The 255,985-nt window shown below is 45.1% G+C and overlaps 4 protein-coding genes across 5 annotated transcripts in view; 1 reads left to right on the forward strand and 3 right to left on the reverse strand.

The window, feature by feature from the left end:
- The window catches only part of LAT2 (linker for activation of T cells family member 2), a 10,381-nt gene extending 10,219 nt beyond the window's left edge, over nt 1-162 (reverse strand). The window contains exon 1 of the mRNA XM_066563625.1: nt 66-162. Within this exon, the coding sequence (XP_066419722.1) occupies nt 66-150 (85 nt within the window). The 5' untranslated portion in view covers nt 151-162. The remainder of the gene's footprint in view (nt 1-65) is intronic.
- Nucleotides 163-9,061: 8,899 nt separating this feature from the next.
- Nucleotides 9,062-24,385, reverse strand: EIF4H (eukaryotic translation initiation factor 4H). 2 transcript variants are annotated; one of them, XM_066563217.1, is made up of 7 exons: nt 24,273-24,385; nt 18,809-18,990; nt 17,819-17,883; nt 17,611-17,710; nt 16,877-16,942; nt 14,848-15,006; nt 9,062-14,723 (listed from the first exon to the last, which is right to left on the reverse strand). In XM_066563217.1, exons 1-7 carry the CDS (start codon nt 24,329-24,331, stop codon nt 14,587-14,589), a joined length of 768 nt encoding a protein of 255 aa, XP_066419314.1. In that variant the 5' UTR covers nt 24,332-24,385; the 3' UTR covers nt 9,062-14,586. The 2 variants fall into 2 exon arrangements, with proteins under 2 accessions (XP_066419314.1, XP_066419315.1); XM_066563218.1 differs by lacking the exon at nt 16,877-16,942.
- A 1,873-nt stretch (nt 24,386-26,258) lies between these two features.
- On the forward strand, nt 26,259-78,903 carry MYBBP1A (MYB binding protein 1a). The gene is made up of 27 exons (XM_066563362.1): nt 26,259-26,447; nt 26,624-26,719; nt 27,536-27,619; nt 28,008-28,082; nt 28,504-28,611; nt 29,438-29,628; nt 29,916-30,083; nt 30,269-30,386; nt 31,693-31,982; nt 32,624-32,731; nt 33,301-33,426; nt 34,153-34,356; nt 34,986-35,094; nt 35,472-35,559; nt 36,562-36,713; nt 37,427-37,516; nt 38,144-38,269; nt 38,962-39,126; nt 40,139-40,296; nt 41,154-41,288; nt 42,501-42,603; nt 44,867-44,998; nt 46,490-46,558; nt 64,197-64,310; nt 75,851-75,952; nt 77,025-77,149; nt 78,276-78,903. Exons 1-27 carry the CDS (start codon nt 26,259-26,261, stop codon nt 78,772-78,774), a joined length of 3,924 nt encoding a protein of 1,307 aa, XP_066419459.1. The 3' UTR covers nt 78,775-78,903.
- Nucleotides 78,904-83,337: 4,434 nt separating this feature from the next.
- On the reverse strand, nt 83,338-220,077 carry LOC136565198 (sphingosine-1-phosphate transporter SPNS2-like). The gene is made up of 13 exons (XM_066563676.1): nt 219,740-220,077; nt 183,079-183,144; nt 157,353-157,489; nt 136,458-136,609; nt 134,555-134,621; nt 131,869-132,011; nt 130,602-130,754; nt 128,747-128,936; nt 123,218-123,283; nt 115,495-115,593; nt 103,793-103,956; nt 88,295-88,341; nt 83,338-86,256 (listed from the first exon to the last, which is right to left on the reverse strand). Exons 1-12 carry the CDS (start codon nt 220,032-220,034, stop codon nt 88,299-88,301), a joined length of 1,575 nt encoding a protein of 524 aa, XP_066419773.1. The 5' UTR covers nt 220,035-220,077; the 3' UTR covers nt 83,338-86,256; nt 88,295-88,298.
- Nucleotides 220,078-255,985: the final 35,908 nt, after the last annotated feature.

The raw sequence follows: 255,985 nt of genomic DNA on the forward strand, positions 1-255,985 counted from the left end.
AGACCCACACGGTTTGGGGGGGACATTCCAAGAGGGAATTCCAGCCAGGGGTGGGCAGCACTTACCTGAATGCTGGCACCTGATGCAGAGGCTGACGGCCGCCCCGAGCAGCATCAGCGCCGCGGCCGCCCACAGCTCCAGCTGCAGCATGGCCCAGCCAAATCCAGCCTGAAACACAGCCAGGGGACCCCATCAGCTGTGGGGGCACAGGGGGCTGTGAGGCCATCCCTTGTGGCATTCCCATTCTCTGAACAAAATCCCTTTGCCCAGGATTTTTCTCCTGGGAAGCTGAGAGACCTCAGAGAAAAGGAAAACAATTCTGATCTCATTTGCTTCTCCTGTGTTGTGCTCCTGTGGAATGTGTTTGGAGATTGTTTACCCACAGGTGATTGTTCCATTGCATTCTGCTGGGAGTTGTTTTCACTCTTTGGCCAATCAGGGCCAGGCTGTGTCAGGACTCTGGAGAGAGTCAGGAGTTTTCATTATTATCTTTTTAGCATTCTGTAAGTATCCTTTCTGTATTCTTTAGTAGAGTATAGCATTCTTTAATATAATATAGTATCATAAAGTAATTAATAAATCAGCCTTCTAAGAACATGGAGTCAGAGTCATCATTCCCGCCTTTCTTGTGGCATTCCCTGCAGATACAATAATCCCTCAGAGAGCTTTTAGCCCCAAAAGCCAGGTGCTGTTTGCCCTCCCACGCCCAGGGAGCTGCTGAGGATGCAGAAGGGGCTTTGGGCCTGTAGCACAGGGCAGCAGAGGTGATGCCCTTTCCTCCACTGCTCTGAATCACTCATTCCCAGTCCCCAAACCCACCCTGCTGCCATCAAACCTGTCAGCAGACAGTAATCTTTTGATATCCAGAAGAGAGGGCAAAAGGGAGGCACTTGGCAATATTTAAACAGTCAAGACCTTTGCACAATGTGTTCTGGCTCTTTCCTGCAGCTCAGAGGGACTCCCCGTGTGAAATTCCCCATTCCTTTTTCTGCACTGAGCTGGCTCAGTCACTGGCTCTCCCCTCCTTTCCATGACAGGCTTTTTCACAAACAGCAGCTAACAGTTTTTAACAATCACCATGATTTGGCTTCAACTTCTTCCTTTAAAATACAAAACATCCTACAAATATCCCAGAAAGCAGCCTGCTGGCACTGAGATGGATCATTTACCCATTCCTATTCCCTGGGGTCAGATTTTCTTTAGTTACAGATTATTTTAATTTATTTTTGGTTTGATCAACTTTCTGTTTTCCCTAGGGATGGAGACACTTCAATGTGCCAAAGGCCAGAACATCAGGAAGCTTTCCCGCTGCCTACCTTCAACCTCTCTTATCACAACTTTAGCCTGTATTAAATTGGTGAGTGGAGGAGAAAAGACATATTATAGCAATTGATAATTAAAATAATTCAAAATAACCAAACAAATGCCAGTAGCAGAAAACAGAAAGCAGCAGCTTGATTCTGCCCTGCTCAGCACCTTCTGCCTCTGCTTGAGATTAAAGTGGAATAAACAACATTTCTCTGCCCAAACTCAGCAGAAGTTTGGAAGTTGCTCTGATAGCTCATTCACCTTGGAGAAAACCCAAAGCCTCCCATGGCAGCTGAGCCTGTGGGGGTTGAGCAGCTTCCTCCTGTCCCTGGAGCAGCAGCTGAGGGTGGTGGTGAGAGCTTTGTGCTCCAGTCTGCATTGAAGCCTCAGCCCTGTGCCACAATCCCAATTATCAGGGCAGGGCGAAAGCAATCCTGGTGTAAATCAGCATGGGGCAGGGGAAGGAGAGGAAGGAAAATCCCTCATTTCCACTCAGACAGACCTTGGGGAGAGCCAGCAGCAACGGCTGAAGGGGTTTGGTGCCAGCATCTTCCCAGTGGTTCCCAAGCACGGCCTGGCTGCCCAGGGGTGACCTCGCCCTTTGCCTGAGAACAAACTGGGCTTGTTCCTCTTGAGTTCCAGGTTCCCTGGGCTCTGCAGGACCTGGCAGCCACCAGCACTCACTCCACCATGGCTTTGCCTTTTACAGGCCCCCAGAGGCCTCTCTTTCCCTGCACATTTTTTTTTTTTTTTGCAGCACTTTCTGAAGAGGATGAGATGAGTTATTCTAAATTTAATTTCCCAGACCTCCATGCACCCACCCCAGAGGTCCAGGACCAGAAGCCAAAAGAGCCTAGTCAAAACCATGTGGTTTTTCCCATCATTTTTCCTTTGCTCAGCATCCTCCATGGAAATCATGAGCTGTGGCTCATCTCTAAAGCATTTCCAAGAGGCAGCTGAGGGAAGTTGGTCCAATGCTGGTGACTAAAATACAAAGGGCTGCAATGCTGCTGCTTTGTGGGTTTCCTGGCTTTTTCTCTTTCTTTTTTTCTTCTTTTTTTTCTTCTTTTTTTTTTTTTTTTCTTTAAAGTGAAAGCAAGGCAGAGCTGAAGACACCTGACAGCCCTGACCTAGTTTGTCCTGTTCATGGCAAGCCTCCTGCTCCCTTCCAGAGCCAGTTTTATTTTGGTCACGGGCAGTGAGGCAGCAAAACCTGTCTGCTGCCCAGGGACACAAAAAGTGGATATTTGAGGGGCTGATGAAGAGCACAGGGTGTGTCCCACCCCATCACAGCTTTATGCCCCAAGAAAGCCCCCACGTCTCACACACACATCAGCCCAGAGATCATTTGTGCTCCCCAGACACCCAAGCCCATGGAAAATCCTTCCTTTTGGTAGAAGCCCTGAGCTGACAGAAGGAGGTGATGAACAGATTTATGACAAGCAGAAGGCTGGAAGCACTTACTCACGGCTAGCAGGATATAAATAAAATATTGGGAAGGCTGAATGTGCTTCCCTGTGCTCTGCCCTGGGGAGCTGCAGAGCAGAACAAACAGCCCTGAGCCATGGAGGCCTCTGCACAGAGGGATGTGTGCAGTTCGTGGATGGCCAGCCCTGCTTCCAAGATGCTAAACTGGCACAATTTCACTGCACTCTTTAAAAAAGTATTGGGAACTTGTTTTCTCCCATGTAGGAATCCACAAAAGCAGAGGGTTTTGGGAAAGCTGCAAAAGGCAGGCCCCAGAGACAGCAGAACTGTGATTAGAGCTAAGCAGCAGCCATGAGATTGGTCAGCAGAAAAATTATTTAAACTATAAAAAAGCAAGAACAAATAGAACGATGGTCTGTGTATTAACACTTGTCTAGAATAGCTCCCTAAGCTACAAAATATTTATCTAGCAAGATATTAAGAAAGTTAAAGCTCAATAATAGAGCTCTGTGTCTTGTGTTTTAAAGCTTACAAATAAGTATTGTATTCAAAATAAGCATTGTTTTAACCAAAAGTACATGTGCTTATAGTAATTAGATAAAACTACTGTCAATGTGCTTTTGCTTTGTGTAATTAGTCAAAAAACTTATAAAATAAATTGTAACATTAAATTCTTAATCTGCTGCCAAAAATGTGAGCTACTAACATCTTCCCATTGTCATAACCATGTAATAAAACTAAATGCTAAAAAATAAAACAGCTCAAAACACATTCCACAACAGTCCCATCCCATTGTAATTTGTGCATAGCCCCCTGCCAGCATCCTCCTGTTTGGTTGGGGAGGGACACTCGGGCTGTGTCACCATGCCCTGTTCTGTTCATGCACTTCTCTCTTCTCCTTTTGCCTGTTTTTCCCCTCTTCGTGCTGAGGAAGGCAGTGGGGACCAGGGCACAGCCACAAATCCCTCAGGAGCAGCTGCTCCAGACAAGCAATTCCTGGGAGGGTCTGGGTACAGCTGTGCTCTCCCCAAACAGGGGCTGCTCCTTCTCTGGCCTCAGATATTTTTAGCAATCAAGGAGACAGGCTTTTTCTCACTTAAAAAAATTGGGAAAATTAATGAACTTGCAAAAGTTTATCTGCCCTGTGCCAGGTCTTCTCCTAATTTAAGGATTCACCCCAGTAATAAGGCTCACTATGAAGATCCAAAGGAAGGAGAGGTGGTTTTATCCAGGAAGACTAAAAGGTCTTCTGCTTTTAATTGCACTTAAATGGAGAGTAAGAGCACATGGACACTCATTGTCCATCTCTTCAAGAGCAGCACAACAAAGTGAGAAAAACTTTTGAATTGAAATAAGGCAATTCTGGCTTATAAAATGAGTGGATATAAGCTGGATATGCACAGGCTAGAAATAAAATTCCTAATGGATGGAAAGCCTGGAAGAACTTCCCAAAAGCAGCAGAAGAAGCACAAAGCTCACTAAAAAAAATCTGCAAGAGCACTTAAAGTGAACTTTATCTTTTAGCTGAGAAACCAGGAGCGTGAGGAATGTGTAGATGTGGCCTCAGCAATGCCTGGTTTTCCATGAGATGATTTCTGATGAAGACATTTTAGCTCTTTGCAGATGTCAAGCCCACCCCTGAGTTCACATTGCAAGGTAAAGACTAAAATTATGTATTTATATTATGTATTTAATGTATTTATATTATGTATTCTATCTATCAATCAAAAAATGCCCAAAAGGCAAATATAAACCAGTCACTTTCTCTCCCCTGCAGAAAGTTTTGTGGTGTGCACCAGTTTGCAGTAAATTAATTCTAATTCAGGCTGGTAGGATGAGTCACTGCTATGAAATATGGAGAGTGTATTTAAAGACTCACCATATGAAATTCAGCACACTGACTTGTTGAACAGATGCAATATTCAGCTTGAGTCGATGTCTCTAACGTGTCTAAGAAAAGCAACTCCACTTTCTGTTTGCTTGTGTGGCACAGATTGCCACAGAAAGTCCCATCAATTCAGTAATTAAAGTCTCAGACCAAGGAATCTCTGCTGTGGCTGGAATGGCTCCAGTGACCAGCACTGAGCCTTCAGCAGAGCTCCTTTCCAGAGCTCTGCACATCTCATTTCCCACCTGGTTCGTGCCAGTGTCAGGCTTCTTAGGAAAGCTGCTGCCATGGAGTGAAAATCTGGGTTTTTACAGCCATTCAGGCAGATCAGGCTTTCATGCCAATAGATGCATTTCAGTAAAACTTATGATAAAAGGGGAAAGTTGGAATTGATAAACCAACTTTCACGTAGATTATAACTTTGGAAAATGCTTTTTGAAAACATTGGGTGGAAAATATACAGTGCAAAACCCCAATCACACCAGGCATGGCAGCACAAGAAGGTAACTCACAGACACATCTTGTATTTGTAACTGTTCCAGGCAGCACTGAAGCCTCCCAGCATCATTCACTTCCCCTGGGAGCCCAGGGGGTGCCATGTTAGCAATACAGGAACCCCTGTGTAAATGCAGATTCCAGAACCACGAAAATGAGCCAATCTCACACAAGATTATCCCAAAATTATCCTCTTCTGCTAAATTATCTGCCTCATGGCCCATCTTACACTGAACATTGTTCACACAAGAGAAAACTGATGCAAAACCAAATCTCTCTCTATCTAGAATTAGCTATTCCAAGCACTTACATGCAGTGAAATAAATACATTCATATCCATGATGCCAGTCAGCCCTGAAATCAATGGAAAACCCAGGAAGTGTTGTTTGATTCAGCTATTTTTAAGGACTGGGCTTTGGAGGGGGAGCAGTGTGGGCTGCAGCACCCCAGAACTACAGGCAGGAGCCAGAAGAAGGACAGGGATGAGGGAAGCTCAGCACAGACTGAACCTTCCAGAATATTTTAGAGCATGTGAATGCAGAAATAATGTAATTAAACCCACGCTTGCATCAGCAGATGGACGAGGAGATGTAAAGTACAGAGCTGTGAAACAGACAATGCAGGTTGTGAGGGGTGGGCTCCTCTCAGAGGGGCCCAAATGCTGCTGGGAAGAGAGAGGTGGAAATTCCTCCCTTGGAGCTGCAGTGAGGAGGGCACATCCACCACGCTGCTTTTCAGAGAGGTTTCACAGGGATGACCTTGAGCCTCTTTAAAAGGTCACCAAGGTCTGAGGTGGGATCTGAGCCCACTGGGACACCCCAGTGTCCCCACTCAGCCCCGAGCGCCTCCGGGCGCTTTCCCTGCCCACCCTGCCTCCCTCACCCACCTTACCCCAGCTCAGCCGCTCTCCCTGGGGTGTCCCAGCTGCTCCAGCTGCTCCAGCTGCTCCAGCTGCTGGGGCTGGAGCTGGTTCCTGCAGGGCTCGTTGCAGTTCTGGTTTCCTGTCCCCTGTGAATCACCAACCCCAACATCCGCTGCCCGGCCCCGAGAGGCGACGCCTGCACGAACCCACCGGGGTCACTTTGTCTCCTGTGGGGAGAGGAGGAGGCTTGGGCAGTGTGGGACCACACACAGCACTGAGGTCACTTCCCTTGAGCTTCAGATGCTCTTGGTGTGCCCCACAAAAGTTGGGGCTTCCTTTCAGCAAAGAGCCTGCACGGGAATGACGCTGAGCGCTGGAAGCGGCAGGTGCTGCCAGGAAAAGCTCAAAGCAGGCACAGCAAACTGCAATCCCTCTCTGGGGTTTGTGGAAAAGATGGGAACAATTACAAAGGCAACAAACAGCCTGAGGTTGCTACTGCTGATGGCCAAAGCTGCAGCTCCAGTGCTGTAAGAATAAAACCAACTCTAACACTTCAGCATAACTGGCACAATTTCACTGCGCTCCTAAAAAAAGTAATTCCTCAAATGTTTTGGTGCTTGAGGGCTCATGAATTCCCTCTTGGGAATTTCTGTATTGGCTTAAAGCCCTGTCCCAGTCCATGACACAGGGATCCTGCTCCAGCACTAGGGAAGTCTGCACACACACCCCTCAATGTGTAGTTGTACAAGAGCCACGGGGCACACGAGTTACAGCCGTAAAGAAAACGTTTCATGCTGCTCTCACTAAGGCTCCACAAAGCCTCTCTTACATGTAAATTGTTCAGTAAAGGGAAATTTCGTTATATTTAAATTAGGGCAGCCACCTACACCCAGCTCTCTGTGCAAGAAGGTGACTCTTCATCAAAAAAATTATTAAGGAGCCAAGAGGTTACGATTTTTGCAACTCTGGGATGAAATCTGGCTATCAAACTTTCAGAGGAAACGTTACTTCAATAAGATAATTATCCACTGTATGTGCAAATAGACTTTCTGTCTTCCAATTCTAACCTGAGATGCAAAAATATTGCACATTCCAGAGCCATTCCCAGACAAAATCTGGCTGCTGAAGCCTATCTTGAAATCAGTATAATCTGAACCAAAGCTATAAAGAGGCAGACTCAGCTTTTAATTTCTCACATGGTTTCTGAGTGGTCTCTGCGTAAAGGACATCGCAAAATGTGAAATGTTTTTTTCACTGCCAAAAGAGTTGTTACAAAATTGGTATTTCTAGCAGAGGTCTTAGCAATTATAGTTTATTAACAGCTTTCTAGCAGGGTTTTTATATGTTCACACATAAGCTGGCAACAGGAGTTTTGCAAAAGAGTTCTTTATAGCAGAACTGATACTGAAAATATGCTGGAGACATTTAAAGTTCATCTTTTGTACCCAAAATCAATTTCATCAGGAAGAGCCACTGCTAAAAAGGTGCCACATATTTGTTTACAGGTTCTCTGGTGGGTCTCAGCTCCAAGTGAGCCTCAGTGCTGTGGTGTGGACATTGTCCTGGCTGGCTTGGGCTGCACCTGGGGTTAGTCCCCAAATGTCCCCTGAGGGACCACTCAGCCTCTCCAGGGCAGGCAGAAGCTGCTCCTGTGCCCAAGCAGTGGCACAGCAGGGTCACCCCAGGGTGATGTAACAGCCCTAGGGCAGAGAGGTGCCCTTGCAAGGCACCAGTCTCTGGAGAGGCCAATCACCCTGGCTGGAGGGTGATTACTGCAGCAGCCCACGCCTCTGTGTGGATCCCATCTCCCTCATTCACATTTCTCCCAAGAAGGGCTGCCTGTAAAGTTTAGGGTGAGTCCTCACCCCGAACACTTCTCAGCACAGCCACAGGTTCTGCTCTTCATGAGGCCAGGCCAACCCTCCTCCAACACACACAAAATGGTCAAACCCAGCTTGGGAAACCAGGCTCTACCCTCCTGAAACCCCTCTGCCTCATCCAGCCCTGCTGCTGGAAACAAGTTCTGATTTGACAAAAGGAGCAGCATGTTTTTATCAACTGCAATAAGTTATAGAAACACCACATTGTAATTTCACCATCTGTGTTCTTTTCAAAGCTCACCCATTTCAACTTGGGTTTGTTTTCCCCCCTATAACAAAGTTCCTACTCCTTCAGGAAGGTTCACCAGTTAACCTAATCCACTTTTTCACCTTTTGATACAAAGCTGACAAGCTGCAGAGATATCTCTTGGGTCTGGAAAACTCATCAGAACCCATCTTCTACTGGGCTCAGCTTACCTGGCCCTGGGAAGCCAAATGTCCTGAGAGCTGATCTACATTCTTTCAAATAAAGGTGAGGGCTGCTCAAAGACCACCTGACTTTGCTTGAATCAGCTGTTGTGACTAACACTGGTCATAAATCAGTAGTGAAACAAGGACTGGAAAACAAGGCATCATCTAAACCCCTTCTTCTGCACAAACACACCCAAGCTGGAAGGTTTGAGAAAGCTCCAACATGTTTTTTAAGCTCCAACAAGCTCCAAGCTCACCAGCCTTGCAAGCCAAGCATTGCTGTGCACCAGCATCCAGCCCCTCTTGCTCTGGGACAGAAGGAGCTTGTGTCTCATCCCAGCCACTAACTGGGATTACAGTGCATTTCATTTGTTTAGCAGCATTTTCACAGCAGCTCAACTCAAGCCACATCTTGGAGGAAATTTTTTGCTGTGCTGAAGTAGCGCTGGATGGTTTTGTATTCACCAAGAAACTTTTCTCCCTGCTGGAGTGGAATGAGCTCTTCCCAGGCAAAGGGGAAGTGCTGCCTCCTCCCCTGCCCCAGCTGCACGTGTGCTCTCTCTGAGCTGAAACTGAAAGTGGCTCCGTTCCTGCTGAAGGAAAATAAATGCTGCTACCCAGTGGAAAGTCATCTCACAGCCAGGATGCCTGGGTGCTTCACAAAACTTTGGCCAAGCAAACTTTGCAAAGAGTAATCCCAAACATCCCTCTGGTACAAAGCTTCCCTTTCTTATCCCGCTGAGTTCATCCTCGTGGACACAATAATCCTTAAATTTGAAGACAAAAACCTAGAAGGTTTGAATGCTTTTATTTGAATTTTTATACAGCAATACAAATTATACAGATTTGTTACAGTACAGATTTTGCAGGGGTTTATAGAGGTACTTTGTGAGTTTTTGGTTTATTTAAAAGAAAGAGGCAGATCTCGGGAGCACGGTGACATGAACAAAACAATCTCGTGGTAGGAGGCAAATCCTGACCACAGGGAACACTAACCTGGCTGAAACCTACTGGGCAGAAAGGTGGTGGTAGCATTCCCAGCACTAACATCCCAAAAACATCAACCCTGGGATACTCTAGAGCTTTACACAGGAATTGGTGAGCACACAGGTGAGAGGGTTGTTCCTGTAACAGTGCTGAAAGTCCTCGAAGCCCTTGGATGCACTTTGCTGCAGAGGGGACAGAAATGAGGGAAATTGATGTCACACTGAACCTGCTGCTGAGCAGGTGATGGCACAGAAGAACAGAGTTGGAAAAGGGAACCAGAAAATGCTTCAGATTTATTCAAACAGGTACAGTGAGACGAGGAACACAATTTCAGATCTAATAATTCTGACACCATGTGCCCACCGAGACACCACCAGAACCTAATGGCTCGTGTCTTGTGTCCCCCTTGGGCTCCTGTGAGCACACACAGGAGAACAGCAGAGCTTCCCTGCAGGCCCTAATGCACAGGAGAGGGGCTGAACATAGAATGCCATCAAGGTATTGCTATTACTAATGTGCATCAGGCTTCAGAGTCAAGTGTCTGGCACTGAAGGATTAAAGCCTTTCAGCAAGCAGGGTCAAAAATATGATTACACCATCCTAAATGCTTCTATTCAGTTTGGTTTAATACTGCTACAGCAAGTGCTATCACAAACAACAGAATGAATTACAGATTATATAAATAAAATGTATGCACCAAATAAAAGATGTCTCTCTGCCACTTATAATATACTTCATTCCTGCAGTGGGTAAGAGACATTTGAGAGGAAGGAGATGAGAAAATTCCACTCTCAGCTAGAAATCAAATTCTTTGTCAGTCACAGAAACTCCCCTTTCTAAAAAGACAAGCAACACCAACTAAATTGCATCCCGAGAATCCATCCCAGGGAAGCCCTTGAGAAGTACAAAGGTAACTGGATATTCTACACTAGAATATGCTGGAATAGGCAAGCAGTCCCTTTCCTGCAGAGCCTTTGCACTCCACTGGTAGTGAAACACAAACCATCAGAATGTAAAACATCAGCTTAACACAGATTTCAAGATGCTCAGTGTTAACAGCTCCTCTCCCCTGCTCTTGCTGTGAGTGCAAATAACCACCAGACAGCTTCTGTGCACAGAGAGGGGATGGGGTTGGCACAGAAAACCTGTGACTGTGCCTTGGAGCCACCTGACACACAGAGCCTGTGTCCAGAACACACCCAGGGGAACAGGGGGTTTCCAGCAAAGTCACTCCAAGCAGATTTGTCCAAAGCAGGCAGCAGGACAAGGGCTGCTCTGCAAGCTGCAACATGCCAGCACTCTCTGGTTGAAGAGGTTGCACATATATTCCAAAATTTGCTGGCTTTAGTATTAAATCTTTCCTACAAAGAGGAAGGGTTGCAATATTACAGGATTTGCTCTAAAATTCTCACAGTTTTAGCAGCTTTCCTGAAGACAAGTCAGCAGCCAGTACTACAGGTAGCAAATGCTTCTACTAGACTATGTACTAAAGTCAGGATTGAAACTATAACAGTGTTCTTAAGTTAGAAGTATCAGTATTATCCAAAACTGCCCTGAGACAGCAAGCTTGGCCACAATCATCATCAGCCCTGGGACACCTGGAGAAAATCAGAAATTCAGTCAGCACAGGAGATTCAGAGCAGACTGGTGAGCAAGTTGTTGCTGCTTTAGGAAGGGCAGTAAGCCACACTTGAGGGCACGAATTTAATGTGACTGTACCATCACCAGCCCATTACTGGAGTGTGTGAACACTCCTCCTTCTTCAGCCACCAGAACAACCCTGACAGCCACAAAGAGCACAAAGAGCCCCCTCAGAAGTTGCTCCAGGCTTGCACAGCCCAGTGAGTCAGCAACACACCCGTGCCAGCACTGGGTGCTGCCCTGAGGACTGGGATGAGCTCTCCCAAGGGCATTCCTGGGCTCAGGAGTTCAGTGGGGGTTATTTTTTGCTGGTTGACAGCAGAGTTTTACAGTACATTAAATGCTACTGTCCACTGCTGCAGGGTCCAGCAGCTCTTCCAGACTCCCACCTTCCCCACTTACAGCCAAACTGGAGTAACATGGCAAAGCACTTCTACAGTAGCAAAGCAAACTCGGCTTCAGTTCCAAAACCTGCCTGGTGCCTTCCTACCTTCAGTTTTGTTTATTTTTCTAAGTTTAAGCTGGAAGAAAGCACTGCACAGCTACCAGAAATAACTCAGTGAGAGCATGAATAGCCACAAAGTGAATGATCCATTTGCTACACTGCTGGTACCTCCTCAGTCTGAGCTTTGCCATGCCAGGCTTAGCTTTAAGCAGCAGATAAAGTTAAGCACCACAGGTTAAACCTCTACAGCATTTCCTGGTAGGATGGGAAGAAAATAATCTTGCTTTCTCCTACAAAACTTAAATGCCACATCCATATATTTAATATAATTAACTGTTAAACAAAAACTGGTTTGATAAGCTTCTGTACAGGAAAATGTTCATCCACTGAATTTTTGAAGAAGGGAAAGAAAAAGGACTGGAGGAGTCTGACCCTGAGCCACGTAGGAAGCACAGTGTGGAACGCTCCAAAGAAACCAGGCAATGCATGAATGTTTGCAAATGAAAAACTACTGAAAAAAAAAGAAAGATGACACAATGATTTTGGATCAGGCTGCATTCACTAGTGGGGAACCCTTAACCAAAGCAGTATGAGCAGATACAGAAAAAGTCATCTGGACCTAAGATGACCCATTTGCCACCTCTCTCACTCATCAGGGATCCTTTTCCCCATGCAGTGACGAAATCCCTGCTTCCAGCAGCACCAGTTTGACAGAGCAGCTGTGGGTAAGTGTGGCAAGAGCTGCAGGGGACCAGCTCTCACCCAGCCCTGCTCTTCCACACTCCTGAGGGTGACAGGCAGGACAGGCAGGGGCTGCCACACCCAGCCCCAGCCCAGGACTGGGACTCTGCTCGAGCTGTGCCAAGAGCAGCTCTAAAGAGAGGATGGACTGAGTAGCTGGAAGCAGGAACACTTTCCATCCTTTCAGGCTATGGAAAGCTGTAAAACCAGCAGGGAGGTCAGAGCTCATTTCCTCAATAAAAACACTGCTCTACCTCGTTCAGCTTCCCCTGCAGTGCATTAAAGCACAGCCACAGCCCCAGGGCAGCAGCCTCCTTAACCAGGAGGGCTCCTGGGAAATGGGGCAGCTGGAAAAGGCTGGAGGAAGTTGGCAGAACACCAGCAGCTGATCCATTCACTGTCTCAGCACTCGCACTGGAAGGACACAGCCTGCCTGGTGCTGGCACAGGGCAGCAGCACCCACCTGGAGGAGCACAGCCTGGTCAGCTGCAGACCTGCACACTGCAGGAATTCCAAATCCCACCTGGCAGCCTTAGCAATGCACTCAAGTGACACTGAAGTCACAGGACAAAGAAGTTGGGCTCATTTCCACCCATAATTAATTTTTACTTCACTGTTCCAGCACTCTTTAGATTAGATTCCTCCCCTTTATCTTTTCCTCTTCCCCCCCTTATTTTGTATCAGAATGGGACAAATTAACACAATATTTGAAAACTCAGGGGGGGAAAAACATGGTAGAGTAGACTCAAATAAAGACCAATGTTAAATATTACTTAATGTTTTCTTTTATTTAAAAGATCATTCACAAAATACCATATCCATAAATTTATTTTGTTATGAAGCAGAATGTGCTAAGTGTTTGGAATTCTTTTTTTTTTCCTTTGTTTTTACATTTAAAAGTCAACTGTCTTGACTAGAAGTGAGTTTTTTTTTATATGGGAATTTGTTCTTAAAATCTTTTCCACATTGAAGATGTAAATAGATCAATTATTGGTCTGGAATACAACCACACAAATGCATGTCTGTCTTAAATTAAGTATTAGTGTTAGACAAATGGTTCTTATCTCAGAAGCAGATTAAGTGAAAGGCAGAAAGAAGGAAAGAATAGTTCTGTAAATTGCTGGGACTCTGACTTACAATGGGAACCTTAGGGAAGAAATTCATCACTAGCAGTGGTGCTGGTAGTGGGGCAGCCGTGCTTCCAACCTCCTCTTGTAAGTACTCTGGGGTGCTGGCTGGTTTATCTGAAGGCTCTCAGCACTGGCAATGGGGGCCCAAGCTTTTCCCATACACTGGACATGTCCAAACTTCAGTGTGGTAGAACCAGGTTTTGGTTTTAAAAATTAATGATCTCTCCTTTTGCTTCAGCCTCCCCTCCCTCCTCCCACACAACACTGACAAGAAACATTTCAAGGGAAGAGAGGTGTAGTAACAAGAGATGCTTTTTACCCAAACTTCTACACGAGAATCTATAGCAGAAAGATTTCTAATCTGCCCATTTTCAAGGTATTCTGAAAGCTGAGGTCCTAAAACTGTACCCAGCTGGGCAAAGAAATACAGGGGATAGTGACGATCAAATACTGCATGGCAAAGTATACACTCCTTCAACAAAAATAAAAAAGTCAATTTTATTTGTAGAAACTTCATTTAAAAATTTACCAAACATGTAAAACCCAAAAAAGTAAGCAGAAAGAGCCAGTGAGCAGTTGTGCTCAAACAGGCATGGCTTTGCAGCACTAACCTTGAGCTCAGAGTTGTAGTAGCATCATACCATTTGGAAGTCAAGAGCCAGCAGGAAGAGGCTGCTGACAGAGGCTTTATCCATACTGATTCCACCAGCTCTTCACCAGGCTTGCCAGGCAAGGCATCCATTAAATTGATCCTTCCTGGCAACCCATGTGAAAGGGCAGCTGCCCCCTTTAGTTTCATAAGGGGCTCTGCTGTGAACAGTGACTATCACCAATTGTCATAAATGGTACTTCACTACTTGGTTAGAACTGTAAATTTCTGTTCAACTCATCTGGACTCTTCAGTTTTCCTCTTCAGAGCCACAGCAATACAGAACGAGACATGCAAGTCAGAAGAGGAACACTGAGGAAGTAAAAGGAAACAATACAGGGAAATAACTAAGTCTAACCTGTGCTTCTAAAGTAAAACAAACCCAGAAAGGAAGAAGTGAAGCAGCACCTTTGTCCAGAGACCTCCACACTTGTGGAAGCAGCCACACTGCCTTATCTACTGGCAACTGTGCTGCTTGGAAGGAAACAGAAGAGGGAAACTCAGCACAAAGCAGGCACTAGATACAGCAAAGCCAAGAACGTACTAAAAACCACTTGTTAACAGCTGACATGCATTCACAAGCTCTGTGTTTTCGGTTTCAAAGAGGACAAATACCAGATGGCAGGAATGGTAAACTGCAGGGTTGACATTCCAGCAGAGCTAGTCACTCTGTACTGTCTTGCTTTTTCTCCCGCCTCCCCATTCCCTCTCAACCCCAAACTCAGTCGTGTTCTTTTACTACTTCCTCCCGGGGCTTGGCTCCTCCGAAGATGGCAGAGTTTGGATTGGCTACTTGATTGAGGGGAGTATCGACTGTTCGAGGTTTGAGCTGGAGCCGGGGTCGCTGTGCTCGCTCCTCTGCAAGGGAAAACACTGCACTTGTGAGATCTGCCTGGGAAGGGCAGGAGCTTCAACTGACAACAAAACCAGGAGTCTCCTTTGAGGAGGAAGAGCAAGGCACACACCAAAGGGAGGAGTTTACCTTCTGTTGGCTCTCTGAAGTCCATGGAAGAGCCACGGAGGGGAGGCCCATCTCTGAAGCGACCAGTGCCACCGCTCCCCATGGAGGCACCTGGCGGCCGCCGGTCTCCAGGGCGGGTTCCTCTACCCCGACCTCCCAGGAAGTCATCATCTTTGAATCCTGAAGATGGAAGACAGTGAATTTAAAGAGCACCTTTTGCAATGTATTTAATCTAGATTTATCTGGATGACTGGAAAACCTTGCTAGTCACCACTGTCAGTCCAAGGTGGTTCGCTGAGAGCCTTTGTCTGCAGACAGATTGTTTCACAGAGCTCTAGCACCTTCTGGAGGAGCTGTTCGGGTTCCATTTGAAACCAAGGTACTATGCCAAGTTCAGAAAGTGCTTTATCCACTTAGAGGTTTATTGGTGTGTTGGAGAGTGGGTCAAGTTTAAAATATGAACCTTGGCTGCAACTTGAGGTTGTTAACAACATTAGTTGAGTTGAGAGACAGCACTACAGAGTAGTACTCAGACAGTACTCAGAGTACTTCCATAGCCAGATCATCACACTGGCTACAGCCCTAGCATGAAATCCACAGGAGCAAACTGGAAAATAGCTGGGCAGTAGTGAAATGCACTTATAAAACAGAATAAAGCCCCAGGGCTGCTTAGCTGTACTATAAACTGGCCAGGCATTTACTAAATTAATTAAAGAGCTGGGGAAAAATAAAATATAATTTAAAAAAAAACCCCAGACTTTAAATTGACTGCATTTCTTCAGTTTATGTATAACAAAAAAGAAGTAAATCAAGAACTATCTGTCACTGACCAGAGTTCCAGTCTGTACCAGTGATTACCCTTGAGTATCTGTCCAAGCCCCCACTGCCTGGGAGTGGGAGGAGAATACTTCAGGCTATCAGCATACAGAATACACTCAGATTTTCAGAATCTGCCTGGAAGAGAAAGTTGTTTGGTTCCCAAATGAGATTTTCCTTTCCACTTCAGTATTTGGTGGAGTTGCAGAGCTGTCCCTTACTTACTTCAGTGCCAAACAAGCCATCTTTAAAGACTTGATCTAGAGCAAGGCTGTACAACCTGAGAAGAAAAGCTTTTGTAGCAGCTAAGACTGAAATGCTAAACTTTTGGCTCACGAATCACTCATCCAGCATTTAACAGGCTGAAATGCATCCACATTTGGAGAAGCTGCCAAGGAAGGTATGAAGCTGTGACACAGAATGCTTAGCTCCAAAGGCAGGTTAAGCACAGCACTGCAGCAAGCTCCTCTCTCCAGCACCATGCTCCAATCCATGCTGGGGACAAGGGCACACTTTGCTTCTCCTGCATCCTTCATTCCACTCACGCAGAGACCAGACATTGCAAAGTTGTACTTGCCAACATCTCTCCATCAGAAAATGGACCAAACCCGTGAGTTCAGAGGACAAAAGCAATTGTGTAATGCCACCCTGCATTCTAATAGCTGGAACTGACTGGAAGTTAAGAGCAAACCCAGTGGCTCTGTCACTGCCTCCACTCAGCAAGCTCAGTCCCTTGCTGCAGCTGCATTACCAAAACAGGTCTGAAAGCTCAGGAACATTTTGCATTTACAAGTGCTTTGGAACACTAACCTGACTTTGGAGAAGTCAGTTACTTCAGGGACACACATATAATGACATCACATCTCCTTGAGAAGATGAAAGCCTCTGCTCTGACAGAATATCAGCCTTCCTGCATGATCTGTCTGTTTCTGCTACTATTCAGAAATTTACTTAGTTGTATGCTTGATAAATGCTTAAAACAGTCACTCATAGGCTACATCTGGACAAGAATTCTGTCATTTATGGCCATTTCATAGAATCTTCTATGGAGACATTATTCTATTTGCTCTCAAGGCAACAGAAGATTCCCCATGAGGAATCTCATTACAGCTGCAGGATGTCCAAAGTTGGTACATACAGAATATTCAATCAAACCAGTCATGGTGACAAATGAAAATGAGAACATTTCAGTGCCTTTTAGGCTTCCTTTCTGTATAAGTGTTAATACTGATACCAGAATTGAAGTCATCTCTGGAATCCCATCCACCTCCTCTGGATTCTCTGGAACCTCCTCCCATTCCTAGGAAAAAAGCCACAATTGTGTTCAAGTCTGAAGCTGTGGGAAAGACTGAGCAAGGGAATACCAAACCAATGTTTCAGTCCTTCAATATTCAAAGTTATGCTGCTGGAAAATCCTTTTCTTTTGGTACAACCAAGTTCCATTGCACAGGAACAAACAGTCAGTTTAAGTTAACCAATAATGAGTGGCCAGAAAAGTTTCTTTAGTACACATTGAGTGGAAACCTCTGGTGAGTCTGATTCAACCAACCTTCAACTACAGGCAAGAATGTTTTTACACTGGAACAAGAGACATACTCCAAAATTAGCTCTTGTCTACACGTGCTTACTCACTTTTCATACATCATCATAAAATAGTAGCAGATCAGACTGCTGGGCTTATGACTGTCCTCTGCAAGACACAACACATTAGGAGGGGTATTGGTCTCACTTCCTGGGTTAGGAGTGACAACACATCCAGCCTTTGGACACAAAGCACAGCTAAATTTCAGACACCTCAGGAGCAGCAGCAGCAGCTGGTTAGAAACACATACATATTTACATACAAAATTTCACCTTTCAATATCATCTTCATGTTCACTTGCATGCCTTGTCTCAGCATTAGTCAGCACCAGAAGCCATAACTACAACCATCATATTTAAGAAACTACTTAGAAAAATGGAAGTCACCTCTGTCATCAGGCCCGCCACCTTTTCTGAAGCCAAAGCCACCTTTATCCTGTTTCCTGCCTTCTGCTATGTCCACTCGGAGTGACCGGTCACCCAAAAGCTGTTAAATCAAGGGGAGAGTCTGTTCAGGATGTATCAAAAGGGCTGCCAAAGAGTGAGAGACTTCTGCTTGTCTTTGATTTCACAAATTAATTGCAAGTGTACTTACTGCACCATCGTATGTAAGAGCTTCCTTGAGTGACTCCACCTCATCGAACTCTACGTAACAAAATCCTGTAAGAAACAAATCTCAAGTTAACAGTGCTTTAAAAGGACTCTGTAAGAGGCTACTCCTCCTGCATGCCTGCTAATGCTTCCTTCTCTTTTAAACATGAGTTGTGATGAGCACATACAAGATGCACATGGCGCAGAAACCAATCATCATCAACAATGAACACATCTACCTGCACCTGTTAATGATGGGGCAAATCCTGAAACAGACCTCTGGGCACTGTGAATGCCAAGAGCCTAATTCTCTTTTTCACAGAGTTCTCATTATAGATTAGCTCTGATCTATGCCTTCAGACAGCTATTCAGCTGAATATTGACACTTCATTCTTAGAGTTTTTAAATAAATTTAAATACCTATGTGGTCAGCAGTGTGATTTTGTGTCATCACATCATTTAGTGGATTTACTCCTTTTCAAAGGCCCTCTGTTATCCAAGGTAAGCCTTTTCCATCCCTTAAAGTAACTCACAAATATAGTCCATTTTCTGCAAACAATTCCCATAGCAGTTGAATTTGCATCCTCTAAAACAACTGTCTGAATGGGTTATCTACTTGCCTTTTCTCCCTGTCTACTAAAAAAAGACAAGAGCTGGAGCAATGAGAATCTTCTGATGTAAAAGAATTAAATCCTATGACCTTAAGTATTGAGTAAGTGGGTCAGCTCTGGTAGAATTCATACCAGACCAGGTTTGAGAAAGTTCTGTTATGTCAGTGCAAATATTGCCTCCTCACTCAGGTTACTCTGTATCTCTGGATGATGAAACAGTGACTCTCATTCAAATGATACACTTACACATTATCAGTGAATAAGAAAACATGCATAAGTCAACATAAAAGCAGAAAACTGCGCTTTAGACTGAAATTCCCTTTTCAAGTGACTTTTTTTCATACTAATTTTTCATCTACCTCCAAAGAGCTCTGAACACTCACCTTTAAATTTGTCTGTTTCCTTGTCTCTGACTAGTCGTACGCTCCTTATGCTGAGATCCTTGAAAATGGCATCTATGTCTCCTTGGACAGTGTTGAAGGGCAGATTTCCCACATAAGCTGTGAAAGGGGGTTCTGTTGGCAGCTCTTTATTTCTGCGGGAACCAAGGCCACCTCCACGAGACCTGTTGGGAAAAGCACGGTGCCTCTGGAGCTGCACAGCACAGCTGCTCCTTGGTGCAGCCCTGGCCCTGCCCAGCTGCTGGGTTTAGCTGCAAGTCCGTTTTCCCACAGCTTTGCTCAGTTTTTCTGTCCTTCTGCCTGTACCTGCCACCTGAAGTGCTGCTCAACTCCTTCCCAGTATTACCTGATGCAGTATTGCAGTGGGAAATGAACACATTACCAGGTGAATTCATTAATGAAGTGATGAATGAACTTTTTAACCCACAATTCATTAAGGAAAGCAACCTAAGGTTATCTCTAATGTCGCCTGCTCAAAAACATTACCTCTAAAACACCCCCCATCTTGGAATTGATGTGAAGAATAATTTATGGCAATGAAGAAATACTTGTATGGCACAGGTTTGTCAGCTTATCTGGAAATTAAGCTGGATCCAATGCTTTTAACTAAAGAGTATATTATCAACACCCACTCCACAACAACCCAAATTATCTCAGCAACATTTAACTTAAGAGAAACACCTTCCCCTAATCTGAAGCTGTGGCCATAATTGTTGAGTATCTGGACTGGAATGTTTTGAACTGAACACAAAATAAATTTGGTTGAATAAGGGGTTCTGAGGCAGAAAAAAATCACATGCTCTCTGGATGCTTACTCCTTTTGTCTTGTGAATTACAGAGGTAAACTGGGTGGTCTTTTCCTGTCTTGTCCCTCAGTACCAGTGAAACTCTTGGCACTGTGTGCTGAGGAACTAAATTGTACCAGCTAAATTCTTTACTAATGTAACACATCTGTGTGAACTTCCTGCAGAGCCCAATCTTCAGAAGCCAACTTGGAATTTCTGTACAGAGAGCAAGGTACATACAAGGCAACCTGAGGTCAAAGCTTCTAGACTTGTAGACTATAGGATTCCACTGGTTCCAACACCATTTGTCCCACATAAGCAACCTCTGACCTTTACCTGAAATATCTACTTATTACTCTGTCCATCTTCCCTTTATCACCTCCCTTCTACTGGGCTTTGCTTGTGTCTGTTCCCTTTCCCTGAGGCTCCCTGTGCATTTAAAACCACGGTGGAACACAACCTGTACCAAAGCAGGATTTGCCAATCTGACATGGACCAATTAAATAGCTGCAGAGTCCTTCCTAAAATCCAGAAGGTCAAATCATTTTATCATTTCCTTTTATTCTGGCTGGTTGAACGCAGTCAAAAAAATCCATTGGGCAAGCAAGGTCCTTGACAGTATTTTTTTCATTCAAGAATAAATATTTTACTACTAATGAATCAGATAATACATCAAGCTTGAATAAGATTCCTTAGCTCTCTAGGTGAGCCTGTCATTTGTGCCTTATTTAGCAGCTCCATGCAAGAATCATTTGTCACCAACACTATCAACATGCTGCTAAATCTACTTGAACCACAATCTACATATCTTTAATTAGCGTCCACCCAGGTTTGCATTTTAGCATTTCTGACAATATTCCTCATCTGCCTTTGTCTCATTAACAAGTCAAAAACATACTGGAGAAGTAAAGCTGTAATAGTTTTAAATTACTTTAGTCAGAAGGCTGAGTTTTAAGGAAGAACTCCAAGAAAGCAGAGTTGCTGTTCTAAATAATCCCAAAATACATAGAATCAGTTCCATGCCTTTGTCCTCATTTATCATTTACAGCATTAGGAACAGCTATTAACATACCATACATTTAACTTGCATCCAAGAAAGAAAATCCTTATGTTTACGTCCTCCAGGAAGATCAGAATTGAGTTCCAAAGGAGCATTCTCTCCTTGTACAGATGCTCAGGACATTCCCTGAGCTGCCAGTCACCTAAAAAACCAGCCTGGAGTTGAGTCCATGGCCAGACCAACAAGGTGTCAGGACAGCTGCAAAGAGCACTTTGCCAGCTAGGAATGAGAAGGGGAACAAGGGCTGGAACTACCACTTCCATCAGCTCCATTTGAGCCACTTCTAAAACCACATTCTCAATTCCCAAAAGGATTTTCTGTGCTACAGACAAACCTCCTTTCTACCACGGGCTGCATGTGTGGAAATCCATGCCCTATTGTGCAATCCAGACTGATTTTAAAGCCAGAAAATTAAATAGGCTTCTCCAATTTGCTATTAAGACTTTGGTTATCAAATATATAACTATACCTTTGGTATTTAGTTTCCATTTGAAGAACAGGCATGGTCAATAACTGAGTTTCAAACCAAGTTTCTTATGGAACTCAGGTACAGCAACAGAAAAAGAAACTGTTTCTGTACTTCCCTACATTTTTTCCAACACTGAAATAGTAAAATAAAAGGGCTGACTTCAGTAACTAAACAATGAGATTGGAAGAAGATTCTCTCATTTGCAACAAAGTAGGACAAAAGTAAAAAAATAATTGAAAACACATCTGAATTAGGCAAATGATTGAATGAATATCTGCACTTCCCACTCTAAATTTCTGCTTAGACACAATTAGGTAATAATAATTATTATGTCATCTTACTGTGAGAATCTGAAAGACATGACTTGATTTCCTTGTCAGAAAACCAAAGCAGAAAGCTGAAGAGGAAAGCTTGCTTCTAACAACAGCCCCATAATTTAACTTTAGTGGGCTGAGTTAATTACTTTGGCCATATTGGGTAGAAAACAACTCCCATTTTGAAGCTACTCTTTTGCAAAGTTTAGTTAGGTCTCCAGAAAAGATCAGCCAGAAGTTCAAAATGAAGGCTATTTTGAAAGCCAGTATCTGAGTTAAAGAGCCTTTCCCTAGAGATCAAAGCTCAAGATTTGCCTTTTGCACAGCACAGAGACAATGGCCTACCCTGGGTTTGACACCTGAGCTCTTCTGGGCAGCACAAGGATTAGCAGGGTGACAGTGCCAACCCCCCAGGACCACTACACCAAATTCAAACCCAATTTATTCCAGCAACCCAGGACACGTCTGGAGTAAGTATCAGATGTCTTCAGCAAAATGCTTACCCAAACCTAAAAATGAGGAGATACTTTTAATGCTAGATGGGCAAGACAGAGGATGCAAGCTGCCAGAAGCACAAGGACCAACTCCCATTTTCACTGAACTGTGCAGCACTCCAGCAGGTGAATCTGAACCTTTAGCAGGGTGCCCAGCACTTCAAGCCACACCTAAATAAACAACCTAGCAGTGAGTTAGGAGTGGTAAACAGTCCCCTTCGTTCAACTCTGAGAAGCTCTACAGACAGTTTCAGTTTCAACTAGGCCTTGGTATACTTACCTACAGGTTTTTCTGTCACATTTTGGGCTCCAAAATACTTTCTAAAAAGCTTACAGTAAGCCTTTTGTCATTTATGTCAGCATCACAGTCTTCACCAGGAATAAAGTGACTTTTTAAAGTGATTTCATAATATCCCCAAATGTTATGATTCAGCTTTTAGTCAGTGCATAACTGAACATCTCAGGTGTAGCAAATCCCATCTCATCACACCAGTCATATCTTGATGCTCTTCCACCATTATTTTGATGATTACAAGAAAGAGGCAGATAACTTCCATATGTCAGAACCTGTTGGGCACTGATTTCCCATCTGTCACACTGAAATCCTGTGCTCACTCACTATATACACCAAAGGTCATGCAAAATGCAACTTCAACAAAAACTACTACACCTCAGTTGATGTTATACTGTTCCTACAGTGCCTAAATTAAAATTAACATGGGATTCTTTAAGCAGAACCTTCAAGAACAGTCATGTTTTCACTACACTTCATATATTACAGGACTTCATACAACGTACACAGAGAGTAAACTCTGAGTTAGCTATTAGTAACTTAATAGTGATAACAATAAATTAGATAGAAGTATACATTGGACTCTAATATTAGTAATATCTGATGTTTAGAACTGCAGGCAAAAATTAGAATAAGTACATTTTCTTACCTGTAAAGACATCTACTGATTTGCAGGATGCCTTTAGTTTACCAAGCAAGGATCCACATCTTCCCTGACAGCAAATTTCAGTTCTCTTACAGGAACCTGAATAATATTTTACCTGGCATTTTATTACTTCACAGAATATGCCTGCACTGACTAGATACAGTGTGCAGCAATATCTGAGCTTATAAAGAGTCAAGTATCACTTTAGGCTGCTGGCAAGGCTATTCTGTTACAGAATTTAAAAAATAACAGGAATGCGAGTGGCTACATCATCTGTTTGCTCTGGGACATCTCTGAATTAGACATAAAGGGTATCAGTGCAATCAGCTTGAAAAGCTTCAAGTGTCAGAGTCCTTCCAAAGACAAAAAAAACTTACTGCTGTTCTAACTCCAGGAGCTCCTCCCTGCTGCCTAAAGAGTCTGAAATGAAACCAAGTTATTTATCTAAGAGCAGAAAACGACACGAACACACTTTTGATCAGGAAATACACCCTGGAAGATTAGATTATACAGATTATATCTTGGGAAGATTTGCTCACAAAGAAGTTTATTCCACAGATTTATACCTACTGTTTTATTTCAGAGAAACTTGTAACAGCACCAGCCTCCAGAAAATTCAACTGTTTGATTGCACCTTCCTAGCTTGATTTAACACAAACTTCTAATTACGGGTTATTGTCTCTGTAGCTCCTCCCCTAAACACTCTTCAGCAAAGAGACGAGACAAGCCCGATTCCTCAGGATCAGGGATTTGCAGTCAGCACCCGGAGCCCCGGATAACGCAGGACCGCGGCTGCCGGCGCTACTCGTGCGGAGCCACCACAAAGGGCTCCCATTTCCTCCCGCCGCAGGCACCACAACGCTGCCCGCTCCCGGGGGCGCCTCATCCCGCCAGCACAGCGGCCTTGGGCCCCGCTCAGTCCTTCGGGGACGTTCCCTCCGCCCATCCCGGCCCCGCACAGCTCCTCACTGCCTTCCTTGGCTCTGGCCCAGCACCTCCCTAAATCCCCCCTCCACTCGCCTCCGGGACGGCGGGAACAGCGACACCTCCTTCCTCCCGCCCCTTCCCAGCGCTCCCGAGCCGCCCGGCCCCGGATCCTGCGGCGCCGGCCGGAGCAGCGCGGGCACGGCCGGGACCCCCAGGAGCGCAGCCCCCGCCCCAGCGCACAAAGCGGGGCAGCGGAAGGGCACCCCCCCGCCCCGTGGGACGGCGGGCGGGGGGCAGAACGAGCCCAAACAGTTCCCAGAGGCGGCGCTCCCGTCCCGCAACCCCCGCCCGCCATCCCCGCCGAGCGGAGCAGGCCAGGCCGCGCGGCCGGGTCCGCTGCTCCCCGCTGCCGTCCCAGCCACGGGGGGAGCCCCAAGCGCTGCCCCCGGCCCCGCTCACCCGCGGCCGCCGCCGAAGCTGCTGTAGGCCCGGTCGTCGTAGGGATCGAAATCCGCCATCGCCGCCGCGGCCTCGTCCCCGTGCGAGCGTGACAGGACCGCGCCCGAGGACCCCGCAACGCTTATATACGGCGGCGCGCGGGCCGGGGCTGCCCCGCGCGGTGCCTGCCTCCAGCTCCCCGCCCCGCCGGGGCTGTCCGCGCTGCTGCCTGTCGGGAGGCGCACGGCGGGGCTCACTCCTGTCGGGTGTGGGACGGGATCAGCCCGGGCGTGCTGTCGGTGTCTGCTCCGCGATCTGCGCGGGATTTACCCGCGGCTCCCCCCGGGGATCTGCTCCGGATCTGCCCGCGATCTGCCCGTGGATGTGCCCAGTATCTGTCGGGGATCCCCCGGGGGTCTGCCCGGGCTGCGCTCCGGTGAGAGTCGGATGCTCCAGTGCTGATCCAGGGTCAGCCCGCGGCTCTCACTCCCCGAGCATCCCGCTGTCGCTGCGGGCAGGGATCACAGGGCTCATGGAAATGGATCCTGCTCCAGGTGTCACAGTCATCCACAGTGATCACAGGGATGGATCCTGCCCCGAGGTCATTCCCTGCACTCCCGCGCGTGTCTGGCAGCCACACGCAGTGTTCACAGGGCTGCTGGAGGATAGTGCTGGATTTTATTGCAAATTACGACAACGGGCTGTACCCGAGAGCTTCACAGTGTCCTTAAAAAATACCATTTGTACCAGCTGGTTTGTCTCCTTTTGCCAGGCCATAATTTAATGTTTTCTAATAAAACCACACCATGGATTCTCATACGCTAACCAACAGTGCCTACGCCTCGTGTCCCTGACCCCGCGCTGCCGATCCCGGCTCACCCCGCAGGCTTTGCCGCTCTGTCCCGCTCCAGCCCCGCGGGGACAGGATCCAGCCCGGATCCTGGATCGCCGCCTCCCTCCAGGGACACGAGCCGGGTGAGAGAAGCCCGGGAGCCCCTGGGGCAGGGCAGAGGAGGCTGATTGAGTCCTGCGGAGGAGCAGGGCTGGGGGCCAGGGAGGGAACGTGGCACTGAGGGGAGCGGGGTGTTGTAAAATGTGGAATATGTCAAGATTATCTTAAGTAGTAACGTTCTTTAATGTAAGATCTTTGCATGCTTTCAGCAAGAAGGAGACGCGAGCCGTGGGGCAGGCAGCAGCCAGCACCACTTACTCAAGGACATCCTGGAACTAATGAGCATTAAGGATGTAGTAAATTCGGATTTTGGTGTACGTCTGTGTATACTTTGCTAATTTAGGAGAAGACTCAAGGCCCATATATCCTATAGCTATCTTCTATGTTCATTATAATTCTAAAGACTCTGTGAAGACCCTTCCCCTCAGCATGTGGGCAACTTCTACAAGTTAGCTGAGGTTATGCAACTTGTAAATTACTAATCAATCCCGATATATGGGCAGTACTTGGAAAGTTAGTTAACTCTGAACTGAGTATAAACAATGGTATGAAAAGCCCGGTGGGGTGTGCTGGATTTGTGGAACACCACGGAGCACCACGGCTCGCGCAACTCTGAAATAACCCATCAATGTGTCCGTCGAGTGTGTCACGACTGGCTTGCGGCACACCGGGAAAGCAATCCGAATTTGTGGGATGAGGGCTTGAGGGAGCGGGGTGGAAAGGGCAGCCATGAGGGGAGCGGTGTCTGAGGGGACAGGGGTGGAAGGGCGGCCATGAGGGGAGCGGGGTCTGAGGGGCCGGGAGGCGCTGGGGGGAGCGGGCTGAAGGGTCATGAGGCACTGGGGGGAGCGGGGCTGAAGGGTCGGGAGGAGCTGAGAGAACGGGGCTGAAGGGCCGTGAGGAGCTGAGGCACGGCCATGAGAGGAGCGGGCCTAAGGTACCGGGGGGACTGAGGAGAGCGGCTCCCGCGGCGGCCGAGCCCGTCCCGCGGCGGCCGCGCTGCCCCGGAAGAGGCGGAGCGGGCGGGCGGCCCCACGTGCGGCAGCGGTGGCGGCATGGCGGGGATGGAGCTGGGGGAGCAGACGGAGCCGCGGGGCGGCGGCGCGGCGGTGACCGACCCCCGCGGGGTGCTGCGGCAGGGCCGCGCCTTCCTCGACTTCTTCTGGGACATCGCTAAGCCGGAGCAGGAGGTGCGGCTGGCGGCCACTGAGAGCCTCCTGCGGCACCTGCGGGAGGGCAAGAAGGTGAGGCGGGGGCCGGAGGGTGCGGGCGGGCAGTTCAGAGCTCCTCACACGGCTCATCCCTCCGCTCCCCGGGAGAACGCGGCAGTGCGGACGGGGCACGGGCCGGGCGCGGGGGTCTGGCGGCCGGGCCGCGCTCGGAGCAGCCCGGACACCTCCCAGCTCGGTCTCTCTTGCAGGATGATGAACTCAAGTACACCCTGAAGCGGCTGGTGGAGGGACTGGGAGCCACCCGCGAGGCCGCCCGCCCTGGCTTCAGCTTGGCCTTGGCGCAGGTCAGTGCTTCCCAGCGCGGGTCAGAACCGTCGGCAGCCTCTGTCCGTGCTTGGGGTCACTTTTGCTCTCTGTGCAAGGCTGGAGGACTCCCTTCTGTGCACATGGGAGGGAAGGCTCTCACAATTACCGTAATTTTAAATGGTGCTACTCTGCTTTAGAAACTTACAAAGTTATGAAATATACCAATATCACATTCATATTACAGTATTCAGTCCTGCTTCAAGGACCATCCTTGATTTACAAATTTTGACCAAGTTTTCAATTATTTTGCATTTAGTACTATTACTGCTGCTTAAAACTGTTTTGCTCTTGGTCTTGATTGGTTGATGTGGGATATCTGCCCTTCCTCTAGACCAGATTGCTCCAAGTCCCATCCAGCCTGGCCTTGAACATTTCCAGGGATGGGGCAGCCCCAGCTTCTCTGGGCAATCTGTGCCAGGGCCTCCCCACCCTCACAGGGAATGATTTCTTCTTAATATCTAACCTAAATTTGCCTTCTGTTAATCTGAAGTCATTCCTCCTTGTCCTGGCACTCTGGGACTCCAGAGCCTCTCTGCAGCTCTCTTGGAGCCTCTTTAGGCAGTGGGAGAAGCTCTGAGCTCTCCCTGGAGCCTTCTCCAAGCTGCACAGCCCCAGCTCTCCCAGCCTACTTCCTGTTCTAGACATCTTTACTGATCTGGTTGTCTCTATTCTGGCCTGATAAAGCAGCACGTCTGCTGCTGTGCTGAACAACTCTTCAGCTCTATTTTAGCTTAACCCAGGATAATGTCGTGAAATGGAAGAACTGCAAACAGCTACTCCATCTCTCTCCTCAGGTTTTGCAGGCTTTTGAGGAAATTCCACTGTGCAGCATTTTGGAACAGATAAAAGAAAAACACAATCTGGAAAAAGTGAAAAAAGTAAGTCAGCTCATGGCAACATTTGCCAACTGCTACCTTAAATGAATTGTTCTCTATTCTTTGAAGTCTTGGTGTATAGTGTAGTTTTGGGGTTTGTGTTAAAGCAGATGACTATAATGAAGTAACAAATATTTCTAGAAATTGGAAGTTGACATTGTAATCTAACCCTGTTTTAGCTGAGATTTGTCACTGTGATGAAGACGTACTTTAGGACAGTTCTTAAACATTGTGCAGGGGGTTGCTTTTCAGTATGCACTCTTCCCATGGTGGGGTGTTCAAGGCAGGATTTTCCTGCCATCTTGCTCCACTGATTGTGTAGCTGTGTGTGAGCTCTGGCCTCTCAGGAAAGTAGATTTTTACCTATTTTCCTTTTTTTTTTCCCTTTCAGAAACTTGTGAGAAATGCTGCTTTTGGGAACTTTTTTGGAGTGATGGCTCTGTTCCAGTCTGGACGGCTTGTGAAGGTAACACTGCTGTCAGGTGTGTCAGTTCTGCTCCTGGGGCTTCTGATGTGGAAAGAGGATTGACAGAGAAAGGCTGGATCACTGGGTAATCAGTGCAGTGGCACTTGAAGCATCAAGTTCAGTTCATTTCTGTTGTGCCATCCATGGACTCTTTGTGCCTTTTTAAAGTCTGTTCCTGAGTAGAATGTAAGAACTGTGTCAAATAGTGCAGGAGGCTTCTACCTCTCCTGGAGGGAGGGGATCTGTTGTCATATCTGGCTGGAAAACACGTTTTTGGAAAAAGCTGAGTGATCAATCAAGAAACAAAATTGTGTTTCTTATTACGAGTAGGCATAAGCATCTAAAGAGTGGATTATCAGCTGAGCCTTCAGCTGAATTTCTGATATATGTCCTCTGCTTTTGGCTTATCTTTCCTTTGTAGGACCGGAAAGCTCTGCTGGAGAGCATCCAGCTTCTGCAGCAGCTGACAAATCACCAAACACACCTCAGAGATCTCCCACGCAAAACTCTCATTGACATCACCTCTGAGGTACAGGCACAGCGTGGGGCTTAGGGCTTGTGGGGCAGGGGGAAGAGAGGCTTTGCCTTTGGGGTCAGATTTTCCTTTAGTTTGTTCATAGCTGGAAGTTATAGGGGGTGTGGAAGAGTGAGTGTGGACTGTGGGAGCTGTTTCTATATTGCCTGTGGGCAGATGCTTGTGTTCTGGGAAAGGTGCTCTGCTTTAGCTTGGTTTGACTTCATCGTGGACAATCCCACAGCCTGTTGTTTCCCATTTCACTTGCTTGGATCATGTGCTCCTTTGGACAGATGTATGCTGAAAACTCTGAACAGCAAACCACCTTTTTATGCAGCAAACCTGGGCCTAAGGTTGAACTTTAGGCTGTTGGGAATGAAATTATGTAGGGACAAGGAGTAAAGAGCTCTGAGTATGTAGTAAAAGAATAGAGTTTATTTCCTTTTTGTAAATGGATATTATTTGTAGACATGAAGACTAGCAGTGTTAAATAAAAATAGAGAGTTTGCTTGTCCCTGGGTTGCCTGGCTGTACAGGCAGAGCAGTCAGACAGCAAGAGAACAATTGCAGCTGGAGTCAGTTGACCAGAATTGCTGTCTGATGACAGCATCCTCTCCTACTCCCCATGGTTCAGCACCTGCGACTGTCTGGCAGTCATGGACACATCCATTATTTATTTTTCATTGTGTCACCATAAAGACTATTTCTAGAGTTTCCAGAACACTGCAGGCTTTTAGTAAAATGTCCTCCAGTGCAGATACTTTAATGTGCTTACTTCACTGCAAGTTAGTAAAATGCCCTCAGCTATTTCTTACATGCTCTCACCCTTGTTCCTGTCTAGGTACCTGAAGCTGTGTTTGAGGAGGTCCTGTTTGACATCTTGCAAGGTGACCTCTCTTCAGCCTTCACATCTCCAGAGAACCTGCACCTTTTGCTTGTGGGTATGCAGAAATTCCCTGGTGTTCTGAAACCTAAAAAGCTGAAGAAGCTGTTTGGCTCATCTACTGTTGTAAATAAGGAAAATGTTTCCAGGTAAGTTCTTAAATAAGGAGGTTTAAATGAACATTATTTTTCTCTTGGCTAGGAGTGAGAGAAATGTGGTTGTGATTCTGATTCCTGCTTGTATTTGCTGCTGCAGGTGCTGCTAAGGGTTAGGTGTTAATTGTTCTGCAGTTTCCTAAGTTATAGTTGTGTCATTTCTCCCAGGGGGCACAGCCTGCAGTTCACAGAAATCTTCTGTGTCTTTCAGCAGGATGATCTAGCCTTCAGCAATTCCCTTTCAGGTCAGATCTCTCACATTATTTTATTTCTTCTTCTAGACTTGTAGAGCTTCTGAAAAGTGCTGCCAAGTCTGAGAAGGAAGACAAGAAATTGCCCGGTGTAGTGTTTGATTTGCTACAAGTTGCACTGAAGGAAGATGCCTTTGAATTGTTCTGGAATGAAGTTGTGGAGAATGGGCTATTGAAGGAGAAATCAGGACCTGTCAGGTTTGTTTTAACAAACACTCTTTGTGGTTTCCCACCTTACCCTTCTGTTTCTTGACCCAGAGGCTTTGACTTCATCTCCCTGCATGCTCCTGTACCCTGCCCCAGCACTTCCTCTCTGTCTTAGCCCTGTGTGTGGGTTTGCTGCTGTGCTTTAGCCTGAGGGAATGTTCTTTGTTCCCACTCAGTTACATGTGCTACCGATTGCTGGGCAGTGCTCTCCCCTTGCTGTCCCTGGAGCAGCTGCAGCTGGTTCTCAAAGGGAAGGTGATGCTGCGCTATGGGGAACACGTGGTAGCGACTCAGGTAGGTCTTGGAACAAGCTAAAGGCCATGTCTTGAGCACAAGGAAGTCTCTGCCCCACTTCTAGTTTCAAATCATCTTGTATAAAAAAAGTTGATGTAATTTTAGACATTGAACTCTTACTAAAAGCAGGGTTATTGTATGACCACTGGTTGCAGTGGACTGAGTATAGCCTGTGTTTGATTATCATTGCCTATTTTAAGGGTGTGGAAACTGTTCAGCACTGTCTCACCTGCTTTCAATGCTGCTGCCAAGAAAGCTCTAATGATGGGGGAGGCAGAGGAAGGGCAGTCCTCAGCAAATTGACAGTGTCATGTGTTGTCCTTTAACAGTCCCATTGCTTTTGTGTGTCCAGAAGCTCCTTTTTGTTTATCATTGTGCTGGGTGTTGCATGAACATTGGAAGACAAAGGCAAAAAGGGACAACTCATGCTTTTGTTTGTTAGTGCTTTTTTCAATAAGCACATCTGAGGTTTTAGCACAAAAATTATTTGGGATTGGATTTTGGAGCTCCTCTTCCTCTTTCCCTACTGGGAAGCCAGCAAACAACACAAACCTGTAATAAACAGAGGAAAAGTAAAAAGGGAGTACTGATAGAACTGGCTTTTAGCTTGGCTTTTAGTGGTAACACAATCCCAAACCTCCTCACATGTGTCCAGAAATAGTTGTTGTATCTTGGGAGAGAGGTCTGTGTGATCTTTTTGTATCAGAACAGCCACAGGTGTGTGGGTTTGCTCTGCAAATACTGCATACCATGGTGCCTCCCTAAATGGACCAGCTTTCTCCAGGATCTATCCACTGGCTTAATAGTTTCCCTATTTCTTACTTTTTGTGCTTGTTGCACAGTAAATTAGGCTGTGATCTTCCATGTGCTTCAAATTTTTTTTTTATTTGGTTCCTGTCAGAAATCCCTGAAGACAATGAGGTTAAATGGAAGAAGCTGCTAATGTTGTTGATAATGAGAGAATAGAAAAGATCTTTGTTTGAATTTGATTCTGGTTTTGGGGTTTGTTTTGTTTTGTTTCTTGATATAGGCTGTTTGTTTCGAGAAGTAAATGCTGTTACCTTGTACATCCTTATGAGATTCTGGTGATTGTTGGAGATGGAGCTAGACAAAGCTGGAGTCTGATATTTACTGGCAGTTTTCTTCCTGATTCCACTTTTTTAATCAACAAGGGAGTAAAGAAACCTGATTCACTTGAGAGGTCCCTTCCAACCCAGGCCATTCTGTGATTCTATGATTTTTATTTACAGAGCCATTCAGTGTGAGTGTGAAGTTGCTGACCTGCTTCTTTGACCATGTTTTTCAGTCTCCCCAGGGATTTAAGTTTGCTGCAGAAATGGAGGGATATATAGATACATTTCTGAGTGGCTGCGATGACCCAGAGAGGCAGCTGGCTGTGATGATGGGCTTCTCTACCCTTACCAATCAGGGCAGGCCAGTGTTGCTGAGTGCTTCCAGGGTAGTCAGACACCTGCAGGCAGTGGCCTTGCAAAAATACATCTGCTGGCTCAAAGACATGTTCCTCAGGCCAGACTTGGACTGTTGTTTAGACTTCTCAAGTAACCGGCAGAAACAGAACCGGCAAAACACAGACGTGTGAGTACCTGGGTACTGCACCTTCCTCTCAGCATTTGCTGTTTCCCTTGCCATGGGTTGACAATTGTTTATTTCCTCTGTCTCAGAAAGTTTAGCCCCAGCATCTGACTCTTTCACTGGGATAAAATTCAATTCTGCAAATTCTGCAAGCATATTGAGAACCAGCCAGCCTGCCCAAAGCAGACTGGATCACCAAAAGAGCCTTTTCTCTTCTAGTCCTGCCAATTGCTTTGGAGAATATGTCTGGTGGTTTCCTCTTTCACTACAGCTTCTCAGGTCTTTCTAGGAATTGTGCCTCCCTTTTATTTGTGTGTTAGAGAGGCTGGCATTCAGGCCAGGTAATGTGTTACCTGGCACCTATAAACCTCACTCTACTGACTGCTGCAGTTCTTGAAGTGCTTTTTGCTCATCTGCAGACTCTCTGTGGGATAAATAGATCACCTTTTGCATAGTAAAAAGTAAACTTGAGAAGATTATATCTCTTCTTTTGTACCTATTGCTTTGTTACTACGTAACTTTGCCAGTTTTAGTGTAAAGCCTCTAAATATCTGTAAGTCACCTCTTGATGCAGTGGATTGTGCAGTGTATTTATGTTGGGTTAGTGGTCAAACTGCTGATTGTGCCCACCTTCTTATTCAAAGAGCACAACAGAAGATTGCTCGATTGAGAAGATGGATCATGCACAGACTGGTTAGCATCATTGAAAGTGCCACCAGAAAAGAAGAGAACCTTGTGATGGACATTGCCAGGTGAGACTGATGTAAAGACACATGTGTAGCTCAACAGCAGTATTGCAGATAAGCTGTCCCCATGACACTAGGCAAATCCAGTAGTGGAAATGCTCCATAACAAATCATCTAGGAGAGACTAGGTTTTGTTTTCAAAATACCTTCTGCATAATTGGACTAACCTGTGTCCTAAGTAGTTGGCATTTAAAATCACATTAGTCCCATTTATTTTCAATAAATTTTCCGTTCCTGCTTGCCTAAACTGCTTGAAGATACTATTTTTAACATCAGGTCTTAATAAGTATTTATCTGTCACTAAAGTGCCTTGTAGAGTATGACCCACATCTGCCAGTCTTAGTATTGTGTTTTGTGGCCTTAAGAGTTGGTGCTTCAGTTTTGAGAAGTCCTGAGCAGCTTTTTCTCTTCTTTACCCTGTGTATCTTGAGAGAACAGTCTCATTGTAAATAGTGCTTTTTTCAGTGCTTGGACTTCCTTGAACGTGGAGCTGTTTGGTTTGCATGCATGGGCTGATTTTGCTTTGTTATGACCAATCTGGGTTTTCATTCTGTTCCTCTTTCTGTGTGTTCTAGGTTTTGCTTCTTCCATGCTTTCTTTGTTGCTAAGAAGAAGAATTCCCAGGTAGCTGAAGCCAGTGTCCTTCCATCAGAGCCCCTGAATGAACGGGATCATACAGAGACAGAAAACTACTTCTTTGGGTAAGGGTTTGATTGCATGCTTTAAGCTTGGAAATTTCTCTTTTTTCCTGAGGATAAGATGAGCTTGTCAGGGCAAGAGGTTTGGAATGCTAGGCTGCTATTGGAACATTTCTTTGACTCTAGCACCAGGAAATGGCTTTTTTTATAGAGATGGATTTTTCAAAGATTGTGTTTTGTCCATGACAAATGAGTGTATATGGGATGATGAGTATATGTGAGATGATATGGCAGGTGTGGAGTTGAGCTCATACTGCTTTTCCCCATAGTATTTCCATTGCCTCTATTGCAAACTGGAAGGGGAAGAACCCAAGAGGGAGGTGCTGGGGTTGTGCTGGTGGATTTCTGGCCACTCTGTGTGTGAGGTGCTGGTGACTCCACAGCCCTTCCTGTGCTAAGGAAGATAGAGTTGGTAATAGATCCTTTTAGATGATTGCCAAACCTCAGTAGAAGGAAAGCAGAGGACATGGTGGGACACAGAGTGAGAAGCAACTGAGATTAATAGTGTCCTTAAGAGCACTGGATGGCTTGGGACCACCAAGGTAATGAGCTTTTCACTACTATCTTGGCTGGATGTGTGGGTTGAAAGTTGGGCACTGTCAGCCTGGGCTGCAGTGAGTGACCAGAGCTCTGGGATGAGAGTGCTTTGCTGCTGGGTATTATTTTAGTAAGTAGGAGCAAGCCATTTGGTTCCTCTGACAATAACATGGTGGCTGTCTTTCTTTGCAGGTTACTTCAGACATTAAACACCCTGCCTGTTTTGGGGGATACAGCAAAGGCTGCAGCCTTGAGAGAGAAGCACGTCCATGGTGTGACTGCAGATGGAAAGCTGTGGATCTTTCTCCTTGTGGAGTATGCCAACAAGCTGCTCTCCACTGAGCATGTCAAAGCTGTGAAACCTTTTACCAAGGAACAGAGGGATATCTGGGAGAGGTGAGATGCTTGGGAAACTGGGTGCTGGGTTGGTGAAGTGAGAAAGGTGGGAGCCCTGGTCTTGGTTTCTCTTTAGAACAGTAAAAGAGATGTTATGTTCTCTTTGCCTCGTGATGTTCTGCTTGCTGTAGCACAGCATTTCACAGGCAGTGCCAGTTGTTTTTGTTCCCTTTGAGTATCCTGCACCTGACTGGGTTTCAGAGTATCTTTCTGTTTCTTTTCACCCCATTCCTTTCTTTCTCTTCCTTCTATGTGTTAACTATGTGATCTTTTCTATGGTCCTTCTCCCACACATGATTGTAACCATCTGCTTATCTTTTCTCTTAAAAATGCCTGTACAGACTTCTCAATGACTCCTTTCTGAGAGTCTTTTTGATTCCCCATTAAGGTCTAGCCTTGGCTGTGGTAGTAGGAATGTAGTCTGTGCACAAGTGCAGTTTTTTTATAACCCACATTCAGTCAGATACTATTATTGGGTTAAGATTGTGTACTAAAAGAGTATCCAATGCCAGTAGATGAAATGTTAAGTACACAATACAGTACTGTAGTTTTGGTCATGTTTTTAGTCTGGTCATACAAGATGATTTGCTGTTGTAGTTGTGAAAACTCAGAGAGGTTTCTTTTTTCAGAACACTTCAGTCTGTGAAGAATCTGCAGAAAAAGGAAAACAAATCAGACAGTGCCAAAGTTGGTGCTTTCCAACAACTTCTGCTTTCAATAGCCATTCATCTTTTCAAGGTAAGATCTCTGATGAATATTTCTGTAGCATAAAATAGCCTGATAGCTGGGCTTTCTGAACACCAAGATGGGGAGTTCCTCTGTGTTCAGAGATCCAGCCTTTCAGAACCTCTGGCTTCTGAAAACGGGCAACTTACACTGTCTGTAGACACATAGTGGGCAAAGCTTGGCCTGACTATTAGTTCTGCCCTTGATTTGCTGCTGACTGGAGCAATTTTTACTTAATTTCATGGATTTTTTTTGCAAAAGAGTTGTAGTTGTTGATTGTAATATTTGTACCTGTTTAGAGTGGTCCTTAGATTTGGAGCATGTTCCTTCTGTTGTTGTTGGTAGTGGGGAGTTCTGAGCCTGTTTCCTGTCTGCTTGTGATCAAACAGAATCAGTCTGAAACAGTGGAGGTTCTGAGTGACCTTCTGAACTGCACAGAGAAGGCATTCAGCAAAGAAGCCAAGAAGAAGAGGGCTGGTGAGTCCTCCCTACAGAAAGAAAGGGAGTGGGATTGTTAGTGAAGCACTCTGCATTGCTTCTGGCTTGATGCACTTACCCCCAGGAGAATCCCTTCTTCATTCTCTTTCCATTCTAAGTCTTGTGCTCCAGCTCTCTGTGTGCACTGTCAGCGGGTTGTGTTCCTGTGTGCCTTGGGAAGGAGAGCTGAGCTGCACAGCTGCCCTTGTTTGGGTGAGCACTCCAAGGGAGTTCGTTCTCCTTGAGGCACTGTTCTGTGTGGGCCAGTGCCTGGTGGTGACCTGGTGGTGTCTGCCTGGCAGAGCTGTGGGCTCAAACTCCCAGCAGGCATCAAACATGTTTCCTTCTTAGCTTGAGTTCTGAGCAAGCTAAATGTGTCCTCTGTGGAAACACAGCATGTTTGGAGATGGAGGCTGATCCTTGTTTAGGGCCTGTGGACCTCTAGGTTGGGACCTGACCAGGAAAAAACTTGGCTTGATCTTTTGATTTCCTCTCCAACTGTGGTCTTGTTCTCCTGAAATCTGTGTAAATCTATTTGAGGACACTGAAAATAAAAGCTGTAATTCTTTGGTGGTTTGGTTGGTTCTAGAGCGGGATTCCCAAACTTTTGGACTAAAGGATGAATTTCAAATGCCATCACTTTTCATGGGCTGCTGTGATTTCACTGGAAACACTATAAAATGCACATACTTTTGCTGACCAGCTGCTTTAATGTGACCAAGTACGTGCCAGGCAACTTGCAGAACTGCTAATCTAAGTAATGATTTAATAAATAGTAGCTTTTGTTACCTGGTAAGCCTTTGCAGTGGTCAAAAGACCATTTCAAACATGTTTCTCTCTGTGGTTTCTTCCTCCCTGCCTTCTGCTCTGTGTTGCTGAGTGGTACTTTTCAGAGTCAGCTAGAAGGACAATTTTAATTTTTATTCCTTGGTGAATTTTTCTGTAGTTTCTTACTGATATAGCAATGCCTCTTCCTGTCATTGTTTGTTTGTTCCTGTGCAGACAGCTCAGAGCCAGGATGGGTTGAGGTGATGGTGGAAATCCTTCTCTCCCTCCTTGCCCAGCCCAGCCTCCTCTTACGTCGGATTTCCAAGAGTGTCTTTGTGTGGATTTGCCCCAGCCTGACCAAGAGGGGCTTGCAGCTCATCCTGGATGTAAGTGAGGCACTAGCAGGGCCTTGTGCTGTTTGCCTGTTTAGCCCCTAACAGATGTATGTACAAGCATGTCTCAATTTTGGGTTTAATTTAAAGTCTACTTGATTTAGGAACTGTCCGATGATGTGTGCTACTGAATTTGAGCTGTAATTTAGAGAGTGTTTAGGCTATTTTTTGTTTCTGTGGGGGAGGAGTTTGGTTGTTTTTTTTACAGGAGCCTGAGATCTGCTAACTTCAAGCTGTATTATTTGATAGTTTTAGGCTGAAGAAATTCCTGGGTCAGTTTATATAACTAGTAGATTTTATATGTGAGTATAAATGGTAACATTTCTTTTTTCTAGAAAGGTGCTTTTTTCGTAGAGGTCCTAAAAATAAGTGACACTAAAAATCTGAATTGGTCAAACCACTAAGAAAGGTGATGCCTACTTAGAAAATAATATGTGGATTGCTAAAATGGGCTGTCAGGTACTTTGTGATGAACCTAATACTTCATTTGTAACAAACCAAGGTGTGTGATGCCACCAGCATCTTCAGTTTTCTCCACCTTTTTTGTTACTTACAGAAAGAACTTGGCATGTTAATTAGCAGAAATTGAATGCCCTTACTTAAAATTCCATTATTCAGCTGGTTTACTGTGCTGAAGTTTCTGTCTGTTGTACACAGGAGATGGTTAAAAACAAAACAAAAAACACAAATCCCTTTTTTTTTTGTAGGTATTTGACCCTAACCAAGAGCAAAATGAAGAAAGTGCAGTCGTTGTGATGGAAGAATCAAACAAAAAGACCAAATCTGCCCAGGACACGGTAATTGTGCCATTGCCAGTTACAAACACTCCTCATATCCTCAGTATTTAACGGTTCTCCTGAGCTGTGTTAATAGATGAACATTTTTTCTCTACTTGAGGAAAATTGCTGTCGCTCTATTAAGGTTTATTTAGAAGGTTCCACACACAAAAGCCTTGTTAGAAGTGCATGCTCGAGTCTCTTGGCCTGCAGTTGTAGGTGTGGCTGGTTGAACAGATGCCTTTCTGAGAAGAAAGAGCTGCATCCTGAAAGGAGCACAGGCCTGGCCTTTCTGCAGCCACAGACAGAATCGTGGTGTGGTGCACAGCCAGCTGGATTCCAGATCTCACGTTTTTAGGACTGTAGATATTCAAGTCATGAAGCATTACAGGCATCAGCAGAGAGGAGGGTCAGATGGGAGCTGTTCCTTGGAAGCTTCTCTTTGATGCTTATTTAATGTGACAGAGAAGTCTGTATTATATTCCACTTTAGCTCTTGTGGAGACCTGGTACCCCGTTATCTGAGTGTCTCTACTTGGATCTGAGGGCTAGAAGGAAGGCAGGAGAGATGGGGAGGGTTGAGGTTTTATTTCTGAGAATTGAGTTGGGCTTGTGTGGTGGGCTCAGGAGATGAACTTTCCTTCCTTAGGATGAAGAAGGAAGTGAGGACTCCTCGGATGAAGACAACACTGACAGTGAAGATGAGGAGGGTGAAGAAGTTGATGATAATTTTCGCAGTCAGCTGATGAAAGTTCTCCAAGGAGGGAATGCTTTGGTATGTTTTCACTGCCTACCTTGGTACAGATACCAGGAGGTTGGGGTGGTGAGAGATGATCTAGTAACCCTCATCCTGCCTGAACTCACACAGTCTCAACCCTTGCATCCATCTTTGTATGGCACTTGAAACACTCATGATCTTAGGTGAGCTGTGGGAATAAGTCACTTGTCCTTTTATTTATTGTTCATATATCTTGAGCACTTTAGCTTGTTCAGTCTAGCCTGACACAGCTTGTGCTCCTGCCTGTAATAAATGAGATTGATGAGAGCTAAAGCACTGAGGTACTGTTACGTGTGTTGGCTGGCCTGTGTGGAGGAGTGTTCCCTGAAGGCCACTCTGGAGACTTACTGTAGCAGTGATAGAGTTTGATTTAATGATCCCAATAAAGGCTGCAGACATAGCAACGTATGAACCTCTTTACTGAAGGACCAACAGCACAGAGGGAGTCAGGTCAAAACCTCAGCCTCTTTCCTCTCCTGATTCTCTCTACATGTTAGTGCTGTGCAGCCAGATTACCTGATGGGAGATATAAGTGAGATTTCTCATGGGTCTGAGCATCTGTGTTCCCTCCCTACAGTATTATTCTGTTACACCCCTACTTGAGTCTGGTCTTGGCTCTAGCTCCCTCCCCGCTGTCCTTTTGAAGTGTAAGAGTTGATGTGTTCGGTTTTCTCTCCCAAAATCAAAAGGAAGAAGATAAGAGTGATGAAGAGCTTGATGATGAGGCTATGATGGCTCTTGACAAGAACATCTCAGCCCTTTTTGCTGAGCAGCAGAAACGGATCCAGGCGAAGAAAGATGAGAAGGACAGAACGCGGAAAGAGAAGATCCTGCGGAGGGATTTCAAGGCTAAGGTGGGAGAGAAGCGTTTGTGTGAAGACCTCTGCCTTATAGCATGTCACTTGAAGCCTCTGCATGCTGTGAGCTACCTAACACTAAACAGCTTGGACATTCTCCTATGTCATGAGCCCCTGGAAGCTGGGACTGGATTGTTCTGGCTTTGTACAGCACCTGGCACAGCACTGTTGGGCTCAGTGATTGGGGCTTCACAGGCCTGTTTGAAAACCAGGATTGTGCTGTCAAAAAGGGCATCATGGTTTTCATTTGCTGATCTGAAATGCTTAAATTGATAAGATCCTTTCCCCCAGCTACCCAAAGATCCCAAGAGGGATCTTTGGGTCGCTGGGGGAACCCAAAGATCTCCCAGGACAAGCCTTGTATTCCTGAAAGCATGAAGTGCCTCGGGTCATTTTGCAACATGAGCTTTTTTTGCCAGTAAAATTGGGGCTTTTACCAAACCCCCTGGTCGGTTGTGACTGTAATGCTGAGGTCAGGCCGCCTGGTGTCAGCATGGACCTTCTGGGACATTCCAGCACCCAGGGACAGCTCCAGCTGCTCCCAGACAAAAACGGGAGTCAGGAGTCAGTTAGCCAAGCTGAATAGTGAAGTGAGCCAGTGGCTCTACTGCATTTCCCTTTCTGTAGATGCTGTTCTATAAAAAGGCTGATTTTATGCTGGTGCACTGTCTGTAATTCAGGGGGGCTTGCAGGAGTGAGATCTGTCAGTCAGTGCTGCTAACAGGGACCTGTGCCAGGTGACACTGATTCTTTTAACTGTTCTTTCTAAATGGTGTCACTGCACAAAACAGAGTTGGAACCAACAGACAACTCCCAATCTTCAGTTTCAAATTTTAATTTTCAGTTTCCTATGCCTTAACAGTAGAAATGATACCAGAATATGTACAGATCTCAGCTGTAAATGATTTTCTTCAGCCCTCTCCAGCTGCTCCTACTGGTAGGTGCTCTGGGTAAATCCATCTTGTTTCCCTGTCTGCTGTACTCCTCACATGGATAACTGTGTTTGCAGGTGTTGGATCTGATTGATGTGTTCCTGGTTAAGCAAGCAGAGAACCCCTTGGTGTTTGATATCATTGAGCCCCTGCTTCAGTTGATTGAACAGTGCATGAGCTCAGACTCTGACAAGCAGGAGGTGGATTTCCTCCAGAAAACAGCTAGTATCTTCAAGTAAGTGTCCTTAGATCTCCAGGTAATGGACAATGGCTTTTGATAAACATCTGTGGTATTGGTTGACCACTAGGAACTGCTCTTTCTAAGGTTGAAGGCAATTGCTGTGCTTAGAGATTGTGTAGGTTAGATTACCAGCACCACACACATACACAGTGCTTAGTCATGACCTGCAGAAAAGGAATTAGGATCTGTATTTTCTAGGCTAAAGGACTTGAAGTGTCAAACCTGTTTGCAGGTGGAAGCCTCAAGAACAAACACAGGTATTGCAGGTATGGAGCCGTGTCACTGAATACCTCCATGGGCCTCTGACCTCTGGGTCAGACCACAGAACAACTCCCAAGGCTGACAGAGTTGCTGCTGTGGAACAAACTCTCAACAAGTTATTTCTGAGACAGGCAGAATGCAAGTTCTCTGTTAGGGCCAGAAGAGAGGGATCATACCAGCTTGAGACAGATAGAATGCATAGTGTGTCACATCTGTCCTCTGTGCACCACTTCTTGACATCCTCAGCACTCTCTAAAGCATTTTCAGTGCTGCTCTCTCCCCACTTGAGAACCAGTTGTGAAGTAACAAGCTTGAGGTAGTCAGTCCCCTTTGTGGGAGCTCTGAGGGAAAGTCATCTCTGAAGCCTGAATTTGTGCTTGAAGGTGAGGAGTGTTCAGAGTCCTCACCTTTCTTGCCACAGCCATGTGCTGCAGGGCTTGTCTGCTGAGTACCTAGCTAGCATTGCTTGTTACCACTCACTGAGTTCTGGTTTTGCTCTCACTCACCCTGACAAGTGCTAAGTGCTCCTGGCCATCTGCTCCCAGAGCTCTGTCTGTTGGTGATGTTTGTGTTTGTTTCATGCTGTGCAGGAACTCGCTGTGCCGCAACAAGCAGTACTGCAAGAGAGTGGCCTCCCTGCAGGAGGATGTGCATGCCTTAGTGCAGAGACTGGTCAAGAAAGCCTGCAAGCACACTGACTCTGCAGTGGCTCTCTACTACTTCAGGTGAGTGTTCACAAGGAGCTTCTCTACTGATGCTGTGACATCTGAGCAGGTGTGATGTTGTGTGTTTAGAGGTCTGGGAAGCAAGAACCTTTCAGAAGGCTTCATACCAGCATCTGTGTCTTGCATAAGGACTAGTCAGTCCTGACAGTCTGAAGCATTTTCAAATATGTCTATTTTTTGGTGATTGTCTTTTATAGCTTCTGTGATACAGAAATGGTCTGGTACAGTGCTGCTGCTGGGAAATGCTTGCTTGAGGCTTCCTCTGGGAGTAATGCAGTGTGTGTGCTTCAGTGGGGGATGAGTGTATTTCCTAATTAACCTGTGATGATTGTTCTTTAAATGTGGTGTTTACTGTCTCCATGATAGCACACTGAGGGCAATAGCCATTGAGTCCTTCCTGTACATGCCAGCATTTTCTCCTTTGCTGTAGAATACAGGAAAATTAGGATAAGCCAGATACATATTTGTTAGAAAGATGAGTGATCTTGCTGTTCTGTAGAAAGGAGTGTTATTTACCAGCAGGCTCTCTTGTGACATGCAGCCAGTTTCATGAGGGTTTTCATACTCAATCTGGGATTTTTCAGCTCAGCTGTGTGTGCAGTGGGTACCATGTTGCATGGTCAACCCAGTGCCATTGGACATTGTTGGCTCTGCAGCACATCTCCCCCATGACTGTGCAGGAACCGTGGTACTTCTGGCAACCTGGGGCTGGCTGTGTGTGCTGCACAGTTCCCTGGCAGCTTCCCAGCAGTGGCAGTCCTCAGTGGAGCAGTGCCCACTAAATTCTGCATTTCCCACAAACACAGAGGTCTGCATGCTGTCCCAATGGAGAGTTCTCCAGCCTGAGTTCTCCAGTGCGTGGCAGCTGAGGCTGAGGCCATGCTGTAGCACTGGCTGAGCTGTGCAGGCTCAGAAATCCTGGGCAAGGTGCAGAACTCCTCCAGCAGTGCCAGTCAAAAGCATGAGCTTGAGGAAGCCAGGCTGACAGTGGAGATATCTGACTGTGATGACACACAATGAAATGATTCAGCTTCCTGAGGTTTCTTTGTCTTTAGGTCTGGCCAGAGTGGGTTAGACTGAGAGGTGGGACCCTCTCAAATTCTGTAACCATCTTTGCTACAGAGTAAGCTGCCTGTGCCTCTTGGCCTCTGCCCTTAGGTAGCTTCACTGTGGCGCTGTGGTAACTGCATGTTCTCCCCTTTTCTTTTATAGTGCCTCATTGTACCTGCTCAAAGTGTTGAAAGGAAACACATCCTCAACTGCTCCCCCTGAGCCTGAGAAAGAGAGTGACAGCAGAGCAAAGCAGGCATGTCAGGTAAGACATGAGGCTGCTCCTGAGGCTGTGTTTTTGCCAGTAAAGCTGCATTACCTGGTTTTGCAGGTGGGCCTTCCTTGTTCATTGTCACTGGGCCTGCTGCTTGCAGGTACCTGTCTACCTGATTTCCATGACACTGAAAAGTTCCCCATCCCTTTCTGGCCCTCACCCTCCTGGCTTTCACCCTTTCCTGCCTGCTTGCCCGTAGGCACAGGGGCTGCTGATTCAGTGAATCTAGGTTGATGTCCAAAGAAGCTTCATGTGTATTTGTGCTTTCTCCTCCCTGATATGCTGTTTTTCCATTAAACTCCTGGCAGTCACTCTTGAGTTTTTTCCAGAGGCTGCTGAGGAGCAGGAAGACACACAACAGTGGTGGATGAGAGTAAACTCCTATTCCCCTGAGGTTTGGGCTAAGGTGAAAGGTGAAGAGTATTTGGAGCAGCCCTGATTTCAGTGGTAGTTGTTTGGAGGGAGACTTCATCTGATTGTGCTGCAGGTGTCCATTACTAGGAGACCCTTAGTCTGATCCCCTTTCACCTACTGTCTCTGCTGCATTTCACAGGTCTCAGAGTAGGTGACCCTTTATATTGGGCAGCCCACTCCAGTCACCTCCACTAGAAACTTAGCAAGCAGTGTCTCAGTCTCAGCAGCTGACCCTGGCCTTGCCTCTGAACCCCTCACATTGATCACAGGAATTAGTGCCTTCATCTTGCTGACATCTTGTGGGGTAGAAAAACAAACAGAGCTCCCTCCTGGAAATTACACACATGGAAGTATTGCTGGAGGCTGAACAGACAGCCAGTGTTTCTAGGGCTTAGGGAGAGGTGGGGGGTGTTAATCCAAGTAGCTCCTGTGCAGTGCTGGGCCTTTTGTGAAAGAAAAACAAAATGGGAGATCTGGGGAGAATATAAACAACATCCTTGACTTTGAGGCTAGAGTGAGGCATGCTTCACAGCATCCTTGTGCAGTTTCACAGGGAAGCCTCTTATTCCAGTGGGAGCAGTGCTCTGGTCCTGGCCAGGCAGGGCAGAGCCAGCAGCTGACATGAGCTGCCAGTTTGAGGGAAATGACAGCTCAGCTCATGTCATGCTGCTGATGCTGACTGACATTGTGTTGAGGCCAGGGAGGTTTTGCAGTGGGGAACCAGAGACAGAGGTGTTGTGTGTTTCTAGTGAGCTGTGCTCTGTGAGCATAATTTGGAGCTTTTTGATAAGCAGGAAAGTGGAACTAGAGCAGACACTAGGATGGAGTAGCCAAATTTATGGAAAAGCTATAGAAGAAATTTTTTTAGTAAATGTATGCATGGAAGGAGAAATAAATTGTTTCCTCTGCAGGTGTGTGTATCAAATAAGTGCTAAATAGAGACACTCACCTAGAAAAAACTGAGGTCATATTTCAAGACCCATCTTCCTTGTTCTACTTTAGCCTTTAGTGTTCAGCTGCAGTAGCAGTGTGAGTTTGACCTGGGAACAGCACACCACATTAACTTCACTTTAGGTTTCCATGAGGCTGTGGAAAAATTCCTTGGGCAAAGGTTCACTACTGTGAAGATCACAGCTTTTTCCTCCTGGGCCCGAATTTTTCCCTCTTCCCAAAGAGCAGTTCTTCCCTGGCAGTGTGAGAACAGTCAGGAATGTTGGGATGCAGTGCTCCACACTTGGCTCTGCAGTGACTCCTGTTTATTTAGATTCATGTAGCCTGAGCAGGTCTCAGCTGGTTGCTGTGTGTCTGGGATTCTCGTTCCCCACCAGAGGGGGATATTGGAGCATGGACACAGTTTTGGGATTGCTGGATCCCTGATCAGTGCTAGGGCTTGTCTGTGGAGTACCTAGGAGTCCTGGACATAGGTGCTAAGTGTATGTAGATACAGATATGTCCATACACTAAAATATACAGATACAAGGAGCTCTTCAGCTGAGAACAAACACCATGTGCACAGCCCAGCTACTGCAGGATGGGCTTGCAGTGCCCTGGGAGCCTTGTGTACTAGACATGCCAACCACAAAGGTAGAGCACAGCCCCCATACTACATGGAGTGTGTGTAGTCCTGCTAGGAAGCTGTGCTGCCCTTCAGTGACAAGGTCATGTGGGAGAGCATATTTGGGGCCCACTTGGCTGTTTATTCATGTTTCTGTGTCATATCTCAAGCATAACTAGTTGTTGGGAAAACCTCTTAGAACTGATGAAAATTAATTTATTCATGGTTAGTGAATCATTCTTGTGTTTTACTGGAAATGCTTTTATTTTGTTTTCTTCCCTCCAGCTTTTGAACCCAGGCTGTTTGAATGTGAAGAAGGTGGCTGCTATCTATCAGCAGGCACTGACCCAGTTCCTCAGCAAAAGGAACAGTCCCCTCACATGCTCCATGTTCCATGATCTCTTCAAACGTTTCCCAGTAAGTGGTGATGGCTCTGTTGTCTTCTGGTGCCTCCAAAGTATGATTATAATTCTGGGCAAAGTAGGGAGAGAAACTTCTCTGCTTTATTGCAGACTTTTGAAATTGCTGTGAGGTTCCCTTGGATTTTCACCTGCTCAGACTCTTAGACTCAGTTTTTATAACAACACTGGAGGAGGCCAGGATCTTATTTATGGTTTGGACTGGGATACTGCATGCAGAAAGCAGGTGAACAGCAGGCTGCTCTTTAAAACATATCCTAAGAAGCTTTAAATTTTTACCAGTATTTAAGACAACATGGATGACAAGGTTTGCACACAGGCAAAGGTCACCTTGTTTGAACAACCAAGGTAGCTCCTGTCCAGCTCTGCTCCCACTGCATGCTCAGTTTCTCAGTTTTCTTCCAAGAAGGCTGAAGAGTGTGAAGTCTAATTGGAATCTAATCTTCAAGCCTGATATTCAGACAGTGCAAGTGTCTGAAATGTTTGATGTATTTCCTGCAAGCTTGACCTAAGCCTGGGGCTGGTCTCCTCTATGAGGACAGCCAGTTTTTTAAGAAACAGGCCATGGGCCTGAATGTCACAATTCTTCAGGGGGTTTTAGGTCAGAGCAAGCTAGAGACAGCTGCCAGAAGCCCTTTCTCCAAACCTTGGAGAATTGATGTCTGATGTGAGGGTGGGAGGAGATGTAACTGGGACAGGATGCTTTCAGACTGAGGACTCCATCCAGCAGAGAGTTCTGCTTGCCAGCTTTCTTAGGGCACCAGCCCACCTTGCCTTGTTTGAGAAATGGAGGGAGAGCAGGGCTGTGTGTTGCCCACATGGACAGCTAACTTAAGATCCCATCTGCAGATTTCTAAAACCTCTAGATTCCATATAACTGTTCCTTGTGGAATTATCTTTTAAAATCACCACATCCACAGTCTTTCTAAATACCTCCAGGGATGGTGACTCAACCATTTCCCTGAGAAGCCTGTGCCAGTGCCTGACAACCCTTTCAGTGAAGAGATTGTTCCTTATACCTAATGTAAACCTCCCCATGTGCAACCTTAGGTCCTTTCCTTTTATCCTGTTATTTGTTCCCTGGGAGAAGAGACCAACCCACACCTGGCTACAACTCAACATGTTCTTCTTTGCCTGGGTCTGGGGCTGTGCACAATGGGAATAGACACTACAGAAAGTGTCAGCCAGATGCAAAGTTTAGTTTTCATTTAGCTGAACACAGGGAGTAAAAAATGCTTGCCTGATTTTTCCAGGTGAAAAGAGGTGAAAAGTTTTGCTGCTGCTTTTTGTTGTGATCAAGATTTCACTCAGAGCTGCTGTGAAAAAAGCTTTTAATTTTCAAATAAACTGTTGCTGATTTCTGGGTGCTTCTCTTTCTTGTGTCATTTTCTTGTTACTCAGGAGGATGTGTAAAATATAGACTATTTTGCTTGAAAAACAAACCTGTCAGCAAACCACTAATGAGAATCTGTGTCTTTCTTTGTTACAGATCATGTGTAAGCCATTAGTAGATACTCTGGTTGAGTTTATCACAGCAGCAGCCAGGCAACATCAGCAGGTAAGAATGAAAGTAAACAAACAAAGCTGTGTAGCAGTCAATCAGAGAAGTAACTTAAACATGGCAGCTCAGATGATTTTTAATATGTTTATAATATGCTTTTAGGGCTGCCCAGTTTTGGAAGTGGCTTTCAGGGGGGCAGAGCTTTTGCAAACGCTGCCTTGCTGCTTCAGGGGTGTGAAGCTGTGGAAGTGCCACACAATATGTCCACAATCATGGGGGTTCTTGGGTAGAATCTCCTTCAAAAACTGCCTGCAGCTCTCAGGGTTGAGGCCTGATTGTGGTGGGGGCTGACTCCAGTTGCTTATTCCTTGATTACCTCTTTCTTGCTAAGATGTTCCTTGGTATTAATGGAGTGTGCTGTGGTCCCTGCCTCCTCATGCTGCCCAGGGTCAGGTTCTTGAGTCTGTTGTCCTTGCTATCTCTCCTGCATTTTAAAGTCTGTGTGTTGAAAACCACCTGTACCACAGATCTGATTTTTGATGGTTGGTTGCCTGTGCCTGACTAACACAAAATTAGTGGAGCCTTATCAATAAAACATTGCAGGGTGAGTGCACAGCTCAGTGTTCTGGAGCAGGGAATGAGGCCTGTCTGGATTTTCACTGCACTGGGGGGGCCTTCCACACAGTTAATAACCAAAACCCCTCTGGGCCAGTAGCACTGTCTCAAACTTTCCCACCCCCCAGCTGTACCCTGTGTCTGTCCCCTGCAGAAGTACATCCTAGATTGATCTCCCTGTGTCATAAATAGCTGGTTTATTGTTTCTGATCATTGGTGGGAATGTGAAGGGGTAGGTATATGTTCACAGTTGGGCTGCTTTACATTGTCAGTGTAAATTGCAGCTTTACCCAACAGGAATGGCTTTGGTTTAAAGAAGACCAAAAAAAAAAAAAAGAGTGAATTGAGCTATTAATAATTTCAGTGGATGGTAATAAGGATGTGTTACACAAACAACAAATTAATTGTAAGGCACATACTTGATCCCATCCTCAAGAGACCAGAACAGCATCCCAAGCAGACAGCTCCATTATGTGGAGCTTCCATTATCTTTGTCTCTCCACAGGGAATAGCATTCTCCTTCTTCCAGGGCTTCCACCAAGCTGCTTGAGCTTTGTTTGCAGAGCCTGTTTGCCTGTGGGTGGGAGGAGTAGGGGAGGACATGTGGAGTGTGTGGGAGCTGGGCACAGAACATGGATATACTGCTGTTCAAACAGGGGCACATGGAGAGTGAGCTCTGGAAAGCCTGTGCAGCTTGGAGTTACAGCTTTACATTTTTCACACAGTGCTTCCTTTTCAGGAATTTTGGCTTCCCATCATCAAATGTCCAATTTGTCAGGTCTTCAGTTAAATTTCCCACTGATTCTCAGTGCAAATGTGTTTTGGTGGTATCCTAGTGGGTAGGGTAGGAGTCAGGCTAGGTGGCAAAGTGATGTGGGTAAAGCAGGGGGGTAACTTCTCCCTGGCAGGCTCTGGGAAATGAGTTGGAAGGACTCAGCTTCCAAAAGGGCTGTGCTAACTCAAGAGTCCTGAAAACACCAAGGCTCTCATGATACTCTGCATTTGGCCAGCCCTGATGACTGAGAGGCAGGTGGGGTGGTCTTCTACTTTTAGCCCTGAATATTGGCTTGTAATCATTAAACTAGCTTAGTCCCAGGGACTGGAGCCTTAGTTCCTGTTCCAACACTCCCCTTGTTAGTGCTGATTGTTCTGGGTATGGCTGCTGCATCTATGGACAGCTGATCCCACAGGGATTCTGATTTCCTGGCTGTGCAGACAGCTTCAGGAGGGTGTCCCAGGGCCACAGCAGCTGGGAAGAGCCATGCTCTGCACAGGAAGGTGGAGGCTCAGCTCTGGCTGTTCCTGTATTTACAGCAGGGCTGCTGGCCACTGTCCCAGCCAGCCTGGGGGAGAGGGAGATGCACCTTCAGCTTGAGCTTTAAGGTAGTTGTGAACAAAATGAAAATGATTAGTGAAGATCACTAATTCCTGCCTGCTCATCCTCTATACCTGGGAAGTTTGTGAGAGCAGCATGGAGGCAGGGGGTCTGTTCCACAGCTCCTCTCAGCCAGCCTGGTCCCTCTTTTTAGGGCCTGTAAGTAAGATGTTGTGGCCACTGGCCTACATGCCCAGCTCTTACTTGGAGAAGCTCTGCTCTTGCTGGGGCCTCTAGTGTAAAGTTAAACTTGGTCCTTAAGTGATTCCCCTGGACCAGCCTGGCTGAGGTGATTGCAGAACATTGTGTGCAGCAAGACTGGGGTCTGGTTAAGAAGCAGCAAACCTGGACTGTGTGTGCCCTGTTGTTCCTGTGCCTGCTGCAGGTCTGTCCAACTCAGTTTCTGGGCAGGGGTAGCAGAGAAGATCCTGTGGGAAATGCAGGAGCCATTCAGATGCTGCTCAGCAGCTTGGAGAGGAGCAGCCTGGCCTCTCCAGCCCCAGCCATTTTTCCTGGGGACCTCTCTGCCTGCCTGCTGCCCAGGTGTTCTGTATTTACATCACAAAATGGGACATGAGGGTGATTTGGCTGAAAACTCCCCTTGCCCTTGCACACCTAGTTTTTCTCCCCCTTTTGCCATGTTAAAGTTAACTTCAGTCAGGTCACTTACAGCAGAGAGACAGTCTGTGCAGGGGCAGGAGTGTCTGGCTGAAAGCTGTGATTTATTTCATCAGAGGCAGTGCTCATTAACATGAAATTATAGCTTCTGTGAACTCAGTACAAGAATATTGTAAAGGAGAGAACAATCTCTGATACAAATGTGGACTGTTGGCTGTAGCTGATGAGCCAGCCAACTGTGTCTTGCAGTGCTGCAGCCTTTCTGTGCATCCTGTGTCCCTCAGTTGGTCACCTCTAAAACCTGGAGAGCAGCAAACCCTCAGTGGCAGTGCTGTCTCTTTACAAGCAGAAATGTCTGTAGCTATTGGATGGGTGCTCCATGTTTTTCTGAGAGCTACTTTCCTTTGACCTGGGTGTTGTTTGCTGTGGAGTGTTTTGGAGATATTCCAAGGTTGCATCTTGATGCAGAGTTTAGCAAAAGAAAGGAAACCTTTAAAACTTTAGCTACTGTGAGTGACATTGTCAGCCCTTTTCCTCTGACACTGTTCCTACATGCCTAAAGGAGCAGTGAGGTTGTTCAGCTCCATGTTGAAGCAATTTGTGAGATAAAGCAACACTTTGGGGGGGGTGAGAGCTCTCAAGGCAGTTTTAAGTGTGGCTGACAGTGATAGGGTTGGTTTTCTCAGCAGTAAGCTCAACCTTGTGTAACAAGTTTTGAACTGTAAAGGTGAATTTGCAGTAGTCTTACTGGGACTGAAGCTTGTACCTGTGGCCAAGCTCTGCTCCTCTGATGTTACAACTGAGGCACAGATGCCTGCAGGAGACAGAAATGCAGCAGTTTCCCTGGAAAAGGAAAGAGATGGAGAGATTGGTGTTATTTGTGAGTGGGGAAACAAAGGCAAGGGATGTTTTAACCAGGGAAAGGGGGTTGTCATCCCACCCTGAATTCATTTATTGCCTGTTTAAACCTCTACAGCAGAAAGATACAAGGTGTGTGTGAGAGTGGGTCTGCAAAATCACCTTGTTCCAGGCAGTTCATGCTTCTCAGCTGGACTTCTCACCCATTGTGAGGCCACCCTGGCTGCAGGACCCTCTGCTGGTTCAGATGCATTGTGCCTGTGGCAGCTGCTGCTCAGAATGCTCAGTGATATTGGCTGGCCTGTTTTCAAACTCTGCCTTTCTTCAAGTGGGAAGTTGAAGTCCCAAACATGCCTGTGTGAAAGTTAAAATGCTTCAGGCTTTAAAAAAAAATAGTGTTTGGTTGTCAGTTATTTATTGAACTGAGCAATCTGGTGGGGTTTGTGATGGTGTGGGTGGGTTTTTTGTTTTGTTTTGTTTGTGGGCTTTTTAATTTTGTTTTTTTCTACAGTAGCAGTTGGGATGCCCTTCACAAACTTTTGTTGATCCTTACCATCCCATATGTATGTTAAACCAACATATAACTTAAGGCTGTACTTTCTTCTCAGAATATGGCCTGCCTCATCCCTGCCAGGTGTCCTTGCAGTGTTCTCTGTTGTAGAAAGAAGTGACTAGAAACTATACAAAATCACTTGATTGCAAGCAGCAACTGTGAAGCTTTTAAAGAGGACCTTTAGAGTGAGAGAAGTGCTGCAAGTTAAAGTAAAAAAAGGAAGAAAGAGGTAAAGAGTGACTTTGTAGTGCAGTCTCATCTAAGTTGTTGAATGCAGTTCTGCAGACTGAGGTCTTAACAATCAGTCACACTGTGACCTTGTCCTTGCAGAAATGTCTTCAGTGGCAGGAGAATGGGGCCAGTGCCCACATCACGATGTTTTGGTACATCCAGGGGGTCTGAGAGCTTCCCTTTACACACAGGGTGCTACAGCAGAGTGAAGTGCAGCTGCCATTCCTGGAGGGCAGTGACCAGGCACACACTGGTGCTCTGAGTGCTCAGGCACAAATGGCAGCTGGGGAAAGAGACCCAGGGATAACTGGTAGGGGGCAATGATGCTGGAGCTTGCATTGTCCCTTTGAGTTGTCCTGCTGCTAGGGGATTGTGGTGAGTGTCTGGCACAGGTATCCCACTGGCAGTGCAATTAGCCAGCAGAAGGTGAGTGGTGCTGACAGCATGGGGGAGGCTTGTGCTGTTTCATGGATGAGGGATGTTCCTGTCAGCCTGATGTCCTCCACAAGCACTAAACATGTTCCCTCAAATTCTGTGTGTGAGCCAGTCCTCACTTCCTCCTCTCTTAGGACAATTCATTCTCACTGCTGCAGCTGCTTTCCAGGAGACCTTGACCTTCAGATTTCCTTGTGCCTGTTTCAGTGGGTGTAGTGTTGCTCTTTCAATATGCACAGAAGCCTGGTTTTTTAGTTTGTGCTGATGGAGCATAAAGCAGGGATCAAGATGTGTTTAATTTAATGATTATTGCATGACTCAGCTACATACCAGAACCCTCCTGAGCCTTAGGTGAGGAATGTCTTCCTGGTTTATTTTTAGCTGTATTGGTCTGATGAGCAGAGCTACAGTAACATCTCATTCTGTAACTGTGCACTCCTGGGCTGTTGCAGCACAAACCCCTCAGTGCTGCACTGGTAATTGTGGTGAGGTTCTCACTGCAGTATGCCCCCATTCCCATTTATGGGGACTGCACGAGTCCATGAACTAATGTTTCTACCCTAAAAGCTCTCTCTGGTGAGCATGAGGATGAGGGGAAGAGGGAGAAGTGTGGCTCCCTGCACTGCAGTTCCCAGCTGTGCAGCTGATGCAGGCTCCTGCAGGCCAGGGCTCCTGCCTGGAGCACAGCCTCTCTGGAAAAAAGCTCTGCTTTTCCCTCAGAGCTCCAGCTTGGTGGCCAGCAGCATTGGAACCAGTTTGGAAATGAGCACTGATAAATGAAAATTACTGCTGCCAGGAGTAAGGTGTTGTGTCCATCTTGCTCGTGGCAGACACTTAAAACCTCTTTTAGTGTGAAACTTTCTCCATGGGTTTACAGAAATGGTTTCATGTCCATCCCTTGTTCTTTTCCTTTGGGAAAGGCACTGGGAGTGCACACATCAACACAATTGCTGAGAGCCTCTGCAATTACTTTTGCACTGTGGTCACACATCCATTTGAATACATTCCTGCCCTCTTATTTACATTCAAAGCTATATTAATTGAGGATGTTGCAGTAGCTGGAAGCATAATGAGGCTGTATTTGTCCATCAAGTGAGTTTATTTTCTGTGATTTGGCTGGAACTCTGCAGAGCTGATGTAAGTGCAGAGCTGTCATGAAACTAATAAAAGTAATTTTACTTAGTGTGGAAATGAGAATGGGCACTGAGACAGAGTTCAAAATGTCATCTTATGTCATACAGATTCATTAGTATTTCAGAATGTGTTTTTATAAAGCTGTCTGTGTCAAGGAACCCTTTAAGATCTATCTGATAGAGAGTGTATTTTAGGTAAGTTGCTAATTCATCTTGGTGCTTTGGCAGTCTCCCCAAAGGGATCAAACATATATAGACAGAATTTTACAGAACTGAAGCAGGTCTGTGCCAGAGCTGCCATCACCAGAAGAGTAAAATATGATCCCCAATTCCTGCCAAAGAGGTCTTGGCTGGTTGACAGTTGTCCTTCTGAACAGTTTATGTTCTGTGTAAATATCTAAGTTAAAAATTAATTAAACTTTAATGCAGCAAGAGCAGTGAGAGTGCTGCAAAGCCCCAGAAGCCAGCACCCCTCTGTGTGAGTGTTTGGGAGTATTTCACTTCATGCTGGGGGAGATGAATGGTTCCCCACATTAATGCACCATGCCCTGCCTGTGTGCTCACAGATAGCTGCCAGCAGGTAGTGCAGGAAGAGCTTGTTATGGAACATTTTGCATAAGCTGTTACTAAAAATGAAGCAAAATAAACCTCCCCAGATAAGAACCAGCACCAGTTCAGCCCTACCTCCTCTGCATGAGGAATGAGCACTGGGCAGGCAGCTGGTGAGAGCTGAGCAATGGGCCATGAGTGAAAGGCTCCCTTCCCTCAGAGCTCCTCTGTCCCCTGGCACGGGGCACACACCCTGTGCCTGTGTCCTCTCTCAGGTGCCACTGTGGTCAGATTCAGGAGGTGAATTGTCCCCAGGCACTGAGATCCAAGGGATGCAGTGCTGGAGGGGCTGCTGCCTGTCTAATCCATCCTTTTCATCTTCCTTGGGTCAGTATGTGCCCTCTCCTCAATAAAAAGAAATCATTTGCAGCTGGAAAATCTATGTCAAACTGACATGCTTTGGCTCTAGTCAGTGTCCTGTTGCTGTTTTTGTTTTGTGTAAGGGGATGGTCAAGGAGAGTCTGTGTTTTGCAAGGTGAAGCTGAGCTATGGGTGGGCTCTTGAGCATTTTTGATCTATTTCATCACAAGCCAGCAAAGCCCTGTGACATGAGCTAGCTCTAGATATGCAAACTGTCCACTGAAGTGGAAGGGAAAGCAGTTGAGTGCTGAAAGGCTTTGCTGGGTCAGAGCCAGAGTGCTCTACATTTTTGTGTTTAGTTCCCAGACCTTTAGGATGGTTGTGCATGTGGATTATTGCATCCCAACCTTGCATTTTTGAGAGTGCTTCTTGCAGTGGGATTGCACAGAAAAAACCATTTTCCTTTGCTGAGCAGGAGAACATTGACAGCATCTATAAATAGTCTCTGATGTTCTTTGGAAAGGTGTCTGATGCCACAGCAAAACGTGTCTCCCTGAGGAATTGCTTTCTAAGCTGTGTTTCTCTCTTACTTGTGTGAGATGGTTGAAAATTTAAAAAGGTGTGTTTACATTTCTCAGGTCCTCCTGACTGCATTTAAAGCTGAGTGCTCAAAATCCCATGGCATGAGTTTTTACTTGTATTTGCATTGAGAACTTGGTGTGTTTGTGGTATATTTCAGTTTAATGTGGGACCCCTGTCACTGAGTCTGCAGGGTCCCTTGGGAGCATCATACATGCTGTGACCTGTTTATGTTTGTTTGTTTTCCCTTCATACAGGTTTGGGGGTTTTTTTGTTATACTTCTTGGTGCCTTCTAATGGCCTCTGTCTCTTGCCAGAAGTGTCAGACACTTGCCTGCATTGCCCACAAACAAATCCATAGTGACACCAGGCATTAATTGACTGGCACAGAGACACTGCCCTGTTATCTTTATATTCCACCATACTCACTGTAGCAAAGCAGAGCATGAAAAAGCTTCTGTTTACCTCTTTATTGTGATTCTGGAGATCTAAGCTGTGTTTATTCTGCTAACTGCTGTTCAGCTGATTGTGTTGATGATCATGTAGCAAATGGAGGAAACATTCTAGTTGAGTGCTGGGAAGAAAGAAGAAAATTAAAAGGTCACATAAGCTCTAATTCTTGCTGTAGACACAGCTGCTGGTGAGAGCTGTCCAAGGAGGGAAGTGCTCCAGAGCAGTGACAACCTTGCATGTAGGATGGACTTGCTGAGTTAGATCTAAACCATATTGCAGTGATTTTCCAACTCTGAGTAATTTCCTAGCCTACTAAATTAAACTTGCCATCTGACACACGGGGAGTTGATAGTTTTTAAAAAGAGATTGAACCACCCAAGTGTGTTGTGCTCAGCCTCTCAAACAGAGCTCCTCCAACAGTTTGAGAAGTAGGTGTTGGTGTGGAGCAAATGGGATAAATTTGCTCAGAGACAAGGTCATTGCCATGTATTTAATAATGGCATAACAAACACAGGAGGGGAAGAAGTGGCTGTGGTGTGAGAAAATGAGCTACTCTCAGTCCTATGGACTCAAGATATATTAATGTTACAAAAGATAAAAAAAATCAGGATAGAATCCTGTTGAAGTTCTGGGGAATGATTTATGTTCCCTTTACAGTGAGATCTTGCTGTGGGAGTACTAGGAGGTGTGTTGGAAGGGTGTTTTGTTGGCAAGTGAAATAAGATTAGGGCTTCTGCAGCATAAAGTGAAATGGCAGTCTGGGCTCTGCTCAGTGACAAGGATGTCCCCAGGTGTCTGTACCAAGTGGCAGGGCCATTTTTCTTGTGGTATGGGGCTGTGGGAGTAGTGGGGTTGGGCTGCTTCTCTTCCTGCTCTCCATTGGCACAGATTCAAATGCCACTCTGCAGAAGTTGAAGCACAAGAAAGGGGTTCAGGTGTCTCTGCAGGATTTCTCAGCAGCCTCCACACAGAGCAGAGTTTCCAGCCCTGTCCCTCTTCCCAAGGGGACTGTGCCCTCTGTCTTGTCATCCTGCCTCTCTCCATGGATTCTGCAAAATGAAAAGAGGTCTGCTGGTGAGCATCCAAAACAATGAATCTTCAAAGTTCAGCCCAGTACAATTTCCAACTTTTTTTCTTTTTTGCTTAGCAATGCTTTTTATTTCAATATTCCAAGCTAACAATTTTACTGTGCAAGTACCTTTTTTAATACTGTATGAAGGCTAAACTTCAGTGGCTGATGCTTGAGTGAATTGGAATTCTAATTTCTCATTATCTACTTATAAATGTTCTCAAAAGATGAAAACCTTTGTTCTTGCAACATCAAGCCTGGTCTGGTGTATCAGGGGCAGCAGCTAAAAGCACACAGTGCCTAGGCAACATGGGCTTTTTTTAAACATGTGCTGCTCTTAAGTCTCCTAAATTATTAAATTAGGCTTCAGCAAAGTCTCCTTAAATAGGCAGCATTATGCTGTAGCTGCTTTCTGAATTGCCTCATGAAAATCCTGCTGCAAGTCTCTTCTGAATTGAGGGTTTTGCTGTGCAGAGGAGACAACTGGATTGGAAAGTGTTGGGAGGACCAGTGAGGGTGAGGCAACTTTGGTCTTGGTCTTGTTTGAGTAACTTGAAGTGTCAGTGGAGCCTCTTGGTGTTCAATACTACAATATAAAAGTAATAAATAAATAGAAATTGACAAAATTAAAGCTCTGGGCTGGTTGATTTGTTTGTTTTGTTTTTTTTTTCAATAGGAAAGCCAGAGTTGAGAGAAAGTAGAATGTCCCAGATGATTTCCTGAGAGGTTTCTTGGTCATGTTTCTTTGAGCCTCAGATACTGGGGTGTCCTGCAAGAGTCTTTGCTTTGATTTCTTAACAAAAGAACATTTCTTGTTCTGATGTTTAGAGTGAGAAACTTGTAAAAACAAAGTAGAAATGGTCCAAAATAAACAGGGTCATATTAAGAAACCAAATTGTTTTACATTATTTTTTAAAATTGTGACTGTATCCTTAACAGGGGAGAGAAGAAGAAAATGGGCATATTTTCTGATTATTATTTTTAATGTGGGAAAGGGAGGCTTGGTTGCATTGCCCAGAGTCCATTCCTGTTCTTTTCTCCTGTGCTCTCAGTGTGTTCCATGGTACCAGTATTCCCCTCCAGGGTTTCACTCCTGTAACTGTGCACTACAGGAAGAGCAAAAAAAACCATCAGAGCTCATGGATGCTAATTTGTGCTCTGCTGCTGATTTATCTTGTGTCCTCATGGCTCACTTAATTATGGCATCTTTTCATTTTTCAAGAATTTAGGGTAATAATAGATTGACCTTTTTTTTTGAGCAAAATGTTAAGACTGATTTGCCTTCCTGATATGGTGAGTGGTTACCCCAGGGAGAAATAAATCTCTGTGTTGACCAAAGCAGCAGTCCAGTATCTGCATTGCTGTGTCCCAGGGGTCTGCCTGTTGGCCTCTGTGAAAGAAGAGCACAAGGTTTTCCCCAGCCCTGAATGCTCATGAGGGCTGATTTGAGATGATTGGTTTAAAGCATTTACAGCATGGTGTGGCTAAAGCTGATAGGCCAAGAAACACTTAAAATGTATTGCAATTAGCTGGCTTCTGATTGTGATGGCATTAATTAGAGCATCTGTATTGTCTCACCCTTCAGATGAGACTGAAAATAGAATAAAAGTTTTTAAAACACCTCTCAGTTGCCCCATCTCTGGGTCAGAAAAGGGCTTAGTCAAACACTCACCATTCTGTTGTTTGCCAGTGAAATACTCAGAGCTGGTGGCTAATACCTGGCCTGGCCCAGGAGTCCTGTGTAATATTTTATAAGTTTATTGTTTTCACTGCACAAATGCCCTGCAGACCCTTCATCTGAGGCAGAAAACCTGCCCAGTATTCATCATGCAGGTATCCTCTGAAAAACTGCACTGTCAGATCTCTCTGTGGGTATGGACTCCTCTCTACTCCCTTTAAAACACAGCAACTTCTTATTTGTACCATTACATCTTGTTAGACTGTGGTGACTATAGGAGGAAGCTTTAATTTGTCTTCTAATTATTTTTTTGCCTCTCCTATCTGCCAACAGAGCAGGGCTGAAGGAAGCAGCTGTACCTGTGCACTCTTGTATTGGGCACAGATGTCCTGCTGCAATGAGCAGACTCTCCCAAGTGACCCCTCTGGTTTGTCAAGTGCAAGTTGAGGCTTTTCCTCTGGCAAGAACATCCTCCAGAGCACTGTTTGTAGGAGAACCAAGCATGGAAAAAGTCCATTCCTTGGCAGAATGTGGTTTGCAGAGTCCCTGGCTGAACAAAGTAATAATGGTTTAGGGCATGAAGAAGCCTGTGTGGGTGAATGCTGTGTTTGTGCTCTGCAGGCTGTATATTTAACCTGCCAGGACTGCTGGTCCTGGGATTTCTGCTGTCTCAAGTACATTTAAAACCCACCTGTTGTGACTGTGTCAGTGAAATCAATGAGTGCCTTTACCTGTAGGGTCTGGGCTGACACAGCTCATGCAGGTGCAGCTGCATTATACAAAGATGGTTTGTGTGGGATGGAGCTCAGTCCACATTTTCAGCCAGACTGAGCAGCAGTGGTTAAAGTGCTTGTCATGCTGTAGCCATTTTCAGGTTGTGGAGGAGGATGTGCCAGTGCAACTTAAGGGATAAACTTTCTGTTGTCTGGGAAGTGCTCAGTCACAGCAGAATGAGGTGAGCAGCTCATCTGATCAGCCAACTGCTGCTCTTCAGAGCCCTGGAATCACAACAGGTTGCTCAACTTCTTGCTACTGCCCAGAGCAGGACATCTGAGCCACAGGTGGAGAGATTTATTAAGGATAATAAAAATAGAGAGGAGAGGGAGTTGGCAGGAGGAGTAGGAAGATGGAGATTCCTTCACAGCCAGTTTTGTCTCTGCTTCCAGGAAGCTTTGTTCTTTTTCAGAGGAAAGGTAGCAAAACTTGAAACCCAAAAGTAGAGCATCCAAAGTAGGGACCAAGGTCTGATCTAGCTCCACATCCTGGGGTTTTCCTCTACTTGGAGGCACTTTTGCCATCCCTGAGTCTTGGTCTTGAGCCTTTCTCATGGAGATGAGGGATCCAGTTCACCTGCTGCTTCAGCAGCTGATGAGCAGGTGATTGCTTTTCCATTTTTTCCATGGCTGAGATAGTGACTGGGAAGTTACCTGCACTGGGAATTCCTGTATGGATGTATGTTCCAACAGTCCCAGGAGGACACACGACCCCTTTGGTTTGCAAATTGCTGTTCTGCATGTTTAAACCAGCCAGAGAGAGGGAGAGGTTTGGGAATAAAAGTTAAACCCACAGAGTTCTTTCATCATTTTTGTGCTCAAGAAGGCCTAAACAGATCATCTGTGCAATGGTGATGGCCAAATAAGCAAAACATGCCTTGTATGGCAGTTATTTCCATTTACTAATTATATGTAAGCTGTTGTGAGTGGTTTTAAGGTTCCTGACAGATCTTTGGAAATCTGCATTTTTCCTGGGAAGGAGGAGCAGGTAAAGGTGCCTGAAGCTGGGCTGCAGTGCAGGTTGGCTGGCTCCAAACCACTGAAGATTCCAAGGGTTTGATGACCTAGGATGTTTGGTGGGAGTACACTGTAATTGCCTTTCTTGTCCAAGGTTGTAAAATGTGATTTAGGTGTCACTTAAATGCTTTGCATGTTGTAATTAACCAGCCTTGCAAAATTTTTCTCATCCATTTGTGGCAGGAACTTAATTTAAGCTGTAAAACATCATTTGTTTTCATCACTTTTTAGCACAGAGAATTTTATTCCTGAGTTTATAAATCTCAAAAAAACTTTTTTTTTTTTTATTTTGGCAAGGCCAGGCTGAGGGAGGAACCTGCTTCCTGGCCCAGAGCCTGGTGCTGGGAGCACTGTGACTCAAGACTGCTTCATTGGAGCCTTTGTCTCCAATGTGAATGTAAAATTAAAATAGTTTGACTGTATGAGCAGAAATGGGGGTAGATTGGCACTTGCTTCATGGCTTTGGATGCTGTTTGTTTTCTTTTTAAAAAAGATAAAAGGGTAATTGGAAGAGGCTTTTGCTGTGGTGCTCTGGATCTCCTGCTCTGTGGTAATAAATGACAGGTTGTTCTCCTTAACCAATGCCACTGTAAGGTGCAGCTTTTGGATTTTGGAGTGGGTTGGTTGGTTTATTTTAAACATGTAATCAATTACAGATAGCTGAGGAATTTATTTCATAGTTTAATTATTCACTGAAATTCAAAGAAAACTCATTTAGAATTACTCATAATCTTGGCCTCTGTTCTTTTACCCAGCTTTCCTGGTAGCATTTGTCAGAAAATGCAGCATGTGATTCATGAGATTGCAGTCTCAGAGGGCTTGGGAGGAGAGAATTTCTAGAGGTGCAATTATTTTTTGCCATATCCCTGTTGCTGTAGAATAGTCTTAATGCTGAGGATTACACACTGAGAGCTGCTGTTCTATGCTGTGTGCTGGCACTGAGTCAGATGAGCTGGCAGGGCAGGCTCTGTGCCACAAGGGACACATCAGTGCTCTGGAATATCAGTGGCCTCTCTGGTGTGATACCAGCTGTATAATTCTCTCTCCTGGACTTCCAAGAGCAGTGGAATGTTGATATTACTAAAAATCCTGATGCTTCTTCACTTCTAAAAAATGTATTTGAGTTGCACAAACCTGTAATTTTCCAGGTAAAATGTTTCCTTTAAATATATATGTATATATATTTTTAACATAAAGGGAATGAGATCCTCTTGCCACACTGGTTGCAAGTTTCGTGTGGATGAACTTTGTTCATGCTGCAAAAATAACAGGCAAAAAGATGAGGGAAATCCATCTTCATGTCTTTGGTTAGCATTTAAACTCCCCACTCCTTACCAAGTGTAAGGAGATGTGATAAGCTCTTACACTGTCCTGGGTCAGATTCACTGAGAGTTTTTGTCCTGCCATGTGCTTGAGGCAAGCCAGGTGAACTGAAAGCTGGAATTGGCTGTCAGGGAATTTGGAAGGGTTACTCAGCTCTAACCTGCAAACTGCTTTGGGATCACCCAGCAGAGCAGCTGTGTGAAAACTCAGAGCTGGGCTTGGGTGTGTCACAGTGCAGGCACATCTTAAGGCTCCTGCTCCTCTGATGGGGGCAGTGGTGGCTGCTGATTTCAGTCTCTTTTCTCTCAGGAGTGTGCCTGGGTGGCAGGTTGTTTTCATTTGTTTGCAAAACCACCTCCAGCCAGTATCCTAAACCACCTGGGACTGAAAAGTGTGGATTTTTGCATCAGAAACAAATGTCCTTATATTAACAGAGTGCTTTTCCATGGAAAAACAACTCTGAATTTAGGTCATGCCTTCATCTCTTCAGGATTGCAAACAGAATCTCTACAGTATTGCCAAGGCTTATTTGTTCTGTTCTTTTTCTCTTTCACGACTGCAGTGATTGAAAACCTCTTGATCTGTTCCCCTCCATCCACCTCACCTGGCTGGTGACTGGGGAGAGCAACTTGTGACCTACTTGTGCTAGATCCCTGCTTTCAATGGGAGAGCAGGGGCTTTGGTAGGGGTTTAATCCATATTTCTCATATTTCATGGCTTGGCCAGATGTTTTGTTATGCCTGTATATTGTTATGCATATACATTGTTATGCATGTATATATATATATTGATATGCACAGATATCCCTCTGCAGGACAAAGCTGGGTTGTGTGCAAACTCCTCTCACACTCCTTTTTAGTATCTAGGGTCCTTTTTAGTATCTGGCTGAGGTGGGTGAGCACACCTGGCAATTACCAGCACATCTTGGTTACTGCAGAGAGCACATTGCCTGCTTCAGAAAGAAAGCACAGCCCTTTGCACAGAGTGGTATTTTGTGTAATTGTTGTAGATAAGAGAGAAATGAACAAAGGCACAGAAAACCTTAGGGTCAGCACTGCCCTTAGTTATTGTTTCTCTGCTCCCACATGGACTGATAATGAGCCTTTCTGCCTTATTTAGTTGTATGCTTGATAAAATATGTGGGAGTCTGTAAGTCTATCTACTGTGCCTGCTTGTATAGACTTCCCTTGTATTTATATTATTTTTTTCCTATTTTTACTATTTTATGGTCTTTTTAAAAACTGACATTAAGGATAAAATGTTTTGATTAAGCAGCTGAGTGGCTTCTAGTGCACAGGATGCACTGCAGCATACATCCCTTTAGAAAAAGCTCTAATCTGGCTGTCATTTGCTTGTAACTATTCTCACACATTCTCATTTCAGAGTCTGTGCATATGGGGGGATCACAGCCCTCTTTCCTGAGCTGGACTGGAGTTTGGTAGCTGGGACTCCTGAGTCTTCTGCTATTTCTGTCCATTTGTGAAGTGTTGAGCGTGCTTGGCTCTCTCATAGAACACTCTGTCAGGAACACAGCAGGCTTGATTTGGCACTGAGAAAATGCAGAGAATCTTCTCTGACATTCTTGGGGACTGTATTGTTCTGCCAGCCTCCAAAATTGCCAAATGCTTGTAAGGCACTCTAAAATACCAGTGTTGCTGGGGAGGGCAGGAGGGACAGACACAACTGGGCTGTCAAGTGGTTGAACTCCAGCTCTGGATTTTGTGGAAGTACCCTCCAAACTTCAGATTGCTGCTGGTCTGTGATTTGATGGTAAAACATTTGTAAAAGACACATCATGAATATATTAAGGGTAAATAATGAGCTGTGAGAAATGACAAGGGTTGAAAGTATTGATGCAAAAGGTTGGAACTAGCTGGGGTGGCTTGGCTCCTCCTGAGGTGCTCTGTGGGTGGTTTTGTTGCTGACTGGAGCAGTTCCCCAGCTGCCCCTTGGCACTGGTGCCTCTGGAGTTCACCTGTGGTGCTGAGATAGCCCGGGACACCTCCACAGAACCCTTCTCTGTGCTCTACACCCACTTGCAGTATAAATGTGTTGGGAATTGTCAGAGAAGAGCTGGTGCCTGGGGGTTTGTGACCCTGCCTGGGCCTTTCAGGATGAATTGCAGTCTTTCATCCACTCCAAGGATCACATTCTCTTTTTAATTGCCCTGAAGTGACTTTCCACTACATGGTAGACACATGCCATGATTTGTTCTGTAAGACACAGCCTCCCCATAATTACAAGGAATATGTAAGCCTGCCTGCCTTGAAGATGGTGTTGGGGTGTTCTCTGGCACTGAATGAGCATAAATCTTCTGACATGGCCTCACTGGTTCCCTGCTGCATTTTCACCTTGCAGTGAAGAACAGCATTTCTGTGTGTAATAAAAGCTCTTTCTATTTGGATAGTTCTCTTCACTGGCCATACTGGTGCAAACTGGAGGTAAGCTTACAAGGATGTGTGGCATTATCTGTTATGAAACAGATACCAGTGCTGATATTCTCCAGGGAGCAACCTGTGTTCCAGTATCCATCTGGAATGTGTTGTGTGGGAAACACAGACCTCCTTGAGCCTGTGACATGTTCTGTTTGCCTGCCCAGCACTCTGGCTGGTCACACTGCTTCCAGGAATTCCAGGGATTTCTTCTCTTTGCTCACTTTGAATTATTCAGTAAATAGCTCCCTAGAAATTGAAACCCTAGAAACCCAATAGGAGTTTTCCCTAGAAATGAGCCAATGGAAGTTTTTATCCTCCTGCTCCATGTTTTTCAGGTTGTTTTTCTCTGACCCCAGGGGTCCCTGAAGGCCAGGTTGGGAATCACCAGGTTGCTTTTATCCTTTGAGGTCTCAGACTCTTAATCTCAATGATGTCTTTTGTAAGGAGCTTTACAAACTTTGCTCATTTGTTTTCTGTGATATGTGGTTAAAGAACAGCAGCTGTTGCTTTCTTTGGATGAGATTACCTCTTGTAAATCCTTCTGATTTTTGATATTTGTAGCTACATTCAATTTTGGTCTGTGTGATGGCAACTAGAGGCAACATTTTTTTTTTGTTTTATGAGTAGAATTTGCTCACTAACTGTGCTGCTACAAAAATTTCCCTCTTAAATCCTCAAAGCTATTTGTACTAATCCTCATTACTGTATTTTGTGCATTTCTCTATTTTGCCTTTGACTAATGCTGCATTTTTCTCTTGTACCTAAGAAAGTCTTAAAATGGGAATTCTGGAATAGAAAAGGATATGTAAGAAGATTGCAGATTACTGTTGCTTTCTAGTGGCCATTCTTTTCATTGCTGTGTTAATGTAGAGGCTTAATGAGCAAGTTTGACTGCAGGCAAGGCCCAGTGCTGCTCTGAACAGCAGTTCCCATCCAGTGTTCCTTTGAAATGAAGCATTTGCTGTCCTGCCAGCTTTTATATTTTATTATTTGTGCCTATTGCATTGGTCAGGGTGCAGTAAAGGTGCAGTCACTCAAAGGTGCTGCCTGAAAACTTGGGAGGACTGGCAATGATGACCTTGGAGCAGCTGCTGAAGCAAGTTTTGGGTATTTGTGCCTGAATTTACAACTGTAATGATCCCTGCACTCCCCTTTGAGCTTCTCTTTTCTATATGTGCATTCAACCAAACCCCACCACCCTGTCTCCTGAGGGATGACTCTGGAATGAGCTGGAGAAGGTTTCAAACAGAGCCTTTTGCTGAAGGAGAGCAGGTTTAGGTTGGATATTGGCAAGAAATTCTTCCTTGTGAGGGTGGTGGGGCCCTGGCACAGGTTGCCCAGGGAAAGCTGTGGCTGCCCCATCCCTGGCAGTGCCCAAGGCCAGGTTGGATGGGGCTTGGAGCAGCCTGGGCCAGTGGCAGGTGTCCCTGTCCCTGTTCTGGTCCCTGGCAGGGCAGCAGAGATGATCTTTAGGCTCCCTTCCAGCCCAAATCAGTGTGTGACACTTGTTTGGTGAGGATGTGCAGCTTTGTAAGCTGGCCTCCCCTGGATGGTGTGTGCAGCTGTTTACTTAGCAGGGTATTTTCATTGCTGACACCTTCCCTGGAGAGTTTCATGTTCTTCTCTCCCTTTCTCTTTCAGGCCATGGCCTGTTTGCTTCTCCACAGAGTTCTGCTACTTCATGAACTGAAGCTCTTTGTTACAGAGGAGGAGTGGGAGGAATTGATCACCAGGAGCATCAGCCAAGTGACACAGGTAACAAACCCCAGCATGTTTGAGTACAGGTGCTGCTCTCATTTGTCTGCTGCTTGGTCTCAGAGCTGCACTCTGGGATGGGCTCAGCTTAAATGGTCTTAGAGACCTTGTGGCTGATGGCAGCAGCTCTGAGTAGTGCCTGCCAGGTTCCAGAGTTCTTGCAACACCACTGGGATGTTCCTGGTCCAGCTCAGTGAGGCTGTGTATACATCCAAGAGAGACAGCTTGAATTTTAGGGAATGCACTCATACAGATCAATTTAAGGTGTTAAAGAAAGGAAAAGGAAAAACAATGGAATGGTATTGTGAACATTAATTTCAGGACATGTCATGCAAATTCTGTGTTGGAATGAACTTCAGGGCCACAAAAGCAGAGCTGAGGTGCACTGGACTTGTGAGTCCTGGTGCATTGCAGACATTATGGACCAGACTGCCTTGCTGATATTGCTCATCAGGGAAACCTTAAAATACATTGGAAAATCCTTTGTGCAGAAGAAACAGTGACAGAAATTGCAGGGCTCCTGAGTACAAGTTGTACCTGAGGACAGTGTTTGGGTGCAGCTGTTACCTGGGAGATGATCTGTGGGCCAGGAGGTTCAAGAAGCAAATGCCATTCACTTTTATTCTTGTGGATTGATGTGGGGGGAACCAAGCAGCCAAATTAATGTTGTGATGTGGTGACTAAACTTGATGACATGGGAGATTCCAGTCCTGGAGTTTCTATGTAACTGTAATAATGACCTCTTTCATTACTTACTCACATGCTGGCTACATGGCAATTTAGGCTGTTCTATAATTTGCTATATTGAACAAGGACAATTAGATCTGTTTGTTTCTGTCAAGGAGGGACAAAATCTAAGCAAGTTTAAAACAGGGAATTTAAAGATGTTTATAATCCGGATCCTCAGTTTCATTACACGCTTTTTATTTAAAGATTACATCAGGAATCCAGTGGGTGGAGTTAGGTATGATTTTGTTTCTCAGCTACATAAAACATGCCACTCCTCCCAGCCTGGTCATTTCCATGCTTCTCTCTAGCAGCTGAATGCATGCAGAACTCAGTGATTCACTGGGAAACCACAAACATTTACAATGCCTTTATGTTGTTCTTGTCAGGGAGAGTTTAGCAACTTGCAACCCATCCAAGATTATAATGAGCTTTGCTATTAAAGTTTCCTCAGTGCCTCTCATTTCTGTGGTCATGTGTGTTTAAAGAAAAATTCCTGAGAAATACTGTCAGTTTGTTTGGGTTGTCCAAGGTTTACCCTGTGGGCAGGAGGCCTCCCATACTGTTAAGAAGCAGTGGCATATAGCTGCTGGTTCTCTTTTTGGCCTGAAAAAGTCCTGAGATAACATTTTTACAGACTGTTGGTGGTGTTCATACATGTGGGGGTTTTGTCTCCCTTCCTCCTGCTTCCCCCATGTACTTGGCCCAGCTGGTGTGGCTCTGTGGGGCTGGGCCAGCTGCACAGAAGGGGTCAAGGACTTTATATTCCACATTAAAATAGTTTTGATTCATAACCAAAGGCTGTCACTTGTGCTGAAAGACTTTCTAAAGCTGCAAAAGAAATGCTGTGCCTTTCTGGTGGTGCAGAAATGCTCACTTCTCTGGTTAAGAGCTGTAAAAACATGTAGTGGCTCTGTGGTGTGGTAAAGCAATACTCACAGTGTCACTGATCTCTTTTAAAGATGGTAAAAAATGTCTTGGAGTAGAAGTCAGAGGCTGGGAACCGAGCAAATTTAGAATCTGTAGAAAGTATGTATTTGTCAAAGAGACTATTGCAGCACTTAAGTAACTTGCTGAAGGGTTTATGAGCCCTGAATCTCCAGGTGGAAGCTGTGTGCTTGGCTGACAGAGAAGCTGCAGGTGGGGTGGAAGTTCCAGGACAATGCTGGAGTTACGGGCTGAGTTTGTTTGGGAAGAGCTTGGACTGAACAGCCCTTTCTGCCCTGCTGTCCCCACACACTCCTGCTGGGCTGGAGGATGTTTGCAGAGCTCTGAGCTCTCCTGCAGCTCAGTCTCATCCCTTTTTCTTCTTCTTGTTTCCATGGGCCATTCCAGGCCAGCTGTGGTGTTAGAGGTGAGTTTGTGAGTAGGTGCTGGCTGATGTGGCTGCTTACCTGGGAGAACCTGGACTGGAAGCTGTGGGATGCTGTGGAAAATGATGATATTTATTGCCCTGCCTCTGGTTGAAATGTCTGTATTGGCCATTCCTGCCACTGTCCCTCACAAATAGCTGTTTTAAGAGAAAAAAAAAAAGATAATTGTGAATTCTGTACCTTTCTTTGACCCAGGGAGAGGTTTGCAAACTCTTTAACTGATGTGCTCTTGTAATTCAGGTGGTGCTGCTGCTCACAAGGACACTGTCACCTGTGCCACACTCTGTGTCCTGGGTTACACTGGCAGCTAGGAGGCTGCAGCTCCCCATGTGCAGGACTGCCCTGGCAGGCTTAAGGCTGTCACAGAGGACAGGATATTATCTCCTGGTGTCTTTCCTCAGGGGTTGCACTGCATACCTGCTGAGATCCCTCAGTGAGGAGCATCCTCACCAGGGAAATCTGGGGCTGGCTGAGGCAGGGATGTGAGCTGGAACTGGGAAGGGGCAATGTGAGCCAAGTGCAGTCTTGGCTACCACTGAATTATGCAGGCAAAGCTAAGAGGCAGATGAGGGAGAATCAACAGCCAGGAACATTAAGTGAAGAGACAGATTCCTGAAATAGCAGCTCTGGCTGCTGCAAGGCAGTGGCTCTTGTGCTTACATAAGCTAACTTGACCTTATTTGTTCCCAAATTGTTTAAGCATGCTTATAAAACATACATCACAGCCATGAGGGATCCATGTTTGCCTCTCCTAGGCAGTGAGGCAGCTCTGGATGTCCCATCAGGTACTTTGGAATTGATTTCTTAGTGTGAGAGCCCTGCTTGCTGTTGGTGCTCTTGGCTGGTGCTGCTGGGTCACCTGGGCAGAAAGTGTTGTCCACAGCCCTGCACTGCAAAGGTGAGGAAACAGAAAAACACCTCTGGCACAGTTTTAGCCTCCCAAATCCTAAATAATTACTTTACACAAAGCAGAATCTTGCTACAGTTGTTGAGGTCTGTTCTAACTGGGGATCTGGCTCAGTTGTGTTCATGGTATAAAGAAATAGAGTTCATGTTGTAAGTGACAGAGCTCACCTGGGATGCTGGAACATTTGACAGGAACATCTTCCTCTTGGAGAGCTTTGTTCTTTATCAGTTGGTCTCAAAGTGCTTTACAAAGGAAGTTCAACGCAGTGAGTTGTTGATGTAATGGAGAAGGTATTTTGCAGAAACCCAAGACATAATGGATTTGGTTTGGTAGAGCTGCTCATCCTGTTTTACTGGTGACACTCCTTGGCTGGGAGCTGAGCCAAGAATCAAACTTGGCTCTCCTGAGACACCTCAGAGACCCTTTTTGTGCATGGACAATCTGACCATCTCTTCACTTCAGAACATCCCTGTTGTGTGCTGGGCACTCATCTCTGTCCCAGCTCACCTGTGCTGACTGAGGCTGCCCTCAGGAACAGGGAGGGAGCTGCAGAGCCCAACTCTCACCCAGTTTTGGTGAGAGATCTCTGGGTTTGCTGCTAGGGCCCACACACTCTTTCTTACTCTCTCCAGCATCTCTCCATTTGATCTTTCAGCTCTCCCAGTTGTCACTGTAGGCGCGGTTTGGTGTTTGTTTCTCTTGTTAGATATATTTATGTTTTGTTTTTATTTGTTACAAAATTGCTGTCTTGGCTTTGGAGTGACCTGCACCAATTTTCCAGTAACTCACTGACAGATTCAGGGCAGGAAGTGCCAGGTTCTGAATACATAATTTCCTTACCTTTTTTTTTGTCATCCCTTTCCTAGGGACCAGCTTGCCCTCCTGAACTGAGGTGTTCTGTGTAACTCCCAACTTAGGCTGAAACTCCCAGTTATGATGAGAAAGTCAAAGGGAGTGGGAGTAGTCCAGAAAATACATGTTTTGATGGCTGTGAGCTTCAAAACAGAACAGCCCTCAGAAAACTGTTGTTAAAACTCCTTTCTCTGCCTTGAACACAGTGATTTCCTGAGGGTTTCCTTTTTCTTCTGCAATAATTTCATAAGAAGAGACAAACTTTACTGCTGATTTTCCCTCTGCTTGTTTTGTCAGTGTCATAAGGACTAGGCAGGGCACACAGGGTTCCACTTGGCTCTTTGAAAGCCAGATGGGATCAAGGCACCCTGCACTGACAGAATCCAATGCCTGGGTTCAGGGCAAGACCAAAGCACTGCCAGTCACCAGTTCTGGATAATTCAAATAATTCACATAATCCCATGAGATGCATTTGATGCCTCCAGGTGTTGGGTAGGCTTGGACTAGGCAGGCATGGATGAGCACAGGTAGGGAATGACATGGCCTGGGAAGGGATGGTACAGATAACCCCAGAGCATGAGGGAGTTCCTGTGTGCTCCCTGAAGACCATTGTTGTACAGCATTCCAGGGTTTTGTAAATATGGTGTTGTTCAGCAAAGGGTTTAAAAGAATATCTGGAGTTACTAAGAGATTGTAGGGGAGAGAGGGATACACTATCTGCCCTTCCAGTGCAGACATGCCCTTAATTTCTGAAGGGCATCACTTTTGATTATCAGTGTCTTAATTTGTAGTGAGATAAATTATTAAAGTGCCTTCATCAAATCTCTAAAAAACCCATCCTTCAATTTTTTTCCTTGAAGATTGCCTGAACCTTTATCTGTCCATCTTTATAAATTCTTAATTCATTGCCCTTTCTCAGCCTCTTAGCTTGTTAAATGAGGCCAGTACTGATTTAACTGATAACTTTCAGAATACTGGATGTCTCTGTGGAGATTTCCTTTTCCTCTGTTCCTTCAGCTGTCCTGTGTGGTTTTTCCCTGCTGCATTTTCATATGGCATTTGGGAAAAAAAAAAAAATCATTAAACTTGGGAAAGTGTTGACATCTTCTGTGAGGATGGCTTCTGGATTTTTTGTCTCCTCCCTCTAATAGCTGCCAAATTACACATCACCAGAAATGTCTTTATTTACACCCTTCAGCATGTGGGTCTGCTTACTCCCCTGCCTTCCCTTCTTCTCAGTCAGGGGCAAGCAGAGACTTGGTGGTTCCCCCCCTCTGGGGGCATTTCTTCATGACTTGTTTGTGTTAGAGATGCAAGGGAATAAAGTTTGAACATTTACACTTTCAGTCTTCAGAAACTTAGTGAGAGAAAGTGGATGGAGGAGGGACTGTCAGTGCTTCTTTTCTGCCTTGAAGTGCTCCCAGCAGCAGCTGCTGCTGGGCAGGTGAGTGCTGGGACAGCCTCTCCTTGTGTGCCTGTGGTGTCCATGGGTTGGAAATGGATTTGGCTCTGGATAGATGAAAACTGGAGTGAAGAGACATCCTGCTCTGCCCTCCTCTCTTCTTTGTCTTCCACGGTTTAGCCCTGAGTTCTGCTTTGGGATCTGTTGTACACTGATTATTATCATGAGAGAAAGTATTTGGGGCTGTTTGTCAGGGTTTGGGAAGCTCAGAGTTGATTCCTGGCTCTGTCCTGCTTTGTGTGGCAGCCTCTCTGTGAATGGGGGGATGATGCTGCTTCCCCTCTTTCCTCTCAGGAGAAGCACAAGCAGTGACAGGTGAGGGGATACTGAGCATCCTGTATGGGCCAGTGACAGGAGCTGGGAGCACACAGAGCACTGCAGGCCCTCAGCTGCTGCTCAGTTTATGCTCAGCCTCTCAGTAACACAGGAAGGCTCTGCCCTGCCTGAGCCTCACCTGCCTGGTGACATGGGAAATCCTGTGCTTTGGCTACACAGCCTGTAGAACCCCAAATGAGCTCACTGGGCCCCTCTGGGTGTGATTCCACCCCAGGGACCTGAGCCACACCACAGCCAGATCCCAGGCTGTGCCTTTGCTCTGGGATCCTGGTGCAGCACGGAGCTGGGGCACAGCTGGGAGCTCAGACCTCTGGCACTCTGTGGGGTTGAACCTTTGCTGAGCTCTGCTGCTGGAGGAGAGGCTTTACTGAGAGCCCCAGGCTGTGCAGGGGTGTGAGGAGCTGCAGGGGTGTGTCTGCAGCAGGATTTGGTGCCCAGCCATGAATGCACACATTGATTGATCCATCAGCTCCTGGTGTGCTGTGTGGGAGAAGGGCAGGGCTGGAGGTGGCACAGCAGGAATGCAGGCTGGCTGGGCTTCTGCAGCTCCCAGTGATGGATCTGGCAGGCTGATCCCATGGAGGGGAAGGGCTGCTTGTTTCAACCAGGCTGAAGGACATGCTGGGAATGCATAACTATTGTATTTGCTGGGAATGTCCCAACAAAGGCAGGAATGATGCATCTGACTCCATGTTCTCATAAGACTGATTTATTACTTTATGATACTATCATATATTAAAGAATATTATACTAACTATACTAAAGAATACAGAAAGGATACTTACAGAATGCTAAAAAGATAATAATGAAAACTCCTGACTCTCTCCAGAGTCCTGACACAGCTTGGCCCTGATTGGCCAAAGAGTGAAAACAACTCCCAGCAGAATCCAATGGAACAATCACCTGTGGGTAAACAATCTCCAAACACATTCCACAGGAGCACAACACAGGAGAAGCAAATGAGATCAGAATTGTTTTCCTTTTCTCTGAGGCTTCTCAGCTTCCCAGGAGAAAAATCCTGGGCAAAGGGATTTATCAGAGAATGTGAATGCCACACATAAATATGAAATGCTGTTCAAGCTCCCAGCTGGGAGCTGAGCTTGTCTCTGGTGGCAGAGCACTCTGTGGCACTTGGAGCTCTGCTGTGTCTTGTGAGTCTGGGCTGAGCATGGTCCCTGTGGAAGGGCAGAGGTGCAGGCAGGTGTGGATGTGGAGGCTTGCAGGAGCAGTGCATGGCTCCCTGCAACAGCACATTGGCATCTCCCCTGCAGGGGAGCTGGGCCCTGCCTGGGATGCTGGCTTTGGCTCCAAGTGTTCCTACAGCCCTTGTGCTGTATGAATTTTTCACTGAAAGAATAATAAAGTACTGGAATGCTCTTCCCAGGGAGGTGCTGGAATCACCATCTCTGGATGTGTTTAAAGAAAGCCTGGACATGGCACTGGGTGCCACAGTCTGGTTGAGGTGTTGGGGCATAGGTTGGACTTGATGATCTTTGAGGTCTCTTCCAACCCCATCATTCTGTGGTTCTGTGCTGTGTGAGGGGTTTAAGGGAGTTTTGGACTTTGGGCTGTGTGATTATAACTACCTGCCAGCTCTCTGTCCTACCTGTGTGACTGAATTAGTGCAGGTATTCACCTCCTGTGCTCTAACTTGTTTCACACTTTGTGAAGATGGGGGAATGCTGTGAAGTGCACTGTGACATGGAATGAAGGCTGGATCCTGCAGTAGTTGGGATGTATCCATGTGTGATACAGGAATGAGTGATGTAATAAACCCCACTGATTGTTAAGATGCTGGCAATGTGCAGTTCTTGTAGAAATGTGAGAAGCAGAGAGCTTTGGATCCAGCAGTGCCCTCCTCCAGAAACAGCCAGAGGCTTTGGAAGCAGCATGTCTGACATAACAAGACAGAACCATCTCTGCCAGCTGCATCCACACAGGGTGAGGCAGCAGCTCTATTGCTGTGCTGCCTTGAGCTGAGATGGGAGTTCCAGCTGTGAAAATTGCCTCCATAGTTTTTCCTTTTGGAAAATGACCTGCCCAGATCTGCTGACAGCTCAGATGTGCAGACATGATTAACCATCACAGGTATTGCTGAGCTGGAGCTGGAACTACCCTCTGAAATGGGACTGGCTGTCCTGAAGCAGCAGAGTAAGAGAAGCAGAAAAGCAACATAAATCAGCAAGTGATGGCAGTGTAGCTGTTGGGTATAAATCATGAGCTCTCTCTGCTTTTAGTCTTGTGTGATTGGGTTGTGTGACCCTTGGGCTGGTAGTGCTTTCAGAGGCCAGGGAGCTGGATACCTGTGGAACAGCTCATGGCAGAGAATCAAGGAGCAGTGGTTAGACAAGTTCTTCTGGGTTTTCCTTTCACTCTCCAGCACTGACCTGCAGCATAGCTGGAAGCAAAGCCCTGCTTTGTGCCTCAGTCTTGCTATGTAAAACACATCTTTAGCAGCCTTGTGCAAGTGTTTGTGATCTGATCAGTGTTCAAGGCTCTCCCAAGGGTGCTGCAGAGGACTGAAATACAACTTCTCTTTTAAAGGCATGTTTGCCATCTGTTACATAATAGCTTTTGCTTTGATTTTATGGTTGGATGGTGAACATTCCCCAAATAAAATCAGGCTCGGCCTGTAAAATGATTGACCTCTGCAATTGGGGTGGCAGAGCTGATTTCATCTTCAGGGACCTGAGTGAGGGAGCAGAACAATGCATGCAGACACTGGTTGGTGTCCTATGTAGGAAGTTTTATAATTACTTGAGATTAAATTATGTAAATTCTTGGGAAAGCTGCTTTTGACTTCTGGACCCAGTTCCCATTGAAGGGGTTTGGATTTCATTCCCTGGGATCCATTTCCTCAGGCTTGCCAGCACTCCCAGCCCAGAGTCAGCTTCTTTTACATAACCAGAGTGAGCATGTTTGTGTTGGTGTCTCATGCTAACACAAATAACACAAATCCCATGGAAGCAAACAGTGCAGATAACACAAATCCCATGGAAGCAAATGCTCCATTCTGTGCACTCCCTGCTGCTGGAGGAGGAGAATGAAGCAATGCCTAATCAGAGATAGCATCTCATGGAATGCTGATGGGAAGTGCTCTGAGTGCTGAGATGAAGATAATGAGACTCTGGGCTGAGCAGGAATTGGGCTCAAGTCTTCAGGGAGGCTTGACTGTCTCTGCCTACCACACACAGAGCTGCTGCTGCTGCTGCTGGTTCTGTGTTATAGCAGCAAATTTGTTTTACACCCTTTGTAGCAGAAGGGAAAGGGAGGAGGCAAATGTTGAGAAAAAGTAAAACTTTATGTGAATCCAGCTTCCTTAAAGCCTTTCCTTCTTCTGGGCTAGAGAAAATTGTTCAGTCTGTAGGGATGAATTACCTGCTGCTACACCCTCCTTGTTCCTTCCTGGTCTTGCAGAGCTGTTTTCAAGTGATCCATTTCAGCAGGGAGCTTTTTGTTTGCAGAGCATCTAAATTGTACCAGTTTGCTTCTGGCTATTTATACTGGTGGAAGTGTGGTTGTGTTCCAGATCCATGCAAAACATTGCTTTAAATAAAGCTGTTTAGTTACTAGACCAGTGATGTTTTCCATCTCCAGCTGGGCCAGCCACTCTTTTCTTTCCACAGGTCTGCATGAACTTTTGGGTACCCCCCAATAGATGCATGTCCCAGTTACCCCAGCACCTGGGAAAAAAAAAAAAAACAAAAAAACCCTTGAAAACTTGTGTACTGCTGAAAATCAGCCCCTCAGATGCTGTTTCAGAGCTACAGAACTTTTCTGTTGACTTCAGTTGGATTTATTTCAAACCCTTCAAAGCATCAGGGCAGCAAGAACAGGCAGAGCCAAACCAGCATGATTTAAATGCACTTGTCCACATCACTCATGTACAGTGAAGAGAGAATGCAATTTATTTTTAACACCTTTTTAATTCTAAAGTGTTTGTATATTGAAAGGATGAAATGACAGTTGACTTCACTTTGGCTCCATCTCACAGCACTGCCCTGATTCTTCCTGTCCCAAGGAGCTGACAATCCATGCTGATTTTCTCCCTGGGAACTAGTGCACAACTTAGCAAAATAAGGATCTCAACTCAATAGTCTCTCTGAAATGGGATCTAAGCACAAGGAAGACCATTGGCAATATTTTGTTCTTCAAATTACAAAGAAAAATGTTTGAAGAAGATGTTTATGTATATCAGTCTTTTTTGTTCATTATTATTTTATTATTAGTGGTAAGCTTAATAAACTGAATGTGCCTGACCCATGGGGTGTTACATCCTACATGTAAAGATTTCTTTTTTTCCAATCACACCCCCTATATTTGTCTCTGTTTTTACCTGGGTGACTTCAGAGCTGTGGCATTGTGTGACCTTGCAGGCTAATGACAGCTCTGGAATAGAGTTGCAGTGCATCTGCCTATATCAGGAGGGAGTAATTAGCAAGTTATTGATAGTCAGATGAAGTTGCAGCTTGAATTCCAGCCAGCAGAATGGCTTTCTAATACAGGGTTGAGTGGACCATCCTGAACAGGACATAACTGTATCTTTATTATTTAAAAAAGGTTCTCCCAGGATGGGGAGCCTGTACAGATATAATAATTCTACTTGAAGGCTGCTGGTTTTGCAGATATGTTACCTTGTCTCCCCACTTTCTGTGCTGAAAGTGTTCCCTACATTCTTGCTGGCCATTGTTATTTTTTCTGTTGTGAGTGTCATTCCTGAAAGAATTTCTTTTGGGGAATAAATTTCCTACATCTCTCAGTGTCTGCAAGGATTTTTTATTTTATTTGTCAACTTCATGCTGATGTAGATGGAGAAGAGTTTGCTGAGTCCTTAAATTGTTCCCATCTGGCTGGAATACAGGATCTGTGAGAGAACCATGACACACAAGGCTGGGTACAGGCTTGGGGCAGGCACTTCTCAGCCTGGGGAACTGAGGATGCTGAGCATGGCATGGGCTTGGCTGTGTTGAAATGTCCAAATTCCAAGGAAAGGAGAGCTTGGCCACAAGTGCAGCCTTCTCTGGAGGAACTGTGATGGACAGGCCACTGTCTGCAGCACACTTGTCCCTGCAAATCCTGCTTGATATTAGTGTGATCTGTGTGGGCTTTGCTGTGCTGTGTGCCACACAGAAATGGAGTGGGGAGCAAAAGGACCATGTCCATGTAAGCAGGGATGAAGGACCAGCTGCAGGCAGAGGATCAGTGCCCCTGAGCCACTGGGCTGCCTCTTTATGGCTATTTTCTGCCCTGTTTGTAAATAACTGTCTTTTATTTGACTGTCTTTGACATGCTTTTCCTCTAAGCCAGACCTCTCAGTGTCTCAGAAACCCTGCAGCACATGGAGAGAGCACAGGGGGGATTTTCCCCTCAGTTACTTCAGGGAACCTTAGACTGACAAACCCTGGTGCAGGCTGGCACCTGGGATTTCCTGGGCATAAGTCTCCTTGGATTTTTGCAGTAATGCTTTATGTGTAAATGCCAGCTCCTGAAGCTGAGAAGCTTTGGTCCATCAGCTGTGTCTGTTGTCTGGCAGCTCCTTGGCCTTTCTAGGGTGGGCTCAGGGATTATTGTACCTCTTCTCCTCCAGGACAGCATCTCCACTTGTGCTTTAGTGTAGAAGCTGTGGACAGCAGCAAGCTTGTGCTTCTGTAATATGTTTGCTCTTGCTTTGTCCAGCTGTTTCTTAATTAAACTGGGTATCAGAAGCTTTCACCAAGTGCCTTCCTGAACTTTTCCAGAGTCTGGTGGGGTTTATGTTCCAGAATTGCTTTGCTTACAGGTGAATCCTGCCATTCATTACTTGTTTTCTGCTTTCTCCTGTGAAGTGTGATTTGTTTCCCCATCTCATGTCTGTTTCTTCTCAATCTTCTAATTTAATTTGCAGTGTTTGAAAACACTTGGAAAACCCATCATGAAGGCTGAGAAAGAGAAAGTTGCCAAGAGCTTGGAGCTGTTGAACTTTCTCCTTAAAACTGTGAAAGGGCAGGTGAGTGTGTGACCCAGTATGTGACAAATGGCTGTTTTCTGAGGATTTTCTAAGTGCCACACTTGGATTTTGCCATGTGATTGCTACATCCCAGCCCCCCTTCCTACCAAAAGTACCTCTAGAGGGAATGCCTGGTTGGATCTGAGGGCAGAGCAGCTCTCCTGTCTGAAGGAGTGATCCACAGTCTTCATGAGCTGATCTCCAGAGGAGAATCTGTGCAGTGTTCAGCAAACACTTGTGGCATCTGCTTTCTTAGCAGCAGAAATACAGCCTGAGGTACAGTGAGGGTGGGTTTTATCCCAGCTGATTGCTCTTTCCTCTCCATTGAACTCCAGAGATCATGATTCCCAAAACCAGACTTAACAGCTTTAAGAGCAGAGGTGAAGCTTTGTTCTGGGGCTTTGTTTCCCCTAATTAAAAAATACTTTTTTGAGCATGCATGGATTTTCCATAGATATACATCCTTAATGTGGTCTTATTTACTGGAGGAAAACACCACAAGCAGCAGAATTGCTGAAGCCCAGTTTCCTACTGATAAGCCCAGAGCTCAGACCACAGCCTGTTTCTTTGTGAAGACCTAATAGGAAAATGGGTGGAGAAGAGAGATTATTTCCAAGGCTCTTGTAGGAGCTCAACAGCCTTTGAGACAGCCCTTTCTGCCTGGTTTGACAGGTTATGCAGTGGGTTACAGAAGAGAGTGCCAGATCTTTAGAAACCAGACTGAACACGCTGCTGCTTTTCTCCTGGATGGGTACAGAGTCAGTCCTGTGTCTTCTTTTCCCTGCTCCCAGCCATGGACAGGAAAGGAGAGCAGACTGAAGGACCCTCCAGTTCTTTTTATGCCACTACAGTTCTCTCAGACTCCTGCCTCTCATGCTGGAAACTCAGGTGTTCAGGCAAACCTGGTGGTGTGGTGTGACTCACCAGACTGGAGCGGTGCCAACAGGCTCCAGGAGGAGCCAGGCAGGATTGGCAATTCCTGCCAAAGCCTTCCCTAGGAATGGCCTGTGCCCTGCTGCTGTGAGTGCCCCTCCCCAGTCACTGTGCAGACTGCCTCTCCTTGCTCTTGCAGAAGCTGAGTGTGGAGCTGGCAGAGGTGGAGGAGGTGCTGCTGCCCCTGCAGCAGCTGGAGGACATTGGGAGCTCTCCTCGGCTGGACTCTCTCTACTGGAACGTCATGCGCTGGCTCGATCACACGTGCGTGGCCTTGCTCCCTGGGGGCCTGTCTGTCTGTCCTGCTGCTCTGCAGGGAGCTGGGGAGGGAAAGGAGCTCAAGGCAGCACCTTCAGGGTGGAGTTTAATGGAGCTCCTTGGTTGGTGGGGCTGAGACCCTCATTAATGCTCATTTGGAATAATAGCAGCTCATTGTTCTGTGTGCTTACATCTTGGGATTTGTCCTTGATGGAAGGGGCTGCACCAGGTGACTGACATGTGTGATGGAAGGGCTGTAACAGGGACTGACATGTCTGATGGGAACAGTGTAACATGTGACTGACATGTCTGATGGAAGGGCTGTAACAGGGACTGACATGTCTGATGGGAAGGGCTGTGACAGGTGACTGACATGTGATGGGAACAGTGTAACATGTGACTGACATGTCTGATGGAAGGGGTGTAACATGTGACTGACATGTCTGATGGGAAGGGCTGTGACAGGTGACTGACATGTGATGGGAACAGTGTAACATGTGACTGACATGTCTGATGGAATGGCTGTAACATGTGACTGACATGTCTGATGGGAACAGTGTAACATGTGACTGACATGTCTGATGGAATGGCTGTAACATGTGACTGACATGTCTGATGGGAACAGTGTAACATGTGACTGACGTGTGATGGGAACAGTGTAACAGGGACTGACATGTCTGATGGAAGGGCTGTAACAGGGACTGACATGTCTGATGGGAACAGTGTAACATGTGACTGACGTGTGATGGGAACAGTGTAACAGGGACTGACATGTCTGATGGAAGGGCTGTAACAGGTGACTGACATGTCTGATGGAATGGCTGTAACATGTGCCTGACATGTCTGATGGAAGGGCTGTAACAGGGACTGACATGTCTGATGGGAAGGGCTGTGACAGGTGACAGGTGACATGTCTGCTGTCCTGTGCTGCCAGAAGACAGCAAAGCCAGGGCCACAGGCAGGCTTTACCCCCCTCCATGGGTGATACTCATCCTCACAGCCTTGATCCTCACCCTGTGCTTCCTGCACCTTTCTGGCGCTGCTGCCTGTTTGTGGACTGCCTGTCACATGGCTCACACTGTTCCCTGGCTGTGACTTGAGCTGCTGTTGGTTTTTGGCATTCTCTCTGCAGGAAGCCCAAGAAGGAGAAGACAAGCACCAAGCCCAGGCAGGGAGCGGAGCCGCTGAAGAGGAAGAAGAAAGGATTCCTGCCAGAGACCAAGAAACGCAAGAATCGCAAGAAAGGCGTCCAGGAGAACGGGGTGGAAGCAGGGGAGGATGGAGAGCCAGCCCCAGAGGAGCAGCCCCTGGAAACACAAACCCCCAAGAACAAGAAAGGCCTCGTGCCTGGTGGCAGCAAAAAGCACCCAAGCAAGGGGGTCAGGGAGAACGGGGTGGCAAAGGCGGGCGGTGGGGACCTCCCCACTGCTGATGGAGGAGATGCTGTGGCTGACAAGAAGAAGAAAAGGAAGAGGAAAAACAGAAAAAGAAAAGGTGCTGCAGGTGATGAAGCTGAGCAGGTTTCAGCTGCAAAGAAAACCAAGGGGAGTGTTGTCCAGGAGACCCAGAAGAAGCAAGACAAAGCCAAGAAGAAAAGAAAAGTGAAACAAGCTCCAGTGGTGCAGGAGTAAACTCCATGGACTCAGCCAGGTCTGGCATGGCTAGTATGGCTCAGTAGACTGCTGAAATATCTTCAATATCTATAATTTTTATACTCTCCATGACTTTTAAATAAACCTTCCATCATGCTGAGCTCTAAAGCTGTGGGTCAGGCTTGTGTGAAGGGTTCAGCCTAGAGCACAGAGAGCTTCAGGAGGTTACATACCCTCAGGCTATGGGCACTCTCTCTTCTCTGGCAGTGACAGAGAATTCTGTCTCCATGATTTCCCAAGGCAGAAGCAAGAGTCTGGTTTGGATTCCTTGGGGAGTTGGGGTGGGTGTGCTGGCACTGCTGAGTTGGTGGTCAAGCCTGTGGGAGATTCAGAACTCCTAAAGGCTCATCCCTGTCCTGCCCAGGCCCAGCAGTGCTCTCAGCTTTTCCAGTGTGGGACATGCAGCCTCTGAAATGGTTGGGGTTGAATGGGTTTGCACAGGCAAACTCTGGGGTCAGCTGTTCCCAGTTTGACCACCCTGGTATTGTCCACAACCACCATGGTCTGGTTTTTTTTGCCTTTTTGCTGCTGGGTGCTGGAGGGGTCATGGCCCCTGTGGTAGTGCAGGGAATCAATAAATCAGTGAAACAATTGAAATGGTTGATTGATTGGCCACTGTGCCAGGCCTGCAGCAGGCTGGAAGTGACTGCCTGGAATTGCATCTGCTTATCTATCCCCAGGCTCCTGAATGCTGGGATGCCACCCTCCCTTTGGAGAGTGCCAGGAGCAACTTCTCCCATGCATTGGGTACCTGGTCCTTGTTGAGAGCTGAGGCTCAAAGTGTTTGAAATGCTGCTCATGCTGAAGTTGCCACCAAAGCCTCCCTGCTCCTCCCCACCTGCCCAGCACCCTGCTCCTGGGTCCAGAACGTGGGTGTTGGTGCCTGGCCTGACTCCTCTCCAGCATCTGAGGGAGCAGTGCTGTGTTAATGCTTGGACCTGATGATCTTGAAGGTCTTTTCCAGCCTGAGTGATTTCTGTGGTTCTTTGAAGGCCTCACTGCTCTCCTCCCTGCTGCAGGGGAGTTTGGTGCTGGCTCCTGGCAGAAGCTTTGCTGGGAGCAGGGCTGTGCCTGTTGTGCCTTCAGCTCTCATCCTGCAGGTGGGTCTGTACCACCAGGCAGAGATAAGGGCACTGGAAATGTCATATTGCTTTTGGAGGGGCTGAGAGAAGAGCTGCAAAGGGCTGTGTTTGCCTGGGGCTGTTTATGTGCCTTTGCAATGATTCTCTGCTGAGATGGCACAGAACTCCTGGGAGTCAGCAGCACAGACATCCCACTGCAGACCCACAGCTTCCCCTTTCCCTGGCCCAGCACTGATCCCCCAGGCTGAGCTGCACATCCAAGGTGTGTGCTGGCTCCTGTGAGCAGCAGGTGAGGCTGGAGTTTCTGTGCCCAAGTTCAGCAGGGAATCCTTCCCATGCCTCCCCCACAGCTGCTCCCTCTGCACTGGGGCAGTCAGGGCTGAGGGGCACTGCCTGTGGTGCTGCCTTGGAGGACACAGCCCTTGTGCAGGCTGGATGAGGAGGGCTTGGCAGGCTCTGGGCTCTCCAGGTCAAGATTGGCACAGATTGGGCAGGAGGTGAAGGGCAGCTCTCCTTGTGCCCACCCTGGGTGACTGTTGGGTACCAGACAGGTGGAGATTTGGGCTGCAGGTGTCCCCAGGACATTGCAGGAGGTGGCTGATTCCTGCTCTCCATGGTGCCCCCACGCTTGTCTGAGCAATTCAGGACTGCACTCACCCTGCTGGACCTTTTCTCCCAAACCCTTTACTCATCTGGAGGTGGCTGTAGGCTGGAATTGCTGCTGTTGCAGCCTAAAGAGCTGCAAATCTCTATTCCCAGGCAGAAGGTGTTGGCAATTACTGCCAATCCTGTCTCCAGGAAAAAGGGCACCTCTGCTCCCAATGGGCCTGGGATCGACCCTGGGGATGCTGCCCTGCCTCTGCCATTTACTGCTGAGAGCTGCTTCATTGCCTCGTTAAAACCTCAATCCCAGCTAAGCCCCTCCAGCTGTCCCCAGTGATGACTTTTCATGTTTTATGCAAATGCAGCACACAGGAGGCCAGCAGGTCACGGCTGCCCCTGGTTTAATGATTTCTTTCTTTGTGCTTGTTATGTAGGATATGCTGGGATTTTGTGCCTCTGCTGTGTGGAACCAGAGGAGGAGCAGCAGGCAGGTGTGCTGGGTATGGGAGGCAAGAGGGAGCAGGAGGAGAGGGCTCTGTCCAGGGAATCCTCACCTGCCTGCAGAGAGCAGCTGTGGCACCCAGAGCCACCACGCCGAGGCCACAGGGCCTGGCTGAGCTCTCTGGGATTCCTGGCAGGGCCCCTGCAGCGAGGAGCTCGTGTGGATCAGTTTGTCACTGTCACTGTCACTGTGGGAAGGGCAGAGCACGAGGCCAGAGCGGTGCCAGCTGCTGTTCCTGACACAGGGATGGACACTGGGCAGTGCCAGCTGTCAGCCTGGCTGGCCTCTCCTTTCTGTGTTCATGGGTGTGCTCAGCCTCCAGGACTGGCAGAGTGGGCAAGGGGAAAAGGGACAGGAGAACTGATGGGCACAGTGCAAGTCATGGTGCCCTCTTCTGCCAGTGAAATTACCTGATTTGGGGCTGGCTTTGATGCACTGCTTCTAGAATGCAGTCACTAATCCAACAAGTCAAATTGTGCTTCACCAGCTCTTATTTGGGCTTTTTAATAATCTCAAAGGTTTTGTTTTACTTGATTTCAGGTCCTGTCTGTGGCTTGACCATTAGGCCTTAGATGGCTGAGCCTGCTCTGATTTAATGAAGCCTTTTCTTCTCAGCTGTCCTGGGCTCAGAGCTCAGAGCTCCATGGCTCTTCTGGGTGCAGGAGAACAGTCCCAGGCCCCGGGCACTGAGCTCAGGGGAGGGTGCAGTGGTGGAGAATGGCCAAAGCCATGGGATAAATCCAGGGAGTCCTGTGAGGGTGCTGAGGCCCTGGCACAGGTGCCCACAGCAGCTGGGGCTGCCCCATCCCTGCAAGTGTCCAAGGCCAGGCTGGGCAGGGCTTGGAGCACCCTGGGACAGGGAAAGGTGTCCCTGTCCATGGCAGGGGGATGGAATTAACTGGTCTTTATGGTCCTTCCAGCCCATTCCATGATTCTATGATTTCTGATGTAATATCCAGAGAGATTTTGCCAGGGACTCTGGGCAATGGGTGCAGTGTTGGAGTTGCTCAGGAGAGGTTGCCATGCAATCAGCACCTCTCTGTACAGTGTGATAATTGTACATGCACCAGTGACACCAGGGCCCTGCAGCACACAGAACACACAGACCAGCTCAGGAGAGGGTCAGGGCAGCACATGGGGCTGTTGTTTGTCACAGCATGCGTGGCCCTGTGAGAGCTCTACAGGCACTGAGGGGTTTGGGAGGGTTTGTGAAGCAGGGATGGGGAGGGAGCAAATGTGTGGGGGCACACACATAACACATAACACACACACACATAACACACTCTCATAACACACACACATAACACACACACACACACATGTAACACACACTCATAACACACATAACACACACATAAATAACACACACATAACACATAACACACACATAACACAACACACACACACACATAACACACACTCATAACACACATAACACACACATAAATAACACACACACATAACACACACATAACACACACATAAATAACACACACACATGTAACACACACACACACACACACACAAGGGTATGGCCCTGATCCAAACCCAGTGTGCACAGCACACTCTTAGCAGTAGTTGATGGATGGAAGCTAAAGCTGCTGAGCTTCAAAGCTTATCTGTCTATCTGCTGGAACATCAGAATTTGGAAAATTATTCTTAATCAAGTAATTTACAAGAATGATTAAGCTGAAAGCCCCGAGAGGCACTGACAAAAGGCCATCAGGGATGGGTGTTTTAAGTGACAGAGCCTTTGCTTTTGTGGTTTCCTGGTGTGCACAGTGCCCTGTGCTGGGGGAGGGCTCTGAAGGAAGGCCCTGCTGTGGGGGGGTCTCTCCCAGCTGGTCAGGGGAGCCTCAGGCCCCTTTGTCTGAGTGTCCCAGCAGCCCAGGCTGAGCTGCAGGGCTCTGATGCAGCAGGACCAGCCCCTTCTCTCCTTTATCCTGTGAGTCTGGTGGCCATGGCTGCTGTGGGATCACTGGAGAGGGGCAGCCTTGATGCCCACTGTGGAACCACTGGGAATCATTTCCTGCCTTCCTGAGCACCCAGCCCATGAGCACTGAGCCATTCCCATCAGCCAAGCTCCTCTGCTGTGCTGTGAGGGCCTGAATGGGGCTGGAGCAGGAGCCCACCTCGGGCAGGCCCACACTGACTCCTTCCCCCAGCTCTGGGGAATGGGAGGCTGAAATCCACCACCTTCCCTGCTCCTGCTGTTACTTCTCCACAATCTCTAGCCAGGCTGGTGTCCAGGGAAGTTCTTGGCAGCCCTGTGGCTGCTGGAGCTTGGAGCATCCTCATCCCAGGGACCACAGGAGTGCACAGCCAAGAGGTGACACAAGAAAAGGAGCAAGGGGGTACATTTTAAATACTTTTATTTCTTAATTTACATAAAGGTATATATTTGGCTTATCTTTTTTTTATACTCTGAGATTCACAATCAATCAATTGCTCTTAAAAAATAAAATAGTAATTTGCTTCTGAAAGAAATCAGAAAACTATTTTATACTCCTCCCTTGTATAACAAGAAAATGTGCTAATACTCCCATACATCACGTAGTAAAAGTGATTGTAAGTGCTGGTTTGCCAGACAATAAAGCCAATGGAGAAGAGAAGAAGCATTTGGGGTGGAGCTTGGGAGAACTCTGCTTCCCAGAGCACAGCCAGACATTTCTGGAGTTCAGTCACCCTGACCTAAGGGGAGAGGCTCTTGGGGCCACCCAGACCTGCGCCAGCAGGAGCCCCTTGGGGTGGCACTTGCTGCCTTCTGGGTCATTCTCTTGCTTCTTTGGGCAGGTGCCATTGCCTCAGTGTCCCACACTGTACAAACCACCTGACTGCCAGTGCAGGATCAGCTGGGGGGAGTTCATGCTTTAAAAAAATCCCCTTTATAGAGTGGAGTAGAGGAAACCCTCGTGATTAACTGAGGGGCAGCTGGAGCCTCCCTGGTGCCTCTGGACACTTGCACAGACCCCACTGAGTGCAGCAAGGATCTGAAGAAGCCTGAGCCTCCCTCTCTTAGCCTGGAACATGTGGGAGCAGGGATTCAGGGACCCCTTGGTGAAGGTAGGACTCATTTCTCACTCCTTTGTTTGCTCCCTTCCCTCTGTCCTTGATTAAACAGAATCCAGAGCATTTCCTTCAGGTGCATAAAGGATAAAACCAGCACTGAGCTCTGGCAGGGACTGGAGCCTGTCACAAACAAGGATTGCCAGTGACACTACAGAACACTTCAGTTCCCTTTTCATTGCTGACTCCTGAGAATTAAGTTTAAGGAGAATTCCTAATCTCTGACCCTTAGCAGAAATGTTCCATTTTGTTGACAATAAATGCTACAACAGAGAGCCTATCAGAAAAGCAATTTAGAAAATGTGGTTAATCTTCTTTGGTCTCTGAGATGAAATGACTGATTGTTGGGTTGCTTTTTGTTTCTTTTTAAACAGCTTACAAAGGAATTTCTTAATGGGAATCAGAAATTCATGTGCCTTTAAAGCCAAGTGTTTGGCTCCCAGACTACAGCTGCTGTGTTTCCCCTCTGAGTGTAAATAGTGGCACGAGGTAGGAAGTGAAGCACTGCTGGGATATGCTTTGCTTTGTTATTTCTAGCACCTGCTTGCTCAGGCACTAGAGGAACACTCCTGGCTCTGGTTCTTTAGCCAACTCTTAGAGCTATTGTTAAGGAATTTCAGGTGACAGAACCCTTGCAGAGGAGTCCTGTGAGCTCTGGGGAGGAGGGAAGGCTCAGGGGATTACAGGAATCCCCAGCCTGGGCAGGGATTTGCCATGGGGTGAGCACCTGGCACTAGAACCATCTGTGCTGCAGGGCTGTGCTGTAGGTCCCAGCACATCCTGGCAGGGAATGGGAGATAAACCCAGATTTACCAACAGTACCCTGCTGTGCCTGAGAAATCTTATGGCACAGCCAGGACAGCAGCTCCAGCCTTGACTCACACCTAGTTCTGCTCTGACATTTCCTGAGCTGATTTATTCCTCCTAGGAGCCCAAGTGCCCTTCATGGGGCAGCCTGGCCCTCTTCAGGACCTGTGCTCCCCTTCCTCCCCCATCCAGCTGACACAGCACAGCTTGGGCTTGTGGAGGTCCAGCAAACAAGACTCCAGTGGAATGGCACCATGGCAGCTTCTGCATTCGAGTCTCACCCAGTTCAGGCACTGGCCTTGTCTGACAGCTCTCAAGGCACCTTTGTAAAGGTACAAGAACACCCCAGTGCCAGGTCAGGCTGGGTGTGCAGGAGCCCAAGCACTGCTCTGAAGGCAGTGCCAGCCACCTGCTCTGGGCTATTGCAGGGAGAATTAGCATTGACAGTCTGATATGGTATCATGTAAACAAAGCACGAGGTCACAGCAGTATTGCACTCCCAGGCCCAAGGTGCAGCCATTCAGCCAGGTGGATTTTGGTATTTTAAAAGCCTGTGAACCTCCTAGGAAGGCTGAATTTAGCATATGGAAAACTCTTAGAGCCTGTAGGGATTTCTGTCCAACGTTCTTCTGGGCCTTTCTGTGACAACCACCAGCATACCCAGTGCAGTGAACTCTCCTCTGTCCCATTGCTCACGCTCAGTGACAGGTGGGGCAGCCACTGGAAGTTTTCCTGTGGTGCCCTTGCAGGCCCTGGCACCAGAGCACTGAGAGGAGGAGAGCTATGGACGTTATTCATGTCTGCTATGGTTGCACAGGCAGCTCCAGATTCCAAATGTTTAAATAAAAAATTTATCTAAGTATATATATATATATATATATCTCATCTAATGTCTCCAGCAGAGATAAAGCATCTTATAACATATTTAAATAAAAAATAATAATCTGAATCAAGCCTTCAGTGTCAAAGAAAAGGTGATGTACAGAACAGGTCCTCAACTAGTGCAGTCTGTGGTAGTGGGAGTGCTGGCAGAGCAGCAGCATTCCATAGGACACCAGCTGCCCTACAAACAATGTGGACTTCATTGCCTACAACTAACACCATGTACACAATCTACAGTTGCTCACTTGGGCAGCATTTTCTGGCTCCAGTGGACAGTTGGTTTCCATGCTCAGGGGACCCTCTGAATGTCCTCCCGTTCCAGAAGTTGCCACGTTCCCACTGCCCTGCTCATCTCCTGGTGCCTGACCCTGCAGGCTGGGGAGAGGGATGGATCTGGTGTGGAGACCCCCTCTGTGATGTGGAGCTGAAGGATCCACTGATACCCAGCACAGGAGGGCTTCCAGCTTGAGATCCGTGTGGTGGGAGCAGGAGTCCACGTGTCCTGGCCTTCACTGGCAGCTGCAAACAGGGAACAGAAGGTGTTACTGGGGAGCTCCAGGGATGGATGGCTGCTGGGGCACCCCAGCTCCTGGGCTGGTGGGGGCCAGCTAAGAGACTGCCCTGGTTTGAAAAGGAAGTGAGTTTTGTTGGAGGCTGTGGTCAAACCAATGGGTGCTCAGAACTGAATATTGGCACCTGGTGTGGCCACTGAGGACATGGATACACCTCTGAGAACACAGGGGGTTAAAAGCAGAGAACGCCCAGGGGAACTCCCTCTTGGTTCTGGTCCATGAAAGAGTTCAGACCTCTTTCATATTGGAAGTTAATAAAGTTCTTTCCTTTATTCCTAAGCTGGAGCCTGCTTTGCTCAATTTCTGGTCACATCTCACAGCAGACATTAGGGAGAAGATATTTTCATGGGTGCACTGGCATTGCACTCTGTCAAACCATGACAGAGACCCCTGTGTCTGTGCAAGCAGGGGGTTGGCAAAGCCTGCCCATGGGGATGTGCTGAAGCCATCTGGAATGGGAACAGAGGCACTGTGCCCCTGGCCCAGCCTGCTCCAGGAGGTCCCTGGCAGCTGTGCAGCCCCTGAGGGCAGCTGTGCAGGCACACCTGCTCCTGCTGTGGGCTGAGGCAGCACAGGACAGGCTCCACTCTTGCAGACTGCTTTTGACCCCCTCAGTTTACTGAAGAGGGGCTGCCTTGTGCCTTAAATGGACATTTTAGAAACAGCTGTCCCCTGGAGGGCCCAGCTCAGTGTGCTGCTGGCACGGCAGGGCAGGCACTGCTGGTGGCCATGCTGCCTTCAGGGACGTGTCAGCACCTCTGCTCACTGCTGAGGTACCACTGGGTGGCCTCTCTAGCAGCCAACTGCTGTCCTAGACAAAGGGGTAAGGATAACCAGTCCTCTCAGTGCAGGATTTCCTGTGAGAGGCCTTGTGCTCCATGTTATGCAGGAAATTGCCCCTGATCCTAAAAATTAGTGGCTGCTGCATTACAGAAAAATTCCCCTCTGATGGTGCCCTGGTTTCTTTCAAGCTGTATAAAACTGGAACAAAAAAGAGAGAAGTGTAGTGAAAAACCTTGGTGTGCCCAGGACACAGGTAGTGTGGTTTATAAGTCACTGGTTTATAAAGCAAGTTTCAGCAACAGCACCAAGGATTTCTTCCCAGATTTGTTTATGGCATTTTTAAAAAACCCCTCCAACTTTATCTAAAAGCTACTGCTAAATAATACTGTGTAAATGCACATCCAGCCCAGAGCCTGCAAACTCCAGGCAGCCCCATGCCCAAATCCACTCCTCTCTGTGGAAATAACACATCTGTGCTAGAGATTGCATGAAATCTTTTCCCTCAAAAGGCCATTCTGAAGTGTCTTATTGAGTTCTGATTTTCTGATTAGTCTTTCAATGCATTTAATTTATGGGAAAGAAATCTCCTCTTCAAAAAACTTGCTTTAATTAATTTTGGCTGCAGTAAAATGCTGGGAAGTGTTTATCCCTTGAGGCAGCTCCAAGCAGCAGCGCTGTGGCTGTGGGGGAGTGATAAGGGCAGCATGAACACAAGGGACAGGGTGGGCAGCAGGAAGGGGACAGGCCCTGCTCGCTCTGGCTCAGAGGTGTCACCCTGAGTCCAGGGTTGCAGAGGGGACAGGGTCAGGTGCTGCCAGGGAACACTTTCTGCAGAAAATCTGGACTGTGCCAGCAGTGGTGGTGTGGTAGCAGCCCATGTTTGACCCCGAGTAGGGCAGCAGGAGGTTTTGTGGACACCAAAAGGTTTTCAGTTCTGGCCTGGGACAGTCACATTGGTCAAGGGACACAGGTAACGTGGGCTTTTCTGCTCAAAGAAGGAACACCAGGTTCTGGAAGCAACTTGATACCACAAAGGACACTTGAGTTGACCCCTGGTCTTGATTTGCTCTGCTTTGGGCTGAGGGTGGCAAACCAGAGCTGGCTAAGGAAACTTCTCTGCAATTGATAAGGAAAGAGATGGGCTGACAGGGGTTTGGAGCAGAGCTGTAGCTTGGAACCTGCATCTGGTTTGGGTCACTCACCGTCTCAGACTTTCACAGAGGCTGGTGGCATCACAAGCTGATTCACCCTGGTGGAGAGAAGATAAAAGTGTTGTGTGAGAGCTGTAATTAGCAAAGAAATGGGTTCCTAATAACATACCAGCCTGGCAAATCCAGGTTTTGGTTGCTTAACAGTGTCTAAAGAAGTGGGACGTTAAAAATTGTCCTGCACAATGGTATGAAGCTGCAACCTTGTCACACAGGGGTGCCTGACAGCAGTGCTGACAATGGCTGGAACATGCCAAATAACACTGCTGGCACCAACTGACAAGGATTTGGGAAGGTCCCAGAGGCATCCAGGTAGCTACGATTTCCCTAAGCCAGTACAAGATTGTGCAGTGGCTGTTGGTGTCCTTCAGCCTGACAGCACAAATGTAAATCACTGATAAAAATTAAGTTAAGGAAAAGTGAGTTGTCTTTCAGTTTGCAGCTCCTGAAGTCCTGCTGCTGTTCCAGGCAGCTGCTCCCAGGTGATGGGCAGCGTGTGGCAGGGACTGCTGTGCCACCAGGCAGGAGCTGTCCTGCAGGACAGTGAGGGATTGCTCCTCTCTGCTCTGAGGGACCCAGGGACAGCAGCAATAGTCCTGCCAAGGCCATCCCTTGCCCCTGCTGCTTGTCCTTGCAGTACATGCCCTGGAAAATCCGACCTTCCTCAGCAGCAGCTCCTCTCCCATCCCCTCCCACACTGTTCTTGTTACTGCCTTTGACAGTGACACACACAGCAGGGCCCCGTGTGAACTGTCAGAGGTGACATCCTCACACTCCAAGACCTTTGGATCTCTGTGGGAACACCTGGATTCTTACAACACTGGGAGCCCCCAGCACACCCACAGACCTGCCCTGATGTGGCTGTGTGAGTGCTTTACCCAAGGGCTCTCTGCCTGTACTTGGGCAGCAGCAGCGTAAATAAATCTGAGTTACAAAGGGAGAGTCTCCACCTACCAGAGAAGGTCGGCTGTGCCCATGCTGAGGTTTAGGACTTTTCTTTTTGTTTATTTCTCTAAAATAATTTTCTGCTATATGTGTTGCTAAGAGACAATAACAACCAGGTATTTAAGAGAGGCAAAAAAGTGGCCACAGCTCAGGGGAGGGGCCCAGCTGACTGCTCTCTCTTTTTACCTGGGGGTTTCTCTGGGAAAGGCAGAGACACCAGCAGAACTGGGCTGGGGAAAAAAACCCAAAGGGGCTGGGGCAGCTTCTGGCTCTCTTGCTCTTCAGAAGAGGAGGAGGAAGAGGGTCAAGCTGCTGTTTGGGGGAGGCAATTCGCTGCCATCACTGGAGCCCAGCCCGGTCCTGCTTCTTCTGCCATGGGTGAACCTCTGGGACCTTATGAACACCAAAGGACCAAAGGACCCTTCATCTGCTGGGGTGCCTCAGGGAGACCCTGACATCCCTGAGCCCCTTCCCTCTCCCAGGGAGCCTCTCCTGGCTCTGTTCAGGAGCTGGGCTGCTGCTGCCCAGCCCTGCCGTGCCTCTGCTGCTGCTCCAGGCTTTTTGAACACCCACACTCCTGGCCTGCCAAGAGGCCCCACGGTTTTAGCTACAGCTGCGGAATTCCTGACACGCCTCATCTACCACCCCAGGATACTGCTCCTCCCTGCCTTTCCAGGTTCTGAGGTTCCTGCTACATCTCCTTTGCTGTTCTGAGGGGGTACCGGGCTCGGCTGCCCTGAGGGTTCATAAAGAAGCCTCTCCTCCCTCCCTGCCCATCTCGGCTGAGCCGCCATTGTTAACGTGAGGGAGATGAGGCCGGGCCCGCCCCACAGCGCCCCCTGCCGGCGGGGGGGAGTCCCTGCCCCGCCCTGCCCGGAGCCAGCAGCGCCCCTGGCGGCCGTGCCCGGAACTGCACCCAGGGGAAGGTCCCTGCTCTGTGCAGGGGGACAAGGCCGGGCCGGGCCTGCGCTGCTGCTGCTGCTGTTGGCTTGTTTGTTATGCACACATATTCCAGTACAAGGACTGTTGTTTCCCGTATCTTTGCCTGAAAGACCCTTAATTTCAATATTATAATAATTCAGAGGGAAGGGGGTTACATTTTCCATTCCAAGGGAGGCTCCATCCTCAAAGCAAGAACCAAATTGCTCCAGTGTGGTGTTACATTTTAGTTAAATAGTTTGCTCTGTCTCACCCCTCGAAAATGTACGGTTTACTCCAAGCCTGTCATCCTCCCCTGAAGTATCATGGATCTGTAATCCCACTGACCCAAGTCTGATTGCGCCCCCTTTGAATCTCCCTGTTAAACTGTGTGAGGGAGACCAGATCCTCTCTTGACTCTTTGCTCTCTCTTGGGCCTTTGCCTCTCTTGGCCCTTTCCCCCCTGGGCTCTTCTTCTTTCCCCTTCCCCCCTTCTCCCTCAGAAACCATGCTGCTCCTGGGGGGGGGGGATCCCCAATAATTACCACCCTCATCTAATTAGCACCCTCAGAAGCCGTGTGGAGTCTCCTTGCCTGCCAGTGAACATTCAGCTTAGGGGGACCCTGGGACTCCCCAGGGACCCTCAGATGAACCCCACCACCCCAGCAGTGGTTTGTAAATCTGCTGTCACAGGCAGCTTCTCCCTGCAATAGTGAAACCTTCAGACAGTGCACAGGGAGCATCGCAGAGCTGCCACTGCCCGAGGCCCTGCCAGGTGACAAATTCTCAGGAAACACCACACTCCTTTGGACACATTAAAACTTAGTTGTGGGTCTTCACCACACTGTGTCCCTGACCCAGAACGCTGTTTGTCGCTGAAATGGGTTCAAATGTTCCAGGATAAAAATTAGGCAGTACTCAGGGGACACCTTCCAAGAAACCTCTGCATCAGGAACTGGTCCAGTTCAGCCCACAGCTCTTAAGTTCACACCAACCCCACAGCTCTCCAAGGTGCACAGAAGCCTCTGTGCTTTTTCTGCCTTTCCAGGCTATAGACTGAAATATTTCTAATGGAAGAGCTGACCCAAGTTTCTTCGTGCAAGTCCCATTCTTGGTAACCCCAGTGCACTGGAAATCACATTGTATTGAACATTGGTATTGTGCAGAATACACCAGAGAAAACTACCTGGGAGTGCTACAGCCAACTTCAGTAGTAGGAAGCAGAGAACACTGAAACTCCAGAGGTTTGAGTGAGCCATAATGTTTGAAAGTCCTGTCCCTTAGCACATCATTTCACATTCTTAGAGGACACAGAATCTATGAAAATAAAGTCAGTTTTGCCATGACTTTATCATGGACCTGCATTGCTGACACAACTGGAAATAGACACAACTTTGCTGCTTGAATAACAGTCCAGCCTCCTATGGGATAAAATGTACCACCCTTTTATTTTAACACATTTCTCTCAAGTTCTGCTTTATCTCTGTTTCACAGATGGGAACAGAGGCCTGGAGGGGCAAATCCTGAAATGTTTTTTGAAGATTTGATGGGAAATTAGACTGCACGTGACTTGTGAACCTGCTGGGGAGAGAAATGACTTTCAGGGATCACACAGGAAGCTGGTGGACAGGACAGAGCACTGAAACAGTTCCTAAATTTGGGACAGTGCCTCCTCAGTCCCTCTGAAGCCCCGAGCTGCAGACAGTGGTCACTGCCACAACCAGTGGCAGTGGGGCTCAGTATGGATCAGGTGGGATTTTGTTTACTTTTCTTAAAGCAAATCTACAAATAATACATTTTAAACTCTCTTAGGTGGCAAAATGTAGTACATGGGCTTAAAATAACAAGGCTCAAGAGCATCTAAATCCCTCATTAAGTACCACTTGCCTTTCTAATAATGATAATCCCACACTGAATGGATCACTGAGCATGGGCTCCCAAATTGTTCTGTTTGCTCTGCAGTGTTTTTTTAAGATTGTGAATGTTTTCATTCCTTGAAGAGAGCAGGGTGGGAACCAGTCTGTTATTTCTGGAGGAGGAGGAAACTCACCCAGACTGCCTTTCAAGAACAGAAGCTGTACAACTTTTTGGGGTTTTTTTTTAGGAACTCCTCTAGCAGTTAAAAATGTGGCTGATTCTCTCTAACTCCATCACTTCCTCTCCTGTCAAACCTAAATATTTCTCCTCGATCCTATCAAGTCATTTCCATGTACTGTGACAGCATCTATAATTCTGAAGTATTTATAAGACTGTCTGTTTAATATTAAACTACATGCTCTAGAGCTGTTAAATATTTATGCTATGTAAAATGGATCTAATTTCACTGCACCTCGGCCGCTTAGAGACCTGCAAGAGGACAAGACAGCCAATTTAAGATAACAGATGACTGGCCAGGATCTTTTACAGGTCAGCCATGCTCTATTTCAGGAACTGGGCAGGATTCTTCTCCAGATGCTCTGTGCCTTCCAGCCTTGCTGGTCCCCAGGCCAGCAGCTAATGGAGATTACAGGTTGTAGTGCAGCCAGCCCTGCTGGGCACTCCCAGGGCTTTGAAAGGATTCCTGCTGCCTACATCCAGAGCAAGAACCTCCTGCTCCACCCTGGGCAGCAAGGGGAGAGCCAGATGGCCCTGCTCACCTGTCTGCTGCAGCTGTGAGGAGCACTGTGGATGTGTGTGCTCCTGCTGAGCTCCAGGGATGTGTCACCCCTGTCCCTGAGCTCCAGCCAGGAGCAGGGTGCCAGGAAGGAGGACACACCTCAGAGTGCTGTGCCCAAGGCTCCAAGAGAGGCTTTTGGGAATGCTGCCAGCCTCGTTCATGTCAAGTTTCATGCCTAAGTTAAACACCACCTGTGTTTCAGTATCCTGCAGCTTTCCCAAAGCCCAGTTTTCTTGCTATCTACACAAGCCAGACTCTGGCTTTTGTAACTGAGAAGCACATTAGGAAATGTTGTCCTGGGTTTTACAGCCTGCTGTACTTAACATCACTTAATTTTTACAACCAACAATAAAATGCCTCAGTAGGGTCCTTCTAGACTGAAAATAAATCAGTTTTTGAGTTATTGAGCAGGAGTTTTTTAGTATTGAGTTGTTGAGCTGGACCTCATTCAGCAGACAGAAGTACAGGGGCTACAGGGGCAGCTGGACCACTGGACTTAGCAGCAATTCCTGCCAGTGATTAAGGATCCTTGTCCTTAATTTCAGTGGAGAGAATTGTGTGTTTCTACTGCAATGTGCCATCAAGTGCCTGTTTGAAGCAGTGCTTTGGGAAGGGACACAGGGGGACCAGTCACTAATGGCAGCCCCCAGTAGATTCCTCCTGTCTGAACTTCCTCAGATGCTGGGAGGTCAAAAACATCTCCAGAAGGCCTTGTAAACACACTGAAACCTGAAATTTTAGGTGATGAAAACTTCATGGCCAGACATCCTTGAAAGGTAAGGAGAATTTATGGCCTTAATCTATGAAAAACAAATCTATTTTCAAATACAGCCAGTTAAAGAGCTTTGCATCAGAGCAACATCACCCTCCAGCTGTGCCTCAGGGATGATGAGCAGCCCAGCCAGATGCAGCAGGCTGAAATTCCAGCTACTGAAGCAGCAGCATTCAGAGCTGATGTTGCTGCCTGAGACTGGAGAAGGAAAACAGAGGCTAAGGATGGTCACTTGTAGCTCCACACCTGCTCTAAGAGTGAATTTCATCACCTGATCCATGAACACAGAAGGGACTTGCACTGCTGCTGCTGTTATCACTAATTCCTGCAGATAACTGCTGGAACAGTTATGGAGTAGGAGAGCTGGAGCAGCCCCTGGAACAAAGCAAAGCCACAGCTGTTCTTTCGCTATTTTGCTCACTGCAGAAGCCAAAACAAACCAGAGATCTCTCAGCTGGGCTCTGCCACACCCTGAGTGCAAACACTGGTGTCAGTCCTGCACCACCTTTGCACCAAACACTTCAGGAGGAGCAAACCCAGCAGGGTGGACACTCCAGTTCCAGTGTGTACCTCCTCTGCCCTTCATTACAGAGTTTTGGTAACAGTGCAGCAGGTAGCTGGGTTAGCCAGCCCTGCCCTGCAGCAGCTAAGCACAGTTCCCATTTTCACCTGCAGCTGGAAGGAGATGGCTTTGGTTCCCTGCTCCACAGCAGCTCTCCTGGGATGCTGAACAAGCTGCCACAGCCTCCAATCCTCCCCAAAAAAGCTGCAGAACATTAACCCTCACTCTGACCTGTTGCCTTCAGCAAGAACAGCAGAATCAAGGATTGCTCCCAGAGAGCAGCTCCTGCTCTGACTGACCTCAAGCTGTTCTGATGGTGAAGTCAGGAATTCTGGGACAAGATGTGATTGACAACATGAATTCCTGCAGAACTTCAGACTCCAAGCAGGCTGCAGCTGGAAACAGTGACTGAAAGGGAAGGAGAGCAACAGTGATCCATCAGCCTAGAGCTCCCAGTGAGTGGCACAAGGACAGGATGGCACAGTTAAAAACAGTCCAAGCACTGAGCTTCCTGATGCACCTGACAGGTTATCCAGCCTGCAGGAACGGGCTGTTGATGGAGCTGAGGTCAGTTTGCTGGAGGAAAAGGATGCTAAGAGAACTCTAACAAAATTCAGCCAACAGTCTGGCACAGCAGGAGTTTGCTTTGGAGCAGGAGCAGTGCTCACTGTGGCTGCTGCTTGTCTGTGCTCTCATTCCCAAGCAGGGGCTCTGTGCTCTCCATCCCAGGCTCACACAGGAGCTGGCTGTGCCCAGCCCTCCTGCACAGCTGCCCTTGCCTCTGCTCTGCTCTGTCACTGGGGACAGGGGCTGCCCTGTCACTGCCCTCTGTCACTGCCCTGTCACTGCCCTGTCACTGCAGGGTCACAGCTCTCTGCTGGGGACAGGGGCTCCTCCAGCTGCACTGAAGAAATGAATTGGCTCAAATCCCGTTTTCTTCCTGCATGTCAGTGGGTTTAGTAAACAAAATATGATAATCATGTACAGCAAATATGTTTCCCCCTCTATTTGGTTCAGCCCCTTAAAGCTGCACAGACTGTCAGTATTTTCCATCTGTTCATTTAATCCAGGTGCAGATTTGTCTCCAGAGGCAGAAACATGGGTCAGCTTCCCTTTTCCCTCTTTCACACATCTTTACTGAGGAGAAAACTGGCATAAAGGAAAAATCAATAACCTTTCCTGCTATTTTCCCAGGCAGCAGAACAGATGTGAAGATGAGCAGTTTACAGCATCAATCAGGGTCCCAAGGACCGGGATGGAAACGAGCTCCAGAGCTCACCAATCTTTGGGGGTTCTCTGCCACAGACCCCTGAAGTCTGTGAAGATGTGGGTCTTGAAACTTTGTGCCTGAGTCTGTCTCTGTAAGGATGATTCTGCCAGATATTGATGGGCTCAGTACTGAGGTGGAGGGTTTTAGTGCCACAGAAGATGTGTGTAACAACATACAATTATGTCCTCTGAAATACTGGAGAAAAGAGGCAGTGAAGTGCCTCACTTCTGATTGAATGATTGGATGGCAAGGGGGAGAAAACATGACATAAAAAGCAGATAAGAACAAATTAAATCTTAAAATAGAAAATCCTGTAGAACATCCTGATGGCACTTGATTAAAAACATACTTCTTGTCCTCCAAAAGAACTGCCTCATGCTACAGCTCTTTTCACCAGCCTCTGAGCTACCAGGTGTGGGAAATAACAGAACCATGGAAGGGGCTGGGTTGGAAGGGACCTTGAAGAGCACCTCATTCCAACCCTTGCCATGGGCAGGGACACATGCCAGTAGATCAGGAGGCTCCAAGCCCTGTCCAACCTGGCCTGGAGGCCTCAAGGAAACATCCATCCATTCCACTCCACTGTTACAGTCCTGGCAATCCCCTGGCTTGCAGTGGTCTGGCAGAAACTTTGGGAATGACCAAGCCAGAGCACTTAAGACACACCTTACTGCATCACTGGAGATAATACTGCAACTGCTTGTCCCTGTTTCTCTAAAAGATGTCACTCAGCCTGTGCTGGGTTTGGCTGGAGTAGATTTAATTGAATTTTCCTCCCAGTGTCTGGAGTGGGGCTGTGTTTTGGATTTGTGCTGAACATGGGTGATAATATAGAGATGTTTTTGTTATTCCTGAACAGGGCTTGCATGGAGCCAAGGCCTTTTCTGCTCCTTGTCCTGCCATGCTGGTGAGGAATTGGGTGCCCATGGGAGGACACAGAGCCAGGACAGGAGACCCAAACTGATATTCCACACCCTATGACACTGTGCTCAGTATATAAAGTGGGGGAGGAAGGAGGAAGGGAGCATGTTTGGAGTGAAGGTGTTTGTCCTTCATGTAATTTGTGTCTAAAGGGACCCTGCTCTCCTGGGGGATGGCTCAACACCCACCTGCCATGGGAAGTGGGGAGTGAATTCCTTGGTTTGTTTTGCTTTGTTTGGGGTGCAGCTTTTGCTTTCCCTATTAAAATGTACTCAACCCACAGGTTTTCCAGCTCTTACCCTTCCAATTCTCCCAATGCTCTGGGGTGGCTGTGAGGGGTTAAAGCCTGACCCAGGTCGAGGACCCAGCCACAAGTAAGTTGCTCTAACACACCCACAGGCACAGGATCTGCCTTGCAGACTGCTGCACAAGCAGAGGTCATTGCTGCTCATAAAAGCCAATACCTTTGCAAAATGCTCTGACATCAGGAAACAGCATGGCTGAATTTTTCATGATTTCTTCCATTTCCTTGTGTCAGAGATTGTTTCTTGCTTGGAAGGCTGCTGCTTTCTGCTCCGTGCTCCAGTCACCTGCGTGGGATCTGATCAGATTTTGTCTCTGTGCCAGGGCAGCCTTAGCAAAGGATCTGTCTCAGTGAGAATTTAAAACCTCCTCCTACATGGCAAAGTCCCTGTATGCCAAGAATTCTCCTTTGCCATGCCAGTGCCAATTGACATGCTGGGTCCATTGGTAGCATATGATTTCAGTGCCCCTTGCACCCTGTGGGAAGGTGCCTTCAATCCTGATTTACAGCTGATGAACATTCTAGGGACAACCTCTGCCTTCCTGGGGCTCACAGCAGAGTCAGTAGCCAAGACAGCAGGAGAACTCCCACGTAGTTCTTGATCTGGAGCTCTTGGAAAAGTGAGCTTTGGCTTTCCTACAGCATAAGGCACATGGAGAAGTTCCATTCTTGCTGTGGGAGAGCACTGAGTAGCTGGGAATAGTGCAGGAATGTTGTTTTCCTTTCTCTGGCCCAGGGGATGGACCTGGGAAGGTCAGTCTGGTGGGGAATGGGTGGTTTGGAGAACCCAGAGCTCTGCCCACAGCCCCTTCCACAGATCAGGGGTTCCCAGAGCTGTGCCAGCAGCAGCCTCCCCCATCCTTCTGCCTGGGCTAAAGCAAAGCTCCTGCTGCCAACACTGAACTCTGACAGAGCATTTCAAACACCCTGCCAGGACCACAGCTGAGCTCAAACTGCCTGTGAGAACCCACACTGACCTTTGCCACCCCCTGCATGACCTGCAGGAAATCCACAGGGTGGCTGAAGTGGCACAACAAATCAGCAATTGCTCTACATGAGAATATTTTCCACCTGCATAGCACCAGCAGTTCCCAGCTGCAGCAGCATTTAAAATTCAAGTCCCAAGCTGTTACATTCTTGGTTTTGCTAGCTGCTTCTGGAGTTACAAACATGGCCAGTAAGCAGGTGAGAAACCAACAGCTCTACAAGCTTTTCCAGCCAATAGTAGAACCACTTACATTTTCACCACCTCTCCCCTTTGTATTCTTACCACAGATTCCATATAAACCATCTAATAGTCTAATCTTGTTCATCTGCAGTCTGTGAGTTTTTATCATGCCACTGTCAGATACTCAAAACTCACTCCTTGCCTCTCTCCTCCCATCACCACAGACCCTCTGTATTTAATCCAGGCTTTTTGCTGTTAATTCATGTGGTTTCAAAGGCTAACAATGTCTTATTTGGGCTAAAAAAACATTGTGAGTTTCTACCACTGTAGAAATGTTTAATTATTGTTCTTTTGTAAAGTCAAAACAAATGAAGCAATGATATTCCTCCCCATAAGCAACTGAGTGTCAACAGTGAGCAAACTGTTCTCAAAAATCCCTTTTTGGGAGTTGTTAAAATCCACTTGCAGCTCCTGAAATCCTCAAATCCAAACCCTGCCTCAATGCAGCACTGACACATCTCTCTAAAATAAGTGTCCAGCATCCCATAAAACCCTCTGTGATACAGCTCCAGCAATTTCAGAGAAGGAATGTTCTTTTTGGCAATGCAAACTACCAGAATGGGGCACACTCAGCACCAGTCAGCTGCCACCTCAATACCTGGGAAATGGTTAATGGCAACAACATCAGGTCACCTGGTGGGTCCTTTCTGTCTCCAGCTGCTGCCACAGAAAAATGAAAGAAAGGGAGGTTTGACAGCTCTGTGAGTCCTTTCCCTGTCCCACATAATAGAATCTGCAAAGCAAAAATAAGGTCAGACACTTTCAAATTGCTGCAATAGGAGAACTGGGAGATAATTTTGTATCCAGTTCTGCAAAAGGCTAAAAATAAGCCTGATAGGAGGCAGGAGAAAGAGCCTGAAAATGGATTATTCTCATTTTTCCTGTAATGCAATTTGAAGATGTGCCATGTTTAAGACAGCACAAGTGTCTGGACTAGGGATGGTTCTTTTTGTGGATTTTGCTATCTCCTCTGTAGAGGATTTTTTTTCTAGTGTTTGTACATACCACTTTTAAAATTAAATGTCCACCAGCACTTCTACTCACCAAGAGCCTCCACATCAGATCACAGGTGTTAAAAGTATTTTTTTTTCTTATTAAATGTTTAATTTTCATTTTAGAAGAAAATAAATACCTTGAGTTGTTTAAATAACCTAATTCTTATTATGCAAACAAAGGGGTGAAGGATTCAGGCTTGCAGGCTCTCAGGTGCTGAGTGGTCACTGGTTAAAGACTTGAATTCTTTTGTTCTCAATATCTGCATCAGTGCAGCTGTTTATTCCTGCTCTGGCTGCACCAGGGATCCCCTCTGCAGTTGCATCCTGCTGCCTGATCTGCATTGCTGTGTCCTTGGCAGAAACATCAGCCTCTATCATGCACAGAGGGACTGAGCCAGTATAAAACTTGGACACCCATCCTAAGCATCTTTTCAAACCTCTGGAAAAAACCAGAAAATATAATGTTTCCAGGTGTAAAACCAGGGATTAAGTTTAAAAAAATGAACCAAACAAAGAAGAAGTTAAAAGAACAAAATCCTTTGAGGAGCAGAGTATCCCACACCTGCACAGGGTGATTTTTCAGTGAGAATTTAAAATCTCCTCCTGCATGGCAAAGTCCCTGTATGCCAAGAATTCTCCTTGAATCCAGATGAATTTGGTTTTCCCTCAGCAGCAGCTGGGAGTGGCCATGGCTGGGGACAGGGCTGCAGGATCACTGCACTCACTGCCCAGGAGAGGACCCTGCTACACACTAATTATGGTGATTTATATCCCTGGTACCCAAAAGCTGTCACAGCTCGGGAAAGGGACTTTTTTGAATCCCTTTTTCTAATTAAAAAATAGCACATTTTTCCTAATTATTGATGGAGTTTCTATCAAATACCCAATGTGGGCTTTTCTTCTGCAGCCCTGCAGGGTGAAGCTTTGTTTGTGTGCTCCACACTGTGAGTGAGGAAGGGATGCACACAAACCACAGACACAACTCTCAGCACTGCTGGGCTTTTACTTCCATGGAGAGAAGAACCTGGACTGCTCCCAGCCTTGGAAATGGCTCCTTAGCAGGGCTGCACAGGTACCTGGGATGGAGCTTGAGGATAAAAGTGCAATTATCAGATTTCTGATCCACTCCACAGGGCTCTGCCATGGCAGGAGAGTCTAAAATCTAGTTTGGGTCTCACCAATGTCCCTCAGGCAGGTAAGAGAATTACAGGTCAGAGTGCTGATGTTTGGAAATTAAACACAACTGCTTTAAGTCTCCTCTGCAGAGTGCAGAGCAGGAAAGAAACAACAACACAGTCAAGTGATATCACAGAAGGATTGTACTTGAGTGGTTTAAAAAACAATTGAAGTATTTATCATTGCTAGTGCCTAAGACCTCTTACAGAACCCATTCTTAACTGTTTATTCTTTCTTATCACTTTGGAATGGTGGGATTAAGTTTGTGTTATAGAACTAGTCCCCAAAATGACTGGATTATTAGCACAGACTGATGTGCTATCCTGTTCTCTGCAAGTACTACATTTTCTAAAAGCCTCTCTAGGATGTCAGACTTCTGAAGCAGCATGAAAATGGTAATAAAAGAATTTTGTTTTAAAAAAAGAATTTCTATGGAAAGATTTTTTTCATTTGTGTTTTGTGAGCAGCCTTGTTGACTGGAATTCCTGTGCTAAAAAAATACAAAATATGCCAGGAATTGTGGCAATGATAAAAGTAGTGTGAAAGCCTGGAAATTCTTTTTTTTTGAAAGGAAGCATGGTGGAAACTGGAGGAAGCTTTACAGGAAAGAGTTGCTATCCTGGTATCTGCCCTGCCTGGAAGAAGAAATTATTTCTAAACAAATGCCCAGAGACGGTTACACAAAGAAACAAACAAACTCAGAAATCCCAGCAATAAATCCCCGAATGACATTTCACAGGAGTGTGGCAGCTAAAGCAGGGACAGCTCAGCTTCCATGGGCTGTGGGAGCAGTGTTCCACTCCTCTGCTTCCGTGCTGGGTCACCAGAGAGGTGGTGCCAGTGCCCTGTGCCCTGGCCCTGGCAGTGATGGATGGCATTAATCCCTGGCGTGCGACGCCGCTCCCGCAGGTTAATTGATTTCTTTTGGCAAAGCCAGCTCCCAGCTCCTGTTGTCTGAGCAGCAGGACTGGCTGCACAGGGAAAACAAGGCAGCCTGAAATAGAAATTCCTCTGTACCCAGCAAGTAATAGGTAGGATGGAGGGGAGGACTGGCTGGGCAGAAAGCAGCCCCTGCCAAAGGTGTGTGATGCCAAGGGCAGATGGACTGACAGGTGGGAGCTGGACGGTGCATCTGGGGTTTTTATCCACTAATAGCAAAATGCTGTTACCTTTCCTCTCACAGGCAAGCATGGAGATGCTAACAAATAAATCCTGCCCCATAAATTCTGAGGAGCCACTGAAGCTGCTGGAGGGGGCAGATGGGACCTGGTTGACAGCACAGACCCTGCTGCACAAGGGTCCCTCCACAGTCTCCAGCCTTACTTCTCTCTTACTCCACTCTCACTTCTCAGTAACTTGAGGGAAGCTGCACTCCAGGAATCTCACTGCAGGATGCCACAGTGTATTTTTAACATAGGAGTGGGCACACCCCAGAAAGAGTACCCTTCCTAGGAGTCACTTGAGAGAAATTATTTTGTTAACCATTATTTATGACACTTGTTCTCTCCAGTTTGCAACACAAAATATCTGTGACTGGGTAATAAAAAAATTCATAAACAAAGTGTGAGTCAGGAAAGGGAATGATGCTGAAAGAGAAACAAAACCAGATTTGAAACCTGAATGTTTTTCTTCTAAGAATGGAGCAGTGGCTGTTTGTGAGGTTGGTTGCTCTGGATGTGGACAGAGTACAACCAAAGCTGCTAAGGGCAGACAGCAGCAGAGGAATAATCCCTTCTGTGTAGGAGCAATTAGAGGTGTGGATGTGATCTCCCTCCCACATTAACACTGCTGTGCAAGCTGGGGCTTTGGCAGAACAACTGTGTAAGGCACAGCAGTGCTGGCAGCCAAGCAGAGCCACCCAGCTGGTGACCAGCCTGAGACCTGTGGTGTCTCCTGAGTGAACCAAACCCTCCTCCTTGAGATCTGCACTGGAGCTGAGAACAGCTGGATACCACAGTGCCCTGCTCAGCATAAAGGTCCAGGTGGGCTTGACATGCTAAAAAATGGGAGTGACCTGGGACTCCTCACTGTCTGAATCCTGAGCCCCTCCTTCACCACCTGAGGTGCTCTCATGACACACTGGCAGCACGTGTGATGCAAAGGGACACCAATCACACAGCTAGAAGTGGAATGAGCACTCTCCTCTCTGAACACAGGAAAGACAAGCCCAGAAGCTTTCCTATTATCAGGTGAGCACCTTAAGCAAAGGAAAATGCTGCAGAGGGGGTTTCATCTGCTGCACTGACACCAAGGACTTTTGGATCCTTGCAGCAAAAAAAACCCACCCTGAGCACCCAGAAACTTCTGTTCACCTTGCCATGTCACCAGGTGGTCACTGCCTGGGCTGGCATGGACAGCTTATCTGCACAAGCACAAAACAGGGCTGGAGAGCAGATCCATAAGCTGGAGAGCAGATCCCACCTTCCTGCCTCATGCCATGCCAGGGAGGGAAACAAGGGACAGCTTTCATGGCTTACCCAAATAATCTGCTGTCGGATTTACCTTGTTTTCTCTTAGAGAGTCCTTCCTAGCACCTAATTTCCAACTTCCCTTCCTGCCATTTAAGACTCTTGTACGCAGATAACGAACCAGGCACACACATCCTGGCAAAACCAGGATGTGATGTCCCCAAAGCCACACTGAAGTTCAACTCTGTAGGACTTCCCATCATTATGACATGAGGTCTTGTTTTTCCACAATGTTTAAAAAAATAAAATAGAGGAACTTCTCATTTCTTTGGTATTTCTGTATGCTAGTAAAAGGAGGGTGGAACTGCACTTACAGGGCCACAGCACCATCTGTGGCACTGCTTCCAAATCTCTTTCATCCATCTGATAAGACAGTGTGAGCCAGAAAGTATCACCCAAACTGTTCACACACTTATGTCAACTCCAAACACCTAATTTTCCTTCCACCTCTACTACACCTGGATTGATATTCCAAGGCCCTCCTCCTTAAGGTAAATCAAGGCTCCCATTCTCCAGCGAGAGAAAAGCAAAGGCAACTCACAGCCAACACCAGACTAGTCACCTACCCACATATTCAGCATGACATTACACATAGTAACTCTTATTTTTCAACAATGATGAGAAAGAGACTAACCCCAGAAGTTTGTATGTCATGTGGAAGCGTCTTCTGAATTACTGTAGTTGCCAACCGTGAGATGATCCGAATCGGTTTCTTTACTGAAAAACAGTAGCTTTTCTTTCATGAAGCTGCAAGAAGGGACTGGGAAAGACTCTTTATCATAGCAACCCTTGAGTGCACATGTCCCCACACACAGCTTGCTGCTTCCTTGCCTCATGTTCTTGGCTGGCAGAGGTGGTGAGTGGGGCTCTGGGGATGGAGGCGGGTGGGTGCAGCCTTGACCACCAAGCTCTGGGGAGCACCTCCTGCTCCTCGCCTCACACTCCACCAGTTCCAGCACCCAGCAGCCCCTCACCATGGACAGCCTGGGCTGTGACATGCTCAGGCAAGGGTGTGAGGGGCCTGTGCTCCCCTCTGAGCCACGTGGCCAACAACTGAGATCCACCAGAGCAGAAGCGTGTAAAGGATGCCCAGCCAGCATGACCCAAGCCCCTGTGCTTCGTGCAGCCTCATGCACTCTCCTGAGCCCAGGTTCTGAACACACAACCCAACATCCTTTACCTGGAAGGGCCAAAGCCAGGGCAAGAGGACAAGCATAAGGTTCAAGAGAGCAAACAGGCTGTGGTGCCTCCCCGTTGGCAATGGCCAGGCTACTCACTGTTGCTCAGCTTTGGCTCGATCACTGAGGAAGAAGAGGGCTGTGGCCAGGAAGAACATCCCTCCCAGGACAACCACGAACGGGCAGAGCATGAGAGCATAACCCAGGCTGAGGAACTCCCACACTGGAGACTCCTTTGTGCTTTGTCGTATCAGGTCGGAGATCTACGAGAGAGGAGCAGAAAAATGAATCACTCAGATGAAAAAGAGACACCATGAGAGTGAAGGGAACACAACTCCTGAAACAACCACCCACCAAACATGTGTGAGCTTTAAAATGGAACAGTGTGTTCAGTACAAGCTGACTGTCCCTCACACCCTTCAGCCTTCCACACTGGAGCCTGGGCAGTTTCTGCTCTGAGGCTTGGCAGGGGCTCTCCTCTTGCTGTCACTCTTCTGGCCTGATCTAATATTATCCCCACAGCCCTTTCCATGCTCTCCCAGGCAGTGCCAGTGACAGCATCTGTGGGTGTCTGACCTTGCTGCCCTGCCCAAACACCCTGGGGAGCCAGCAGGGCCATGCTGGTGCTGCTCAGGGGCTGAGGCAGTGACCAATCTTCTGCAGCTCCTATCAAGTCCTGCTCACTCCCACACCTGATCTACCTTTCAGCAAAGGAAGGTATTAAATTCCATTTCTGTGTACTGAGTGGGAAGGGGGGGAAATGTTTTCCAAAGAACAAAAAAAAACCAAAAAAAACCAAACCAGATCCCATCTGATTTGGAGAAAAATAATTGGAACCTGGGGGCTTTATGCCCATGTCTGAGGTATATGGGGCTCATTCCATCTTCCAACCCCCCAAGCTTGAAGTGTAATTGTGTACAAGACATGGCTCTGTCCCAGGCTCAGATATGGGGCTGTGCTGGCACTGCACACCACCAAATTTACGGATCAAGTCAATCTGCACCTTCTGACAACCAAAAAGCATCATTACATGAAAGTAAACACAAATTATTTACACCTGCACAAAGGAGCAGAGACATACAACAGCACTATTTAGTTTGTTATGAAAAGCTTTTGCTAGAACTCAGTAAAATGTAATGCTTGTCTGTAGTTTAAACTTCCACATTTTAATATTTACTGCCCAGCAAACACTTTTACTCTCCATAAATCCAAGAGAGAGGTAGCAACAGTTGGGGTGGGTCTCAAGGCATTGGGTATTTAAATGTCCAGCTCTGTTTTTATCCATGACCTTTTGTTGGGGGAGAAACACTAATTTATACCAAAAGACTGCAGGGAATTTGGAACAAAAAAATCCTGCTACTGTGCACACACACAAATCAGCTCCAGAAACAGTCAAAGCTTGTGCAGCAACTTCAAAACTGCCACATCACTGGTAATGGAAAAGTTGGAGTCAAACACAACCTACAAGCAAGTTCTGACATTCAAGGCTTAAATCTTGACAGAGAAAAGAAGAACTGTCACATGCAGGAGCAATCACCAGCTCACACTCTGCAGTGACATGGAAGGTAAATGTGTGTGAGGAGGTGCCTGACCAACAGAAGGTGCCAGGAGCATGATGCTCATGGGGACTCCAAAGAACGGGTCACTGGCTGTGTTTGAGCAGGGAGATTTTGGGCACTGGGGGTCTCAGTGTGTTTAGGCCCCTCTCACAGCCCAGCCTGGCTCCTGGGGAGGGATGGAAAGGAGGAGCTGCCAGCCCAGTGCTGGAGGGGACACTACTGCACATGCACATCCTGCCCTCCAGGATGGAGCCCCCTCAAATAAGGGGAGTGAATCAACACTGGAAGAGTGTAACTGCAGAAAGAATTGAAGGGTTTTAGCCTCATTTCTCTGTTTCAGAGAAAGGATGAGGAGAACATTTCAGTGCTTGGGATGTAGAAGAGTTCTAGTCCTCTCAAAAAGAACTTTATTCACAGTGTAAAACACACGAAGAAAAACAAGAGTGTTGCAAACAATTCTTATGTGAGACTCAAGGAAAATAAAGTGACCATTAGTCAGAGAGATTTATTAAAAAACAGCAACAAGACTTGAATGTGAAAAGGATGCACCACAGGAAAGCAGCAGAATGTGCTCTGCATTCAGGGACATCAGCTGGTCATTAATTCCCTTTTGTATCCACACACCTTAATTCCAAACATTTCCCTTACTCTTCATTATGAACCAGAATTTGGCATCGAGTCAATGTCTCTGTCAGACTGCAATAGCCAGAATTGAGGATATTCTAAAACAGAAATCTAAAGCACTTTTCATTTTGGGGAATGGATAAAATTATTCTCTAAAAGGACCAGACAATAAATCACTTGACAAATTGACATGGTAAGTCAGCAGCAGAGGATGAAAAGCCATGCATGTGGTTCTGATTGCTTTCTCCATGGATGGTATGACATTCTAGGCTAAAAAACAGCTTTGAAAGTGTAAAGTCTCCAAAAGATAAATCTCCCAATGCAGTTTGTCTCACACCTTCCCTTCTAATGCAGCAAATTGTGTTGACCTTTTCTAGCAACAAATCATGTTATTATTAAATCTGCTGTATTTTTCATTTTTAACCAAACACATTCTGTAAATGCACAGTTTAGTAAAAAATGCCTTTCCTCCCTTTCAAGGTATAATTCTTTCCACCAAGCCTGCTGGGCTTCCTCACCCAGGTTCCATATAATACACTCCCCAGTGTCTTCATCTCTAAACTCTAGGATTTTACCAGGGTCCACATATGTATTTTTGCTGCTCTCTGTTAGCTTGTTCCAAACCACCTGCTAAGGCTGGAACTTTGGCATCTCCTCTCAAGAGGACACAGGACATAATTACAGACCTAGGCTCCAAGAATGACACACCGTTTGCCAAATGCTCTGCTCTGTACTGCCAATTTTGGGTTTTCCTTGCAATGACAGCATCCTGAGCTGGCCAACTGTGATTTGGCAGGACCCAATCAAGCATAATTTTTGGTGTCTTCTCTCTAAGATGAGTAACAAACTGCGGGGGCTGCGTGTGGCCGGTGCCAGCTCTGCAGCACAGAGTCGTGTGTGGGATTCCTTCCTTTGTTCCTCCAGCTGGGAGGTGCCAAAAAGCCTCAAAACATCTATGCAGAACATGGGGGTGGAAAATCAAGAGGGAAGTCCTGTTGCTGCTCTGCAGTTTAATCACAAGTCTTTGATACCAACTGTAAGAGCCTGAATTAGAGATGCAGTGAAAATGCAATTTATTGGATCCAAAGTGTTCCAGCAGTCCAGGGTTGTGGGTGACAGAGCTGTGCCCACAGCTGTCAGCTCCAGCTGCAGGCAGGCCCTGAGACCCTGAGTTTAGGTTACAATGCATTATAGATTTTTCTTTTGGTTACATTGCATTATAGACTTTTCTTTTGGTTACATTGCATTATAGACTTTTCTTTGCTGAGCATCTTAATACAGTAGAACCAATCTGTACCTTAACTTTTATCTACAGCCTATCATAACTACTGTAATTACCATATTCATGTTACTGTTCTCCAATCACTAAAAGTTGGTACATTACAGTTTAAGCTAGAAGTTGTTTTTCAGTTTTCTTGCAGTGGAAAATTCTGAGACCTTTTATGTACTTGCAGCATTTGCTGCCTTGTTTACCCGTGCTCTCTTTCTGCTTGGTAAAAACATCTTCTTGTTTGGGGTGGGTTTATCCTTTGCTCTAAGCCATAAAAACCCCTTCTAACTAACACACCCTTTGCCTCCTTGGTTACCCAGTGAGACTGGCTCAGCAATTCTTTTCTTCTATATCAAAACTTGCTTTCATTTCTATTCCTTCTTCAGATTCTACATTCAAAAATCTTTCTGCTAAGCATACATATCTGTGAGACTTTCTTGTCAAACTTTCATCCTTCCCAACAACCAACCTAGCTGTGAAATTCACATCTCCTCCCTTGCTGTGCAGCACAGAGCTCAGAGCAAGAGGAATGACTTTGCTGAATAAATTCAGCTTGAGGCACTTTCAGAGCAGAACAGGACAGTGTGTGCTCAGCTGGTGGCAGCACCTGGATGGAGCCCAGCTGCAGACAGCTCCTGCTTTCTGCAGAACCAGCAGTGCAGCTGCAGTGGCACCATCCCAGCCCCAAACCCCCACCTGTGTCTCCATCTGAGTGCAGGAGACAACAGGGGAACAAAGGGAAGCTTCATTACTGTCTTGGGAAGAGTGTGGTGTGTGCTTTGGAACAGGCTGCAGGCCATGGAGACAGGAGATGCCAAGGTGGGCTGGAGCCCAAGGAAGGCATCTGGATTCCATGTTCTATCCCTCCTGAACAGTCTGGGTGGGTAAATTAACTGATTTATTAATTACACAGTGTAATGGTAAGAACATCTCTGAAATCACTGTTTCATTTCCTCCTCTCTTGTTGCTGAGTCAATATTTCAATTCCTCCGCAATTGGCTTCTCTAAGTTTCTGATGTTGCCACTTGGGCACAAATCCTGCTACATAAAAGAGTATTTCTGGCACAAATATCTGATTTCCATGATTACCATGGAAAGTTTGATACAAGCCAGGTTCTCCCTGGCTGATCATTTCAGTACAGTTCCTAACACAGTATTCCCTGTAACCCCACAGTGGTTTGAGATCCACCCACTCTCGAGTCAGAGTGAATATGAAAGATTTCTTTAATTTTCTAAAAAAATGGACTGTGAATGAAAATGAAGCTGAGAAAGCAAAAAGAAGGGATTTTATAAAGTAAACAATTTGCTGGGCCTGGGGGAGAGCAGAAGAGTTGACACTGTGCTAAGTAGCATGAGGAACAGTTTATAATAAGAGGAAGCAAATCTGTTTTTTTAATGATATTGTCCCTCTCCCAGGATGACCAGGCTGCATTAAATACATGGTGCTGCCTTGAAAAAGGCTACAGTAAATAAAGATACTCCATAAGGATGCTGCTTGCTGTGCCAGGACATGGACTTGGTACATCAGAGCAATATCTGCCCCATTTGCCCTGAGAGGGTTGGAAGTCTCTTTTCCTCAAATCATTAACTGCATTTCTCTCTGGTCTGGTGTGCCCAGGGATTTTCTAAGTTGAGACTGGCCTTTCTCTGATCCCAGAGAGAGATGCCTCATACCATGGGGCGTGTGAAGGAACTCCCATGACCCAGGTAGGTGAATGTGCAGGGATGGGGGTGCCCATTCCCATGCAGAAACAGGTCTGGGGCACAGGACCTTTAGCAGAATCCCTGTCCCCACCTCTCCTGGCTGCATGGACCCATTTCCTGTCTGTATATTCCACAAAAGCAAAGTGAATCCTTGTGAAGAGAATCTGGACACATTCTGAAAGGTGCTCAGCACCATGAAAACTGCCCATCTTGGGAGCATGCAGGATCCTTGGCAGCTCAGAGGAAGAAAACATTTATTTAAGGAGGTTTTCAGTGCACAGAGGAGTGACAGAGCAGATGAGACAGAGCTTGAAATACTCGAGTGCAACAATGACCTGCTTTGGATTTCTGGGCTTTCTCTATTGAGATACTTTCACCTACATGAAACATTTATCAAAAATACAGAGAACCTGAACATCTAACAAGGTCATGAACATGACAGATGCACAGAACTCTGAAAAAACACCAAAACCAGGCTGTGAACCCTGGGTACAGAGCATTTTAGAGATGGGAAGTAATTTGGTATTTTATTAACAGACTTAAATTTTATCTGTTCCTGACTCATCAGAAGTGGGAAGCTTGTTAGCTCGCTGCAATGAGGAGATCAATCCCATGAGGACTGGTCTCCAGGTGGTTAATTCTCCTCTTCTTTTGCAGCTGACAGCTATGTCAAAAATTTGGCCTCCAGTGCACTATGAAAAAGGCTTTTAATTACTCAGGACCAGAGAAATCTTCAACTTGCAGTTACTGCTTGAAGAAACAGGTAATAAGGAGGAGGGGCTGGAGGTTCTCACCCTCACATCATTTCCCTGGCAAGCACAGTGGATGTTCAGACTAGCAAGGCCAAGTCCCATTTTACCACCACAGTGTGGGTCACACCCAAGCATGAATGTGGGGAAAGATCTCTGCAGGAGGAGTGGTGCCATCAGGGTCTCACCACACCTGTCAGGCAGCTGGCACTTGGGAAAGAAAGAACAATAAAAACCATAAATGTGTGCCACAATTCATCTACCAACTCTATCAGGTGATGGGAGATGCTGCTTATACAGACTCATGTACACTATATTAGAACATGGCTGCAAAAGGCAACAAGACAGAGACCTCTGTTCCATCCTCAGCCCCACAAGAGCACTGGGATATCTCCTGATGGTCCATGAACCAGAGAGGGATGGCAGGATATTTGCTGGGAAATGTCCCAACAAATACAGGAATGATGCATCTGACTCCATGTTCTCAGAAAGCTAATTTATTACTTTATGATACTATCATATATTAAAGAATACTAAACTATACTAAAGAATACAGAAGGGATACTTACAGAATGCTAAAAAGATAATAATGAAAACTCCTGACTCTCTCCAGTCCTGACACAGCTTGGCCCTGATTGGCCAAAGAGTGAAAACAACTCCCAGCAGAATGCAATGGAACAATCACCTGTGGGTAAACAATCTCCAAACACATTCCACATGTGAGCACAACACAGGAGAAGCAAATGAGATCAGAATTGTTTTCCTTTTCTCTGAGGCTTCTCAGCTTCCCAGGAGAAGAACCCTGGGAGAAAGGATTTTTTCAGAGAATGTGAATGTTACAGCAGGGGAGTATTTTGCACATTTTTGTGTCAGGACAATACTGCCTTTTTGACCTTGAGCTCATCTCTTAGCCTGCTTTGGCAGGAGGGACAGGGCTGTGTAACCCCCAGCAGGCACCTAATGGGCCATGTTTGAGGAATGGCTGCATGGGTCACCCAGGGACAGAACACCCAGACTGCAGCATCACATCCCAACCCCACCCTTCATTGCTATACCCTGGTTTTAAGTCAGACAGAAGTGGATTTGACTCCCAGTGGGCTGAGGTCTGTTTTAGTCTAGCAAACTAAGCTGGAAAAAATGTCCTTCCAGAGTAAGCATGTCCTACTCTGAAGCAGCCATAGCATTTTAAGCCATAAAATATAAATTTTAAACCATAATACATTAATTCTGCTTCCTCAGGCAGGCAAGTCTTTACACATAGAGCTACTTTCCATACAGATATCCTTGGTGAGGTAAACTCCTTCAAACCAAATCAACAAAAAGGCTGTTTCAAACTGGGCCAAGACTCTGTGAAATCTGCACCTCCAGGTATAACTTTCATTAAAAAGTATCTTAATTGCTGCATTTACCACAGTTTTTCTTGCCTTGCCCCTAATGAAATTCTGATCTGCTTGCCCTGATACTCTGCACCAGGGATAATTAACACTGCTCTGCTAACTACTTGCTAAAGGAAGGTCATTAGTATTCTTGCTGCTTAAATAGCTCATTAGGTTTATCAACCTGCTCAGAGGGAAGCTGGGGAAGGAGAAAAGTGAAAGGTGCCAAGGCTGGAGGTGGTGTCCCCCCAGTAAAACTGGAACAGCCCAGGAGGGCAGGAAGGATGGGAGCCACCATCAGAGGAGTCCAGGGAGCAGTGTTGGTCCATCCAAGGTGCTCCTGGAGGAGAGCAACCTCTGGCACTTCAGAACAGCCTCTCACAGGCTGATGTGGCCAGGGGACAAGGAGATACAGACTGGTTTTCATCCTCAGACCTTCTGAACAGCTGCACAGAGGAGATGAGAGGGAGCTGAAGCAAACAGCAGCAGGGCAGTGAGGGCAGTGTGTGCCCACAGAGCACCTGCCTGGCACACAGGGACAGCACTCCTGCAGCAGGTCCTGCTGGCATCACAGGCAAGGGTGGAAGAGAAAAGTGCTCAGCAAATTACAGACTTGGAAGAGAAAAAAGGAAGGAAAGAAAGAAAAGAAAGGAAGGAAAGAAAGGAAAGAAAGAAAAAGTCCCAAGCCACAGCCTGAAATAAAATTCTCCTTCTGCCTGCATTCAGATTTCCAGAAGCAGAAGAGCAGTCAGGGAGTGGAGGGGGACACAAGGAGAAGGATGATGTAAACCCTGAGCAGGGAAGACAGGTCCATGCCTGTGCACAGATGGACACAGGAGCATGGACTTACAACTGTTTTATTTTAAAGGGCAACCAAGATCAAACCAGAGTTAGTGATACAAAGAGCTGGAGTTGTGATGCAGCCTGACAAGAGTTAACTATTTCATGTGCTGCTGCCAGCTCCCTCCACTTGCTCTTCTGAGTCTGAAATGCTGTCTGGGCAGCAGTTGAAGACCTTTATCTGATACTCAACAGTAATGGTGGGACTTGGGGCATTTCTCTTAACACTTCTGTGCTCCAGCAATCGTGGGAGTGGTCAGAGACAGAAAAGTACTACACACATTTGGGTGCAATGCACTGAGCAGGTGAGATTTCTCACCTACTGCCTCAAGAATAAAGTGTGGAGTGACTCTGGAGGTGTTAAAAAGGAGTTATTTAAACCACAGGTTGATTATCACTTGATAAAAACTGCAGCTCTCTAGGAATAAAAGCTGTCTCATCTACTGAACTTCTGCAGCAATATCTATTCTTATTTGGAAATAAGCAGGCAGTGCTGATTTACAGTAAATGATCTCAGAGCTTGCCATGTAGTAAAGCTTTATGCAAATTGCAGCTGCCACCCTAAAGCTGTATTTGCATAACTCCTTTGTAAGTCAATCTTAAGCCTTTTTACCACAATAAAAGTTATCAATATTTAAAGAGACATGAAAAATAGCCACACATATGTGCTCCCTGCCACTCAGCTTTTAAGCACTAATGTGTATTTGCTGCTTTGGGTGGTTTAAGGAGCTGCAGTGCAAGATTTGGAATGGAGTGAAGTGACAGAAAGTCTGAGTGTGACCCTGAGCTTCAGGACACACCACAGAGCACAGCAGCAACTGCACACCTGAGGCTGTGGCTGATCAGCACCTTCTGTGTTTTATACAGGGATTTTAAGATCAATACCACCTTTATTGGTATCCAGCAGAGATAACTGCCTGCCACAGCTCGGTCCTACAAGGACAAGGGTCCCCACTTCTTTATTAAGAGCATTGCTGGAGGGAATCTCACTATAAACTCATCCAAACCATGTAGGATTCCAGCCATGTTTGATCAAAGCACTGATCATTTAGTGAGGGAACTCCAGGGGAATTCTGAAGCAGTTGGAAGACACAGCAGATCCCAGGTGAACCCAAGTGATGAGGAGGTTGAGTTTCACCCATTCTGAGCCTGCCTGTTACTGCAGCTCACAGAATCATTAATGTTGGAAAAGATCTCTGAGATGGTAAAGTCCAACCTGTGACTGAATACCACCTTGTAAACCAGACCAGAGCACTGAGTGCCACATCCAATCCTTCCTTGGACACCTCCAGGGCCTTCTGCTGCTCTCCTTCAAAACCTTCCCCTGCTCCTGGTCTGCCTTGTGAAGAGTCTGGAGTCACAGCAGTGGGAGCTGATGCCCTCAGGGTGGGGATTTCCAGAAGGACTGTGGCAATCAGGTTCCCAAATTTCCCTTAAATCCAGCAGGAGCAGGTTCCTCAGCCCTCACACACTGCCTTGAAAATCCTGGTCAGAATCTGAGCCCCTTCTGCAGCCTGCCCAGCTGGGGTTCAATGCTGCATGGGGTTTCTCCATCCTGCACTGCAGCTGGACAATTCTTGTGGTTTCTAACACCCAGGGTCAGTGCCTGCCTTAGCTCTGGTGCAGAAGTTGGCTGTCCTTTCACTTTAAATAGTATTTGCTTTCTGTGTTATGTGGAGCTGTGGCTGACCTTTCAGTCCTGGTAGCAGGGGGAGGATGAATCAGCCCAGCCAGAAAAGAGGCTGCACAAAGGGATGCTGGCTCCATCATGGCATGAGGGCTTCACTCCTCCTTGTCTGCACAGAGCCTTGGACCTGCCTCACCTCCTCCCAAATCACAACTGCCCAACAATTACAGCATTGGAAAAGGAAAATAATTCAAAAATAATAACGAAGAATTCAGAAATTATTAAAAATAATAACGAATATTTTCCCAGTCTAAAGAAAGCCTAAAGCAGCTATTAAACTGGGGCTCTACATATTTCAGCCAGAAATCCTTAAGTAACTCACAACTTGCTTGATCTCTGAATACCAGGAGGGCAAGGCACATTATTTCTACAACCAAAGACCTTTTATTTTTAATCTATGACATCAAAGAGCCCCAGGCAACTTTCAAGAATAATTGCAATCATTCAGGGCCCTAGGAATTCCTCCTGGACATCCCTCTTCTGTAAGGGAAAGGATGAACATGCAGCAGTCACCTGAGGCAGCTGGGCTGCCCCAGCCCTGCCTGGCTCCTTCTCCTCTCCCACACTCCCCACATCCTGCCCTGCATGAAGCAGCCTCTCCTGCAATTCCTTTGTTCTTGCCACCTTCAAATAACTTCTAAAATAAGATTGTTTCTCCCCAGGTGCCCAGAACATTGAAGTAAATATAGAGTTAAGCTAAATTGTGCATTTTTATTCTCTTGAGAGATTTCTCATTTCTTTGGTCTTCTCAGTCTTATCTGTATCTGCCTTTTCCTGTGTGCTTCAGAGGGCTACAGAGCAGCCACAGAACTGCCACTCAAAAGTAAACATTGATGTATATTTAAACAGATATACTCACAAAATTAAGAATATATAAATAAATATGTGTAGCTACACACACTGGTGTCTACAGGATGAATAGATGAGCAATGATGGTTGTAAAAAATAAAAAAAGCCCCACAGCACCCAGCAGCTCTGTGTGAGCTGGAGGAGCACATCAAAGTCCTGTCTCTCAGGAGATGGGACCAGTGGAGATCCCAGTTACATCCCTGGGAAGCAGCACTTTCAACACACCAGGAACAGGGTTGCTTATGGATTTCTGGGGAAGCTGCTATATTTTATAAATTATGATCTGTGATCTCTGAAACTCCACGCAGCAAACTCCACTGAAGGAAAAAGACATTTCCCCAGTATATCCAGATTTCTTTTCCTCATTACACTTCCCAGACCTTTTATTTTCAGCTGTTCTCTCTCTGAGTGCCAGGTTTTGGAGCTGGGTCTCTTGTTCTGTTCTGCAGGAGGATAAGGGTGGCAAAGGAAGGGAGATGCTCAGTGAGACCAAGGCCACTGAAGCAGTCACAGAAAGGAACCCAGTGAACACCCCAGGAAGGAGCACTAACAAAACCCCTGGCTGGGCACTGCCCAGGCTCCCCAGGGCATGGCCATGGCCCCAAGGCTGCCAGAGCTCCAGGAGAGTTTGGACACTGCCCTCAGGCACAGGGTGGGATTGTTGGCGTGTCTGTGCAGGGCCAGGGGCTGGACTGCATGATCCTTGTCAGTCCCTTTCAGCCCAGAATATTCTGTGGTTCTGTGATTTACTGTCACACAAAGCAGGTACAGCTGTGTGCCCATAAACAGGTATTTGGTCTCTGAGGTCAGTTAACAGCTAAACACACACATGACTCTCTTCCAACCTAATTTCTCTGGGCCCCATGTCCACACCACAGCAAGAACACTCTCTCTTTCCAGAGCTGGAAACACCTCAGGCTAAAAAGATGTGGAAGCTCATTTCCCACACCCAAGTAGTCCCCCCTGGCTTGAACTGCAGGTCACAACAACCCAACCAGGTAAAGAAAGTGGCACTGCTCTGCAGCACTTCCCATTCTGCTGACAAACACAGGCCTTCCTTCCCAGCAGGACCTAACCTGGCATTTCAGATGAGCAGTTTGGAAACCAGAGCAAACCCTGCCAGAGCCTGCTGTGAGCACTTACAAATCCAATGAGATAAGGACTGCCAGCATCTCCCAGGAGGTGTGAAGTGAAACTCTGCAAGGCCACTGCGGTTGCACGGCGAGTTGGAATGACCACGTACTGCAGAGAAGGGGAAAGAAACAAAAACAGGTAAAGAAGCTGAAATAAGAACCTGCCCATCTGCCTTGTACTGCTCAGGGCAGCACAAAACAAACCAGCTACCCAGACAGAGCACTGGCCAGTCCATGGCTGGCTCAGGCAGCTGGGAGCCCCAGAAACCCTTCCTGCTCTGTTGGCAGGGGCTGAGGGGAGGAAGCTCTGCCCTCTCTGCTCCACTCTCAGCTTGCATTATCAGCTTTGCCCACAAGACACTTTGCTGTTGCTCTTCAGACTGCATTTTGCTTTGCTGATGGGAAGAATAAAATTTAAAGTTGCTCAACTGTTGGGGAAGATGAAACAGGAAAGCCTTATAAATATAATTGCCTGAGAAAAGATTTTGAGAATATGGAAACTCTAAGTGAGATTGAAATGAAAGCAAGCTTTGAGATACCTCAGTTACTGAACAACTGGAAAACAATGGTGTAGCCAGCTGAAGGTGATCCCCTTTTGATGGAACAACACCCTCTGCTTGCAGACAGGCCCAAGGGTCAGAGCAGACCCTACAGCTTGGCAGAAGGGGCCCAAAGAGGAGTTTTTAGGGTTTAAAATGTAGCACAGTATGGTAATGTAATGATTCTCATAGGCTGTCTGTAAATGCTGTAGGATTTGTATCTTGGATTGGACTGGTCAGTGAGAATGAGAATATTCAACACAGAAGAAGATTTATGGTATTGTAATGGGAACCTCGCTCTCTCATCCTCTGTACCAGGCTCTTGCCTTCTCTCTCTTTACTTCTCTGGGACCTGCTCTGAGCTGTGGCTGCAGCTCCCAGCAGGGCCCTGCACCCAGGTCCTTTGCAATAAACCACAAGTTCCAAGCCCTGGTTTCAGAGATCTCTGTCTCTGTCCATCCCCACCGTCCTGCCCCCGATGCTCCTACACTCAACACCATCAGCCTTCCCCTCAAGGACTGAGCTGTAACCTGGGAAATTTGCTTTGTTCCACAACAAAAGTTATTTTGTTTCCTCAACTACCAGCAATCCACATCAGTATGCAAGGTCATGGTCACACATCCTCCCTTCCCACTCCATCTCTAGCCACTTCACATTTTTCTCAAAAATTTGTGATTCCATTTGTGAAAGTGACAAAGTCACCTTAGGAAAATTTTCCACAGCCAAGATCCTGTATTTTGGCCTCCACTCCTCTAATAGGACATGACACCCTTAGCCAGGTCATGCAGAATCAGTCAGATTACACAGGAGCAGTGGAAAACACAAATTACTTCCCCATGAAGGGACTAGAGCTCAGAGATAACAGAGCCCTAACCACGGAAGGGGATGAAAAATTAAAAAATAAAAAACCCAGCAACTCCCTGTCCTGTGGAATGACTTTAATTTTATAATAGACTTTTTAGATGCAGAAGAAAGTAATTGTCTCTGGCATAAATTGTTAAAGACACTGGCTAAGGACATCTGCATCAAGTCCACATATCCCAGTTTATGAATTGATCCTGTCTTGATTTAAAGGCTGGAAGTAATGAAGAATTCAATAGGTCTCTGAATCCAAGTGAGCATTGTTTCTGCCTGTAAGCACTGATCTCACTGTGCTTTTTGCTGTGCCTCTGACAGGAATGACTCTTGTTTAGCCCTTTGGAGACCACGATCCCTTTTATTTATCCCCTTTCTCTCTGATGGGCTGCCTCCACCTTTCTTTAGAATCCCTGCCTTGCCAGGATCCTGCAATCCTTCCCCAAAGTAATTTATACATGAAATGTGACATTTCAGGAATGGCCAGAGATACACAGAGATCCTTTACCTGGACTGGCTGGCAGGGAGGACTCACTCAGGGCACAGAACTAAAGCACATTGCAGTGCTTGAACTATTCCTCACAGGGCAGGGGAGCTGCCCTGTCTGCAGGGGAAAGAATCACCAGAGAACCAGAAACAAAATAAAGAGCATTGAGAAAATCCACACTACAAGAGAACTGATGCCTATTTAAAATTATCATCTCATTCCAAGCACAGACAATTCTGAATTATGACTTAAATTAGATTAAATGCTTTTCCTTAGGGTTTACCATGTGTGATCAGATGAGCTGCCAGTTCTTTCATCCCTGCTTTGACAAAGCTGCAAAGGCACACTGCTAATGCACTTTCATGCCATGTATTAAGCAGGCACCCTATTCAACTTCTTTTGTGCAACATTAGAGCAAGATATGTTCAGATCCAGAGCACCCACCCAGCTGTGGATGTCAGGCCCTGCCCTCCTTTTGCATCCAGGATCTCAGAACACGACTTGAAGGGAGAAATCCCAAGAGGAAAATTAGCTCTAAACTTCATTAGAGACACAGAAATGTGCTAAAGGTCAGGATGTGAACAGTAGGACAGCCTCACAATTCATTCCCACTCCCCCAAGAGGCAGATAATGGATGCAACCTGGATAGACCAGACAGAAGAAAAAAAATAAAATTAAGAGTGAGTTATTTTTGTTCTTCCCACCTGGCCCAGTTCACACAGGGGCAGTGGAGAAACATTCTGCAGGAGCTCTTTGGGAAAGGGCATCTGAGTAGATAAAGTGAAATTCTACCTAATTCAAGAGTTGTGCATAAATGTGAAACACAAAATTTAAAACCTAAAATATTTTTTCTTTCTGTAAAGTTTATGTTAATCTGGAGAAAATAATCTGCCTGGTTCTGTATTCTATCAATTTTTTGTAGCAAAAAGACAAAATAACTGGCACATTTATTAAACATTTACCACTCTCAGGGAGTGGCAGTGAATTGATGCTAATAAGAGGAAGAAATCTTAATGATAGCTGTATCATATGTGTGCATGCATATATAAATATTTATACACATGAATACACATTTATATATCTGTATATATGAATATACTCTAATATATTCTAATATGAATATATTAGACATAATTTTGCATGTGTAGCTATATTATGCAAACACAGTTTTGCAAATAGGAGTTCAGTTTCCAGCTTAACTGAAGAAGTTATTGATAGCTGAAACACCATGAAGTGCAAAAAACTTGGTATATTTGTACTGGAATTCAAGAGACAAAGCCCCCCTCAAAGCAAAAACCTAACATGTAGCAAGCAAATGAATATGATCTCCTTGAAAAACATCTTGGAAAGAAAGAAAAAAAAAAGCCTTAACCAGCACCTCCAAAAAACAACAAAAAAATACTCCACCCTATCCCTACTTAAAAAAACCCATTTTGTTCAGATGGACAGGAAGCAGCTGGTAGCAAACATCTACTCTTCTTGGAAGACAGAAGTAAATTATAACTCTAAATGGGCATTTCAATACTAAAATAGACCTAAATTCAAACCATGCACAGCCTGGTTTGGACATCCCACAGAAACTGGAGGTGGGAGAGCCACAGCAGCCAAGGAGGAAGCCTGTGGGATTGCCCTGGCTCGTCCCTGATTCCAGGTTCAGAGGCAGCACAGAGGATGGGCAGGGTGGCTGACCAAGCAGCCCTGCTCTTTAAATAGAGGTTCAGAAAGGCCAGGGATGGCTGCTGACATCTCCTTCCTGTGATGAAACCAGCAGGACATGGTCTGAGAAAAGATAATGGGGAAAGCAAAGGAGAGATCACTCCTCTCCCAGGAAAAGGCCACAAGCCAAAGAGGGAAGTTCTGATGTTTATGTCTAGGCTTGAATAGAAACTCTACTCTCTCAAGCACTCTGCTGCCCTTTCTGGGTCAGGACAATTCAAACTGGCCTCTTTCAGCACCAAAGACAAAGAAAACCTGCACTAGCACTGTTCAGCCACTGCCAGAACCTGGAAAGAGCCCAGCTGTCCCTGCTGCTCAGAAAAGGGCAAGGCTGGGATCCAGAGAGACCCTCCACAAAAGCCAGGCAGACACTGTCTGGAAACAATGCTCCTAAATGAAGAGAAAGGAGGCTGCTGTGGTTTGCAGTTCCCAGAGCAGAACACCTCCACCTGCAGCCCTTGGATGGTTTGGGGTGGGCTGTGCTCCCTCATTCCCAGGCATTCCTCCCCTGCCCTCAAATCTAACCTGCAGCACTTGAGTATTGTGTGGAGACACTCTGAGAAACAACAAGAAGAACCTCTGGAAATGCAATTTATCTTTGGCTATAAAAATAGGGCAGCATTTTGTACTAAATAAATAACTGGGTTTTATTTTTAGGGAAGGTAATCAGAATAAAAGCAACATTCCTACATGCCTATGGCACAGCTGAGCACCAGTCTGTGCCTGTTTCAAGCCTAAAGGAAGACTCTGACTTTATAACAAAACATCAAAGCAGCTTCTCCATGGCAGGTCATGACCATTTAGAAAGAACTCGTGTTTTAAAAGAAAACAGAAATATGCAGAGCAATTTTTTGCATGAATGTCAGGACTATGAATAAACTGGAGGATGGCTTTTCTCAGCAAAGTCCTAAAGAGACTGTGATTGAAATAGAGGCACTTTAAATTGCTTCATGGCTCTTACACAAAAATCCCAAGCCCCTGTCCATCACCTCTGCTTTTGAGATGTGGTATGGATGAAACCCCCACTATTAGCTCCAGATTCCCACAAAGCCCCACACACTGCACATGTCTCAGAGTGTTCCACACTTGCCTGCTGCACTGAAGCTCATTCATTGCTGCTGTTATGAGGCAGTTTTAATGCTACTTTGGGGTTCTGGTAATTTTAAGGCCAATTTGCAAAGATGGCTGATGAAATCTGTTTCATAATTAGCAAGCTCCATACAAAACATCCCCCCTTTCCCCAAGCACCATCTGAGCATGTGCCTGGGAGGAGATATGGAGAGTTGTGCTCAGGAGAATCAGACCTGTTTTGTACAGATTTGCATTCAGAACAAATATCAGCCTTTCAGGATCTCAGGCAGTGCAGAGCTCTGCAGCACTGACAGCTTATCAGAGCCAGCACTTGGCACCTTGGACTGCAGAAAAAACAGGAGCAGGGGATGCAATGCAAGCACAGAGCTAGGAAGAGCCAACAATTAAATTGGAAGATAATAAGCAAACATCCTTGTTTTGCCACGGAAATTAAACTTGCAAAGCCTCTGGAGGTCCTTAACAACTCGCCCGATAGGATTCTAAAGCAATCATGGGATCTGTAAAACTTGGGAAAGCTGTGAGAGATCATCTGGGAGGCAGTTTCCAAAATCCTCATTCCTGGCATAATGAAATCAGTGTTCAGGCAGTATTGAGAGCTTTTATCCATGAAAACAGGGTAATATTTATGTATAGGATGAAAGTGTTGTTAAGCTTAGGCTAATAATGCTTTTAAACTCCTTCCCAGCCTCAGGCAAGAGCAGACACACTTCTGATTACACCAAATAAATAGTAATCAGGAAAATTAATTTGCCAAACATATAAAGTGCATCTGCTAAAGCATTTCCACATCTTTGCCTGGCAAGGACTTCCCACCAAGCTGTCTGTCAAACGTGGCTGTAGCCTTGGCTCTCACCTATGTCAGCCTGAGCCCCCTCTCATCCCCTGTGTGCTCTGTCTGCTCTCCAGCCTGTCTGCTTCTAGCTCTGACCTCATCTAAGTGGTGTTTACATTTATTTCTTTAAAACTTTCACACATCCACTCATGCTGTTAATGCATCAAGCTGGGCATGATATACAACACTTAGTCCATTTTCCAAAACAGACCAGAGAACAGTGAGCTGAAAAGCTGGCAGCAATTACCAAAATCCATTTTTCAACATGGCTTTAGTTTCTTTGCTGTGTTTTGGAAAATTGAGCTATTATTTCCAATCATTTCTTATGGAACTCTTTTGCACTAAAGCAACATAAATAACTGCAAATGCATCCCTACAAAATGCAACTGACTATAGGATGCTGGTAAGACAGATGGCAAATCCTATAAAAGCTGTTAAAAAGCTACAGGACATTGAAGTCACATTGAAATCAACACAAAAACCTCTGTAATTAAATGGGCCAATGATGGTAGCCCTAATACCCTTGACAGAACAGAGCAGTTGGTTGAAAATATCTTTTGGGGTTACCTTGAGACAACACAGGTCAAATTTCAGGTCTGTCTCTGGCCCAGATTTTCTGGAAGACCTTGAACATGTCTGACAGGATCCTCCCTCCTGGCAGCTGGGACCACCCCAGCTGAGCCCTTACCTGTGCCAGCCAGTGTTAAGAAGGGTATAAACCAGCTGCTATTTAAACCTCTCCACTAATTCTGAGTGGAGAGAGCTGGGATTGCTCCTGGGAACACCACAGCCAGGGGCAGGATGCAACAGGAAGCTCTGACAGGAGGCAGGAATGAGCAGCTACACACATTGTACTGTCATTTCTTCCTCAGCACAGCTGTGTCCAGGCTGCACATCTGTGCAAGTGTTGAGATCCCAATTATGAATGGCCACAGCAGCCTTGAACTCAGCACAAGCTGCAAAATCCCATGGAAGCCCCAGGGAAGCCCCACAGAGCTGGCAGGAGGAACCTTGGGCATTAAAAGCCACCCAAGGCTACCAGAGTAGCCTGACAACCTTTGCTTCTCTGAGCTTTACCCACACTGAGAGGAGTGGATTTAACCACCCCACCCCACCTCTCAAAGAGCTCCCTGCACAAAGGAGTGGAAGATGGAAAGTTCATCAGGCAATGCAGTGATGGCAACGGCAGAGCTACTTCAAAATATAAACACAACCTTGAACTTCAACATAAACACAGCTTAGGCACAGAGGCTTGAAGTTCTTTGCTGAATCAATACATCAACACCATTATCTTTACATCTCAGAATACTGAACCCGATTGTTTCCTTGCTGGTGTTAGCATAACCAGCAAATACAAGTCAAGGGAGTTTTCTATTGATGCCAGACTGATTATATTTTTAGTTCTGTCAACAAGCTGACAAAAGACCTCAGGAAAGTCCTGTAATGGTCCTGTGCCTTAGTGCCTTTCTTTTCATACAATTAGCAACACCTCCTTCACAACAGGGCTTCAACACAAGTTATGTTTGATGGGCTCTGATGGAAACCTCTACAAAACATGCAGAGCTCTTGAACAAATGTCCAGACTGTTTCATGTGAAAATGGGGCTGCTGAGGTCAGCTTGCTGATTTGAAAGACTTAAAAAGCTCTGTGGTGGAGAAAGAATAGAAAATGAAGGACATGAGTTGAAAAGTCCCTGACAGTTTCCTCTTGGACAAGGTGAACATGGTCCAAAAATTCTTTATACTTTCTTTTCCTCTCTGCTCTCCCAGAGGTGGGTTTCTATTGTGTATGTGTTGAATGGTAGGTAGATGGGCTGCCTTTGTGGTCACAGGAGGGAGGGAAGGATTTCCTATTGCAGAACAAAGCTGAGTTATTGCTAACAAAGCCCACATCCATGCTGACTGTTAGGAAATGCTCCCTGAATTCTCTGCATGTGGGGTCTTGCACAAACACTTAAAATTTTGGGAAATTATTTGAATTCAGAAATGTTGTCCTTTCTGGACATCTCTCCCTGATGCTCAGAATAAAGGATCTTTTTTCTCTCTTTCTTTCTCCCTATGTCACTTTTCAGTAAGTAAAAATACTATGAATGAAAACCAGAATAGGCTAAAGTAGGGACTAGGATCTAGAAGAAATTGTGAACTTCAGGTTGCTCTTGCAAGTTGCCAAACAGCTCTGAGCACAGAAAGAGGCTGTTCCAAAGTGCACTCACCATTAGTATGTCTGCTGTGATAGCCCAGTTTGAGAACAGAAGAGTTTCTCCGATAAAAATGCAAATCTGTTGTAACAAAACACACAAAAAGGAGAAGATTTATTCACTTGGCATTCAGAGGAAAAAATAACCTGCCACAAACTTTCTTTTGTTGTATATTTTTCTCATACCTACACAGCACACTCCTTGTTGCTGTTGTGGTTTATCCTGACTATCAAGAAACCATAGACTTGTATCAGAGCTCTAGAGGGCTGAAATGTTGTTATTGTAAACTAAGTTTATGATCTACAGAGCAGCTAAATTAAAGGCTGACACATTTGATTTTAGAAGAACATGAAAAACCAGCATGAAGAGACAGCCCCAGGCTTGCATACTTAGAATCACGGAATTGTTGAGGTTGGAAAAGCCCTTTAAGGATCATCAAGTCCAACTTGCACTATTCTTTTCCAAAAAGCCAGTTAGAAAAGGCAAGAAAGCCACAGCTCCCCAAAGCACAGCTATTTGCATTCCTGGGAACCAAGTTTTGTGTTCAGCTCTGCAGCAAAGCAGCTGAGGTTCTCTGCAGAGAGCTGTGGAGGATCCCTTCCCTCCCTGACAGCCTTACACAGGTAATATCTGTCCAGTGGAGACTGGAATTGACTCTGGCCTTTGCTACATCAGTGTCTTGTGGTGAAATACAATCCTTGGCTCTGTGGAGGTGGTCAGCAAGAGACATTAAAAGCCACAGAACTGCAAGAGTGGCAGCTGTGCCATGATGTGACCACTGCCACTGTCTGTCCCACACACGAGATGAGGTTGCCTAAACCCCTCAGACCACCCTGTCACTGCCAGGAATAATGTGCTTTATTTAGCAAGTCTTATGCACTGGCCTACAGAAGCTTCCTCTATTTGTTTCTAAAATTGTCTTTGTTTCCCAAATACTTTCCCTCCCCATCCCCTTTTTCTGTGTAACTGGATCTGCTTCCTCTGTGATGGTGTCTGAGCCAGTCATTACAGCCCAGCTGCAGCTATGAAATCTCTATTTCCATTTTCCCACTGTCCATGGGTCTGCCTTGAGACTGGCTCTCCCTGGAGATGACAACTGCCAAGGTAAGAACACATCCAATAAACCAAGGTGCTTCTCAGGAGTTGAAGCCATGTGTCCCATGGGTACCAGATCCATACTCAGACCTGCTCTGAAATCTGTCCTGCTACAGCTTTGCAGCTGCTCTTGCTGGGTTCTGTGGCCGGAGAGACCAAACTGAGCTTGGCAACAATGGAATCACACTTCTCAATGCAGCATCAGCCTGTCCTGCCAGCACTGCAAGCAGGCAACTGCTGCCTTCAGCTGCTATGAACTGCACACATTTGAATTGCTACAGGCAGCAAGAACGTGTCCCTTGTTCAGGAATTTAGCACAAGTCCTTTAAATAAATCACTGAAATGCTGCAAACTTCAGAGCACACCAGTTCTGAGCTGATGAATGTGTGTTTCAACCAATCCATGAAACATGTGATTAATAGCTGGGTACTGGTAAAAGAAAAAGAGGAACAGGAGGAAGATCAAAAAGCAGGATAGAAGATACATTAAAAACGTCTGTCCTTCAGCTGCTGATGGGGGCTTGTAAAAATGAGTTCACCCACTGCAAAGGGCATGTGAGGATATGTGGCATTTCTGCAGAAGGGAGGCTCCAGGGAAGCTTCCAGCAAATAGGGCAGCCCCAGAGCAGATTATAGCTCCTGAAATGCTCAGTTTGGACTCCTCACACACTTTTTGAAGCCTCATTTTACACTGAGACTTCACCTCTACATATACATCTGTTTCTGGCTCCAGCTGTGCTGTGTAACATCTCACCACGTCCATTTGGTGTCTGATTGCTCATCTGTGCTTTTCTGTTTAAGTGATCAGTTAGCCAACTCTGACTCCCAAAAATGATAAATAAAGCAGGGTTCAGATGGACACACCAGCAGCTCTCACAGCAAGTTCTAAGCAGGTGACAAATGCCTTCCACGACTGCTTGCAAAGGGTGTATCTATCAGTATCTTCATTATTTGTATTTCTCTCTGAAATGGTGGGTAACACACCCTCATGTACTCCTGAATTTGGAGCAATTCTGCCTCCAGCTCAGTTCTGGGCAATATTGATGCCTCAGAAGCAGGCAGGTCACCAACAACATGACAACAGAAAGTCCCTGGGGTTGAGACTAAGCTGCTGTAAAAGCTCTCTGGCAAGGTTTTACCATGGGATTTGCTGTTTCTGCAAGACCATAAAATGTCTTTGAGGAATTGAAATAGATGTTGAAATTGAGGAATTTGGAACAGTGTCAAAGGAAGGCAAAGCAGAGCACCTCTCTCCAGTCACTTGGAAATTTAAACAAGTGTAAAATCTGCAGTTGAAAAGTCTGAGCACTGTGAGATGATGATGCCACACACATAATGGGTTTCCAGAGACAGGTTTGAAAACCAAGTTTCAAAGAGTTTGCATTTCAGGAAAAGTGGGACTTACAGATATGCAAATTGGTGCTTTAAGGAGCTGGATTACAACACACAAATCCACACGCTGCAAGGCAAACTGAGTAAGAAGTGATTGGACTATACAGCCAAGCAAGATAGTAAAATAGAGAAATACAGGTGTCTGGGCAGCTAAATTATACAGAATTGTTGTTTTAGTCCACCTTGCCAGCCACTTTACCACTGCCAATAATTTACTGGATCAGTATGAAAAGATTGGCTGGAATAAAGTCACCTGTCTACCTGCCTCAGGTGGGAGTGGCTGCTACAGAATGGGAACAGCAACTGCCCCCAGGGACCAAAATCAATTGCAAGAAAGGACAGAGCAGGAGAGAAACAGTACATGTGCTCAGGGGAGGGAGAGAGCAGACAGTACACAGCATGTAAGGGGCAGGGTGATCCTGTTAATGGAAATTCAGGTCTTTTCCAGAAAGATAAAACCAATAAATTAAAAAGCAAGGGCTCTGCAGGCTCTTGCTGGAGTGCTGAACACTTCATTGAAGCTGATGCCTGTATCAGTCAGCAATAAAGCTCTCAACTGTTAACTAAAGCAGGGAGGGAGATGGTGATCTGGTGGCCACTGCAGCTCTCTCTCTCAGTGAGAGAGAACATCATCTCATGGGAACTCACCTAATGGCTTGGAAGTGAGAATTTTAAGGCTCTGAGCCAAGGAGGGTTGCAAAAACATTCACTGTCAATTTTTGCACGGTGTGATCCATGACAGAAGCCTAAGGACAGCCACAGTACAGAAGGTTGGCAAATACCACCATGCTGGGGGACAGACATTGCCTTGCCTTCCACAGACACAGAACTCAAGGATGTGAGCCAGCACAAGCTGTCAAGGAAGACATCAGAGACAGGAAAATCAACCCATAAATTTTACTGCACTGTTTCCAGGAGATTTCATCATGGACTTTGAGATAAGGAAGGTAACCTGGCCCATCATTCTGCCCACCAGCCACAGAACACTCTTCTCTTCATTATGGACCAACGAGACTTAAAACAAAGAGCAATGAGAAACTGCTACACCATGCAACCTGGCAATGCAGGCCCTCTACTCCTCTTCTCCTTGAAATACAAGGGAATGGAACTCTCTGGAAGTCTGCAAGATTGCAACAGCTCTCTGAATGGCATGGAAAAACATGAGTTTGTGTTAGAAACTTGCCTTGGAAAGTCAATTCAGTGTGGCTCTGCTACAATAATGAGACACTGGTAGCTCCAGCCCAGACCTGTCCCCTCTTTCTGGGCACCAGGTTTCCAGCAGCAGAGTATTTGGGGCTGTGGAGAGGCAGAGCTTCTTGCTTCAGCCTAATAGATCACAAATAGGCTCATATTCCCTACACCACCTCCATATGCAGCTCTAACTTCCTTTGCAAATCATTGACTCTTTATTAGATTTACTGCTCATCCATAATAAAATAAATTGCTTCAATGATTGTTTAAATGATACCATCTATATTTATATACTTAAACAATGCAGAATAGTCACATGGCTATTAAAAAAATAGAAAAAAAAAGATAAAAATGAGATTAATAGCCACCTCCTGCTGCACAATTTCTGAAAACAGTATTTCCAGCCTAGAAAGGGAGAAGTTTCTGTATAAAGAGACTGAACACCACAAATGAACATGTCTGTCACTAGGTCTGGGAAAGGAGAAAATCACAGCTCTGTCTGCACAAAGAGGTGGAGGGAGCAGGTGAGGGGTGTGATAGATCAATGAAAGGAGGGTAACCAGTAACACCTTCTAACAGGCTGGCTGAGGTGAGCATTTTCTGCCAGTTCAAATGTTAGTTCATGGTCACAAACCAGAGACCTGAATCTTAAATAGCCAGAGGAGGTATTCTTGGCTGTGTCTTAATGATTTTGAACTTTCACTCTTTCTGGTTGTGCTTGCCCATAAGTGTGGCAGCTGCTGAGAGACTCAGCAAATAACCATGGCCAGGCCAGTGTGGAAAACAGAGAAAGGAGGAACAGCACTTGGCTGGTCCCTTGTACAGGAATTCTCCTTGCTGGATGAGCAGGTGCTGCAGCGTGGAAGGGAAGGGTGGGCTTTCAGAAGGGAGCCCACTACTCCAAACATCTCATACTTTCCCTTTATAAACTTCTCCCAGGTCCCAGGCTTCTCTCATTCCGACATTAAAAGGGAAGCAGAGACTTGTTCAGTGCCTGGATTTCTACTCCCCGCTGAAAGCAAGATTCTAGCCTGAAGCTGGATTATTTCAGTTGAGCTTTTCTTTTTCCCTTTAGTCTAACTAAAAGAGAGTTGGTTTAGATGAGATGTAAGGAAGGAGTTTTTTAAAAGGCGGTAAAGCATTGGCACAGGGTGGCCAGGAGGTGGTGGATGCCTCATTCCTGGAAATATTCAAGGCCGGATTGGAGGGGGCTCCCAGCAGCAAGGTCTAGTGCAAGTGGGGGTTGGATGACCTCCAAAAGTCCCTTCCAACCCAAACCATTCTATTTATCTGGATCTATTTGATATCTTTTCATATAATTCAATTATAAGCACTCAGGGAGGGGCCACATTTTAATCTGCATTTGTGCAGCATCAAGCACTGTAGGTTCCTGGGCTATGGTAACACAGATAACAAATTGAAATCACTGGGTTATTAATACTGGCCTGGTGCAATCCACCTGGTTGTGGAAATGAATGGTACTGGAAGGGAGCCAGAAGCTTGCCCACAGACAAATTAGACTGTAATTGTCATCTGGTACCACTGCAGCTACATCACCCTCACTGCAAGGGAAGTGCTCAATCTTCCTGTACCAAAACATTAGGCAAGAGCAATAAAGGTGTGGATTGAGGTGCAGATAGAACAGCCCAAAGGCTGTGGGTTTCCATGGAGCTCTGAATTCTGATGGCAGCAGGGATAAGCAGCTGAGATTTCAGGCACACTTAGATGGTGCCAGCATGCCAAGAGGCAAAAAGAAGGACATTCAGAAGGGCAAAGAGAACATCCCAGGCTTTCTGCAGGGGACAGAAACGCACACAGCCCTCAAGGAGTTTGCTAGGGGCTGGCATATGGAAAGGATTTTACTTACATAGGCTCCCACAATGCTGCTCTTGGCTGCCACGAAGATCAGACAGATGAAGATGGCTGAGCCCAGCATCCCAACAGCACAGACAAGAGGATCAGCTCGCTGGGTCTTGGACCTGCACCATTTGGTGGCTCCTGCCCCTGTGATTACACCCAGGAAGCCAGTGAAGCACGTGATTGCTCCAAAAATCAAACTGTCCAAAAATAAAAAATGAAAAAAAAAAAAGGAAAGAAAGAAAGAAAATAAGAGAAATGTGGGAGGATTTTTTTGGAGTTTTTCCCCAAAATGGGCATAGTCTTTGGGTATTATTATTTTATTAGGTACTATTATTTTATTATGTATTATTGTTTTATTAGTTATTATTATTTTATTAGGTTTTGTTATTTTATTATTAATAATATAATTATTAGGGTAAACTGACTAATTTGCACCATTTGCATAATGGCTTTGCAAATTTTAAATAAAACAAATTCTCATGATTTTAGCCCTTTCCCCCTGCAATTAAGAAAAACACAGCATAGGAAATTGATCATTGTACACAGGTTGTGATCTATGGGCAAAGGGGTGCAAAGGGCTCACACTGCTTCCCTCAGTGGAACTGGGATTCCTAGGAAGAGCCTGCCCAGCTAATTATGTATGCACAAAACTAATTAATAACCTTTCATTGATCACATGAGGGGAAATCATGGACAGGCACCAGGAAGCTTCAGGGCAAGGAAACCTAACAGGACTCTTAAACACCAGTGATTTCCAACATACTTTGACTTTATAACTCCTTTCAGGCCACTTCAAAGAAGCTTTTTGCTGTTAGGTTATACATTTGAAATGAGTTAATTTCAATTTAAAGAGCCAGGAGGATTCTCCATATGATATGTGCAGGACTTGGATTACAGGGCCTTGGGCAACCACAAAGGAGTAGCTTGAGGACAGTTCAAAATTGAGGTGTCATCAAGGAGGGGGAAATTCTCTTTGTAAACAGCAGACAGGCAGTCAGGCTGGAACTGTGTGTTTGGCTCACTGCATTTTTGTGGAACAGCCTGAGCTTGCCTGCTGGACACTCTGGTTGATGGACTCCACACCACTAACTACTTTAATTGAGATGGGATTATGTTATGGCAAGAAGGTTTTCCTAATATTATTTTCCCTCTTGAGCTAAAAAGCAAAAGATCTGACAAAAAGCTTTTTTAGTATCTGTTATTTACCTGGATGAATGCTTTTATAGCATTTCTTGGTTTGTGCCCCCAATGTAAATCACAAAATGAAGAATTACTTTTCACAGCTTATGTGTTGCAAGTGATATTCCATAACCAGGACTGAAAACAAACCACTGTAAAACATCAAACACTCCAGCCCAAAGTGTCCCAGATCTCTGGGACATCTTCAGCAAAACTCAGCACACACAGCAGTTTACAGTGCAATAAAACAGAGAAGTCCTGCCCCACAGAGAAACAAAAGCCTACAGGATTAGTCCCTGCACCTTTAGGGAAACCATTCCAACCTCTGAATTACAGGCACCACTGGGGCTTGCTAACCTGCCAGCTTATTCTGGGTCTTAAGGAACCAAATTCTCAGCTCTCCAAACATCCTCCTTAGAGGATTTCTCTTTTCTGCTCTGCACCACAGCCTGGGAACTAAGACAGAGCTGAGGTCATTGCTTCTCCCTTGGTTTGACTTCATGCAATGAAGAAGAGAAATAAAGCCTAGTTTACAATCCCAGCATTTCCTATCATTGTTACAAGGACCTAGAGGAAATTACAGACATTCTAGTACCTTGTCTCTGTGGGACTTGCCTGTTTCCTCTGGTAAATAACCCCCACCCCCTCTCCCCCTGTGTGAAGCAGCTGACTCTGGCTCTCACCTATCTTTGGTGCCACAGGGCTGGGAGCTGCAGGTCTCTGCTGTCTTCTGCACAACCTGTGCTCTGTGAAGGTACAGAGGGATCCACATTCCAAGGGCCCCCGTGGCAAAGGAGACAGCTGAGGTGGCCAGGGATGAGAACACATAGCTGCGGCTGGGAGACAAAACCAAGGGAAGGTTCAGTGAAACAAATGGAAAAGCAGGACCCCCATGCAGGAGCCAGGGCTTCAGTGACAAAGGCCAGTGTCCCCCCACACCTGCCACTTCTCTTTGCCAAGGGGCAGAGGTAACACAAGGCAAAAAGGAATGGAGAATAAGAAGCATGGAATATCCACATGTGATGCTCTACTTATAATAACAAACTGAACTCATCAGAGTGCTACACAGGGGCTGTTTGAGAAGGCAATCAGAACTTGGTCACTAAGACAGGATATGTGACTTTCAGGGCTTTCACCCTAATGTCACCTGTTTACTTGGAGGAGCAGTTTCACTTCTCCCTCCCCATCCATGCCACCATATGGTTACTACTTACACCAACTACCAAAGGCAGTAACATAGAAATAATGCTAAATTAGCTCACATTGCTCTTCATAGTCCTTTGGCCCTGGATGACAATACCAGGGAGGTGTTCTAGCCAGTAGTTCCATCATAAATTTCCCATCAGAATTACAAGGTAACCCTGAATTCACAAGTGAAAGTATTTGCACATTCACAGGCCAGACTTCTGGAAGGAAGTGCAGCTGCTGAAGCACTTGTGAGCATGTGAACCTTTATGCACACAGACAAGTGCCCAAGCACATTCAGTTCTCATGGATTCAGCCACCTGTGGTTGTTCAGATATATTTAAACTTGCCATAGTTCAAGCTTCTGTGTGGTTTTTTATCTTAAATTGCTGAAACTCTTTTCTCCCTCAGCAGAATAGCTCTTTTAAAGAAGAAAAAGGATCTAAGTGTCTGAACAGCAGTGGCACAACAATTAATACAGGAACACAGCAATTTCTACACTTCAAAGGCCCTGATTTGTGTGAAGTATGAGCCAAGCAAAGCAAGCTTTTTCTTAGATGCCAGTCTTGGAAAGGTTAGAGCAAAACTTGGAATTCATCATTGTCACAGCAGTCAATACCTCACGTAAGTGTGATTTTCTTCCCTAGGTCCACAGACTAAACTTCCTGCAACTCCCTGCATGTCATCACTTTCCAGTCTCACTGTGCTAAATCCAGACCACTGGATGTTCCAGAGGCAAAACATGGTTTTTACTCATGCTCTTACTTTCTAATCAATGCTTTCATGTCTCTCAGCCATGAAGTCCGAGCCTTCAGCTGCCCCCCAAGCTGTTCAGCATTTCCTCTTTTAGCAGCAGGCACAAATATCAAGATGAGTGTCCCTGTTATCATTCCCAGGAGTGGAGATACCTGCAAGAAAGGAGCAGGGAATTAGCACAGGAGCCAGGAGGGTTTGCTTTGACTGGTCAGGAAGAAGCAGAAGACATCCTTTTGGTTTCAGTGACTGCTCCTCACAGCCAGTCAGAACCTGTGAGCATCGAGGCATCTGCTCCTGTCCTTCCTCCATGTCATTCTCTGGGCTCTCTTATCTCACTCTGGACACATGCAGCTTTGAAATTACCCTAAGTAAGGCAGTCCATTGTGTTAATAAGTACCAAGATTCATCTAAACATGATTCTTGAGCGATGTTTAACTCTTTGGAAACCTACTCCCAGCTAGGAGGAGGTCTAGGCTGAGAGACCAGCTGGTTTCTGGGTGAGTGCAGAGGCCATTTAAAGGCAATTAAGATTGAGCTGAAAGATCTCTGGATGTAGGAAACATGCTGGTTTTGAAAACCCTTGCTTGATACACATCCCTCTTCCAGCTAACCCACAATGCCTTCCTGTTTTCAGGCATCTTCCTCAGTACAACCAACCAAGAAACATTGAATTCAGGCTGGAAGATAGGGAAACAACACATTCAAGGGCTTGGTTTCCCAATATCCAACCCTTTCTCCCAAGCACTAGGCAAAATTACAAAGATCCCACAGCATTTATAAGAACTATTCTTGTTTTGACACTGAAATTCCATTATTGTCAGAATGGAAAACAGCTCCATCAGGAAAATAGGAACATGGATTTCACTGAACTATCATCTAAGCTAGACATGCTATTTAAAAAATAATTCCTGTTCAAGAAAAAAAAAGCTTCCATTATTAACCTAAGAATTGCCTTTACACATGGAGCAGTGTTTCATGTCCAAAGATGACAAACTCACAATCCTTCTAGGGAAGGAAAGACAAAAGTATTTCAGAATTTAAAAGTCAGGAAAATCACTCATCCAGGAATACATTGAAGCCTGATACAGTATCCTAATGACACATGAACAGAAGACACAGAACTGGTAAAAAAGATTGGAAATGCTGTTTTTTCTACAGCCAAATGATTGCAAGTGTCTTTGATTTTTATCTAAAAGCTTAAGTACCCATCAGGACAATATCCATGGGCACTCAGTAATGCTGCAGTGAAACACTTGCTTTATTGTTAGATCTAGAGACAAAGCTGCCACTTGTCCATGTGCCCTGCTGTCTTTTTCAGCCCACTGAAGTGTGGATTAGTCCTGACCTCTTCTGTATTTGGAGCCCACAGGAGATCACAGAGGGAAGCATCATCTTGGGGAGTCATTCCCATCTTGTAAGAGCACATAATTGCCACAGGGATGGAAGCTGCTTTACACTGATGTCTGGATGCTTTTTAGATGTGCTGTGTGACTACAAAGACTGAGCAATGGTCTTCAAAGCAACCCCCACAGATGTGTGCAGCTCATCAGATTCCCCAGATTTTGTACAGCCAGGGAATCCTGCCCCAATGTGTCATTTATAGTAGGAATCATGAGCTGTAAGGGGTACAGTCTTGCAGATAGCTGGATTTCTCAGGATAACTATGAAGACACCACCTGAAAAGTTCTAGTAATGATCTCTTTTCACAGATTAACCATTTGGGTTTTCCAAGAGTGCTCCAGTTAAAGCCCACCGACCAGAGGACAGGCTTTGGGGTTTTTACTTCTTGTGTTTGCCTCTGCTCAAAAGTTCATGTTACTCTTAAATATTTCTGCTAATTAGGCAGCATCCTTCTGGTGGGAAGCTTTAGGCTACTCCACTTTTCACTCCAGGTGCACAGCTGGAAACTGCCCTCCACTCTCCCAGATGAACCATTCATGGTGATGCTCCTGCTCCTGGCTTTGCTTACCCTGGGCATGGCCTGTGTCACAGAGGGTGTATTTGCTTCAGATGGGAACCCTTGCATTTCATCACCAACTCTTATAAACAGTGCTGGCCTGAGCTTCATGAGATTCATGGTCCTCATGAAGTGCCAGAGCCAGAGAATGCACCTCACATGCCACCCACAGCACCAAAGGTCAGAAACCAGTTCTGCTGGGCCACTTCCTCTCGGCTCTTTCAAGACATCTTTGTGTGCAGAAGCTGTTTGTGAGCATGTGACTGGAGTGGATTATCTTTTCAGCCCATTTATCAGGGTCCCAAGAGGTTAAAATAGAAGGAAACGGAGTGTCTCAGGGCAGAAAAACAAGCGGAAACTGGAACAAAGTGTTTTTTCCTCAAAGCCGGAAGCCATTCTCAGAGTTTCTTGACAGCAGGAGACTGAAAGACTGTGGAGTTGATTTAAGGCCAATGCCTCATCTTCCTGCCCCCATCAAAAAGTCATGATTGATTGATTGATTGATAACAAAGTGATAGGAAAATTCTTGCTCCCAAGCAGGGAAAACTCCAAGTCCCACAAGCTCACAAATCTTTGCTTAGAGAGTGCATCTGCCGTGCACTCAACACCCACAGATGTAAACTCCAATCCTTCACCTTTCAGATACAATAACAGGTTGAGCCATTGTGTGATGGAACTCTTGCTAACACTAATCAACCAACCAGCTCTCATTAAGATGTGCCATTAAGAGGGACTTACCCGCAGTGCCCAGTGCCAGTCTCCAGCAACCTGCTTCACACTTGAGCCAGTGATGTACCCCAAGCCACTGCAAGAAAGGCCAAGAGAGAGTTGGTCAGAGCCTGAAGTGTGCCACACTCACAGCTGTTCTTAGACAAAGGCAAAGAGAGGCACAACCAACTGTGTGCCCTCAGCTCTCTTGTCCTACAGGAAGAGATACGGGGATTGAAGCAGATGGTGGCTACTATGTGACTCTACCCAGCAGTGCTGATCTAAAAATGTCCAAATCTGATGGAAATTTGGAAGTTTATAGCTGACCTTTCAATCTACAGTGGATGGAAAGAAAGACTTTAAAAGAATTTATTTCCCAATTTCACTTCTACATCAGTACTCTGTACTAATATGAATATTGAACAATTTTATGTTCAAGCTTTCAGTTAAAAAGTGCCCTTCAAGGACAGGCCATATTCCATCATTAGATTTTTTTTTCTTCTTGCCACTAAATAATAATTGGTTCTAATTAAGCAGGAAGAGACTACTTGCTGTTAGCTTGGAAGAAAAACCAAGAAGAACATACAAGAAGTTTGTTGGGAGACCTTCAGCCACATGTAAGACAAAAGGTGCATCACAAGAGACTAAAGGTGAACATAGCCACATTTCTCTCAACATGAACTGAAGTAAATACCCTTTTTCAAAACTGCTGCATTTGTTGCTGAGACTGCCTTGGCTAAAGTTGCTAGGATTGCAATGGGACAACTGTGAACCCCCCTCCCTGACCCCCCTTCCTTTATTGAAGAGTCTGCTAAGCTTTGGAGGTTGTCAGACCTCCCTAGAACTGGGCATTTTACCCAGACAGCCCCTAAAATCAAGCCATGAATCATCACAGACTGGTTTGGGTTGGGAAGAAACTTAAAATTCATCCAGTTCTACCCCCTGCCATGGCAGGGACACCTCCCACTGTCCCAGGCTGCTCCAAGCCCTGTCCAGCCTTGGGCACTTCCAGGGATCCAGGGGCAGCCACAGCTGCTCTGGGAATCTGTGCCAGGGCTTCACCACCTTCACAGGGAGGAATTTCTTCCTAATATCCAATCAAACCCTCTTTCAGTTTACAGCCCTTGTCCTATCCTCCATGGCTTTGTAATCCACGCTGCTGCTGGATGTTGAGACAATGAAGTCTCAGAATCAGGCTCAACAGGATGAATATTTGTAATTTCTTTTAAGTTCATTGAATTTTCTATGTGAATACTTGGAATCCTTGGTCCTCTTGGCAAAATACTCTTTTCACCAGTTAAGGATCTGTTTCTCTCTATTTCCTCAAGAGCAAAAGGATGTTTGTGAGTTTTATCTCACAGGTAAGTGCTCCAGCTTGTAAAATGCACCACCAGAAGTTTTTCTCTGAGTTTGGAACATGTTGCCCATGGATTCCCTGCTGGAAATGAACCCATATTGCCCTTTTTCCCAGGATGTTGTCCAGCTCTGGGAAACTATGCAAACTATGCAAAGCCACCTTGCTGACAATACCACAATAGAGGGTCAGCCATTATTTTAAAAAATAAAAATAATGACAGATTCCCTCCTGTCCCAACAATCAGATACTGTGTTGGGCTGATAAAGAAATTCCACTGGAATAAAAAGTCAGCTAAAATATTTTTATTCCATTTCCACCCCATTGCTGTAAAAATGGAGGAAAAAAACTAAATAAACCAACAACGAACTTCCCATTAGTTCCCAAAAGTCACACATGAACCAGTAACAGGGCAAAAAAAGAATCTAATTCCTGCAACTAATTAGTCACTGCTCACAATATTTTCCTGTCTACATTCCAGCCAAGGTCAAGAACTATCATCATTAGCAATTTCAGATCTATGTGAGTTTATTTAAGAGAGAAGCCATAAGCAGATTGAAAAATCTTTGTGTCACTTACCTGCCCAGAGGAATTGCAAAGTAGAAAACAGAGAGCATCAGGGTCCTTGTGTTTTTGGTGAACAGGTCTCCGATGATGGTTGGTGCAATAGTAGAATAACTCGCTTCACCAATGCCAACCAAACCCCGGGAGAGCACAAAGAGCCAGAAATACTGAGAAAAGAAATAGAAACATTAGCAGGTCCCCCCTTGGCTTTTTTAATTCAGGATGGACAGCAGTCAGGGAAATACAAGTTCATGTGACTGGAAAATGATGCTCCTGTATGCATTTATTTTTAGAACTTCAGAGCTGTTTCATTTGTCTTTTGCCCAGAAGAAAGGGACAATAAGTTTTTGTGAAGATTTATAGGCATGAAAGAAAAGTAATAATAAAACATTTACTCAGTCACATTCAAGAACATGTCCTAAAAGAGGCAGAAGACCCCCAGTTTGTTGCCAGATCCCAGCTCACTCTTGCTGCTTTGGGAAGGCCTGGGGAGGTGGGTGAGTGTAACAAACCCTGCTCTGGGATCCAGGAACAGCAACTCCTGCTGAGCACAACCCATCCTTCCCAGTGTGCCAAGGACAGGTTCTACTGGGAAATCCTAAAGGCTATTCAAAGTTGGGAAAGAGTGGAACCTGCAATCCCCCAAACTAAATGTCTTCCTTCACTAAAAGCTATGGAGTAATGGAATCTTTCAAAGGTGCTAAGCACCCATCTCACTCCACTTGCCTTGAACAGCAGCGGACACCTCCCCAAAACTCTCAGAGGAGACCTGAGCTTCACTGGGAACCCAGGGACATCTGTGTCCTCTGCAAGCAGGACCTGCAGGGAATGATCCAGAGCCACACAGGGCAGGGGCATGCAGGAGGCATTCAGCTGCCCAGGGAGCACCTGCCTGGCTGGCTGAAGGGCAATCCCACAGGGTGAGGATATATCAAAAAACAGGCGACCCCAACATCTGGGAATGACTGGCATCTGACTCCATTGATCCAGAATGCTGAACAATTGTTTTATTAAAACTACATTATATTACATTATACTATACTATATTAAAGACTACTAAAAGGATACTATACTATACTATACTATACTATACTATACTATACTATACTATACTATACTATACTATACTATATATACTAAAGAAAGCTCATGACTGTCTCCAGACAGTCAGGACACAGCTTCTTCCAACTGGCCAAGGAAACAAAACAATCCTCAGCAGAATCCAGCTGACAAATCACTTCAGGTAAACAATCTTCCTAATATTCCACATGTGCAAAAACAACAGGAGCAGCAAGTAAAGATAAGAATTGTTTTCTCTTTCCTCTCTCTGTTCAGAGAATGTGAATGCCACAAGGATACACTTCACATTCAGCACAACTCAATCTAAAATGGCCACAAAGAATTTGCTTATCCAATAGAATTTTTTTAATGGCCCATTTCAATCAACACTTTCATGAACTGTGAGGACCTGATTTTCAACCTAAGCTCTTTCACTGCCCCTGCAGTTTTCTGGGTGCTGCTAAGTGCAGGCTAAGACACAATGCTTTGATGCCTGAATACCAGATACATGAGAACAAACTCTCAGCCATCTAAGCAGCTTGAGCTACACCCAGAAATAATTGCAGGGACAGAAATGAAGCAGTCAATGCAGAAAGTTGTAAGCACGGGGAAATGTATTTCTACAAATTTAACCTCTATAAATCCTCAATTTGCTGTCATTATTCTGTAGATCATTTGTGAGAAGAACAGCAGGGATTTAAACTGAAGGAAGGCATGCTTAAATTAGATATTAGGAAGAAATTCTTCCCCGTAAGGATGGTGAAGCCCTGGCACAGGATGCCCAGGCTGTGGCTGCCCCATCCTTGGAAGTGTCTAAGGCAAGGTTGGATGGGATTTGGAGTAACCTGGGACAGTGGAAGGTGTCCCTACCCATGGCAGGGGGTGGGATGGGATGAATTTTAAGTTCCTTCCCTTCCTCTGTGATTCTATGCTTATGATATGTCCTTAACCATGAAAGTGCTTTGGGAAAAACGAGCAATTACCAATTCTCCTTCTTCAGATAGGAAAAAGTCAAGGGAAATGACTGATTTTGTGCCCTACAACAAAGCCAAGCTAGAGTACAAGTCTCATTCACAAACATGGAAAACACCATGCAGACTCCAAGCCATGTGCCTCAGTCATAAATACATCCATCAGCAGACAAAAATCTACCACTGACACGTTTGCATTGTTTTCCTCACTGTATTCCCTGGTTGAAAAGAACATTTTGAGGATTCCAACAGCCACAAAAACAAAATACTTTTGTGTACTTTTCACTTCCTCATATTTTGGTGTGAATTGTGGAGCAATATGCATTTTCTGCAGGAATACAGGTTCCTTGTTTGCTGGCAGGGTGCGTGCAGGGCTGCTCACGTTCATACATCTCCCACAAGCTGCACACACGGAACTCACACACGTGGGTGTGAGCAGAAAGGGCAATACTGTGACTCAAGGGATTTAATTTCTGCCAATTTCCCAATGCTCAACCACTCCACTGCAGAAATATGCTGGCAGTCATTGGTGCACAGGTAACCAATGTATTTTGAATGAGCAACAGTATTTATAACGTGCTGAAAGGCTTAGTCATGCAGAATTAGAAAGCAGGGAACTGCAGGCTGGCTGTGGTTTCTGAGGAGGTTTAGAGCTGGATCACAGAGGGGGTGACAGGCAAAGTAGTCACCTGCCTGGGATGAAATGGGCAGTGTTACCTACAACTGGAGAATGACAAGTTTGTAAATGCACTGGATGTTCCTGAAATTTGAAATACCTACAGAAAAATGACACAGTTCTGTGCTCACCAGCTGGTATTGCCCCCAGTGAATGCACTGGGTAGGAATTTCCTCCAACAATGCTGTGAGAAGGTTCCTCTTACAATCCTTGTGCAAAGCAGGAAAACTGTACCAAGTATTCCTTTTGTGGTAGAGTGACTCAGTTTCATCAATACCATGGAATCAGATGCCCAATACCATGAAATCATCTGCAACTCTTCCCTCTCAGTTCCTCCTCAGATCCTTCTCCCTGGCTTATCCCATGCTGACACACTCCAAATATCTGTTTAATATTTAAACTATGTTTTTTGAACCAGTGGTATTCAAACTTAAGTAATAAGATTTTTATTTCATCTGGGAATAAAAGCAGTCTTAAAAAACATAATCCACAAAAAGACCTGAATAGTATTGCCCTTCTGAGATCAGATATGCAAGACTACAGACCATCCAGCCATTAAGTTGTGACAACTAGATTAAACATACAAAAATCTAAAACAATTTAGGGAATTATTTATAGTTGGTTCTATGCTGTGCCTGGGTTTGGAGCTCTATATCTAGGATTAAAGGGCTAATTCCTCTTCTTACCAGTTCTTTGGGATCTTTGGCTAGCATGCACCCTGTTGGAATTTATATGATAAAATTAATTTGCTAAAATGAGCTGGAACCCCCATCTTCCATCTCTAATCAGTCACTCAAAACTTATGTTTTAGCTCTGAGGAGGGACAGCTGGGGAGCTCCCCAAGGCAAAAAGTGGCTCCATCCATGACAGGCCTTGTCTTTTTGTCTTCCATATAAGAAGAAAAAAATACAAACAACAAAACAACTCTAAAATTCTTATGCTGCTGCTCATTTGCACCACAGGCAAATTCCATGAACCACTCAGAAACTGGTCCCAAACCCACTCCATATGCAGTACAGACAACTGCTATTTTTTGTGTACATTTGTACACATACACCCATAGAACATCCCTTTTCCTCTCCAAGTGTATGTGGACATGACAACCTGCACAAACACATGGCAAAGTCAGACATTCCACATGCTGAGGGAAATTGAGTTCTCCTCCACAGCTGTAGCAGAACCTCTCTGCCATTTCCTCTGCACTGGATTTTCCCCCCACTGCTTTTCCATTTATGTACGACCTCAGGGTTCTCAGGAGTTTAATGAAAGAAAAAGGGCTGACACCAGCTCAATTCTGCCAGTGCTCAAAGCAGAACAGGCAGCTCAGACTTTAACTGAATTTCACTGTTCCCCAAGCAGAAATTGATATATATTGAAGAAGCCAGTTTCTTTCTATATGACTTGGTAACTCTGCTGTAATTTGTTCATCTGTGCAAGTAGGTTTCTGGCAGGAAAACTGAAAATATCTGAGTCAGCTTTCAGGACCTGAACTAATTCCCTCCCCATAGGTTAAGCCCAGCAGCCTCAACACTTATCAGCAGTGTCTTCCTAAAATTAAATGCCTGAAATGGAAGTTTTTTTGAAACAAGGTGCTATTAGGGCAAGCAATTAATTTGTCTTTAATTTTGGAAAGCAGTTATATCAGAGACTGTCTGCACCTCCATGAGAGCTGCCAACATCTCCAGGTTTGGAGAGACGCAGAGGGTTTTCTGGGATGAGCTCATAGCCTCAATGCCCCTCCTTGCCTGTGTGCCAGCCCAAGGTGCAGCTCCCTGGCTGTGCTGGATTCTGCAGCCACAGAGCAGCTCTGTGGCACCAGCCTGGCTGTGGCACTGGGAAGGGACACCTGGCCCACACAACCTGCCTGCTACGAGTTCCAGGAGCAAGTCAGGGTACAAAATCTGCTCCTGGAACTCACAGCAGGCAGGTTGTGGGGCTCAGGGCTTCCAGTCCTTTTCTCCAGCTTGTGTGGCTGGTGAGACACAAGCCAGGGAAGATTCCAGTACACAATAAACCATCAACATATGGAAAGAATGTTGGCTGCAGAGACCCAGAACTGTCACAGCCTTCCTGGGAATTTCCCTTCAAGAGATGACATCAGCAGAAATTAATGCATGGAGAAAGCACCCACACCTATGAATGGGAGGTACAAAGGGTCAATGGATGTGCTCTCTTCTTCCCATCTCCCAAATACATAGAAGGAAAAACAGCCTCTAGCCATAAAGCAAAAGAAACCAAATTCCTCAAAATAGAAGTGAGTTTCAGAAGGGATACAAATCTTTATCCCTTGGGGATGTGCCAATAAGGAATAGAACATTTTACCTGCCAACTTCTACATTTCTTAAACTATCAGCAAGGCATAGACAGCAAGAGTGACAGATCACGAGGTCCAAGGGACCTGGTCTCATTACTGTCACCAGTGTCACCAAACACTAGAAGCTATGGATGTGACACTCCTTCCAGAATTTACAGCTGAAAAAAGCTTTCACAGTTGGAGTTAAATATTCATAATATAGAACCATTGAATTGTTTAGGTTAGAAAAGACCTCTAAGAACATCAGGTCCCACAGATAAAAAGTACGATGTGGTTTCTAGTCACACCTTCATACTGACTTTACTCTCAATCTCCTGCACACATAAATGTTTGATGGCCTAGGACACATGACTGGCTTTAATCATGTTTGCTGAAAGCTCCTAATTATACATTTATCCTGGTTGTATAGACCATTCAGGGAGTAATATGTGTTTTAAGAGGTCTAATTACAGCTTGAAGTTCTTTCTCCTTTTTTAATTAGCTAACAAAAGGAGTAAAGCCACTGGGTCTTTAAAAGATTATCTGCCAGTGGTAAACCTATAATCTGCCAAATATGTGTACAACTCTGAGCCACCAGATTTACTGTCTAAAGAATCATATGATCCTTAAGCTTTGTTTATTAAGTATTTGCATTTGAATGTGGAATAGCTTGTAAGGGTCTCAAGAGAAGCTGAACACATGCTGCTTTCAGATGAGGGACACATGGACTGAGAGATCCCACAGACAGAGACACTCTAGAGTTATGAATTCCTGTGTGTGCACAGCACCAATGCAAACCATGTTTAAATCTGCTGTTGCTGGCCTAAAAGAAGGATCTTTTACACTGCTACAGCACCTGCACCCTTCCCTATGTGAGGATGCTGATAACTCCTGTGGATAATGCATTTAGCTGATGTAAAAGAGGACTCAGTACCATTCAATTCCTCTTTGAGCTGAGTTTTGCCATATATTCCTTCTTTTATTTCATAAACATTATGCAAAAATCAAGACTATGGAATCAGAGTTTGCATCTTTTGAAAGAAGATGTGCATGAAGTCATTCCTACCACAGGCAGCTGGGGTTGCCACACAGAGCCTAAAATGTTGTGAAATGACAATAAACTAAGGAGAAAGCACTGGGATTGACCTGAATTCCCTGAGTTACACTCCTGTATTTCTCCAGCTGGCTGAGCCTTGCACTAGGCAGCCAGGGTAGCACAGCAGTCACAAGTGATCAGCTGGATAAATCCGAGAGACTGCAGGAGCCATTTGATCAAAGTAAAGCCCACAGGGCTCAAATATTGATCCAAGGGCTGCACAACAGTGCTTCCCTTTGACAGCTGCACTCACAGGCAAGAATTCGCCCTCCTTGAGCAGACCCTGCATTTTCTGGCCAGGCAAACACCACTTCCTCCTCTGCTCCAGTAAGTTTCCCCAGCACTTTGCAGGGTTTCAGTGGTTGATGATGACACACCACACCTTTTGCCAAAAGATGCACCATTAACTATGAGGTAAGCCAAACCAGGAACCTGCTCTAGTATCGGGGTGGTGACTAAGAGCATTGACTCCTGCACAGTCACAGCTCAGATTCCAGCTCATTAGCTGAGAGTCGCTGAAGAGCTGAGCACTGGAATGACATAACATATTTGCTTAAACACAAAAAGCTCCAATTCTCTCAGCCCTCCCAGGAATGAGGGCTCACCTTGAAAAATATGAGAGTTTCTAAGTCAAACAAGGACAATGACATTGCACAAGAGACAAGCTGACATTAAACAATGAGGTTGGTGTTTCAAATTCCATTCTGTGCCTGGCTGCATGACAAAGGCCACAGCAGAACAGATAAGCTTAAATACATCTTCCAACAGTGTGCACCCCTAAAGCTTTAAGAATTTTGCATATATATCAGCAAGGCACCTGGCTTCCATTGCTGGATACAAGTTCTGGGCACAAATACTTGATGGGAATGCTATGTCAAATCTAGATATGAAACTCAAAGTTACATGCCTCACCTTTTCAAACATCAATGGTTCTAACTCTTCTCTAATAAAAGCAGAATAAATATTGTAAAGAGCTAGAGAAGGACTACACAGTACTGGTGAATTGTTCCATGCCAATCCTGAAGAACGTGTCCTCCTGTCAAGTTCAGCCCAGATTTTTAAGTAACTGAATATTCATTCCAAATTTTGGCCATCTGATGTCTTACCATCTGGGAGATCTTTGAGCAGAAACAAAGAAAGATGAATTTCTTTTTCTTTATTGACAAGTAATCTTACCTAAAACCTCATGGGAATTGCCAGCCAAGAGACCAAAATACAAATCAGCATGAGGGCAAAACTGTGCACTGAGATGTTTTGTTGATCAGTACTTTCCTCCCCTGTTCAGGGGTGGGCCAAGCACTGGTTTCAGGATTTCCTACAAGCAAAGGGAGCGGGTTATGCTCAGTCTCTGGGTGGTACAGAGGGACCAGCAGGGCACGTGCTCAGGTGGAGACTGCTTGGAGACAGGCTGATGGGTTATCAGCTCTGAGTCAATGCTGACAGTTATCAGTGTTTATCTGTTTGCTGTAGAGATACCAGTGCACTGAGTAGCTCATGCTAGAGCTACCTGACAGATAAATCTAATTATGAGCCACCCTTCTCACCTCCACCAAGAGTTCTCCCCTTATCAGCCCTGAGTCCTGCACCCAGGGCAGAGGCACTGCAGCTGCTGCTTCTTCTGCCACTTATCCCTCTGCAGGGAAGTGATTGGGTTTAAACTCCTCTTTCCTTCCCTCATTGTGTGTGTTATCTCTCACTCATGCCTGCTTCTCACTCCCCATCTCTACTATCACAACCACTCTGTAAGTCATGACTGCACACAACATTTCCCAGAACTTCCATCACCACTGGATTCTATTTGAGTTCTACAGTTTCCTCCCTTCAAAGGGAACTCTTGATGCTAAGTCCATCTTCCATCACCATTTTAAACTGCTCTTCTCCTTTGCAGGCACTCACAGAATAAGAGAATACCTGAGACTGGGAGGAGTTTTGGAGATAGTCTGGTCCCTGTCCCCTGGTCACAGCAGGACCAACAACAGGCTGACCAGGATAATGTCCAATTGAGCTTTGAGTAGCTCCAAAGATGGAGGAGCCACAGCCAGGCTGGACAACCTGTGGATGTCCAACACAGCCTGTTGCAGTGTGGGACCATCCTCAAAAATTGCTTCTTCTTACGTTTAAATGAAATTTCCAGTATTTTAGTTTGTGCCCCTTGCCTCATCTTTTCACTGGGAAGCTTTGAGAACAGTCTGGCTGCATCTTCACAGCTCCCATCAGGTATCAATACACACCAAAGCAGCACCATGGGCTCTATGGGGACAGCAGCACTTCTGGAGTGAGGATGCCACTTTGACAAAGGTAAAGTATTTAAATTCAGTTAAATCCATATGGCAGACGCCATCTCACGCTTGCTGTGTCTCTGCCACATTCACACCAGCCAGGTTTTGCTTCACTCCTTTTCCCTCAAGCCTGCTTGGCATAGAAAGTATCCTAGTTTAAATATTTATGTCTGGCAAAGGATGCTTCTCTTACCCAAAGTTCCTCCCTTCAACTCTCACAAGCAGGTCACTAAAATTCAAGTGCAAATGCTCCAGGCTTTCTTCCTTCAAGTGTTCACAGGTTTTATTTCCACATTCACATTAGTTTTATTCACATGTATTTATTCCACATATGCTGGCTGCAGGTTATAACTGTGTTACAGATGAGACCACACCAAAATTTAACAGCAAGCAACTGATTTACTGAAACCTTAATCCATTTGATTAATCATTTCCTCAAGGGTCAATACTGAAACCCTTTGCATTTAGGATGGACTTATACAACAGCTTCTAAAGCAGGTCTGATTCCTCTGCAGCATCCATTTACATTTTGTCAAACACTTCCAAACTTCAGCTCATTTGGATGCATTAAGTGTCTCACTGATTCTCAGCTCTGAACACCTCACCTTTGAACAATTCCCTTTTGGGAAAATTCAGCTGCTACTCAGAGCCCTAAGAGGAGAAAAGAGACTACAGCAGGCAGAAAGAGGTCAAAATACATATTTAAATATAAAAATGAGCAAGGGACATGAAGCAAAGTCCACTCACCTTTCCTTTGATTGCCTCTAGTATTTGTTAATGGCTTTAGTTCTCCCAGGTAGCCTGTTCAGGCACACTCAATAGAATGTGGAAAGTTTTATTTGGGAATGCATTTAAGATTCTGGCTGATTAAAGCATCCCTATTTTATGAGATTTATATTAATTTTTAGTATATAAAAACAACCAGTAAAGACTGTAAGATACTCCTTTTTCAACTCATTACACCCTTCAATCAGCAACTAAAGTGTTTAACAACTGCAAACCTACAAGGAAGTTCTAAGGTGAAACACCCAATTAAATGTTCCAGAGATAAAAACAAACCCAAAGGACCTTGGAAGTAGCAAAACTCCCACAGCCCTTCTTCCACAGAGCTGCTTTGTGCTTCACAGGGACAAAAACCTGTGGCAAGGTTTTCTGAGCTATTTTCAAATACTGAATGTGAAAATCCCTTTCAACACTAAAATTTCAGTGTCTGAAATCCAGATTCCCATCACTCTCCTCCTTCCAAAGCTGTGGCACTCCTGAGGGAATCCTCTGATGCTTTTCAGTCATTTTTGGGCAGCACAAAAGAAAACCAAAAAACCAAAGCAAGCCCAATTCCCATTCTCCATCCCATTAGAGAGTGTAATTACAAGACACTGGGTGATGAAGCAGCACCACCAGGTCCTGACAATAAACTGAGTAAAGACAAAGCAGCATTTCAGCTCCCTAACTGAAGGGCTTTTCATTTGATTGACCTGCCCATGGTAAAAATACTACAACATGCAAATGGTGGGATTTACATTCGCCTCAGTTTAGTTTCTTGGTCATTAATATTGGATTAATGACAGGGACCTGGGATGAAATTAGGAGGGAGGTACCAGGTTACTCACACACCAAACCCCATCCAGCAGATGCAATGTTGCTGTAAAATAGACCTAAAGAAAAAGGCTGATGTTCAAATAAATCACAGGGTTCATAAAGAGCCCCATGTTCCCAGAGCCTGGTAGAAGACAGTTAAAACATTTCTTTTCATCCTTGGCTCTGGTGTAAGGCCCAGAGGAGTCCATGGCCCTTCACATGGCTGAAATAGTGATCATTTGTCCCTGTTACAAAACCATTACACCAGAATGTATCTTCCAAAAGTGTTCCCCTAAGAACACTGATAGTTCTGGGTTGGAAGCAAATGGCTGCTTTTTGTTCCAGATCTGTCAGGTGGGACACACCAGCACTTGCCTCCAATATCTCTGGCATTAGGCACTATCACAGTTTCCTTCCTGAGATGTGCAAACACAGCCATAATCACTAAAATAGGGACTGAAAAAAATACAATGTATTTTTGCAACTGTGGAAACACTGCAAGGTTTTTGACAGACTCAGGTTGCCAAATGCAGCTGGAATATGGGGTGGCATTCACTGAACCAAAGGATATTCACAGGCAGTAATGGGCTACTGTGGCCCAGCCACAGATGAGCCACAAGCAAAGCCTAAATCCAAGCAACAAAGAGATGCCACATTTTTCAGAAGAAACATTTTGAGGCATTGGTACCTAGCACTAACAACATCTGCACCTCCAGTGATGTCTAGAGAAATGTGTGAGATCCAGCCTCTTTAACATGATGGGCCATCTTGGCTCAAACTCCTTAGTTTGGATCAATTCTTAAGCAAAAATTTAGTCAAATCCATCAGGTTGGATTGGAGATTCTTGGAGAGCACAACCCCATGTCCCTATCCCTGAAACCATGGCAGAAACAGTTTTCTCAGTTTCTCAGCATCCTTTGAAAAAAGCTTCATCCAACTGACTGAGACACCCAGGTGAGAACACTTTGCCTCCACTGGACACGTTTTCAAGTGTAGAACAAGGTCTGAGAGTGCATGAAGGACACATTTTAAGGGAATCCCTCAAGGTTTAAATGAAATTAGCACAAAGTTACAGTCCCTGCAACTTTTCCCATACTGTTGGTTCTACTGATTCTTGGCATATTTTGCTTTGCATATGCTAAAAGTCAAGTACACCAGCAGGTCAGCTCTTGCAGCAACTTTGCTGAAGAGCCATTGAAATCATTCCAAACTCTGATTTTTGCTCCTACTTTCTCTTTTCACGCTTCCCTGGGCTTGCTGACTCAATCAAGATCCAGAGACCTCCAAGAACCCTGCAGAAGGCTGAGCTTGCATTATGTTTGGCCCATATCTGAGAGATGCCTCTCTTCTAGCATCGGATTTCCAGAGAGAAAGTGGTGCACCCACCAATTCCTTCTACTTTGGAGTTGCTTCTTATTCATGATCTTCCTTGAACAGTTGTCATGTTCCTTTTTGAAGTGTTATTAATTGACAAGGTTTTGTCGTGCTGTAGCTTAATTTCATTCTTTAAATCCAGCCTATCTGACAAAATGACAGCCTATTAAACCACACTAAACACATTTGGATGTTTTGTGACTATCTTCTCATGAGGCTTCATCACTCATGTTTTCAGATTTGATGATCATCACCACTGCCAGGGATTTCCAGCTCAAAATCTATCAAGGAGGGTTGAGATTAGTACTCTAATTTGACTTATCTGAATTGCAAATGCAGTGTTTTGTGTAGCCTGGGAACTTTATACATTTAAAAGAAATGTCAACACTTCAAAAGACTAATTTAGCACCTGGTACTGTAAAACATTTCCCTTTTTCCCACTATTTGCACATGACTTAGAACATAATGGTCCTTTTCTCAGCCTTTATGCACAACCCAGGAGGCCAAGGCTGTGTGGCCATTGAGGCAGCACTTACACTTCCCAAAGAGTGACTGATGCATTTGGATCAGCAGGCAAGCAGGAGCTCAACCAAAGAAAGGCTCAAATCCATACTTTTGCATCTGAACAGAAGCCAGAGCCTGAATAACACATTCTTTCTCTCCTGCATCCTGTTTTTCAGGACAATACACACAACCTTCAAGAACCATCCTGCTAATGGAAAGTTTAGATTTGTTTCCAGGCCTCCTAATGAGCCTAAACCTGGGATGAATGGATTGTTTTCTTTGTGAGGCATCATTAACCAAACTCAGCTGAAGCATTGTGCTTCCTCCCAAGGCAGAAGCTCCAAGAACACCATCCTTAAACTGTCTCACATATATCCATGCTGAACACACATCAGTTTACAGCCTTCAAAAATGGTAACATTTCTCCAGACCCATATCTGACCATCCCAGTGGATCATGAAGGCACTCCTTCCACACCACCAACTTGGCACCCTCCCTGTACCCTCAGAACACAGCTAGTTGGGAACTCATTCCCAAACTAACAGGGCCACCCAGGCACTGCAGCAGTGACTTGCTTTGCCTTCTCAACTCGTCTGAGCAAGCCAGGCACCCGCTGTGGAAGCCCAGCATGCAGCCATGGACCCCACACCAGGAATGATGTTGTGTCCCTCAGGCCACAGCACCACTGCAAGGATCCTGCCAGGCTGATAGGAAATTTAACAATTCCTTTATATTTTAACATTTGCTGGGAAACTCACATGCAGCATTACTGTTTGTTTTTTTTTTTAAATTTTATTTTTTTCACACCAACTGATTAAACCCCAGTCTATTTAAGGAATATTTTCCCTTTCTTCCATTCCTTCAATGTTTTGAACAAGGTTGAGCTTAAGATACTGTCATAATTACTTATAAAACATAATGCTAAAGCATTATAGAGATTTCCACTTACACAGAGTTAAGAAATAAGACATCATTTGTGTTCCATCAGCATGGCCTGGGGTTAGGCCTCTGCTGCAGCATGACAAGCAGAATATACATTTTAACAGACAACACAAGAAGAAGGAATATTTCCAAGACACACACAGCCTGGAAATAAAACAATCATGCCTTCTTCCCTCTGCCTCCTTAGCAAATAACTGGCCCAGGTGAGATTTCCTGCTCAGGCACAACAAAAGCAGGACAGGTGGAATGTTACAGGCAGGCATTGCTCCCACACCATCCATCAGCTGACACAGCAGATTAACTCTCCTACTCTTCAACCCAGATACTATAAATTCAGCTTTCTGCAAAAAAATGGGACAAACCTGTAAAGGTCTTTGGCCTGCAAAAATCTTTCATGCACCATGCCGCTGTCTCTAAGCATTTCCATGATCCAGTGAAACAGCACCAAATGTGTGCTGATGTAGGGTCTGACTCAATTGCCACAGACACACAAAAGGTTCCCACAGACTTCTAAAGAAGGAGCTGAATCAGAGCCACAATCACAGACCCTGTGATAATGGTTTCAACATCCTCCAGTAACCCAGATAACAAAGAGTGCTCTGAAACAGGACAGGCAATTACAGAGGGCCCTCACTGAGACCCTGTGCACACCAGCACTGAGCTCTGAGCCTGTTCCTGGGGCTCTCCCAGCACAAACCTCTGTCCACCTGCTCCAGAAAATGCCTGAGCTCTGAGGGGCAGCTCTGACATCTCAGTGCCAGTACCTGTCCTCATTCCACTGAACTGGAATCACAGCCTCTGCTGCAGCACACAGCGAGCGAGTTCTGATGCTAAGCAATGGAAACATCTCTTCTTTCATACCCACAGTGTTTGATTCAGATACTGTGTGATTTCAGACCAATTAATGACCTAAAAGGAGGTGCAGGAAGCACATTTGTGGACACATAGCTGCACACAGCTGGGGTGATTTGAGAAATTTGAATAGGACATGGTGCCAGACTGACCCCACCTGGGGGGTGCATCTCGGCTGCTCTCAGGTCCCAGAAGGGAGAGCAAAACCATTCCTGTTCTAGACACCTGCAGATGGGAAATGCAATGTGTGGTAGAGATATTCCTTATGATAGTTACTCGAGGCTCATTTTCCTCATCACAGGAATAAGCTTTCTGAGTAGGCTGTGGAACTGTGCCGTGTCTCTCCTGGCAGCCACCACCAGCTGTGTTGTCAATAACTCTTCCCAAATGCTTCACAGGTACATGGACACAGATACTGGATGGAAAAACCCCAACACTGAGCAGAAAATACACTTCAATTTCTGATAACACCTTTGAAAAGCTGCCTGCTCTCACAGATTGGCTTTTCTGGGTCTGATGCTCTGAGAACACCTTAATCTAGTTTTCATTTATAGTTTCCCTTGGAAGAGTGACAGGTACAAAGGGACAAGGTAAGAACATAAAATGACCAGGAGACAAACACATGACAGTAATTCTGCACTCTACAACTATTTCATTTATATAAATCTTTTCCCAATGCTTCCATCCTTGGTTAGCAAAATCTGAGGGAGCAGTGAGGACCCAAGATTGAAGAGTTCAAATCATTGCACTTGTCTGTGCAAGAGAAGATGTTCTTACAGAAAAACAGTTTCTCATACAATATTTGGGATCAGCTGTGCTGAAGATGATAGCAGACTTGACAGATACCCAGAATACTTTAAGACCAGCTCAGTCAATGCTCCATTATTAAAGGAATAACTAATAGTGTATTTTTTACTACAGTACACCTCATACAATCCATATTAAAAGGTGTGAGATAGTAACACATACAAGAGCACTGGGAAGACCACTTGGAAGGAACAGCAGGTGCCTTCTTGCTGGTGAGGGGTTAAAAAATGGTGCTTTTCAATTTCCACATGGTGATGCTGGGTTAATGGCTGGACTCCATGATCTCAGAGGTCTTTTCCAGCCTTAACAATTCTATAATTCTAAAAGGGCCTGTGGGAACTATCTCTCTTTAAATTACCTCTCAGACATACAAGAGAGGGCCAGTGGGGCAGAATCAGTCCACACAGAATTCCACTCTGCAGTGTAAAGCAGAGATGAGAGCCCTTATCCTTTCCCTCTCTTACTGGGACTTCTGAGCCACCTTAGCCCAGCACCTCCTGCACCTGGCGCCCAGTGAGCCCAGTGCCCCTTGCAGAGGAGGGAGCTCTGCCAGCTGGAAGGAGAGGACATGCAGGGACTGCCACATCTCACTTCAGAGAGCAGAGGCCACGCAGGAGGCTGAGGGCATCTTGTGGTGCAGGGGCACTGGGGCAGCACAAAGGGGCAGAGCTGCACCTGGGAGGGATTTTGGAGCTGACACCACCCACACAGGGAGCACCAGCACCCACCTGATGCTGGTAACAGAGTCCACAGCAGGGAGCATTTCTAGCAAAGGCCAAGTGTGCAGAAATCCCAATGTCAACAGCACTTGCTTGTCTGCAGGGCTCCTGTGCCACATCAGAGCTGGCAAACACAGCAGAGCCAGCCAGGAGCTCTGGCCATGCCCCTCTTTAGTGCTCCAGCATCACCTGTGTGACAGCCACGGGGCTGCTGGGAAGTGCCTGTGAGGGAAGGGACTGGATGCATGCACAGCTGCCTGCCCAAAGCTGCTGGGAGAATCCCTTTGGCCTTTTTCCTACAAGAGAGCTCTGCTCAAAAATAACAGGCCGGAACAGTAGGATATAAACATTCCAGTAATTCAGGGGGACTTCAAAGACAACACTCAGTCTCCTTACATTAAAATGTTGGCTTGGGGATTTCAGTTTTGTTTATGTTTTTCAGGCTGTGTATTTATCTAGCACAGTGGAACCACAGGCACAGGAGCTGTATGTTTTATATTACAACTTCTGCTGGAGCACTTAAAACGAAAGGATTTTTTTTTTCCTATAGTGAATCATCATCTGTAGGGGGTGGTTGGATTATATTTATGTTTTTAAAATTAACCCAGCCAACCATTTGTTCCATACTGCACACAATTTGTTGCTTCTCTTTTAGAAACTCCTTGAAAGACAAGTTTTGGAAATAAAAATACCTCTGGCAAGTCTGAAAGACAGGACTTGAGCAAGCACTGCAGACTAACTGGAACTCCACCGTGGACAATTTGCTTCCTCTTCCAGAGATAAATCAAAATAAAAGGAAAAGAAAACAACACTAAGAGAAATACCTATCCAGAGGTAAATTGCAGTGGGAGCAAAAAGGTTTTATCATGTCAGCTATATCAAAGTCTGAACAGAAATATTTACCCCAAGAAGTGGAGAATTCACAAGCACATTCCTGGTTTACTTTGTCAATGCTTTGCTTTCCCATTTCCCAATTTTCTGGCTGGTGTCTCCCAGCCAACCCCCATTACCACAGCCTGCCCTGGCTGCTTTTGAGGACTCCTGGTCTCCCAGCCTGATGGAGCAGAAGCCTTGGCTCATTTGTAAGCCAGCACGCCCTTTACACAGGAATATGCTTTATTCAAGATATTTACATGGACATAGCAGTATTTCAGAAGACTAGAGAACAGCCTGCAAATGTTCACCTCCAAGCTCTTTCTTGCTTTAAGATAGAGGTGTCTGCCCATGAGGGAGAGGGATCCTGGTGTCCCAGAGGGCTGTGCTGAGAGGGGCAGGAAGTTTAGCACCAAACCCCTGGGCTCACCTAAGACAATCTGCTGCTCAGACAAACCAGCTGAGAACATTTATCATGACCAATAGATGTGGAGATCCAAGCAGCCAGAAACAAACTCTCCTGATAACTCTCCTGATGATCACTCCTGGTAACCAGGTTGCTTCATATTAAGCTGTTCAGAAAGAGAGAAATGGTGCAGTTGGGATTACAGACCCTTCCCAATGACATCTTGGAATATAAACCACCTCAGGGTGATCAGCCACCACATGCAATCAGGCACTGTGCTCATCAAAATGCTACCCAGGGAAATAAACTGGTTACTTAGTAAATCAGAGTTTATATTGATACAGAGGAAGACAAACATATATTTAGCTTTTTGTGTGGTGGGAAACATATCCAGGTAAAGAAACTCTATGAAGATTGTGCCCTTGGTGCATTACTTTGGGATATGACTCTATACCACACAAAAGCCTACTGATTTTTTGTTGCTTTATTACAGTTCATGAACCAACAACCAGCAAGTGTTTTCCCCAAATGCCTGGCAAAAGCCAAAAACAACACAAGAAAGGGTTTTACAGCTGAAAGTGCCAAAAGTTGTGCTGGTAGGTGCAGACCTGATTTAAAGTCAGGTTTAAAGGGAGGAAATCTCTAAGCAGGTGTTTTTGTACTCAGAAAATAAAAATTAAGATACATAGATTATTTATTGAAGCTTCTATAAATGGAGGTAATCTAGAGATATGTCTAGAGATGTACCAACTTTACATAATTTTAGATCATTGAACAAGTTTGTTAATGATTTCTTAATGGAACTTTTATTTTAGCAAGTGCTAAACAGTGTTACAGAGGAGAAATATGCAAGTACCAAAGCAGAGGAGGCCTCATGTGTTATCCTTCCATAGAGAAATTTTGTACTAACATAAATCAGTAAACAACATTAAAAAGTGAGCTTATCAATGTTATCTCAGTCTTACTACTTCTAGTGATTTTCTTGAGTTAAATTTATCATTAGCTATTTTTATCCATGGAAACAGGTGTATTTATGGAATCAATCTGTGATACAGTATTTATTTGGTTTCTTACTATGATTTGTTTCAAAATTAATTTAAGATCTCATGAACAATAACCAAGCTTTTAAGCATGAGTTATCCTGTTTCTATTTTGCTATGTGTGGAATTCATGCATTGCTCTTTTCTATCACCCCCTATATGCACTGGAACTACCTCCAAATTTTGGTTCAATTTTCTTTTTCATTGTGAGAGTCTATTATCTAATTATTTAGTACTTACCAGCAGATAAGACATTAATTCTACATTTATTTGACAGTTATTATTCCATTTTAGGAACCCAGAGATACTTGATAATAAATAACTAATGATATTTTAAAAAGGCAGAGCTCTCTAACAACTGTCTGCATGGCCATGTATCCAATTCCTGATTTATCTGCTAATTTTCAGTTACTTTTTTTAACCCAAGCAGAATAAAATAGCATTTAGACAGTATCTTAGATGAGCTGTTTACTGCACTCCAATCCCTTTGTGCTGGGACAGAGTTAATTTGGGTTAATTTTTGGCTGGGACAGAGTTAATTTTCTTCCCAGTAGCTGGGATGGGACCATGTTTTAGATTTGTGCTGAGAAGAGAGCTGATAACACAGGGATGTTTTCATTGCTGAGCAAGGGTTACGCAGAGCCAAGGTCTGTTCTGCTCCTCAGCCCCCAGAGAAGGGCTGGGGACACAGGAATTGGGGGGACACAGCTGACCCCAGGGACAGCCCAGACCACAGGGCATCATGCTCAGCAGATGAAGCTGTGGCAGGACAGTAGCACACAAATAAGAATGAACATGCCTCTCTCTGTAAATTTGTTTGCACAATAATCTAGCCATTGACCCAAACGACAGCATTTTTCATGGCTTCCTTTAGATGTTCAAATTTTAGCCAGGAACTGACACAGTACCAAAGAGCTTTACAAACTGGGTGCCTTCAGAGTTCACCAGCTCTGTAGCTGCTTTTGGCCTTTGTTAAGCTGTCTCTTTCCATTTGCACTCCAGATTTCAGCTGTGTGCTGTGCATTCTATTTAATTACACAGAGACAGGATGCATGAGGCACTAGGCTCCATCAAAATGTGAAGAAAGGCAATCCCTGAGGACAGGGGTTCTGCTATTCCTCCTGAAAGACTGCTCTTCCTCACCTAATTCAGGGTTTTTGGTGCTGCCACATAAAGGAGTTCTCTAGCAGGCTCAGCCTGTGTCAACTTGCTCCTTCCAGCCCTGAGTTCTCTTATCAGCTTGGATGTGAGAACTTCTCTGCTCACAGTAGTTTTACTACTGCTTTTATTTGTGCCAGCAAAGAATTTCTGATATTTCAGCTCCCTGTCCTCCTTCCCAACAAATACATATACTGTCTTAAAAGGAAAAAAAATGTTGAGAGAAAGAGCAACATTTTACTCCTCAAATGAATCCTAGACAACAAAGATCAGGAAAAATGCCTACATGTGAAAAAAAAAAAAAAAGAAAAAGCTCCTCTCTGACCCTTTTAGCATGTCAGGAATTCACCTTGTTCAATGTGGCATGTCTTCCCAATTAGGGATCAGGGCTCCAACATGGCACCAAAGTGGGAGAAATAACATGGAAAGCTGGATTATTCTTAGGACCTTGCTCAGCTGCTGCAGCCACTGGGTAGAGAACATCCTTACAGCAGCTGCAACGTTTTCCATTACCTCCTGGAGCCAGTAACAGGAGCTGGGCATGAGAACTCTGGATTAATAGCAAAGTCTTCTGCTGGAGTTGAGGATTGCAGGAAAATCAGGACAGGGGATTTTTCTAAGTATCACGGTGGTTTTTGTCAAGATGGTCTTTGGAGTCCAGAGTTAGTACTGATGCATATCCAGCATGACTTAAAACAGGTCTGGCTATTTTGATCTTGTCTCTCTTATGACTTCCAAAACATTGGGGTTTGGATTGCAAACATATGCTACTGCCACCCTGAGCCCCTGTGTATAACTATATAAATATTAATCCCTGAACTACTTCAGCTAATAAGCTCCAAATCCTTAAACTGCAATTCAAGTCTGAAAACATCAGTCCAGTTCCAGTGTTCTCCTACTTCCAGCTGTGGGACCCAGTTGCAGGGAGATCAATGAGAACCTAAGCATAAATACATGTCTGTAACACAGGAAGTGTTTATAAGAAGGTCACTGGTTCTCTCTAAAATGCTTCTGCCTTTGGGCTCTGATCAAAGCTGCTTTTGCAGAATGTTATGAGAAACATTTAAAGGAAAAAAATTAAAGAGAAAACAAAAAAAAAATCCTTCTTTATTTTAGATGAGAGACATTCTTTCTCTGGTAAAGGTGCTTCCTGGCCAAGGGTAACCCAGAACAATTTCCTGAGTTAAAGGCTTCCACATTTGGCCACATGCATTTTGCTTTAGAAATGCAGCAACAACCAATCCTGGTGAAAGCCCCACTGACATGAGTGCCACTGCCTGCTTTAAGTGGAAACTCTCTTTTTTTAAAGACTGAAGAGCATGTGGGTGGGCAGGATGGAGAAGGGTGGAGAGGTTTAGTCCCTGGCTGTCATTCTTTAGGCGTGACCACAATGCTGCAATCTCTGGAACGCAGCTGGACTGAAAGGATGAGGAATGCCCCTGCCTCCCCTGGGGAAACCAGTCTGATGATGCCAGGAGCTGTGATTTGTCTCTGCAGGAATGTTGCCACCTGCAGCAATTAAATCTCTGCTATAATTTGATTTAAACAAGAGGATATTTCCCCCCAGAAACTGCCAGATCATTGTTTCCTCCAAATGCCTCTGACAAGAAAATGAATGCAGTGAGGAGTGCTCAGAATGGGGCACTGCAGCTGTCCTGGGAGCAAGAGAGGGATGCAGAGCTTGACAAAATTAGGTGAGCCTGACAACTCCATCACCAGTTTCCCCAGATAAATCCATTGACAAGTGTTAAAGGAGCTGAAACTGTGTCTGATCTCTGTGTTATCATCCACTTTCTCTGCCTTGGTGGACAGAAACCAAAGTGCATCTGTAAAACCACTGCTGGATGCATTTTGTCATTCCACATACCACGAGCAGACTTTCCAACAAAATCCAATGGCTTCAGTTACATATCAGAAGACAAAAGAACCACTGTGTAGCCATAGATTCATTTTCCCAAGACTTTTGTAAAGCCTTTTAAAGCTTCTTTAGGATCTCCCTCAAAACAAAGCCCTTATGTCAACAGAAACTCTTGCTTAGATATGCTTCATCTGTTCCTTTTTATGAATATGCACAATCAAAGGGTGACAGCTTTCACAGTTAAGCAAACACAGTTACACAGAGCACACTTCTCCCACAAAAGGTCAGATAATACAACATGCTAAATGTTAAATACACACTGGAGGGATGTGTTCCCCTTGAGCACACTGCAATGGGGAGTTATTTAGGAATATATTGTCCATCTTTTCAGGACAACCTGCAAAGTGTCTTTGCAAAGATCTTACCTGTTCAGTGATGAAGGAGCTTGAAAAAGTGACAGCTGACCAAAAGAAGATGCCACAGCTGAGAATGATCTTTCTGTTGAAGCGGTCACCAAGGTAACCAAAGATCGGCGCCGCGACCATGAAACTACAGATAAAAACTGAAAGGAGAGAAAAAGGGAAGAAACATTTAATAAACATCAGACCAAGAACAGGAAGACTAATTTTCTGCAAGCCAAATCCTCTAGAGAACAGTCCCAAATAATTAGACATTCTGCAGCCCTGCCTTGCAGAGTTGTGCAGGCCAATAGGCTTTCTGATGTCAGTGCTTCCTTAGTCAAACAGATTTTTCATTCTCAGAGAAACTCTGGCCATGGAACTCATATTACTTGAAAGCACCAGCCCCTCACAGTCAGCTGAGCTCAGATCTAGGGATGGGCAAAACCAGGACAGAATAAATTAAGAGCTTCTGCTAAATCTTACTGAGAAGGTGAAGTGGAGGTTGGAAGGAGTTTCAAGCAAACAGAAAACAAGGGAAGGGCTCCTGTTGGCTCTTGCAGCAGAGACCTGAGAGAAATGGGCCACAGAAGCTGAGGTTCTTTCACCCTTCCTATTTAAAAGAAATTATGAAACAGTGAGGAAAACCAGTAAACACCACTATCATCCTACTGACACCAGCCCTGTCTCCTCACTAGGTCCTTTCACCATCACTAAACTTGTATTTAAACCCATCACTGAGCAGCAGCCTCACTAGAACAAAGAGTTTTAACCTACAAAGTCCAAACAGGCCAGGATTGTCCTCACCTGAAAGACTTCAAGTTGACCCTTGGTTCCCTCCAAACCCCCAAAGCATTAACCTAAGAGCTCCTGTCATGTAGGAATGAGGCTCCTGACAGAGAAACTTCTGCAAAATCACCTCAATTCAGAGTTCATTCCTCTGCCCATCTCAGAACAACCTGGCCTGTGAACCCCCTGAGAACACCTGAAAAGGGGCATACACAACATATTCCTTATTAATTTGGATTTTGGCAAAAATTGCCATGTTTTAAGCTGATTTTTACCTGGCTTTTGTCTGTCCACATTGGAGAATTGGATAAGGGCAATTACAAGGATTTTATTGGTGTGTAGTATGAACTCTAACTGGCTCTCTGGGATTCAGCAAGTCCAAAAGGATTTGGGTAGGACACCAGAACACCCTGAGGTCTCTCTTTGGTCACACAGTCCTGACACTCATTTGTTATCAGGCAGTCTTGGAGGGCACTGTGGGCTTTTGGCACAGCCTAACCCCAGCTGTCTACTTTTCATTGTATAAAATGGGGTGGGGGGATAGAATAGATTAAAAAAAAAACCAAAACAAAAAAGACAAGAGCAGAGCACACACCCTCTTGTGGGTGGAATTTGCATATAAAATTAAAATGGTTAAGACCCAAATAATCGATTTTTCACAGATGATGATATAAGATAGTTCAAAAATGTGCAGAATGCTGAACTAAATGTCTCTTTTTTTAGTATAGTAAGATGTCAAAGCTGCTTTATAAATAATACACATTCATTTGCATCTGTGTTTTGTGATCTATGTGAGTGTGCATGTATTTTGCACTGTGATATTTGATCTTAATTTCAGGATTACTCTTTTTACATTTAGAGTAAAATAAATCAAGATAATAGAGAAATGTTAAGGCCTGAAATGCAGCACATGCAACATATCACACATTCTTCACTAGTAATTTTATGAACAGTTTTGCTGTTTAACTCACACATAAACCCTACAGATAGAACTCAGTCCCTGCATCTATCCCAAAATCCTTGTGCAAACAAAACCTACCAGTAGAACTCCAAGCAGTGTTTTCATCTCTGTTTTACAGAGAAACTAGACCAGCAGTAGCTCACAAATCTCTGCTCAGCAAGGGCACATCTGCACTGGCCCCACTCCAACAAGGCACTTAAGCACACGCTTATATGAGGTACTTGAGAGTCATCAATTCCATGATTAAGTGCTTTCCTGAATTAACACCAAGGGCTTGGCACCTTGCAGGGCTGGTGCAACAACCTGGCATGAAGGATACGTGGCTGTTCATTGGGAATGAGAAGCAGAAAATGACTGTGACTCGTCCAGACCAGTGTGAGCACTGCCATTTGATCTTTCTCTTGGAAGGACACTACAATTCATTCATCTCTGAAGCCCATTTTCTGCCATTTTTACGATGTAAAAAGACACAAAACTGAAAAAGCTTCCAAGGGAACATTAGAAACATCCAAGTCAGCATCCCACCATTTCAAATATCAAATAAATATGGTTAATTCAACTTTGAGACATGCAGGGTGTCATTCAAAAGTCATATTAATCAGTAGGATTATTAGCTTCAATAACCTCTGGATCATAAATGACAAGTCTAATTCTGGAATCTGAGCAAAATGGACAAAGCTACTCTTTCAAATTAAACAAACCAAAAAAAAGATTGTCCAATGACTTTCCAACAGTATACATCCTTCTGCTGCTCAAATCCCTTTGGGGGGATTTATTTTTTGAAGACTCTGAGCTGTGAGCTTTGTCAGTGGCAAGCAGCTGACTTGACAGCTCCACAAGGTGTAAAATGAAAGGACAACAGAGCCAAATAAATAACAGGTAATAGAACACAGCTGTCAGAAGAATAAATGCAATTTATATCAGAGTATTTATGACCCAAATATGCATCAGAGCATTGATTGACTCAAATAAATGCAGGGTATGATGGCTGTGTGGTCTGTCAAAAGGATTTTCCTGTTAGAGGCATTTCCCATGAATCAATTTTTGCAATGACTCCTGCCAGTGACAGCTGAGACTCCTGAACCCAGCCTGGGCTGGCAGAACTGAGGTGAGCAAAAGTAGGGCACATCCCCAGGTGGGATGGAAACCTGAGGTACTCTGCAACAGGAGGTTCTGGGAGGTTCTGTGACAACAAAACACCACAAAGGAGAGACCTCATCCACGAGACACAAACCTGCAGCACGTTCAGTGGGAGAAGGGGCAGCAGAAATGTTCAAAAAAAGTTCACAATTTACTCAATAATACACAAGATGCAGTGCTTGGAAGAGTTCAGTACTGATAATTCCCCCCCTTTTCCTGACTGCAGAAACAAGATTCTTCCAAGGGTTAGCCCCTATGTTCCCAGCAAAGGATATCCTGAAGTTTGCTTTGTTCACCTTAACTGAACAGGTAGGCAAGAGGGCTGAGCATAAGGCACTAGGCATAAGATGCACTCCAGCAAAGGATCCTGGCACTTGTGCCAGCCTCTTCCTCTCTGGCTTCTCTCCCTTCTTCCACAGCATTTTCTGTTCCTTGCACTCCCCCACTCCCAAATTAATAAAACTGAAGTGACACCACAGCAGCTGCTGCTTCAGCTCAACCACAGCCACAAATCTTTTCTATTAGGGCAGCAGTGGGACAGAGGTTGGCATTGCACTTTCCTCTTCCCAATCAACAGCTCCTCTTCCCATTTTCACTTAGAGACATCCTAGAATATTACAGCTCTTGAAGAGACATAGAGTGCAAGTCAGGGCAGAGTCAGAAACCCACTGGGATTTAAGATGAGCTACTGTGAAGGCAGTGATGGCACTGGAGCAGCTGTGGGCAGGTATGGCTCTGGCAGTCCCATTATGGATGTGTACAGCTCATTTCTCCTGGTAAATGATCTCCAGCAGTGCCAGCAAAAGTGGCTCAGTCCCAGCACAGGGTGGAGCTGAGATACATTTCTGCAGGAGTAAATTATCATGTGAGCAAGGGCTGAATAAACAGACACACAGTGAATGCCATCAAGGAGGGAGGTTCTTTTAAGTACAGGTATTTTCAAAAGGAGAACCCATTTGTCTTTATTCCTCCCTTTGTGGCTTAGCCACTGAAACACTGCCTGTGGTGAGAAGGCAGGAAGAGTGTAATTGCCCAAACAGGATGGCTTGGTGTCTATTTCTGCCTCTGGATGCCTGTCCCACCCTGTACAGGTGCACAAGCACTTTCTCAGCCAGCACTGCCCAGCTTTTTCTGTGCATGGCTGGAATTACAACAATGCGCAGCATAAAAAGTCTTACATGTCCCACCCAAACACCCACCAGACAAGGAAATCATCCTCCCAAGCCTCTATTGCTGCTCCATGTGCTGCAGCTTCAGTCCTATTTCAGGATTATGGCCAGGGAGCTGCTATTCAGACCCACTTTCCCCTCTAAAGAGCTGCCTGTGTACCCAGGGGAAAAGTAAATCCAACAGTGGAAGCAAAGGAGATGAGAGAAGAGGAAGGAACTATATATAAACTTTATATTTAACAGTCATGAAAAGCTCCTGCCTCCTGGAACTAGACACCATCACTTTTATTTTTCTCTTCTTTCTCTCCAAACAAAAACTTTACCTGCTTGACATTACAGCTGTTCCCTGGAAAGGCTCTGACCTGCCCAGCTCTCCACCCTGTGATTCCAAAGACGCTTGCCTCCATCTCTTCTCTTTAGTGGACTTTTGTTTAGTGGATTTATCAACCCAGGGATAACCTCAGAGAGGGGCTTCTCCTGCCAGCAGGTCATCCACAGAGTAGAATCAAGAAGGAAGAGAAGCAGTGACAGAGGCACACACAGGAGCTGCTGTTCCTCAGTTCCTGGAAGGTTGAGCAGATCACAGGCTCTGAAAAAAGGTCCCTTCTTTTGGTTTTGACTCTAAGCACACAGGGATTATTTTTTCCTATCAGGAATAATGCTGGAAAGGTCCAGGGTCAGGTGAAAATAGCTTTCTCTACACAAGGATGCTCAACAAAAAAACCCTATTGGGTATCTTTGAGCTTTGAGTCAGCAGAAATCGTGTGTACACTCTAATTGAGTGCTGACAGTGAGCTTGGCTCTGTGGAGGGCAAACCCAGACAGCCTCTGCCTCAAGGGACTGGCATCCACTGAGACACTGCTGAGAACTATGTGCTGAGAGGTTGATAACATCTTCCCAACAACAAATTTCCAAACAATGAGAACACCTAAACAGGCAGCTTGCCCTGGATGGGATGCTTTATGGGTGTGTACAAACCCTGGGATTTGGTCAAGCCACTTCTACCCCAGGGACTTTCAGTCATGAGCGCACGTGTTTCCCAAGCTGCTTGTGACACCAGTTACCATCTACCTGCAATGGTGAATAAAACTCTCCAACATCCCAACCAGCTCCTCTACTCCAAAGACATGGTTTTGCAATGCTTCCCTCTTTTAATTTTTATTTTGTCTATGATTTTATGCTATAATAATAGCATAAATTCAGTACATACAACACATTTAATCACGGTGAGGCATGGGACAATTTAGAAAGAAAGTTAAACATTAATTTCTATTTTAGGGCTAAGGAAATGAAGACACAGGAGAGTGACCTGCCCACGATGAACTACAGACATCTGGAACACATACACATCTTCCAGCTTCAGCAGTGTCCTCTTTATATGATCATCTCTATGTTGGAGGGATTTCTGAAGGTCTACAACCACAATTAGAAGTGTTTTTTTTTTCTTACAGCACCATTTAGGATAAGGAAGAACAAAGATCCTTTCATGCTACTTAACCATTGAACCTGAACTGTGCCACAGTGCAGGCACAATGTGGTGATGGGCAAGCACTGGAACTGCACTGCCCAGGGCAGCAGAGAGAAATCACCATCCCTGGAGTGTCCATAAACTGTGTAGTTGTGGCATTGAGGGCATGGGTTAGTGGTGGAGTCGGCAGTGCTGGATCAATGGTTGGACCTGATGATCTTAGAGGTCTTCAACCTTATTTGTATGATTCAACCTGGACTGTATGATATGACCAAGGTAAAATTGATACCCAATGGTGGGGCAGTCCAAGGCCCCGGGAACCTCAGCAACGTGATTTTACACATTCATCTTTTGAAGGAGGATGAATTAATACAATAGAATTTATTTCAGAAAATACCACCCTGAAAACCATTCCTGCCACAGACATTATTATAGGTACTCTGTTACATCCCTCTGCACATGGGCTTTGTTTTACTTCATTGCTAATTCAGCAGCCAACAGATGGATCATGTTACTGCACTTTGCTGGGTGCAAAACACAAGACCACCAGGTTCCAGACTCATGCAGACAAGAAGTTTCTGACAAGTGTGAGGAGCTTTGAAACACCATCAGTTCCATATGTCATGCAAAGCTGTCACACAGTGACAATGTGGAACACAGGAACATTAAAAAAGAAATTAAAAGCTTGAGAATGCACCAAATCAATTGGAGTTAGGTATATGAAGGTTTGGGTTGGATGTGGTCTGAAATGTTCTCCCAGAACAGACCACAGGACAAAATGGAGAATTTTATAAATGCCTCATTGTGTCCTTGTGCTTGCTCAGGAAGGCAAAGTGAAAAGTCCTGCACTTCAGCCACAGCCCAAGGCAGTGCCACAGGCTGGGGACAAAGTGGCTAGAAAGCTGCCCAGTGGGAAAGGATCTGGGTGTGATGGGAAAGGATCTGGGTGTGATGGCCAACAGGGGCTGAACATGAGCCCAGATGTGCCCAGGTGGCCAAGAGGCCAATGGCATCCTGTCAGGAAAGCGTGGCCAGCAGGAGCAGGGACACTGTCCCTGTAGTGACCATGGGTGAGGCCGCAGCTTGAGTGCTGCACCCAGTTCTGGGCCCCTCACTGCAGGAACAGCATGGAGGGGCTGCAGCACGCCCAGGGAAGGGCAGCAGAGCTGGGGAGGGGTCTGGAGCACAAGGATGGTAAGATGCAGCTGAGGGAGCTGGGGGAGAGCTCAGCCTGGAGAAAAGGAGCTTCAGGAGGGACCTCCTGGTTCTCCAAACTCCCTGACAGGAGGAGACAGCCCATGGTGTTCAGACTCTGCTCCCAGGGAACAGGGACGGGACACGAAGGAACAGCCCCAAGCTGTGCCAGGGAACACTCAGGCTGGACTTCCGGAGGAATTTCTTCACTGAAAGGGTGTCCAGGCATTGGAAGGGGCTTCTCAGGGAGGTGAAGGAGTCCCTATTCCTATAGATGTTCAAGGATCACCTGGACATGGCACTCGGTGCTCTAGGCTGGGTGACAAGGTGGGAATGGGTCAGAAGTTGGGAAGAGAGGAGAATAAATGTTTTGAAGGTGTGGCCCTAACTCCTCACACAGTCTGTGTTTTCCAGTATGTGTTTCTGTTTCCCAGGACACTCTAGACCGTGTTTCCCTCACTGCAGATGCCACTCATCAGTATTCAAGCTCCAATCCTGTCTTTTCCATAGGGAGAACACTGCACCATGAGGTGCCAGTTTTTTCCTTAGCACAAGCTGATACAAAATGTAAACAACATGTTTAGGATGAGTATGTGCACACACAGTTGACACACACAGGGAAGGAGGCTGTGGTACAACACCACTCAGTTCCATTTGCTGAGACAGGGTCAGAACCTGGTTACAAAAACACCACTTCAGCAGCCAGACAAGGCCTGCACACAGCTTGTCTGGCAAGTTCACAATTCACTCAATAATACACAAGATGCAGTGCTTGGAAGAGTTCAGTACTGATAATTCCCCCCCTTTTCCTGACTGCAGAAACAAGATTCTTCCAAGGGTTAGCCCCTATGTTCCCAGCAAAGGATATCCTGAAGTTTGCTTTGTTCACCTTAACTAACAAGAATAATTGCTTCAGTGGGAATTGCTGGGAAATCCACTCCTTGGAAACAGAAAGTAAGATAAGACTATCCAGAAACCCAGCACTCAATTTTTTAACCGCTTTTTTATTAATTTTCTATATTATGTCCATTGAAGCTGCACTTAAAGATTCAGCCACTCATATCTTCATTATTGCTGAAGTCATAAGGAGATAGTTACAGTTATCAATTCACAACACTTCTATATATCTGAGGTTCAATTCCATCCTGCTGTACTTCAAAATTTTTACCTAAGTGTACAGTGGAAAAGCCAGAATTCTACTGTACTGTTTTATCTCTCTGGATGTCCAGCAAATTTACTTGGAGCAGGAGCTGACATGCTACAAGATTAAATTTTGAACAGCTGTACAGAGACAACATCATTTAAATAGAAAAGAGGAAACCCCATACTTCTGCTTTTCATTGTGGGAACTACAGTGATCACATTAGCACTGTTTTAAAGGGATTTGGGCAACCTGAACATCAATAAAACTGTTACTCAAGGGATGGCTCCAGCATCCAGCTCCCAGTCCATCACTTTCCTTGTGCCTGAACTCCAGCCCTGTGGAGCAGCTTTTCCAATCAAATAAGAGCAGCAGAATGTCTTCTGTGGCTATGAGAACACTTGAGGAGGAACAGACACCACCTCTCCTCATCAATTAAAAAAATAATATTCACATTAGTGAGTTCCCCAGTCTGGTTCACTCCATGCAGGGGAAGAGGAGGCTGTGGCACAGCTGGGTTTCCATAGCAGTGCCATACAAAGCCATGCAGATTATTGCCTAGAACAGCATTAGATTGTTGGCACTTGACAGCACAGCCCAGAAAACATGCTTTTCTGGCAGTCTTTAAACTCTGCTTTTGCATTTCTTACTGTTCAGAAGTGATGGATTAAATACACCAAGGCCAATTCTGTTTTACAGCTACTTCCACTTTGAGTTGTTTTCCTCCAAAATGCTTTCAGTGTGGTTTCATTTAGACTCCTGACCAAAGCTGATGGAAGACTCCTTGATTCAGTGGGCATTACAGCTGAGCATTTTGTTTAGATAGAACTGCTTATGGCTTCTGATGGGCAGCAGAGATCAGAACTTCTGAGCCAATAAAAACACTTCTGCACTAGTAAGTTTACTGCATCCCTGTAATATTTAAGGTTATTACTGAGAAAGGCACAGCAGGCATCAAAAAGAATTGCCAAAAGGACAAAACAAGTCCTTTTACAGTAAAACATTAAACAACTGGAAAAGGAACAACCAGTGTAAGATATGGAGGAGATCTAACACCATCAGTGACAAGGGAAAGGGGAAAACTGAATCACCTCCTCTCTTAGAAGACTGACCAGCCAGTCTGGTGGCATCAAATAAGACTGGCAGCTGAAAAATGCAAATAAAAGGAGACCTTAAGTCACAAAACTTAACTAAACACTGGAATTTTAGCACAGGATGCCCCAGGAGCTAAGAGTTTATGGTTTTTACAAAACAGGATGGAACAAAACCCTGCAGGAATACTAACTGAAGGGCTGCTAAAGGTAGCTCCTCTTGTTCAGAGGACATCCTCAGCTAGCCAGATGATTTGGTATACCCAGGAACTACCACCATAATCTTGTCCTGTTCATCTTTTTCTTCCCTACATATGTGATCACAACCAAAGACTGGCTAATACACTGAAAGGATGTTGTCTGGAAATCACAACTATTCTCACAGTATTCTGAAAAAAAAAAAAAAAAAAAACCAAAAAAACAAAATTTAGGAAGACAAAACCACATCTGCATCATTTCCACCAGCTTGATCAGGCAATAACTTATTAACAGATCCCTGAGCTGCACCTAACTTATATTCCAAAAGCTGGAATGTGGCTCACAGTTACATTTCTAAAACCACTAGTTAACTTTGACCCTGTACATACACAGATATGAAGCTCCCAGTCAGAGCTTTGTCCTGTTGCAGTTTCTCCTCCATTTGACTTAAGCAGCTCTGAGTGTTTGAGAACCTTCTGGTGACCCAGGGCAGCAGGACATGTCAGCCCTGCCCGGTGCGGTGCTCACACAGTGCGTGACAGGGTCGGTTTGCCATTGTGCAGTCAGTTGCAGGGAAAGTTCATTAACTTAGTTAGCCAATTAGGATGGATTTGTATCCATTCTGGTCAATCCTGAATTAGACATGAGATCCCAGAGGTGCAGAGACTGGTCAATAGCTGTGCAGCACTGCAGCATCATGAGTGACACAGCTACGACATGACCAAAATATACCTAAACCAGTCTTGGCTGCTGTTACAGACACAGCCAGCAACCACTCCAGCACTCATGAAAGTCTGCATCTGAACAAACAGCAGTTTTGCTTTTCCCTTTCTGTGCAGTTTTCCAGGATGTTCTGCCTGTTTTCCATCCCTCTGAGAGCTGCAGTCACAAATAACCCTCCAGCTGGGAAGAGGCTGCTCCTATTTGCCAGGAGGATGAAACACCTACACCCAGGGCTCACAGCCAGAGAAAGGTGTCTTAAAAAAGCATTTAAATAGCCACAAACCCCAAAGGAGCTTTATTTTGTTCTGCTCCCTTCCTCTACTTGAAGAGCTCTTTCTTTAACCATTGCAATTATGACTCTAGGCACACGCACAGCGCCACATCCGCAGGAGCCTTCGGAAGCAAAGGTGAGATCTCCTCAAGGAACTGCTCAGACTTTCCCTTGTGCCAGTGCAGAGCTTGTGTGACCATCTGGAGAGCAAAATCTGGGGCCTGCTGAGGGCTGAAAACAAATCTTGTCTCTTTTCTGGCAGCATGAGCTGGAGGCTGGAACTACAGCGAGTCCCTTGGGGCAGAGACAGGGATGTGCACCTTCGCCCTCAAAGCCTTTCCAAGCACAGCAGACACTTAAACACATCAAGAAAGGACAGCCTAAAGCTGGTAATGCAGGATAATCTAAATCCCTTGATCCTTGAAATCTGCATTGAGTACCATGAATTAGATTTAACTAGCAATAAAATACTTTAAATCTGTTATTCTCATAATAGAATGATGCTTCATTTGTATGAGGTATAAAGAGAAATAATGTTCCTGGTTCCTATTTGAGTAGAGAGGGAAGACTGTTTTCATACTAAAATGAGCTTTGCCATCCTTCTTTACAACAGCACTGCTAATCCTGCATCCTTCCTCAAGGAACATTTTAATTTCAAATAATTAACTAGGATGCAATAAGAATTATTCTGTCTCAATCTCAAAATCTACTTCCTGCAGCAATAGAGAACAGGATAGAGAGGAGACACTTCTACTGGGTATTACGAATAAATTCCTTGCTACTGACAACAGTTTCCTCAGAAAAAAGAAAATAAAAACAAGGCAATAGGAAGTGCTTCCCCTTCTCTTTAGAGTGGAATCAAGAGCTCCTCATGTATTTGTGAGGGAGATCATCTGATATGTTCCCATCCCACATCTTTCAGACTTAAGGTTTGTTTGGGTTTGTTTTTTAAATGAAAACCCTAAATAAATGACTATTCCACAGTGGGAATGCCTCGCTGACCTCTACACACAGCTCTCAATATCTGCTGGTTGCATTACAGAGAGTTACAAACTCTGCAGGAACCAAACATTCTCTCCCCAAACACGGCCCACGCAGCCGGGGCTCAGGAGCTCGCTGGTCCCTCCCAGCGCCAGGGATTTGGGCAAGGCTGGGACAGGGACTGGTTTTGCCAGCAGTCTTGGCCACAAAGAGACCCCCAGCCCCTGCCTTCCACCAGGGCCACAAGCCCAGGGGATTTTGGAGCTACCAGTCCTGATGGCTACGCTGCTGGGAGCCAAGCAAATGCTGAGAGCAGCGAGGAAAAGCTGCATCAAAGCCTTGAAATCCACACGGATCTGCTTTGGGAATGGGGAGGGGGACACAGCTCTTTGCTGACATTCTCCCCAGGCTGGCAGTGGCACTGATTGATTTCTTTTTAATTCTTTTTACAGTTCTTTAGGGGGCTGTTGTAGCATCTATTGTGGGCTTGGCAAAACACATGCTCCCTCTTTGGAAGGGAAAATGGCCAGAGCTGCATTTTAATGATGGAAATGGCTGTCAACTACCACAGCACTGACAGCCTTGGGACAGCATCTAATCTGGTAGGACACAAGGAGTAAATGAAAGTTTCCTCTCAATTTTAATGTCTGTCATTGGCATCCACCAAAGAGAGTTAAAACTGGAGACATTTCTGCAGATTATGTGCTCAGGAAAGCACGTAAGCACAGGCACATGGGCAGGAAATGCTCTGGGGTGAATGAGAGACATGCAGGACACCCCAGATCTTGTTGCAGTGTTATCACCAAGGCACAGGAGCAAAGCACTGATGTCCAGAGAGGGAAGGACAAGGGATCACATTCACACTGTATGTTTGTGCATGTGCAGATAAAAGTGTGTCAGAGCTTGGCAGCAAACTCCTTCCACACCATTTTGCACAAAACTGTTCCCTTTCCAACTCAAGCCATACATCTTCAAGAGTGCTTGTAGCAGATCAGTAAAATGCCATCTTTTAAAATCAATAAAACTCAATAACTAAGGAAATTATCAATCTGAAGGAAAAAAATACAGATTCATCTCTGTATTAGAGCTGACTTCCTTCACAGGGGTCAGTTCACATCTTTCTGAATTTCCAAACACACTGACTTCACCCTGGTCTCACACTGCCTGCCTCTAGATATGTGGAGGAAGGCAAACATTTGTCAAATTAAACTGAATTCTAAGGGATGAAAATATATTACTTCTCATCACCAAAACTTCAAGAGGACATCTAAAATATCTGATTTTTATTCACTTGCTCTGAGATGCAGGCGGTGCCAGCAAGGGGTACTGCTCTTTAAATCCTGCCATCTGCAGCCTTATGCTAATTCACTTTTTTAGGAATAGAAATCACTGTGAAATGAGAATATGCTAAAATTCACAGAAGATATGGATATAAAAGCCATTGTGGGTAATTGCTTTGGTTTGATGCTTATCCAACAACTCAGAATTGTATTATTGTCCTCAAAGATTTCCCTCCTCCCAGGGCCATTAGTGCTATTGATAGGTTCACCTTTATTTGCAGAGGAAACACACACATTTCATAACACTGCCTAGCCAATCCTTGCTTCTGAACAGCTTTTTGCTGGTCACAGAGGGAATTTCAGTATTTTTCCTGCTCAATTACCTATTTTTTTTTGGGTTGCCTGTAAAATGCAAAGTACCTTGTGCAATGACAGCTTTCTATATAAGCTGCCACCCATTAGGGACTGGCCCAAAACCACACTAACTTTACAGGGGAAATTTCTGCAGTGCTGAGTGGGTTTCAATTCAAAGCACCAACAAAGAAAGAGAAAAAAAAATCATCTCACTGTGGAATCTCACAGTTTCTCCCTAGCAGCCATGTCCATCTTTCTGCCTGAGGCATTGCCAGTGAATAAATAAGTGCCCCAGTAAGGTATCTTTCATTTAACCTCAGGAGACCACTTCATAAGAACACAAGAACAATGACAACAGATCAGAAAACCATGTAGTAGCCTTGCATCCTGTCTGTGGCAGGGACAGCAATCAGATCCTTCCGAGGAAAGTACACAGAATTCCTACACAGGCAGCTGAACCACTCAGAGGCTGCCTTCAGCACTCCCAAGAATTATAATGGGTTATCCACACAAAGATCTGATCTTTTAAGCTCAGGTCCTGACAATATTCCTCGTGATATTCATTTCCACTCTTCCTTGAGAAGTTTTTGGAATGCTTTCCAGCAAACTGACCCCTACTGATTGTTTCTGCATTGTGAGGAAAAAAATCAGAAAAACATACACTCCACATCCTTTTCAGGACATTCATTATGTTATGTGATTTTACATTACCCCCTCTTATTTTTGAGGGCAAGCAAAACAGAACAATAATTTTTGAAACTTCTCCTGTCAGAAGGAAGTGGAGGGTGTACGTGAGAGTACAACAGGGGCCAGGGCTAGCTGCTCTGGACCAGACATGCTGGCCCAAAGTGGGGTTTGTGTGTAAATGTGCTCACTGTCTGGTTTCATTATGAATCACAAGTCCTCTACAAGGCAAGGAAGGAACCATTTGCTCTCACTTACCCTGAGCCCTGATGTGATTCTCATTTATTACCCATCATTAAACTCACCCAGGCACAGAAACCGTGAGCTCGGACACAAACAATCACCACCAGCTGCAAGAGACAGGTAATAAAGTGCTGCACCATTTCCTAGGCTGATTAGCAGCACTGTGAGGGTCAGAGAGGAGTCTGAGCCACCAGACAGCAAGATCTGCTTTTGGAAGAAAACCAGGCTCCAGCCCCTCAGCAGTTGTCAAGCTGCTTTCTCCTGTGGTAAAGCACACCAGGTAACTCAACCTATTCTCCTCTGAGAGTCTGGCACCTAAACTACAACACAGATATAAAAAACTATCTACTGATTCATCTATCTAGATATAGATAGATAAATAAAGACATCTTTATTTTAAAATACTACAGGCTTTCCAGACAGCCACCAAACCCCAAGTAACAAGATCCACAAGCAGGCCAGAGGCATTTTGAAGATGACCTTAGGACATCCATAATACCCTCATCTCCCACCGTTTTTTATGTCCAGCAAGCTTTAGAGAGAGTCTCACCATCATTCAAGCACCAGTGGTCTGAGAACAGCTCAGGGACCATAAATATTTTCTGCTTCCTATCCCATGCCACACGATGCCCATCAGCACTTCCATGGGCTGATCCATCTGTTATTCCTGATGCCAGTAACACTTCAAAAGGCTTTGGCATCACAGAGTAAATGCAAGAAACCATCATCATTGACTGCCATTTGCAACTGTATGTTGAGGACTAGGACAAGAGCTGAACAACCAGCAGGCCACAAATAAACACCTGCAGTGACAGCAGCCTTCACCCCACAGTGAAGAGAAGCCCCAGGATGCAGGGAAGCCTCTCACACCACTGTGGGTGCTGTGCAACAGAATTATTTGCAAGTCAATGTTGTGTGCAGTATTTAGAAAAGCTCCTGCCTCTCGCTGTTATAAATGACAATTTAGACAAAGAGCAAGTGTTTCACAGTGGCTGGGGGGCCTTCAAAAAGGGACAAATTACTTTAAGGAAATTGTTGAAATACTGGTATATCCCAGTGTTTAACTTGCCACAGTTCAGAAAAGGATCACAGCTACACTGGAGAATGAATCTCTGTGTGTCTTACAGAATCTCTGTTTTACACTTGTTATTTCTAAGATTATCACCCATGTGTCATTCCTGACTTGGAAAAATATTCTAATGCCAAGCTGAGCTGCAGTTCCAGGAATGAGCTTTGCAACTGAACTTGCTCCTGTGGATAAAAGAACATGGTATCTGTAGAAGACTCCAGGGTTAATCACAGTGTGAATAGCCATGGAGTGTGACTGGACCCTGTTAAATAATCCCTCAGTTTAAATTTCTTTGGACCAGTATCTTTCTGGGGGAACAAGTACCACTGGGAAGAAAACCACCCTGAAACAAACACTGCAATGCGCAAGGTCTGCGAACGCAATTCCTTCATGCATCATCAATTACATTAATGGAGAAAAGGAAAGGCAATACTGGCTAAATCCAGGGATTGTCAAGGTATTACAGAAGCCCATTTCAATTAGGTCTAAAAAATGTAGAAGGTGGGCCTGGGGAGTGACCAGTGGCCCATCTGGTGTTGGTTTGTGTTCAGTGCCTGCTCCACTCCCTCCCAGGAGCCCAGAAATGCCCCGAGGCACCAGCTGAGCTCTGCTATCACAGCCCTGTTCAGCTGGAACTGAACCTTGGGGGAACACTTGGCATGGTGCTGCCCCAGGTTTATTTGTCTGGTGACTAGACAAGAAACCAGTTTCTGGATTGTGAATCCAGAAAGAATAAGTTCAGTAAGTACAAATGAGACAATTTAACACATCTTTTACATACAATGCAAATATTTTCTCTGCTCAGTGTGTAATACACTGTCCCAGGCTCTGGAAGGTGGAACATTAGCAGCTGGTAGCAATATCTCACTGGGGAGCTTTTAGTGAAAATTCAATATCCCTTGTATAACATCCTTTATTTACCTCTTCTGCCATAGAACATCCTCTATGAAAACAAGGAAAACTTTGGACAATTTGCTTTTCAGGAAAATGTTTGCTCTCCTCATGTTTTTGGTTTTTTTTCCCCCAGACATACTTTCTTTTAATATTTTCTCTTTGTTTTGCCACCCTCCCCCTCAATATGACATATTTGCTGTCACACTTGCTAATAATTTTCCCCATTATCACATCCATGGGTTTCAAAGCAGTTGGCAGGCAGCAGGGCTGCTACATCAGCCAAAAGCCAGAAGTCACTGAAGGCTCTGGGTGGGTATAGCAGGAATGAATCCACCTACATTTTTATAAGAATTTTCTAAGAATTGCAACCCAATAACTCTTAGAGCCTCTTTCCAGGCCCCCATGACTAAGCCACAGAGCTGAGGCAGTCTCAGCTCCCTGAGCTGTAAGAGCAGTGGTGCCTCACTGGTGCTCCAATGTGACGGTGGGAGATGCCAATTTAAAAATAAAGCAGGAGATGGTGAGAACTAAACCAGCAAAAATCATGAGACATTTTCATGCTCCTGTTCTGTAGTTTTACTTTCAAGAAGACAGATAAAGGAGATGGATTTATCTAGTGAAATATTGCATGGTTCTCACCGTAATTACTGTTTACATCAGCTCTTCTGAAATAATATCTATTTTTAGTATCAGGCTTTTAAAAGATTCTTAGCTCAATCACTAATTTTGAGCTTTTAATTTACCCTGGGAGCAATTTTTCAGGTGGAATTAGTGCCACTTCACTTTGATTTGCAGGCACAATTAGTAAGTTAAGCATTTCTATATCCTAAACTACACCTGGAAAATGGAAGGCTGCTTTTCAAAAAAGCCCATATGGTTAAATTGAATTGAACTCAGTAAAGACTTTCTTCTTTTCCTTTTCTTTCCTTTTTTTTTAATTGGTGGTAAAGTTATTCTTTAACTCACCCATCTTTCTTAACATGACTCATTCTGTCACAAAGGCTCTCATGAAACAATTCCTTTCTTTGTCAGACTTTGTCAATGATTTCTAGTGCTCAAGAGGTGTGGCCAAGGGCACTACAAGAATTTTATTGTTATTTGTACTCCAGGTAGGTTGGACAAAACCACAGGATGTTGAAGACACAAACACGGTGCTGACAACTGATACCATCAATTGCTGAGGTGACCAGGACCACTCACAGCCCTGGATGAGGCAGAGCCAAGGAAAAATACAGTAATTGTGAATAAGGCAGAATTAAAAACAAAGAATTCAGAGCATACTTCAAACATCCTTCAAGGAAACCAAAACAAACCCAACCCAACCCCAGACAGACAAATCCTCTGCTGAAAATGTCACTGTGTAACTCTTAGCAAGGTCAGCTTTAACAGGCATTCCTCAGAGGCTGTCAGGGGATCATCCTGCCTCCACAAGCTGATGATGCAGACAAAGAAGGAAGCAGGCAAATGACACAGAGAAGAGAGCACCTTGGCCACCACTGTCAGTGGAATGATCCCAGACACAGGGTGGGATTGTTGGGGTGCCCTGTGCAGGGCCAGGAGCTGGACTTCATGATCCTTGTGGGTCCCTGCCAAGTCAGAACTCTCTCTGATTCTATGAATTGTAAATTCATAGAATTTACAATAAATAAATCAATTAAAGCTCAAACTGTTTTACCTGTACTGCCTCCCTAATTCACTTCCAAGTCCACCCCAATAGTTATTTATTGTAACCATGCATTTAAAGTTAGTGCAGCTTCAAATAAGCATGTTTTTGTAATTCCTTAGCTCTTTAGGGCAAATCTTTGCAGGAAAGGTCTATTACTATTAAAGTTCTCACTTCAACACCACTGTCCCACAAGGAAATAAATTAGAGGTGCCTCATCTCCAACTCAGCTCACCTACAAAGAACAAGGGCAATGATGCAGTAGGAGAATATGTAAAGTAAGTCTTCTGTAAACATTGGTGGATGAAAGGTTTGGAAGGAGCAAATGGTTAAAACTGTTCAAATGTTTAATTACTAATAACCTAATGCATAACTGAGGGGGGGAATAAAAGACATCAGAACTGAACTTTCCCTAGAAATGTCCTTTCCACTGAAAACCAAACCACTTCCCTGCTTGCAGCAGCAAAGATCACAAGAATGTGTGTGAACCCCTCCTTCTACTACTCATCCCATCAAAGAACTGTTTGTTTTTCACCTGTGATTTAAAAACCTGAGCCTTCCACAGTCATTTGACTACCTTGAAAACAACTGAAGAGAGTTTTAGCAAAAATGTTTATATACATTTACATAACTGTACATGTACAGTGAATTAGGGTAAGTAAAGGAATATGATCAGTAATATTTTCTCTCCAAAACTAGGCTTCCCACATAATTTAAGCAGAAAATGGGTCTTTGCTCTATAATCTTACATCAGCATACAGGAAACATCCCCAAATATGTGCATGTACTGGGAGCAAGGGGAGAGCATGGGGAGATTGCTACAACAATTCACCATTCATGCAAGTCAGGCTTACTGGTGTTAATTGGAATCTAGTTCTGCAGGCTGCTAACACTACCCAATACCACGAGGAATGTTCACTTTTTACATAAGTGATGCCCTGGAATTCATTTGCAAAGCCAGGTACGAGTGCCTATGAATGAGTCACTCCTCCTCAGGTGCATTTGGGTCTTTATATGGGAATCACTGCAGCCCTGCTGACCTGTTCTTGCTTCTGCCATGGCTACAGATCCCAGAATTGTGGCCCACAACATAACAGAATGTTCTTTCCAGCCAGACATGTAGCAATGCTACTTTTATAGCGATAAATCACTACACAAATTTGATTGTAAGGATGCAGAGTGGTCTGGTACACAGCCCAAAAGGTTTGAGAAGCACTGCTTTGGAGGAAAAGTCACCTGGAACTCCAGACAGGACATCAGAGAAGCAAAACAATTGCATGGACTGGTCCAGGACCCCAACATTCCCACTCCTGCAAACACAGCCCTGGATGCCTGCTGTGTTACAGGAACCAGCCTCAGGGCTCTTCATTCCCAAACAGCACCTTCAGTGCTCCAGAGTCCTTCACACTCTGTCAAGAATATTTGGGGTGTCCAAGTGATCCCTCTCTCAAATCCAACAGTACTGTGTCACCTTGGGGATGTCCCAGTGGGCACAGGCCAAGCCTGACCCCTTTGTCACCTGAGCTCACCCAGCTGTTCTCATTCTCACTACACCATACACTGCCCTGCAGAACTGCAGGTCTGTGCTCTAAGAAAACTGAGAGTTCTCCAGGTGTGGGAGACAAGACAAAACCAAAACAACCTTAAAATTATTCTTTTCAGAGAAAGCACTTGAGGCTCCCCTGGGATGAAGCATGCTAAATATATAAAATGTACTATAAAAATTAGGTCTCTTTTCTCACTCTGTTAATAGAAGACCCTGATTCAACTTCACTTAAGGTCTAGGCAAAAAAACCTTTCTCTTCTGAGCTAACACTTACCTTTACATTCGGCCCAAAGTGTATCAACAGCAACTGATACCATACTGAGGCCACACACAAACACTCCCCTGGTCACCACACTTGAAAATTAAATTTATAGGCACAGTGAAAGCAAGAATTAAAGATAAGAAGCTTTTCCACTTACTACCAAAAGCTTTTAATGCCACTGAAGAAGGGGAGGAAAAAAAGTAACCTACTTATAAGGTTTTTGAATATAAGTCCATGCTTCCTTTGCAGCAACTGGTAGCCATAAAATACATAATAACTGATAATGTAAATGTTCATCTCCCTCTTTCATAATCACAGCTACTGTGGTAATGAAAAAAGTCAAGGGAGCCAGACCAGCCCTTCTGAACTATTTGTGCACAAAACTGTGCAGATACCAGTTACATGAGACTGCACTGCTGGTACTAAGAGGAAAGTGTTGTTTGAAAGTATTACACAATACCAACAAAAATCCTGTCTTGCACTCTACAGTGCTTGATTCAAATTCTGAGGTCTGAGGAACATACATGGGGGGATGGACAGGCTGTGTTAAAAGATGTGGGACTTTGGGTGGAATAACAACTACTTCTCTAAAATCTGTGGGAAATCTTTCCCCTCATTATTATAATAAATTGCAGAAGTGAAGACAACCCTGGCAAGAGGTGTCTGAACTACAGCCTGAGGGAAAATGGGCCAATTTCTATTAATAGAACAGATGTGCCACAAGCAGCAAAAGTGCAAGTTTCCCTCACAACACCCAGCCCAAGTACCTGAAAGCCAGTAGTGAGGACAAACTTGCCTTGTGCTAAGCAGAAAGACAGGATGGAGGAATGAATTGTTATCTTGTGCTACTGGCCATGCATTATCATAAAGTGAAGATATTGATGTGAAGATATTAATGAAGACAAGGCAGTCTGGAGAGTTTCCCTGCTCTAGTAGCCTGCACTCACTTGCTGCCACAAAGAGCAGAAAGACAAAATACAAGAGCAGCTGAAGCACTTCCCTCCTCTCAGCAGGAAGCAAGGACACCTTCCCTTCCCACCCTGACCATTTCATCCCCCCCCCAAGAAGATTTACTTTGCAATCCAGGGCTGTCCAGTGAGAGCACAGGCTGTAAATGACATTTTTATAGTTCAGTCCTTGGTGCATGGGCACTGGGCCAGGGCACAAACACGTTTTCCTCCAACCTGCTCACTGATTCAAGACAATACTCTTCTTCTTGATTGCAGAGGCATTTCCAAATAGGTTTAAGTGCTTTCATGAATCAGACCCTCAGACTGCCATGACTTCTCAGGAAATCAGACTGTTCTAGCACACAGGAAAAAAAGACTGAACTTGTAAAGGATGTAGGTGGGAAATGACCAAGCTCTGGACTTTGTCAGCTCACTCCATTAAAATAAGATCAACCCTTGTCACAACATTAATGAAGGCATATTGAAAGTGCCCTGCTTTCTCCTCTTCATTGCTTAAACTGACCTTGCTTAATCCCTACATCAGCAGAATCCTACAGAAGGTAGAAAAATGTCAGAGAAAAGGACTCAAAGTCAGGGATGGAGAGGGAAATGGGGAGAAAGGTTTTGCTCGTTGTTGAAAGGCCTTGGAGGATCTCCTGGCAGAAAGAGAGGTCCACCTTGTCCTGCCACTTTGAGCACCAGACTGCCAGAGAAGTAACCTGGATCTAAGAATGCTTAGTGCTGTTGGAAGCAGGGTAGGACATGGTGGACCAAACCATTTGCAGTCAAAAGAAGAGCAAGCACAAAGTATTCTATAAGCATTCTATCTCACCTCCTGGCTTGGACACCTGAGGAACCACCTCCTTGGGAAGTGCTCAGGTGCAGGAAGCCTTTACCCAAAAGGAAAGCCCATGAAGTTGAAATAGAAAACAGAAAGTGTTTAGATTATGATTTTCTCTGTTCTAGAAAGAAGACCAGTTAAGTGGTGGAGTAGGAAGCAAAATGTGAAGATGTAGTCCAGTTCTGCAGAGCACAGCTGAGGAGAAAGTGTCCCTTTAGGGAGAAGCAGTGGGAAAAGAAACAAGCAGCACCTGCAACTCATGTAATGTACACATATTCAGGGGTAGCACCTGGAGAATGTGGTTTCTGCATGGAATAAATTAAAATGTTAGAGAAGTACAGCTGCCACCATAAGCCAATGACAAGAAGATGGGAGTCAAAGGGAACTGAATTTCATCAAGTCTGATTTATCCCACCATTGTGCTGCAATCCACTATGTCAAGACCCATTCTCAATGCATGTGTTTATAGCTTGGTGGGAACAATCACAGCACAAGAGAGCTGATTGTGTATTTGTGAGGTTGTAACCTCCTGAAAGGTTACACCATGTCAGCTCAAGGGGTAGGGCAACACAGGAAGATAAAAGTTCCACTTTTCAAATGAACAGAGATTGTAGCTGGAATTGACCCTTACAGGAAAAGTGAGCTCACAATAAGATTTATGAAAAAGTACCTGGCAATGCTTGGCTTTCTGGGAAATCAGGGGCTGAAAGGCATCTGGGGGAATGCCCATCCCTCTGCACATGAGGAAAGATAAGTTCCTTCAGAGCCCCAGTTATCTATGATTATTCACCTTTTGTGAGTCCTTGCTGACCTCTCACCTCCTTACATTTCCTGGCTTGTGACCTTACACTGCAGACTTCTGCCTGCCAGGGTTTCCTCTAATGACATCTCTATGCTCTTCCTGGAGACAGACTTTCCCCCTCTGCATTTCCATGGAATCCTTGCAATAACCCCCATTTGATACCTCTCAGTTTCCCCCTGCAGAAATCCCTGAGCTGGAGCTGTCTGGGTTGGAGGATGCCCAGTAACAAGCACCCAATCTCTGGGTCTAAACATTAACCTCATTAATTAACTAATTAATTCATAAACTAATGCTGCATGTTCATGAACAGGACAGTAGTTCTCATCCTGGCTCTGCCTCAGACCTGCTGTGCCACTTTGGGCAGGTAATTTTTCCCATTTGGCTTTCTTGGTTTCCCCATGTATAAGGCCCAGCCTTATAAGCCCTCCTGATATAAAAGATCCTGAAATCTTCGGGCGACAAACTGTATCATGAGCCAACCACTGCTATTATTAGAGCTCTTGTGTGCTACAGAGACACTGGCAAGAGACACAAAAGCAAAATAAATTCAAGGGCAGAGAGAGCAGACAGAGCAATAAAGCACAAAAATTGTAGAAGGAAGAGAAAATAATCTAGTCAAAACCAGAGCACAGCACTGGGGCATTACTCCCATGGTATAGTGTATATGGAAGGATAACACTATTCTGAAGCAGTTTAAAATCCAGCTGAAGCAGTACAAATCCAGTTGTCCACCACCTTCTTAGTCTTTGTGTTCCTAGTGGCTGTAGCTCTGTAGCTGCTCCTAACTCCACACATAGATAAGACTTTTTGTATGGCTGGGTTTATAAATGTATTGACTGGATACAGCTGAACAGCTCAGGTAGGCAGAGATGCTCTACCACCTGAGTTCAGCCAGGTTTATCCTTTCTCTGGCTGGGAAAAGCAGCCAGTAAGAACTGAAAAGCACAAGAAAGCTTGGATGCAGACCTATGGGATGGTCAACTAAACCAGTATTTACACAACTGCATATGTAGTGTTTAAAAGGGAAGATCAGCACACAGTTCCCAGCATCATCTGGAGATAAGAGAAGCTCAGATCACCAGTTTTATGGGTGCTAGTCTAGAATGCTACTGAGTTGTGCTCCATCTGTCAGTGTGTCCTCTGCTGTCACTGGATGCTTGCTGTAGAGCAGACCATGAGGCTGGATTGTCCTGTGATTTTTCTGTACAGAGAATTACAGTGTATCTATAACCAGTTTCTCTTGGTTAAAGAGCAGCTTGTATGTCAGGATTAATATAAATGAAGACAAAAATTCTATTTGTGTCTGCAATTCCTAAGGAACAAGTCACCTTTGCTTTCCAGACAGCATGAGAAGCTGAGAGTATGGACTGGTTTGGAAGTGATCAGAGAGATACCAGATCAGCTGTGCCTGCCAAGAGTGGGGAGTGGATGAACACAGGGTCAAACATTATCCTTGGTAGATTTCTTTTCCCCGCTTTCTGTTTGGATTTTCAGAACCATTTCCTCCTAAAAATTTGTGCAACCTTGTTTCTCAGTTAAAAGGCTTTTTTAATTTTTTAAAGTTTTTTTCATTTTATTGCCTTTTTGATGAGTGATATGAACTGCATATATACTACATTTCACTCCCCCTCATTAATGTTGTAAATTAATTTAGGACTGATTTAGATGCAGGATTAACAACCTGAGGACTAATCCACTCTTTATTCAGAGGGCATAAATCACGATGAGCAGTCTTTCATCTCACATCACTCCATTAGTTAGCAGGACCATCTCATGGGAAGCAAACAATATTTGTATGTCTGCTGGCATAGGAACTGTTCAGGGTTAGGGCAGGAGAGTGGGAGACACCTGGCCTGGCCCCAGCTTTGCTCCAGGCTTCTTCTGCAACCCTGGGCAAGGGCTTCTACACTGCACCATTTCCCCTGATTTTACCATTGGGAAGTCTGGTTTAGAGAAAAGACAAAAGATTAGAAGAATGTTTGTGGTGGTTTAGGGCAGCATCTTTTATTTAAGCAGGATTAAGGATACCTTAGTGGCCCTGGGCCATGGGCCACCTGCCAACACAGAAACTTGGGAGGCTGGAGGAATAGATTTAATAAGCCTTCAGTTACATGCCTCTATCTTTATTTACATGAAATGGTGTTCTATTTTCTGAGCACTCTTTTCCTCTGATAGCATTGTGATTAGTACATTATTATCTATATTGCAGAAGCAAAGTCAAGTCCTCAGTTTTCAGATCAGCAAAAAAAAGAGAAAACACTGCTTTTCTAAAAGCAAGAATTACCTGTTAAAAACTGGACACACTCAAGAAAAATCCTGCACTATCTCAGTGATGCTGTTTTCAGATGCCCCGTGTATTTGCTAGAGAAATAAATAACATATCTTGCAATTAACAAATGAATATCCTGCTGAAGTTAGCTTTTACTGGCTGTCAATGAATAATCTTCAGAAGGATTTCATCCACTGAAGTGAATAAAGATTAAATATGTGCTTTGGCAAGTGTCCTTTTCCACCAGAATATTTTCTTGAAAGCACTTTGTGTCTAATGATACATTGAGGACCTGTTCCCCTGAGTACAATAAATAAATACAAATAATTGCTGTAGAAAAGAATCTGACAGACAGGCAGTGCCATTTTGGGCATAACTGATTGATGCTTTGTATAATCAGTGACACTTTTAAAGCTGAAACCTTCTGTTCTGGACACATGCTGCTCACATCAGATGAGCTGAGCTCTGCTGTCCCACAAGGACAGCATTTTGTAAAAATTTAATACAAATTGTTATTAATTGTTTGCATTACAACATTACCAAGAAGCTGCAAGCACAGATGAGGACCCTGCTGTGCCATGGGCTGCAGGAAATAAAAAAGGAGGGGATATTGCAGTGGTTCACATTGTTTGAAATCAAAGACCAATTGATGGAGCTCCAGAACAGTCTCACCTTTAGTGAGATCATAAAGAATGAATGATATTCTACAATTCAGTGTTGGCCACAATTTCACAGACAAGCTCCTGACAGGTGCTGGGTATCCACCATGATAGCATAGGAAAACATGTCATGCTGGCACACTATTTCAAAACCTAACAGAATTCTCACTTTTTCAGAGATGTAATTGTTCCAGCAGAGTTCCCTCAGACAGATGACAGTGACAAGACAGCTACAGCACCACAAATCCATGACTCTAATTAATAGTTCTCTAGGAGCTTTTCAAAGCAGACTGTGTTCTTAAAATCCTGCATTTCTTACAAATCCTGCTACTCCTTTCTACTCTCCACGAGGATCCAACTGTGCTGTGGTGTCTGCATGAGACTGACTCAGTGTCAGCCTGTGCAGCTCACTGATACAGGCCCTCCTCTAAACCCCTCAGCACCAGAGGCCACAGAAGCTGAGCTTCTGCCTAAAGATGTCTGAGACATGAAAATGCCTGCTCCATTAAAAGGACATCAGAATTGAAATAATCCTTCCTTACACAACAAGAGAAATGCTGGAAGCTAACAGCAGAATTCCAGGGCTGTTGTTAATCCATGAGTTCTCATGGATGCAGTGGTTGTTAGCCTTGCCTACAGCTTTCATCCTCGGGTTCTTGCCCCAGTGAGTTTTACATTTTCATGCCACACCATGCTCCCAGGGACTGTCCATTCAGCAGATTCTCTGTCAAGCACTTGAAGGGCAAAATACATCACACTTATTACCAATTAAATAAGTGAACAGGATCCTGGTGTTGGTTTATCATGAGTTTGCTAATCTAGGGGAAGGAACCATCTCCTGTTTGAATTTAGTTTCTTGTAAATAAAATAATTATTGGTCCATTCTACACTCAAGTCATTCTGAGACCCAACCTCCTGCCCAACAGCAAATCAAGGCCAAAAAAACCCCTTCATGTTCATTTAGCTTCCCAGTAGGAGTGTACTTATTCACCTTTCTACGAGTAGATTTCACAACCAGTAATGCCCATGCATCAGAATGAAGAAATCTTAGGCACCCATCAGACAAATGGAATGTTACAGAGAGCAGGGAGAGAGGAAACCCTTTCTTACCTGTCTGCAGCAAGCCAGCCCCACTGTCTTTGACTCCAAAGTGCTGCTGGATGTCCAGTAACACACCTACAAGGAAAACAGAGAATATGCTCAGTGCCTTCAGCCTTTGACAAGCATTCAACTCAAACCTTTTGTGATGCATCAGCAAAGCTTCAAATGCCAGTTTAAACACATAACTTCTAAAGGTTGTACTTTTTTTTTTCCCTACACATGCACTCACAGTAATTTTGGGCTACTACAATAAAAGCAGAGGTGGGCAGATGCAATATCAAACAATGAGCCTGGGAATTAAATCCTCATGAATGGAAACTGGTCTTTTCTTTCTGCTTAAATAAGATCAGACTTTTCTTTTTGTGTGGTTTTTTTTTTTTCATAATCCAGACCTCTTACTTCTGTTATTTCACAGAAATACAGGGAAACTGATTCGGCACCTAAGGTGCTTCAAATGGTTTGACAAGACAGATTGAATCCAAGACAAGTTTTAACAAATCTCTGCTGGGAGGAGATATGACAGAACGATAGCAATGATGAAAGGTTTCATATTTAACTAGTTCTGGGGAGTTTCTACTTTCAAAGCCAATATAACAAATATATTTAAAATACCTTAGTAAAGGTGGGTAAGTGACCAGATGCTCAGATTTAAAGCAACTACAAGCAGAACCAAACCAAATCTTCTGTCTTCCTTCAACCCCAATATATTAATTGGCACAAGCAAAATTAACAGGTTTTGAAGTATCTACACATTCAACTAGATTTAACATTTTTGTATCAAACATTTTCACACATGTAACATCAGGTATATGGGATAGCCATGGTTTTGTAACCAACAAACCAAGATGAAAACCCAGAGCAGAGCTTCCATAGCTCATTTGGGGGCACTCAGGTTTGCCAAGCCCTACGTGGTCCAGTGGTCTCAGATGCAAAGCCATAGGCCTGGATATTTGTCAGTGGTCCAAATAACCAGCATCTGACTTCCTGGGTCTGGAATTGAGGCTGTTGCTCTCTTTAGATCTGGGACTTCCTTGTTTTGACCATTGCCTTCCCCAAACCTGAGTTATGCAAGTTTCTTTTCTAAAAAGAAGAAAACCATTCTCCAACTACACTCAACATCCACAGTTCACCTCCAGCTCAAATTCTGATCCAAGGCTTTATCCAAAGTCATTCTTCTCATCTCTGCAGGTTACAGAAATCAGCAACCTGAATCACTCACCATAAATGTCCCAGCTTTTGGGACTGCCAAGATCACACTAAATGACAAACACAGAGAGATAAAAGATCCAGAGATAACTATTCCCAGAAGACATCTGGGACAATGCCAAGGGAATAGTCATAAATTAAAGATACTAAAGGAAAAGAAGAAGATGGAGAGAAGGAAAGAAAAAGCAAGAAAGCTCATTTGAGCTATTCTGTACTATTTCTATATCACTGTTCACTCAGGACAGGATTCAGGTGGGCTTCAGGCCTCATTATCTGCCCAGAAACATTAGTTCAATCTCCTGCAACACCTCCCACTTCCCAATTCTCTCATCAGACTGCTTAGCCCCAAACAAGAGGGCTGAGGGTGGGGAAGGGTGTGACCCTAACTAATGTAAGTCATTACTGATAAAAGTGGGTAGATGCAGAGCCAGGCTCCTCACACTGGTACCCAGTTAAAGAGGCAAAGGGCAACAACTGAAATCTGGCAAAGTCCATGTAAACATAAGGAAATGAATTTTTACTGTCAGAGAGGTTGTGGGTTCCTCATCCCTGGAGATATTCAAAACCCAACAGGACACACTCCTGTGCAACCTGCTCTAGCTCACCCTGCTTTTAGCTTGGATTAGATGATCTCCAGAGGTCACTTCTGACCTAATTATTCTGTGATTCTATACTTTTCTGAAGCATTAAGTGCCTGATTACTTCTATTCTGACACAGTGTTCCCCTGGCCTTTCTTTTCCTTTGGAACATTGCTGTCTACTACAATTTCAATTTGTAGAAATCTTTGCTTTCTCTTGGATGGTAGGTTTAACTCCATTTACAAAGTGCCCTGGCATTTTCTTGTCTGTGCTTTTCTAGTTTGCTCCATTAACAACTGAGATACCATTATGCAGGCAGCAACTGATGAGCAAAAATAAATTTGCATTTGCCTAGCAAACCCCTCAGTGGTGTAGCTGACTTACCTGCTCCCCTTGGTTTTCCACCCTTCCACAAAAGAAATGTTTCTCATGCCACCCAACTTAGAAACCTCACTGAGTTTAAGCAGCTCTGAGCACTTTGTGCTCCAGTACTGCTCAGTCCCAGACTGCCACATCAGGCAAAGCTCAACAAGTCAAAACAACTCCTGGGCACTATCATCCCAATTTTAGGGACAATGAACTCAACAACATCCCCAAGAACAATGTGGAAGAAGAGAGGAAATGCCAAGTACAATATTTTCTCATGCTCTCCTATCATCACTCAGTTGTGCTGCACAGAAATGCAATATCCTACTCATTGCTTGCAGCTGAGCAGGGGGTTGGACTGGATGGAATATATTCCACCAGGGAATCCACACACACATGTCAAGAGCTCCATCCAGCACCCTGAAAGGTGGCTCTCCTACCTTCAGCAACGTATTCCCAGCCATGAGAGAATGCCAAAGAGGCACATTAAACTTCTAAAAGTATGAGAAGCAGGAGCCTGGGATGTGATGGAAAACAGACTTTTGTGGATTTCCATGAAAAACATGAACAGAAAGTAGAGGGGAATATAATGGTGCCTACACAAAAAAGCAGAGGAGAGTTTCCAGTTTGTGACAAGTTATTTCTCCAGTGACAGTGGTTTTGCCATCCTGCAGACCTTAATGAGTTTTTCAAGCTTGAACTCCTGTAGCCACAAATTAAATACATTTTGGACACAGACATGCAGACACTTGGATTAATCCTACAATTTTATCCTGGTGGTGGAAAGTAGGTTCTGTGGAGAGTCAGTGCAACAGGACAATGCAGAACCACAATTATAAGTCCTGTGTGACCTTGGAAGGTCTCAGAGGATTAAGAGAGATCTGCATGTCTAAATGGCATGGATTTCCTACTCCAAGTTATTTTATATTCTCTTTAGACTACAGGTGTTTTGATTTGGGTTTAGAGCATTAAATTAGAGGCAACAGTGGGCAGATGATGCAACACCCCTGTGAAGTGATAGTGGCTGTCTGCTGTGGGAGTTTTCCTGCTCAGCCACTCACCTGGGAAGACACTCCTCCTCTCCTGAATTCACTCAGCTCTGTTTTCACCTCACTGTGGCAATGACTCACCCCAGAATTTAATAAGATTTAGGGATACAATTAAGCAATGATAGACCAGGGGAGAATACAGGAAAATGATAGAGCTTTTGACTTTCCCTTCTGCTCTAGATGATGGGAAGGGAGAGAGCTGGAGCCAGGCTGCAGACAATGACCACATTGCTTGCAGTGCTGTGTCTCACAGCACCTGATGCAATCCAAGAGGTGAAAACACCACACGTGGCTGGTGAGGTCTTTCTTGGATTAAAGCTCATACCTATGACCCAGGAGGATCTCAAAATAGCCAAGAGCAGCCAGCAGGCACCAGCTGGCTGCTTCCTGAGAACCTCTCTGGAGGGCTGCTGCCTTTTGGGATGTCTCTGTGATTACACGGCACCTCGTGCTCTCCCACCTATTATTTCTTAAGCACATTGTGTATTTTCAGGGCTGAGCAAACATACAGGAAAGGTGGTGCCAATCTCCCAGAGCATCTCAGCAGCTGAACCAGACACTGTTAATGCTGATGTAGATTTGGAACTCGATGAGATGAAACACAGGCAGCACCCAGCCAAGGAGTGCTGATCAAGATGGGCACAGGGACAGGAGTTACTGGGAACCCAGACAGAAGAGCAAAGACTGGTTACTGCAGCCATCTCCAGGGGACTTTTACCAGGCCTAATGTCTAGGAACCTGACAGACACCAAGGCAGCTATCAGACTTTTGTGGGCACTGGGCACGAAGAGGACTTTGAGGAGCAATTTGGAGGATAAAAGGGCATGGAGTGCTACAGATAGGGAAGGACATGCCTCACCTCATCCACTCACAGGGTCAGAGGGTTTCTAGGGTACCGCTGATATTTTTGCTGATCATTTCACAATCAGGGATTGTAAAAGACCTGATTCTGAGGCTTTTGGAATGCAAATCCACGTTTAATGGCTCAGGTTATCTCTGTTTTAGGGGAAATACTTTGGGAAAGCCAAATTTTCCTGGAATTGAGCAGTTCACACTTCAAACAGGGAGGTAGGTGGCCCAGATGAGGCATGAGGCAAGCTGCTTGCCTAAATAGGTTTTGTGTCCCTGATCTAAATAGGTTTTGTGTCCCTGATCTAAACTACAACAAATCAAAAGCTGCAGGATTCTACGTGGGCTCTTCACCAAATACTGCTGCCTCTATACATTGGCATGATCAGAAACAGCGTCCATTAGCTAAACCACAGTGAAATGACAATTTCAAAGCAAAAACACATTAGAGCTTCCCTGGGACAGCCCCATTTTCCAATCACCAAAACAAAACATCATGATTTGCTTTCAAACTGCTTCCAAGGCAGGTGCCAAATGTAGAGCTGGCCTGTGCACAGAGTGCAGAGCTATAGAAGTGAAGGCACAGGTTTGCAGCTCACATTCTTCAATACTCTGTGTGTGCTGCAACACAACTGGCCAGCATAACTACTTACTTAAGAAAGCATGTTCATTTTTAAAGGCATTTTTTAATGGAGAAAAAGGACAGTGCTTGAAAGGAACCAGCACATGGTTTTCCACAGGATACAGGATGTGTGCCCCTAGCACCCTCCCTCCTGCCCCACTGCAGGTCTGGACCTCCCTATATGGAACTCACACTCTCAGCTCCCTGAGAGCCAGTGCAGACTCTGTACTGGCAATACTGCTTCTTCTATTACCTCTTGCTGCCCACCTCTCGTCCTTACAAAGGCATTTTCTTCCCAGACTGTGGTCCCTGGTACTTCCAGGACCTTCCTCAGAGGGAGGTAGCTAAGCAGGGATAGCCAAGCCCTGGCCTTGTATCCATTAAAGACACAAACCACCTTCCTCCCATCAGGCTCTTCCTCATGCCTGCAGCCATATTCAACCTCCTTCAAATAAAGCATTAAGGAGGCAGAGGGGTGGTGCAACACACCTGTCTCTTTAGAGACATGTGAACAGATTAGGTGGAGAGAAGTTTATTCTGAAGTCTCTGTGATTGTATCTTCTCTGCAACCCCAAGGTGTAGCAGCAGTTCACACACTGATCCCTGAGCTTCAAACGAGCTGCTTCAGCTCAGCCACCCACCAGCTATTAAACACCAGCGTCACAATTTGAGTCCTATTTAAATATTCAGCTGCAGAAAACCACCGTGGTAGCCCTAGTGATATTTGTACCTCAAGATAAATTCCCACTGCTGCCAGAACTAGCAAGTCTAGAATATAAATGCAGTATTACCTTCTTTGGATTGCCATGAAAGCATTCCCTGCCTGCTCTTCAAGTACTGATAAATGCCTGGTGACATCTGGCTTGAAAACATTGACAGGAGCTTCCTTAGGATATAAACACCAACTTTCATTTTGCAAAACTAGTTTCCACTGTTGCATGACACGACAATACACACTGGTGAAACAGTCTTTGGTTTCGAAATAATGCTGCAGGATTAAAAAGAAACAAACAAAACAAACCCAGCAATTAGACAAATCAAAACAAGGGTTTCCTAAGATCTGCTCACACTGGAATGCATGAAACTTGTGACCTAGAAAGCACTGAAAAGCAACTGCCAACACCCACAGCAGCGTCCTTTGGAAGGGGTTTCCCGGAGTAATAGAGTGCTGGGAAGAGACAATCACAGCAGCTTGAGCTGAAGATCAGAGTGAGACAGGATCCTGATGTCATTCATAGGACATGAAACAGTTGCTTAAAAATCACAGAAGAGAATCAGAGAATACCCTGAGCTGGAAGGAACCCACAGGGATTATCCAATCCAGCCCCTGGCCCTGCACAGACACCCCAACAATCCCACCCTGTGCATCCCTGGAGCATTGTCCAAACTCTGCTGGAGCTCTGGCAGCCTCGGGGCTGTGCCCATTCCCTGGGGAGCCTGGGCAGTGCCAGCACCCTCTGGGGAAAGAAAGTTCTCCTGATATCCAGCATAAACCTCCCCTGACAAAGCTCCAGCCATCTCCTAACAAAACCCCAGAGAAGTGTGAGAGTTCACAGCCTTCACAGGCACTGAGAGCCTCCCACACCTGCAGAAGGAGATGAGGTGGAGGCTTGTCTGAGATGATGGTGCTGGACTGTCAGGACACAGCAGAGGAATTGCTGCTCACTCCAAGCAGCATTTGCAGTGGGTTTTTGGAAGGACAGGTGCTGTGGGCTCTGCAAAGCACACACTACTGCTAGGTAATGAAACAGAAATGCCTGTCTGAGGTGACATCCCTGTTCTGAATCAAAACCAGTGTTACCCTCAGAGACTCACACCACCTGTCACACCCACTTTTTCCATTCACTGTTTTTGTCATTATTAGAGTATCAGCAGGGAAGTATCTGAGCTATTCATTTATTCATTCATTCCCAAAGGCTACTACTGGCTTACCTGCATAGCTCGTAACAAGTAATTAAGCATCAGGGAAAAAAAAAATAAGGAATGTGATTAATCAAGAACATGGCAAAGAAGTATTAAAAAAGCAACTTCTTGCTCTGGCAGTAATAAATGATGGTTTCTCTAACACAGCTCAAACTCCACTGTAATGTGGTATGCAAAGTCTGAGCACAAAATTGCCTGGAAGACTGAGAGGAGATAAAAAAGTTCATCAGGTGTAGAATCGATTAGCACAAGGCATAATTAACACAGGGTCAGGGTGTCTGGGGAAGGCAGCACAGGACAGCCAGTCTTGTTGGGATTCAAAAAAAACCGAAACAAAACAAATAAGAGTTTGAATGCAACCATGGCTGCCAAATGCTGGGTGCCTCATTGGTAAACCCACACCCTAATCAAATCCTTCATCTCCTTAATTACAGTGTATGTCTGTTCCCAGGACTATGGCTGGGGAGGATGTTCCCTTGTCAAATAGGGAACATGGGATACTTGGCCAGCATGAAACAAAGAGCTTAAATAATTTCCAAAACACGGAACATTTTCCATTTATGACCCATTTCAACAAAAGCTCTCAGCAGTAAGACTTAAAAATGACATGGGCCAGATGTGAGGAGAAGCTCACAGTGTCACTTCCCTGGCCTCTCCATCTGGGACACAGCTCCCTGCAAGGAGATTCCACATTTCACCCCTGCCTCATCTCACTTGCAGACTCCTGCTTAGCCTATATAATCAGCCTGGCAGCTCCCACAAGCCAAGGGAAGACTTCAATTAGAGATAAGTGACAGGATTTGGCTCAAAGGACAGACTAAATGAATTGGCACCTAGACCTGAACTTAAAACCAAACTTATTTATTGAGACTTGGAACAGCTCCTTTATGTGGAATGGGAAAAATCAGAACCTCTTACAAATCTGAAAAACCAACAGAAACTGAAGTAGTAGCTGAGGTTTATATTAGTCATCTGAAAGGATAGGAACCATTAACTTTCAGGCAATGCTTTCTCCCACACCCAGCATCTCCAGCTCGAGACTCAGTTTAGACCCAATTTCTGGGGGTTTTTATCTCATGCAAACACAGAATGAAACACAATCTTTACCAGAGGAAAAAAACCTACTCTTGGGACATTTTAGATCTAAGCAGCAGCCTCACCAGATTTTCACATCAAAGAGGAGAGCCTCAAAAAATAATTTTATTATTTAAATTATTCAAGTCTCAAAAAATTCAGATACTCCCCCAATTCACATTCTCCTCATGGACTCTGTAGCAGAAAAAATTGGGCCTGCCACCAGAAGCTCTACTTGTCTTCTGCCTTTCTAATCTTTAGACAAGACTAACAAGTTGAGCTAATTCATGCAGTGAAACATATCTCAGAGACTTTGTACATGAACGAATTAAAATAAAGAAAACCAGTATGGATAATGATAGAGCAAATCAAGTGCATATGAATTCAGTCAGTGACTCACTGCTCCCTTGTTTTCCTTATTGGAAAACTTGGCTTATCACCATACCGGGGTGACGATGAGTCAGGAAACTGGCATGAGCCACAGATTGCAAGGAAATTAAAATAAGTATCTACAGAATCTCTTTTTTGGAGAGATTTTGGAGATTTTTTGCTGTCTTTGTATGGATGTGGTTATACAGTTCACAGTTGGAACCTCATGGTTTTCTGACTAGATAAAATCAAGAAAGGAAAGAGGCATTTATGAGTTCCAGAGACAATACATAATGATTGGGCTCTTAGAATCAGTTTGATGCCTTTACTTTCATAAAAGTAAATATTTTAACCAAATACATTTGAAGCATATTACCATATTCTACTGAATGCTTGATACTACCTTATCAAGTAAATAGGTGGGTATTAATCACTTGGAACCACTCAAAGCACATGCAAATATTTTAACAGCACTAAACTGAGAACTAACAGCGTGCATGGCATGAGGTTAACAGTTCTAAACCCAAGTCTGTGCCAGCACAACCACTTTGCTGCCACCTCACTCACACAGACCATGAGAACTTGCTCTGTTACACCTTCTGACACAGCACCTGTTGGATTTGAGGTTTTCAGGCAGGTTGGGAACACAAATCCCACCAAAAAGCCTGGGCTATTATGTGCACTTCTGTGTACAAGCAGCTGTGTCTCTGGAGCTCATTGAGTTTATTTCAAAATAATAAAATTAAATTCAAACTGTTAAACTAAAAAAAAAAAAATCAGAGAGACAAAAAAATGTAAATTTCAAGGTTGTGACGGTGAAAGGAAGAAATCCTCAATGCTCTCTAGTTCCACACTCCAGCACTTTTACCCACTTCCTTTTCTCCTACAGCTATGCACAGTTCTGTGACACAGGAGACTGAATGAACTGGGCTAATTAGTGACTGATGATTTACAGCAGATGACAGCTAATTTCTTCAGTTAAGAAGATTTCTATCAAATCTGTAGAAATGTGCACTCAGATTGGACATACTTCCAAGTGACTGCATCTCATCTCTCATTTGCATTTTGCTCTGCTTGGCAGTGCCTTGCAGCTATTTCAGAACATCACAAGCTGTCCAGGGCACATTGCTGTATTGTATGGAATCGTAGGGAGCTCGCTATTCTTTTTTACCACAAAGAATGTTTTACAGAATGCAAGGGAGATGCCAGATGCAGAGGTACCTTGTACAGGGTGATCTGCAGAAGAGCAGCAGCCAGGAGCAGAGCAGCCCACCAGGGAATGTCAGGCACATTCCAGGCAGGTTCCTGCAGTGCATGACTGTCACATTTCTCAGTCAAAGAATGAAACATCCACTGCCATGGTCCTGGGCTAACAAAGAGCTCCTGTCACCAACTTCATGCCAGTACAGGGGTGTAAGAGCACACCTTCAGTGCTCCTGCACGCTGATTTTCACAAGGGACTGTGCAATGGTAATGCCCACTACACAAATCTCCCTCTGTGACCTACACCTGGACAGGCTCATGAGGCTTTAGGTGCACAAGCAGGAAAAGCTGGAACTGTCCACAGCATCTCGTCCACAGATTAAAACCTGGAAAAAACTGGGATACAAGCTTGGTGCTGCCACCCTTTTTTAAGACAACAAGAAGGAAATCTGTAAAAGAACCCAAGGTCCCACTATTTCAAGTAGCTACTTAAGCCTTGTTTAAAATTCCAGATGAAGAGGCTTTTGGACTCAGCTAAAAATACTTACCCTAACTTTAGTAATCCAGAATAGCCTTTTACTCCTAGACACATGCTTTAAACACCCCTGAGACTGCTGCTGAACATGGCAGGTAGGTTCATGAATCTCTCATCCTGCATAAAGAATCATGGAATGGTTTAGGTTGGAATGGATGTTAAAGCTCCTCTTGTTCCAAACCCTTGCCATGGCAGGGACACCTTCCACTGTCCCAGGCTGCTCCAAGCCCTGTCCAACCTGGCCTTGGAGACTTCCAGGGATGGGGCAGCCACAGCTGCTCTGGGCAACCTGTGCCAGGGCCTCAGCACCCTCACAGGGGAGAATTCCTTGCCAACATGCCATCTATCCCTGCCCCCTGGCAGTTTGAAGTAATTCCCCTTGTCCTGGCACTCCAGGCCCTTGTCCAAAGTCCTCCTTCAGCTCTCCTGGAGCCCCTTCAGGCACTGGAAGGGGCTCTACGCTCTCCCCTGAGCCTGCTCTTCTCCAGGCTGAACAAGCCCAACTCTCGGCCTGTGCTCGTAAGAGGGAGGATAAGAAGGGAGGATAAAGCTGCTCCAGGGCCACCATAACACAGTGCTTCCTTTCATCCACCTCTTTTCTCTCTAGAGCACCATAATTAGGACTTTTGGGGTCCCCTCACCCACCCTGATCTGGAGGGCACTGTGACCACTACAGTAGCTTCTCATATCCAACACACATTCCCTTCCTCCTGTTCCTTCTCTCCATCCTGGTATTGAGCTGGGAACTTTCCAACACAAGTGCACTGATCTGCAAAAATCCCACTATCTGCATGATGTAAATACATCCAAAGGTCCTGTTTTATCCTCACATGCTCTGAGGGAGATGTTTTTCCCACAGATGAGGCTGAATGGGGCTACATTCCTACACACTGCCCATGTTTGGTTCCTGGAACCACCCTGAGCTCTCTGTCACAAGTGTTTAAAGCAGCCACTGCAAGGCTCTAACCATGGGCATATTTTGATTTATTTATGAGTGGGAATGCTCTCCTGTCACTGCCCATTCCAACATCTCCCTCAGATTAAAACACCTTTCCCTGAGCACAAAGCAATGTGACACTCCTCACATGCATTTATCTCCCACAGAAACACACTGAGTGTTTTTATTTCATTCTGGGTCCTGGTCAAGCTGTGTTAGGTCACAACTGAGTATGGTGCCCACCTGTCCATTAGTTATTCTAAGCAAAGTGTCTTTAAATTAATCTCACTGACAAAGCAAGTGCCTTTAATTAGTAAGAGCACACAGGTATTCAAAGATCTGTGTAGGGCACAAAAGCCTGTTAAGGAACCCACAGCTTACCCACAGCACTATTAGAGAAAAGAAAGCAGCTCTGGAGTTATCACAGGAGATATTTAAATGCATTGGTCTAACTTCTTAAAATGGTCTAGAAAAGAATTTCCTATGCTCCACAATGGGTGGAATGGCTGATATAGCAAAAATCTGTGGAAAAAACCTTATACCTGCATGAGAGTGTGTACTCAGATGAGAACAGGGGACACTAAAATAAGCATGGGTTATTTTTTAGAAGTGAGGGCTTCTCCAGACCTGCAGGGACTCAGTGATGTGGGCATGTGGCTGCAGTGAGACCAGGAAGTCCTCACAGCACAAAAAGGGCTTGTCCTTTTTTCTTTTCTTTTTTTTTTTTTTTTTAATAGAGTGGTTTATTCAGTGTAAGTTGCAGTGGTTTCTGAAGCTAAAACACCCTTCACAGCAAGGTTTGTGATTCTGCCAAGCTGCACTGCCACAGGATCTCCATGAGAAGGGCCATGGTAACAGCACAGTGATGCACACTCCTAGGTGACAGAGCAAAACCTGAATTCAGCCCTGAATTAGGAGATAGGGCTGCTCTGTTCTCAATCCTGACACTACATCACTGTTTAACCTTGGGCATGTTACTTGATCATGCAGAATTTCAGAGTCTGTATTAGCCTAATGAAGATAATAACAATAATCATGTGTGTCACAGATACAGTTGGGCTTGGTTATTATGTTCTCATGAAGTGCTTGGAAGAGCCCCAGATGAAAGGGAAATTAGGAGAAGGAAGATTAATTATAAGATGTGCATCCTAAATAAAAACCAGACAGGAACATTGTTGTTGCTGCTATTAGTGGAGACTCTGTCTTATTTAGGCCAGCTTTTACTTCTCTGTTGGTAAAGCAGACCCATTTTAATCACTTTCCACGTTCAAATGTTATTTGTAGATGGTAGGCAGCTGATAAAGGCTGCTGAGCTTCTGATACTGCAGACATAAAAGCCTTTGATTGAAGGTCTGATTTCACAGTAACCACTGTCTGTGATGGGACAGGCCTGCCTGTGTTTTTACTGTTGTGAGGCAAAACAAGGAACCAAAAGTTTACTGCCACTCTGAAAGAAATTGGGATTGAAGAAAAGGAAACATTTCCTGTGGCTAAACCCACCACTGTGAGCATAGTCAGAGTGGGAAACATTACACTGAAATTATATTAACAAGCACTTGGGTATTTAACAAAAACTTGTGCAAATGGAAGCATCTTTCCTACAGTGATTTTGTCTCAGGAAGTACCAAGTATTTCTCATTTAGATTAGTATCACTGCCTGTTTCAGCACGGGAAAGGGACACAGGGAAAGGCACAGTGATGCATCTGAGCTCACATCTAACTGAGCAGGGAAAGGGACACAGGGAAAGGCACAGTGATGCATCTGAGCTCACATCTAACTGAGCAGGGAAAGGGACACAGGGAAAGGCACAGTGATGCATCTGAGCTCACATCTAACTGAGCAGCACAGCCCACAGAGACCCAAGAGTTTCTCTGAGCCTCAGCCTGGGCTGTTTTCCCCTGGAGCTGCCTTCCTCCTCTGCCAGACACCAACCCTTGTTCCTCCTGCTGAGAGCATCCCAGACACCCCAGAATCACTGAGGGAGGAAAAGATGTCCCAGATCATGGAATCCAAAACCTGTGCCTGATTCCCACCTTGTCACCCAGTCCAGAGCACTGAGTGCCACCTCCAGTCATTCCTTGGACACTTCCAGGAATGGCAACTCCATCACCTCCCTGGGCAGCTCCTTCCAATGCCTGAGCACCTTTCCATGGGGAAATTCCTCCTCTTGTCCAATGTGAGTCTTCCCTGGTGCAACTTGAGGCTGTTTCCTCTTATCCAGTCCCTGTTCCCTGGAGCAGAGCCCCACCTTCCCCTGGCTGTCCCCTCCTGTCAGGAGCTGTGCAGAGCCAGAGGGTCCCCCTGAGGCTCCTTTTCTCCAGGCTGAGCCCCTTTCCCAGCTCCCCCAGCCATTCCTCATGTAACTGACCCTCCAGACCCTTCCCCAGCTCCACTGCCCTTCTCTGCACATGCTGCAGCCCCTCAATGAATGCCAAGCTTAAATTCAGCATCATCCAATGACAAATACAGTTCCAACTCTTACTCCACTGTGATACCAAATTTTATTAAATATCCCTTGGGGTATTCAGTAATGAATTGCTTAAAAAATAGATGAGTACAGGAACCTGGGAAAAAAATTAATAATTGCAGATAGTTTCCAGGACACACAAACTCCTTGCTTTCACCTTGCATAGAAAGTTTTCAGGTTTGAAAAAAAAAATAGAGTGGTATTGAACCTTTCATTTCTCAAGAGTCAGATTTTTGAAAATTGCTGTCAGCAAGTCACCTACACCTTAATTTGTGGTCATTTACAATGCAGTAGAAGAAATAAAGTACATAGCCTCCACTTGTTTCAGGAGACACTGCAAGACAGCTAAAGAAGGAGTTTCACCCCTTAACTATAAACAGTAAAAGGCTCTAATTTGTTCAGCTTCTGCTCATGAAATGTGCATTAATTCCTTAATGACAGGTGCACCTTGGAGTCAGGACAGCTAATCACTAGATCAGGAGTTAACCACAGTACAGGGCTCAGAGAAGCCCACATCTCTTTCAAAGAAAGCCTTGGCAAGGTCCCACAAGCCAGTTCACAGCAAGTTTATAGCAAAAGGTTATTTCCTAAAAGCAGAACTAATGATCCCTCTTTTTCTATGGCTTTATGCTTGAGACAGCAATCTCCAAGCTTTTTCAGAGGTGGTGGATATTTAAAATCTTTTGCCTTTGTGGTTTCTTTCACATCTCATAAACATTAAGCTCATCTTCCTGGGACTCCCTCCCTTCCCTGGCTCCAAATGTCTGTGAAACCTCCAGCAGTATTGTATAATGAAGAAATCTTCCTTCTAGTGTGGCCAAAATTGCCAATGGATTAAAACAGTTAGGGAGGAGGGAAATAATGAATAATCCAGAGAGAAAGCAACTTACAAAATACTCTCTGTTTAAAAGAAACTGCTTCCATTGCAATTCACGTCTCCATTTATTGGAATTGCTGAAGTTCTTTTATTTTCTATTCCCCATTCTTTCCCATAGTGACTTTCCTGTTTCAGAACAGCCATCTGCTGTACAGGTCCAGAGTCAGCCCCAGCAGCTCCTCCCCTCCATACAGAAGCAGTATTATTCCACTGCATCTATGAACTTGGAAATGTGTGCATGATCCCTTGTCTCCTACAACTCTCTCTTCTGTTAATCAACACTGTCAGTCATTTAGTAAGATAAACACCACATAACTTTGGTGGTGGTTGGTTTTTGGGGTAGTCCCTAACTCCCATTCCTTATCTCAGGATGTTATGTCAGAAGTAGAAAGCTGTGAAAAGTTCAGAGATAATCAAAATCAGTCACAGGTGCTGCACACAAGGGACTAACACTGAAATAAAGCAAACAGACCCTTCTTTTGCACAGAAATACCTAAACAGCTGAAGAGATGGGGTCAGGAAGAATCTGCTTAGCCACCAAATGGAACACAAAAGGCAGAGCTTTGATGAAGAAGCCTCTTGGTGTCCCGTGAACTTCCTTTCTCACTGAGAGAAGAAAAAGAAAAGATCCATTTCAAAAGTAAAAGGCAACTCAGTCCTGAATCTGGACAGTCAGTAATCCACACACTGGTCTGCACTTCAGTCACTGGTATCAAAGGCACTTCTTTCAGGAAAAATGTCAATCCTTTTGTTCATTTATTCTTGAGTTATACAGTAAGCAGAAAATGAAACATCTGAGCTGTATGCCCATTAGAATGCTGCATTATGTCTAGGGGAAGAAATAAAAACAGTGCCAGTCTGAAGCAAAAGGAAAACCAGCCTCAGTGCTGTTTGGGTATTGCAGGCAATGCACATTATAGCAAAATGCTTGTGTGACCAGTAAATTTAGAGTAAATGAGGATTCCGGAAGTACTGCAAACTCTGAGCACTGAGACCATCAGAAAAAGTGATTGTTGGATATAAGAAACTCTGTGTCAAGCATTCTGCTGTGGGACATGCATGTTGGAGGTGGAGAGCAGGCTTAAGACCTCACCTAAGGGTGCTGTGTCCCACAGACTTTATCCTGCTCCTGCCACTGGCTGGAATCATGCCTGGCTCCAAGCACCCTCCTGGTGCATGAGGGGTTTGCTGGGCTGTGGAGCACCTGCTGATTGATCCCTGCTCCCATCAGTCCCTGCCCTGCATGAGGGCTTTGCTGGGCTGTGGAACACCTGCTGACCCCTGCTCCCATCAGTGCCTCCCCTAACATGAGGGGTTTGCTGGGCTGTGGAACACCTGCTGATTGATCCCTGCTCCCATCAGTGCCTCCCCTAACATGAGGGGTTTGCTGGGCTGTGGAGCACCTGCTGATTGATCCCTGCTCCCATCAGTCCCTGCCCTAACATGAGGGCTTTGCTGGGCTGTGGAACACCTGCTGATTGATCCCTGCTCCCATCAGTGCCTCCCCTAACATGAGGGGTTTGCTGGGCTGTGGAGCACCTGCTGATTGAAACCTGCTCCCATCAGTGCCTCCCCTAACATGAGGGGTTTGCTGGGCTGTGGAGCACCTGCTGATTGATCCCTGCTCCCATCAGTCCCTCCTCTAACATGAGGGGTTTGCTGGGCTGTGGAACACCTGCTGATTGATCCCTGCTCCCATCAGTGCCTCCCCTAACATGAGGGGTTTGCTGGGCTGTGGAGCACCTGCTGATTGATCCCTGCTCCCATCAGTCCCTCTGTGGAGAAGGAGGAGGCTGCTGTGGAGGGAAGTGCAGAACACCCCATGGTGCAGACACAGGTGCCACTCAACATGTCTGAGCACATAAGGGCAGCAGGTAAATCCACCAGGACCTGACAGGAGACACAGGTGAGCTGCCCCAGCACAAAGAGCTGTTTTCAAACAGGCCAAAGCCGAGCTAGCGAGGGTGCTTTCAACTCAGGCCAAACCCTGCTGTGAGTGCCACCCAAAGCCAGCAGATCCCTGTGCAGGTCTGAACAGGCAGCCAGGTGCCCCCAGGAGGGGTGCACTCCACCAAGGGAGTGCAGCATTCCTCAGCAGCCTCCGCACTGCCATGGTTTTCAGCCAGGGCCCCAGAAGCAGTTTATTCCTTAAGCTCTTCCCCGCAAGGTATTGGGGATGATGGAAATGAAAACAAGAGAAAATTAATCTTTTTATTAATTTAGAAAGATGCAATTCATGACTCATAGCCAGCTTGTATAAATAATGACATTGTTTAAATCTTATTTGTAATTATACTTAAAGCCAGAGACTTTCAAAGCTGCACTGAGAATAAGGCATCCAACTGTCTAATTTATTGTTATTTTAAGCAGGTACTGTATGCCCAAATTCCCTTGGCAGATTATATCTCAGTTTAAGTGTTTTGCTAGAGGTAATTTTCACATGTTCATGACAGCAGCAATGAGAGGAAGGAAATCAAACAAAAGAGAATTCCATCTATGTCATCCAATTTCTTCCTCTCTCTGGCAAGCCTGGAAGTGCTTTGTGCATGACTGAGAAACTGCACATTCCCTCTGCTCCACCTGGTTTGGCAGGGAAGAGAAAGTGGAAGTGAGGAAGGACCAAATGCAAGTGGTTTGGGAAAGGAAACCAACCAATAGGCTTTCTTTATCTTCAGTGCAATCTTAGAAAAATGAAAAACTGCTCTTTGTGCAACTTCTCATTCTATGAGGCACCTGTTCAGTCATTACAGCAACGGTAATAAGGAAACACAAACTCACTAGTAGATCATCTTGAAAGTCTTGTTCATACTTCTTCAGACTCCTGCAATCCCCAGCCACAGACTTAAATTTAATAAGGATCAAAAAATATGTATAGAAAACTAGAAGTTACCAAGGGGAAAATAATTTGTGCTAATGCATATATAAACCTGGAACAGCAATCTGCCTGGGAAATTAGTCTTATTAACACCTCTCTTGAAATACCCATGGCATGCTTGGAGGGCACCTGCTGATCCTCAAGGAAATGGATGCAATTTTGAGGACCTGTCATACAGCTGGTTGATCTGGAAAAGTTGGACAGAGAACAGAAATGGTTGGAGAAGTGCCTAACATGTATCTACTGCTTTTAAATCCTTATCACAGTGCTGCACTTGTTGCATGAAATCCCAGATGTAGCAAACACATGGAAAATTATGAGCTTCCTAATATATATAACTGCTAGTAGCCAGAAGGATCACAGTCACTCATTTATTCAGAGCAGAAGTTGGGCTGGGAAAGAGTTACCATCCATCTTTCCTTGAGATTCTGTTTTAACCATGAGAATTTCTACATGTAAGTATAATCAAATCCCAAAATCCTATATTTACTAAAACTGCAGGATATGTATTATATATTCAGAAAAATTACACCCTAAATCAGTTTAACTTTTTTCTTTCCCTGCTCCTAGGAATCTGGGCTGCTCCTCCCAAAATGAAGAAACTTGCCTTTCATGTCAACTTCAATTCCCATGCAAGGGATTTAATTTTTGTTTTTTCTCCTGCTCATTTTGTTCCCACTTTGTGATGGAACTGACACTGAGAAATCAGAGCTGCTCCTTGCACACTGAAACTGAAACCAAATAGAGCAGATTTTCCTTCTGTGTTCACAGCCATGATCAGCAGTTGACTTTTACGTGGCCATTATTTAAAAACACACACACAGCCTTTTCCAACCTGGAACTGATTTTCAGTTTCTTTCTTGATTTAGCTGTGTCCCTATCAGTGTCTGCTACAGGTAAGAAAATACAGCTTGATATCTTCAATGGCAGAGACTGAGAAATCTCTTGCAATTAATCCATTTTAAATGACCTGTAATTCCAGAGAACATCATTAATTCACCTCCTCACGTGTGGGGTCACAAACTGCTCTTCCCTCTCTTCTGATACACTAAGGGCCCAGAGGAGCACTGCAGATATTGAGGGACAATAGACATTAGATGTTAAAAATTCAAGTGTTAGAAATGAGAAAGACATTTATCAAATGCAGACACACTCCATCCTACTCCTAGCCCTCTTTTTTGTATAATTTCCTCCTTTTTACATTGTTATTAATGCCATATTTTGGGGAGAGAGGAGGAAAGAATATTCACCTCAAGCACACCACCCTAGGATACATGAAAAAGAAAAGACTGCATAAAACATCTCTAGACATAAAGTTCCTGCTGTGTGCTGGAGGCAGAGTATATCACCATTCAGCTAAATGCTGCAATAGAGAAGTGGAGAAAAACTACAGAAATTGCTCTGAAAACAAAAACAAAAAACTGCTTTCCTGGAGCTATCATCAGGTTTGCTTGTCAGATCGAAGGCTTTTTTTCCTATGCTCCATTCAAATGCAAAGAAAATGCTTGAGGAAAATTGCTAGTTCTGATATTTACACCCTTCACATATGCAACTGGAATGAGATTTCTGCTGTGGTGGAGCAACAGCATCAACAAAATAGCCTAAGCCTAATGGCAGTCACACTGCAAGCACTAATTAAACATATGCAAAGGATTTCTTGATTCCCTGCTACATATTTTCTAGTAAACTTCATGCTTATTTAATTTTTAAGTACTTCTCTTTACAGCAAATTTTAGGAAAATGGGCCAACTCAGGGTAAGATGAGTTTGCAAGTAGAAGTGGAAGAAGCAGGTTAATAAAGGTAGATGGAGTAATCTGTAGATGGGGGATTTAGGGACATGGTGACCTTGGCAGTGCTGGGAATACACTTAACACTTAAAGGCCTTAAAGGTCTTTTCCAATCTAAACAATTCTTTTACTCCCTGAAAAACCTCCCCACTGCAGCAAGGAAAGCAGAAGCTTCACGGAAGTTCCACACAAGGCAAATCTTCCCTGAGTCACCAGCAAACATTTGTTGTGGTTTAGTTTCCATCTGACAGCAGCACACGCTCTGCCTCATGCCATGGCTTTCCAAGGAAGCACTCACAGAATCAAACCAAATTTTTAGAGAAGTAGGATTTAAGAAATGCCATCTCCTATGAGATTTGGCATTCTCCTAAAACAGCTGTCACTGAATACTATAAGACTAAGCTCTACAAACCCACATGGTTGTACAAAAAATCCCCCAAACAGGAAAAAAACAGGCTCCAAATTCAGAATACAACTCTGTCACATCCAAAAGCTATTTATCTCTCAGTTCAATAGCAAAATTGAAAGGTCTCCTCATTATAGTGGCCACAGTTGTAGCAATTATTATCTGTAGGGTGCAAATTTCCATCAGACTTCAGCACCGTATCTTTTTTTTTTTTGCAAACAGAAAAATGATGATTCCTGACACAAAAATCTTGCTCAGACATAAGACAAAACCACAGATTAATAGAAACACAAATGAAAGGAGAATACAAGAAAACAATGCATAATTTCTGTTCCAGAGTTTTAGGGTGGATATTAGCACCAATATCTTCACTGAAAGGGCGGCCAGCCCTGGCACAGCTGCCCAGGGCAGTGGTGGAGGCCATCCCTGGAGGGGTGTAACAGATGTGGGGATGTGGCACTTGGGGACATGGGGCAGTGCTGGCCTTGACAGTGCTGGGGGAATGGTTGGACTCAATCTTGGAGATCTTTCCCAACCTGAAGGAATCTATGATTCTATGCTGATCAACTCAAGGCTTTTTTTTACAATAGAACTGCTGCAAAACAAACTCTGCAGCCACAGAGCTACAAGTAAATAAAATCCTCTGCCTTTTGATTTGTTAACAAAATACTACCATGCCTTAAGGATGTTGTCTGGGCTTTTGCCCCCACAAAAATTTCATTGCCTAATCTTTCCTATCCAATCAGCTGCTTATCCCCAGAAACCTGCCCTGCCCTGATCCTCTCACTGCTGCTCCCTGAGTCACCTGCCAAAGCAACTACTTGTGTGGCCATGCCCAGAGTAGAGAGGGAGCAAAATCACCTGGAAGGGAAAGGGAAGGGAAAGGGACAGGTGTGTTATTGAATTACTTTCCCCTGTCTGCAGAAAACAATGGCTGATTTGCCTTATAAAACAAAATTAACAATGCTCCTGCCTAAAAATATTCCAGCAAGCCTTCAGAAATGACCAAACATATTATTCCAGCTGAAGTTTGTCCTAATCCTCACCTCCATTACTCCAGGTAGATACAGGCTGGTTCCAGAGCCTCCTAAAGCGCTCTGAGTCTCATCAATTCCCTCTTCAAGTCCTTTATACCAACTGATATGTTCTGAAACACATCCATTTCTGTCACAGTACAGGTATTTAAAAGCCCTCCATCAACCTATTTTTACTTGCAGCCCTTGCCCTCTTTCTCCCTTTCACACACACACACACTCTCAGAATAAGCAGGGAAAGCTTCCTGTTTTAATGCACACTTCCATCAGTAGCAAACAAGAGGTGTGAAAGGAAATTAGGCATGCAAGTCAGCTCATTCACAAATTAAGTGCCTATTCATTTGCAGGAGCACTGGAAGGCCCTGCCAAATAACAGGAGGTGAGCAGCAGTGCTTTTCTAGCAGCCTGGAAACAACTGGAGCAGGTAGATGACAGACACCTCCATTTCTCTGAGAAGCCATTTCAGGATCAACTCCTGGTTGCTGCTCCCAGTTTCCAAGCACAAGGCAGACATCAGCATCATCACCAACACTACAGTATCGATGACCAACAACTGACTTACAGGGCCACTGTGAGCACTGATTGTTTGGGAGGAGTTTTTATGTGCCAGAGAGCGAGGCTGTGCTGAGTTATCCCAGGGCATACAGCAGGTCTGAAGAATGGACCTGGGATGGAAGAATGGAATGGACCTTGTCCCTGTGCATTCCTTGTGTGCCTGCTGAAGGACCCTGACATGACTGAGCCTCCCCTCTGTCCTTTTAACCCTTGCTGTCCTGCTGCCAGCACCACTGCCAGGGCGCAGCAGCTGAAGAGCACAGAGGCTTCTGCAAGAGGATCTGCCCCTGTGGACCTGTGGGCTCTGGGCTAATACAAACAGCAACACTCCATGGCAGTGCCCAAAACCAAGCTTGAGCTCTCTGTCCCTTCACCCATTTATCCTGACACAGGGAAATCAAATAGTGAAATCCAGATCTCAGTTGTACAATATAAACACTCTGCAACTGCCCTGTGTTCACACTAAGAGACTTGAGCCCAGCTATTTTCCTTCCAAACTATATATTACTCAACTTTGATCAAGATATGCCTATCCTTTCCTCTCTGAAACTTTTCTCCCCAAAATAAACATTCCTCTTTCACAATTTAATGTCTTTCTAGAAACCCACTACTAACATTTCACAGCACATTTGAAAAATAGATGCTTGCAGCCTATCAAGTAAAGCATTTTGCTTAAATTACACGCTCCTCTTTCATGAAATTCCAGCATGTGGTTTTGCCTTCTCTCCATTGCTGGGCCTGCACTAGAGAACACTGCAGGCCCATATTCTGCTTCATGTTAATCAACATAAAACCCCATGAGTGTGTTGAGGAGCAGATAAAGATGGTCAACCTTATCACTGAGGGCTGCCAAGGGCAGAGAGATGGAGGTAAGGAAAAGGCAGTGAAGGAATCCATGCCTCTGGCTAGGGCACAGGTGATCCATGTGCTAAGCAGAGCTCCAGATCCTGGAAGAGCCCTTAACTGCAATTCCTGAGTGTAAATGGAAACAGTCCCTAATTGCTGTATAGGAGCCTTCCCCAGGCATTTCAGACTCAAGATGCATCCATGACTGCTTTAGTAAGCATCAAGACTTCAGTAAATTTTAGAGCTGAGCAGAAAAGTAAAAATACCAAGAGCTGAAAGTACCTTTGTACTTGAGACTGACCTCCACCCACAGCTTCAGTGGCCTCACAAGGCCCTGAAGATCTGAATAGTTGATTAATTGCATTTACTTCTCATGTCCTCCTATTGAGAGATCCATACTGAGGCTATGAGAGCAGTGAGAGTCAGAACAACAGCAGATGCCAAGAGGATAAAACCGATGTAAAAAGCAAACAACAAAGAGTAAGGTTAAATTTCTTTGGACTCTAAAAAAACCCCAAACACAACAAAACCAAGATAAAACCCAACTGAAATGATGAAAACCAGATCAAAGTGCAACTCACATCCATCTCTCCTTTCATCTCAGCATTTCAAGTTCTGAGATAAGATAAAAAATGATATATTCTTTCAGTTTATGACATAACAGTTAAATATATGGCATTAAATGAAGAGAATGGGTGATAGCTGAACCTCAAAGCATGTAGCTAATGATTTCAAACCAGCCAAAAGCTCATAGCAATAGCTGATCCTTCCAGCAGCTGATAGGAATTATACAGCAGGGCACAATATTTGGAAAATTCTTGGATTTTCCATAACAAATGCCTCAGAATTGTTCCCACAGTGTCTTGATCTCACATATTGACGAATTGCAGAAGAGGACAGCCAGTTTCTCCAGCACACCCTTCTGCTGGATGGCTACAGTGCTTTCCACAGGGTACACATTTACAGCTAACACACAAGCCAGGCGCTGCCTCCACACTCCCAGCAGCCACCTCCTGCACCCCTGCTCATCCTCACTGCCTTCCCAGGGCTTTCTGTCCCAGCAAACCCAGAGCTGCTCATCCTCCCTGCCAGGCAGGAGCCTCCCCCTCCACCAAACACAGAAAAACCAGGCTGTAGAGTTTAAAGTGCTCAAAATTCCAGCTCAGAAAGAGAGAGCTGCCCATGGCCAACATTTCTAAAGGCAAAATTACAGCATGTGGGAATTACAGATCTGCAGGCAAACCAGCAATTTGTGAGGAATTCAAGTCACCAGGAGCGACAAATTAGGACCACAATGCTAACAAAATTAGACACAGTCTCCTTTTAACCCCATCTCTATTTAAAGAGCTTTTTTTTAAAAAAAAAGAGAGGGTTTGTATTTATTTTGTTGTTAAAGTTTCCATGACATTGGGCTGAGACTATTTAAGAACAATATTCCTCCATCATTTACTCTCTTTACCTTAGGATGTGCAAAATTATGCCCATGCCTTTACAAGGAGGTTTCTCTCAGCCATTGAACAGTGACAAAGTCACCCAGCAGAGATAAAATTCAGTAGCCACATGAAAATTTCAAGCACGCTGCTTGACTGAAGGCTGTCAGCTCTGGGATTTTTTTTTTTTTAGGTTCCCTTGCATTCTTCAGTCTTCTCCCAACTGGAGGCAATACTAGAATCAAAAGGCAGCTCTTTCCCAATGAGATTCTCACTCATCTACAAGTCAATAGACTGAACTATGTAAAAACAAAACAAGAACCGAGCCAATTTCCACCCTCTCCACTCAGTAACAATAAAATCACACAACAGCATCTTTAAAACCCTGCCTGTTCATTTGGATAATTACTCTAACAGCCCATCTAAGCATAGCCTCAGCCCTGTCCCCAATGGAGAGACCAAAACCTGAAAGAGAAGGAGGAAACAGCTCATCTGCTGAACACAATGTTCGGAAATGTGAGGTGAACATTCCTCACCACAGCAAGATATATGTTCCCACCCCACAAAGAAAGGGTTCATATTTCATATATTTTCCATTGTTTGAGCTTGCTTGTACATAAGCAACTACATTTAGCAATTACCAATGGGAGAGACTGAGCAGCTAAAAAGATTATCAGGTTTTTAACAATGCAACAGCAGAATCAATGAGGGAGGCTACACCCTGTTCAGTTCCACTAATGTTCTCCAATTGCAGCAGAGAGACACCTTTCCATGGGTACTGTTACCTGCCACACTCACTCATGGGATGTGCATCATCTGCTGCACAAACGAAAATTACCCATCACAGGAGAAGTCAAACACCACCAATTTAGTGCTTAATCGCACCAGGGCTCTTATAAAGATCCCCTGTGCTCATCCTGTCTCACTGGTGTCTTTAGTGGTAGAAAGGCAGTGGATACACATCTGTATGGAACCACAGAATTCTGGATTGAAACAAGTCAGTCCTTTGAAACATGAAATACCTCAATGAGATGGCTTTGTGACATAAGGAAATACCCTGTAGGTAGTGATGGAGATGGTGGTTTTGGACTGGTTTGACTCCAAGGAGTTCATCAGGCAGTGAAGAGCAGAGAGGAAGGACTTGCACAGCCCTGGCAAGTCTCACAGCCCGGTGCCTGTTCCACACTCGTGCTGCTGCATCTCCACCCTGCCCAGACAGCAGCTGCTGTGGCTGGCACAGGGTCCTGCCCAGGGAGAGGGCAGCAGTCTCGTACTCAGGGAAGGCACAGTGCCCAAGGATCTCAATAGAAACAGCAAGAAAGGCTTTACCGACCTACAAAGGGTTTCAAAGAGAAGTCTGCAGTGTTGCATGAGTGACTGCTCCAGCTCCAATGACACAGCATCCTCACACAGTTATCACTGCCCAGCAAGTGCTGCCTTTATGTGTTTAATAGAAACCTCCTAACACTGCCTGCTCTAGCTTTCACTATGTGCTCTGAAAGCACTCTTCTACTGGACCCTTACAAAAATAATGCAGAGTGTTTATGGACAAAGACAAGCTTTAGAAGGCTGGCAAGGAATTAAGTGTCCTTAGAACTATTAATTGGGATGGAAGGAACAGGGAATGCTTATCAGCACAGGCTGTTGGCACACGAGGTCACAGCAGCAGCCAGACACGGCAGGTGCAAGCGCTGAAATCTGTGTGCACGTTCTGGAGGGACAGCTTCAGACAGAGCTGCTCTTCTCTGCTGTGGCGGCTGCTGCTGGTTAATTTGATCCCACACAAGTGAGAGCCGGGGGCAGGGAGGGGAGGGAAGCAAGGGCAGGAGCAGAGGAGCAGGACCCTCGGGCACCCGTGTGGAAGGCGCTTGGTGCCCGCAGCTGCGGTCTGAGCCCCGGGAAATGACAGGGGCACCAGAGAGCTGACACGGCACGAGCCTCCGCGAGACACAAAATGCCTTGCTTTCCCCTCAGCAAACCACATGCCACATAGCAATTTGGAGTGGAAAGATGCTATTCTGGATTTAAAGGGAAAGGAATCTGCTAAAAGAAACAGATGCTGGAGCAGAAGGGTCTGCAGTCCCCGCGTGAACACCCCTCACACACACTGAGACACTTGGGCCCTAACACTTCTGGGTGCTCCATTCTTCCAGCTTCCCACCAACCAAGTCTTCCACTACCTGGCTTTCTAAGAACTGCCAAGAGACTCTTGTGTGAGAATAATCTCTAACCTGAAACTATCCAAAGCGTGCTCTTGCTTCCCTCTAGCCCTGACATCTTACAGAAGAAGCCTAGGAGAAGAAGCCTGTCCTTTAAAAGACAGAATAATTCAGTCTCTACTGAATTCTGGGTTAAAAGTAAAAAAACCCAAAGCATAAAACCCAGAGCCTAGAATCAGGTCCTCCAGACTAAGCCTAAGAATATCACTAAAGAAAAATTTTTCTTGTTGGGATATTTAGATACAAGATATTTTTAAATCTACCTTAAAATGTTATGACACTACCTACCAGAGTCTAATTATACTTTCATAATTATATGTATTAATATCTAAAGTGTGTAATTACAAAGGAGCCGATATATTTTAGAAATGCCATACTTATAAACCTATTTTTTTAAATAGAAACTTCCTGCATGACTTTAAGATCTGTATTTTAGTTCTTCTGTCTTGATGACTCAATACTAGCAGAGGCAACTGGAGTCCACATGTTTGAATGGAAGCTGCAAACATGGATCTTCTATATTATGTCAAAGGCATTGATCAAAAAACCCATCAAAACCTTGCTCCTGCAGAATAGAAGAAACACCTGAAAACAGTGGAGAAATAAAATAAAATAAATAGTAAATAATTAATGATAATAAATTTTCTTTTTAGCAGCTTCCTCATTAGAGCAAAAACTTTTATGCATTTGTTTTAATCTACAAAGAGAACTGGAGCATTGAAAAATAGAGATCTTGCCAGCCAAAAGTGTGATTAATGGAATTTACAAACCTCTTAATTATCAGATCAGTGGTACAAACCTACCTAACTAGGGGTGTCCACTCCAGGGCTGAGCCTGCCTGTTGCTTTCTGGACAGAGAGCACAGGTGGAACATCCATGGCTGCCTGGACAATGGGAGCTCTCCCACTGCTGGGCTCATGCTGTGCACACAAAGCTCTTCTGCAGGCAGCAGTGGCCCAGGAAATCTCTGCCACTCAGGACTGAAGTGGTTTGTGCTTCAATTGCACAAGTCTGAGTGAATAAAACCAAACATCATCAGGTTACAAAGCCCAGTAATTTCTAAATGGTGATGAATGTATTTCCCATTCATGTAGAAAATGAGAAGGGATGGTATAATAGAGCTTGACTAACTATGTAAATCAAAAATGTTAAATCCTGATTCAGATTTGATTGCATCTGCTTACAGAGAGACCTTCCTCCAGCCACTCACATAACTTCTGGTTTTATTCAAACATCAGCTCCACTTCTGATTTATTCTTGTTAAGTGGCTTTCAGCAATGCAATGATTTAAATGCACACTTGAGAGGCAAATGTAAGCTTGCAATAAGGTGCAGTTTGACATTTAAACCATTACATATTTTTGAACATAATATGACTACAGAAGCATTACTAATTTTGGCCACTTCCAAATAGAAGTTTAAAAGCACAATGAAATGCAGACCAAAAGCAATTTATTTCTCTTTTCTCCAGCAACTGTTGCAACTCTCTTGACTCACAGCCCAAAACCCTGAAAATTTTGGTAGCTTTGTAGTAACATAAATTACGGCCACTGCACCTTGAACAACTGGAATTGCCAACATGTAAGAGGTAAAAATTTTGACTACTTAAAAATATGTTTCATGAAGGAAATAGCAAGTGACCCTAAACTTTAGCAGATGTGCTAAGACTCTTCTATAAAGAAGTAATGAAGAGAAGTCGTTGATTTTATTGCCTTTGCAGCTCTTCTGTACAGTTCAAGGTACACCCCAGAGCTGAAAAGCACACAGCAACAGATGCTGGGGAGGTGTTGCTAACTGCTCCTGAGCACCCAGCATCTCTGTACCTGTAAAAAGGAGATCAAATAAACAGGAGGTAAAGGAAATCAAGTTATTGCCTCAATATACTAAGAAATGCTGTTGGAGAGAAGGGCGAGGGAGGAGAGCAGGAGATGTACTCACTCTGTGGGGCACCAGTGGCTCCCAACAACCTCATGTTCTGAGCAGTGGCTCAAGGTTTTTCATTATGGATTGAGTAATTGCTTGTGCAGTCTGTATGTAAGTGCAGATGAGCAAAAGCACCATGATTCCTCTCATTAAAAAAAAAAGCCTGGATGTGGCACTTGGTGCCATGATCTAGTTGAGGTGTTAGAACATGGGTTGGACTCGATGATCTTAAAGGTCTCTTCCAACCTAGAAATTCTGTGATTTAGAGGAAAAAAAAAAATCTTCCTTGTCTTAATACCAGCTGGGAATAAAGCAGGCAAACACCAGATATTAACTGATCAGCAAATTGTTCTTACAGTCAAAAATCAGTGACTAGAAGCCAACACTGGGCATTTTCTGTACCTTGTTATAGGAAAGTCATCATGCAGAGATTAATGTTGGCCCTTCCAAGCACTATTACTCAGGTACTTTGGTACTTCTGAGTTATAAATTCCTGGAAAATTGCAAAGGAAAAAAAAAAGTCTCATATCCTAATACTATTACATTAAATAATTTTTTGTCCTCTGTCTTCTCTTCCCATGAGAAAAGAAACTAACATCCAAGACAGAGCTGATCAGGAACTGTCAGTTTTAATCAGAGCACTGTAGCTGTCAGTCACCAGTGGCCCTTGGGTATTTTGTTTCCTGAATATATAAAAGATTGTTATCCTGAAAGTTAGTCAGCATTTCTGCCTGCTGCACGGAAATAACAAGACTATTAGAAATGTTTTAACACTGGTATAACTGCAGCAGAATTTGAGTTCTAATAGCTCAGCACACCAACACAGGCAATGACCTCTCTTTATGAGCCACACTAGTGCAATAGAAATAATTTCTCCTTATTGCATAGTTTGCACTGTTGGTATTTATTAATACTGTTGCAATTCTGTATTAATTATTATTTAGCACTGAGAACACGCCTGAAACTGCACAAAATTAGTGCCTGGCCCAAAGTGCTTAAGCAGCTCTGATTCAGCATCCCATAAACAACATTTCATCCACCAACCTGCCCAGGGACTGAGGCCTGGCCAGCAGTGGCACTTGGTCAGCTGATGTCACATCAAATTATTCACATCCTACAGCCTGGGACAGCCAAGCCCCAGTGGGTCTGGCTGGGGCAAAGTTTACAAGCACCAGCCTGATGGGAAAAAACACCACACACTAAAGGCAATGTGAAAATGAGAATACAGTATCTTATGCAAAATTCTTAGAAAAGAAATCCTGTCACAGTCTCCCATTTTCAAATGAAAAGTCTCACTGAAGAGGACCAGAGCAAGAGCACTCAGTGATTTGTGAACTCCCCTAACTGCCCACCTGGTAGGAAAGCTGCACTAAAGCAGCTGCCTCAGCCAGGATGAAAAGCAAAACTTCCAAGGTCATGACCACCACACAGGCACAAATCATGAAATGCAAACGTGACAGGCAGAGAGAAGTGAAAATCACAAACCAACAGCAAGGCAAGCCCTCCCCACACACACCTTTCAGATCCATACTGCTTTGTTGGCAAAGCCTCCTGAGGGATCACTTGTCTGCAATGAGAATATGCAGAGAGCACAGATCAGCAAATCCCAGGACAGCCATGGGAATCAGAGGTAACCTTCAGGCAGGTTTAATTCAGGCCCTGCAGACTTCACACACACACCAGTCCTGCTGCCACTGTCAGTTCACCCATTTTTGTTGTTTTCCATGTTGCCAAGAACACAGAGCTGTATTCTAAGACAATAATGATATGTTACTAATACAAATAGGGAAAATAGGAAGCTATGAAACAAATAATTAACTGTGATCTGTATTTACATAATTATTGGCAGAAGCCTGAACAAGGAGTAAGATGGATTACTGCAGTTTTGGTTCAATGCAGCCTTAAAATAAAAAAATTAAACAAAAAAATCATCACATGCCAAGGCTGAAAGGATTTTCATTCCAGCATGGGGTTCTCTCACTGTGCCAGCCAAACTCCAAGCTGTTACTGCAGCTATTCTCCAGATAAACACTGGTCTTTTCCCCCTGCTCTTCTGTTCAGCTACTGAAGTTGCTGGCCACCAGCAGGAGCATAAGAAATATATTTAAAAAGAAAACAACGAACCAACAAAACACCCCAAAAAACAAACAAACAAGAAATCTCTATAGGAGATAATATTGCTCACCAACAACATAAGCCTGGTATGTTCATATTGCTCAACCCTGAACTTAGGAAAGGCAAGGCATAAAGCCTAGTTTTTCTTCTGTATTTCCCTCCCTTCTCTAAAGCTAAAATTGCTCAATGATTTCAGTTGTGGCAGGAGATCAGTTCTGGAGAAGGAGGATTGATTGATACCTATCTCCTCAAAACCAGAAGCACAGAATAGGTGGGATGTTGTTCTCACAACATGCTCCATTGCTGTCTAGAAGGTTCAGCCTGACAGAAGAATTCTTTCATTTTTTGATAGTGAGAGATAATGTGGTGGTTCCAGCCATGCCTTGTGCAGAGGCTTCCCTGAAACACAGAGCACCATGAAGAGTGGACAGAGCCACCAGAGCATCCTCAACAGCTGATTCAGGAGCCTTCCAAAAGAAACCTTCAGCCACCCCTGCCTGGTGACAGGTCCAAAGTAATGACCTCAAGTGGGAATGATTCCACATCCTTTCAGTCAGCCAGGACCCCTTACATTGCCATCCTCCCGATTTTTTACACGCTGCTGTAAAACCAGGAGCACGGATATGAGTGCTCCCTCCCTTTCACTTCCTTTGCCTGCAACCCTACAGAAATAGCTGGGTTACATCAGACAAAAACACTCAAAATAACAATGAAAACAGATGTGTCAAGAAAAGAAAAGCCATGCATGAGATGCCTGCTGTGCTCAGCAGTTCAGCAGTTCTAGGTGGGGTACTCATTCAGTTGATGAATTGCAGGGTGAGAGGTTTTACAGCACCAGAGTCAAAGGGGGCATCTAGTACTTAAAAACTCAGTGTAATGACTGGGGGATTGTTGTTTGGTTCAGGTTGTTTGGGGGTTTCTTTCTCTTATTTTGCCCCTACCTGTCTCAGATTTGCCTCTTGATTTTCAGACCAAGAATTTCAGACCAGTTCACCAAAAATGCAATTTACAGGAAAGGTCCATGCCCAGATGTGTACTCAAAACTTCTCTGGAAACCATGAGGTGTTGTTCACCTCACTTACACCTCTCTGGGCTCTGAGCCCAAGCCCATTTTGCTCAGCTCCCATTACCTTCCCTGGCCCCTTAGGCACCTCACAAGTTCTTTGTAGAATTCATTTTACACACACACATTTTTTTCTAGAACATTCATCACCCTACATCCATAGTGCCAATTTCCACAAGACTCTCTCAGCCAGAAGGGCATCGTCCTCCTTTAACCATTTCCAACAGACATCTTCATCCTTTCTCCTGCGATGCTCATCATTTTTGGAAGATGCTGTTTGTAAACTCTTGTTGAAAGTTGCACTTCTCTTCCCCCAAGTCCCTCCTCACCCCTTGGCTATACTGCCTACCAAAAAGCCACATCTGCTCATCTTCTGGGACCCCTCCCACTGACCAGTGCTGTCTCTTGTGTCCCTCTGACTCTCCACCCTTGGCCTGCAGCTTTCTGATACATCTTGGAGATATGGAGATAGATGTGCACCATAAATACTTTGGAGGCACCACCTGATTCCATAGAAACTGCACAACAATGTCCTGGTCTATAATGTACATCAAGCACTGATGATGCAAACAAGCAACACAAAAGAGTTCTGATATCTGGAGTTTCTAATTTTTATCTGTCAAAGAAAGTCATGGTTTCCCATTGAATCTCCTGAAGAGGTACCAGGAGCTTTTTCTGATAGTTATAAGGAACCTCAAGACCTTTACAAACCTTATTTGATGTAAGTGATGCATTATAACACCTTTCAACCACGAGTTCCTCAGCAATTGAAATACCAAGCAAGAGCTATGGGATTTTGTATTGCAGGAAAAGTCACCAGTTTTTAACAGTATCTGTTCAAATTTATAACCATCATGCTACATCATCAGCAGCTTATTTGCTTCTCATGCACAGTGTACCAGGAAAAATGAAGAGTAAATGTTCTCAGTTAGTCCCATTTATTAGAATTGAACCCTCTTGCAGCTTGGTGTGGTATTTGAAAAGTCTGAAGGAATGATTACAGATTTCCCACACTTTTGACCAGAGAAGCTTTATCACAAAGCTTCTGGTGTTGACAGTCACAGAGATCAAGGGACTAGTAAGATCATTACATTATTCTTAAGAACACACTCAATATTTATGAGCATATTAACTCCATGTAATAAAGGCCACATTCTCTGGCTGTGATGTCTTGGATGCTTTGGGGATAAAATTAATCAACATGCATGAAAGAGGATCTCAGAGTCAAACAGGAAAATCTGCACATAATAACAAAGATAGTTAGTATCTGGCAAACCTACAGCACAAGGAAGAAAAAAATACTATGATTAAACATAATAAGACTTCACTTGAAATGTAAAATACTCTGGAACAAACCCTGCCAACTCGCATAAGAATCAGCAAAGAGGAAGCAGCAGCCCTTGCAATAAAGCCCATCACACAGGGAAAACAACAGCAGGGAACAAGATGCTGTGGCACAGTCCCCATCACTGTGCTGCAGAGCACTTTGTCTCCTGCTTTTGAAGTGCATGAGGTTCAAGTCTAATTTCTGCTCCCAAAGCAGGACTTGTTGAATTTGAGTCAGTAGCAGGTCCCTGCTGCCCAAGTAAAACACTGTCATCCTTTCACAAACTCTCACATGTGTGAGCTGGCAGCAATGCTGCCTCAAGTGCATTCTGTCAGTATCATTTTCTAATATTTTCCAGCATTACAGCCCTTCCAGAGCTGTGTTCTGGGTGCTTGCACTGCCTTTTAATACTTCCCTCCCTGAAGCTATGAGCACCGAGCATAGTCTTGTTACAAGGGGAGAAGGGGCTCTTTTTATCCCATTCCACGTGAATTCTCTGACTACATTCACTAAGATACCCTCAATAGGGCACTATGTCACTGTCAGAAATGTGAGCTCACAAGTAAAAAGAAGCAGTTGTAGCTCACAAGCTCTTGAATGTCTTTGCACTTGAGAGTTAGTGCTGAACCTTTCCTAACCCTTCAGCTGGAGTCTGTACTACATAGTTGTAAACTTGACTTTCAACTTTCAGTGATCATTTGCATGTGTGTATCTTCAAAGAAAGGCATTTGATTTGCAACTGTGTGTTGTAATGAGAGGCTAATTAACACAAATACAGTTATTAACAAGTTGCAGACATTTAAAGGACAAAACCAGCAGACCAAAGTCTGTGACGTACTCTGTGACAGGGATGGAGATCCTCAAGGATGAACTGATACCAGCCAAGGCTCTGCCACTAAGTCCATTACCACAGGCAAATCACCAACATTCTACTACTTGGTTTCCCCTTCTGCAGTGGGATAGTGAGACTCATTTACTTTGCTGGGTAGTTCTCCAGCTTAATTAAATCGTTACCTTTAAATTAAAGCACTACAGAAATGCCAGGAAGTAGCATCTGAATTAGAAGGTGGAGGTGACACCCTAATGAAGCAAGAATATTTTCATCGTCAACAGCAGGCAGAGTAAAAGGTCACCCATGGTATAATTGTGAAACCACATTCCAAGCTTCAGAAGGCAAGATGACTTTTCCCAAAACTTCATTAAGGAAGAAGATATGTCCTAGCATCATGGGATGGCTGAAATCCTGTGCAGTTTCACAGGAAAACTGCAATGGTTTCATTATTTTTGTTTTCCCCTTGTTTGCTATCCTAATAACAGCAAAATATCACAGCTTTTGAAAGAATGCTTTCTCCACAGGCAGCTGTTATCAGTATGGTCAAAGACCCATTAAGAAAATTGCAGAGGATCATTTCCCTTCAAGTTGGTAATGCTCAGCACTGATTGAGTTTTCAATCTTTTCTTTACAAGAGCCACAGTAGCAGCACTGGCACTTTTTGTCTGGGACAGCTTTTCCCAAGTATCAGTATGTTCCAACATACTCCACACACGCTGGAAATTTCCAACTCTTTGTAAACATAAGGACCTTATTGAAATACACACTACTGCTGTGCAGGCTCTTTATTTTTAAGTACTGGAAGAAACTCATTCTGAAACATTAAGAAACAGGCCAGTCCTCAGTGGAGGCCCATTTTCATCATGTATTCCCAAAAAAGCTGCAAACTTAGTGTCAGGTGTGAAGCTGTGTATGCCCTGTATCTTGGAAACTGCACTCAAGCTCTGTCCCAGATACCAAAAAGGCACATCCCATCATAAGCTCATTTAGTCCATACTGGGAAGTCATTAAACCAAAACCAGGAAAACAGGCAGCTACTTCCTTGTGTGTTGCACTTGAAAAAACAGATTACCCAAACCCAACTCATTTTACACAATGTTTATGTTTCCAGAGTGCAAACACCAAGAAACAACACATTTGCTGTTTGCTTTGTAGCAATGCAAAAGCTTTTACTTTTAAGGGCAAGATGTGCTATAGGACAGGTCAGCCTAGTTCTTTCTATTACATAAGATGCTCTTACATTGACTGGATACATGGCACCCAGCTTCTCTGAGGCTGTGTTAGAAAACAGTGAAAGATACTCAGGAAATTACAACTGGAAATAACTCTGTATATGATTTCCCCCCCCAGTAAATAAATACATACTTGCATATACTTGTTACATATATAGATATAAAATTTTTATTTATGTTATATATATATATATATATATATATATATATATATATATATATATACACACACACACACTAAATATATACTTGCTTTTTCTTACACTTTTTGGCCAACTAAAATGATTGCAACTAAGTTCTCAAGGAAGACAGAGGATGTACTTGGAGTATTGTGCCCATACAGCTGGATACTCTGTTTGCTTATGTCTGTCTGTCTGTCAGCTGCCTGCTAATTGCTTTTGAGGCCACTGACCTACCTTTAACTAAATTTGACAGCAGGAAGAAGTCTCAAAGCTTCCAACACTTTCATTTTAAAAAAATGATTGGGTAGATGCAACTTTTATAAGACAAGAAGAGAAAGGCTAATGACAAAGGTCAACTTATTTGACATCAGAGAATCCACAGCAGGGATCACCCTGGAGACAAATCCTCAGGAACCAGTTTCCATTGGAACTGCTGCTCTTCTAACACTTGTTTCAAATAGAGCTGGAATCAGAAATTAATTCCAGTTCTCACAACATCCACTGGCCTTAGGTAAATCATAACTTCTGACGCTACTTCCCCTGCCATAACGTGGCTGGTGTTAAAATCCCTTATTACGTTGCTGCAACAATTCATATTTGAAATGCACTTTGAAGGTCTGGAGAGTTGTATTTACTAATTATTACCTGTCTTGAGACATGAGCTGCATATTCAAAGTGCTAGCTTGATTCATCTGCAAGTGCACATCACATAAGCATGTGGTATGCACTAAGACTCAAAATACAAAAGTAAAGATTACTTTTAGAGAAGACTTTATAATCAAGTCAGTTTTGAGCTCAAAACATATAATTTTTATTACCACAGCTCTTCCATTACACTGGATTTAAATTATTTCATGTTTTAGATTAGCACTTTATATAAGACCAGTTTGAAAAGTAAATACCAATTGACAGAAGACAAAAAGCCCATGCAAAGTTTGATTCTGTCCCCAAAGGGAAGTCTGATGTCTGAGATCTTAAACCTTTGATACCAAGCTGAATGTTAATAGATAAGTTCCACAGGGCAGTTGTTGAGCACAGTAATACCAGAGCTTGTCCTAGGAATACCAGCAATCACAGCACTGGGTTTGGCAATGCCACATTACAGTAAGCAGGCATTTTTATCTTCTGCTTGGTCAGGCACTTTCCAGCCTTTCCAGAAAAGAAGATGCTTTCAGTTCTTGCAGGCAGAAAAATCAGATGGCAAATGTCTTGGTGGAAGTGCTAAAGCAAATAGGTGAACTAGATGTGATTTTTTTTTTTAAGATTGCATGATGGGGGGAATAGCTTCCTAAAAAGGAAACTTGCCATGCATTAAAGGTGCTTTGTAGAAAAACTCCACTTAGAGAGGTCCCTATTTGAGGGCAAGGGAGTACACTACAATTTCCTTCAACAATAACAGGTTAACCTTCTATCTTCAAGCTTCCTTCTGTAACAGACTGACTACCAGCTGAGTACTTAATATCTTCCAATACTGGCCTTTACATTTCCTGAAGGAACAAGCCACATCTAAAAAGAAAAACAAAAAAGCCACAATGGTGCCAGCTAAATTCTCCTTCTAATCCTCCCCATCTCCTTACTCCAGACAAAATAAATACAACCTGGCCAATTTATTCTAACAACAGTGACTTAGATTTATGTCCCTTGCTCTCTATCACTGCCCTACAAACATATATTATTTTAATGTAGTATAAACAAATATTGGATTTGCTTAACACCACATTGAGTCCTAGTGATTAAAACATATATATGCATAGAGAAACATTTATACATGCACAAACCCCTTTGTAAGCTCTAAAGATAAAATTATCAGTATTGCCAAACAGAGACTATGTATTATATTCTAATGACATGAGACAGTTGATTACCAACAAGCCTACTTCATTTCTAATTAGAAAAAGTTCAGTGATGATCTTCTTCCCTGCTGTTATTGCCTGACAAGAATAAACAAGGAGTCCTCTCTAGGGATGGCACAGTAAACACCCAAACAGACATTTGCTTTGGAGCTGAGCTTCACCGTAGTAGTAAGTACTGAGGAACATAGTGGCTCACACACTACGGCTGGTCACACATCCACCAGCGCATGATTTTGAGTGTTTACCTTCAGAAAACCGAGCTTTGCAAAGTGCATTGCAGCTGCCTAGCCGCTCCTCCTGCGCCCGCTCCTGCCAGCTCTGCTGTCACCCGCTCGCTCGGGAGTTCTGCAGGGAAGGGACCCTCCTTGGCACAGGGCTGAAGGGCAGCCGGCTGCTCCAGGCTGGACGCACTCCGCAGAAACAAAGCAAAGGGGATTTGCTTCGCTGCGATTTTCACCCAAGGACACCCCGCTCGCCCGTCTCCCCCCGTGTGGCAGCAGGCTGTGTGTGTCTCTCCGGCCGCAGCTGCACCTGTCGCCCGCAGCGCTCGCCCTGTGCCGGGATCGATAACGCGTCTGCCATCACCCCGAGCCTCGCCGAGCGCCCTCCGCTCTCACCGCGCTGCGGACACCGGTCCCTCCCGAATCCCAGCGAGCACCCATTCCATTTCATCGAGCCCACACAAACAAAGGGCGCTCCTCTTATTTTCGATAAAATTCACACAAACTAGAGAACAATACCGGAGGGGCCGCACAATGGGCACCGGCCGCGCCGCATCCCTCACGCCATCCCTCCTCTCCAGCCCCGGCACGGCGGACGAGCCCCGCTGACCCGAGCCCACGACAACCCTGGGGACGGCGGCGGCTGCACCGTGCCCGTGAAGGGCTGTCCCCGGGCAGCGGGGGATGCCCTCACAGCCGCGGGGTGCGCTCACCTGCCACGGTGTACCGGTCCAGGTAGTTGAGCACGTTGCCCACACTGAGGATGCCGGCGGCCGCTACCCGGGCCCGGCCGAGGGTCGGCGCCTTGCGGAGGGCGGCGGGGCGGTCGGGGTGCTTGCCGGCCGCCGGGGGGTTCATCCTGCCCGACAGGGTCTGCACCTCGCCCTCGGCACCCCGGCCGCAGCAGCCCCGCTCGCCGTCCTCCTCCTCCTCCTCGTCGCCAGCTCGGAGCCGCCCGCCGCAGACCGGGCTGCTGCCGGAGGAGCCGTCGCTTTCCAGGCACATCATGGGCTGCGGGAGGGAATCTCGGCGTGCGGGAGCCCGGGCGGGGAGACCGATGGACGGACGGACAGACGGACAGAGAGAGCGAGCGGAGCGCGCTCAGCGCCGCATCCCGCGGTCGCCCCGAGCCTGCCCGGGACAGGCCGGTTCTGACAGCCCGGGCGGGGCCGGGGCCGGCGGGGCGGGGGCCGGGGGAGGCTCCGCCCCTGCCCTGCGCCCCGCCCCGCCGGCCGTGCGCGCCCCGCCCCAGCGGCCCCGAGGGGTCCGTGCGGCCGGCCCGGGGCGGCGCAGTAGGGCGGCGCCTCAGCCGCCCTTGAACCGGCCCGAACCAGTGCCCCCTCAGCTGTGCTCTGTACCGGCCCTTCAGCCGTCCAGGGACTAGTCCGTAGGGGTGTCCCCTCAGCCCGCCTCGGGGCGCCTCCTCATCCCTCCTCAGACCGGCCCTGAGGGGTCCGTCAGCCGCTTCAGGTCGGCACCTCATCTGTTTTCAATGTGGCCCTCAGGGTGTCCCTCCAGCCCTGAGGGAATCCCTCAGCCCAGCCAGGAGCGGGTTCTCCCTCAGCCCACCTCAGACTGAGGCGGTTCCTCAGAAAGCTCAGCTCGGCCCTGAGGGGATCCCCCTCAGCCCAGCCCTGCCCGGGCATGAGGAGGTTTTCCCTCTGTCCGCCTGAGGTGATCCCTCAGCCCAGCTGTGAGGGGATTCTCCCTCAGCCGTGCCCGGGCATGAGGAGGTTTTCCCTCTGTCCGCCTGAGGTGATCCCTCAGCCCAGCTGTGAGGGATTCTCCCTCAGCCGTGCCCGGGCATGAGGAGGTTTTCCCTCTGTCCGCCTCAGGTGATCCCTCAGCCCGGCTGTGAGGGATTCTCCCTCAGCTCACCTCAGCCCGGGAGAGGCCGGGTCTTACCTACCCAGCATCACCAGAGCATTGGGTCATGTAATGAATTTCCTTTATCTGCCTTTGTTATTCTTCAGCACTGCACAACGAGCTTCAAACACACGGGTGGGTGGAAGCGTGGAGGTAGCTGGAAGAAAAACGAACCCACCAAACAAAACCAATGGCTCAAGCATACCGGCTTGTACCCAACAATGAACTCCACGGGGGTTGTGCGGGCCCACCCTCAGATGTGGATTTTAAAAATAAATCTGTCCAAAAGTTCTCCTTGCTTATCATGAGTGCCCAGAGCTGTTTCCTGGGCAGGGAAGGGACAGTGCCATGCAGGGCGAGGGCTTGCTGGGATGTGCCACAGACCTCACAACTTCCTGCTTGGCCCCAGATGATTTTCCTATTCCACAAAAGTAGCTTCAGGAACAACACACATCTTCAAAGGAAGTAAAATTGCTCTGGAGTTCCCCCCACTGCAAACAGTTCCATCCCGCTCCCTATAAAGTTCCACCTTTGAGCTAAGAACGGCCAAGAAACATTTCATTTCAAAAGGAGAATCTTCAAAGACATAAAAGTGTTCACAAGCAGAGTGGCTCCAGCCTGTCATACCTGTCATAAAACTACAAAAGGTAACTAAAACCAGAGAAATAAAAAGGCTGCTGGAGAACCAACACATGTCCAAAACCAGCATGTTACAATTTCAGATTTCTCTCCGTTTGTTGATATTACCTAAGAAAATGTGTTGTGATTAAAGTCTTTGTCTCTCGGGTATTTAAAGAAATCCCCCCTGCCTTTCCCTGAGGAACACAGAGCTGCTTGCAGCACAACCCGTGTGTGTGTGTGTGCTCAGCATACCTGGCTGTGTCACACCCTGCCCACCAATGACACCAGATTCAGACTATGCCAGAAATCTGGGGAGATACCACCAACGTAACCCTCAGGATGCTACCAGAGAAAAGGGCACTTTTTGGTGAGTCACCTGCAATTCAGGGCTGTTTGTGCAACGCCGCTGAGGACAGGAGCAAACACCATTTCCGGTGATAGGTGACACTCCCAGACTGTGAGAGGTGACAATGCAGACCATTGGGAATGGGTCTGCACAGATGTTCCAGAGTTCATTCCCAAAACAGAAACAACATATCAGGTTTAATGAAAATGTTCAGGTTGACTTATTGAAGTCTAGGGGATCATTTTTTGCTCCATAGCAGCATCTGCAGTTCAGATGTATATGGGAACAGTTACATTGACAAAAGTGCTTATTCATGCCCCCACTAATTTCAGAATTCTAGTGGTGTACCTAATTTGGTTAAGTCACGGTGCTCACATGTTATATAGCCCAAAAGGAAACACAAAAACAAACCAACCAAAACCAACAGAAAATGGTAGAACTGAAAAGAAGAAAAAGAAAGAAAAAAAGGAAAAGGAAGAAAATAAGAAAAAGGAAAAAAGAAATGAAATGGCTTCACAAGGACCACTTGGCTTGCTCAGCAGTGGAGGCAAAACTCATGGTTTTTTTAACTTATCTGGCACTAAACACAGCTGAAGTGCCACTTCAAGGAGTCCCACAGAGAGCAGCCAAAGGGTCCAGGAGCCCTCAGATACAAATGGTCTGCTCCACAGTCTATTCTACTCTCTGCTATTAGACTCTCACAGTCTATTTTCTCACTGCTTGGTCTACCCCAGGCTCTGCACACAGAAAACAATGTTCAGAAAATGTCAATGAGATTAAAAGGTAGGGTAAAATTAAAGACCTTAGTATCTTGAGTCAGATGGTTCTCCTGAAAGCAGCTAAGAAAGCACAGTTTTCTTAAGGAACAGGTGTTAATTTCATTTTTTCTTTTCATTTAACCAGTATCAAGCACACAAACACAGCTAACACGGGAGCCATGGTGGCTTAATGCACATTAGAATAACTGCCTAAAAAGACTAGGGAGTGACTTCTCCAAATCTACTCAATCCAGCAATTCCCCAAGAAATGAAAAAATCATCCCAAACACCAAATTACTATTAAAGCTCAACATATTTGTTCCAAAGACTAGGCAGACTTCTGCTGGCCATTGAACATGCAGCAGTGCAGGACCAAGCTGAAGGAGCATGGAAGAGCATCCTTTTATTCCTGATGTAGGGAGAAGTTTCAGCTCAGAGACAACCACAGATACAGCACAAAGACATTGGTTGGGCAGTGAGTTATGTGGACATACAGGGTCCTGCAGCCAACCCTAACACCTTCAACTGTTCATGGAGAACTCACAGACAAACAGAGACGATGCCAGTGCATCCATGTCATGAGATTTATGTAAAGAGAAAGCAGAGGGAATGCTGGAAAAAGTGTAATAGAATGGTCTTTACTGGCAGGATGAATCATATAACTGAGCTGCTTTTAAGAGGAACAGCACAGATTCTAGCTCAGAGACATTGCTGGGCTTGACTGTTAAGGGTATTGAGAGGCAGGTTGATTACACTGTGCAAGTTCTAACATGGGGAGAAAAACACCAGTTTTAAGAGCTTTAATCAAGGGGGAAAAGGCATAGCAGGAACCAGAACAATGCTGAGAGCTGGAGTTAGAAAAATTCTAATGAATCATCTGGTTCATATTTGTTACAGAGTGATTATTCTCTGGAACAAAATACTAAAGGAGTGTATTCTCTATCCCTTTCTGTCCTCTGATCCAGGTTTGATTGCCTTTCTGGAAAGTGCATTATTGAATTCAAGATGAGCTCTTGCACTCCCTGCAGAGAGAATGAGCTGTAATTTGATGATACAGGAGATCAGGCTAGGTGGGTTGAAGTCCTAGCCCTGAAGATACCAGTTCTCACTCTGCTTACCAAGCACACATTTTCTGCACCTACCTCAGTCATTAGATTGATCTGAGCACAGCCCTAGGAAAGCACATGACAACAACCCAGTCTTGAAATGGTGACTGCACAACAGCAGTGTCCACATAGCCCAGGTGACAAAGATGGACAGCATCCTCCTGGTACTGGGCATACTTTGTTTGGTCTAAAAGCTAGGAGTCTCCTTCATCCTGGGACCACTACCAAGAGGTATGTGGATACATTGAAAAGCAAGCCTGAGCTCAGCTAGCTCATCTTCCAGCTTCTTCCACATTAGGCATGTCATCCCTGCTTCAGAATGAGCCCTGGCCAGTTCCTGTAGAATCAAGGGAATTTAGTAGGACTGGTAGAATTAGCAGCCTTCCTGGTCTCTGAGAGCCCCTCAGCCCAAACCCCATCCCTGTCTGGTGCCAGTGCCACAAACACAATGTTTGGGTGAGACCAAAGCAAACCAGGCCCGAGTCCTGTGCTCAGGGAACTTGGAGGCTGAATACTCTGTGAGGAACAAACAGACTCACTTGTCAGTAGCCCTGCTCTCTCCCTGGGAAGTTAACAGAGTGTATCCCTTCAGGGATTATTTTCTTCCTTTCAGTATTTTGTTAGTATCGTAAAAGCTTGAAAATGTTTATTTTAGTTTATCCTGGTCTGCGCTTATTGATTTTTCCTCATCTCCAGAGTTCTAGAGAGGGTCAGTATGAGCAGAAGTGCTTCTGTTTGACAACAGAACTTGTCTTTGAGGAAACAAACCCACATTTGCCAGTGCACCAATATTAACTTCAGTGACATAGTCGAGCAGCTGACCCAGGGGCTGTTCCTGGCCTGCAGGAAGGTTATGAGCAGACTCCCACCTTCTGTCCCAAGGGAACATGGCTGTTTGCAAAGAAGGATGGGGAGCTGGACCACCTGTGGAAGGAAAACCCAGATGATTGATAAGCAGGCTGGACCTTACCTAGTTTAAGCAGTTACTGGAGGCTGAGGAACTGGACCATCACGAGAACATCACATTGCACTTTTGGAAGTAATGGAAATTTGCCTAGCTTGTTTCAAATCCAGTTTTCTTCTTCAGTTAGTAAAAATCTTGGGAAAAACATCCTCGCTTTTTTGTCTTCAGAAAGTCACAACAATCTCTAAACCAGCACTGTCAAAGGGCTGGAGTCTCCCTGAAGTAATGCTTTGCCAAAATGTACACCAGTGTAGCCCCTACCATTATCAGGAGCAGTGACTGCATACAAGAGTCTGACATGTTCAACTGTAAATAATTATGCCTCAATGCTATTATTGTCCTTTTCCTGTTTTGCTTTATCTGATTCAAAATCAGGACTCAAACACAGACACACAGAGACACACAGCTTCTCACTTAAGAAAAATAGAGTCACACAGAATACCACCCTACAGGATCACAAACCCCAGATTTTGGGTTATCCAGATATGAGCCTCAAACTGATGAAATTCTGTGAAAAGTCATATCATCAGGTGGTCATCCAGGCTGTGAGGGCAAAACACAGGACAATGACACAACTGTCTGTAGCACTGTGCATTCTTGGGCTTCAAACAGATTGCAGCTCTGCAGAACAAGAATCACAACCCTGCAATTACACACCTGCATTCCCATTATGCCCATGGTTATACCATGGCTTCTTTTTTCTTCACAAATTTCTCAGCTGAATTAACCTGTGTTACTGACACTTGATATTACACAGTAGCATTTACAAGCTCAGAGGTTTCTTGTGAGATGCTGCACCAGGGGGACGTGACAAGGATCAAACAGCTCTCCCAAGGTAGTGAAGGGGGACATACATTAGCACACATCTCCATGTTTTCCAGCAGTCACTATCTCAGACAGGCTCTGTACTCTAAACCACCTCTGGAGACCATCCTCTGGATCTTATTTAATGCATTCAATGCTCATTGATGTGAATAACCTTCTGGTCATTATCCATTTCCCTCCATCCACATCTCACACATCTCACTGAGGAGAGCTCTGGACACTGACCATGGCATCTCCAGAATAATTTCATTAAACAAAGAAGATACAAACAGTGCCCCAAGATGCGCAAAAGTTTTAAAATCTCCCAGAAGCCAAATGAGACTTAATATTGAAAGTGTAGCAGTGTTTTATTTCATTGAATTCAACAGAAACATGGAGGCAAAACAGCGAATCAAAAGAAAAATCCATGAACAGAAGCTGGCATCCCCAGGCCCAGTTCTTTTCTGATCCTCACATTGTTGTGCCTGAAAAGATAAATTGGATGCAGAAGAAGCTGTATTTCCATGAAAACATTTAGCTTCTGAAACAATACAAGCAGCTGCTCTCACCCTCCACTACGATCCTACATAAATGCTGGAATATTTGTTTGTGACTTTTTCAGTTACAACATTTGTATAATGTTCCAGGCTGCCTTGCATAGAATAGCTCATGCCAACCAAAACCAAATTAAAAGGAAAAAAACCAAAAAAGCCCCACACAAAAAAAACAAACACTCCAAACAACCCTGTTCTCTCCACTCCCAGAGGCAGTTGGTACAGAAGGCAGACACTGCCACTGCCCTTTGTGATGTCTTAGTAAATGGCCTTTGATGTTCAGATTTGTTGAGTGCCACGATCCATTTCTAGAAGTCCTTGCCTTCATTATCCTCAGAGGAATCCTAATGCTCCAAATAAATGGAGTTTGTGGTGTCACCTCAAGTCCCAGCAGGGACTACAATTACTAGTGTGCCACATTTTTGGCAAGTTCTGTTCCGTTTGGATGAAGGATGTAGACTCTGAACTTCTGCCGCTGCCCACTGGAGCAGTTGGATTCTGCAGATGATAAGATGTATCTTTGCCTTTAGCCCCACTTCTCAGAACTGCCAAATACTTGAGGTCTGATTTACTGGTATTTAAGAACCCAGTGTGGAATGGATAGCTACAGAAATAGCATTCTTGCACTACCCCAGCATTTTAGGAAGAGACTGCCAGATCCATGTGGGAGCAGAGGAATCCTAAAACAATAAGGACAGACCCAGCAGTTACCAATTCATAAACAGCTTCCTGGCATCTTACAGAAGGGTTCAAGCCATGAGAAGGGGATGCAAAAACATTAACAGAAATGGTTCCATTCTTTGCTTTTCCCACGTGAGGACAGGTAAAAGATGCAGTCACAGAGCATGGAACAGGCTGGAACTGTACAGCTCTAACTGTGTGGTTTACTCATTCAAGTTGACTTAACTAATTTCAAGACCAAATATCCTCAAGCAACTTGGAAAATTCTGGATTAATCCTAGCAGCTTGAAATAGGACTGAGCATCCATTGCCCCAGACATTGTCATGAAAATTGCAAGCCCAGTGCCAAAACATCACGTGCTTTATGTTAGTACATCATCAGGGTCACTTGAATTTATAGGGTTCTAAGCACACAAGCATTTTCAGTTAAACAAAATACATCTAGAACCTCATCACCCAAAGGGTCAATCTGAGCTTTCTGAAGAGGGGTTTATTTTATATCACACTTAGTAATTTTCATGCCTTTTCAGCACTTACAGTGAAGCCATTCGGTTTACAATAGGGTATTGGGAATGCAGCCTTCTAGACTACCAGCAGTTACATCCTGGGACTCAATGGCTGCCTACAATTCTGTGGGACAGGATCTGACAACCAGGTAGAGGGGATGGAAGGAACCAGCAGCTGTTCCTAGTGGTTCTACACTTAGTTCAGCAGTTTCAAACTCTGAAATCCTCACTGGGGACTGATTCACTTGATCAAACAGAACAGAACATGCAGGGGTTTCTTCACTGGTGTGTTGCCCTGCCCAGCTTGTAAAGAGATCAAGAACATCTGCAAAGAACTCTTTGTGTATCACAGCAAATTCTATACCATGAGCATTAAAATTAAAAAAAAAAAAAAAAAAAGAAAAGAAAGAAAATGAAAGGCAGTTGTTCTTCAAAGCCAAAGTGCTACTCCAAATTTAGAAAGCTGAGCTAGGTAGCAGTGGCTGCAGGTACTAGTGAGGTGCTTTGAAGGGATCACAGTTTGAATGTAGCCAGGATCAAGGCATTTAAGAGCAATTTGAGAAAGAACATCCAAATTATTCTCGGATCATTCATGTCTTAAAAGGAAAGAGGAAGTGCACTGTCTAGGTAAAGTAGCATAGGGTAAGGGGTAGGTACACTTGAACTTACCTCTTATAGAATGGAGAGATAAGGGAAAGAAAAAAAATTAGATACTAAGTAAAGGGATGTGTGCTGCCAATTACAAAGTTACCTGCAACTCTGGATATTATTAGCAGTTTCTATTTCTTAGTGCAAGTAATCCTGTATCCTAATGAGAAAAGCTTTAAATTAGGCTTCATTTTTGACCCCAGAGGGAAGTGACCACAGAACCAAATGTTGGTTGTGACTGGTGTAGGTGTGCTTTCACTTGGGTCATCTTTCCTGTATGCAGACAGAATACAGCCACTGAGTGCTTGGTGTTTTAACAGGGACTGTTTCACAAAGCTGAAACAATCAGGAGTCCAAGTGGTCAAGGGAAGGGTTAGACAACAGTGGCAGAATATAAAGCCACCTACTGAGAAAGAGGCTACAAAAAACACTATTACCACAGAAGGGACAAATTTTGATAACTTGAATATAAAAATAAAACAAATTGATAACAAAACAAAGGACACCGAATATTCTGTAAGCAATATTTTTGTTTTCCAGTCAGTTTTAACATAAGAGCAGTGCTGACAGCATACTGCCGCCTCATTAGCTAATGGGATAGAGCTGTCAGCAGTAGGCCAGGCTGCAGGCTGAAGCTAAGGAGGCCTAGACAGAACTTTACAGGCTGTAAAAAAAGCTGGATGAGGGTGCTCTGATCTGCTGACACAGGACTTGCTGATAACTGTTCACAGAGAGAACTTCTAGGAACCTGGAAGGATACTCATGTTGTGCCAACATTTTAAACAGAAATGCTGGTCTGCCAGCCAGGCATCAGTCCTGAGTAAAATTAAAAAGGGCTGACTTGATTAATAGAAAAACAGGGGGGATCATATAATTAGTACCAACAAACAAGTGTTTATCAGAAGGTAGAATTTGCTAAATGAATCCGATTTTTATTTTAAATGGATTAAAAGTTTCCTTGCCTGTTGAAAGGTATCAGTGTCACTGGACTGGACTCTTGGACACTTCACTGATATTATGTGACATGCTGATCAGGGAACTATGGCAGCTGAGATTTACCATGACACATTAAATGAATTAAACATGGCTCTATAACACATCACACAACAGAACTGGGGATATTTTACTGGCTATACAACAAGTCACACAACAGAAATGGGGATATTTTACTAAGTGTGATTCTGAAGGAGTTCCTCAGGGATTTCAGCTCTGTTTTCTTTAATATATTGTTAGCAACAAGTGAGGACACAATCAACAACCCCATCCTAATGCTACAGCTTTTAGTAAATGAGGACAGCAGAGCTCACTGCTGGAGTGATGCGGGTTGCTTGGCAAGTTGGAATGTTTTAGTGTCTAAGAACATAGACCTGAGTCTTACAGCCAAAGGAGCTTGCTTTGGAGGGCAGTCCCTTTGGAAGGGTGGTTAGGCTGACAGCAAGAAGCCCAAACTTCAGGAGTTGCCAGCACAGAGCTGTAGGGAAAGGGGCTCTCAGCACTGGGACAGGCAGCGAGTGCTGTCACTGCTCCATTGCAGAGTCACATCTACCCCAGACACAGCAAGTGCAGCTTTGTTGACTGCCACTCAGGAAGGCTGTTGATAAACAGAAGAGCACTCAGGAAACAGCTGCAAGAAAGATGAAGGGGCTGGGAATGATGTTTGATAACAACAGATTCAAGAAGCACACATGGGTTTGGAGTTTAGGCCAACGGCTGATTTGAACAGGGTTGTGTTCATGTACATAGGAAGACCAATTCAATTGTTACAGTTGTCTGTGTGACAAAACTGTAAAAAAGCCCTCACCAGCTGGATACAAACAGCAAACAAGGTACATGTTTATTAGTAATGAGGATAATTAGCTGGAGCAATTCACCAGCAATTGTAGCAATTCTACTTTACCAAAAATTATTCAAGTCAAAATTAGATCTTTTTCTGAAAACCTGTGTAGCTCAAACAGGAACAAAATTTACAGAAGCCTACAGCTAAAACATAGAGGTTATCTATTTATAGAGATTAAATAGGCAGAAATGGTCTCATCTGCTCTGACAATCTGTTTTTAAATAGAGTCAAATTCAAATGTATATACGCATATGTATATATGTATTTGTACATACATATATATACATATTAAATAAGAATTTAATAAGAATCTTAGGGCAAGCATTTCTGTCTGTTCAAATGCTTTTTTCTTTCTGAGCAAGTGCAAAGATAGAAAAAATGGCTTTAACTGCAGGGGCAAGTGGTGCTACTGAAGAGCATAAATGCCAACTCTTCTTTATCACTTGTCTATTTCTATGCTCATTGCTGCAAAACCTAATGAACCACAATTGATATGTGGCAAGAGGGCAAGGTTTGTAAGCTTTGCTAAATTACAGAGAATTACAAAGTCAGAACAAAGCTAGAGGGCATTGCTTAAGTGCTTAATTCTCAAGAATAGAACAAACCTCTCAGGATTGCTGTTTCCAACTAGCTCTTTTTAGCAGCTAATTCTTCTAAGATGTGTATCAGTGTAGCTACTGCTCATTTGAGCTGCTGGAGCAGCTCAAATCTCATCCTGGAATGTAACCTGCAGCAAGACCAGTCACACAACCCTGCCAGCCAGGTAAAAGGAACAAGGTAAACTCTATCTGCACGTGTAGCACTGAAACTCTCACTCTCCTGCTGTTCAGGGACATCTGCCTGAACACCTGCAAGAGCCCTCCTTCCCTTCAAAGCAACAGATCCCAAACACAGTTGAGGTAATGTGGCCTCTGACAGATCAGTTCTTGCCACGTTGCAGTTTCCTACTGGGCATTGACTGGCAGACAACATCACTGCAAAGAGGGCTGGGCTGTGTGCTGGGAAATACCTACTTGGGCAGGAAGAATATTGTAAAGTTTCCAACCTGCATCATTTCCTAAAATGACTCAAGCAGCAATATTCACACAGATGTATCCTATGGCTGATTTTACAAATTCCACACATTCATCAGTGTAGTTGTAAAGAACATTAAAAATAAAACCTTTGCAAGCAAGGTCCATGTCTTGCAATGGAGGATCTGGTTCAATGCAACTGTAGCTCACATTTTCCTACCATCCATAAACTGCACAAGTGCCATCAGCAGTTCCTTTAATTGAATTGGAGCCAGGTTGTAGAATCAGGAAACATCTTCTCTACTCCAAGGGCATGAGGATGTAGGCACGTGTTCTTTAAGAATGCATATGTTCAACACTGGTTCCCAGGCAGGTCTGAAAGCATTGGGGCAAAATGTGTATTGGCCTGAAACTTGCCCTGTTGTCCCAAAACCCAGAGGTGAATAGCCTTTGGCAAACACTGGTGGAGATAACCAGACTCTACCTGAATGTCACTTCTAAAAAAAGGTTCAGTTTCCTGCCACCTAGAACAAAATTATTATCTCCTGATGGCACCTGGTGCTTTTAATGTCAACTTGTTCAGCTGTATCTGCATTATCATTTCTATCAATCAAGGGGGTGGAAAGGCCTTCCAGACCTCTGTTTTCTAGAATAAGTTACTTCTCTCCACAGCATCAGTTTGGAGGCTCTTTTAAAAAAAGTCTCCCTGTTCAGAGGCTTATAGGTATTTATCTTGTTTCAAGAGCAAGTTTATGCCTGGCCCAGTCATACCCTTTTGCTCTTTGACTAATACTATCCTTTGGTTTAAATATGTTTCTCTTCCTGTTGTTGATTCCTGCAGTGTATTTATAGATGGTAGACTCTTTCCTTCTCTCATCCAGGAGGTTTCTAGGGTTACTGGGAAATTAATAACCTTTTTCTGCACTTGTTTCAGAGCTAAGTACCTGCAAAGCTAGTTAAAGCTTCATTCCTGCTTTGTACAATGCATCAATAACCCCTCATCCTTCCCTGATTACCAGGACTGCAATTGCATTTTTCCCACCTGGCAGGTCAGATCCAGGCTGTGACTGGCCCTCCCATCCTTCTCCCCCATCTGACTACACTTCCCTGCCATGTACAGCAGAAATCTCTCTTGATCTGTGGACTCAATCACATGTTTTGTGTTGCTGAATTGTATCCATTTCAATTCTATTACATTTTAAAAGTCTCCATGAAAGTAAACCACTACAAATATTAAAATCACATGTATTGTTAGGAACATCATTACCCTCTACCCTCATGTCATTTCCATGCAGCCTGCTTTGTCTCCACCTGTATGGTTCTATTCTCAGAGGACAAGGCTGCTCAAACCCTTTGTGCTGCTCTCCAGCTCTTTCTGAATGCTGGAGTGAAAAGCCCTATACTTGGGTAAGATCCTGGTAATAATTGTACAACAGCTGACAAAGAAATTCCAAACCTTTATCCATATTCAAGTATGTTGGTTTCCCTAATCAGTTCTCCCTTTGAAAGAAGAAAATCTGAATCACAAACCTACTTTTGTTTATCCTTAGAGTTAATTTAAATAGAATCAATCTATGATCACCCCAGCTAGCATGTTTTTCAGCAACCTCTTTATCATATCATTAACACTTGGAAGAATCACATTTGAAGTTGTATCATCCCTTGTTGATTCAGGCATATTTTGATGAGGAAGATCTATTAGATATTATGTCTGACCTCACATTGATGAGCATTTGCTCTCCAGTCCCTTATCTGGGAGGTTTGTCTCTGTGTAACAGTCCCCAGGAATAGATGGCTCTTTAATAACACCACACAGATTTAACCCAGATATCATTCTGCTAAAAGAGAGAAGCCTCCTAGCATCAACAGGCAGAATGTTTTATCCATGCAGTCCTCCATGGGTCCTTACCAGCTGCCTTGTCCTGAGCAAAAGATAAAAAGGGGGCCAGTTGTCATGTTTTGAATTTTCTGGATAATACAGATGGATTCCAGAGAAGTAATTTAGACAAAATCCGGGTTACAAGGAAGATTGAGAAGTTTGAAACCTCACCACAGAGTCAATCTTTTATGCTAGAACAAACAAATAACAGGGCACCTGCCATTAGTTCTGTTTGCACAAGTGCCAGACCCTGCCTCAGCCAGAAGGGAATAGCTGGGAAAGCTGATTTTATTATTCATTCAAAAAACAATTCTTACCATTATGAAAAATAGTCTTAGTGATACCCTTGAATCTGAATCTCCACCTTTTGCTTATAAAAGCAAAACCAATGCCTTGGAAATGTTACTGTTGAAAAAAGCTGCCACATGTTTGTCTCTGAAGAAGCCACAATTTGTTGAACTGTGAAGTCCTTCACAATACACAAGCCACAGCACTTTTATCACCACAAAGCAGCTGGCCCTTGATACCACATGAATGTGTTGTGGGTTTTCTCTTCCATACAAGTATTTTTAGCATTTGGGCTTTCCCTGATTTTTGGTGGACTGCACTCCCTGAGGAATAGGTGGTGGAATGAAATGGACTTCCTCACATCTGAGCACCATGGGAATAGCTCTGCCCTCTGCATCCAGCCCATGGAGAAGTGTGCCATAAAAACAACATGCTAAGTGACTGACTTAAATTGCAGCTTTCCTCCCAAGCATTTGGAAACATCCTCCTGCCACACAGACATGGTAGAGCTGATTTACAGCTTGTTTGAGTCTCACAGGTAGGAGCTGATTTACTTTTGTCAGCTATCAGCAAGAGGGTGAGAAAAACTAGTTTTAGAGGAGGCAGAAGCCTTGCTGACTCCAGGCTGTAAGAATGCTCTGCTCCATCCAACCAGCTCACCTGAGAGGTGTGGCTTTGGCACAGCACTGGGGAAAATTACACCAGATAAATAAATGCAGTTCTGACAGATTCCATTCCTGTCCCTGGACAAGCTGCTTCACTTCCTTTGTTCCTCCATTCAATAGGCACCCAGCCAAGGTGTCCTCAGACAGATCAGACTGACCATTTTGGTGGAAACAAGTCAAGAAATGAGGCCAGATGAGTGCAAGCTTTGCACAGATGAACCCACTGCAAGGCTCTCTTCTTCACAGGCACTTAAAGAACAATTTAGTAGTGTCCCTTTCAAGGTCCAATCAAACATCTACAGGTCCAAACAAACATCTCTAGGTTATACCTGTACAATTTTCTCATGCCGACAATCTCCAGCTTATCTGTGAGCATTTCCAAAGGGAACTCAATGTCTGTAATCATCTTTAAAGTGATGCAGAAGTGCTCAAGCATCCACTCAGTCCCACTATGAGTCTAGGTGGGCAGTGGGTTACTCTGCTGGGCTGCAGTGAGGCTGAGCAGCTGGAAGGCAGGTGACACTAGGAAAGCTCCTGCCACAAAGGGACACAACAGGAGTTCCCATAAATACTGTGCAATGGCCATGGAAACATCCCAGTGGCATTTTCATTCCTTACATAGAAAATCCAAGCTAGAGGATAACTTCTTCCAGAATCATCATTTAGGTTTGTAGAAGCAGAAAGAAGGGATCCCTTCAGAAAGGGCAGACCAGCAACCTGACTTGTCCTTCTGGTCCTTGAGAGTGGGAAAGAGCAGCAATGTATCCACTCATCGAGTGTCAGGCCTCAAACACAATGAGCTAGCTACAATCACTCTGTGAGGAGGCAAAACACTGGGAACAAACCAAAGCAAGCCACTTCCATGGGACTTGTTGCAAGGACAAAACATTTTATAGCTACAGATTTTTATATGCAGGAGCAAAGAAATATGCAGAGAAGTCATAGTTAAAGTTAGGAGACTGTGACTATAGTCCTAGTTAGGAGTTTTAGTTAAAATATTTGAATGCTTCATAAAAGAAATTGCAGGAGAGTCACCCAATGTTTTGGGTGAAGCAGTATTCCCTCAGGAAATGATCCATGACTGCTCCAGGGTCCCAGTGGAGCTGTGCCATCATCCTGGCATGTGGAGCAAGGGGCAAGGTCCTGCCCCGTGGGTGTTTGAGGCAGAACAAGCCCAGGAGCACAAATATTTCTATCATTGCAGCATTTTTACCTCACTGAGCAGCCTGGTAGCACTTCAAGATTCTTCAAATTGCCATGAGGCATCCAGCTAATCTTTTATGCTTCTCTCATAACTGAGTTCACTCTGCAAGTCTGGAAACAGAGCTAGACTCCACCAGGTCTGTGCTGCCCAGGGTTAAGTCTTCTCCTCACACCTCCCATGAAGCACAATACAAGAAAGCACAAGAACTTGCTCCTGTTTCCTGGTGGCAGCAGGACTTTGGCATAACTTGCAAAACACTTTGCATGTTTCTGATAGCAGGTGCAATAGAAACATTATTTACCACTATATTTTCCTGGCATCTTTCCTAGATCTTCCACAGAGCAGATGGAGAATGAGCAGCACCGAGGCTGAGCTGTGGGTGCAATCATTCTCACATGCCTAATACTCCTCTGAGTAGCAACCACTACTCTCAGTACAGAAAAGTGTGCTTACCATCACTACTACAAGAGCCAGAGCCCTTGCTCAGCAATGCAGAAAACAAAGTTCCCAAGTGCTCCCTGCCACTTGCAAGGGGCTCCTTGCTGCCACAAGCTCAGAGAGACCAGGGCTGAGAGTTACAGCACAAGAGCAGTGATGAGGAAAAATATGTGAAGTATTTTCCTGCACCCCCAGGGGACAGGTCACAGCCCTATTAGCATGAAGCAAGAGAAGGGGGGGAGAAGGCTTTGAGTACTGTAACCACCTCACAGGGCAAAGGAAATGCTCTGTTCTTGCAGAACAGTGTGAGCAAGCAGATGCATTGGAAGTCCCAAATCTCACATCCCCTGTGCTGCTTCCTCAGCTTTTGTTTCCCCTCTCCCAGGAGCTGAGAGCAGATGCCCTGTGTGACCCAGGATGGTGTGCTCAGCCTGGCAGGGCAGCAGCAGGTGCAGAGCACTCCTTCATGGGGAGTGTTCCACTGGGTGCAGCCATGCACTGCCCTCATGGAACACAAGTAAGGTTTTCCTGGATCAGCCCCAATTTCTTCTGTCAGGACAAATACAACAGGAAAAATACACAAAGAAATTTAAGAGTATTTGTATAGTGAAGCCTATTACACCAGCTCAGTCACAGCAGTTTAAATGCATTTCCTGGTGAATGCTGGCATTCCTTTCCCATGTTTACTGGGTTCCCAAAGCTAATACCCTGCAGTTTTCTGGACCCAATGATTTTGTTGTGGCCATCCCAGCCAGGCAGGCAAAGAGTCACTTCCACTGGAGCCTCACTGTGTCTAAGGAAAATGGTGGGAACAAACACCTCTCTGGCCTTGAGAAAGGCCAATGCAAGACCCCTTCATGTCCTTTGCTTCCCTTCCCTCTTTGCCTCCTTCCATCCTTTGAAGGCTCAGGTGACAAACTGAGCCGTGACGGGTGGGACAGGGCCCAGCCAGGTCCTGCCTTGCCCTACAACCACAGCACCACTGCTCCTTCTGAGGGCGGGCAGCCCCCTCTCCTGGTGAAGGGTTACCTGCAGCTCCAGCTCACCTATGGAGACAATTCCATAAGGACCAAGTTTCCCAATCCCATTCGAGCTTATTTGACAAGCACAGACTGACTTCTCTACATATCACCAACAATCTCCAGACAAAAAGCAAAAATAGGAAAACATTAGAAGACAGCATGTAGTAGATCTTTCATCAAAACCAGATAGCCCTCACCCTGCAGTTCAACCAGGCCAGGTTAGTTTACAAATATTCCTTCTAGGCAAAGGAAATGCTTGGAGATAAAAGAGGTGCTGAGTTATCTGCATTCCAGTCAGCCCTACTGGATGGTGGGGCCCCATTCTTCACACACACAGTGAAAAACTGTCCCTGCCACATGTGGCTCTGTGGGAATTCAGGAAACACAAGGCGCAGTAGAATCCCTCCATGGCAGGTGGGGGCTGTGACACAGAGCAATTAGCTGACATCCTAAAGGTGTCACTCTAAGTCTGTAGCACAGCCAAGGATTGGATAAAGATGGCAAATACCAGTCACTCCTGTGTTTTCCTCGGGGGATTATCTAAAAATCAAGGCTATAAAAATTCACCTAGGTGATACAGGCATGGATGAAAATACATCCCCTGGCAAATTCCATCCCTACCTCCATTGTTCAGAAGCTCTCCCTGTCCATCCCTCCCCTGACCTCTAGTGGCTTAGGCTCTGTTCAAAGAGAAGCCTTACCAAGCTGCAGTGACAAGTGACTCTGTAGTTCTGGCCCAGTAAAATGCAGTCTTTTTCTACTGAGACTAATTGTATAAAAAGTAACTGAATCCCAACCACCTCTAAATGACATTTGGAACTTGCAGAGTTTGAGCTAGACAAGCCTGGTTTGTTTTTACTATTTGTAGGCCTGTTCCTGTAGAAAGCAAAGGAGACTTTTCAGAGGAAATATTAACCTTGGCTCAGCCCTTCCTAAGCTCAAGCATGTGCAGGTTTCTAAGGGATTTGTCTGTTCCTCCTGCAGACTAAACATGGGAGGGAAGAGTAGGGAAGGTGCCTTACAAACCCAGAGAACACAGGGACAGGAGAAGCTGGGACAGAGACATGCAGCAGCTCAGCAATGGCCACGTAAAACGTTCCTGTAACCCACGTGTGTTTGCCTAGGAAATATTCTTGCACAGGTAAATGGTGCAAACATGGCATGCTTTAATTTTGGGCTTTGGGTGGAGGGTGCCATGGACACACAAAGTCCTGTTGGCTTCTGCAGGGGTGTGCAGGGCACTTTATAAGTCTGGATACTTTATGAAGTATTAAGACTCAAACCAGAACATGCCCAATATCCAATTTCTTTGCTGAATTAATGCACTGCTTATAAATACAGCTGCAAGGTCATTGTGCCTTAGCAATCAAAACTCTGTGGCACAAATATGGACATGCCAATATGTGGAAAAGATTAGAGAAGAAATCGATTCTGCATTTTCTAACCAGGAATAATTCCAGGTAGTCAATGGCTCATAAGTTGCTATTGACTTAGAAATGGATTTCCCATAATCTCCTTGCCCAGAGGATGTGGTAAATAGCAAGATAAAAGTGGGAAAAGGAATCTGGAAAAGATTTATTATTGCTCAGTAAAAGGCAAAGGAGACATTCCCTGTATATTTATCAAGGACCTGCTCTCCTTCCCAGCTTCAAGTCTGGAATTTCAGCCAAAAAAGCACATCCCAGACTACCTTCAGAGCCATTCCAGGTGATGGTAAAACATTCAGATACCAGCAGGAGTCCCTGCATGCACTTGTCAGTAATGCTAAGAATAAAACCATTTGCAGGATGAGATCCGCTTGTGAACGGAAAAAGAACAAAAATTTTCCCCTGAATTTCTTTGCAATCAGTTTTTAAACTCTCCCTATTCCTGGCATCACACAGGTTCCTTGAGGTAAGTAGGAATTACATTCCACTACAAAATACATTTTCTGTGTCAGAATAAAAGATACATGGGTGGAAGCTGATGCAAGAGAGCTCCAGTTTGCTTTGAGCTGCCCCTCAGTCACACACCTGCAGAACACCCAGTGTCACACAGCACTTAGCAGGTACCATTGAAGAGCACATCTGTAAAAATAAATCACCCAAGGTGAGGGCAGAGGGTGCATGGAGGAGCACAAGTATTCCAGCTTTCCTACAGAAATTACAAAAATAGAAATGTTGGTTAAAACTTGGTTTTACAGCAATGCATTTGCCTTCATCCATGAACTTTCCTAGAAGAGATTGTTATTTCCAATCTTCTACCCAGCCCATTGAGATGGGTGACAGCCAGTATATTCTCCTGAAAGCTGAAGTTTCTGCCTCACCAATTGATCCTCAGCCCAGGTTTGCTCAGTGGAAGCCAAGCCAGAGCTGCTGAGGCATTTCCAGCTGCCATGGTTCAGATCTCTGTGCTGTGACCATCCCAGAACTGTCCCTAGCTCTTGGATTCACATCTACAGAAATTGGCAGCTGCCCATCAGGCCCCATTCCCCCTCAGAACTGCCCTGTGTCCATGCAGAAATTCTGAGATTCTCTTGCCTGTTCCTAAAACTTATCCTGCCCCAGTTTCCTGTTGCAGGGCTGCTTTGGCCATTTGTGCTTTCTGGAAAGGAAAGACTTGTATCTGAAACCAAATGAGATTTTGACATGTGTCCAGTTTCCTGCTACTTTTTTTCCTCAAGACACTGCTTCGAAGCAGCTAAAATGATTTGTTTGGGTTAAAGGTAACATCAGTTATTATATTTCTTTTCAGATATCTGTGATTCTAGTGAGGGATGGGTAGGAATGTCACCACTCCAAGGGCCACTCACTGACATTTGGCCCAGCTGCCAGATCCATTCCCTGCTGGATGCACAGGGCACCCTCCAGGGCAGGCCCAAAATTTGACAATAAACCACGAGTCCCTGAGAACACAGAAAGAGTCAAATCATTCCCTTCACAGCACAGCTGGCACTTGCTGCCCCAGCAATACCTGAATATCTCTTCTAGACTGTGATGCCTCCTCCTTTCTTCATCTCTCCTGCTAAATAAATAAAGGGAAGAATATCTGGCCTTGATTTCTCTGCAGGTATGATCTGAACTCTTCTCATGATTATAACTAAATTCTAGAGCCCTGCAAATTGGTCACCATGCTTTAAAGCATGAAGATGAATCTGTGCTGACTTTACTTCCAAATCAATTCCTCTCAGCTGTTATTGCTTCTGGCTACATCAAGGTTAGGGTAGAAGCACCCAGCCACCTTGGCTCAGCTTCCAGGACTGTGCTGACCCCACAGCCAAACTCCTGATGCTGGGGGTGGGAGGCACTGCAGGGTTCCCCAGGGTACAAACCTGCATTTCTAGGCTCTGAATCAGCCCTTTGCTAGCAGCAGAGGAGTGTTACTGACCTCCACTACAGCTGTAGGCCCAGAGCACACAGAAATGGTGCATTCAGCCTGCAGGACCCACTGGAGGTGTAAAGCACCTTGTGCCCCAGGCTGGGGTCACTTGGCCATTGCTGAGCAGCACCTGGGTGTCTCCACATTTCTCCTCACAAGGCACATCTTCCCAAGAATATTTCTGAGATTCACATTCTCTGAACCTCTGAGAAGGGAAGGACAATTCTTATCTTATTTGCAGTGCCTGTGTTTGTGCAAAAGTAGAATGCAATATGGAGATTGTTTGCCAAAGTGATGGTGCTTTGTTTCCTTGGCCTCTCAGGGCCAGGTGTGTGTGTGTGTTGGGGCTGTGGGCTGACAGTCACCAGATGTAGTTGTGTGCAGTTGAGTGCTTGGCAGATTCAGTTTAGATGTAGTGTAATATAGAATAATATAGGCTAATAAAGTGATTAATCAGCCTTCTGATATCAAAGGAGTCCTCCTCATCATTTCTCCCTGCCACGGGGGCAGTCCTGATTCAACACCTGGGCATGGAGAGCAGAAGAATTTCACTTCAGCTTGGGAAATCCTGCTACCACTGGAATCCATGGTACCTGGGACTTCCATGGATGCTGATGCCAAGTGTTTTGAGTTGTTTCACCCTCCCACCCTGTTTAGACCAGTTCAAAGGGTATTTTATTTCTTTGCACCTTTGTCCCTAAACATCTGAACCCAGAGCCGCAACCTGCATTGCATGAATGAAAAAGATGCCTTATGTTCATCAGTACTGGCCCAAGTTGGGTTTTAGGAGAGATTTCAACACCAGCTCAGCATCAGCTGCCCAGCTGAGTCCTCTTCTGAGCTCTGAGGCTAATTTCTGAAACCCCTGAGAAGATTTTATCCAGGGTCTATTAGCCATTGTGCAGCAGGAGGCACATTACCATGGAACAACAACTCCAAGGAAATAGCTCAGATTTACTGTGCAACTGAACAGAGTGGGAAATTAAGTAGTCCCAGGTGTAGCCTGAGAAAATGCCTTGTAACAGGAAGAAAAAAAAGAAAAAAAAACCAATGAAAACTAAACAGGAATAGCTCCTGGAAGGTGTGCATGTCTTTCACTCATTTTCCTATTTTATATTAACAATTGTATATTTTATCCAAATTTTTACCCTAGTCCCATAGGTATGTTGTTGTTCTATTATTTCAAGAGTCCCATATTGACATTATCAGATTTCTAAAGTCCATACCTCTCCAGTGTATTCTCATGGCTACAGATCTTCACTAACTCCTTCTTCTGCATGCTGTTCTCTCTCAGGTCAGGGCTCCTCCAAGGCTCTCCCTGACTGGCTAACCCACCCCCTTTTATCCCAGTTCTCTTCATTGGTCACAGCTGCAGCCCATCGAGGGCAACTGGGACCTCTGGGGCAAAGCCTCTATACAGATATTCAAATACAAACATTTCCTCTACTATATTTCCCCCTTTTCTTTTACATAAGTTAACAGTCATACAGATGTTTAAATACAATACATACATTTCCCCATGACTCACAGGCCATGTACAACCCACATAGCTCCTTGCTCAAAGGCCATACTCTTTCACAGCTCCTTGACCCAAAGGCTATATTCTGTCACAGCCCTTGGCCACCACAGCTCTCAGCTGTCTTATCTTCTGTTAACCATCACATCGGGGTCACCAATTGTTATTGTTCTATTATTTCTCTAGAGTCCCATATTGTTGTTCTATCAGATTTCTAAAGTCCATACCTCTTCGGTGTATTCTCATGGCTGCAGATCTTCACTGACTCCTTCTGCTGCATCCTGTTCTCTCTCAGGTCAGGCTCCCTCCAAGGCTCTCCCTGACTAGCTAACCCACCCCCCTTTTATCCCAGTTCTCTTCATTGGTTACAGCTGCAGCCCATCGAGGGCAACTGGGACCTCTAGGGCAAAGCCTCTATACAGATATTTAAATACAATACATTTCCTCTACTATATGGGTGTACAACAAATAGGCTTTAACACATTATATACATGGATAGAAATATAAATGCAACTAATATTGTACACATACAGAAAATTACAACCTTCTAAGTGAAAAATTCTTTACCAAAACATTAATGTGCAGTTGTTTGTAAGTTTTTGCTACTGTGAAATACTACTTAGTCTAGAATACACACAGAAGTATCATGTGTGGGTCATAGTCCTGCAGTGTCATGAGGATGTGATGCTAAATGTTTATGAGTACTGAAAACTCAGGTGGAGCCTGTTCCCTGCCAGCCTGGAACAAGCTGTGGAGATGCAAACACTGTTACACAGACAGGAGCAGTGAGGAGCATGAACATTGCACATTTACACCTAGGGACATCCCAGAGAGCCTCTGGCAGGAGTCCCCTGTGTCTCTACTGAGATTGTTTGGCTTTAAATGTGATCCACTCAATGGTCTCCTGCCTTGCCTCTGCCAATTGGATCCTCCAGGGGTGCCAAAATGTAAAGCGACAGTAAGCAGACAAAAAAACCAGAAAGCCTGATTCAAAGACATATCCCCATGACAGCACAGGTGTTTTACTCTCACCCTATTCTGATGCTTTTTGGAAGTGACAGAACTTCCTCATCACAAGGAAGACAAAGGCCTTGCTCAGGGCTCTGATAAACAACTCCTCACACGGTCCCAGTACAGTAATGCAGTCAGTAAAAGTCTGAACTGCTTCTGTGTCACAACATGAAGCCTGTCAGATTAATGATACACAGATTAATGATACACTTAATGCTCTGAAACTCTTAGGAGACAGCAAGGACTAACTTAAACATAAGCAGAATGAGAGTTAATTTCTGCAGCATGAAAATATCACCTCAAATTGTAGCTCCACACACAGTGCAGGTATTCTCAAGTGCTTGGGATTGCTCATCATGGCCAAGTATCTCCATATGGCAGATAAGAAGTAGCTGAAAGGGAAGAACTTTGCTGCTTGTGGGCTTTGCAAGTCAGGGTAGTGGTACAAAATGAGGATATCTAGATAAAGAATTTCCTGTTCACAGTTTGGAGCAGCCCAGTTCCAAAGAAGGAACCCCTCCTACAGAATTGCTGCCAAGAAACCTTGAGTGAATCAGCCTCAGACACATCCTGTCCAGGGTATAAGGCACATTCTGACAAACTCTAAAATTATTAATGACAGAAAATGAGGCTTTATTGAAGTAATTTTCTATTGCTCTCTCCTTGTAGGACTTTATCCTGGATCCCAAGGTGTTTCCTATCAGATGACCATTTAAGCACTGCAGAAATCACTGAGAAAACCCAGGAGGAGCTCCTTGGACCACATCTTTCAGATGTTTAAAACAGCCTAGTCTAGCCTGGAATCCAATATTCACCATGCCCTAGAAGGATGGATGGGGCCACTCTAAAACATCAATAGTACAGTCTCTCTGTCCTTTAAGCAATGACTTCATTCCTCTTGCTACTGTCTGGAAAATAAATCCTTCAGCAATGATGGACCTGAGCTTTGTGCTGTATCAGTCAGGACTTGAATCCTGCTGTTTTCTCGCTCAGACTTTGCCTTGCTGCTCTGCATATCACAGCCATGTTTATCCCAGAGGTCATTGTTTTAATCAACATTTTTAAATGCCTATGAATGGAAAACACTACATCAATTGTCAGGGCTTTTTTCTCTTCTTTTCTTTTCTGATATTCTGTTTCTTAATAGGTTTCGTTCTCACCAGTGCTCAATTCTTACTCATTTGTTAAGTCTAATTAGTCAGTATTGAAATGTGCCATGCATTAATTTGGCCACTGCTCAAATCTCACACAGATTTCATAGGAAAATGGATTATTTAAATTTTAAACACAGTCTGTTCCATCAATTCTGACATATTAAGCAAACTCACAAGCCATTAGGGCCATAAAATGCCAGTTGACCTAACAGCCTGCAACAGTAGAGAGTGAAAAAGCTATTTCTGTTATTAACTGATGCTCTGAAGTGAGAGCTGCACGCTGCAGCTGATCCTGTATCATTTGATTTCTCCAGGATTTGGGTGCAGCCCAGATGCTCGGCTCCTTCAGCCCCAGCACGGAACTGTTGCCATCAGACACAGAAGCAGAGCCTGGAGATTGCCCAGAGCCAGCACTCACTGCAGCCTTCTCAGGAAGCATCATCCTGCCTGCTTCACCTCTTTAATATGGTAATTAGAGCATTTTAGCTAATGGGCTTTAAATACATCTTTCAGGGTAGTCTAGACAACTCCTTAGCATTGTCATCAGGGCTAGGAGGGATCTTCTGTATTTCTGACAGATCAGAGGCTGATAGAGCTTGAGGCAATCAGTTAAAGACAAGCCTAAGCCCCCACTCCTCCTCTCGCTGCTGGAATTTCCCTGTCTCTGTCAAGTTTACCGAGGGGTTTTGCCTTCACTCAGAACACTCAAATTCTCCTTTCAGAGCTGAGGGAACAGTTGGACACTCCAGCCTTTCCAGGTTTCCCCAGTGCCTCTGGCACACGAGGCTGTGGCCATTAGCTCGTCTAGACAGGGGTGTTGGGGTGGCAGCTGGGCTGCTGATGTTAGCAGAGGAAAAGGAAAATGCATTTCTGACGAGTCTGCTCTGCCTCTGCTCCTGCACTTGGGTGGCACAGCACAGCCACTGTCCCTTCAACCAGTCCAGGCCAGGCCACAGGGACTCTGGGACCTGGGCTGAGCACTCAGCTCACATTTCCTTGAGCTGCAATAGCTTTGTTGTAATTCAGCACGACAGCACTTTCCAAACACAGCAACCTGTGAAATAAATGTTTCAGGGTTCAAATCAGGGTTAGCCTGACTCCTTTGGCAACACTTCCTCCTCCAAATAAGTGCAGAAATTACAGGAGAAAAGCAAGTCCACCCAAACCATGGCAACAGTCCAGGACAAGGATGATTCATAAAATCACCTTAAGGTGAAAAAACACAGGGCTGCTGAGATCTTTGCAAATAACAAGCTCTGAAATTCCACCACTGAAGCTTCCATGAGGCAGCAGTGTGCAGAAGGGTGATAGAATCCTCCCAATGGGCAAGAGCAAAAGAAAGGGAACCTTCCAGCTCTGCCTCTCTGCACAGGGTCAGAGAAAAACAAAGGACAAGAGCCAAGTGGGGCTCTTTGGCTGCCACAGTTTTTAAGCATCACTGATTTGATAATTCTTCTCAAAATGAACATGGGACTTGGCAAATCATCCACAAAACTTTGCACAACCCTGCCCTGGCAATGGGATCAGTTCCATCAGCATGATGTGAAAACTGATCAACTTCTTCAGGTTCTATGGACCCAGAGATGAGCAAATAAAAGATTTCTCTTTTAGTCCAATAATGAAATTGCACTTACTTATGAGAAACTGGGGGGTGGGAGAGACAAATTCTCTGAGTGGGGAGGTGTAGAGACAGATTTGCTTGGGGATAAATGAGGTTTTTCAGGTGCACAGAAAGAGCCTGTAGCTTTTGACTGAAGAGCTTTCCAGCCCAAATGAAGTATTTTACTCTGCCTTTGTATTATGCAAGACTTAGATAATTTAAATTTTTTCCCCATTTCAAACTTTATATTTCTTAAGTAAAAGTCAGTTTTTCAACTGGCAGTCTTAGGGCAAAATGCTTTGGTATTTTAAAAGTGCTGTCCTTTATCCTTTTGAGTTAAAATTATTTGCAAACTGCTTTAAAGGTGGTCAGGCATGTAGTGCTGGGCACAGCCATGGTGTTTCTGGTTGCAGTCCCAGTCCTCTGGGATTAAGGCACAATGCAGCATGGACACATCCTCTGTATTCATGTCTGATAACATTTTTTAAGTTATCAAGGACTTTGAACACTCAATATATAAGGACACCCTTGCAATTTCTGGTTTGGTCTGTTTTAAAACTTCTTGTCAGCACAACAGGACTAAGAAGACTGAATTTAAGAGGAGGGACAAAGAATGGCTAAAGCTCCCTGTGCCTTTACTGTCCCAGATTTTCCACAACTGTCTTTCCAGCACAGTTTTTATCTGGATATAATTGAGCTGGCAAAGAAGACCCCAAAGAGCTCTGTCTGATCACTGCAGCAGAGATTAAACTAAAGCTCTAAACTATCACAGGCCACTGGGTTTTCTTCCCTCAGGTGCTGATGCAAACACTTTAGTAATGAGTGAGAGCCCAAGTTCTGTTCACAAGGAGAGAAAACTCCAAGGGTTTGGTGCTTCTGTCCAAGAAATGGACAGTGACAAGCCAGCAGAGCCTTCCCTTTGTTGTGCTGCTGTGCCTGACCCAGATGATAGGACTGGGTCACTGAGTCCCTGCTCCTTCCTGAGCTCTGCGTTCACTCCTCTGTGCAGGGCTGAGCACAACCCACAGCTTTCCCCTCAGCACCACTCCCAGCTGCTCCAGGAGCAGTTCCCCATGAACTGTAGGGGGAAATGCACCTTTCAGGGCAGTGAGAGATTGTGAGAAGTCACTGGGAGACTGTGAAATGCACAGAATGCAATGGCTGTCAGCAACTGCTCAGGCAGCCCCTCCAGCCCTTGCTGGACACCTCCACCTCCACCTCTGCTGCTGCCCACCAGCCCTGCACTGCCACCACCCCTGTGCCCCAGGAGCAGCTCATCAGCATCACAATCACACCAACCTTCAGAAATAACAGCTTTGCCCTTCACTCTCTGACTATCAAGAAGCATTTGGAAATGCTGATAGAAGGAAAAGGGGAAAAAATCTTTCCCTTCAGAAGAATCCCAGCAGGAGCCTTCTGTGTCTCCCTCTGAGCAGAACTGGGAACCACACAGTGCAACAGGCAGAGGCAACAAGCAACACCCTCCACAACTTGCAAGCTTCCATGGTGCTCCCAGTGCTGCAGATGTGCCTCCCAATGCATCCCCCATCCAGAGCCCCTCTGGGAAGCCTGTGGGAAGCAAAGGCATTCAGTCAATTTGACTGTCACTCACTCAGACAAATCAGTACCAAAATGAGTCAGTCCAGAGCTTAGATTTCTAAACTGCTTTCTCCATTGTCACCAAAACCTACTGTTCAAGCAGGACTTGCCAAGGCTTCAAATCTTAACCAAATGAATCAATCTAAATGATGAAATTGGAAAAATAGAAAATGAAGAAATCTTATAAAGCACAGAGCTGTCCTACCACACAGGCAGATGAGGTCACAGGTATAGGAAATACACTTTGCTGTCTGAAGTGGAAAAATGATGAGCTATGGGATGTGTTTTTCAATGGAAGATCAAATTTCCATTACCCTTATCATTCATAGGTCAAAGTCATTGAAACTCTACAGCAAAAAGGAAAGAAATGCACCTGTGCTACCAGAGAGTCAAGGATGAGGACAAAGATAGAGAATCAGAGACAGAGAGGGCTTTGACATTCCTCAGGAGAGAAAGGCTTTTTCATGGATTTAAATTAAAACTGTGCACAGAGAGCACTTTGCTGGGAAGTGAGATGGAGGGCTGCCATTAGCATGAAAAGCTTGTCTGACACATTTTGTCTGTGACCCTTTGCTGTGACAGGGAAGGCAGAACCTCACCAGATGGTTGGGCTAAAAAATTATAAATCACCAGAAGAGTGGTGAAATGAAATAATTTTAAATAATATTTTTCAATCCACTTACCATTAAGGATTCAACACCAACATGTATTTCCTTTATAGAAACAGGGAAAAGTTTCTTTATGCCCAACTTAACATTAATTGGGTTTGTGTAGCAAGGTTTGGTAGCAGGGGTACAGGATGGCTGCTGTGAGAAGCTGCCAGAGAGTTGCTGTGTCTGAGGGAGCCAACTCCAGCTGGCTCCACAATGGAGCCACTGCTGGCCAAGGCTGAGGCAAAGAGCCTCACATTCAGCATGGCATTTGACCCAACACATTTGATACCAGCAAAGGGCATCAGGTGTCTCTGATCCAGATTGAGCAGCAGAGCAGGCAGCAGCAGGACGGTGTGGGGTGCAGGCCTGGCCAGGAGCAATGACTCCTCTGCATTTTCCATGACCTTCTCACCCTCTGGACTCTATGGCAGCTGCTGCTTAGCAGGCCAGCCACTGCCAGGGTTGAGCACTGCCAGGTGCCAGAAGGATTTATGCTCTCAGGTTAGCTGCTTCTCTCTTCCATAACAACAGCAGCATTATCTCCCAAAGTGCATCTGCCCAGCAATCCAGGCTGGCTCCAGCACTGTATCCTGGATGTGACAGTGAACCATTCCAGTGCCAAAACACTCCCTCACCCCTCCAGCATGCTTCATGATGAATGAAGCACTCCATTTGTTCTCAGTAGTTAAACATTTGAGGCAGATAGTGTATGACATGGGAGATGAGGGTGCACTGAACTTGTACCAGGCCCCAGCTTTCCCCTGTTGGCACAGCCAGGTGTGTGATAGAGGTGTCCAGCACACACCACATCAGCGTGATTCAATGGAGCTCCCATCACTGTTCCTGGAGCACAGCCTCTCCCACAGAGAGGAGAGCAGAGACAGGCTCAGATAAGCATGTTTCAGAAGGAAACAGGAGTATTTCTCCTAACTTTGTTCTTTAAATGTGTATGAAGACATAAACTCTTGGTGTTCTGGAAGAGGACAGGGCTGCTCCTGTGCCACGAGTGGCTGTTCCTTAGGGAGCCAGCAGCTCTCCAGAGCACCTGGTGCCTCTCCAGCTTTCAGCCTGCTTCCTGCTGGGCACTCTGCTCCATTCATATCTGATCCTGTTCCCTGGGAAGTGAGGGAGCAATGAGCAGGAGCACTGGGTACAGCCCCAGTCCCTCAGCAAGGGGCACCCAGAGCGGGGCTCGGCTGCAGAACTGTCCTGACCATCACTGCCAAAGCTCCACAAACGCCCCAGGATCACAGCCACAGGCTCTGAGGGAGGCAGAAGTGTAACAGCAATGGGAGAAAAGCTCAGGACTCTCCAGATGTCCCAGTGCTCTCGAAGTCAAAGGTAAATATAAAAATACCTGCCATGCATTAGAAGTGTTAGTTCAACTGAGTCTTCTGTGACACTGGGGTCAATCATCAGTGTTAGATGAAAAATTACCAGCAACTCCAGATTGTTAGTTCTCCTTAAGGTCTCAAATGTCCATGGGTAATGGATGTGAACCCAGATTCACTTTATGCAGGGGCTGAGAGCAGCTTTCACCCATAAGCTAATCTCAGAAAGCTAAACCAAAAAACTAAAGAAAAAAGTTTTGATTAAATCAAACAGACAAATCCACAAGAATGATGTGCTAAGCTGTGCTGTACAATGAGCCCCTCCTTTCCCAAGCAGAGCTTTTCAATAACAGTGAAGATTCCTGAAATCTAATTCATTTCTTTTAATTATTAAGATGTTGTCCAGGAAATAACATTTAAAGCTGATGTCAGACACTGGAGTTGTTTGGATTGCTTCTGAAACAGCCTCATGCAGCAGAGTCCAGGATTTTGGCAGTCAGCAGCAACAGGTATTACATGAGAGCTCAGAAATCAGTTCTTTCCTGTGATCTCATCCCCCTGATGAACAAACCCTTTAATTAACCAAGTAATGCAGTTGCCTCACTCCTGTAGCAGCACCACTCACTGTGTGAAGAAAAGCTGCTACAGAGAGGATGAGTCCATTAAAGAAAAACTGCCCTGCAATCTCTCAGGGAGATTATACAACTGCATCAAACTTAAATTGACATCAATCCAATTCTCATTTCACTGTTTGACAACAAAAGCCCGTGTGTGATGTGGAACAGTCTCTTTACTTTTTAACCAAAGTCTGGAATGCAAATTCAATTTTTATTTTGTCTTTGGTCTAACCTTAGGGGAAGCCTGCAAAAGTGATTCTTTCAGGTTGTAATTCACTAGTGATCTCCTGAGGCACCAGCCTGGGTCGATGCCCTTCCCTTCCCCTATAAACTGGACGGGGCAATTGCTCAGCTGCCCAAGAACTTCACCCACACAGAGCCATGGGTTTCCTTTCGTGTGCTGGGGATCACTGGGGACCTTGCAGCTCCCTTCCCCAGGCACAGGTTTGTGTCAGCAGGGAGTTTTTAGCAGGTCCTAAAGCTTGGTGGGCACAGAGCACACCCGCAGGGCACTGTCCTGGCCCCAGCTCCTGGCACACCGGGCAGGGCTGGGGCTGTTCCCTGGAGCTCAGAGAGCTGGGCACTGAGGAGCAGCGCTGGCAGCTCCATCGGCGTGCCAGGAACCCAGCCAGGGGGGCACCAGCCCTTCGCCCCGGCCGGATGGAGGTGCCAGCTCAGCCCTGGGGGGAGCGACACTCAGCTCCTTTCAGGAGCCATCAGCTCCTGCTGTGCCCCGTTGTTGAAACCAATGCGAATGTGACCGCAGCAGGGACTTGTCAAACCTTCAACATTTAATTTGGGGCACTATGATAAGACTCAAAATTCAGCTGGATCCAGGGCAAAGTAATTAAAAACATGACTGGGGAATGGTCCTACTCGCATCTGCCTCAGGCTCCTGGATCTGCGGCAGAAACACATCCGCGTCTCCCTGCGGGATTCAGAGTGAGCCACCCTCCCCAGCAGCACCATTTGAGACTCTGAAGTTGCAAAAGCTGCATGAATGCCAGAGGGAATCTTTTTGTTCACCCTGATGGCATTCACTGCAGGGATTATCGCTAGGAACAGGTGAGCATGGGTGCAGTGTAATCTGAAATCTACTGGGACAGCTTTACATCAGCCCTGCTGCCTGTATCCACTGCAGCACCTTTCAGTCTTCTGTTCTAATCTACACGGTCCTTAAAATTCACTTTTCAACAATTACTTGACATAAATTTTAGGAGAAGTTTGGGGTGTTGTACCCAGCCAGATGATGAAAGCTGCAGAGTCAGAGCCCCACAGTGCTCTGGGCTCCTGTTGGACTCAGAATTGAATTTCCCTTCAATAGCTTGGGCAATGGTGGAATATTCACATAAGTTGTCCATACAGAACCAAAACTGAAAACTCATTCCTGGTAACTCTATCTGGAGAGGATCTGCCTCACATAAGCCATAGGAGACTCCACAGCTGAAGCCCTTTCTACCAAAGCAGCACCAAACCTCTTTGCAAACTCTAGACAAGGGCAATGATTGGAGCAGGGAACATTGTCCATCTCCACTAAGCAAGAAAAACACAATAAACTTGGCAGCTTTTTTTAGAAAAAGTCCAGGACTGCTGGATTCTAGCACATCTCCCCAGCCAGCAGCATCTTCCCTCCTGCTGTTCAGTGGCAGCACACACAGAGCAGCCTCCATCAGCCAGTGCATGGGGAATTGTTGGGAAAAGCTGTTTCAAGGGTGGTTTCAGTCTGAAGTAGAATGCTGTGTAATCTCCAGTTATCTGTTATTATTCCTTATTAGAGAAAGGAGAGCCTCCCAGTGATCACTGACCCAGTCAGATGTAACAGAACTGCCAGGGCTGACTCTCAGTGCAGTCAGCAGAGCCCAGCACATGCACCAGCCCCTTCATGGTGCTCCACAATGGGAAAGCAAATCCCAGCTCCTTGTCCAGGTGCACGGAGGACCCAGGGTTTATGGGACTGAGAAAGGTCCTGTTTTCTTTTTTTGTTACCCAGTTCATGCCCTGCCCACACTTCCAGGACCTTGCTGTCATTCAGAAATGAAAGCATTTTGATGTGTGTGTGCTTCATTACAGAAAATCATGCTCAGAGCAAGTCTGTGGTAAATCACATAGAAAAAAAAATATCTACAGGAGAAGAGATTTCCAAAGCACCCCAGCCAGCCCTGCAATTATTCAACAGCTAGTTTGGGGAGAAAATGGAGCTAAACAAAGGCTGCAGCATGTGCAGTGCTCTCACTTAGAGCACAACTTGAACATGGTACAGAAAACGGGCCTGTCAGCCAAACAGGGATTTCAGGCAATGTCTTAATTCCCAAACCCAGGCTATTGACAGTGATTCACATGTGACAGGAAGGCTCCCGAGCAGATGGGAAGCTGGCAGGCTGTTAGGATAGCTGCAGTCCAAGGAAGATTGCCACTGAATGCTCCAACAGTTCTGTAGAGCACAGACAAACTAAATATGCAAACTGTAAATGTAATTAAAAGGACTGGAGGGATTGGTTAGGAAGGAGAAGGGTTTGAAAGGTATATGTGGAAATATTTAGGCTAACACGTGGGATTTGTATGACAACATGAGGAGGGATGAGTATCAGACAAAGAATAAATTTAGGGGGAAAAATCCACAAGGCTCTTTACTAATGCTACTGATACATTTAACTAAGATAATTTAAAGCTATAAGTTGACATGCCATTTAAGGAAAAAAATATTATAGGAAACAGCCTGGCATCAGCAAAGAATAAATTGGTCCAATATACATTTCTTGAGTAAGTCTCACAAAGGATGCTCTGCAAACCACAGATCCAATACACACACACACAATCCTCCTCTGCCACCCCAACACTTGCTTGGGTTCTACATTTTTAGGTCTCCCAGTTTTCAGCACTGACATCATCATTTCTCATGGGATATTAAGACTTGTGTCCTCAGAGGCAGCATTTAGTTCTGTCCCTTAGGAACTCATATTCCAATTTCCACATGTGCCAGTGGGAGGACTTTGTTATTATTCCTTATTAGAGAAAGGAGAGCCTCCCAGTGATCACTGACACAGTCAGATGTAGCTCTTTCTGTGTGGCAGCACTGAGAAACCATTTTAAGGAGCAGGTCCTGAAGTAAATGCTCTGTAATAAACACAGTGAGTGCCTCAGCTGGAGCTTCTCAGTCACACAGAGAATCCAGAGCTGCCACTCCAGCAGGGGAAGCCAGGAGTTAAACCAGGCCTTGGTCAGCCAGGTGAGGAATTCTGACCCTGGAGAGCCCCAGACAGTCTGACACAGAGATGTTAAAATATCCCTCCCCTTGGCTGGCTGGGAGTGTGCAGCTCCTTCCCTCCCTTACAGCCAGGTCCATGTCTTTAAAAGCAGGTGGATATATTTGCCTTGTGCCATTTCAAGCCTTTTAACAATAGAACAGAGCAAGACTCTCTATTTTTTTAAAGCAGGGTGCTGAGTGGCTCTGGGCTTGGCCAGGCTTCCAGCAGACACCAGGGTTGTTTTCTCTTGACAGACTCAGACACACTCCAGCACCTGTGGAAAAGGCTCTTCATTCCTATTTCCACTTAGGTAGTTCATTTGTCCTTCAGATAATTTCTAAAATGAATCAGCACACGTCCTTTATTGTGCATTTTATCCTTTAATTCAGAAAATGGGCTTGTTGCCTCTGAAGCTGCTCTACAAAATACTCCTAAAGCTGATTTTCACCAGATGACACTTACTAGGAGCAGGAGCTGTGCTGGCCCAATAGCCCCTTCTCTGTGCTCCCTGTGTCCCTGCTGCTGTCACAGAGGGACAGATGGCCCATCTGAGCACCACCAAGAGTTCAGAGTTTGCTTTGCTCCAGCTCCAACTGTTTGGAAGAGTCAGTCCCATCTACCTCCCCCCAGTTAATGGGATCAGATTTTCCCAACTCCTCTGCACAGTACCTCCATCCTGTAGGGATGCTGGCCTTCCCTTCCTCTGAAGTGACAAAATATTCTGGAACACTCAGGATGTCTTTAGGTAGCTTCTGGGGATTGTTCAATGAATTTTCCAGTGGTTAAATCCATATTCTTCTTTTATGTGTCAGAGTCATTTAAAGTGAGATCTTGCATCTTGTTCAACCAGACCATGACAATATTACTCAAAGGTAGTTTCAAACTCTACATCATTGCTGTGTATCAGCAGTTTTTGCAGATATTAACAAAAAATTCTGTTTTCACTGAAATTTTGAAGGATCTTCAATCAGGGAAGATGAAGGAGTAGTTTTATCAGATCAGAGAAGAAGTAATCTCTTGCCTCAATCAGGGACCAGCTGGAGTTACTTCAGGAAAAAATGAAAGAAACTGTACAGGGTTTAAAGCTACTGCCTAATTTTAGATTAAAACACTTCCCTGAGGATCTTTAAAGGAACTTTCATTCATGTCAGGGATTTTTTTTTCTTGCCCACCAAAAACCCTTGGAAATGTTCACATGCAGTGAACACAGCACTGCAGGGCCACAGGAAGGTGCCCTGTGGGTACAGCAGGTACAGATGTATTTTACAGCTGCTCCACTGGCTCAAGCCAAGCTGGAGTCCCAGTATCTCCTCAGGATTGTATTTTGTGTGTGTACATGGCAAACATCAGACTGCAATGTCTTCTGTACCCATAAAATTATAATGCAACCATAAACAGACATTGAACAACGTCCTGATTTTATAAACAGACGTAAATTGTCTCCAAAGTTCCTACCTCACTTCAAAAAGCAGTGTCCCAGACATCACTTTTTACAACCAAACCCAGCCCATGGTTGCCACAAAGTGTGAAGGAAAGCAGTGCTTGGGCAGCATTTCTATTCCCCATTGTTACCTGTAAGCATCAGAGGAATACAAAATGCTTCAATCTAAGGAAGAGGCAGTGCAGGATTCCAGGTAGAGTTTAGCATGAATGTATTTCATTAAAAGCTTCATTAACCTGAACTGTTTTACATCTCATTAGCCTCAGACACTCTGGTTTAGCCTATGTTTACCTTCTTCCATTTTTGCACTCCTTCCTCCTCTGTCAGAAGGTTCCTGAGCATCCACCACTTCTGGACACTTCTGCTCCAGTAAAAGCTGCTGATTCTGGAAATGCTTCAGCTGGCAATAAAGCCTTCCAAGGGAAGGCCTCAAGCAGCATTCCTCTTGCTACAGAAAATTGATTTTTTAAAGTTTACATTTACTTGACCTTCAGGAGAGAGTTGCTGTCTACATCCCTCATGACACAGGATCTAGTCAAGAAAAATGGGTGAAACCTCCATGTCCTGCAGTCCCAGAGATCCCAGGGACAGAGGCCATCAAACCTTTGTCCTGGCATCCCTGTGTGAAAGCCAGAACAGCTGCCCCCCTCCCTAGAGCACATCTTTTACTCAGACATGTGGCAGCCCCTTTTCTTCTCTCTGTGGATCCCTCTAATCCAAATTCCACTCCTTTGATTTTCCCATCTTCAGCTTTCTTCTTGTTACAGTCCCAACTTCCTGTGCCATTTCCTACTTTCAGGTTATAGCACTCAAAGCATTTTAAATTTTAAATATTATTTTATATTTATTTATTTTATGTATTATTTATTTTAATTTATATATTTTAAAATATTTTAAATTCCTGCCAATCAAACCTGCAGAGCAGGAGCTTCTCCTGAGAACACTCACCTGTTTTCTGCTGCTTTAGGCTGAAGGAATTGAATATTTGAAATCTTTACTTCGGTGTCCATGAAGGTCAGACTTTGGAGATGGCACTGTCTGGGGCCCCTCACTGACACATCCTTGCACTGGTGGCTGTTTCCTCAAGGCCTTTCAGAACAGTCTTGAGAAGATGAAAAAGTGAAACTAAAGAAATCTGGAGAGAAGTCAGCACTTAAATGCCATGAAATAGTCATGGCTCAGGTATTAATCTCAACTCATTGCAGGACACTCCTCTAGTTCTAACAGGAACAGCAGGAGAATTGAAATCTCACCTGTTCTGGCAGCACTATCAGTGAATACCATTGGGAATATTTTTAATTAGCATTTTAATTATCAGCATCTACACTGGAACCCTCTTAAAACCTTTCTAAAGAGATCTGTGCAGAGCACCTTAAAAATACATGAGGATGCAAGGCTGGATCCCAGTTCCATGAGCTCCCTCCCTACCAGGCAAGGGCAGTTTGTTGACTGGCACTAAAATTCCATTGCTCCTCTAATCTGTGTTAGGAAAAGGGCTGGAAATCCAAGGGCACCACTGCTAGGGACAAGGCTCAGGGACACTCTGAACCTGTCTGTGTGAGCTCTGACACTCCTCAGAGGGAGGCACTGAGCAGGGAACAAACAGCCTGAGTCAGTCGGGCTCAAATCCCAGCTCTACCTGGCCAAGACACTTCTCTGGGCTTTACTAGCATTAAAAACAACCCTACAGGTGACACTGTTCCCTCTCAGTAAAATACTGCTCAGATGGGGGTTTTTTGGTTACTTACAAAGGAATTGAGTATTATACTCTTCCTTCCCTCCCATTTCATTCTTTTTTCAAGAGACACAATTTCAAAAGATGGGATAAAACTGCAATTCTGGTGCTAAAGTTGTCCTGTTGGTCTCTTCAGAAGCTGAGAACTGCTGGCACTAGCCCAAGAAAAGCAACAAAGAACAGGAGGAGTCTGGAGAGCAGCTAGACTTGCAAACCCCAGAGCAGTGTAGAATAAACCCAACACAAAACAGGAAGATGATTGGCAGGGATGGGATGACTCTGCTGCTGCAAATGAAAGTGCTATGAATAATCAGGCACCTCTGACCCAGGAAAGCATTGACTTCATTTGCAACACAAAACTGATTGCAGATGGTATTTGGGGAGGGGAATCCAGCTATTCACTGTGCTTTCCCCTCACCAGAAAAATTCATTTCCTCTGTACTGTTGAGCAATGAAATGCACCTGATTGGATCTGCTGAGACAGCTGCACATAGAAGGTC

This window comes from Molothrus aeneus, chromosome 20 (assembly GCF_037042795.1).
Source record: "Molothrus aeneus isolate 106 chromosome 20, BPBGC_Maene_1.0, whole genome shotgun sequence".
Classification (NCBI taxonomy): domain Eukaryota; kingdom Metazoa; phylum Chordata; class Aves; order Passeriformes; family Icteridae; genus Molothrus; species Molothrus aeneus.

What these genes read in the sequence shown, in the direction of transcription:
- EIF4H (XM_066563217.1), bottom strand. Translation starts at nt 24,331, where the DNA reads ATGGCGGATTTCGATCCCTACGACGACCGGGCCTACAGCAGCTTCGGC. An exon ending in CTCTTACATACGATGGTGCA is followed by an intron (nt 17,711 to 17,818) that starts GTAAGTACACTT and finishes TTGATTTAACAG; the next exon opens with CTTTTGGGTGACCGGTCACT. An exon ending in TGGCGGGCCTGATGACAGAG is followed by an intron (nt 16,943 to 17,610) that starts GTGACTTCCATT and finishes CTTTTTTCCTAG; the next exon opens with GAATGGGAGGAGGTTCCAGA.
- LOC136565198 (XM_066563676.1), bottom strand. Translation starts at nt 220,034, where the DNA reads ATGATGTGCCTGGAAAGCGACGGCTCCTCCGGCAGCAGCCCGGTCTGC. An exon ending in GGACCGGTACACCGTGGCAG is followed by an intron (nt 183,145 to 219,739) that starts GTGAGCGCACCC and finishes TTTTCCTTGTAG; the next exon opens with GTGTGTTACTGGACATCCAG. An exon ending in CGAGCCAAAGCTGAGCAACA is followed by an intron (nt 88,342 to 103,792) that starts GTGAGTAGCCTG and finishes TCTCTCCACCAG; the next exon opens with GGTGAATCAGCTTGTGATGC.
- MYBBP1A (XM_066563362.1), top strand. Translation starts at nt 26,259, where the DNA reads ATGGCGGGGATGGAGCTGGGGGAGCAGACGGAGCCGCGGGGCGGCGGC. An exon ending in AACCGGCAAAACACAGACGT is followed by an intron (nt 31,983 to 32,623) that starts GTGAGTACCTGG and finishes TCTTATTCAAAG; the next exon opens with AGCACAACAGAAGATTGCTC. An exon ending in ACAGAAAACTACTTCTTTGG is followed by an intron (nt 33,427 to 34,152) that starts GTAAGGGTTTGA and finishes CTTTCTTTGCAG; the next exon opens with GTTACTTCAGACATTAAACA.